At 42.4% G+C, this 288358-nt stretch overlaps 7 protein-coding genes across 10 annotated transcripts; 1 reads left to right on the top strand and 6 right to left on the bottom strand.

The window, feature by feature from the left end:
• Positions 1 to 72942: 72942 nt before the first annotated feature.
• Positions 72943 to 73470, bottom strand: phlda1 (pleckstrin homology-like domain, family A, member 1; the record flags this gene model as incomplete). The annotated part of the gene is made up of 1 exon (XM_079294905.1): positions 72943 to 73470. Exon 1 carries the CDS (start codon positions 73402 to 73404, stop codon positions 72943 to 72945), a length of 462 nt encoding a protein of 153 aa, XP_079151031.1. The 5' UTR covers positions 73405 to 73470.
• Positions 73471 to 74791: 1321 nt separating this feature from the next.
• Positions 74792 to 95934, bottom strand: nap1l1 (nucleosome assembly protein 1-like 1). 3 transcript variants are annotated; one of them, XM_079294128.1, is made up of 16 exons: positions 95832 to 95934; positions 93557 to 93595; positions 91189 to 91277; positions 89171 to 89273; positions 85788 to 85929; positions 84051 to 84143; positions 83503 to 83631; positions 82572 to 82643; positions 82343 to 82482; positions 81146 to 81291; positions 81011 to 81030; positions 80590 to 80712; positions 79903 to 79935; positions 79727 to 79777; positions 78411 to 78447; positions 74792 to 76617 (listed from the first exon to the last, which is right to left on the bottom strand). In XM_079294128.1, the coding sequence occupies exons 2-15, from the start codon at positions 93571 to 93573 to the stop codon at positions 78442 to 78444; spliced, it is 1164 nt and encodes a 387-aa protein (XP_079150254.1). In that variant the 5' UTR covers positions 93574 to 93595; positions 95832 to 95934; the 3' UTR covers positions 74792 to 76617; positions 78411 to 78441. The 3 variants fall into 3 exon arrangements, with proteins under 3 accessions (XP_079150254.1, XP_079150252.1, XP_079150253.1); XM_079294126.1 differs by lacking the exon at positions 78411 to 78447; XM_079294127.1 differs by lacking the exon at positions 78411 to 78447 and having other exon boundaries at positions 84063 to 84143.
• Positions 95935 to 119306: 23372 nt separating this feature from the next.
• On the bottom strand, positions 119307 to 202074 carry osbpl8 (oxysterol binding protein-like 8). Of its 2 annotated transcripts, none has more exons than XM_079294502.1 (24): positions 201765 to 202074; positions 178237 to 178334; positions 159723 to 159759; positions 158497 to 158667; positions 140998 to 141071; positions 140100 to 140180; positions 137651 to 137752; positions 137267 to 137470; positions 132959 to 133043; positions 131430 to 131595; positions 131072 to 131297; positions 130719 to 130903; positions 130547 to 130628; positions 129854 to 129952; positions 129517 to 129613; positions 129294 to 129392; positions 129015 to 129112; positions 127854 to 127943; positions 127512 to 127648; positions 127146 to 127331; positions 125987 to 126140; positions 123934 to 124036; positions 123000 to 123105; positions 119307 to 122909 (listed from the first exon to the last, which is right to left on the bottom strand). In XM_079294502.1, exons 2-24 carry the CDS (start codon positions 178279 to 178281, stop codon positions 122780 to 122782), a joined length of 2757 nt encoding a protein of 918 aa, XP_079150628.1. In that variant the 5' UTR covers positions 178282 to 178334; positions 201765 to 202074; the 3' UTR covers positions 119307 to 122779. The 2 variants fall into 2 exon arrangements, with proteins under 2 accessions (XP_079150628.1, XP_079150629.1); XM_079294503.1 differs by having other exon boundaries at positions 126053 to 126140.
• A 3368-nt stretch (positions 202075 to 205442) lies between these two features.
• zdhhc17 (zDHHC palmitoyltransferase 17) lies at positions 205443 to 235163 on the top strand. The gene is made up of 17 exons (XM_079294505.1): positions 205443 to 205511; positions 218885 to 218988; positions 219493 to 219615; positions 220783 to 220860; positions 222047 to 222191; positions 222461 to 222525; positions 223390 to 223552; positions 223668 to 223793; positions 225169 to 225311; positions 226683 to 226818; positions 230381 to 230488; positions 231358 to 231420; positions 231521 to 231614; positions 232820 to 232903; positions 232983 to 233140; positions 233251 to 233345; positions 233734 to 235163. The coding sequence occupies exons 1-17, from the start codon at positions 205449 to 205451 to the stop codon at positions 233870 to 233872; spliced, it is 1887 nt and encodes a 628-aa protein (XP_079150631.1). The 5' UTR covers positions 205443 to 205448; the 3' UTR covers positions 233873 to 235163.
• A 1377-nt stretch (positions 235164 to 236540) lies between these two features.
• Positions 236541 to 245550, bottom strand: csrp2 (cysteine and glycine-rich protein 2). Its single transcript, XM_079294504.1, has 6 exons — positions 245438 to 245550; positions 243419 to 243541; positions 241449 to 241617; positions 240141 to 240270; positions 239345 to 239438; positions 236541 to 236740 (listed from the first exon to the last, which is right to left on the bottom strand). The coding sequence occupies exons 2-6, from the start codon at positions 243528 to 243530 to the stop codon at positions 236667 to 236669; spliced, it is 579 nt and encodes a 192-aa protein (XP_079150630.1). The 5' UTR covers positions 243531 to 243541; positions 245438 to 245550; the 3' UTR covers positions 236541 to 236666.
• Positions 245551 to 249638: 4088 nt separating this feature from the next.
• Positions 249639 to 263214, bottom strand: e2f7 (E2F transcription factor 7). The gene is made up of 13 exons (XM_079294789.1): positions 263074 to 263214; positions 262402 to 262497; positions 261626 to 261934; positions 260900 to 261059; positions 260451 to 260690; positions 259688 to 259843; positions 259446 to 259589; positions 258850 to 259032; positions 258503 to 258587; positions 257217 to 257520; positions 256418 to 256586; positions 252033 to 252361; positions 249639 to 251249 (listed from the first exon to the last, which is right to left on the bottom strand). Exons 2-13 carry the CDS (start codon positions 262486 to 262488, stop codon positions 251082 to 251084), a joined length of 2334 nt encoding a protein of 777 aa, XP_079150915.1. The 5' UTR covers positions 262489 to 262497; positions 263074 to 263214; the 3' UTR covers positions 249639 to 251081.
• Positions 263215 to 272668: 9454 nt separating this feature from the next.
• LOC306796129 (alpha-2,8-sialyltransferase 8E-like) lies at positions 272669 to 275123 on the bottom strand (the record flags this gene model as incomplete). Its single annotated transcript, XM_079294904.1, has 5 exons — positions 272669 to 272698; positions 272863 to 273352; positions 273431 to 273523; positions 273615 to 273726; positions 274688 to 275123. The coding sequence occupies 5 exons, from the start codon at positions 275121 to 275123 to the stop codon at positions 272669 to 272671; spliced, it is 1161 nt and encodes a 386-aa protein (XP_079151030.1).
• Between the last annotated feature and the right edge of the window lie 13235 nt (positions 275124 to 288358).

The following is a 288358-nucleotide window of genomic DNA, read 5'->3' as shown; positions in this document are numbered from 1 at the left end:
GATGTCGGCAACCCACCCGACCCGTCTTGAAGCACGGACCAAGGAGTCAAACTCCACCTGGGCAGGGCAGAAACTCTGGAACTCAGTCAAAATTATATTCAATCCGAAAAAAAATGATATTCACTTATTTTTATTTTGAACACATTGCTGTATTTTTCAAAGTTCAAGACCACAACTTGAACTTTCAGGTTCAAATTTTTTTTTCAAATCATTTCAAAACTATTGGCCTGGATTTGGTTCCATATATTTGCACATATTTCTTGTAAAATATATTTCTCATTCCTTGTTTCTTGTTTTTGTTATTTGCATTCTCTGCATAAAGGGTGTCATTGTAGCATTCATATTTTAAATCGTCCTTTATTTACATTTTACATAGTCCTCCTTTATTTCTATTTTTATTAGATTTCTCTATGTTATATATATATCAACCCACCAGCATTTGTTTTGGCCCTGGTGTATTGGTGGTTGAACAGAAAGAGAAAATATCAGCAAACACAACTGAATGGATTTGAGTGATCCACTTGAGCTTATAAAAATGCTCCCAGTAAAAATACAGTAGAGGAGACAATCAGGAAATCAAACTGTGAGGTGGTTTACTGACGTCTCGTTGACATTTAGATCATCACATTGTAGAAACAGTATGACAGACTTGTAATAATATCTAACAGATGACAAAATAAGAAGAAAAACAACTTTTCAGATTACTAGTATATTTTTTAAGACATTTACGATTTAACGTTAAAGTCTGTGTTTCTGTAAATGGCACTTTTTTCTTCGTCAGTTCAACCAAGGTGCCTAACACTGGTCATGCTAACTACCTAAACTTTATCCCATTTACTATATTCAGCATGAAGTGGTGCTTTGTGATTATGTAACTGAGACATTTTGTACTGTGACACATTCAAGCGGTGTGGGACCCTCAAGTGTCATTCACTTTTTCATGACTAAAGCTACCAAGTTCACATTTTCCCTTTTAAATATTGTGTTCTCATGGGATTTTTTGACAGCGTATCAAAAATCTTGTAAATCCGATACTGAGTAGCAATGAAGTTCCAGTTGACCAGACCTTCGCACCAGCACTTAAATGCACCAGACGTACTTTCAGCCACACGCTTACAAACCATTGTGTGTTCTGTTTATTTTTCTTTGCTTCCGACAAGCTCTCATGATATTGCGGTGTGGTCACAGATAGCTCATGAGTGCGCCTATTAGTCAGTCATCAAAATGCTGATTGGCATTAATGAACTTCCAATTTAGTCAAACTGATATTACATTTCTATAACTGATACTTTTTGTGATAGTTCACAGAAAATAGCTACCAGAAACAAAGTCTAGAACTATACAGTTGTAAAGTGAGAGAGTATTTTTTTTTATTCTTTCTTTTAATGATAGTCTCGGTGTAAACATATGGGAGTCTCCTGGATAATGTAACCATCCCACAGGTTAATGTTATGGCCATCAGTTTTATTTATCTTAACTTAGTTTCTGAGAAGTTTAATCTGTTACTTTAGCATGTCGGACAACTCTAAACACTACAACCCCCAATGAGCCTTGGCCACTGTTGCTGTGGAGTAGAAGCCAGTCAGAGGTGCGAATCAGAGTGGTAGCAAATTCAGAACTTTGTGATGCAGTTGTGAACAAAACACGCTCGAAGCAAAGTGCAGATTGTGATTTCAGTTTTCTCAACAACCTAATATTTAGCTTCCTCAGCTGTTAGCGGTGCACGCGATATCATTTTAATCTCTGCAATTGGTTGTTGGCATGTGCTGCACATTAGCAGGGCAACATCCATCCGTGTCTACAAAGGATGTGTTCCGATGGTGTCATGGCTTGCTGATGATTCATTCCCGTTGGGGTAACGACCAATACATTTACTTGTGCCGTGACATGTAGGCCATTATACAAAATGAGGTATGCTTTCTCCATACTTTCTTCGTGTCCTTAAATCTCAAAAGGAGAGGCTTTCGTTCTGTTGTGGATGTGTGATTTCATGTAAATAAAGACCATTCATCCAAAACAGAGACTGAGCAAACCAAGACAAAGGCTCAGCGGTTCAATAGTCCAAGAGGCTGCTAATGTTCTCGTGCATCGCAGAATGGAAGTACAACGTTAATCCGCACAGCTTTTTTAACTGTACATCACAAAAAGCATTTCACACACACACACACATTCGAAGCCCTTGGGATACGGAAGTCAAGCAAGATGTAAATGCGATCCATCATTTATAATTCATCTGAGAGATGTGCCAGCAAAGGGAGGAAGAGCTATATTTTTAGGTCAGCATGTGGAATCCATTCTCACAATGTGGAATCACAAAAAACAGCACGATAGTTGCATCCCACTCCTCTCGAACCAGAAAAGGGACACTTGAATCCCATTTTTTAGGAGCGACAGTGTTCTGGCTTTACAAGTACCAGCCCAGTCCATTACTAGGTCTCTGAGTGTCTACGTTTATTGCGGAGAGTGAGACAGAAGGGAGCATCTTATTGGCATCATAAAACACCATCACTGTCACATTGATCCAGTTTTATCCACTGGCTGACTGGTCTGGGCACCAGCAGCCACCATCAATCAGAGAGGTTGTCACCCAACCCCGAGAAAAGACACATTCTACTGTTTTCATCTCCATATGCCAAGTTAACAGATTGGGGCTTTTGGCAGCAGATGTTCACAGAGAATTCGTTTTTCTAATATTTATATATCCACTGAAGGTTAGCCGATAACATGCGCTCTTTTTTTTGTCACACACACACACACTCCTATACAGATCCACTAGAGGAGTGTGTGTGAGCAGTTTGAGTTTAACCGTCTCGCTCCAGAGCTCTTCAACAGAGAGCATCTTCATTTTTTCACACGTACTGCAGGGATTCAACCCACTTTTCTAACCTGTGTGCCATTTACCGCTCACAATATTTATTTAAACAGTTGTTTCCTGTTTTGTTACAGTATTAACGTGTCTACCTATGAGCTTGATTCAAGACTCTGGGTAGTACGAAAAAAGAAAAATAAGTTCCACATGCTCAGAGCCAGAGCAAATTTTCGAACCAAGGTCCAGCATGATTTCTTTTATAGTTTCCTGCAATCCAGAGCGCAGTAGCTTCCATCTACTCTTCAATGCATAGCTAATCTGTTTGATTCTTCATACCATCATGCGCCGTCTCTGCATCTCATTTTCCTTCTCTCAGTCCAAGATTTCTCTGTGATTCTGAGGGTCTTTGCACAGAGTGGACAATTTTTATTTATCTACTTCCTTAGATGCTTCAGCAAATTAAAATATCACAGAACAACTTAAACGAGAAAATGCATTTCCTGCTGAAAATGCGTTGGAATGCTGAAATTTGAAATGAATTGCAAAAACATTGCTGAAAATAGATATCCAATTTTTAAAAAATTGGATATTGGAGACAGAATCATAATCATTCTCCATAGAGATCCCATTGAAAATAAAAAGCTTAATAATTCAAAAAGTTTAAAGGTTAGAAATAGAAAATGTCATAGCAGAGATGAGCTGAAGGAGCTGAACATTTTGATAGTTGAACGGTTTCTGTAGCTTAAAAAATGAAGAAGAAGAAGAGTTGCAACGAAAAATGGGGGGGACGGAATAAAGAAACAGGATAACAATAGTATAACAATAGTACAACAATAGTTGGAATGCTTAACAGCATTCCAACAATAAAGAAACAGGATAACAATAGATGGAATGCTTAACAGCATTCCAACAATTAACATGTATTAGAAAAGCCCTGTAACACATTCACACACTTGTTTACTATCTCTGCAGGGGTATGCCTTTGGGGAGATGATGCGTTCGGTCGTGTGCTTGCGTGTCTGCTTCTCTGTCTGTCTGTCCTTGGCTAATTTTGCATACTACTGAACCCATCAGCCTGATATTGTCTGTGCTCATTTTTGACTGTATATGCTCAAGTACCCCTTGTAGTTGATGACTTACAATTTTTGAGTAACCTATTTTTTGGACTGGTTTATACCGTTATTGACTGCTGATCCTCACCACTCTTAACCTACGAGTAGGGCCAGCAACAACTGCTTTTTTAACAAAAGGCATTTCTGGCAATAAGCCTGATCTTGCCTGTTGCGGGTAACAATTTCGCATTCATCATTATCCAAAAACGGACGTCCACAGCGAAGTTTGGCCTCATTCTGGAGTCATCTGCAGATTAATCTCCTACCCCACGATACCTGTTTTTGTTATCTTTGCCATCATGGGAGGGGTGAGGGAGACACCCCCTTGCAGAGATCCGTCTTAAAACTTGCATTCTCTCTACTGACCAGACTCCTCTGGTTGCAAAAACAAGTCTGATTATACAATCTATGTCAATCAGAAGTCTATGAGAAAATCACTGTACTTCTCACTTGATTTGTTACCTCAGTAAACATTGTAAACATGAGTTTATGGTCTCAATCACGAATTTCAAGTCTTCTTCAATACCGTATGATGTTCATTTCGTAAATTATGGTCCATTTAGAGTCAAATAGACTACTGCTAGGCTTACTGTGATTGACAGGTCGCTGCAGTTACCAGAGCCAAATACGTCTGTACGTCACTCCTCCGCATTACAAATATGGTCACTTCCGTTCATTGGTTGTGGAAAAAACAAGGAAACGTCAAAATCACCGAACTCGAGGCTTCAATACAGCAGTCCACAATTCAATTGGTGACATCACGATGGCTTCGTCCCCATCTTATATACGATTTAGGGTTACATCAACCAGCCAGAGCTAAAGGGGGCAAGAAGGTGGGAGAGACCATAGTGACGGAGCAACAGCTATGGTGACAAATCTTAACAAGCGTCCGGAAAAAGTCTTTGGTGTGGATGCTCCACACGGATCATTATTCCTTCTGTTTTTGCTCACTGGAGAGCACTGAAAGAAGTGCCAGGCCAGACATGGATGTTGCGCTACTTCTCTTGCACATGTTGGTATTGATAAAATACTTGCGCAAAACCTTATTTGCACAGGAAGGCACAGAGAAGGCTCTTGGGGGGCGGAGGAGGTGCTGCGGGCTCACCTGCAGGCACGCGTTGAATCATGTGTACTTACTCCCACACAAACGTTCCACATCTCTTCCCTCAGATTTCAGTGCATCAAGTGTGAGGAATTGTACAGAGGAAGAGATAAAGATTAGTTGAGAGACAAATGTTAATGTAATGTATATGGTATGTAAATGTATGAGGGTATGTGTTTTTGCATTCTGTTTTGCTTGCATACCTAAAGAAGCTAGACCAAGAGCTTGTGAATGTATTCAATGAGAGAAAATTGACGTCCATGTATGAATATGAATGAAGCTGAGATGCAGTTTAATATTTCCGAGCCAGCGTCTCTCTGGGAGAGGGTGGGTCGAGATTTTTAGCAGGGAGTGCTCCTTACGGGAGCTAAATGAGAAGACACACGGCAGGAATACAGACTTCGACTCCGTTCATTTATTCGTCCTTGTGCCAACAGGCAGCTTGACAAGGTGAGAGAAGCCAGAGATAATTTATTTAACTGGAGAAGATGAGCTTCCTTTGTAGATATCTGACACTTTTCTAATCAGAAACTTCTTTCTCTGATTTAATGATATTGTCCTCGATAGCATTCTCTGATTTACAAATACGGTATTTATAGTATATACTGTATATACAAATCGAATCTATAAATATGAATGTAAAAAATAAATGTATAAACTGGTAGGTAGAATGCTGGGCAGGCCCAGGATACGCTCGTGGGATTATATGTCCCATCTAGTCTGGGAACGACTCGGATGAAGTTGCTGGCGGTTGTAGCCGTGGAGAGTGGTGCGGCCACCACGACCCACACCCAAATAAGTGGAAAGTGGACCAGTGGATGGATGAAAGCTAGCTGCACCAGTTTGTGGAGCTCCTCAACTCGGAAAACGTTCCATCAATTTTTGTAAAAGTACAGCCAATATTCATAATCTACACAGTTGACTTCTCGTCTCACAAATTCTCAGAAGTGAATTTAGTGATGAAATGGCATACAAATATTGTAAAACAACAAGTAGTTTTTGGCCACTGTTGTGACCATAGAATGTGCCGTTCGAGCTTTGCATTGTGGGATACAGTAGACGAGTGGTCCACTGCATACTTGAGATTTTTTTCCAAATTAGTATGACATCCGGGTATTTTTTGGCATACTGTAGAATTAACTTTTTTCTAATATTTAGCCTGCTAAATATCTGCGATGCATCTGCAGAGGCCAACAGCTCACACTGATTTGCCTCCGATCAGGGGATTTTCTCGGGGAGCTCCAAAAATCAGGGACAAAGTTGTGCAGTGTGAACTAGAAATAATGCAAACTGTTGCTGCTAATTCACACTAAAAGCGTTCATGGCGAAACACGAGGTTGACCACTGTTAAGGCTGATAGCAATCAGTTATCATCGTGAAGCTGGAAGAAACATGTTCCAGTCTTTAGGGATGGAGTGAGAATGATTAAAGAAAGGGAAAAAATAAACACTCAATACAGATACTACACTGACATTAAACATGAATGAAATTAAATCCTTGAATATACTAGACAGTAAAACTAACTTGAAAAAATGGAACTGAAATAACTGCACTGTGACCTTTTACCATTTGGAGACAAACAACCCTGTGCAGTGCAGCTCATCTACATCTCTTCACAGATTACAATGCACCGTGGCATGAGACAAGCTCTGCTGTCTGTTAAAAGCGTGATTCTGCCACATGGTTGAAGTCTGCGGCACATCAGACGGATCAGCACTGGACAGCAGGGACTGTGTGGGGCTGGAAGGATCGAACCCAGATGGTCCATTTCTTTGTGAATTGGCACTGTGTATCCTAATTATTATTCGTGTGAGGAGAGGCTCCTCTTTGAGTCTGATAGCGTTGGCTGACATGGCCCGAGGCAAGGCCAAGACCGACCCCGAAAACACTGCAAAACAACAGAGCCATTCTCCATACTGGAGATACTCACACACGTTCTCTGGCCCGAAAAATCAAGATTCATTAAAACTGATTTAAAAAGCTGGAAAATCCATGGTGGTGACTTCACTCTAAACATACTCGTGTCGTCCTCAAACACCTGCTGGTTGAATCTACACACAGAAAGAGGTGAACACACCTAAATCCACAGAAGTACAGACACACACACACACACACTTTAACTCCTACAGATAAGTACACATAACGCACACACACAAACAGTCAAATGCCGGGACTGAAATAGCAGCTTTTTATCATGTCAGTGAATGAAACTTTTATAGTCCACTGTGATGTCTTTTTATGGTGTTGACTGCACTGCTCTTTAGTGTCTTTGTTCTCGTACACTACGCAAAACACAGTTTAGCCTACAATGAACACAGTGTGTGAGCTGCGAAGAGTGCACTGTACAGTGTCTGATTGTGTGCCGACGTCCACTCAGTTTCTACATGTCATTTGTCTTCTGGCTAGCTCAATTTTGGTGTCAATCGAATTGCAGAGCCGGACCGGCTGGATCCAGTATTCTTTCCACACGTTCCCATTTGGATTTTTTCTGTAATGATGTTCTCAATGTAGAAACACTCGCAGATAATGTAAAAATACAAGATGTTTACGTTACTATCAGTTTTTCCCGTCATTTTGGCTTGGCGGATGGTTCTAATCTAAATACGACTACCATGAGCTTCTACCACCGTTGCTCTGAAAAAGTAATCAGTCAGAAGCATGAATCAGGATTATAGCGAATTAAAAACACTTTTTCTTTGTACTTTCATACAAAATTGATGGAGCCAGGAGGCAATTAGCTTAGCTTAGCATAAAGACTGGAATCAGGGGGAAACATTCAGGCCTAGTCCACACTACTCCAGTTTTACTCCATCTTTGCTACGTTTACACTGAGCAGCCACACTACGCCGGAGTTTTGGAGCAGCCTAAACGGAGGAGCCTGAAAACTCCGCCGAGGTTGGAGGTATTTGAAAACTCCGGGGTTTTGGTTGAGTGTAGACAGTCGGATACGGATGTGCTTAGAAAAAAATTACGCCCACACCCGTGTTCGCTACTGGATTGGTTCTTGGCAACCATGACGTCTCCGTCCCTGATTCGTCACACTCACGTAACCCGTATCCGGAAGAAAACAAACAGCCGGGCGACCAGCGACAATTCCCAAGTCCAGAGACGCTATCAGCCGTACATGGAGCGCCGGTTTTGTGCATGCTGTATTACCTGTTGCGTACTAGCAGCTGTTGTGCAGTAAAAAGTCTGCATTTATGTGGAGGAAGCAGCTGTTATTCTAGCTGCGTGACCATCGGCGATCAGCCCCCACGGAGCGGCTGTCTGAAGCTACAGTTAGCAATAAATGCTATTCAGAGCTAAGACGAGTGATCGACGCTGATTCGTTTTACTTCTTCCATTTGGTAGCCTTGAGATACCTTGGTCTAAGTATTTCTTTATGGAGCATGAAAAGATCTACGAAGATATATTATATTCGCTAATGCTAATCGCGGTTAGCATTTCCCCATTGGCGGTAATGTTAAAATTAGCTTAGAAGCTAGCGAGTCGGACCTGTTGCATGATGCTGTGCCCTAAAAGATGGAGCAATTCCCCCATGCCCTAAAGAATTGATAGAGGACGAAGATGATGTCCCTGTTTTTCTGCTGGGTGACCCAGCTTATCCTCTGATGCCGTATCTCATGAAGGAATACCCCAATGGTGGAGCTAACGTTACATTCATCAGCCCCCACGACAACAACAGACAACAACACAGAGGAAGCGAGTGATCGACGTGTGTTGACCACATTTATGGACCATAATCTAGTAAACGTTTACGTGTAAGTGTTGATTTTAAAGTAAAGTTGATGTGTGAGAGAGAGAGAGAGACCCGCAGCGCTGTAACTACGTCTGAAAAATAAAACTTCTAAAACTTTCCACGAACTGTGTCTGTTTGAGTTTATGGAGGAAGATTTTAGAGGAAGATCTTAAGTATCAAATACAACCTTTCATTATTAAAGACTACTTTATTACTCTGTCGTATTGTTTTTAACAAAGCAAGCAATCCACTTCCTGTTTACACCGTCACGCGCATGCCCAGTGTAGTTAATGGTCACGTGCTGTCCGCCTTCGAAGGCTGCCGTGTGGATGCAGATCAACTTGAGAATAATGCTGAAACTCCCGTGTGGACGGAGATCGTTTCTATTTGACAACTCTGCATCCAACTAGACACGGAGTAGTGAGGACATGGCCTTAGCCCCAAAGATGACTTCTTCCTGATGCTGCCATCTTATACAAGTAATTGGGGTTAAGGGCCCAGATGAAAGCGCACCAATAAAACAATGGGAACCATAAATGATTGACTGAGTGGCCAATCAAGACCAGACACAAGATAGGTTGTCCCTGTTTGTTTTTCTATCAAAAATGGTCTTATTGCTGGAGAAGCAGAGACTTTAAGCAGAGACTTCAATCCATTCCACTCTTAAGAAACATAGTATTATGTTTGGTGTAATATTGTCTTCTTAATCATTTTTTCTTCCTGTTTACGTCCACAGTATCCTCTTGAAGTTAGGACAAACCTATCTGTTACAATGAGATTAGCTATTGCCAGCTCCACTGGTCCAGCAGATGGTGAAGAAAAAATTTGCTATCAATAGCATATGGCATAGCAGGCTAAACTGCATATTCTCATTGCTATAACCACCACAGAAGCAGTAGGCCTTTAAGCATTTAACAGAATGCCAACCAAGTCATGACAAAATGTTATTACGTTAAAAACAAGACTTGATGGCATTAATGTTGAATTTAAATGTTTTCATTTCAATAAACTTTCCAAGGTTTGCTTTGTTGTCTCAAGGAAACGTCTGCATTATGCGAAAAGAGATGTAAGAGAAGTAAGTAGCCACTGAGCTGTTGGATGTAGGATGTTTGTGTTTTTGATTCAGTTGTTGAGTAAAAAGTAACAGTTTGAGTCAAGTGCACCAAGCTGGACAAGCTTGTTAGTAGAAGCCCTCAATACCTGTAGCATCACCCAGCCACAGTTTCATATCCATAACTCTTGGCATGCTCCAACCTACCATAGTCCATGAGAAAATAAACATTTATTTTCCTTCCACAACCCGGGGCACCAGAAAAACCTCTATGAAGTCAACAAATAGGAGGACATTGTGTTAAAAACATTACCATATAAGTAGCATAAGCAGAGAGAGACAAATAGACAGAGAGACAGAGGGAAAGAAAAAGTCAAGGACATGGCAAAAGGTGGAATGAAAAAAAAGGTCACATTTATCCATCCAATTAAATTGATAACCTGCATTAAGCACATTTGGCAGTCTGGGTTGCAGAAATTGAAAAATGGGGGACGTGTGTCCTCAGGCATGCCCCTCCAACACACACACACGTACACTATACTCTTCAATCAAAGCACCGGCAGCTGTAAGCATCGTTTCAAAGGACGGCATTTTGCAAGGAAAATGTCATTAGCTATTTTACAATTTTACGCATCAGTGCCGCTAACATGTCTCTGGAAGATGGCAGGGCACGGGCAAAAGGTAAAGACTCTAAACTCTGAAAGCAAACCTGTGACTGAGATGGAGGGAAGTGAATTCTCTGCAGATTTATTTTCTCCAACTGGCAAAGGCAGGACCGGACACTGCCTGATATTACTTGTTGCCTTTGTTGGTTGGCATGTGGAGTTAGATTCATTTAGTTTAGGGTAAGAATATCAGGGCAAGACAACCAGAGGCACTAGAGTAGGGCGGGTCATGCCCTTGCCATCATTGGAAAAAAAATATGGGGACCAGAAAGGTCCGATGACGTCATTTAGCACAATTAGCCATGTGCTTTGTTCGTTGCACTGAGTTTTTCGGAGCAATGGGCCTTCGGAACAATGCCTTTTGTTTTTCGGGTTAATAGGCTGTCAAACAAATGGGTTTTCTGTGTAATGGGTCTATTTTTCGGACTATTAGGGTTTTGGAATAATGGGTGGTTGGAACAATGGCATGGCACCTGTAAACAAACCCCTAGGTTAGTGAAAGTTATTTGTAAGGGAAAATTAAGGTGTACAGTAAAATTACCGAAACTGCTCTGACTCCCAAGTAGAGGAAACCCTTTTTTTATTGATGATCTGGCTCAGTCAGATGGCTTGTTTACATTACAATCATTTAGCAGACGCTTTTATCCAAAGCGACTTACAATTCAGTCTATCACACCGTAGGCACAGCTACGGGAGCAATTTCAGGGTTAAGTGTCTTGTTCAAGGACACATCAACATGCAACTAGCAGAGCCGGGGATCAAACCGCCGATCCTCTGATTAAAGGCCAGCCCTGCTCTCCACTTAGCCACAGTTGCGACAGTCGTTTACAACCGGTCTAATTGTCTGACCACTCACTTTTCTTGCCCAGCTGGACCCTTTGGCAATGTTGTGTTCCCAGATCTCAGCAAATAGGATGAGAAGAATGTTATCATAATCAGTACAAAATATGTCCCAGCCCATAAAAATAAGAAAAGCAGAAGGGCACTCGAAGAACGTAGACTTCCACCAAGACTATATCCATAAGTCAATAATAATTTGTGGATCAGCCTTGTCATTCGGATCTGCACCAACATCTAATGGGTTCTTCCTTGGCCCACACGACACCCTTCCACCAAGTCTCATGAATTTGAGTACTTATTTCCGTTATCCTGCTGTCAAAAAAACAAACAAACAAGCAAACCGAACCAAAAACATGAACTCCTCAGTGGAGGTAAAAGGCTGTTCTCATTCCCAGTTCATACCTAGCCTGTGTAATGCACTATAGTTTGGATATAACCAATAAAGTCCCCATAGGGAAGAGGTTGGGTTTGGATGGATGAATCAAACACACAAGTCGCCCAGGAGACCGCTGTTCATGTCCCATGTGAAACCAGAAGGCAACGCTGAATAATGCCATGTAAATGAGTTATGTAACAAACTTACTTAACAAACCCAAAACCTAACCAAGTAGTGTTGTTGCCTGAACTGTTTCTTCACTGCAGGGGCTTGCACAGGTACACTCAACGCTCGCGTTGCAGTGGACAGCCATGGATAACCTTTTGTAAGATATCATACAAACCGTTGTATGAGGATACGTACTTGTCAGAGGCAATGATAAATTGAATCATCCTTTAAGTTAAATGTCCACAGACAAATGGGAAAGGACTGGGTCATATTGGGTTGTTGTCCAGCATTTGTCAGCCCCATATGTATGTTTATTTGATTATTCTCAACCTTTGTGTCTGTTGCATATTCAGGAATTGGCTGTTTTTTTTAGCTTCTCTGTAGTTCGTTCAGTTGTCTATGGATCTTTTGAAAACATATGTAAAAGCCCTATTTGCTTCCACAAATGATGCATGCCAGTGCTTGGTGTGCAACCAAGCACTGAAGGGCCTTGAAGGGCATTTTTATGCAGCAGAATTATTCCAGCATTGACGGCACTTGTTCAGCGGTGCAGGAAAAACACCGACCAGTGCGTTGTGAATCACATCACGTGATGCAGCTCAGCCAATCAAATATGAGTATTCTGACAAGTTTCCTGACTTGAGAGAGATGTACACATACCGTGACACACGGGGGAGAGACGAGGAAATAGACAGCAGAGCAGGACTATTGAGGTGTGAGTTGTGAAAGTCAAATCATAGGACGATTTCCAAAAGAGAAAAATGACCAGAGAGACTAGAGTCATTGGACTCTGACTGGACAGACTCAGAGGTGAATTCTTCCAACATTAATTTCTCTTTTTAGAAGATGAGAAAAAATACAATATTGTGGATTCATCACTTAACCCTGAATGAACTGAATTTAAAGCTGCAGGGCAATTCAGTGAAAATTATTTTTCTAAAATGAATTTCGTTACGAAATTAATTTTTTAATCCAGCCCTTATTGTACTTGAAATGAGAAGAACATTTATTTAGGTATTTCTATGTATTATTTATAATCCATCCAGTTAAATTTGAAAAGTGAGAATAATAATTGTTCAAATATAATTGATGGGTACTTTCATTATTTGATTTGGCAGTTGTTTAATACGCAGAGACGTTACTACTACTAGACTTCTTGAATATAGATATACCCAAATTATACATATATATACATATATAATTTGGGTCGTGGGTCACGGCTTGTCATTAAGGGGTGATGGTGGGTCCCGCAGCCAGACCAGTTGAGAACCACTGATTTAAGATACTACAAAAGTAGAAGAATAGAATTGCAAATGACTGTCTAACTGTGGGCAGAAGAGCTGGATGACTCTCCCTCCCCAGAGAGACAGACTTCGCCAGAGTTTGCGGATCAAAAGACGTTATAATTAAGCCACATCCTCAGAGACGTCTTGGAGGGATCAACCAACAAGCTGTTCGCGCTGTCAGTCTTTTGGAAGACAACACAGGAGCACAATTGAGCGGAGCTGAATGGGTACAGTCGGGACACTTTTTATAAGCCGCAACAAATTAAGTATAATGAACAAAGGCTTTGCAGGGAGGGAACTGACTACAATTTGCAGCCTCAGTTTTCATGGAGTTCCAGATAATATAAAGTGATCCATCTCTGTAATCTGCATAATCCAAGATGTATAAAAAAAATCTGTTAAGAGCCGACTGCTCATTTGCAAAGGTTAATTATAGTTTCAGTTATTTTTACAATCCACGCCTCTAGTTGTTTTAACTCAGGGATGTTCATACTGTATATACAGCATATCAACCTGCAGTTTTTGTTAGCCTTGATAGTTTGCCCACTTGTAGTGTAGAAAGGTAATCAATGAAGAAGATCATAACTGACAGGATCTCCATCGATAATTTTCCAGAACATTTTCAGTGATGATCTAGCTCAGAGGTCCACAACCTTTTTTGCACCACGGACCGGTTTCATGTAAGACAATATTTTCACGGACCGGCATTCAAGGTGTGGTGGAAAAACACGACGAAATAAAATGATACGATCGGCATGAAAACAAATATAAAATGCATAAATAAATACAACTCACAATAACGCTGAATCAGTGGGAGCCCTGAGCTTGTTTCTCTGCAACGAGACGGTCCCATCTGGGGATAATGGGAGACAATGACACCCGAAGTCTGTTCCTAATGTCCAGTCTACTCCGTCATTTTGTTTTGATTGTTGTCACTGCAGAACATCCCGCTTCACAAAGAGGATGTGTGAAATGGAAGCAGGGTTTTCAGTGCTTTAGTAGCGATCTCAGGATATTCAGCCTTGATTTTAATCCAAACACCAGCAGAGTTGTTGTCTCAAACATACTTTTAAGGCCACCGTCATTTACAATCTCCAGCAGCTGATCTTCCTGTCGCCACATACTGCAGAGCGGGTTTGGGTCAGAATTACTCCTGATATTGTCTGTTAAATGAAGCTTTCATTTTCTTGGAAGTTGTAGGCTCTTCTTCTGTCTCCTTAGTGGGCCTGTCTCCCTTTGCAAAGAAGCTCTCCAAAAGTTATTTACTCATTTTCGCTAGCTTGCGGGCTTAACTTTTGAGGTAACCTATCACGTGACCAAGACAAGCGTCTTGATATGTCAAGAGGCACAGGCGGATGAAATTGCGAGAGAATCCGGTCATTTTTCAAAATAAAACTTCTTTCAGACTCTGATAATCAATAAAACGGAAATAATATAATATTTATTCTCTCTGTGCGGCCCGGTACCAAATGATCCACGGCCCGGGACCGGTCCGCGGCCCGGTGGTTGGGGACCACTAGCTGATATGAGAGCCAGAGATAGCACCATACACTAATACGTTCCTCTCTGTTGAAGTTTAGTTCACAAGATGTGCAGTCTAGCTATAACTTCTCAATGAAATCATCTACATGCTTAGAAATTATGACAAAATCATTCAGATTTAGAGCAGTTTGCTAGGATTATTAACTGCCATTGATTCTCAGTGTATCACTCCATACTGTGGCGAGCTGCATGGAAGGATTCCCTCAGTTTCTAAGCCTTTTAATGGACACTGAACAGCCCAATATACACATACTGCCCACAGCCTATCAGTCTCCACACAGGTCACGGTCATGATCACCTTGTTACTACAAGGAACTTTCATTTTGTGTTTATTTTGGCGCTTCTTGTGGATGAAAGTGGTAACGTTTCAGAGCACCAGACCTTTTTGACCCCAGTTTATCATTCTTTATAATCCAACTCTCTCAACAAAGCCCAACACACATTTGAGTTGAATCACAAGCCTTAAACCTTTGCAAGCAAAAATAAGCTAGCTAGCACGTGAACGTTCACGTCACTGAACCAAATGCTAACCAGTTTAACCTTCCTCCGTTTAAAATAAGTTGGGAAGAAAGTAACAGTGCAATGTCATCCAACCTAAATGTGCAATATCCATGCAGAAACATTAAAATGTAAGAACAATGGTTATGAGAGAAACAAACTAAATACAAATTTGCAACAAGCCAACTTCACTTCAAAATGTGCCATGATAAAATGGCAAAACGAATGAAATGATTTGGATTCAGTGGCGGCTGGCCAATAGAGGGCCATGGGTCGTGGCCCCACCTTGAGCCACAAAAAAATAATAATCATAATTTGTGTTTTTGAAATATGGAATGTACCCAGTAATATTTGTAAAATATGATATCTGGGCAAAATATGTGCTTTTCCTGCACGTCCTCTCCACCTGTCTGCATGTCACAGCTGTGCTGGGGCCATGGAGAGATGGCCCACAGGAGGCGGGTCTATGAATCAGTTTAGCCAATTGCTGATTAAAGATATAAATGAGTGACATACAATTTAGCCAATCAGCTCCCCCAAATAGATTCAGTTTGCGCATCCTCGTCAGGAGAAGTCTCTACAGGCGAGCATCAGCGCGAGCACTACTCCTCCAAGACCCGTTTGAGAGGAGAACTTTGGCGGAGATTCTGCAGCCAAAGAGCTGATATCAGATCAGCCTGACCTCACAATCAGACAGCAGACTAGCGTGAAAGGGAAGCAGTACATGCAAAGCTTCTCTAGCAGCTGTACACCAGGTTTGGCTAGCTGGATGCAGTCATGCTAATAACTTATTTAGCTTTTTAAAACAACGGGGACGGATCCAGCACGGACAGTTACGGGAGTGAGGGATGAGGAGGTAAGGAAACATGAGAACACCAGGGTAGGGAGTGAGGGATGAGGAGGTAAGGAAACATGAGAACACCAGGGTAGGGAGTGAGGGATGAGGAGGTAAGGAAACATGAGAACACCAGGGTAGGGAGTGAGGGATGAGGAGGTAAGGAAACATGAGAACACCAGGGTAGGGAGTGAGGGATGAGGAGGTAAGGAAACATGAGAACACCAGAGTAGGGAGTGAGGGATGAGGAGGTAAGGAAACATAAGAACACCAGGACACACATGGAGAACTCTGTCAAGCTACATATTAGACAAAGTGAACATCTTTTCTTCTACATAGTTGTCCTCAATCTCGTCTGCTGAACTTGGTCATGGAGGCATCAACATGTAATAGAGATGTTAAATTAACAGTGAAAACTCATCATAGCTTAATTTAACATCAGTATTCATAATTACACTTCATGTTTACTTCTCCTGATCTTTACCTCCGATAACAAGGTCCATAGGGGCATCTCAATAAATGAACATGTTCTATTATATTATTATTATATTTTACAGATATACTGTATATATATATATATATATATATATATATATATATATATTATACAGAATTCCCTGTGAGGGTGACAGAAATATGATGTCCTGATGTGTTTATCAAAGTGTTATTTACTGCTTTTTTCGTGTTGGAATAAATGTTCAATATTTAACTGCAAAGTAATGCGTGTTTGATACCTCAATTCTTTTGCATTAAATCATACTGGGATGTTTGCTGAAATTGATTGGATGGCCCTACCTAGAACATTCCCCACTAGCCGCCACTGTTTGGATTCATCCTCATGGTTTTTATAGAAAAAGAGGCTATCAAATGGCCAAACACAGCCAACAAACTGCCCTTCTTTGGTACATTTTTATTAATATCAATTTTTAGCATTCCGTATCCACTCTTCTTTCCAAATGCCAAATCCTCATTGGTTGTTAAACTGTGTCAAGTCAGCGGGGGCAGAGCAATCGAATAAATAATCCATAATGTATCAAAGATAATTATGAGTACAAATCTAAAGAATAAAAACACACACACATCTTATTCTCAGCCTGGAATTTAGGCAGGAAAGACAAAGGCGATGAGCAAGCTGTTGGTTCTCAAGTCAGCATTTGATTGATGCTCATATTTCTTTAATGATATCAAATTTATTCTCATTTTGGCAGAATGCCATGTCGCAGCAGTGTTAACAGCTCTACTAGCTCTAAATCAAATTTGGACTTGAAAGCAGGCTTGTGTTTGTGCCATGGAGTGGAAAAAAGGGGCCTTGATAATGCTACTGTATCATGGCTACCTCCAGGCTATTCTACAACAAAAGCGCATTGAGGGAGAGTGTTTCCAAAAGCGTTCATCCCAGGGGTCGCACAATCAGTGTGACGGCAAAGCTCACAGCTAGGGTGCAGTAGAGGAGGTGTAGGCAGAAACAGTAATGGACATTGCGGAGTCGCTGGAACACCCCTCGTGACTGTGTGACCTCTGTATGCTGGAGGGGGGAGCTGATGTATAGCCCATGTGACCTGATGAAGTGCTTTCCAGGCAAATTTTATACGTCCCTTTATCCGCAGAGTGCAGAGTGTTTCTCTAAAGCACAGAGATAATCTTACCGCTGTTCTGCAGAGTGAATATCCGCTCATTTGAACTTGTACGACAAAGAAGGAACTCTTCTGTATATAGATTGTGTTTTATGGATGTATGTTTGACTCTTCTTTACCTGATGAGCTGTGATACCCTCACGTCAAGCTGCCTACACAGGATTCTGGTATGGGACATTAGTCAACCGGTGTATCACACAACCGACAGGCTTTGACACTTATATCAATCATTTTTCCTGGGAAACAAAACAAAACGTTTCAATTTTAATGTAACTGATGTCCCCTCTAGGCTACTAAAGAAACATGGCGGCCAGCTCCGTAAGGTAACTAAAACAATGATTCTTGAAAGCTGAAAGAAAGCTTTTTTGTTCCTATAAATATTCATTGTCAACCCAACGCTCAATGAACACAGCAGCTGTGTGCACGGCTCAGGATTGCCTGTTCTGTTTCCTTTGCTTGTCATGCACAGATCTCTCATCTCTGAAGAAGATTACTCCAATGTTTACATCTGTGACTTCAAAATTGCATGCGCATGTCAAATATATTTACTGACAACATCCGACATCCGCTGGTGAAAGAGTTAATACTGAGAATACGGAGACATACATTGTGTTTGATGAGCTTGTATGAGCTCAGATGCCGTACAGACACAGACGGCCTCGTATCTCCAATCATCCATTAGTACTTTGAGTTTGCTTAATGCTTATGCTCAGGAGAATGTAACTGGAATGAGCCCTTGTCTGAATGTCTGTCCTACAATTCTTTCGATAAGTAGTGCGTTCTCTACACACTGCAGGGTATTGATCATGGACCCCTATTAACTGTTACACCTGATACACGCTGGGTACAGCTTGCTCTCTGTCGCTCGCTACTGTACATTCAAGAACAGATAAAGAAGGCAGGACTGGAGAGCTACAGGACGTATTGATTTTAGTTATTTTCTCAATAACCGGTCATCCGATCGACTTCACACTTGGCAGGTGTATAGCTCAGGACCAAATGCAGCGCAGTGTTGAGTGTGAAGTTTGGATGAGCAGTTCTTGAACCTCTCTCTCTGCAAGCAGCAACACTAAGCCGAGCCAAGCAATCGGCCCGTTCCAGACAGGTACGTTTTGAACGGGCACTTAATAATTAATTACATGAACTATTAAGCACCAATTACTGTTTTTGGAGCTAATGATGAAATTGAGGGTTTCACTCAGTTTTTTACTGCTCCCAGCAATGATGTCCAACGGTTTGTTTTGTTGCATCTGTGCAGCAAACGAAGGAGAATAACTTTCTATCAAATTAATTGGCGGTAGTCACGAGACAGTACATATTGGGCTCGGGCTGCATTTTTATCATGCATTCTGTGATATAAATCCGTGTCCAAGTCTAATTTTTTTCGATGGATGGTCTTCAGAAATCCCTGGACATGGTAAAACTTTTTCACACTGTTAATTCCATGTCCAGAGCACGGTGTACAATGGAGACCAGCATGTGGAAGAAAATAGATAACTTTCTACCACTAGAGGTGCTATTAAGTGCTTCAGTATTGAGTCCTAAAACCCAGGAAATGAGTTGTGAAGCTTTTAACTGGACCTCAAACAAACACAATATGTGTTACGGTGAGACTGACTGTAAGACTTCACAGGGGACCTTTACACTTTTAAAATCAAACTGTATTTTTGAATATGTACACTTACTGTTAATGCAGGAAAAAATAAAGCATAATTAAAATGTTAGCAGAATGTTAGCAGAAGCTACAGTACAGAAGTTTTAACATTATTGTCCCAAAACCCAGTGCACAAAGAAACTGGAGGAGTAACCCAGAGCTGAAAAATGGCATATAGGACCCAAGGTGAAACAATTAACCTACTACTACGCGCTATTTGTAAAGTCTTTAAATTAAAATGAGTCTAATTCGTTATGTTTGCTGTTGAATGCATAGACTGTATATAAGAGGAGGAGGTAGTCGTGGTGACGTCCCCCATTGGTTTGTGGTCATTTTGAGGCCTTGAGTTCAGCGTTTTGGCAGTCACCATCTTAGCTTTTTACAACCAGTGAATGGAAGTGACCATATTTGGATGGTGGAGGAGTGAGGTAGAGACACCGTATATGGCTCTGGTAGAGACCTGTCAATCACAAGGGGGCCAACGCCTTAAAGCATACCCTGCTTTATGGTCTATTTAACCCTAAATAGTCTATAATTTACTAAATAACATCATGCTGTATTGAAGAAGACTTGGAACTAATGATTGACACTATAAACTCAATAAATCAAGTGAGATGTAGAGTCATTTTCTGATAGACTTCCATACAACCGGACTTCGTTTTGCACCCTGCTTTTAACTGGACATTAGAAAGAATGCAAGTCTAAGACAGTTCTGCATTAGCTTCACTCTTAAGAACCGGACGTTGTCGCCTGGTTGGATGCAGGTAAATAGTCCATGTGTAGATCAAAAGGCGCAGAGCATTGGCCAAAATGCAATCTGGAAACCCACCAGCTATACTCTGACGATGATTCAGCTTTTTATTGGTTTAGAATTAGCTTGGAAACTGGTTACTTGTGAAACAATCCAGTCGGTCTTGTGTCTCAAGTTGCTAATCGTACTGTAAAAAAGAAAAGAAAGTCTATCCGGAAAGATATCCGGATATCCACTGGCTACACCGGAAACCCAGAAATGTTGGCTGTTGCCCCTAAAGGCTAAATCATCGTCAGACCGACAGTTAATGGGTTCTGAGATTGGCATGAGTGCTATATGGTTCATAGCTTCCTTCTTAATGGCTCCAACCACTGAGATTTTACTAAACAGAGATTTCCTACCCGTCCAAAAATGATTTAGTCACAAAAACTCACCCTGCCAAGCATGATAAAAGCATTGTACCTAACAAAAGAGTAAATAAGAGCCACTTGCTGAGAGGTTGTCTCCAAGTTTACTGACATCAGAGACAAATGGGACACACACAACTGTGGGGAGCACTCTGCAGTGATCACCCTCGTCTTGCTCGACTTAAAAATAAATTTCACTCTTGGAGTCATTTGTAGAGAATGTAAAATAAGGCAGCTGAGGTGAATGCTGGGTCAGAACACATACACACACAAATATAAATTAGCAGAGGCGATTGGAGGTTAAAATAAACAAACTGATTGGTAAACAACCTCAATTATTTATCTGTACAATGCAGCAAAACTCAATCTCGTGAGGTGTCTGCACTGGCGAAACCCATGTGGCATACATTAAAATCTTTTCAGACCATGGACGGTAATTTGTTTGCCACGAACAGGCTAAGCTGACTAATTGGGGGCTCAACGCAAAATGGTTTTGTCATAAACAGCAGATTGGATTAGGCCCGGGTGTGGAGTAGAGAATTCGAAGATACTGTTCAGGGGATTACTCTTAGCAGATGTGAATACCACATCAGGAAGGGATTACAGGGTGTCAGCCGGTAGTGGATTTATGCGCTGTGGGAGTAGGGGGGGGGGGGAGGGGGGATCTGGATCTTTTTGTGTTTTGTAAGAAAAGGAGCAGTGGAGCTTTAACATCTGAGATCACAGTGTCACTGTGAAACATGAGCAAGAATGAAGAGAGGACTGTAATTGACTAAAACACAACACTCTTTAAAACATACATTTCAATAATGTAACTCTTGTTTATTTAGCTGTGGTGAAGATATAATCAATATCAAATTGGCATGGGGTACAATTAGCAGAGTTTTGCAGGCAGTCACACTTTGCAGTATTCAAGATAGCATGCTTTTCTAGCTATTCTAACCCACAATCCTTTGCTCGGCGGATATTCAGTATGAGCAAGAGGGTCAAAGTTCAAGGTGCAATGTTATGAGGAAGTAGTTAGTCCCAATTGAGTGCATACTGCATGCAACAGTATGTACTTTGTCACGGCATCTACAGTATGTACTAATAAGTAGGTACTACTAACTAAGTAAAAAGAAAAAGTATGCGATTTGGAACGCAGCCGTGATTTCTCCATCGCTTTAGAAGTGAAGCGCTTTTGCTGCCGCCATTGTTTGTGCTTCTGTTAAGTCACTTGGCTGAAGCAGCGGCAGACGACGCTCATAGCCGGGACAAAATGTGTTAACACACAACAGTATCCTGGTTTCTTTCGGAAATACAACGGCTAGCATATTCGTGTTCCTCATAAACGGGCTAAGGGCCTATCCAGGTTTCTGAAGTCTGGATGTGGTGTTAATACGCTGAAACACATAAACGGGATACTTCAAAAACACGATCATGAACGGGATACACTCACTGTGGCTCTTTTCTCTTTTGCTGCTCTGCAGGAGCTTTGACAAACTCTTCTGGTGTGATCAGACAGAATGCAAAATTGACTTCAGACTGAAAAAGAAGTGAGGGACAAATAGGCGTGAACTTCTGTAAGGTGAATGTGTGTCACAGCGGGCTGAAAATGGGAGATTGAGAAGAAAAAGATGAGAGTAATAAATAAATAATAAAGGGAGCTGAAATTCCTGGTCTATTCTAAGTTCACACACATAAATGTAGGATCTTATATTTGGGACCAAATGTTATGACGGGGTTTTTTTTTGTTCATCTATCATTTGTGAGTCTCCAAATGTCTGCAGTGCTGCCCCTTTAACTAACTTACTTTGCAATTTAAAAAAGTGACGTCCCAGTTCATCTTTTGAAATGGAAAGTATATGGTGGCATCAAGAGCAAGCTGATGCCCACCTTTCATTTATTTTCAACCATACTTCCGTCCTTAATTAGCCAGCCCCGAACATAATTAAAGACCTGCTTCCAAGTCTAATGAGTGAGTCAGAGGAATTAAATAAGAAGCTGTTGGCCACACACATTCCAACATCAATCCAATTATCCCAGTGCCCTTGTCAGTTTTGTCCCTGTGCGAATGGACAAAACAATTTGAGTCCACGTCCTGTGAAACACATCAAAGTGTGGAAACTGGTGCTTCCCAGGATTACCTGCCAAAGTCCGCCGGTCCCCTCGGATCAGGGCGGGCTTCGATCGCAGTGGGAGGGGGATCGTTCGATTTTATCGGTATGCCTGGCATGTCGGAGGGATTTTCCATCCTGAGCGCATAGCGTTGCAGAGAGACAAAACCTGAATCTTCAAGTTGCACAATGACCTGCATTTACATTCAGTGCTAACTCTCCTGTCAGTCCTCAGAGACACACACTCTTCAAACTCTCACACACACACACGGAATCCATATGAATAGATGTCACGGATATACACAGACCCTTAACATCTCCTTATGGCAAAACATATGCATGCATATGCATGCATACGCCAACACACATACACACGCAATGTAAAAACCTGCAGATATCACACGTGTGTGTAGATAATTCACTCAGGGAACAACCATAATAAGTGTGTAACCAATATTAATATTTAACCATTCAAATTACTGACATTGTCATATGGAACATAAGAATTGTATGGGGGAACTATCGTGGCAAAAATATATTTTCCCTTTTTACCAAATAAGCACACAAGTCAAAACAAACAATGCTATAAATACTAATTTCCTAGCAAAAAGTCATTTGATTTTAGTTGGGCTTCGAAAAATGATTCCAGTACTAATACCAGTATCCTAAATTTGATACCGATACCAACAGAGTCTTTCATTCGATACCATAATATGTATGAAAGCTGTGTGTCTCACTGGCTAGCTAATCACCGCCACACTGCACAGCGCTCATACATTGGCTACCACGGTGGCAGTCGCTGAAGCATAAGACCTACCCTCCTTTTTAAGTCAACATTTTATCATTTCTGAAAATCACGACAAGTTTTTATCGAACTAAATATTCTGCTTCAATTCATATTAGTTGCCATTTATTTTCACTGTGGTCAAAAAAGTCTTCACTCTCCCACTTGCTGCTCACAAAGAGAAACTCGCCACTGTATTAACAGACATTCAAAGTTTCATTCGAAAGGCTCAATCGAAGCTTTGAATAAAACAATGTATATATATTGTAAAAAAATTAAAAGTCATTCGTTATAGCCTTTTCCCATTTACAGAGCCATCGCTGACTTTTTCCAGCGCACACATGAGGATATATTTGCTGATTTTAACAAAAAGTGTTCATCCTCCAGGGTTAGCTTTGTCGGAACTGTTGTCGTTGTTTGCGCCGTTGGCAGCCTTAGCTGCTAGCCGCCGGCTCAGACATCTCCATGTTCAGAGCCGGATGTATTGCCTGCATTAACTACATGTAGTGCCCACTACATGTAAGAAGTGACTTTTTGTAAATTCATCTGGACGGACTGCCCTGTTCAGTAGGTGTTTTAGAAGATCACTATATTGAAAACAATGTACAAAAAAAGACCAAAAACTAATAAATAAAGTAACAAAGACAGGGACCTGTGGCTCTCTAAAGCGTGAGCCTGCTGCACACGTGTCCTCCACTGAGTGCAGTCCGAGACACACACAGTCACCATGAATGGTCACATTTCGAATACAAACTGTCATTTCAAAACGCACACACAAAGACGATTGGCAAAGATGATTGATCAGGATCAGTCTGGGGCCACTTAGTTCCTCTTGGTGTGTTCTTCTTTTGTTGATATTTCATAATCAAAAGAGTAATCTAAGAGTAATCTTAGGGTTAAGCAATCTAAAGTTCTTCTTTTGTGGTGTGCTACAGGTTGCATCAGGCACCTGAGGAACATTGTAACCTTTTAACCTATGAATTGTATGAACCATATGAACTATCATCGACCTCATATTTTTCGAATTGCTTGATAGGTCACTTATTGCTTGGGATAGGGCTCCTACCTCATAAATGTATCAGTCAAGGCAACCCTGCCTAAAGAGTACATCTATTTGGAAGTTTACTCTGTTATATATGCTTGGCAACAAAGCTCATAATCGGTTGTTACTGTGATATCATGTTTTCATTGTGTTGAAGCTAACCATGAGCAAGAGTGTCATAAGTCCAGAGTTAAATTAACCACTAAATTCAGTCTTAAAAGAGAAGGTCAACTAAAGGCCATAATCAGGCCACGTAGCCTGTCCGGGCTGGGTGTAGTGCTCCGAGCTGTCTCGCAAGATCGACACGTGAAGCCTACACTTCCTCCGGGGCATGGTCAGGCTGATATAAACTCAGAGGCGTGTGGGCCAGGATCTTTTTAATGTAACAAAATGTGCTGCGGCTCAGAAAAGGTTGAAAAACACTGGACTAGATCATTATTATTGGAACTTAATAAACTGTTGTATTTTAAAGAGCAGCTGTCTGTGATTACTTTGTGCATGTATTGTGATTATAGCTGGATATGTGGTCTGTTGCTCGAACTTAAACCTTCATTTTCACTCTGAATGTGTAATAGTACTTTGACTATTGACATTGTGAGTGAACACTAATTATGAGACTTAGCTTATCTTTTGGTTATTGGTCCCTGTTCGCAGGGTGGTGCACCGTTATTATTAATAATCGTTAATAATCTTACTGACATTAATAATTCTATTGATGTCAATAATTTAGTTTTCTTATATGCTGATAACTCAAACATCCTCCTTTCGTTCCCAACACCATACTACTTGGTACTGGATTATTTCTGTCAATACCCATCTTTTGGGCTCACACACATTTGGGCTCACACACAAACCATAGCTCAGTGTTCAGTGTCACTTATCCTGATGCAAGACTCTCTCTCAGCTCCTACTGAGGACTTGAAGTGCTATGTGTGTGTCTGTGTGTGTGTGCGTGTGTCTCTGAGGGATTGCACTGATCGTAAACAACAACAGCAATGACACAAATAGGTGCTCCCCCAACGGTGTCATCCCTGCGCCCAGTCGATGATGCACGATAACGCAGCAGCAAGGCCCCCGGAGGAGACGGATAGATTCTGGAGTCGCTGTCAAACACACCGCCACCAGAGCACCGTGCTGTTTTGCATCTCCAGATGAGGCGGTGTTGCAGTTAATTAAAAAGCCCAGTGTGTAGGCAGGGCAGGCTGTACGTTGGAGTGATTGAGTATGGTGGATATCCAGCTCACACAGGTTTTTGAGCGATTGTGAATTCTCAGCAATCATTTATATGTGCAACTTTGTTCGTTGTATTTCTTTTGTACTTTTACTGATGCACTCTGCTTTGAAGGATAAGGCAGCAGTGAACATGTTTTCCCAAAGGAAAGTTGAATTGCCCATCTGAGCCAGTAATAAATAACTCCCCTTGCTTTGTGCTTCTCCCTCAGACCAGTCGGTGCATGTTTGTGTGCTGGAATACAGCAGGTGTATGCAGAATCACAGTGTCCCCTGGATGCATCTTTCTGTTCAAATCTATTCTCGATTATATTTTATTATCCATTATAGATTCAGTTGCTGGTGTACTGTGTGACCTGATTAGTGTCATTTAGAAATGGGGCAAACACGGTGGTAAGATGCTAAAATTGCACTGGTACGATTTGATCACTCATCCTCAGATGGTGACTGCTTGGCAACCACCTGGGACCCTGCCTACTCTCGGGGGTCTCCATGCACCATGGGTATTTTTTTCCTCTGTTCCCTATTTTGTCGACTGCTTGGTTCACTGCATTCATGTGTGAGTGGGAGGGAGATGGTGGGTGGGTGGAAGTGTTGATTCAGATGTATCTTAATTCATTGTGGCCCCAAGACAATCAAACTGCACAATCAGAAATCACTGTTACTGCTTAATACAACAAATACTACACATTAGAAACAGAGACCATAAAATGACTGTATGATTCTGCAACATATCCTCATACAATGGTTTGTAGAATATCTTATGAACGGCTTTCTCTAATGTTTTTGCGACAAGCTACTTGGTTAAGATTAGGAAAAGATTGTGGTCTTGTCAGGATCCCTGTCTGACGCGTTGTGTGTTAACCTGTTTCCCCGATCTTCTCTCCTCATATGTTCTGTCATTCCCCTGTTGTTGTGTGCCATGTGCTCTGTGTTATTCCTCTGCTTCCAGACACCTCCCATGGCCACACCTCTGTTTGGTGCACAGCTGCGGACACTCCAGCTGAGTACCTCCTGCAGGCTGACACACCAGATCTTGATCCCACTAATCATCCCCCTGGTCCTGCAGTCCTGGGTTGTCAGTCCGTACCACCTTCTTCAACCCTGTGCCTACCTTCCGGTGTCGGTCCACGGGAAACCACACCGTCGATCCTGCCTTCTGTCCAGTGTAAATAAAGTCTGTTCTTTACCTGAATCCTGTATTGTGGTCTTGCTATTGGGTCCTGTCCTGAACTCCCTTGACAGGTTTGGGTTAAAATAACTATCGAAGTGGCATTATTTAAGGAACAAATAAGTCTGACAAAGTGGGTGAGAACATATTATTTGTACCCATATTAGCATTGGCTTTCTTTGTTACTTACAATACCCACCATGTGTTCCAGAGTCTAAAGGAGGCACGCAACCATTTCCTGTATTTATACACTGGATGACGTCAGCAGTGATGTCATGGGGTCAGACCAAGTATGGAGAGGGGAGTAGATTATGTATGTGGTTAGTTGTGATCTGTTATGCATTGTTGAGAGTGTATAGCAAATTGTGAACTATCGAAAAGTGTTTGCTACCTAAAGGTGTGCAGTAAACTATAGCGTGTGCTAACTATTTGAGGATGTAATTGGTGTCACCTGCACTCATATGAGCTAGATCCTGCTGATGGAAGGCTCTGCTCCATAGAAGCGGATTACTTTGACTGTTAGGAGGAAGGGATACCGGCATGTAGTTGTGCACGTGTTGCGTTAATCTCAGTTACTTAGTTGAATTTCATTCAGTTAACTGTTTTGTTTATACCTTTGGTTACATGTGTAGCAGGGCTACTTTTGTAAATCAAACACCTTTTGTTATCTGAACAAAGTATCTCGTGTCTGCCTCCTACCACTTTCCAAGCCACAAAGTCAACGTTCACTTTTGGTTTTTAAATAGAAGTCATGCGACACTAACGGCGGCCACTGCTCGGGCGCAGAACACTCACGAGATGTTGTAAATTGTTTGATTGCATGTGTACTTTTATTGTGACGAGCATGAAACAGGAAGTGCTTTTACTTTGAGCGAGAAGTAGCATGGTACGTGTCTTATTGATGTCAACAATGATGATAAGAAAAAACCTATGTCGGGTGCATATAGGTCTATATGTCGCTCTGTTTACTGTAACAGTTGTTATACTGCAGTTTCAGACAGTAAACGTGTTCCGTTCAAAACCAGACGTGTCTTGGTCGTCATTAGAAGCTCTACTTCACAACACCATACACAATGTTATAGTGGTTCGTTACAACTACAGAAGAAGTTTTGTCTCAAAATAACTATATACCATTGGCCAAGTGAGTTAGTGTCTGTTTACAGAGTCATAAGAAATCATGCATTACCTTTTAGAAGGAGTGGATGTTTACCGGTAAACTTGGCTCCGTTAACTTTAACAAAATGCTAACTGTTTTCCTGCGACAGTCGGAAACAGTTGAAGACTTTATATGCCTCGTCTGTCACAGCTCTGCCCCTTCTCTCCTGTCACTATTTAGACCGCAGTCAGACACACACACACTCTCTGCCAGATCACTGCCATGTCAACCCGCCCGTTTGGCTCATCCTGTTCCCGGTTTCCCAGTCTGCCTGCCCTACGTCGTCCTGCCGGATTTCCCCCTCGTCTCTAGTCTCATCCTTGGATTCCCTGCTGTGTTCCTGTAAGATTCCTGTCGTGTTCTTGACTCATTAAAGCCCGTTTTGCACTGCATCTGGTGATGTCTGCATTTGAGTCCTCCACCACACCCCGTCAGAATGTAAATTAACTTATCAAATAGACTTTGCACAATTCACTCAGTTCTTCTGTTAATTGTTTCCCAGCGCAGTGGACGTACAGACCCGGTGTTTCGGGATGACAGTAACATTACGCATCTTACTTTAGTTTATTGAACTTAGTTTTGCAGAGGAGCTATTTAAGTTAAACATCTTTAGGAGTCACATGATTGAGGAGAATCATCTGTGTAACCCAGATCGGTTAAATTGAGCAACATGTTAACAGAGTCTGGCAACAACTCCAGTGTGTCGTCTTGGAGCAACGGGCCTTCGGAACAATGGCCTTTTGTTTTAGCGATGACAGGCTGTTGGGCAAAGGACATTTTTTGTATTATTGGGGTTTTGGAATAAAGGGCTGTTGGACCAATGGGCAGATGTGATCTGTGCCTTTGATCATGGCTGCAGTCATCAATCACTGAGCAATGCAAACTGGCCCCATCAGTAAACAGACAACCCTGTTGCGCTTTATTTTGACATGAGTAAAAAAGCTGAGATTTCCCAATCAAACACCTTGAAATTTTCTTTCAACGGGAAAAATGTACAAAAGCTGCACTGGAAGAAAAAATTGCTAAATCTCTTTCGCTGCCAGGCTGGAGACTGAAAAACGATCCCCTCTGTTGACAGCGCTGACGAGGGCAGAAACTGAGGTGAGGTCACCTTCAGATAGACTAAGCCCCGCGGAATCATTCATCACAGAATATGGTGGATGGGAAAGTGAGACCTCACCATCAGGAATCATGGGACGCGAACGGGAAAATAGATGAGGGTCCTATAGCGCCACTGGAGCTATCGGTCAGAAACAAACAAACAGCTTCAGTCTGATATGTCAGATGAAACTGGGGTGAGAGGACTTGGACTTTCAATTTTTTCCCTGCAGCAATTATTTGTTGTTCAGTATTTATCAAACTAAAGGGACAATAAATAAGAGAAAGAAATTACAATAAGCTGATTCTGCTTGATACCCAGGCTGCAACGGAATAAAATGTGTATTTAAAAAACCTGGATTTCTGACAACAGGGAACATTTCCTTTGCATCCGTGGCGACCTCGCCCAAACACTCCCTCACTAACAAAGTGAGAGGGAACAAGATTGTCACAAGGTGTTATTTTGTTTGATTTGAAGGCACAGGGAGATATGGCTCCTTTGTTCCCCCACTTTCAGCACTCTGTACTTATATAAACTTTAATAAATGTCAAGTCATAATTTATTTCATTGATTTAGTTCAGAGGTTTTCAAACTGAGGGGCAGGAGAGTTGATGGGGAGGCGTGGAGTGAGAGACATGAGGCAATCAAGAAACTTTAGACCCCGACTGCTGCAATAAGCGTCCAGAATCACACTTTGAGTCATAATTCTCAATCTGAACACCCAACATGACAGATATTGTTTGATTTAGTGTGACTTCCTGTGGACATTATCTCTATTTTCCCAGGGTAACATTTCAGCAGGGAACCTTTCCGATGAGCTTTAAGCTAACACTGGATGATTTTCAGTCCAGTCGGTCCTCTAAGTTTCATCTGGTTCTTCTCTATTCTTTGTCAGTGAGGAAGTGTTTGGGCTTGGGCGAAGGTCTCAATGGATCATTTTTAGCCCTGAGCGCTAGCCGCTGATGCAAAGAAAATGTTAATTACCTTGCCAGCCACATTCAAAATGCAGGCACTCCTCTCTCTCACAGACTTGCAGGGCTGGTGCATCTGTGCTTCCTCCTTCAACTTTGGAGGGAATGGATATACCAGCCAGAGACATGGCTCATCGCACGGCACAAACTGTTCTAGAAACGTCTCGTCTCTCATGCCTTCTGAGGAACGTTCAATTGTAAAACAGAAGCTAGACAAATTGTATCATTTGTGGGTTTTTTGCCAATGATCTAAAAAGCTGCCAAATTGGAGTTAGAACAAAAACGGCCGTGGCAAATATTAGCATTAAGAGCGTATTAGCATTTTCTGGAAAAAAAGCAGACAGTTTTCAACAATGCTTCAATTTATGTGTAAGTGTAAGATTTTTCTTTGCTAGGCGCAATATATTTTGAAAATTTGTTCAGGCTTGAATCCTACAAATTATCATTTGGTCACATGACGTTGACATGGGTTACCCATCTCCAACTGGCAAGGAGGCTATCGGGAAATGATACCACGTAGTAATTGCAGTTCAGTCGGTTGAAAAGATACAGACTACTGTTCATTCACTCAAGTATTTTGAACTAAAGTACATATATTAGGTATGTAGTGAATAGTATGCTATTTCAGACGCAGTCCATGTTACTCATGAATCTGAAAGTGGCCCAACTCAAACCTGAGTCCTCATATTGTCACATGGGTGTGGTGGAGGACTCAAATGCAGGCCAGACAGAGTAGCATGAAGCAGGTATTTAATGAAATTAAATCAACACACGAAACTTACAGGACACAACGGGGGATCCACGGACAAGACAAGAGACGAGGGGGAAAGTCCAGCAGAATGAGGCAGGGCGGGCAGACAGGAAACCCGCAACAAGAGGAGCCAAACGGGCGGGTAGACATGAAAATGATCTGGCAGTGAGTGTGTGTGTGTGTGACTGGGGTTTAAATAGTGGCTGCAGTGGAGTGAGCAGGTGAGAGAAATTAACTGACGAGGTGGGAGTGACTGGCAGGTGCGCTGAATAAACTGATTAGGTGAGAGATGGAAAAAACAGGATAATGGTGGCAGAGCTGTGACACACCTAACTCTAAGCCTAGTGACCAGCCTGGGAAACTGGTCTTAAAGAAGAGACAGACTTTTAGAGTCAAAACAGAGAGCGATAGCTGTTGCACTGAACTCCTGCGTCTGTGGATCAAAGTCGTGCTGCACCGCGGATGATGATGGCTCTTGCCTCTCTTCTTCAAAATTGAAGGCTGGCAGAGATAGAGAGAGAACACATGGAGTAGATGGACTTTAAAGGCAGACGTTGATGGGATGCTAGTCAACCAAAAGTCCATTTAATTTCTATGACAACATCCATGATCTTCGATGTGTTTGACAAACTCTTCCTTTTCCTTTTATTTGCCTCGAGTACGTTGACTTTTTTGGGACAGATCGTATGCACTGTGAATTAATAACTGATTGATCAACGTATACAGCTCCATTTATACTGAAAGGTTTTACGGCATATTTAGCTAACATGCTAGCTAACTCTGTAACAGAGTGCATGCACAGTGGTTCATAGGTCTTTTAATAATTAACTTCTCTCTTTTTTCTTCTTTCTATCCATGCGTAAAGAGTTCCCTAGCGTTGGACACTAGGCGATGTATTCCACAAACTATATGGAATAACTGCCACAAAACAGAACTGTGTGGAAACGGGGCGTCACACGAGGACAGCGGACATGCTTCTATATACACACACACACTACAATCTCTCGACATATGCACACTTGCCAATAAGTTTGTGACTTCATGGCAACAAAAAAAAGCTCCTTTGTTTGTTGTATTTGGCTGAACCACAAGAATAAGTCACTTGAAAATGGTGTGTGACAGCTTTTACAAAAACAATGCAGAGGATGGAGAATACACTACATTGGTGCTAGAGATGAAAAGCATGTCATGAACTGATGTCTGCACCTCGCAAACCTTTGTGACCAGATGACAAGATTTACGTCCCTCGGCCATGGACCCTCGTGGCCATGCCGATGCGGCAAGACTAAACTTGGCTTGAGAGGACAAAGACAGCATGAGAGGCAGGTGGAGCAACAGGATCTCAGGTCTAATCTGAAGGTTATAGCAAAGAAATTACATTTTCCTGTATGAGAAATAATCGCCTTTCCCAGTGTTGGCACCACAGGAACAAAGCTTTAGTGTGTAAGTGCAGCTGGTGTGTGTTTTGGCCTGTGTGTCTATTCGGCACATCACATCGAATACAATGTGACCCTCCGTCCTCGTCACCTCCTCACTCTCTCAAGTTGCCCTTTTGACCCCGAGCAGGAAAATTGGCTTCCCCAGGTCCTCACTCTTCACTGAGGCCAAACTGTCCACTGCAGTCCATCAGAAAACCGTCTCTCACTTGGGTGGAAGTACGCCACATGAAGTACAGCAGTCACCACATCTTCGTAAGTCATCGCCTTCCTTGTAATTCTGTTGCGGGGACAAATGGCAGATTTATAGCTGTTGCGTGTCCGATAAGAAAATGAATGAGGGTGATAAAGTAACTGTAGGCCTCCATACTTCCTGAGTGATCAAACGAGCTTCGCATGACTGCTCGGGCGAGTCAGAGGGAACTTTCGTCCTCACCGTGCAGCACACTCAGCGTTTCCACGTATCTGTCAGCCGGTCGGTTCCATTTTGGGGAAAATTGTCTCATTAAAAAACAGTGATGTGGAGCACTAATAACAAAAGACTCACGCTCACATCCTCTTGAAATACCTACATTCTTCTAATTGATACTATTAAAACGTTCGGTCATGGTTGACCTTTTTAAGTGGTTCAGTTTACACTATACTTACATATTTGACACCGTATGAGCACTGATGAGGTTAAGCTCCACACTCACATACAGCATACACGTGTGGACAGTGTGGCACCCGAGTGACCTGTGATGTGTGGTGCAGTGTTGGCGGTGGGTGGGGCCGCCTGCCGTCCACATATTTTATGACAGTAACTGTGCATGCTACTGCTATTTTTATGGAGTCTGAGACAGCCGGAGAAGAAATGAGACCCACATTTTATTTCAATACATGGAGTTGTAGTGAGTATTTTGAGCAGCAGTACGGTAAGGAGTCTAAATAAAGTACAGTGTGTGTGTGTTCATGGTAATGAAGGAACATGTGACCGAGTGCAACACTGTGGCTCATTGGTGTGTTTTTACTCAGAGGAAGAAGATATATCAGGGTTTATTAACACATTCAGACAGAATCAGAATCAGCTTTATTGGCCATGTATGCGTACTCCGGTTTTCACATTGCTCTCAACGTACATACATAGAATATACAAATAAACAAGAAAAATATAAAAACAAGGACATTAAGTTAAAGACAACAATGTGAGGTACATTTTAGAAACAGTGCAATTTCATACAGATATTATAGAACACACATGAGTGGGTGCAAATCCACAAAATGTGCATTGATCCTGCTGCTTTATGAATCTGGTGTTACATTTTGAGAGACGAGAAGGAGTGAGACTAAAGGGAAAATGACTGGAAGACTGAGTTTGTCAAATCAGTCGGAGGCTGACGCACACTGATGCTAGCGTACACTTAACATCTGTTCGGTTGCTACATTGGCTGTTTACCGCAAATTCACGTGAGTAACACAAGGCAAAAGATTTCCTTCTATACACACCTTTAGAAAAAACAATGAATTGCTGGTTTGGGTCTTGTCATTGGAATGTAAGAAGAAAATGGAAAAATGAAGAAAACCAAATTTAAACGTTAAATTTATACTGGGTGGGTTTGACCTTTCAACTCTCAAGCTCGCTCTTCATATCATTTTCATTCATTATCATTCTGGGGGAAAAGAGCTCTGGCTTACGGTTTAAACCAATAACAACCGTAGGAGCGCAGGACAATGCTACTCGAGATACGCGGCGGCCAATGGCAGACTCAGTCTGCCATTCCACAAATATGCATGACGACAGGAAACAGGTAGGTCCCAAAAACTAGTCGTACCATCGGTACATGTGTCCGTGCCCAGCCTCCCATATCCAGCTCTTCAGCCCCTCAATGTGCACCGGTCTGATTATGATCGCAATCACGTTCGACAAAAGCGAAAGACGAAAGAGCGGCTTCTCCATTACAGCGGCCGGCTCGACTGCACTCTGTGGGGAGATATCGATCGGAGCGAGGCCTCTGCTGACAGCTGCACAGATAACAGGAACTAAATGATAGATCTTTCAATAGGATCCCTGAAGAGAGCCTTTAAAACAGATCTCCGTCGTCTTCCAGCCAGAACTAAGTGCAAGCAGCGACCCCTGGGATGTTCGCTCTTATCGGTGATGGATCAAGCTGTATACGTGACTGCTCGCAAAGTGCTTGTGTTCCAGCGCACCGGGGTTGTATTCTTGCTGACTGTTCAGGCTGCAGATGAGTTCCTCAGAGCTGCCTTTTCTCCCTCCCTCCCCGCTCCTCCCCCCTCTCTACCTGTCAAACACTGTGAGCTCCTGCGCCTCCAGGCCAACACAAACGCCTAGTTGGTATTGATGGACAGAGACAGCTGTAGTAGAAACACAAAGCATTTGAGCCTACACACACACACACACACACACACACACACACACACACGCCGGTTCTTCATAGAGGGTGCAACCAGAGCTGCGGAGCAGATTAATGACTTTAGTTCCCAATTAGCCCACTCAGCAGGAGAGGAAATGGCTCTAACTGGCCTTCTGCTTCCTTTCTTCTTTGAGCGTGTGTGTATCCCTACACAAGCGTGAGTGTGTGTCGGCTCTCTTTGATCTAATTGTAAAGTGTTCAGCTCTGCTCTGTGACAGCTGTACACTGACCAGTGGCTGTCACATGTCGCCTTCACTTCCTGTTCATGTGGCCTGACACAGGTCTAGAGGCTGAGGGGGGATGTCTATATCTCATGCCACACACACTATAACAGTTTAAGTAGCCTAGTAGCTGCAGTATGTCAGAGATGTAGCTTGTTTTCAGTAGTTTTAGTTTTTTATCTTATGACATTTTTGTCCCCAATTATCAGCCTGTCCCCCTTCAGCCAATCGCATGTCCCCAGCACCCAGCAGATACGAATCGGGGTCATCCCCATGTTCACACTTCCTGGATTTTCCCGCTGTGCTCTGGTTATTTCCCCCCCCTTGGTTTCCTGTCAGACCTTTCACCTATAATCCCTGGTCTGTGCCTGTGTTTGGGTCCACACTCACACCCAGTGACAAGCTCTCTATATGACACATAATGGGAACCTGAAAAAAAGATGTTACCCAGCTCTATTTTTCTTATTTTGAAATGAGCTATTGTGGGAACTCGTTTTCATCAAACCACAAATTAAACAAAAATTACATCAATCCTTCGCATTTGATTGGACTTCTAAAAAGTGTGCGGGTTTAAAATGCAGTGCAATATGGAGCTACAGAGGAATGTGGTTCCGCACACACACCTCCCTTGCTGCTAAAAGTTTCAAAGTGATGGATATCATGAGATTATTGGTTGAAATAATAACTTACGTAAGCACACATCTTATTCAGAAAATATGATTGGATTTTAATAGATAAATACGAAGAAATATTTTTTTGGATCTTTTTTACACATCAATAGTTGTACCCTTGTTACCTGATGGACTGTAGTTTTCAATTTATCTGCCTACCTTTGATATTTAGTCACATGAAAACAGAATGAACGCACCTGTATGACAAATACTCCCGGATTTTACACGCGGGCCTTTGTGGAGGTATTGTAGCCGCGTAATGTTGCTCGTTGCTCGGCCTGGATGAGCTTGTTTCTGCTGGAGACAGGCGGCGTGTTGTGGTAGTATTCTATACATTAATAGTGTAAAATGTCACACAGATGTTTCATACTGTATTCTCTACTGCATATAAACTGAAAAAGACATAACTATATTGCATCGTCTTGACAAAGTTACACAGCGCTAAGAGTAAGCCTAAGTCTTTGTTTCTGCTGAACTCCCCCGGTCTCACCTCACTCCCTGTTTCCTTGCTCTCTTCCCTGTGGGTATTCTCCTAGACTCATGAGGATCCCGGCCGCCCCTGTGCCGTCTGCCAGACAGCGCTCTGTCAAGCCCCAGCCTCGTCTTCCTCCCCTTTTGTTGCCATAGAAACCGTCTGCCATGGAAAAGTACAGGCGGGCAGATCATCTGGGAAGAGGGCTGTGAGGGGTAGCGGTAGTCGGCCACGGCAAGACAGCTGCCAAAACAACAGCAATGAAAAGAAATGGGTTTGAGGATGGTTTCTGTTTTCCCACAGACCACAGCAAACATTTTACGTTTCTGAGGTCAGGTTTATGGGATGGTGTCCGATCACAGTGTTTCTGGTGGTTTTAGCACTTTGATGTCCATTGCTCTCCCACAGGTTTCTTCCTCTTTCCTCCCCGTTAAAGGGTTTTTTTGGGGAGTTTTTCCTGTTCCGATGTGAGGGTCCTGGGACAAGAGGATGTCAAATGTGTACATATTGTAAAGCCCTCTGAGGCAAATTTGTGATTTTGGGCTATACAAAAATAAATTGAATTGAAGTAATAACAGAGAAAAGTAGACTGATTAGTCACGCTACTTCCAACATAAAAAAAACCAAAAACGCCCATGACTACAGGCCTCTCTGCCAGTAACAGATCCAGGAACTGAAGTGTCCACAAAGTGCAGAACCATGTTCATTTTAAAACTTTCAGGCACAATCATGCTTCACTGTGAAGAGGGGGCATATTAGGTGATGATGTCAGTATGTAACAACGTGGGTGTGAAAGATTTGCATGTCCAGTTTCACTTCATCTCAATAGTTTATGGTCCATCAAAAAGGAAGACGAGGAAGCTTTTTGGAGGAAAAAAAGAGAATTAAAGCTGCGAGCAGCGATGAATGGGCCCTCGCATCCTCCAGCACGTCGGGGGTGCCGGCGGGACTCCGGCCTGCGCGTCCGAGAACGTCCGCGACCGTCGGACAGCGTGTCTGCGACTGAGATGTTTTTGATCCCGCGTGGACTGCCTGATGCTGGAAATTATGCTTTGCAAATAGTCCAATGCTTCCTGTATCCGCTGCCTAGCGCTACAGAACACGTTTATTATGTAGCTCTATATCAATTGTAAACCACACTGTGTAAAAGTCACGTAAATCGGATGGTGTTTGTCAAAAAAAACGCAGATTTCCTTGCGCCAGCAGGTGGCGCTGTGAGTATTAGGGAAAATTAGCTTGTAGACATCCTCAGGCCATGAGTGTTATCAAGCATGGGAAGTTTGGGACCATTTGGAACAAGTCAGCTGAGTTACATCCAGTGGCGGCTGGTCAATAGAGGGCAATGGGGCATGGCCCCACCTTGAGCCACACAAAAAAAATATATATATTATAATAATAATAAATTGTACAAATTGTCAATATTTGTGTTTTTGAACTATGGAATGTATCCAGTAATGTGTGTAAAATGTGATATCTGCGCAAAATATATGCTTTTCCTGCTCGTCCTCTCCTGTGTGCTCGTCTGCTCTGCTCTCTGTCTGTGTGCACGACACGTCTGAGAACGCGCAGCTTGGGGGGCAAAATCGTTTTGGCCCAAAAGAGGCGGGTCTATGAAGCAGTTTAGCCAATTGCTGATTGAAGATATAAATGAGTGATGTTGGGGTCTGACCACATGGCTTCAACATGTGCTGTGAACAAAGAGAGTCAGGCCTTCCATTTTGCAAGCAAAGGTTTCATCCTGATTGTGGTTTGACTCACCAAACCTCCTCCGAAGGAATTTCACATTAGGGTGTTAATTTCCCCCCCCCCCCAAAAAAACTATGGTTCCTGAAGTCACCTGAATGCACCGCTGAAATCTCATTGGCCAAGGGCCAAGAGACCCCAGGACCCCTATAGTTCAGCAACTGTTCTACAAAACTGCCTGCAGCTCACACCTCAATGCTTTTTCCCTTCGACCTCCGTCGAGCTAGGGAGCACACAAATGCTTTTTCCAACAATCCCTCCGGGGTAGCAGGAGGCACATCAACGTTGTTCCTCCTTTTAACCACAGCCTGAGCCCACCGAAGCTCAGAAGAACTCCCCTCAATCGCCACGATTGCATCGTACCGTAAGGCAAAATAGTCTGGGCAGAGTTAGAGAGAGTTCATTTGTGTTTATTTGATCTTGTTTACGTGCTTAAAGTACTGTTCATTTTTATAACGTGGTGTATGCTTAATATTCGCCGACACTAACGATCGCTGAGATCGTAGGAGTAGCGTGTATTCCATGCTACTGTGATCTGTGTTGAAACAGTCTAGTGAGGTCGAAGCTGCTTCTCATCAGTTCAGGAGATCAGAACCGCCGGCTGAGACAAAGAGTCGCTGTTCCTGCTCCCCGGGCTGAGAGAGCAACCTTCAGTACTCCTGCGAGGCGCAGAGGATCGTAATCGCTTGTTTTATTTCATTTGTTTTGTTCCTTTCCCTTTTACTAACTCACACACACATATAGCTTTGAGCTAATGTAGCTCCGTGCTAAACAGCTACCGGCACATGTAGACACCGGGTCTCCCGTTGGCTATCCGCCATTTTGGGTCTCACGCATGAGAGACGTCACCACGTCCCAACTACGTCACACGTCACTGAGCTGTTCCCTCGCTCCCCCCCCCCTTTTGCTCACACACACACCCCCCCCTCTTTTCAATAGTCTGTTGATTTTAGATAGCGTGCTCATGAATGTATTGTTGTTAGTTTAGATATTAGTTGACGAGATCATCAGTATTAGAACGTAATAAACTCTGTTGTATTTTAAAGAGCAGCTGTCTGTGATTACTTTGTGCATGCGTATTGTGATAATAACTGTAGATGTGGTCTGTGCTCGAACTTCAACCTTCACTTTTGCTCTGAATGTGTAACAGTACTCAGACTATTGACATTGTGAGTGAACACTAATTATGAGACTTAGTTTTATCGTTTGGTTATTGGTCCCTGTTCGCAGGGTGGTGCCCCGTTATTATTAATAATCATTAATAATTGTTACTTACATCAATAATTCTATTGATGTCAAGAATTCAGTTTCTTAAATGCTGATAACCCAAACACGCTCCTTTACGTTCCCAACAGTGACATACAATTTAGCCAATCAGCGCCCTCAAATAGATTCAGCGTGGGGCCAGAATGATCAGGCTCGTCAGGAGAGAAGTCTCTACGCGCGAGCGCCAGCGCCAGCGCGAGCACTTCTCCTCCAAGACCCGTTTGAGAGGAGAACTTTGGCGGAGATTCTGCAGCCAAAGAGCTGATATCAGATCAGCCTGACCTCACAATCAGACAGCAGACTCGCGGGAAAGGGAAGCAGTACATGCGAAGCTTCTGTACTAGCTGTACACCAGACAGGTTTGGCTAGCTGGATGATGTCATGCTCATAATTTATTTAGCTTTTTAAAACAACGGGGACAGATCCAGCACGGACAGTTACGGGAGTGAGGGATGAGGAGGTAAGGAAACATGAGAACACCAGGGTAGGGAGTGAGGGATGAGGAGGTAAGGAAACATGAGAACACCAGGGTAGGGATTGAGGGATGAGGAGGTAAGGAAACATGAGAACACCAGGACACACATGGAGAACTCTGTCAAGCTACATATTAGACAAAGTGAACATCTTTTCTTCTACAGAGTTGTCCTCAGTCTCATCTGCTTAACTTGGTCATGGAGGCATCAACATGTAATAGAGATGTTAAATTAACAGTGAAAACTCATCATAGCTTAATTTAACATCAGTATTCATAATTACACTTCATGTTTACTTCTCCTGATCTTTACCTCCTATAACAAGGTCCATAGGGGCATCTCAACAAATGAACATGTTATATTATATTATATAAGTGTTATTTACTGATTGTTTTCGTGTTGGAATAAATGTTAAATATTTAAAACTGCCAATATAATAATATAATAATGCGTGTTTGATACTTTAATTTTTTTGCATTAAATCATACTGGGATGTTTGCTGAAATTGATAGGATGGCCCTACCTAGAACATTTTCCACCAGCTGCCACTGTCCATAATTTATTATATTAGCTGCAGCTGTGTTTTCATGCAGTGACATTGTTACTGCAATAGTAGTTAGTGTGGTTTATTCATTTATTAGTTTATGACTTTTTATACGACTCAACATAACTGGGTTTTCTACCTGGGGAAATGAGTAGTTGAAATGAGGGTATCATCCTGAACTGCTTTAGAATTGAGTCTCAGGTTAGTGATTTCCATAATTATTTGAACTGATAAATCTGGTAAATCCAGTGGTGCATTACTTTGAAATTTTGGGAAATAGAGCACTGCAGGGATCATGTATTTTTGGAGGCCAACCCTGGAAGCTAGCATAGCACTGGTTCCCACAAAAAACGAATGGATTTTGGCTTACTTCAGAAAATAAATTATGTGGAAAACACGTGTTTATGACACATGCATGTTTTATTCAGCAAGATAATCTTAACAAATTAACACAACTTTTATGATTTTTATAGGTTGAATGAAATCGACAATAAATGCTAACATTAGGCTCAGGGTTAGAGGCCTTAAATAAGATCTGTTGTCAACACAAGTTTAAGAGATTTTATCATTTTGTTCTACAATATAAAATATGTCAGTAAATACCCCTCTCGTGAATTTTGAGGCTTTATGTGTTTTTACGCGTTTGCAAACCTATGACTAAATAAGATTACGAAACGTCTTCACGTCGACTAGTCCGACCTTTACGGTCTCGTTGTGTCTAGTCGTACTCATGTGATCATGGTGGAGTTATTTTGTAGTTGTTTGTGTTAATCCACATACCTTATTTCAGGCATCTAACAAAACCCATACAAAAAAAAACATTGACTTCGAAATGGGGAAGACGGACGTGCAAAAATATTGACTGATTTTCAGGTTTCAGGACTCATTCCTGCTCATTCCTGCTTATCTGCTTTCTGTCTCAGGCGACAACCTCCAGTGCTGCCGAGTGAAGCCAAGTATCTTAAAACCTGCATTCTCTCTACTGACCAGCAGGGGGCGACTCCTCTGGTTGCAAAAAGATTGCATAGAAGTCTATGAGAAAATGACACTACTTCTCACATGATTTATTCCCTCAGTAAACATTGTAAACATGAGTTTATGGTCTCAATCTCTAGTTTCAAGTATTTTCCAACACAGCATGATCTTCATTTAGTAAATTATGGTCCATTTAGAGTCAAATAGACCATAAAGCAGAGTATGCTTTAGGGCGGGCGTACTGTGATTGACAGGTCGCTGCCGCAACCAGAGCCATATACGGCGTCGCACGTCACTCCTCCACATTTCAAATATGGTAACTTTTGTTCATTGGTTCCAAGATGGCCACTTCTTATACAGTCTATGATCTGTCTGTTGAATATGAAGCCACAGCCTGTTAGCTTAACTTAGCATAAAGAATGGAAACAGTTAGCCTGGCTCTGTCGGAAGGTAACAAAGCCTGCGTATAGCTCACCAATTATCTCTTTATATCTTGCCATGTTACTCCTGGTTATTTGCCAGACTATGTGTTGATTACTGAGCTTTAGAGGCACTAGTCGACAGACTTCATTACCTTCCGGCAGAGCCTGGCAAGCTGTTTCCTCGTAGTCTTTGTACTAAGCTTAGCAAAGGTAAGCCTTATAGTAAACGGACATATATGAATCCACTTCTCATCTAACGCTGGCAGAAAGCAAACAAGTGTATTTCCCAAACTGTCAAACTATTACTCTAACATGGGGAGCAATTTGATAAACCTGTTCTGTCAACTTTCACAGCATGTATAGAGATTTTAAGCTGAGCCATGAAAGCATCGGCCGTCACAGTCGTCCCACTTTCATGCGTTTATCCTTGCGCCGCAGCTGGTATTTTTTGGGAGGTATACAGTAAAATCCAGGCTTAAGTATGTATCAACCTGTCAGTGAATTCACTGAGTTTAGTTCTAGCTAGAAGGAAAGCAATGTTTTTTTTCAAATAAACATTTCTTCACATGAAGGGAAAGAAAATTTAGCATTGCTACACATTTGTTATGCAACCGCTCTATTTAGGGCATTCTTCAGAGGGATTTGATCATCAATAATGAATGGCTCACCCCTGTTTCACAGTGGCTGTTAATCTTGATCACACGTTTGCAGTAATGAGTGCCGGCAGTGGCCCGAGAGCTAATTTACCAAACACTAACTGTACCGTATATATACTGTAGCGGTGCCCAGAGCGTACACAAACCACTAGCCTCTGTGGAGCTGTATTAACCAATGTGTGAAGTTGTGATGTAACTGTCAGTCGTCCCATTATTTTTCTATTCATAAAATGAGTGTCTTCATTTTACACTGCTCTCCTACATGTCACATAAATAAACAGTTGAGGCAGTAATTGAAGCTGGCAGAAAACATGCCATGTAAAGAAACCTAACTTAGATCCAGCTTTGCCCATGAACTACAGGCCCATATCAAAACTGCCTTTCCTGTCCAAAATTTTAGAGAAAGTGGTGGCCAAACAACTTACTGCTGCACTGGAGAGGCACAATATGTATGACAAGTTCCAGTCTGGGTTTCGTAAGCAACACTCTACTGAAACCGCTCTCCTGAGGGTTTCAAATGACATGCTCATGTGTGCTGATGCAGGTGACTGCTCTGTGTTAGTTCTTCTGGATCTCAGTTCTGCATTTGACACTGTAGACCATGACATCCTGATTAAGAGGCTTCGTGATTGGGTGGGCATATCTGGCATGGCGTTAGACTGGTTTACATCTTACCTCAGCGACAGAAGTTTCAATGTCTCTGTGGGTGATTTTGTGTCTGTTACCTCTCCACTGTCTTGTGGTGTACCGCAGGGCTCGGTTCTGGGGCCTTTGTTATTTTCCCTTTATCTGTTACCTTTAGGACCGATCATAAAAAGCTATAATGTGTCCTATCACTTATATGCAGACGACATCCAACTTCATCTGTCATTTAAACCCAGCGAGGCATTCACATTAACTCTGCTCCTGGACTGTGTCAATGCCATCAGAGACTGGACGGCAGAAAACTGCTTGCAACTCAATGACTCTAAGACGGAGGTCCTAGTTATTGCTCCAGAGGAGTTTGTCCCCATGATCAGGCAGATTATTAGTCCTCTCTCCTCTGCTTCCCATTGCAACCTGCGCAATCTTGGGATTTTCTTTGATCGCTCCATGTCATTTGACCAACATGTTAAGCAGCTGTCCAGGTCATGTTTCTTCCATCTAAGAAATATCAGTAAACTGAGATCTGTATTATCAACACCTGAATTAGAAATGATCATACACACATTTATCTCTTCACGCATTGACTACTGCAACTCACTTTTCACATCACTCTACACTATCTGCTCTTAACCGTCTGCAGGTCATCCTAAATGCTGCCGCCAGATTACTCACCAGGACAAATCGACGGTCTCACATCACCCCCGTACTCCGATCTCTCCACTGGCTCCCTGTAGCATCTCGGATACACTTCAAAATTCTCACCATCACTTACAGAGCACTTCACGGTCAGGCTCCGGCTTATGTAGCTGATCTACTTCGCCCCTATTCACCCGCCCGCACTCTCAGGTCAAACGCTTTAGGTCTTCTGTCCCACGCACACGATGTAAGACCCGTGGTGACCGAGCCTTTGAGGCAGTGGCCCCGAGGCTCTGGAATGCTCTGCCTGCAACTCTGCGCCTCGCAGATACTGTGGATACTTTTAAAAGCCAGCTAAAAACCCACCTCTTTATGCTGGCGTTTGTGTAAAAGTAAACCCATGTCCTAGACCTGCTCTTAAAATATGTTTTACATTTTTATTTTATTTTTATTTTATTTTTATTTTATTCTTTAACATTTTTTATTCACTCTGTGTAGATAATTTATTGACCCTAGGGTCACATTGTGTTTTTTATGCTTTTAAATGTCTGCTCTGTTAAGCACTTTGTGATAGTACTGTCTGTGAAAAGCGCTATATAAATAAAATTCATTCATTCATTCATTCATTCATTCATTCATGTTGTACTAGTGCACCAATTAGAGAGTCATCATAGGTGAGGTTCATCTCTATATAATGTGAGAGGCCCCAGAGTCAAGTCTAGTTTATGGTAATTTGTTGATTTCAGTTAATTTCAAAAATGTATCTTTCTTCATCCCCAGCAGGGCAATTTAAAAAATACAGATGTGTTGGGTGATGCACACCACTGCAAATTTTTGAAGCCCTATCTTTAAAACCCTCATTATTTCAGTTGATGTTTTGCTTACATTGTGCGCATGCTCCTATATATATGTGTGTGTGTGTATGTGTGTGTGTGGGGTGTGTGTGTGTATTCCTAACTTAGGCTACCGTTGGGGACACATTTCAGACTAAAGACCAGCTAATTGGGGACAGCTTGTCCAATAGACTGCTGCAGAAATGAGTCCTAACACCAGGAAGTTAGTTTTTGCATTTCCAGTTGCCAAGTAAAACATGTTAGTAAATACCCATCTCAGGAATTCTGAAGCTTATATGCATCTTTAAAAAAGGCGTTTGCAAAAAAGGGACAAAGTTTATTAAAAGAGACTACAAAAACGTCATCATGCTCTTTGTGTATACTTGTGCAAATGCGACTGTGGTGTTGTTGTTTGTCATAAAAGTGGTGTTTATTTGTGAAGATTATCTTGCTGAACAAAGTGTATAAAGTATCAAAAACATTTGTTTGCCCCAGAGCTTCTTTACAGCAACAATCCAAAATGAAATAGAAAAACTCTTATTGGCTTTTGTCGAGGAAACAAGTGCCACGCTAACTTCTGGGTTTGGCCCACAAAAAATAAATCATCCTTGCAGCACTCAATGAGGGACAAAAGACGTGTCCTTGTTTGGGAAAAAGCAGATTTTGGAGTGATTGGTTGGGGTTAGGTTCAGGTTAAGGTAAGGCAAGTAGTGGTTAGGGTTAGGGCAGGGGTCGGCAACCTTTACTATCCAAAGAGCCATTTTGCCCTATTTTCCACCAAATAAAATTTGTCTGGAGCCGAAAAAGCTATTTGATATCACAGCTTATAAAGTTTTGTATATAGTTACATTATTTATACAAAAATTATAGGTTGTTGTAGTTATGAAATTATAGAACAAGAATACAGACAATTCTTGACATTTTATTGCCTATTTACCTGTTAAAACAATACCAAACTCTTATGAAGAGGAGAGTTTCCTGCAGCAGTTGAGAAATCGCTCTTGTTCACTCATCTCCAGTGTGACACTTTTCAGCACATGCTGTGTTTGTTCTGGAAGTGGCAGTCAACATTACATTGTTTGCACATATCAAGCATACAGGTAAGACAGCATCGTTGGCAGTGAAAGCAAATGTAGACGTCCTCGCAGAATTAAACTCTCTGTTTTCCTCCGTGACTTTTCTTTTTTTGGATTCATCCATTGATCGTTTACTGAGGGCGGGGGTCTGTAAATCATGAATAGCCACCTGCAGGGAAAGGTGCTTGACAGGCGTAATAGGATGTGACGCACATTTTAGTTGACACATTTTTATTTAAGGTCAGGTATTACTGACCTTGTTGTCTTTACTAGCAGCTGTTGTCCAGTTAAAGTCTGCATTATTTACGGAGGAAGCAGCTGTTATTGGAGCGATTAGCGAGCAGCGTGTCCAGCGGCGTTATCAGCCCTACGGAGCGGCCGTCTGAAGTCACGTTAGCGGCTTTGAGCAACCAATCTACCGGTACTTCCTGTTTACACCGGCACCCACCCACATGCCCAGTGTACGTGAAGAGTCACGTGATATTCAATTTCAGGCGTTTAAGTCAGGACGGAGATCATTTAGAAAACGATGCTGAAACGCCGTGTGAACGGAGATCGTTTAAAACGAAAACGTATTCGTGTGGATGTAGACTCAGGGAGCCGCAACAGAGGGGCTGAAGAGCCGCATGCGGCTTCGGAGCCGCAGGTTGCCGACCCCTGGGTTAGGGCACGTCTATAGGAAATGAATGTAAGTCAATGAAATGTCCTAAAAATGACCTAAGTACAGACAGCGTGACGATTTAATCAAAGTAAGACAAATAACTGTTGGACAACAAACATTGGGCCAAAACATCAGTGTTTCATATTAAGGATGAGATTAAAGACCGACCTCAGAGTGATCCGATGTTTTGCGTCGATCCATGCAGAGAAGACTTCAGAGGAGATGATAAATTATACATACAGTATGTGCGTGCTGACTGTGCTGCATACTACATCAGAGTCTGTCTCAGGTTCCCAAACATTTCATATTTTGGGAGAAAAATACCATTACCATTTAGAGTCCTTACTGTTTCAAAAGGTTACAGGATATGAAAAAAAATCAGCAAGAGGCAAGAGACTTTATTCAAGGAGTAAAATGTGAACCACAGTTCTGCTGTAGGCTATTTTGCATGTGTAGCAGCATGCACAGTGTTTTTGTTTATTCCTGCATGCATAGAAATATGTTTTTGATTGGGAAGGTTTCGCACAGTGTTGTCCCAAGCGTCAGCAGTGAGAAGTGATGTTTGAATCCACAAAATGCTTGGGAAAGGAGCGTCTTTTCTCCTTTATCCTTGATCCGTCAGCACAATCCATTATGAAAGATTATTAGGTACTGCAGTCCCACAGTTCATTATTCCTACAACATTCAAAAGGTGACGCAAAAAAAACAAATCTAGCATCTGTGATAGAGAATTTTCCCTGTGCTAGTACATTTCTAATGTGATTTAGTTGATGTGCCTTACTCACGAACAAAACTATATATGTGACATGTGATTGTGTACCTAGGAGAGTCGTAACAGGATCATATGGGTTATCTCGGCCTTTGCTTTGATAAGAGGGAGTAACTCAATGGGGGTGCAGTTTAAGCAGAGAATGTTTCGGTGTGAAGATTCCCAGGGGTAATCAAGGGTAATAAAGAGCGATCTCTTTGGGTGACATGGCTCAGAAGAGGAAGGGGATGACTGGAGGGGTCAATGGGGAGCTTGAAACTGCTTTGTATTGTTGTAATGTAAATACTTGATGTTCCCCCCCATCCTGTGTGCTGAGATGCTGATAACAAACTTCTTTCCTCAATGTTTCTTGTTTCATTATTCAGTATCATAGGACTCACTCTGTACTGTTGAATAGTTTTTTTCCTCCACACATCTGATACAACTAATGTTCTGTGTTGGCAAGTGCTTGGTAGGATTTATTTCCTACATTTTTCATTGATCTCAGGACCTTTTTTCATTAAAAGCCAAAGGAAAGGGCATACTTATTTAAAATATTCAGATTTTCAGCCAATGGATGATTGGTGACTCAAAACGGCAGCCTTTTTTCCCGTCTTTGATTCTGAGGACCTGACCTGTGTTTCCGTAGGCTATTTACCTCGGCTGAAACTATTTTCTGTCGTTAAATGCCACTGTAGCCCCACTTAAAAATCTAAATATCATGTCACTTGTCCACATAAGGCCAGTTATGAGTTGTTTTTTTGTGTCACCGTACTCTGTTAGCTTTACAGATTTTTATCTCGAACCGTATATCTCCTTCCAACCTCTCCGGGTTACGAGTATCACTATTACACGTTTAACCATGACGCGCTCCAAATCCACTAAGCCTGAAAATTAACAACATACTCATTCTCCTTTTATCTCTGCTTTGGTCTCCACCAACTCTTCAGGGAAATATATGGCTCTTTAGCTGCTAAATGCTCCACATGGTTTCCAGTCTGACAGTTCAGTCTGCTGTTTGCTGCTGAGCAGGTACTGTACGGTGGGTTTATCAGAGCTTACGAAAAATAGAAACATAAAACTAAAGCAATGAGCTGAAAGACATGCACTCAAAAGCTTCATAGAGCTGAGGTGAGATAAGAGTCTGGTGATAATTCACTTTTCACATAGTACATAGTCATATCACCCATTGTTGATATAGAAATAAAGATTAGTGCAGCTTTAAGTTAACCACCGTATTCAGCTGTTTTATAGGCACTGCCAGTCTGCACAGGTGGCGTTCATTTTAACTGTCATCCTGGACAGCTTAACTCACCATCCAACCATTCAGTGCAATTAAAGGCTTAATGACACACTCCAGTTCAGCCCGTCTCTGCCTACATCACAATGTATTGCTATAACTAACCGATTCGCTTCGTGGAGAGTTACGTGGACATAGGCTAAATCAAACTATGCAACTATAACTCAGTCTACGGTGGCAGCAGCCCTCACTGTCCCAATCACAACATTTAAATTCAGTCTCTTCCTCGCTCTCACGACCCGCTCTGCAGTCTCCTGAACATTCATAAATGTGACAGCATCGTTGCTGGGAGACAAATACATGTACCTGTCTGTGAGATGGAATATTAAGAGGCAGGGGTAAGAGAGCGAAAGGGAGAGGGAAGGGAGCGGAGGGGAGGAGGGACTGGCTGACAGAAAGAGGAAGTGATGAAGTGTGTTGGATTACAGGGTGACATTGAAAGAAGCCTCCCTGTCCCTTTTTACTCCATCCCTCTCTTCCACCATTCACTCACAGCGTGCTCTTCGCTTCCCACACATCATCCACCGACTCTCCCCCATCACCACCCCCGTCTGTTCGTCTGTGAGGGTCCACCGGCCGCCTGGTGGCACAGCACGAGTGCCCGTCGGCACTCCAGAGTGTCACAAACATTTTCCCAAGGCGGCCGTGAATGAGATCATTGTCCTTCGCCGCAACGCTGCACGCAAGGGGGGGAAGGGGAGTAAGGGAAGGAGGTGAAATGGAAATCAGAGGAGTGCTGACAGCAGACGATGAGAGGGGAGGAAAGGAAAAGACAGGAGAGGAAATGAAAGGAGAGAAGAGGAAATTAGAAAATAGGAGAGGAGAGAAAGAGGGTAAGGGGAGGGAAATGATTTGGTTGATGGAAGGGATAAGAGGGCCGGGAAGGAGATAAATAGAGGGATGAAGGGAGAAGTAGAGAGGGATGGAATGAAGAGGAAAATTAAAGGTGGGACGATAAGGTGGGGGAAATACATAAGGAGTGGTGTGGAGATGAAGGGAGAAAATAATTTGATGAAAAGGGGAAGTGAGAGATAAAAGAAAAGGAGGAAAGAGGTAAGAATAAGAAAAGAAAAAAGGAAAGTGTAAGGGGGAGAGTGTGAGGATTTATGTCTTTATGTAGTGTCCTCCACAGAGTCCCGCCCACTGCCTTGCCTCTCTCCGTAGGCACAGCTGTGCCTCATCTCCTGTGATCGCCTCCAGCTGACATCAATACTCCTGTCACTCTCATCCCAGTTGTCAGTCCGTCCGTTTACCGACCTGGTATTCCGACCCGTGAGTAGTCCGTTTGTTCACGCTCTGAAGATCCGCTACTAACGATGCATTTAGTTTTTTCAACTTGCCTGCCGTCCAGTGTCGAGCCTCGGGTTTTCACCTGTACGAGGAAGCCTTCCAGTTAGTTCCTCGGAGATCAACTGTGTAGTCTTGGCCTTCCTGTGTCGAGCCTCGGGTGTCACACAGACGATCCAGCCTGCCTGCCAGCCGTGGACGCGGACCGGCCACTTCCCGGCTAGGTTCCGAGCGGAGCGCGAGGACGCGCCTCCGTACTGAGGTTTGACAGTTTTCCTGTCTGCTTCGTCTGCCGCTCGGTAGGATTAGCCACTTTCCGGCTTGGAACCATGCGGAGGCGTGGAGACTCCTCCTATTGACTTTGTCCATTTCCTGTCTTTTACCTTGACTGAGAAAAATAAATTATCTTGGTTTTGAAATAGAACTCTGCTGTCTGAGTCTGCATTCGGGTCCATGAACACACCACATCATAACAGAGAGAAAAGGGGGAGTGAAAGAAAGGACAGGCTAAAGCAATGAAAGGAAAGTCAGGGAAAATTACAGATGTGACAAGAAAAGAGGATGCAAGTGTGAAAGAAGAGAAGAGGGCGATGAAAGGTAACGAGTGGATGGATGAAAAATGAGGGCTTATTATTTTGCGACGGGAAGAGAGTGAAGGCAGGTACAAGGTTAAAGGAAACAAGGGAAATGGGGGAAGGAAGTAAACGGGAGGGGAGATGTAAAGAGAGGATACAAATTTCTCATGATCATAGTTTAATATACAAACTAAAGGAACTTGAACATAATTCACATGCTCCAATCACATATTTCACAAATGTATTACTGTCATTTATTTTTGTAAATATATATAATTCAAACTGACGATTATGAAGGCCCATATTTGGTCACCATATTTAGGTTTATTACCTGGACATAATGTCTTAATTAGCTCATTACCATTTTTGAGTATGTTACTCTGAGCAAATATTCCTGCAACATGATTGAGTTTTATCATAAATTTGAGCACAAAGACAAAATTCAAATTTCCTTGAACATGACTCTAGAAATCAATTACTATCCAATCGGTGCACTCGGGTACCATTAAAAAAGGTACAATATGTAGGATCTGACCACCTGTGCCAAACCAATAAAAGTTTTTCATTGCTACCACTGGGTCCATCTGATCTAAAGTTACAGTCATCAGTAATGTGACTGGGAGATGAGCGTGCAGCAGCTCCGGGAGACGGACCTTTAGGGGAGCTGTAGCAGCTCGCAGACGGCCAGAGCCAGCGCCGGGGGTCTGATCCCGGGGGGGACCGCCCGACACCCCGCCGGATCAGTAAACTTTCTTTTGCTGCCGTTGCAGGTTAGACTCAGCGCTGGGGTTGGTGCTGGCTGAATGTGAAGTGCTACAGCTAACCTCTAACTGAAGGTCCATCTCCCGGAGCAGCCACCCGCCCTCCTCCTTCACAAAGTTGTTTCCTCATTTCTGCAACTTTGGATTTCATCCAAAGCCCCTGTACCTTCAACAAGTCCTCGGGGCAGCTCTACTTCTTGGTCCTCTCAGGTTGGACTGAGGACAGGCTGGACGCTGCAGTGACTCACTATCGCCTTATTTCAGTAAGGACACAATACATAGACGTCTTTCACATAACACAAACACTGTGACCTTTTCATATTGTGTTGATCATTTCAGCTCATTTTTGAATGTTTTATACTAAAATTCTGGCCAGTTCTGACACATTGCAACTTTAAGGACCTATTTGTGACTGTGGGGATCTTTGGGATGAATTCAGTTCATAGGGTCCTGAGATTGGACTTGGATTTATACCAGCTATGATAGCTCTGTACTCACCCCCCACAGTTTTCATTGCTTGTGTCGCCAGATTCCCAGATTAACTAGAGTTTCCCTTCAACAACAGCAACTTCATGATCAGAAAGGGAGCACTGACAGGTCAAACAGGCAATTATTTTGAGGCACAATACAAGCGCCAGCACACACGCACACACACACACACACACACACACAAACTGAAGCTATGACATATAATGCTTAAAGATGAACTGCTTTTGAATGTTAAAAACACTATCAAGCTGAAAAAACAAAAGCACCAACATTACATCCCAGATATCAAATGTAAGGGCAAACAATAAAGAGCTGAATCTATTTACCAAACCTTGTGTGTGTGTGTGTGTGTGTGTGTGTGTGTGTGTGTGTGTGTGTGTGTCTCTGCTAATGAAAGACTTTCATTGTTCCCAAATGATCACAAAGGAGGTGGTGCCACTGTTGAGTGTTACAACGAAGCTCCACCCTCCAAAATAAAGTTTTACACAAGAACCGCATGACTCTTAATCACATCTGTACTGTAATGAGATAGTACTGATCCCTTGGAAAAAAGACAAGTCAAAGCATTCTGGTGCTGAGTGGATAAACGGTCCTGTTCAAGGTTGACGTCTGTGGAACTAGGAGCCGTTTTGTACGTCATAGATTCTTTTAGTTCACCTGTCAATCACAATGTGGGTGTTCAGTGAAATCACATTACTACTCCTGCCAACAACACACTTTTTTCTCTGTAATAGGGACCAGTGGAGACAGATTATACTGTTTACAGTCAACACAAACTAATCTGTTTTCTTCTTGAGTTCAGCTGATAACTTTACCCAGTAGGCCTGCACTGTTGACAAGTTCTGGGTAATTTCTTGGGTAAAAGGATATTTTCCATACAGAGGTATACTGACTCATGAACATCTGGGAGGTTATGCCATCGTGTACTCGTAAAAAACTTTATTAGCTTGTATCTGGGAAGGCCTCCCAGACCGTTGAGAAAAGTAAAAGGCCAGTAAGTGGCACAGCAACATGTATCTGCAAGTTTGAGCGTTGGCGGTACTTGAGGCTCGGTGATGTAGGGGCTTTTCTGTAAAGCTTGTCGTAGCTAGAAAGCTAATGGCTAAATGCTAATGGCCTGACACAGTTTGAGCCTCACATGTATTGCCACTACATTTGAGTCACTGAGTTAGGCATCCATGTTTTTGTAAAATAAATAACTCTCACACTTCTAAAAGTGTGGTAAAAGGTTCTTGAACAACACTTCTCACTATTCTCAAGGTATTTCCAAAATCCTTAAAGATTATTCTAACAAACCGGGATGCAAAGTCCATGCGACCCTCTTCCACCCCATTCACCTCCACATCTCATCACATCCAGATCTTCTACTGCTACTCATGGCATCACTAGCCCCTAAAATAATGACATCTATCACTCTTCTCATTTATAAACTTTAACGTGCACCATGTCAACAAATGTATTTGTCTTGCATGGCAGCTTCATTCTCATGATCTAACGATATGCTAAACATAATGCGTTTTTTTGTACGAAACAGAGTCATTGGGATTAATCAGTGACCTGTTGGGAGCTACTGGCAGCTGCAGTCGTGATTTAGGTGTCGATGATGCTGCTCGACTGCTCGTTCAAAACAATGCCGGCTCCTGAAGCGTACTTGCCAACCTTCCCTTTTTTTCTGGGAGACTCACGTTTATATTTGCTCTCTCCTGGTTTGCTCCTGGGATCACAATTGTCCCGTATCTCCCAATTTGCAACGCGTGTATAAACCCGACTGTTTCCAACAACAATGCTACACCGGATCTCATATCCTGGCAGAAGAGAGCACGCGCTTTGCACGCCCATGAGCGCTGGATGTATGGCTGTTACAGCCGATAACGCCGGCCCTGACGTCATTGTCACAGAAACGTAGTACCCATCCTCCAGTTACCCCTCAGGTAAACACTGTTAGCTCTGTCAGCACTTTCTTGTAGTCTGCCCTTTTAGCTACTGGCCAGAGGTTTAGCAGTTGAGAGGCAACATAAATGCTCCCAATCTAGCACCTTTAAATGTTAGAATATCATATATCTATCACCTAGGGCTACTTACTATTCTGCTGTGTCAATCGATTTTCAATCATATGAAAATGTCAGTGATAATTGCTGTCATATTTCTTTCAAAAAGAACAAAGGTGGAGGTGGAGAACAAAAGGAAAATCTGTCCTGGGGCTGTTATTTTCTCTCCACATTGTTTAGCAGGCACACGGCAATATTAAAAGGAAGCGTCTCATTTTCGATACACACGCACAAAACCCCAAACACACCCATATCACAGGCCTACCTGTGCGCAGTTAAAAGCCGCAGCCCCTACTACTGTTACATCTGCCCGGGTGCTGACTCACCGTGTGCCGTGGCCCACTCACATTCCAGGAGACTGAACAATGTTTGTATCCATCCCCAGGATACGCAGCACGGAGGGGAGCCTCCTGTCGGGAAAAGGCGATAAAAGATTAACTGTAATCGGAGAGGATTGAGTGGAAAATGGCAGGTCTGTTGTTGCCTTTCAAGGACAAAAAGGTTGCGCATTCATACTGATTTGGCAAATGTCAGGTCAGCTACTCTTGTCACCGAGTCGGCACGGCCTAACCGGCACAGCGCCACATGCTCTCTCCATGTCTGACTCGCAGTAGTCACATCAATGACATCAGCGTTTCCTCAGAAGGAGAGGAATTATTGCAATTATTGCGACATGTTACTATTTTTCACACAAAAAACAAAAAAAAGAAATTTTATCAATCACCTCAGTTTTCTTCGTAAGGATTGACCAGTTCAGAACCGCGTTCATCCTTCAAGCTGCAATCTTCACACACAAACATTCTTTTAGTATAAAGAACTTTGCCTCCTGAGTGTACTCAGAGGAGACTTGCCCACAGGCTATGTATCGCTCCAGTCAGATTTATAGAGTTGTTGGTAGAGCTACACAGCATGGTAAGAAACACTGAGGTTAACATATTAGAGACTCAATTTAGGACACAACAAGTAGCAAAATATATGTACATGCAAGAGATAGGACTCCCAGAATCCTTTCTCATACATGTTATGATTGTATTATTTTCAAATTATAGATCTTGCACAATGCGTAAAATATCTACATTGTGAAAACTAGGTTATTACAATGTGCACAAATTGAGTAACGACTAGGTGATAGCTGTCTAATTAAGCTGTCTTAAAGTCATGACAGTCCCGTGAACTCAGTGGTGGGCCGTCAGGGCCTTCAAGGCCTTCTCTGCTGGCCAGAAACAGAATCACAAAGATATATCTATTTTATAATTTAATAATTTTTCTTCAATACACTACATGTATTATAATTTATAAAAATATTTTTCCCAGTCTTATTTTCTCCTTGCACAGCTACAGTCTTCCTCAGTTGCTCTGCTTCCAGTGCAGCTTGTTTTAAGTAGAGCTTTTATCCAATCAGATCTCACCTCTGTGTCTCTAGGTAAGAACAGAGGCCCGAGGCCTGCAGACTCACAAGTGCATCCATGTGCAGTTTAAGTGAATGGGGACGATATTGTTGATTGTCATAGTGTTCAACCAATCAGATCTTTAGTTTGAAATGTTGGGTATATTCTTTGACGTGCAGAGCCTGCTAGCTGGCCTATAGCTACGTCACCATTACGTGCGCCTCAGTTTCCATGTGCAGCTCTGCAGTTTGGTACAGCGTGTGCTGTGATTGGTCAGTGGGCGAGCACGTTACCATCGTGAAACAAAACTTAACAGCAGGGGCTTAGTCGGCGTTGTGAATCTTGTCACGTGATGCAGCTCAGCCAATCAAATATGGGCATTTTGACACGTTTCCTGACTCGAGTGAGATGTACCACACACCGTGACACAGGGGGCTGAGACGAGGAAAGACATTGCAGAGTAGTACTTTAATACTCGGGTTGTGAAAGTAAAATCATAAGACGATGTCTTTGAGCCGTGGCTTGTCATTAAGGAATGATGGAGGGTCCCACAGCCAGACCTGCTGAGAACCACTGTCCTACATGAGCACAGAAAACATTATATTTTCCTGAAGTTAAGCTTCTGCATTTTCCAAATGCTCCAAATTCAAACGTATTGTAAGCCTCGTACCGAACGGTTTAATACGAATACGTACATAGTTACAGCCTTAGAAACGGAAAATAACTGTGGCGCCATCATGTGGTTATAAGGTGGTAGTTCAGCTGCAGGACAGCAGTGAAGGCCTAGGTATAAAATGCACGGCCCACCACTGCGTGAACTGTGATGTGTATAGTTACACTATGTGCACACACACACGTGCGCGTGCACACGCACACACTGCAATGTGCAGGATTGTTGTGCCTAGCTGTGACTAGCTGGCTCTGGTTTGATTCACACGATCACGTGAGAATCGCAGGATCACGAAATATGTGTGTGGCTGGCGAGCCAGTGACCGGACCAATCAGCGTCCTGTGAGGAGCTCCGGGCGGTACACATAAAAATGGACGTCGCTCTGAACATCCTGCTACATTGATTTGAATGGGAATGTCCGTTCTACTCCTATTCTATTTCTATGATCCAGACACTGATCTGAGCTCTTGGATTGCGACGGGAGTCGACTGACCAGTGTGCAGATACTATGTTGCTATATGTGTCCCTGCCTGCCAGGTAGCTAACGGTCTGCTGTTGTCAGGCTGATGTCAAGAAACACGAACAGCAGGAGCAGAGGAATCTGCTGATCTGTGAACAGGCTGACAGTCCGTACTGAAGACACAACCTTTATTTCTTGATTGTTTGTAATGGCGACAAGCGGGGAACTTCTTATATCAGTGTTTCTCAACAGTCTTACACAGGAAGACAAAAAAAAATGAAATGTCAATTATCTTTTGGTCGTAACAAAAAAAAGATGAAAGTTGTGAATTGCTCCCCAGCTTGAAAACAAAATGAGATTTTATGTATGCAGTTTATCACCCATCCTTATTGTGATCATCAATAACTTACACTTAAACAATTTTGCACATAAAAGGTACACAAATTTTAGCTCAGTTTTTTTTTTTCGACAAACTTAATCATAGTAATTTGGGGCTGCTATCAAAGGAACACAGCGAGATCCTGGAGGGACTACTACAAATGAGGGATTCTCTCATATTCAGAACTTAATAAAATGGTGCTGATCATTGATGTAACACAGTTCCCATATAGAACGTAAAACATACGTAAACAGTAAAAAAGTAACACGAACCTAACTAACTGCCCTATTACAAACAGACATTGAGAGCGTAAACATGAACATTTTATTCACTGTCATGTTTTAATTGTCTTGGTATGCATTTTAAACATAACCATATACTCTACGCTAGACTGTCGTAATGGTATTCTGGAGTCCTTGCATCCAGCTGTGGCTAAACGATCACATCTCATGCACAGTTCCTGTCTCCAATTAGGGGAATTTCTCACACCGAAGTAAACACTGTCTCAGCCCTCGCTGGGTCCTCTCCTCAGACCCGACCATTACTCTCAGTCCATGTGGTGACAAATCCGAGAGTCATTTCAGGAAACTATGACAATGGCCTCGTGCTGGAATGAGATTCTTTCCGCCTACTGCGATTTGAGGGCATCTCGAGCACAGAGAGGGATTTTTACTAAGACGGGACCTCCTCAAGACCTGGTTTTATTATGTTTGTACGTGACACTAGGTTGAATCAGAAGTGTGTCCATTCACTCGGCTGGGATGTTGACTGACACAAGGGATTGAACCTGTGTCACCTGGCTGAAGGATGAGCTCAGGGATTTGCTGTTCAACCTCATTAAGAAATGAGGTCAGAGCAAATAATGGCATGTTAAAAATGACTTAATTTAGAGAAATCATGAAGCCCTCTTAACATGGACTTCGCTCTTTTTCAGCTGTCACTTTGCAGGGATAGAAAATCTACAGCTGTTGACAGGAGAAATGAACAAAAAAGCCATTGTTAGTTGCCAAACCGGTCTTGGCTAACTCTCCTAACTCCAGATGAATTTGCCTGCAAAGCGTTTCGACCGTCTCTATTTGCATTGTTTTTAACGACAGTTTGGCTGCCGGGAGAAGATAATCCCAGTGTAACAAAGGTGTTATCTCATGCAAAAGACCAACTGAACTTTTCAAACAAACAGAGGGAGGTCAGCAATTGGCTGAAAAACAGCTGTCCCTGCTGCCGTCGGCCTATCGGCGACCTTGAGGAAGCCAGGAGGAAGTTGTGTCCGCTCAGCTGCCCCGACTGCTGTTATCGCTGGCAGACACTATATCACCTGTGTGGGTCTACGTGACTGCTTGCGTTTGTACAGACTGAGTGCATCTGTCTGTGTGTATTTGAGTTCAGGAGTCTGCAGCTTACACCACCTGCATATTCAAACTGATAAGGGAGAGGATGTTTACTGTGTGTGCGTGTGTGTATGTTTGTGTGTGTCTTAAATACATATGTTCCCTGGTTTGCTGACATCATGTTTTCTGAACTGCTGACAAAGGCAAAGCAAAAACACAATGTCCAAGGTGTCTCTCATACTTGCTCTGCTTACTTAAGAGTCTCAAAAACAGCATGAGGAATGCATGCAAATCCAAACCCATTTCACAAGTTTAAAAAGGTGCAATGTGCAAGATCTGGCCAAACTTTTTGTTGAAAATTTTTAACATAATCAACAGCATATGAAGAGGTTAGAGTGTTGACGTCAAAGACGTCTATGTATTGTGTTGCAGGGATATCCACTGAAATGAGAGTGCTAACCAGCTAGCCGCGGCCCGTCCTGTCTTGTAATACCACTTGCACCTCGAGAGGCGATAGTGAGTGGCTGTAGCATTCAGTCTGTTCTGAGTCCAACATGAGAGGACCAGGATGTGGAGCTGTCTCGAGGGCCGTCATGTTGAGACAACTATGCTGGGAGAAGGGCGGGTTAGCGGTTAGCTGTAGCAAATCACATTCAGGCCATGCAAACCCCAGCACCGGGAGTCCAAGCAAGCTTTTACTTTTACTGGATCTCAGAGTTTTAGCAGTTTTTTGAATTTTGCTAACTTTTTCCCTATAACAATGGTAAATGTGCGGCCATTGTTACTAGGTGTGGCCCAATCCCAATGTCCACTCTAACAGACTCACAGACTTTGAGGTGCATAGGGAGGGCTTAGGCCTGTCGCACTGTTTATTTGCAAGTGTTTTAGGGCTCTTTTTTTAGACATTTGGAGTCATCTATGCACACTTGCTGGTAGTATGCAAAAGGAATAGCCAACAATTCCTTGCGCTCCAACGTTAAATATGGGGATAACAGAGGAAACGGTTAAAAAAAATAAAAAAAACGTAAACACACATGGGAGAAGTAGCCGCAACTACGTAATGATGCTTTTTGGACAAAAACATATTATTTGACAAATATCCCTTGTCATCTTTTTAAGGCATGAGAGATGGAGATGCTCAAATCTCTTAAAGGCGTCCGTCAAGAAAGTAAAAAAATGTAAAATAGAATGTCGTAAACCCACAATTGTACGTAACATCTGTTTTGCCATTGTCAAAGTAACACTCATTAATTTAACTCCCAAAGAGGGGATCGTAATAAACTCACACTGCACGGTTCTGTGTGTGTGGCAGCAGAGACCAAGGTGACACTTCTGCTCTTATCACCAACTTCCTGCTCTAATCGCTGAGAGAGGCTGAGCTGAGCCAGCTGACCAGCACCGCCTCTGCCGGCTGGTTTGGCAACAGGTGCTGCGGTGTGTTTGTGTGTGTGTGTGTGTGTGCGTGTGTGTGTGTGTGTGGAGAGAGAGGAAGGTGGTCTAGGACTAAAGCCAGCTAGCACAGAGACGGTCAAGGGGCAGGAAAATGTAGGAGAGACAAATCTACAGACTGTCCACAAACACTCCAGACTCTATAGCCACACGCACGCACACACACACAAAGAAAATTGTAGTTTGAGTTGTACGTACAAACACTGCCCAGGGCTGCTGTTGAGGCACACATATCACCTTGTTGTTTAATCCAAAGACTACGCTCTTTTGGAGGACGTGTTAACTAACTGCCAAGGTTGAATGGCTGAAAAGAACTTTTGGCAAATATGCAAACAATAAATGTCAAATTTATTTCTACTCACATGATGATGAATCATGTTACATTCTGGTTGTGGAAGGTCAACTGGCTTGCTAGCTAATCACAAAACTGAATACAAAACAAGTGAAGGCTATTGTGGTTATTTTCCCAGTGGAAATTCAGGGATGGATATGGTCGCGACAGCAACATTTTAAGGCTTCTATAAAGTCAAATACCTTTTTTTGTCACTTTCACTGTTATTAAAGCTGCATTAATTAATTTTTTGTGTGATCACATTGATCACTTTGTAACGATGTTTGCGTACAGTTGCTTACTGATATGTCCAGCAGACACGGCCCACGACTAGGATTCATTGGAGTGGCCGCCAGAAGAAAATCCAGTATTCACTCAAGTTTGAGCTCTGTTTTGGTCATTGCAACCTAATTCGCAATAGGCCGTATCTATAAATCGTAAGAAGAGCAAATTTTCTATTATTTTAATTTTCCTCTCATCGGTAAAACAAGCAGAATGTACTCCAGATTCAATGTTGTAAGTAGACTACAATTATCAGAACAACACCAACATTCAGGCTGCCTCATATGGCTCAAACCATTTGAGTCAAAAGTGTACTGCAGATGTATTTGCCGAATCTAATAAAATTCCCTGCGACCAGGTCTTTGGGAATGACTGCACTAAGAGCTGTTTGTGCGGCCAGCCCCTGAGCTGCAATGTGACTAGGGAGCATCAACCACCAAAAGCACCAGGTGTCATTAACATTAGCCGAACCTCCAACCTCTCCTCTTGTTCACAGCGATCGGCTCTCGACCAGAAAAACTGTGGCTCAACCAGCATGAGATTACATCGAATACACGTCCATTTGAATGTGAGCAAAATTGCCTCTGTCTCTATGAATCACAGAGATGGCAAATGATGCCCTTGTATGCCGGGGCAGTTGGGTCTTTTCCATAGAAAGTTTAAAACACAATTTATGTACAACTGAGCAGATGGCTAAGTATTCCAGGATTTTTATATCCCCATCCCACACTGCACAGCATGCTAATGGCTAATAACATAAAGTATAATGGTTTAATGATGCTGAATGGAGAATGAATGGAATGAAGATCTGAAGTGTAGGATTTCTCATTTTATGTTCGGCCATAATCCTCCAGTGCAGTATAATGAAGAACCCTCACAAGTATCCATACTTCAGATATCCACACAGAGGCACAAACAAGTTGGCTTTGATTCTGACACACAGCTTGAATGAAGCGCCGTAAAAGCAATCCGACACCTATCTATCTCCCGCCTACACAGTTGGGAGAAAACAAAACGGCGAGTGTGTGAACAATCTGCTCTCCGTTCTCTGTGCTGATGAGCTGCTTCTTCCTCTGACGGGGGCCCCGTGGAGTCTCGCTGACGCCAGATGTCCCAGAATAATGGGCCTTGCTTTTGTGGACCTGTTATCGTTCGTTGGAAATAACAAAGCCATCTGAGGGGCTGCCTCATCCGCATCTCTGAGTGATCGGTGAGCACAGATCTGACGGAGATGTGCAGCTCAATAAGAGTGACTGTAATCTGAGTAATGAACATCCTGAAGATGATTATGGCTTTTATACAGCCGTTAAAATAGCCTAAGTGCCATACGGAAAGTTTTCTAAAACAGATAAGAATAAAACCAGCACCAATCAGACCAATGACTGGAACTGGTTTCTGCAAAGGTTGGCATGGCATCATGACATGGCATGGTGACATCACATGGGCTTCATGCATCATTAAAATACAAATGTTTATGATTATTATGTCACGCAAAGTCCTTCAATCAAGATCACGTTCAGATTACCAAGCAGGCAAAGTGGGTCAAATTTCAGGGTCACTGTATGTCATGCACAAACACAGAACTTAGCAACTAGTTGGTGGGAACAGGTTTGACTCACCTGAAGCCGTAGGACTGGACACTGCATGACCCAGTGACATCTTCTTGCAAAGCTCGGTGGCTGTGTCCCTGGTATGCCTCTTCTAGCATCTTGTTCCTCTCTCGTTGCAGACAGTTCAGTGTTTCATTTTATGGGATAAAAACCAATAACAACCAATAACAACCACCACCGAGGCTGAAATCTTAGAAAAAACTTGATCGTGTCAAAAACTGTAGTTCCTCAAATGGCTACTTTAGGCTGACTTCAAAAGCGACTCAATCCACATAGACCCCCATGTGTGTTGCATCACCGACTTCCATCTGTTACATCTTTTCCATCAATTGCCATGTGGACGGTAACACACCAGAAATGCATTCAAACTGATAGATGGCTCAGCACCATCTTAATGTTAGACAATGGACAATTGCATACAACCATATATACTTCTAGACAGACAAAGGGAGTCACTGTTGCCCTTTATATCACAGTAATCCCAAACTAACGAGCCCGCTCACACCTTTTACTAATATTCAGTTTATGGATCAATAGCCCTCCGAGGCCCTCTTGTACCTCTTGAGAGTGCAATCTCCTTGCACACAAATGTCCAAACCAAGGTTGTGACAAAGCGTTACATCTCTGAAAACACCAGTGAACTATTTATTCAGAAGTTCTCCTCCACACCAGCCCTCTCTTGCCTCTCAGTCAATGAGCTTGTAGATGGCTTCAATTTTAAAGTTAAAAATATTATTGATGCCATTGCACCCACTAAAGTGAAGGTTGTCTCGGGTAAGCAAAGATCTCCTTGGAGAAATGCTACGCTGGTCAAAATAGAGAAACGAGAGTGTCGGAAAGCTGAGCGCAGGTGGCGAAAAACTAATCTCCAGGTTCACTGTGACATCTATAAAGAGAGACTTCGCAAATATAATTTGGAACTTAGAAATGCAAGGCAGTCATTCTTCTCTGACATCATAACCAAAAACAAGAACAACACACGCGCCTTATTTGCTACCGTCGACAGGCTAACAAACCCTCCAGTGTCGGTAGCTGCTGAGCTCCAATCCACCTGGGCATGCAATCAATTTGCCTCCTTTTTTACTGACAAAATTCAGAAAATTAGACAAGCAGTCAGTGCCTCCACATCAACCACAGGATATGTGTTGTCCCGATCTCTGAATAACATCCATTCAAATATCATGACACAATTTCATTCAATCGACCGTAGAAGCCTAGAAGACATCATACAACATCTGAAGTCATCCTCCTGCTGCTTGGATATTCTACCAACACACTTTTTCAAAAATATTTCAAACTGCATGACCACTGATCTTTTACAAATTGTAAACACATCCCTTCTCTCAGGTGTCTTCCCACAAGCCCTAAAAACTGCAGTTATTAAACCGCTCCTAAAGAAGGTTAGTTTAGACTCCGCAACGATGAAAAATTATAGGCCAATATCAAACCTCCCATTTTTGAGTAAAATAATTGAAAAAGCGGTTTTCCAACAGCTGACCGACTTCTTGACCGTAAATAACTGCTTTGATGTTTTCCAGTCAGGCTTTCGACAGCACCACAGCACTGAAACTGCTCTTGTTAAGGTTTTCAACGACATCCACTTAAACATAGACAATGGCAGAAGTTCAGTCTTAGTCTTACTAGATCTCAGTGCTGCATTCGACACGGTCGACCATGCCATCCTCCTAGAAAGACTAAAAATCTGGGTGGGACTCTCTGGCACAGCACTTAATTGGTTTGAATCCTACTTGAAGGGCCGAGAATACTTTGTGTCTGTGGCTCATTACACATCGGAGCTGACTAAAATGACATGTGGTGTTCCCCAAGGTTCAATACTGGGGCCTCTTCTGTTCAACATCTACATGCTTCCACTAGCTCAGATTATGAAAAACAACAAAGTGTGTTATCATAATTATGCAGACGATACACAAATCTACATAACTATGTCACCAGGGGACTATAATCCCATACAAGGGCTGGGTAACTGCATTGAACAAATCAACAACTGGATGTGCCAGAATTTTCTTCAATTAAACAAAGATAAAACAGAAGTAATTGTTTTCGGTACCAAGGACGAACAATTGAAAATCACCGCTCAGCTTCAGTCACTGATGTTAAAACCCACAAACCAAGCCAGAAATCTAGGTGTAGTTATGGATTCAGACCTCAACCTGAACAGCCATATCAAGACAATTACAAAATCAGCCTACTATCACCTGAAGAATATATCAAGGATTAGAGGACTTATGTCTCAACAGGATTTGGAAAAACTTGTCCACGCATTTATCTTCAGCAGACTGGACTACTGTAACGGTGTGTTTACAGGTCTCTGTAAAAAGTCCGTCAGAAAGCTGCAGCTGATTCAGAACGCTGCAGCTCGAGTCCTCACTAAGACCAGGAGGGTGGATCACATCACTCCAGTTCTGAGGTCTTTGCACTGGCTTCCTGTCCAACAAAGAATTGACTTTAAAATCCTGCTGTTGGTTTACAAAGCACTGAATGGTTTGGGACCAAAATACATCTCCGATCTGCTGCTACCTTATGAACCATCCCGACCCCTCAGGTCGTCTGGGACCGGTCTACTTTCTGTTCCCAGAGTCAGAACTAAACATGGAGAAGCAGCGTTCAGTTTTTCTGCTCCACATATCTGGAACAAAGTCCCAGAAAGCTGCAGGTCTGCTGAGACCCTCAGCTCATTTAAATCAAGATTGAAGACTTTTCTGTTTGCTGCTGCCTTTAATTGAACCACATTCAATTCATATATTAATCAATTTCCTGCATTTCTGCATTTTACTACTGCATTTTATTTCTTGTACTGTTTTTTAATGTTTTAATGAATGTTCTTAATTGTTTTTAAATCTCCTTTTCTTTTGCCTTATGTTTTGATGCTTTTAATGGTTTTATGTGAAGCACTTTGAATTACCTTGTTGTTGAAATGTGCTATACAAATAAACTTGCCTTGCCTTGCCTTGCCTTGCCTTGTACTGTAGTGCTCATACTGTTATTCAGCCCTAATCAGACACAATGGATTCCAGGAAGGTTATTGATTACTTAGAATATCCTGGAATTTATAAACACGTGAATGCAGCGCTGTAAAATCAACAAGGCATGACAAGTTTCCATGCCCCATCTGACAGGAAGCACTGTGGCATACATACAAATGGCCTGGACTCATCGCAGATTTGAGTCCAGTTCTGAGGGGAATGTTTGAAAAATTCATTTTTTAGGACAAAAGAAAATCAAAGACGTTGTGTGACAGAGGCCCGTCACTGACAAGACGCCATGAGGAAGGGACAAGTAGTCTTTATGCAACCCACTGTGTGTTTGTGTCCAGAGAAGAGAAGGACGCGCAGGCTTGGAGAGGCAGACATGTCAGTCAATGTGACTTCATCGTTATTGTATGCTGTTGACCACAATGGCCACAGTTACCAAAAGAGGTAAGCGGGCCAATGCCTGCCACGCATCCATAAAGGCTGCTATGAAGCCAGCTAGTATGGCTTGTTCTCCCATCGGTCCCAAAGATCATCTTGACCAGTGGCGGCTGGCCAATAGAGGGCCATGGGGCGTGGCCCCACCTTGAGCCACAAAACAAATACAAAAAATAATAATAAATTCACTAACAAGGACCACGCCAATAACAGTATGAGTTTTGAGAGGTTTATTGCATAGTGAAATGATTGTTAGATTCAAGAAGCGGAAGGGGTCGAGGGATGATGGAATGTGGGGGTAGGGATGAAGGGATGAAGGGATGTGGGGTAGGGGTCGAGGTAGAGGGATGTGGGGTAGAGGGATGAAGGGATGTAGGGTAGGGATGAGGGGTAGGGGTCGATGTAGAGGGATGTGGGGTAGAGGGATGAAGGGATGTAGGGTAGGGATGAGGGGTAGGGGTCGAGGTAGAGGGATGTAGGGTAGAGGGATGAAGGGATGTAGGGTAGGGATGAGGGGTAGGGGTCGAGGTAGAGGGATGTGGGGTAGAGGGATGAAGGGATATAGGGTAGGGATGAGGGGTAGGGGTCGATGTAGAGGGATGTGGGGTAGCGGGATGAAGGGATGTAGGGTAGGGATGAGGGGTAGGGGTCGATGTAGAGGGATGTGGGGTAGAGGGATGAAGGGATGTAGGGTAGGGATGCGGGGTAGGGGTCGAGGTAGAGGGATGTAGGGTAGGGGTAGACAGATGAAGGGATGTAGGCTAGAGGGATGAAGGGTAGAGGGATGAAGGGATGTCAGGAAGAAGAAACGAGGAGGGTTTGTAGAAAGGAGGTTAGGCGATCGACGGGGGACCGTTGATGTCCGGCGGCTGGTGGGAACCGGGGGACTAGAGACTGTAGGGTGGGGGCCGTCTCTTCGGAAGCTCTGGCGGAGCCCCTTGTAATCCTACAAGAGAGAGAGAGAGAGAAATAGGACGACAAAAACGGGGTTCGGGGGAGAGGGATGTGAAGACAAGAGTCGAAGAGGAGTGAACGAGAATACTCTGTGCAGAGGAAATGAGCGGTGTTCTGGGCGTGGCCCTGTTCCTGAACAAAGTTTATAAAACTACATTTATACAAATTGTCAATATTTGTGTTTTTGAAATAAGGAATGTACCCAGTAATATCTGCGCAAAATATATGCTTTTCCTGCATGTCCTCTCCGCCTGTCTGCACGTCCTCTTTGCCTGTCTGCATGGCCCAATCCCAATGTCCCCCCTAAACCCTCAAACCCTGAACCCTCAAGGACTTACTGACGTCACCTGGTATACGTGGGTGAGTGTGAGAGACTGTGAGGGCTTGAAATGGTGTAAATAGGAATGGGACAGCACTCTGCTGCAACATATCACGTTACCATGAAAATGACAAAAAATATGATGAATAATTGTGGCTATTTGTTTTATATTTTGTACTCCCTGATTTGAACGTCTTCCTGGCTCTTTCCTCACAAGATGAGAGGTAACTTCATATAATCTATTTACTCATTTTTGTCAAAACAGCTTCAATAACAAAATCAAATATTTGATGAATAAATAAATAAATATCTTCTGATTTCAACCCTTAATGTTTCTGAGTGAATTTATTATGACAGGCTGAACACACGTGAGCCGTCCTCTTTGTTTACCTTTTTTTTACGTCTCCATGCGTCCAATGATTTGTGGGTAATTCCCTTAGGCTAAGTCAGCATACCTACAGAAAGGGTTCATAAAGGGATCAAAATGTCTGCAAGAGAGCCCTCAAACACTTGACGTATGGAGACCTAAAAAAAAGGTAAACAAAGTGGACGGCTGTTTAGCCTGTCTCATTAAATCTACTCAGAAACATTAAGGGTTAAAGATGGAACCAAAAAATTAACTTGAAATCAGAGAATATTTATTCATCAAACATTTGATTTTGTCATTGAATCCGTTTTGACAAAAACGAGTAAATAAATTTTATGAAATCACCTCATCTTGTGAGGAAAGGGCATGGAAGACGTTCAAATCAGGGAGTACAAAGTATAAAATAAATACCCACAATTGTACATCGTATATATTTTCTCATTTTCATGGTAACGTGATATGTTGCAGCAAAGTGCTGTCCTGTTCATTTACACCATTCCAAGCCCTCACAGTCTCTCACACTCAACCACTTACCAGGTGACGTCAGTAAATCCTTGAGGGTTCATGGTTTGAGGGTTTCGGGGGGACATTAGGGGGCCGTGCATTTTATACCTGGGCCTTCACTGTCCTGCAGCTGAAACACAGCTACAGTTATTATTTGTTTCATGTAAAAATGAAGCAAGATATAATAAGATATATAAGATAGGGCAACAGGTCAAGCTGGGATCATCTATGGTGAAATAGGTGATGAGGATTCAGGACGAACCCCGCATATCTGGATTAAAAGCTCTTTGGAAGTCACTTAGAGTCACATGCATCTGCTGTCACAGGTTAATACCCCCGATCAAAGAGAGATGTGATGGTGAGGAAAAGTTGGCAGTCAACTTACATGCCAAGATTGAGCTACAGAGGCTTCTTATGTAAAGTACAGCTGCCGTTGGGCATTTCAAAGGGACACACCGCCGTGTTGGCGGGACGTCAACAAGACAAATTTATCATGTCCTTACTCAGCTTTTGTCCCCTTTTGTGGGTTAATTTGAGAACAGTACCGCCCCCACAGACAATATCTATTTTATTTATCATTCACTGTTCCATTATGTTTCCGTAAAGTCCTGATATTTGGTAGTAATTATTAGGAAACTAGAGACATTTATGTCAACGAGGAGCAGTTGTTTATGTCCACATGTATCTCCTGTAAAGAAGTGCACTATTCAAATACAAGAACAAAATGTATTCACCATGAATCTATGATTGGAAACTTTACTCTTCATATATGATAAATTGTGTGCAAGCCTGTAGAGAAATTGCACATTAAGCTTAATTTTAATTAATTCACTGAAAGTGTACTTCTGTAACTAAACATCTTTATTTTTCCTTTTCATTCTGCAAAGAATTACATGAAACTTGTTATAAAGCAGCCGGCCCAGACTTGATCTCCCCCTCCACCCTTAAGCATTGTGCTGACCAGCTGTCTCCGGTGTTTACAGACATTTTCAACACCTCCCTGGAGACATGCCACGTTCCAGCCTGCTTCAAGGCCTCCACCATCATCCCTGTCCCTAAAAAACAAGGATCACAGGACTTAATGACTACAGGCCCGTCGCCCTGACCTCTGTGGTCATGAAGTCTTTTGAGTGCCTTGTCCTGTCGCACCTTAAAACCCTCACCGACCCACTCCTGGACCCCCTGCAGTTCGCCTACAGAGCCAACAGATCTGTAGATGACGCCGTCAACTTGGCCCTTCACTTCATCCTCCAGCATCTGGACTCCCCAGGAACCTACGCCAGGATCCTGTTTGTGGACTTCAGCTCTGCTTTCAACACCATCATCCCGTCTCTGCTGCATGATAAGCTCTCCCAGCTGCAGGTCTCCGACTCCACCTGCAAGTGGATCACAGACTTCCTGTCCGACAGGAGGCAGCACGTGAAGCTGGGAAAGCACATCTCAGCCTCCAGGACCATCAGCACCGGTTCCCCCCAAGGCTGCGTTCTTTCCCCTCTTGTCTTCTCCCTGTAGACCAACAGCTGCACCTCCAGTCACCAGTCCGTCAAGCTCCTGAAGTTCGCGGATGACACCACCCTCATTGGACTCATCTCTGGTGGGGATGAGTCCGCCTACAGGTGGGTGACTGACCATCTGGTGACCTGGTGCGGTCTGAACAACCTAGAGCTCAATGCTCTGAAGACAGTGGAGATGGTTGTGGATTTCAGGAAGAACGTACCCCCAACAGCCCCTATCACCCTGTGTGACTCCCCCGTCGACGTGGTGGAGTCCTTCCGCTTCCTGGGCTCCATCATTTCCCAGGACCTCAAGTGGGAGCTGAACATCAGCTCCATCACCAAGAAGGCTCAGCAGAGGATGTACTTCCTGAGGCAGCTGAAGAAATTCAACCTGCCAAAGACAATGATGGTGCATTTCTACACAGCCATCATTGAGTCCATCCTCTGCTCCTCCATCACCGTCTGGTACGCTGCAGCCACGGCCAAGGACAAGGGCAGACTGCAGCGCATCATTCGCTCTGCCGAGAGGGTGATTGGCTGCAATCTGCCGTCCCTCCAGGACTTGTTCGCCTCAAGGACCCTGAAGCGAGCACGAAAGATTGTAGCTCACCCCTCTCACCCTGGACATGATCTGTTTGTGCCCCTCCCATCTGGCAGGAGGCTGCGGTCCATCAGAACCAAGACCTCACGCCACACAAACAGTTTCTTCCCGTCGGCAGTCGGGCTCATTAACAGAGCCCGTGTCCCCCACTGACTCTGTCACCCCCAGGACATTTCCTTCTGGTCTCTCCCCTGCACATCCCTGTCTCTCTACTTAAACACACTCGTCACTTTTAACATGTCATACACTTCACTTGGTTTACAGTCCTGTTATCTGTTTTTGTGTGCACTTTATTCCTTATCCTATATTCCATATCTTATTGTACATTTCAAATATCTTTCTATTTCCTGCACTGTGCTGACTGTTTTTGACAGTTAAATTTTATTCGACAGTTAAGTGTTATTTGATAGTTAAATGTTATTTTGATAGTTAAATGTTGTTTATTGTTGAATGTTATGCACCTTCCGCCACGACAAATTCCTTGCAGGTGAAAACTTGCTTGTAAGAGTTTGTCAATTATTCAGCGTTTATCGACCCATTAATAAGGGTTTATTGGGGCTTGAGGATATTGCTTTACAGTCTATTTACTCATGTAATTGCCACATCTGGTCTTAGCAGCAGCTCAACAAAAGTGACCTAATATTTCTGCTGTCAATCTACAATAGATTGACAGCAGAATGTAAAAAATATAAATGCATTTCCATCCTGGATCCTGATTGCACCAGTGTGACTATATTACATTTTTAAAGGCAGTGTTGAAAGACTGGGATTGCAGACTAGGGCCCAGACTTCAATATTTAGAGAGACATGCTGCTTCCTTACAGCGACGCTCCTCTCCGGCAGCAGCAAGCCCTCCATGTTTCAGACAGGATGCCATCCTGTGCACTGCGTTTAATTGAATTAGCTCAGCGTTAAGACAGGAGAGTAGCCGGGGCCACGTGTGCTTTTGACATTACGCGCTGGCAGTGCATCTGAGCGGCAACAACTGCCAGTGAAACCTAATTCTCTACATGGCTTCTACATTTAGACCAGGAAGCAGGGGGTGAGAGGTTCAGTGGCTGTAAAGCATGAAAGGCTGGAGACCGACAGGGCAGCAGCTACTTAAACGGGTCGCTTCAATGACCCCGCTGAACCGCAGGGCTGTGACACGCATATGCTGTTGTACAGGAGACAGAAAGAAACCACACGAGACAGTTTTTATTTTGTTTTCTTTTAATGGAATGTGTATTTTCGAGGTATGAAAATAGATCTCACGTTGAAATTGGACAGTGACTACAAAGGGCACAGCTATAACTGTGTGTGTAATGATGGCAACAGGAAGGCATGTCGGAGAAGCATCACACCAGTCACATTCGATAAAGGGCACAGCTATTACCCTGTGTGGGCGATGACAACAACACCAAGGCATGTGTTGGTTTGGCTGTGGTACACTGGCAAGAGTGGGGAAGCAGTGGGAAACACTTTCCAGCAAACAGGAAATGACATGAGCCATAGTGAGATAATAATGTTTCCTGACAGAACGACATCCCAGTCATTTAAAAAAACAGTGGAAGCCGTTGCCTGTCACGTTCCACTCAACGTTGCCCTGTATATCACCACCATCACTTTCACAACAGTCACATTAAGCTTGTTCATTTTCTCCTGAAAATAAAAAAAGCATTTCATAACTTCCAGTAGTAGATAGTAGATAGTTGCAGATTAGAGATATAGTTTGATGAACTGTCTGAGAGGCAGCGCTGCAAGAGACAGAAATATTCTGATTGGATGTTGGTGGGAGTTAGTTCGGCTAGTTAGTTCTGTTAACAGAAAGCAAGCTAGTTAGCGCCATACAGTCTATGGTTGGCACAGAAGCTAACTTCCAGTAAGCAAGCTTGTTTGAACCGTAGCTAACTCACAATAAGCAAGCCATTGACGCAGATTATTCACGAAACCTATTTGTGTCATTGACTCCTGTCTTTTAACTGTCTCTTTTGTGAAGCAGTTACACTCAGACTTCTCTTTCGATGGAGCAACACAGCTAACAAGCTACCTTAGCCTCTCCTGTTTTGACTAAAAAGTTTAAAAACGGAAGAAATATCTCTGAATTAAAATGCCATGGTGGTTTTCCTCTTTGTTGGTTATCAATCACAATTAGTAGGCTGGGCCGATTGGTTTCCAACCACAGTATGAAGCAAGAAAACCGCGGCTGTTGGTCCCCACCCACTAAGATTTAATGCAACCAATGAAATTAACTTTAGAGCAGTCAATACAACAAAAGCCCAACTGTGCATGTGACATACTCCCTATAAAAACTAAGCTCCTCTCTGTAACAACTGAAAACAAACGGAGGGTAATTATCTGATCGGCTCTCTTACTAAGATTTAAGACTCACAAGAAATCAAGATATAGCTTAGTTATCTCTGAATGCTGGAAAATGATGGATGTACACAATGAAAATACTAACACGTACTGTGGCTATTAATAAATCTAGCAATCATGCAGTTATCTCATCATATCTGTAGTATTTTGTATATTCTGAGCTGCACAAGAGCAAAAAACACAATGAAATGATTCTTTGGTTCAGTTGAAAAAAAAAAACATGATTCATGACACATTTTACCAGTAATAAGTTGATCCGACTAACCTACAGGAACTACCCTAAAATAACTATGTAAGCTTATTCCCAATGGACTGTGTGCGCGACATGTGGACTAGGAACCGCTGCGCGAGTAGTAGTTCCACTCTAGCAACAAACACACCGAACATTCATCAACAAACGTAACATTTTTTTAATAGAAAATATATATACACATCTAATAAATAAGGGATAAACCCATCGTGACGGTAGAGTACAGTTGTGTTCTCACATGCTTTCTGTCCAGTCTTTTGTGAAATAAGTCTCTGTATTGAAAAGGAGACGCTTGTATGTGGACACCACCGTGTGGAAGAGGGGTTCTCCTGGAGAGTGGAGGTGTGTGGTGAAGCGGCAGAGAGATAACCTTGTCAATATTCATCCTCCAGCCAAGTGTCCAATTAACCTGCGGATGCAATCAATTAGACAGACTGCAGACTGATGGGGCCCGCAGGAGGAAAGTCTAAAGTCACTGGAAACATGGACTCAATATAACAGGACCTCAAGCTGCTCATTTCATTGCAACGGTCCGCATCAAGCTCATACCAACAAAATGAAAAAAATTGTTTCCCCCCCCCCCCTTTCTTTGTGTGAAGGTTTTAGCTGAGGATACTTTTCTTTCTTACAAAAGATAAATACGCATGTGAAAGAACGTGGAGAACAGTAACTTTTGAACAAAGTAAAACTCAGTTACACTTACAGTGTCTCCCTTTAAATTAAAGCCTTGGCAGCACCAGTGTTTCCACCATTGCATCACAATGACAGAATAATAACACGTGACCACACTGAGTGTTCGGGCCATTAATGTTTTGCCGGAATGAAATCTCAGTGTGTCAAGAATTCCCCATGTGCCACAAGGAGCCACGTGCATGGGTACAAAGCAGCTTATGCGGTGTGTAGATAGACTCAGCTTCATACACATGTTTCTGGTGTGGCACATATTGATGACTGTTAGTGTAAATTTGGTAGTATATGTATGTGCTTAAGTTGAAAACGTCGGGGATTCACCTGACCGCTTTTGTTTGTGCCAAATGATGCGTACAGACGCGCAGATTTACGCATCATTTGGAGTTTTCAATTGCTCAACTTTAAAACCGCGGACTTCAACATGCTCAAACATTGATTCCTCGTGTAAATCTAATGTGAAATGCTTTGTATCAAGAAATATTCCTCTTTCCAGTGTTTGTGTCAACAGTTATGCAACGTGCGTACTTCAAATCGATTTATCTCCGCGCGTAAAGCCATATGTTATGGATAAGGGGACGACCTTGTTGCATTAAAGATCAAACCTGCCTGGGAATGGATATCCATCACATTTCACCTCCATGAGGGGGACATGGGGACAGGCCTACAGCAGAGGCACCCAAACTTTTCTTTACGCCAAAGTAAATCCACATTTTGTACGATTTCGTTCTCTGACAGCTTATTCGCTCAGGTGTGAGGAAAGACTGTAGCCTATGATGAAAACAGAAGTCCTCGTTCTCAGCACGTATATCCAGGGGGAACAACAACAAACACGGCTCCTTCATTTGTAAGGGGATCCCCAGGTGGTCTCCGGACCTGGGGAGCCCCCCCCCCCCCATCTCAATCCCGCTTTCTGTCTGCCAGGTTTTGGGCACCAATGTCCGCGGGATTCGCCGCAGGTCACGCCACGTTGGGCGAGCTGCGGACCGTTTTCTGACCGGGCATCTGCACGACGAGCAGCTGCTGCTTCTGCCGGGTGGATTTAACGGCGAGGATCGCCTGCCGGTTCTTGTACTGGACCATCTGCAAGGTGATCGCCGCGTTCCAGCCCTCGTCCTGCGGGCACCTGAAGTCGATCTCCTTGCCCTCCGCCATGACCACCGTGAAGTAGACGTACTTGCCCTTGCGCTCCACGCAGTCCACCGTCTTCATGTTACCGAAGTGCAGCTCCTTGACTTTGCCCACGTCCCCTCCGCCGTGGTGCGGATGGTGGTGCTGCGGCTGGTCGTGCTGCTTCGGCGGCAGCAGCAGCACACCGTCCTCGGTCAGGACGCAGTGCTTCTTCTTCCAGAGCTGCAGCAGCCCGTCGCTCCGCTTCTCCAGCAGACCCTCCTTGAACACCTTCCTCCCGTTTTCCAGCATCTTCGCCCGGACGCTTCAGGCTTCCACCTCCCCGGGTGCTGTGGCGGACGGACGGACAGAGACTATCCCGAAGCAAGCGGAGGCATGAGATGAGCAGCGTTCGGCTGTAGTGGGAGAGAGTCTGTCTGGCTGCTGGACAGTGTGTGAGGGGCGGGAGGGCTCTGCTGGAGAGGTGCACCGCCCCCCTCAGTGGCACCCAGCCTCCCGACTCTGAACAACAGCCCAATAACAGGGCTTGTAATTGAGATGGTATAGGGGGAATATCCTGCCCAATACACAAAGCAGCAGTCCAGATGCTAAATTAACCAGCAAGTAGTTAGTTTAGAAGGTTTATGTGGCGTTCACATTTACACGAGTACAATTGTTGAGGCACTACACGTGAGTTTCTTCCATTAGATACTACTTGATGTACATCCTAGTGGTTCCCAACATGATGATCGAGACCCCAGAGGAAGTTCTTAAAATAAATCTGAGGGGTCCCAAAATGACCAAAAGGCATGGGGGGGGGGGAACAATTCCTTGAGGTCACCTGCCAAAAACATAGGAAACTAATGTAGAAGAAATTGTGTACTTTATGCTGCACAGCTGTAGTTGCTACTTGGCAGGCAGGACACTATACATCGTTATAGCAGACAAATATACATAACGCAACATAGTAGCGGAAATGATCCCAACTAACCATCATATGCTACAATATGATGTTTATATGTTAATCTGTAGACTTGTCTTTACTTAAAACACTGGAAGGGACCAATCTAAACTTTGTTTACAATATATGTAAATATTTCTGTTCTTGTGATCAAGTCTTTTACATTGAAGAAAAATGACGAGTAAAGGATCTGAAAAATTCTACCACTGGTATCAGATTACACAATACAGTATCTAGTGTTCTACTTTGACCACATCCTGCATATACACAGCCTAGTTTGTACTGTCGTTAGTGAGAACTTTTCAGTCAAACCAGCTGATACTTTGGTGTGAATACCATCTGAAATGAAAGTGTTGAAGCCATTCAAATATAAATTTGTATCACAGTTCACAATAAAGTCCATCTAATGGCTCTCTTTATGTCAGCGGTGTGATCACTCTTTTATTTCATTACAAACTATATTCCCGATGGAGGTCAGCAAGCACCTTCCCAAAGCAATGGCGCCCTCTTCTGGCACAAGGTAGCGCGTACAATAGTTTGCTCAAATTACTGGGTCGAGGAGCAGCTGTAGTGGCTTTGTTAAATTTGTAGGAATATTTTGGAAGAACACATTTTTACAATTGTAGTACCACGAAAAACAACTCTTGGTGTCTGTATCAGTAGGTGTGATTGGCCTTTTTTCTTATTTCTATTCCAAAGACTACAAATAAACATAACAAAATGAGTCGACCACATTACTCATGTTTAACCAATTTATTCATGAACATACACGTACGGTTATTGAGTACATTAGTATTTTTGTAGCATAGCATTTTGCCTTGACAACAGCTGTTCAGAGGGACCCTACAGAAACCCTTCATGTCCCTCTTTCCAATGGACATGATCTGAATACTCCCTGCAGAATGAGGTACCCTGGCTCTCCAGTGGACACGATGCTGCCCAAAACCAGCGACGCTTGGCTGTTATCACAACTCAAATAAAAAGGCATCGAGAATGGAGTGGGGGGGGGGGGGGGGGGGGCGCGCTACGGTTTCTTCTCGATCCCCCTACCTGGCTATTAAGTATTGCTCTGACGTACTTCCCTGTGGTCTTCTGGGTAACAAAGCGAGGAGTTTAGGGTAGGGTGATGGGTCATTGGCCAAGAGGACGGCCATATCACACTCCCCCACCCCCCCTTCTTTCTTTCACAGTGATTAAAATGAACCAGGACCTCAGGGGCTGGGCTGAGGGAGTCACCTGACCGGTCACGAATTGGTGAGGTAAATGTGATAACCAGATGAGGAAAAAATGGGGTTTTGGTGAACCTGACATGTCTACAGACACTTGAAAAACCTGATTTGGACTTTCCTTTTTGCCGTTCGTGCTACATCTGCCTAACCCGGTTCCTACGGAGCCTCTCTAAACACGCCACGTGTGCCTGCCCCAGTAAGAAACGGCAAGCATATAAAAACCAGACGGCACGAGTTGAACTCTCCACAGAGCGGGCCGTTTAGGCAGGGGGCGGGTGTCAAACAAAGTGCTGCTTACAAGAAGTACTTAGACAGCTAACCAATGATGGGACGCCACCGGTACACCACACACGAGTACAAAGTGCTATAGAAAAGACAGCAACGCCACTGCGAGCCTATGGGGAGCCTGAAGCACTGGGTTATTGGGGCCGGGTCATCCCACCAAACCGTTTCAGCCTCTTCCTCATCTTAAGAATTCTCTGGAATGTTAAAAGAGGCTTGACCAGGTTGCACCATGCCCTGGGAGCGACCTACGATGGGACTAAGAGGTCAGAATGAACTCAATTTTTGGACTCCCCTTTGGAAAGAGGTTCACTGACTGCGCCGGCTAGTCTGCTTACTGGAATGTATGGAGAGTGGAAAGTAGTCGAGCACGAGTGGCACAGGAAGTGGCCAGAAATCAGGGACTCCGGATCCCATGCTCAGCGAGATTAGATAAACGGGAATAGACACCCACCTATCCTCCGTCACTAGAGATGGAAATGCTACAGTGCTTCGGCCCCGCTAAGAATGGGAAAAAAAACACAAAACAAAACATTCCCCTGGGACAACCGGAACAGAACAACCTGGAACTTTGGTAGGGGGAAGGGTGAGGGGGTGTTTGATAAATTGACATTGCCGCGATGCAGTCTAAACCACAGCTGTTGTCTAAGCGCAAATGCAACAAAAGACTTCACGAGAACCCAAACTAGTTTTAGCAGTGAAGAAACAAGTTCATGCTTTTTGAGGGAGATATTTTTTCCTGTATTCCATCTATTGTACAGAGGAAGAAGGGAAAAAAAACAAAACAGGTCTAGTAAAATACTATGTATATCGAGCTACGCTGAGCTCCCAGTATTATACCATGAGTTTTCGTAACAAAAATCTTGAAACTTTTTTCTTCTTCTTCAAATTCTCTACCAAGAAAAATACAAAACATTATAAGGCGGTAAGTAACTTTTTTTTTTTTTTTTTTTACTTTTAATTTGAGAAGCCGTTACAGTGCAGTTGTTCCTCAGAAGGCAGCCAGGCCAGGCTTCACTGCTGCTTGCACTCAGCTGGGGGAACTGCAGCTTTCTGTAAGCAATCACAGGGAAGGGGGGTGGGGGGGGATTGTTAGATTTAAAAAATAAAAAAAACCACACCACACTTCAGACACACACACACCATTTCAAGACTTAAAACAGTCAAGCATCTGGAAACATCTGAAAAGTTCCTCATCTCCTGACTACAGAGCCAATACCTCGGGGGGGCGCACCACATGACAAAGTCCTGGGCCAGATTTAGAACATCATATTGATCTAAACTCACTGGAGGGAAGTCTCAAATACGTCAATGTTCCGCAGTTTTCAAAATATCAAACGTGAGCCTTAGAATATACCAGGATTCATAATCTCCACTGGTTAATTATTAAACTGTTTTGGCATTTCTTTACATTTGTAAATAAGCCCTTTGTTTGGGAAGGAGATACTTTTACATTTCAGGAAGAGCTTTAAGAGCATCTTTCGGTGGCGTTACATGTAAACACCTCAAGAGCACCGTGGGCTCAAATCAATTAGCAGCCAAAACCAAAAAGGAAACACTTGAGATGATGGAGAGATATTTAATACTAGGAGCAGGCCGTCCTTACAGCAGACAGATCCTTCTGACGGTGATGGGCAGGCACACTGCATTTGCTCTCCATGGCCTGACGCCACGCCGGCTAAACGGTGGAAGGTCACTTCAGCTATTTAGTGCAATACATTTAGCCAAAAAATTGTGCTGAGGGAATTTTGGTGTAAAATCGTAGTTTGGCTCCTATCGTAGACTATGATGCAGTGCTGTTGAAAGGCTTCTCGTCTTGAGTTTTTGTGTCTCGTTTAAATCCGCTGCAAGTGGTTCCTAACGACCAACGACTCGCTCAAAGTAAATTACTGCGAAAAGACAAAATTTTATCAGTTAGGCTAAACATTGTCTGGACAATTTGAATATATTATAAGAGCAATTGGAAATGATATTCACATTTTTCAATAAACAAGTTGTACTCTAGTTGCCGCTGAAATCAAATCGGTGTCTGCGCCGGTCAGGAATGCGCCTCGTAATGTTTGATGAAACGCCAGCGGGGTCTGAGGTCTAACAGTCCTGCTTTGGCGTCGCTTATACCGTTGGTATGTTAGTGGGCAAGCGCGATTCTCCGTTTCAGAAAGAGGAGTTGGAGGGTCGGAAAAACGTGTTAACCGGCTAGCATATCTGGATCAGATTAGTGAGGGCGGCGCCGCTAAATCACACACATCCCTAGTATCAAGCAATCAAGTATCTTTGTTAAAAAGGCTGACAGTGAGGTCACCTTCAGAGAGATGAAACATTTTGTTTTACACAAACAGCCTTCTGTGGCCTTTATCCCATCATTAAAAAGCAGATCTATAGAGAAAAATAGACAGCTAAACTGATCTAATGTGAACAGGGAGGATAAAAACCATGGGACCAATGAGTGTTAAAAATAGACATCCATAAAACAAAGCACATCATTTAAGGCAGAAAAAAAATCCTCATCCTTACAAAAACTCAAAACTAGCCTGCGTTTGTGGATGGATGGAGTTCAACAAGGTGAAAAAGAAAAGGGGGGGGCTGGACTAGCTTCAACATACAGAAATACAGGCGCAAATGCAGAACTCACTCTGGGTTAAACTGCAAAAAAAAAAGCAACACAGGTAGGTTAGTGCAGCACGGCGGCAGGAAGAGGGGGGACTCATGTGTGGGGCAGGGGGGGTGCAGAGAGATGGATGGAGGATGGAAGAACAGCAGGAGAAGGAGAGCAAAAAGCCAAAACAGAGTGGGGGGGGGGGGGGGGGGTGATGGTAGTAAGCTGACAATTCACAAGCTGTACCTACCAGGATAGGGTTATTTTTCTACTGTCACCACTTAAACCTAGTGAGGAAAAATTTAAAGAGTAGCTGACAAAAGATGCCAAAGTGACTGGAGATGAAGCAACATTAATGAATAGGAAAAAAAACAAAAAAACAAAGCCGAACTAGCAGAATGTCAGAAGTTTTTAAGCAGAGGTCATGCTTGTTTACATTGTGTCAAACGTATGAGCTGCTTTAGTCTGGTTAAGATTCATTTTTAAAAAGGATCCTGAACTCAAACCAATAAAGTAACAAAAGTCCTAAACAAGTATGTGCACATCATGGCGTACTAGAACTAAACTCTTAACATATTATGTATCGAGAGATCATCATTTGTCTTCCTGCAATACTTTTGAGTTTGCACAGCTTCAGTTTTCGGCTACATTTCCTCCTTCAGGAAGGCAGTGAAGCAGAAAACATCAGTGAGTAAACAGTCTTCAGCAGAGAGACCATTATTTAGCAGTCCCAGTCAAATTACAGTAAACTTCTGCAGGACTGCACTTAATTCAAACAAACTTCTTTATTTTGTATTTATTGTGTTAATTTCCGACAAATAATGCATTTGACACAGCTGAAACATTCATATCTATAATTAAAATGAATATGGTCTGTGTGTAACATTTCACTGTTGTCATCCTTTTCTTTAAGGCAAAGTGGATCCGTGTGTTGCATACGGTTCAGGTTTTCGGAACATGCAGCAGTCAGACTTTAAAGAGGGACAGTCCACCCTCCAACACAAAAATACACATTTGTCCTCTTACTTATAGTGCCATTCATCACTCTCGATAGTTTTGGTATGAGTGGCTAAGTTTGGGAGGGCTTGTGGTGCTCAAAGTGTCAAACAAATACATTTGGAAAACTAAACAGCAATGTCTCTTTCCAGAAATCATGACCCGGTTACTCAAGATAATCCTTGTGGGCATGTAGGAACTGTCCAGAAACCAAATCATGATCACGACAACAAAATAAAAAAGCTGAAGCAAAACCAAAAGCTGGTGTAAAATGAGATGCATTTGACAGTATGTGTTCTGAATGTTGAAATCTGACACGGCAATTTAGGACAGCCGTTCTCTACCTGCAGCTCAGTGACACCCGTAGGACACTGGATGGTGGTAATGCTAAATGTGTCTCACTGGGACATTTAAAAAGGTTCTGAGAGATCACTGCAGCCGTCTACAGTAAGAGCTGCTTCACTTTTTTTGAAAAGAGCATCCTGAGCCAACAAAGTTGAGAACCGCTGAGTAAGGTCTTTGTCAGGACACCAGAGATCTTTAGAGAGGGAGGGGGAAGTGTGATCTCACCTTGGGATCGTAGTCTGGGTCGTTCTCTTCATCAGCCTCCTCCTCTCCCTCCTGAACACACAGCACAGAGCGACGTTAGGCTGCTGCGGTTCCTCAATTACTCAAGGCGACCATAATTAACACGCATCCATATCCAAGCATTTTCATACGAGAAGTGTGGCCCCAAAAGTTCTTACCTCATCGTCCGCCTCCTCTCCCTCTTCATCGTACTGTAAGACACAAATGTGAGGATTAGCTGAAACAGAAAGAAGTTGACGAAGAAACAAGCTAGCGCCATATTTTTCCTTGAAAATCTAATTGAAACGGACACATTTCAAGTAAAGAACACTCACCTGCCAATAAATCCTGTTTACAATTGATAATAAATAACTAAGGCTTCAACAGTTGATGTGTTCGAGCTGAACCATTAGGGTATGGCGGTCACAGATTGGTGTGCGCACAATACAGCGCATGTAGATTGATGCACAGATTGTGGAATAAAATTGAAACAAGCCCAGTCTGTCCGTGATCTTTTAGCTGTGCGCCGTTAGCAACATGTGCTGAGGTTAGCACAACAAGCCAATTGGCGTGCGAGTCGGCGCCACTGCGGCGAGTACAAATGAACTGCTGGAGTCAGAAGACCCGCAGCCGGTTCAACAGTCTGCTCCAACAGCGACGGAGTAGAGTATAAGATGAGGAAGATGTGTCAGTACTGCTCCACCGTTATGAATGGAAACACATTCCTTACAACTTGTGCCAGCAGCAAAGAGATCAGAGCTCGTTCCTCTGACAAAGCCATAATGTAGTCAAGCAGAGCATAATGAAACACCTATAATGGTGACATGTGTCCATTCCAATGTGCCCTAAAGCCGAAGAAGACTCACGTCGTCATCGTCGTCCTCGATGGCCTCTCCTGTGAAGTAGAGCACGGCCCGAGGTACGATGCGCTCTCGGATGAAGTGGCCGATTTCAAAGTCTGCAGCCAGGACCGCATCCGAGTCTTCGTCCTGAAGACAGACGGAACAGTTCATTCATGTTTACAACAGTAATGGTCAATGTTTCTATACGACGCATTCAGGGCTGGACCGGTTAGTCTGCTGGACTCTTTATTTGGAAAGGCAAAAACACGGTTAATAAGAGAACCCGTAAATATTTAAAATACCTGAGAAAACTAGATTAGAATGAAAGTTCTTTGCATATTATATTTAGCTTCTAATAAATAAGTAATTTGTTGCTTTAAGCTGTCGAACGCTAAACAAATAGATTCAATCAGGAATTTCAAAGCGTAGAAGAATTACAACTTACCAACTCTGCGTTTTCTGGAACTGAAAACAAAAGCAGATAGTTACAGTCAGCTATGCCGATAACCAACTGATGGTTTTAATAATGCTGAATCAACTGGCCATGTGTAAGCGAATATTTATGCCGCATCGCGCTTACCCTCTGGCGGGGTGAAGAAGTTGAAGAAGGAGTCGTTGGGGACCGTCTTGGTGACCGTCCTCACTGTGCCGCGGCCCTTGTGCTTCTGTTTCTTCTTGATCGTTTTCAACGTGACGTTCTTGCCCTTCGTCCACTCGATCGTACAACTGCAGTGAAACATGAGGAGGAGGAGGCAAGGTCAGTGTCAGATTTATAAATGTCAAACCACATACGATATCTGGGGTTTTATCTAGCTGGTGAGTTTGTAGATAGAAATTGTTGAGGGAAATGTTATAGCGGGTCAGGTCATGTTGACGGTTTTATTAAATAACGAGGCTGACCTTATAAACAGTGCTAGAAACCTTTGATAGTATGACATCATAATGCTCCTGAAAATCCTTGTCTTTTGATAGAAACCAAGAGCACACCAAAGCAAATTAGTATGAAAATGAGACAAATTGCATTACTGAATAACAATTTGAGCAAAAAGGAAACAGTCAGATTTTCTACCAGAAAAAGACCACACAATATCGCTGTACTATTAATACTTATTTCTGACTTGTAGAACTGAGTTTAACCATTGTGCATCCCTTTAAAAGAGTTGCTTTGATGTTTTTAGAGAAAGGTCTTCGCCCTAAAATTATAATTTTCCACTTTCACTGAATATCAACCAACATCAGTCCAGATAACTTCCAAATATTTAATTTGCAGATTTCTAACCGTTTAAATTATAGTTTATTTAAATAATGCAAATGTTTTTTGTAAAAAAAGAAAGAATTTGATGCATTTCATCAAACGCAGCAGTGCCCCTAGGACCACTAGACCCAGGAAAACAGCACGTTTACTTCATAGGGCAAATATGAGCACATGACTCAATCGGTTGAAAATAGTAAAAACTACAACTTTGAAGCCAGGGCTCTAGATTGAACGATATAACAGCATATATGATTTTTATAATTCAATTGCTGTGAGATCAAAAAGTTTGATGATATTAGATATTACATATTAGAAATGTTTGACCTTGAAGGTTTGAGTGTCTGTTTTGGCTACACAGTTTACAGACTTATAGGAGCTGAGATTGAACTTCCAAACTTTGAAAAAAATAAACACACTGCCAAACTGAAGGCAATTTAAATCATAGAAAAATGGTACGCCCCAAAAACGTTCCATGTGATTAAGTTAACCCAAAGACTAAACAGAATACGAGGCGCTGCTCACCCTGTGCAGCACATGATCTCTGGCCCGTCGAAGGAGAAGGGGTCGCTCTCGTCCGGCTCTGACCTCATCTTGTAGGTTTTCGTCAACACCGTGTTCGTGAAGAAGTCGTTTGCCTCGAATTGGAACTCTAACACGAAGCTCTGGGGAGGACCGAACCAGACAGCGATTACAGACGAGTCGGCGGTAACCGGCCGCCTCCAGACATTCAACACGAGTCACGATCACTCACCATGGGCTGCCCTGGAGCCGAGAACTTCACTTTAATGTCTTGTAAATGTTTTAGGATGGGTTCATCGTGTTCCTGAGGGGACAGAAGCACAGCAGCATTCAGAGCAAAGAGTCAATATTTGCAGTGTTGACGAGAAGTTGTTCTCGGAGGATGATTTGGTACCATTCTTTATTCGTGGCTGTGTTCTGAGGCAAAATTGTGAGTGACCCCACTCCGTTGGCTGACAAACAACCCCACACATGAATGGTCTCAGGATGCTTTACTGTTTTTTTTTTCCCGGATGCCCCAAACAACTGGAAATGGGATTCAGAGAAAATTACTTTCCCCCGGCCTCCGCAGTCAAATCCCTGTAACGTTTGCAGAATATCAGTCTGTCCCTGGTGTTTTTCCTGGAGAGAAGTGGCTTCTTTGCTGTCCTTGACACCAGGCCATCCTCCAAAAGTCTTCACCTCACTGTGCGTGCAGATACACTCACACCTGCCTGCTGCCATTCCCGAGAACGCTCTGCACTGGTGGTGCCCCGATCCCGCAGCGAAATCACCTTTAGGACATGGTCCTGGCGCTTGCTGGACTTGTTGGGCGCCCTGAAGCCTTCTTCACAACAATTGAAGCTCTCTCCTTGAGTTCTTGATGACTCGATAAATGGTTGATTTAGGTGCAATCTTACTAGCAATTCATCTGATGACTCTTCATAACATTCTGGAGTATAATGCAAAATGCCATCATAAAAACTGAAGCAGCAAACTTTGCAAAAATGAATATTTGTGTCATTCTCAAAACCTTTGGCCACGGCTGTACACCATGTGTCATGATCCACGCTGTTCTACACAACTTCGCCAGCAGGTGGAAGCAAACAGATTTTTCTCTCATCACAAGTGAAGCCTCTGACCCATTTCCCCTGCCACTCCAGCAGCTGTCTGGATTAACCTACTTGCAGCATGTCACTGAGCAGGTCCACATTTTTGAAGACAGTTAACCAGAACTCCGGGATGCCTTTGGGGTCCTCCTTCTCCTCGTCCTTCTTCTCCTCCTCCAACTTCGCCTTCTCCTTCATCTCGTCCTGGTTGAGGGAGACATTTTCTTTTCAAAATGACGCACACTCAACACTTTCTTTTTCAGGTGTCATGCAATAAGAAACTAGGCTTTTCACCACCTACACCCACAAAGACAGAACTCATCTGCATCTGGGATTAGATGCAGGGCAAAAGAACACCCCCCCCCCCCCCCCAAAAACAGTTAAAATAGATCACTATACTGATTTCATCAACTGTACGTCTGCCTTGCAATACAGACACCTGAAATCAGCAATAGCGATAGATTGAATCCCACGTTCTTACTCATTAGCTGCATGCCATTTTGGGAAGTGACGCATACTCTCCTCTGGATGAGACTGAGCTACGTGAATTAAACTAAAGAGAAAAGGAAAAGAAGGCCTACGTGATCAGACAGGGAGCATGCAGGTGTATACGTCACCTGTACCTGCTTACTTACTGTCAGCTCTTCCTCCTCATCCATCTTCCATTCACACTCTTCATCTGTGGGCTCATACGCTGCTTTCACAATGTCGCTTCGCTGCAAAGAGGAGAAAGCCATTTAAATCGGGGGTTCGTGCCTGTTGCACCCAAGTGATGTACATTTTTATACAAGTTCTACATCTTCGTCTTATGATAGAGAAAATCATAAAACAAGTACATGACAATGAAACCGAGTGCAAGCTGTTTCAGTGACCAGAGAACATAGGCTATTCTTGGGAATGAGGTCGCTTTAACCCTTGCTTTGTTTACATGAAAACAAAATGTCTTCCCGCTGCATTAGCCATGAGAAACATGAAGGTTACGTCTACAAATGGTCCACACAGGTAAGTCCACTCTTGTGCAGGGCCAACCTCACTTGATCAGGAAATACTGCTGAGTCACACGTTGAAAAGCAGAACGAGGCTGTACCGAATAGTTCAAAGCTTCCATTCATTGAATTCCAATAAAACTACAGACACAGGGTCTTATACATTTGAAGTCTCTAGCCATGCATTCTGGGGAAACATTGCTTAAACTTGTCCCAGGGTTGACACTTTAGATTTTACAAGGTTTGTTAACAAGAAAAAGTATTCCGTTGCCATTATTACAATTTGGTACAATGTATAAACTCTCATTGAAGCCATCACATCTGTTTTCATGTCATTTCACCAGAGGGGCTGACATTCATATGTAGAAGTGAAGTTTTAAAAAGGCCAAGGAAACCCTTGATTCAGTTCAGCAACGAACTGATGAAACACTTTAGAGTCTTGGCCTTATATTCAAGTCATCAATGGTAAACAACAATAAAATGCTATATCTCCTATAGTAGCATTTCTGTTTACATTCATAAGCCGTCTGCTTTACAGTGACGACCAAAGCGCTTCACATCAGGAGCTCTTAAATGGATCAGTCGGAAGGGGGCGTTTTTTTCTGGATATACAGCAGTACAGATCAGCATAAACATGGCAGCCCGCTCAAGGTAACAGATGCTGAGGGAGACCGTCACAACCATGTAGCACACTACTATGCATTTGGAACACTGCTTTTAAAAGATTCATGAACCTTTTAGGATTATGAGTAGGGTTGGGTATCGTTTGGGTTTTTTCCGATACCGGTGCCTAAACAGATACTTTTTTCTTCAAATTGAATATATTAACTGTTAAAGTATACTATAAATATAAATAAATACAAAACACTTGGCTTCAAACTACAGCTTCAAACTTGTTAACTTCAAACTATGAACAATATATTACCTGTTAAAGGTATACTTAAATAAATATAGATAAAATAAATACAAAACACTCTGTAGCTTCAAACTTCAGCTATTATTTTGCAGAAATGTGAGCATATTTGCCTTCTCTTGCAAAATAAGACTTCTCCTGACTTATTTTATTTTATCTAACCAGTTGGTGGCGCTAATGCGCCAATTCGTCGTTTGCCAACCGCCACTACTCCTCAAAGAAGAAGAAAGTTTTGCGTGCCTGTGTTGTTGTGCTCATGAGCGGCAGCGCTAAGTTTTCGGTACCCAACCCTAATTATGAGTGTATTAAACTGACTTGTGATGCTACTCTTTTAGTTTATGCTTTGAGGAAACAGTTTAACTGTCTAGAAACGCAGAACAGAAAATTACATCAGCCATTCAAAATACATACAGCCGCAGGAATACAACGCTGAAGGTGACAACAAGGTATAGAAGACGTACTTTGTCGAAGAGGGGCTGGTAGAGGGCCGCGTACTTTCTCTCCAGTTCATGGACTTCTTCGTAGAACTTTGCCTCAATGTGGGCACATTTGACCTGCAGGTTCTTGAGGGCGTTCACACGTCTCTTCACAACCTTTGGTAAGCTGTGGGAAGACAGATATGAGAGTACAAGAGATGAGAGCACAAACCTAGAAGAATCCTGGCAAAAAGACCAGTTAGTTATTTCATTCTGCGCTTTAATTGCAATTATTACAAAAAAAACTAATGGGACTAATCTATAAATTGTACCAGTTTAGGTTTCAGATTGCAGAAAGGGCTGCACAAACTCAACAAAACTGAAGATATTATTTTGTGATCATGCATTCCCTTTGCTTCTAAATGTATAAACACAGGACAAAATGTTAATGTGCAGCGAATGGTAGCAGAGAGGACGCTGCCTCAGAAGTTAATGAGATCTTTGGAGCAGAGCAGCACTCTCCCCAGAGCATCTCCAATAAGTGAGGGTGGCCTTCCACATACACAGTAAACAAACTGAAACTATGCACAGAACAGGTCGTATTGAGATTTGCTTCATTCATCAGCAGAGTGAAGGAGGGCTGTCTAACTCGTATACAGATTTATTAGTTTATGCTTTAGGTTCCTGGTGTGGATCATGAAGTGAGCTCCTCAAGAGTAAATATTGTCAGGGCACTTTCTGAAACTCTTTTTTCCAATTGTTCCCAATGGGGACAGAGCATATGCCGCCACATCAATTAAAAGAAAAGCACTGCACCAAACAAATATATAGTAGCCCAACACTTCAACTGAACCTTTATAGACAAGAGGAATTAGTACAACTGGTAAAGAATACGGTCCGCCCTGGTTCATATCTCAGCTCTGATTTGAATGTAGGTGGGCCTGCTCTCAGAAACATAATACCTGTACGCATCTTTACTGTACCTGGGGAAATTTGGGTATTTCCTTCTGCAGTTTAATTATTAATAATAACTATCCTTTAATCTCTTTTAGCTACCGTTTTAAATGTTGTCTTATGTTTCCTGTGCTTGAAATCGCAAATGTCTCTAGATCATCAATATTACACAGGGCACCCTTTCAAGTCTCATTTGAATCTCAATCTTGGTTTTCTTCTGAGACCTGGTTGGAGCGCTAAACATTGATCAACGCCAACCAGGCTTTGAAATGCCTGGACTATGCTGGCATGGGAATGCGTGTTTAGTCCAAAGTGCGGGGATGTTGTAAACTGGTGAATTTGTTAGTGACTGCCAAATACTTGACATGTTTATCAAGAGCTGCTCGCTGATGGTTTTGCTGAGAACAGGAGCAGTGGGTGGCACAGCCCCACGGCCAGAGACAAGCACACATTCACTGGAGCGTCTCAGATTTCTACCTCTGCACCAGCTCCGTGACTAGCAGGTAAGCAGTGTGCTGCTGTGGACAGGGACGCCAGAGAAATGTTTAGCCACCTTAAACGAAGGCAAAAATCTGTAACAGTTTGACCTGTACACTATATTTAGAATATTTACGCCCGTTTACTTTGCCGTGAGACAGCTATATAGTCCGTTTCCAACGGGCAAGTGAAGCAGTTGTCCATGCTCTCGTTAAAGCCAGAAGCCTCCATTACAAAAAAACTGTAATTTTACCTTGCAGAACAGGGGGGTTGCTGGTTTACTGCTGCCTCAATCAGTTTCTTTGTTTGCACTATGGTGTGACTTTGCTGAATCCGAACTAACAAACGTCACACAATAACACTTTGGCTAGTTCAGACTCAGTAAAGTCACAAACTAACGCAAATAAAGTAACTGATCTCTGCAGCCGTAGAGCGCACAGATGGATATAACAACTTCAGCTCCCCATCGGAAACGGCCATCTCATGACAAAGTAAACCAGCAAATATATTCTTAATCAAGCACACACTTAAACAGATATTGATTTTTTTTAAAGCCAGCCTTTGTTTTCGGTTTCCTTACTGCTATAAAGAGCATCTTCTCTGCTTTGACCTTAGTATAAGTGTGGAGAGCGGTGGCCCAACAAGTGGCCTGGCGCTTGATTGTGTACCTCTGAAATTTTTTAACTTGGTGAGCGCGATCATGTGACTGCCACAAACAGTTCACTGATAAAAGCACTATTAACACGTCTAGCGATTATACAAATAAGTTAGGGCTGGGCGGTATACCGGGTCAACCGGTATTAATTTCCCGTACGATCTGAATTTTTCATATACCGTCACTCCACAGCCGAAACAACTTCTGTTGCTCTTCAACAGGCAGCAAAATATATTGTTTGCCGCTAGGAATGCTACAGTCGGAGCTAGTTGTCTTAGCTGTATTGAGAGGGAACCCTAGTCATGGTCATAACAACAATGAACAACCCACAACCAACGCTCTTTAACAGGGCAAAACACCACGACAACAGTTTGTGACAGATAAACAATTTGTGGCGCTAATAAGTGTACATTTATAAAATTTCTCCACCGAACTGCATGCTGGGTAAAGCTTGCTAACAACAGTCTGCTAACAGCTTGGAGAGGCTCTGTTGCTCCAGTAACGTTACATGAAAGAGCAGAACAGAGCGATGCAGGATGAACACAGACTGAACAAAAGGTATATAGGTGATTACCGTAATATGTGTGGTATTTGTTATAAATGTACGTTGCTACATAGACGGTGATAAGAAGCTGTAGGAGCGGCTTCTTCTTTAAATTCCACTGGCGGATCGCTACCAACTGTACTGGTGTGCGCATTTTCAGGGAAACCTTTTCTTCACTGTTCTGATAATTAAATGACAAATATAAATAACTAAAGAACTAAACAACACCTACTAACAACTAAATCCTACGGTCTAATCCCATTTCTTTCCATGGAGGGGCTTAGGGCCCAGGGGAATGTAGGTGAAGGAAACAGTAAGTGGACACGCCACACAAACAAGCTGTTCACCGCTCGCTGGCCTGCAGTTTCTTTTCAGCATTAATTAATTAATGCTTTAACGCGTAAAAAAAATACCGTAATATACCGTGAAACCGCCAGACTCTAACAATATATCGTGATATGCATTTTTGGTCATACCGCCCAGCCCTAAAAGAAGTCAGCCTTAGTTTCTTTAAAATGCATGTAATACTTTACTTGTACAAAAGCAATAAAGTAGTTCATAATATGAGATTTGAGTTTACAGACAATCACAATGCCTCCTCGTCATTGTGGAGGTTTATGGCCTTTTGGTGGTTACACCTACAGTCCATCTCTGAGTTACACTCGCTGTCTACTTGATTCTTCACATTACACTGTTTGTACCCTTTAGTGTCCTTACAGACACTGACCTATGCTGCATATTCTACATAAACATGTTCTAAGATGAAGTCATCACCCGAAAAAAAAGATGAAGTCTCACCTCTCCATGTAGCCTGACGGCGAGCCGTTCAGACCGTCCAGCCTCTCCTGCAGCGCAGCCAGGATCTGTGGGTTCTGCATCATCTGAACAGTCAGCTGACGAGCTAAGTAATAAAAACGCAGACATGGTCAAATATATGAATGCCGTTACACCGACTCAGGAGCAGGACAGGGTTCTCTTGCTCAGGTTTTGGTGAGAGCTGAACTGGAGCGGCGGTTTGATTACATATGCTCAAATAAGCACATTCATGTTCGAGGTGGTATAATAACGTGACCCTTCCTGAGCCACCCTGATGTATATGATGTGCATACCGCCAGTGTTGCGCAGCCACACGAGGAGGCAGTCAGCAATAAAAAGTGCTCTTCCTTTGTACAAGTGGACAGGTGACAGATGGTACAATCCGAGTGTCCGACACATTGCTTGCACCCATCAGAGCTCAGCCACGTCGCTGCTGGCAGGCGAGAAGATTAAAGAGATTGGAAGTCACTTTTCTCTGTTGGCACATCCTGAGTGTGTTGTCTGGAACGCGTTACCAGCAAGCACCGATCAGCTGTCCAAGACTGCCAATAAATACACCTATGCTCGTCTGAATTCACACCACACAAGCTGTTGCTTTTTTGTTGGTGGATACATTTATGGGGGTGGGGATGAAATGATAATGAGTAGGGTTGGGTACCAAACTCTACTTTTGAAAGTGGGCCCCTAAAAAGGACACTGGGCTCATAGTCTGTCTCGACACATATTTGTTACATGGCTTTGCGTCTTAACAAAAAGGATGTCAACTGTACACCCATCAATCTTCTCTGTTAGAATGAATTGTAATGTCTACATATTTAATAATCAGTGAGGGGAAATAATGAATAAAACAAATATCACAAAATCTATAGCAACTTCTCAAACTACTCCAGTAACATGTAGTCACATCTGAATGTCTCTGCCTCACGTCCATTTCCTTTTAACAACTCCTGAAGATGAACAACGTTGCTCTATAAAAAGGTCATGGATTTTTTTGGGGGTCATATAACCAGATGCCCAGCGAAAAAAAAAAAAAAAAGCTAAAGGTGTCTTAGTGTCTCCACTGTTTAACATGTCTAATGTCGTGAAATTTGAGTCTAAAAGTCACTGCAGTTAATCCCTTATTTGATGTTAGTGGTGTGTTTCAGGTGTAGTTTGCATGGTACATACACTTTGTAGGTGACTGGTTTGACAGCAGTGACCCTGACCCTTTAACATTTACAGCTGGAGCATTAATGTGTCCCTATTGAGAAAAAAATAGGAGCGACACCATTTGCAACGCTAAATAAACTTGAGGATGGGGTTGTGTGCTGCTGAATAATTCACACTAATGGCAGCAAGCGTAGTTTCACCCTGTTTCTAAACAATGCACTTACACGTATCTTATGAGCGGAGCTGTGATTTGCAGTGTGCTGCTTTGATGTGTAAGCTTTGGGTTATTAACGGGGGTTTGCTCTGCATGTCATCGTTGGCACGCTGCAACTGTATTACTCATGCGTTTATAATCTCCCACCTTGTGAAAAGCTTTTCTGAGAGCGTGCTCGCTATGACCGATCAGTCGCAGGCAGCCAGAATGAGCCTCCTTTAAAAGTGTGGTCTTTAAAAGACTATTCAAACTTGTTATAAATAGACTAGGCCAAATGTCCGTCTATATCCATCCACAATGAGCCGGGAGTAGGCCGATATGAGGAACCGTCTGAATAATTTATTGGGCATCAAAAGGATGCGTAAACCGCAGCGAAATCCCAAAATAAAACTGATTAGTGCCTCCCAGCTCTGAACCACAATTCAAAATCATGTCATTACAATTCTCCTCAGTTTAAGTACCAGAAGGAGACGCAAAGTTCAAATTGGTTCCACTAATAACAATTAGAATGATGTTTTCGAACATCTCTTCATCTAAACTATGCCTTTACCTCTGCAGTTTCATTTTACAAACAGACCATCTGTAACTATTACACCATCATAAACCTGTGCTGGAGCATTTTTTCAGAGAATCCTACCTTTGCTGTTTTCATCTTCTCCCGTCTCCTCCTCTTCCACTTCCTCCACGTCTTCCATATCTGCCGGGTCCATCTCAGCCTGGTCTTTGCTGCTCGGGGGTGGGGGGGGGCAGAGGGGAAGGTCAACTAAACACGGACACATCATACTGTCTGAGTCTGCAGAATCAACATCTGCCATCAAATTTGTTGGCCCTAGCACAGTTCATGTTCCTCTTTTTTTTTTTACAAGAAAAGATGGTTGGATTTTGATGTAGAAATAAAATTATTTTGTTTTTTATGTTTATGTTGGGGATGTAATCTCAGAGTTACGGCATTTTTCATTTTCTCTCTACTTTAAAAGGTGAGGTTGCCAGCCACTGCTGCTGCTTTAACCGACCAAATATTGAGCTCCTCCCAATTCTGAAAATATAATCGCTTGGTGAAAACTTAAAGCTGTGCAGCCCTACTTGCATGCCCAGCTCAAAGGCAGATTGGTTTGTAATTAAGAGGAATAGTTCAGTCTAATGCTGCGTTCACACCGGTCGCATTGATTTTTTTGTCGCGCGTCGCGATTACATACAAAGTCTATGCACAGACGCGATGAGACTGGCGCGCCGCGATTTTGCGATGGCGCGTTGGACGCGTTATTGCAGTGCGGTGGACGCGGTGGAGGCGTTGGACGCCGCAAAATCGCCAACGCGCGAGTTGAAATTTTTCAACTTCAGCGACATAATCACGTGACGCTGTGGCGCGATAGCCTATCAGCGTTGAGTTGCTCCCCCTGTCATCACTGACTTCCTGCCGTTGTTGAATCAGGAAATAAATCCTGTAGCCGTCTGTGTTCACCCAGAGCTCTACGATACCTCATATCAACAGAGACCGGACCAAACTATGTGTATACATGTGTGTGTGTAAACCATACGGTACAAACAATGAATAGACGCTGCCGTATTTACGTCTACGTGACGTTATTGAGTGCTGGTGGAGCTGCTACGATGTTAGCATAGCCTAGCACCGATCCATCAGAGCTCCATTGAGAAGACCAGTAACCTACTAATCGGCATCATTACGTAGTTATTTAGGAGTCCCTTTTTGTCGGTTTATTGCCGTTGAATCACAGCCAAATCAGTTTATTTTGTGTTCCTACAGCTGTAGTAAACAGCGACCGGTGGCTTGCTAGACAGTGAATACAGCTCGATACAATCCACGGAGCTCCTCTGAACAATATTATGAACCAGACATGACGGCGTTTGGCATTCCGACGTTTGAGGGACTTCCACAACACGTACAAAGCAGCAATTGTCCTTATTCCTTTCATGGTTGACAGCGGAAAGAAATGGTGGCCAGGTGAACGGCTTCCAGGGCGATAAACCACGCCCCCTCTCCGGCGCTGCGAGATTTTGTGGCGTTTGGTGTGAACACGACCGGCGGCGCGTTGGACGCGATTGTGCAGTGCGGCAAAAAATCAACGCGACCGGTGTGAACGCAGCATTAGGGTTGGGTATCATTTAAAATAACACCAGCACCAAAACCCTTAAAATGAAGCGACACTGATACTAACAGTGCTTCATTCTTTACCCATCATGTGAATGGAAGCTATGAGTGTGCGTTACACAAGCTCGCCAAAAGCTGCCCCTCTGCACAGCCCTCATCAACCCCTCGGAGGAACAGCGATGTCGCCCACCCTCCGGTTCCTGCCCAGGGTAAAACGGTTCGCTCTGCTGGCACTGTCAGCAACCAACGGTTGATGTTGAGAGCCGTGTGCAGGCAATCTCGACCGTATGGGTTGTAGCTGCTGCAGTAATGGTTCAATCACAAGTCGCATTAAATTACAGAACACTTGCCGCTAGTCATTTTTGTCTGCACCTCGGCACAAGAAGGATCGATTGCAGTTTGACTGTAGAAGTTTTGATACTACTTTCGACCTTACAAAAAAGGTATCGGTACCCAGTCCTACCAGACTAGATACACAATTCAAACCAGCAGTAATCAAAACCGAGTTGTGTGTACATGAGAAGGAGATGGTATCCATCCCTGCTTTGTTACCATTGGGTCCGACCCACTGGAGCATCAGACCCAATGGTAGGATGTTAGGGTCATTCACTCTAATGTTGTGAGGTGTCTCTTATATACACACACACACACGTGTGTTTAGTGTGTCAGGAAGCAATCTGGCCCCAGTGTGGCATCCCAAACAGCCCTGGTCTTAGTAAACGAGGGATTTATTGGTTTGATCATGTTATACATCTGACCTCACCCAAATCTGTGATATCACAGCAGGAGGAGCTCTCCCCTCAAACTGTCATGGACCCCTGTGGCTAACTTCAGGCCCCACAGGCCTCAGACCAGCAGGGGAGACTAGCAGAGCACTGGTAGACGATGCACTTACTTGTCGATGTCTGCCATCTTAGCTGAGTCTTCAATGATGCTAGAGTGATAGAAAGAAGAGAAGGTAATTAGTTTAAAAATACTGGACACAAACTCATCTTGACATGACAGTCTCGAGATTTGGGTCAAACAGTATTTGCAAATAAGTCCTGATGTGAATACTAAGATGGTACAGGGGAGATGTTAAAGTTCGCAACACTTGATGAATGACAGTTTAAAAGACAGCCACACACGTTTTTCCTGATTCTTGATACTGTGTTTGACACCTGTTTAAAACACTGAACCTGAAGGCAGTTATTGTGGCAGGCATACATTTGATTTGCAAAGAGACCTCAGTGTGTCACACTTTACATTTAGATACATGGTGATCCAGTCCCTTTCTGCACCAGCCTTACTGTAACAGTTCAAATAGAAATAAAAGGAAAAAGAGCATTGCAAGTCATCCTAATTTGTTATTTAAAATCTGTTGCTAGAAAGAGTTTAAGTTTCTCTAGGCCGACTCAGTTTACATGAGTGAAAATTAATGATTGGCTCCCATATAAAAAATATGAACCTCAGTTGCAATTATTGGATCCAATTCACAGTTTATCAATTCATGTCAGGCCTACACAATTTGTGGCTTTAATCATGTCCCCCCCATTCCTCCACAGAAAGCTACATTGTTATTTACCTAATATGGAAATACACTTTAAAGCACTCACTGTTTAGTCAACAATAGTGCAAATAATCAAAGTCACATGTGCCCCATATCACACTAATATCTAAAATAAGACTACACCTACCACCACCACCATCTTGTATTCCCCATTAAGCCAAATTATTGAAGGGAAGGTACTGTAGAAAGCTTATATACAGTTGCATAAAATGTGGCATTAGCGTGTCTCAAATTGTGGTCAATACTTTGCTCTTTCATGGTCAAACATAGTTGCAGGTAAACAAGATAATCCACTGGGAGACCAGGCCCCGCATTTTCGATTCATGTAAATCATATATTAAAGTAGAACACCTGTGCACGGTTAAGTAGCTCCATGCACCATTATGTCATCTAATGTGAACAAAGATCATCAGTGGATAATATTCACATCTGGCCAGTCAAAGTGATGACTCATGAATGACAGAAGATATATTTATTACTGCTTTAACAAGTCCTATTTAGTTTGGAATGCAACTGCCAAGCATGTACAAATAGACCTTGTAATCATCTCATCCCTGTCAAAAAAGTCACAATTCATGTCGTTTTCTCACATCTGTGTATGGACAACTTTAACCACACGTATAACAGCGGTCCTGCAGACAGAGCAGACACAGTCCTTTTAGTTTCTGGGACTAGTCCTCGTCTCCTAATCCTGCCCCAGCGACCACGTGTTGCATGCTCAAGTCTAGCGAACCATCAATGACTGACACAAAAAAGCCCTGGGTGAGTGTCCGGCTGCTCACTTAGACGCCTGCATTTTAAAACTTCCATTTGATCTGAGCGAGCCAGCCGAAACTGTAGAGACGTTTCCCGTCCAACGTCAAACCATGAACAAACCAAGGGTAACCCCAACTAGCAAGCAGACCCCTAGGCTAGTAACCCGGCTAACTTTAGCCGGCCTGCCCAGTCTTGTCACTGCGCTGCCTCGATGGGTTCCGGCTACTTAAGCTAGCGTATGTGCTACTAGCTTGATGCGCACTACTCTGGCTGAGCAAGTAGGAGGACCTGCTTCGACAGACACTGTGCCGTAGCTAGAAAATATGGGCCAGTATGGAGGAAGCGGTGACAACGCTCCGGTACCATGTTGTAACCAGCTTTCTTTGGGTAACGTTACCAGTTGTCCATTTTAACCAGCGCTCTAACCGTTACCCCTTAAGTCCAAACTCCCATCCACTGCTCCCCGACCGGAGTATCATTCTCCAACAAATAAGGTCAAGCCCGAAAAATACAAGATACAAGACACGTGTCAACAAATTCCGAAAAATGTTGACAATTAAGGCATTTGCACGACGTCGTGTCCTTTATAGCAATGCAATGATTGTCATGCCAATCCAGGGGACACGGACACGCACGATAATAGTTGTTTAATTATTTTCTTAATCGCGTGCAGCGTTAACACACATCATGGTGGAGCCATTCTCAATGGCTGCTGCCGCTGTCTACCTCGACTAGCTTTAGTTTAGCAAAGCGGTCTTCTCTCTGCCGCCGTTAATTTAAGCAGCATAATTTAAATTCAACTTCCGAAACGAAGCGCAAGCTCGGGGCGTAGGCGACGAAGCCATTTCCGAGTCCTGTCCCTTACCTTCGCGTTATGACCGGAGGACTGGACTGATGAAGCGGCGCTGCGCAGTGAAGAGGTCCCGGGGAAGAAAGACTCCGCTCCGATGGCGGTAAAAGAGAGAGAGATCCCGCCGCCTGCGCTCATATACATCCGACGTCATCACGTAAACCGGCAGTCGCCGAGGCAACGCTGCTCGTGGGAGGGGCGGCGGGGAGGGTGCCCCTATTGGGGGGAGCAGGGGTTGGTGGATCATCATCAGCACCACCATGATCCTCTTCCTCTCATCGCTGAACACTCCTCTTCCTCACCTCATTCATTTTTATCATTACATCATATTTGTACCATCATCGCAACATTCATCAACACATCACAGTGTCTACTCATTACAGTGCTTCACTGGATGTTACAATTATTGACCTTGGCAGCAATTTGATTAAAAAAACAATTTCCTCTGCTTTCAGTCAAATCTCATGGATTCCATGGGCAGATTATACAAAGTTATATCAAATGAAATATTCAAATCCAAGATCCATTTTCACAGCTGCACAATTGCATCACATTGAACATTCTAGATGCCATTATGGTGCATCATGTAATTATTTGATTTCATTCATTCAGCCTATGATGAGGAACAGTATGGACCTGCCAAAGAGTAGAGGAAAAATGTACGAAGTCATCCAAGTTGTTTTTGTGCATTCTGTGTCATTGAAGTGTTGTCCAGGAGAAGACTTTGTCCTGCCAGTATGAGGGAAGCTGCTACACCTCTCATGCTGATGACAGATATGCTATTATTGAATTGGCACCTGCCTTAATGCTGTGCCACCTGTTGGCTTCCCCGGGGATTAACTTGGGTGTAGATACACTTACAGCACGCTCTCATCTTTAATTATTTTTGCTTTATTTTGCTCGTCAGCCAAATGACATCAGAACTATGAATATTATTTCTTTTTTAATTACCAGGATCACAAGCAGCCTAATTATTGGCTAATTAAAGGCGGGGGATGGGGGGGGGGGTTCTATAATTATATCAGAGCATGCTAGACACATTAATGTGTTAATTCCTGTTGAGAAACACAAAAACTGTTAAATAAGAGCATCAATCCGGACTGACCTTATTTTGTTTCCCAGCATGCATGCACCCATAAACCTCTCCATTTCAGAGCGATTTCTTGTAATTGTTGAAGATTATCTTTTCTGTGAAAAATGGCTCATGTGTTCAGGTGTGTCACAGGTGTGATTTGCTACCACCTGACTTCAAATTGCACTTCTCTCACCCGTCAAAACGATCAAAATTGAAGAACAGAATGTTGAACAAACTGCTCTAAACGTATTACCAGGGGACCTGCTTATTAGGAACAGTTCTTTGTGTTTACTAGACGAGAGACAATTCAATCGATTTCTAGGAGAATTTGGGTATAATAAATGTAGAAAACTTTCTATTCTCAGTGACGAGGCACCTCAAAACACAGACGGACTCATACAACATCTCTCGACCCTGAGCCAAGCCAGCCAGAGATTGTGGGGATTGGAGTGTGATTCATCCGTCAGGCGTCACCAGCCTGAGTGTTACTAACACCAGACCAACCCTCCCCCGGCGATATCTGGCACGAGCCCAAAGGTCAGTTCTGTCATCCGACGCTTTCCCACAAGAGGAAACCTTCCCACGTGTGCCTTCCATGTCAGAAACTCACAAGTGAATATTTCCCTTAGTCATGGCAGGCCAATGGAACAGGAATAGACGGTTTTCGAAGCCCTGCAAATCTTTCGCATTACAGTATTTAGCGTGATACTGGTGTTAAGTGAGCAGCCCTACTGGGCCGGCTAGGAGGCGAAGTGGCTGAAGGAGGTACAAAGAAATCCATCTTTTAAGTTTGCATCTCAATTCATTTTCTGTCCTTTTCTTTTGAAAAGACCACCTACACGAGCCCTAATTAAAACAAGTAAAATCTCAGTTTTCTATCAATTAGTGTTCACATGACCCTACGAATCAAACTGTATATTTGGGGATCTGCAAGACATAATCTAATTAAAAGAATATTCTCTGGCATACAAATGAGAACTCAGCTTGGTACTGAAAAACATTGTTTTCTTTGTGTTCTTCCCAGTACCTCTTAAAAACGTCCTGTTTCTTTTTCTAATTTCCCAATACCCCCGTAGCCCTTGTTGATGGCAGGAAAATCTCAGTTCATTCAGGTTCCCAGTAGGATATTCCAGAGTGGACAACACTTTCCTTGCTCCGAGTATGGGTCAGCCGTGCTGTCGACTCTTGCTGTATAGTCTTGCATCTATGAGTTCTTTCGGGGGTATTCGTTGAAACACTTTGGGCTGTGCTGATGTACAACAGCCAAAGGAAACAATGCATGCAAACCGTGTCAACAGAAAACACAGAAGTGACCACAGTGAAGAAAGACATGGCTTTTTTCGTTTTTATTTCACAAACAGCCCTTGAGCAGCAATTAACACAGAATCCACCGATGTGACCAGAAAACAAACTGGCAATTAAAAAAGGTCATCTCACAATAGCAAGTGTTACTTTTTCTTGCTTTCTGACTGTGAGTGTGTAGTAGTCATGCACCTGGCACCAAGCCCATATCCACAATGCATTAATACTTTGGATTCATAATTATTCACATCTCTACCTCCTAAAAAGAAAAGTCATCCTCCTGGACCTGACTGCTGCATTTGACACAGTGGATCACACTATCCTCCTACAGCGCCTCCATACCACCATTGGACTATCAGACTCTGCACTCAAGTGGTTTCAGACATACCTTTCAGGCAGAACTGAATGTCTCACTGGGAAGATACAAGTCCAGACTGCTCCCCGTCTCCTGTGGTGTTCCGCAAGGGTCGGTCCTCGGCCCCATCCTCTTCATTATTTACATGCTCCCCCTCGGTCGTGTCATCAGCAGACATAGGATGTCTTTCCACTGTTATATCCTCAAGACTGGACTACTGCAACTCACTATTCACTGGGATCACTGCCAAGAACATCCAGAAGCTGCAATACATCCAAAACAGCGCTGCCAGGATCCTGATGAGAGTCCGGAAGTATGAGCACATAACACCCATTCTGCACTCCCTACACTGGCTCCCTGTCTCATTCCGGATTGACTACAAAGTCCTACTACTCACACATGAATGCATAAATGGACATGCACCTCCCACCTACAAGACCTCATCACTCCCCAAATCTCCACCCGCACCCTCAGATCATCAAACAGCTCGCTCCTCCGGGTCCCCAGCACCAAGCTCCGCACCATGGGCGACCGGGCCTTTGGCTCGGCAGCTCCACGCCTATGGAACAGTCTCCCTGACCACCTAAGGGCAACACAGACACTGGTCTCTTTTAAGACTGGCCTAAAAACCTTTTTATTCAGGAAAGCCTTTCTGACCTAAGTCACTGTCAGTTATTTCTTTTGTGTTTCCGTTCATTCACTGGTTTTTATTTTATTATAGTTTATTTTTTTAAACTATGTTTTAACTATGTTTTAACTATGTTTTAACTATGTTTTTTACTATGTTTTTACTATGTACTGGCTCTGTGGCACTCTGAGATTTTTTTTAAATGAAAAGTGCGTTACAAATAAAATGCATTATTATTATTATTATAAAAGCTTTGTTTTTCTTCACATTTCAGGAATCCAGTAATTTCCTTTTAACTTATTGCCACTGACATCAAGTTGTAACTAAAACATGACCTGACACTTCATCAAATCCAGCATCATTTACTGTCATTAATGAGTCTCATATATGCCATATATGTCAACACACTACATATCAATTGTGGAAAATTACCACATAAAAATAGAAGAAAAGGTTAAAAAAGGATATTTTGTAAGCAAATTAGTAACTTTATGCAGCACCCCTCTGTTCACTTTGTCACAACAGCACTCATTTTATAAAAGCAGATGTCAGTTAATTTTTCAGGGAGTGGACGTCACATTTTGGACTTAAACGTTTCAAATAACATGGGAAGCTCCTTCTCTGAACAAAGTCCTCACCGCTGAGTGTGCAGTTCTGGAGGCAGCCTGGGCTGTCAGCAGGATATCTGATGAGCTCTAGACCGGACTGTATCCTGCGAGGAACAGTGTTTAAATTACACTTAAGTGCAGCAAACAGAAGACAGGGCAGTTTTAGAAAATAGAGAAGCAGCCTCAGTGCTCGGAGCCCTGCTGCAACCAGGTGCACGCTTCAACTCAGGACACAGCAGCCTCAAAATGTCACCGTAGGTTTGTGTCTGGAGCCATAACGCTGCCACCAACTTCTCCACTGCTGCTGTAGAGAACGATTCCTCTGTTTGATTCCACCCAGATGGGAACAAGTGAATGAGAAACCTGCTCCTCAGGCTGAAAAGATACTGTCAGCGAGCAGGGTAGTTAACCCAGACTGGTGCAGGTGTTAATGGATAACAGGAGAGGACTTGGGTGCACTGGGAATGCTCATTTGGACAGATATTGATTATTCCTTGCTGTCTGACCACAGTGATGGAGAATTACTCTGGAAAACCTGCAGCAATACTATTATATTTTTACTTACAGAGATCGTATTTCAGCAAGGACAGGATGTTGTAAAACCCTACAATTGGATGAGATCTTTCAGAGAAACGGGCATTAAACCAAAGTATAACTGCATAACAACGGACAGATATCAAAAGGATTCCAAATTGTGATTTATTCATTTAAAGTGTCTTATACTACGCAACATATAACATTGGGCATGGGATGTGAAATAAAAATTTAACTCGCTTAAAAAAACAACATATTATGCATCCTAAGAAAGAATAGGAATATCAGCAAGTCAAAGCAGAGTCATGAAGCCCAACGACCAAAAAAAGAAGGGGAGACAAAAAGAAATGTAGCTAACTACTTGCAAAAACCCAAACAAAATTGGAAAAAAACAAGACCAAAAAATATTAATGGATAAATAAGAATTAAAAAAGCAGACAAAAAAAACTAAGGCCAAAATAAAATCTATTGTCTTGTGGACAGTGACACATGGGGGAAACAGTGGCAGTTCTGAGCTACACGCTAACGAGCTAACAGGCTCACACTGACGATGCTAACATGCTGATATTCAGTTCAGCGCCTTAGCAATTAACATGTTTGCATGCTAACACGCTAAACACAAAGAAGAGAGAGTATTTTGTTTAAAAGTATTGGACATATTGAAATTCTAACCTGTGGCGGTACTAGATGATCCCTAAAGTCCCGTGGTAGGGAAACCATGAATGTCTGAACCATGTTTTCATGGGAATCCATCGAACATTTCTTTGAGATATTTCAAGTTGTGGATCAACCAACCAGCCAAAAGTCTCTCAAGTCAAGCTCCTAGCATAACAAGACAGACAACAAATATACAATATGTTGCTGTACAATGCAATAAATGTCATGAGCAAACTATTCAGTGCAATGCTAGCAGATGGATCCACAGACTGATGTATCAACCCAGAGTCTAGTAACCAAGCAGCATTTTAGCTTTAAAGCGACCTGTATGTGTGCTAGCAGCCATGATGGGTAGTGAGTAGTGAGTTAGCAGACAAGTCAGGCTTATTAAGAGAGCAGTTGTTTTGAAGTAATTGGGAAAATAAATTTGAATCTGCAAAGTGGACCGGGTTTGTAAACACACGCCTGCTCATATTAATTGGGCTGGCCTCTAAATGTTATTTTCACACCCCTCCCTGAGCATATTGTCTCATTCGGGGCGTCTCATTCTGGGATCCAATCATCACATTGTTCACAAGAGCGATCAAGTTTGAAGTTTATAAATAGTTTGCTTTGTTTGCACGCGGGGACAGTGACCTGACAGTGAGGAAGGAAAATGCACACCAGATCTGCAAATGCATTCAAGTTGAAAATTAAAGTTTCACCACACCTCTGCATTATTAACAGGACGCCTGAACGGCTGAGGGGAGACGCGCCCGCGAGCCTCGCCAGACAATCAAGCAACACATATAGATGAACGTGTTGACAGCGTGCAAGAGATTGTGACGTGAGCAGGGTATAATTACTTACAGCAGAAACAAACATTTTGAATGTTTTTTGTTCATTTAATGCTGACAGAAAGAGAGTATATGGTTTTGGAAAAAAAAGTGTGTTGCTGTGCACTTTGCCTCCTCTGTGAACTTTGCCCCTGTGGGTGAATCAGCAGCTCCTGAATCCAGTGGAGAGCGGCGACCCAGAGGAACGAGGTGACATTTTTGTTATCGGATGAGATCTCCTCACTGAATAGAGGGCATCTGATTGCACAATAAAATGCAAAGCTCCCGGTATCTTCTCCTCTTCTCTGTGGAACTCTATAGAGTGGTCTCGTGTGACGTCACAGTTTAGCTGTCGGCCATGTTGGCGTACACACAAAGCCACTGGCATGCACGGCTGAGTCGCATAACCTATCGGTGGTGAACTTTTGTGCTGTCTTTGGTTGTGGCAGCAGAGCTGATAGAGACAAGAAATCATTCTTTCGTTTGCCAGCGGTCATTACACATCAAGGAAATGACACGAAGGAGCTGTCCAAGCAACGTCGCGAGAAATGGCTGTCACGCATCTCTCGAGATATAAAGGAATGGAATTTGGCGTACACTAGAGTATGTGCGGATCACTTTATGAGTGGTCAGTGATTTTATTTACTAATTCGTTTGTGAACAGTATTTAATAAAGGAAATATAAATTAAACGTGGACATGAGAAGGTTACCGAAGCTTCATCGGCCCGTGACAGCAGTCTGTGCCAGAGACGTGTCGAGCGCGTACAACAGGCGAAACACAGAGATGCAGCCTCAGCATTGCTTGATATGAGTTTAACGTCGGATCATATATATATATATGTGTGTGTGTGTGTGTGGGGGGGGGGGGGATGAAGTTAGGGGTTAGTTGAAAGTGAATTCCTACACACACGCACACAATGACATGCACGTACAATGTAAACAAACACACGTGTCTGTTTGCGCTGAGTAAACATTGAATATTGCTAAATATCTGACCAGATCTGTATATATTTACTCTCCCAATGACGAGATGAGAATTCTCGACGACCATTGCTTTGACGTCTCGGACCCATCCACTGACAAACTGATTATAAGCATCGAGCCCTTTGTAGCACTCCAGCTCGTCTTTTGTGTGAGGACTGGGGGTGTTCACGAGATACGTGTAGATGTTGGCGTAGTTTACCGATGGAAGATAAGTAGGATCGGCACTGAAACCATCTGCACTCATCGTATAGGGATCCAAGTTACCAATAACCTTCAATTTGGCCAGGTAGCGAACCTTTGATGCACTATCCAGTGATTCAAAGTATGGTATTTTCGCCGCACTTCCTTGTTTACTCGCCGCCATGTAGGATCTGTATGTACTCCAACATGGCGGACAGACCTCGTAACTAAGGAGATCGTGACGTCGGTGAGACCACTCTATTGAAAGGTAGAACAGCACTCAGCCTCTGATTTCTCTGCAACCGTCAGAATTGTATGACAATAATAATCCAGAGCCAGGAAGAAGTCAATAGGAATTGCTGTAGAAACAACCATGTAGATCACACAGAAGTACAGAAAACTCAAATATTTATGTATACAAGTTGGATGGCATCATTATCAGAGCCTGCCATTGTGTCAAAACTGCAGCCCAATAATAGCACCTCAGACTAAACAATGTTCCCAAAAAACTAACTGCCGAGTCTCCATTAGGAGGAGAAATGCCACGTACCACTCAAGGGCACCTGGCAGAACGGTGCAGGAACGTATCCTGTGGCCATCAAACTGCAAATGGCCACGCAGAGCCTCCTGTCCGCACAGCGAGGCTCCCTAATGGGCCATTTAATGAGACCATCAAATGCAAATGGGGACCTTGGTTGCGACTCTCGAGTGGCCAGGCAGGGCATTCGGCTCCAGGGCGTGTGGGGGCGAATATTCCGTCTCGGCAATTTTCCGTTGAAGAGTAGACACAACACTTGTCTCCGGAGCGATCACTGTGGGAGGCACAGACTCATGTTATTGCTCAGTTGATAAGCACTGTGTCACACTCAGCATAATTGATGAGTCACAGTCCAGCTGATCAATAGCTGTGTTCCAAGTACTTTATAAAGGTTATTTGTGTGTGTGTGTTGTTTCTCATTTGTAATATTTAGCAGTGCCGATTCTTGTCACAGTAATCTACCATCTGCTCACAATGTGTTCACACATTCAGCCTTCTGATTCCTCTTCATCCTCTCTGTGAAGCACACTTCACAGTGAGCCCATGAAATCTGGTTTTCAAATGTAGTGTAAAGCACTATGAGCGTTCAGAACACTACAAAGGCGCTCTGTAAATGCAAGTCCTTTCACCATTGACCAATCAAACCAAAGCTTTCCTCACTGGCATCATACATTAACCAGATGGTCACTCGAAGGGCGCAGACTTCCGCCGAGGAGTTTCACGAAGTGAAAGAATAATGCGAGTATGCGCCCTGTGCTTCGGATCCAGTCCAAAACGTAGTGGGTTCATCCTTGGCCCCTGCAACACCCTTCCACGAAGTTTCATGAAAATCCGGCCAGCAGTTTTTCAGTAATCCTACTGACAAACAGACCGAAAATATTACCTGCTTGGCGAAGGTAATAACTAAATGGATAAAAATCTAGGTTAAAATGTATTTATTTTGAGTTTAAAACCTAACAAGACCAAGCGGGGATTCAGACCAAAAATAGCTCTGCATTAAGGAGTCTACAGCTATGCTAGCAGCTCTGAGAGGCTTTTCTTGGGTGCAGCAGCACGCTAACTTCAACATGCTTACAAACTCACAATTACAATGCTAACATCTTGATATTTAGGTGGTATAATGTTTATCATGTTCATCAACCCTTATTTAGCATGTTAGCATCATTTGCTAACACTAAACACAAAGTTCAGATCAGCGTCATGTAATTGGTCATAAACCAAAAGTTCTGATTTATTCTAATTGGTGCACAGAAGTTCATGGCATCATGATCTAGTCGAACCCCGCCCATTTAAAGACCTGTGGGGAAAAAAATACAAGGACAATACCAGTGGCGGGCCGTGCATTTCATACCTGGGCCTTCACTGCTGTCCTGCAGCTGAAACACAGCTACGGTTATTATTTGTTTCGTGTAAAAATGAAGCAAACACCTGTAGATACACTAGCTGCAGAGAATACATCGAGAGTGCGTCTCCTCTCTTCTCTGACTGCAGCGCGAGGCTTCTGTGGTACCCGCCAGTGCATAATAATAATAATAATATATAAACAAGCATATTAAAGCTACTGCAGATGTAAAAACAAACGCATTTAACTTACCAGAGCTGTTGTTCACCAGTTAAAGACAAAGTCCATCCTCCTTTCTTTGATTACAAAGAGTTTAATCTCACGGTTGTTCAGTACATCCGTGCATTTTAGTTCCAGTAAGAAGTCCTTCTAGATTCATAGACGCCAGTGAAGACAGTCAAGCCTCCCCAGTTGTATTTCTTGAATGCGTTTTAATGCGTTTGAGGGCTGAAAATGTCCGCTCTACAGAGGCAGCAGATATTGGGATTGTCACCACCCAACATGTCAGGCTAGCCCACTGACCAATCCCGTATGGCTAGGCCAGCTAGAAGGCTCTGACACGTCAAAGAATACGCCCAACATTTCAAACTAAAGATCTGATTGGTTGAACACTATGACAATCAACAATATCGTCCCCATTCACTTAAACTGCAAAGGGATTCACTTGTGAGTCTGCAGACCTCTGCCTCTCTTCTTACCTAGAGACACAGGAGTGAAATCTGATTGGATAAAAGCTCTACTTAAAACAAGCTGCACTGGAAGCAGAGCAACTGAGGAAGGCAGCAGCTGTGCAATGAGAAAATAAGACAATGGAAAAATATTTTGATAAATTACAATACATGTAGTGTATTTAAGAAAAGTTATAAAATAGCTATAACATTGTGATTCTGTTTAGGCCAGCAGAGAAGGCCTTGCAGACCCTGACGGCCCACCACTGCTGTAATGTAATGGAGATATAACAGAACTGTTAAGTTAAATATTTAGAGATGAAAAAATTGGAGGGTCAGCTGCCAGACGACTGTCACTCCCTGAAGCCCTCAGTGTAAATAAAGAATGGATGCACGAGAAAACAAAGCCAAGAATAATGCTGGGAGGCATGTTGCAGAAATTGCTTTCAAGAGAGAAGTGTTTTGAAGAACGGGACGAGCTGTTTTAGCTCTGGATCCCCCCCAGACTTTCTCCAAAAGCAGAGTTTCAGTTCAGCCGTTAGTCTTCTTTTTGGGGGAATTTACCATCATGCATTATTCATGACCTGGCTGCTGCCGTTGGCCTGCTCCTGTGCCATGGCCTATTTACGGAGCCACTCGTGCAACCATTAGCCGTGAACGGTGCAGTTCCAAGGCTCATCTACGAGCAGCTCCACAGGCACATGAATCCATTCATAACCTGTTGCACAATAACGACAGCACCTGGGCTGTTTTAACCTGGCTGTGGCAAATTCATAGATCATGTAATCGTCCCATCTGTAAAAAATAAACAACATAAAAGTGAATCAAACAGCAATCTACAGACTACATTGTAGTGACTTTTTAGCAATGCTGATGACATGTTGGTCTGTCGGTTCAGATACATTTATTGTCCCCAGACGAGGAGTCCGAAAGTTTTTGGCAATCCCCTGACTTTTGCGCCACCATATCAAATCCAGATTTCACGTCGTTGAATTCTTTAGTTTTTGACTAAATATATGTTAAACTACTGACATTTCATCAGCCTCAGTTGTATTTTGTGTTGAGTGCTGGTTAGCTAAATGTTAGCATGCGAACACGCTAAACTAAAATGGTGAACAGGGTAAACATTGCACCTGCATAACAGCATCACTGTCTGCTAAACATCAGCGCATTACAATTTATCTAAAAGCACGGAAATCATGCTGTCAGGAATGTAAAGAACTGAAAAACCTTTTGTTAATCTTGTTTTGGAGTGTTTAATCATTACAGCAAGATATTAGCCCCACTGCTAGCCTTGTAGTCAAATCATATTATTAGCCTGAATTACCGGTAGCTACTTTTGTTGCATAGCTCTTTTTAAATTAACCAAATTGATTCTATTTGTTACTTCTTCTTTTTTTTAGATGTAACTGTCATAGATGGAGGCTTTGTAGCCATTCTGCTCGCAGTTTGTTGACACTTGTTCTTTTACCCAAGTGGGAAGTATTATCCTGTTTGCAATTACTTGCAAACTGACATTAATGATAATAACGGTTTGAATGATATCACATGAACGCGACAACAGCCTCACTGAGCCGCTAGCATAGCCGTGGACTCATAGTCGTGTTACAACTGTATATCAAGCTTTTGACCGTTTCACAGGACGAGTGCTTTGAAGTGAATTGAACTGCAACACTGCAACATTGAATGTCAGTGTGTGTGTGAGCAGTTGTCCACAGGGGGAGCGGGCTGGGCCTCTGAGGAGACGAGGCACAACTGGCTCCTAATCCTCAGGTTCAATGAAAAGCGCCTCATCGGCTGGTTTTGGGTAGAGCGAGGTCATTGTCCGCGGCAACGTGCCTTCAGAGCGCTCTCACGCTACATCCAGAGTCTGAACACTGCAAACGCTGCAGGATGGTTTATCAGTAAAACTGAATGAAGTACACTCAAACAATGACGTGACATAACACAGGCAGCTAGCAGCATGTGCGGTGACTGCACTCCGAAAAAAGTGCACCAGTCAGACAAACCAACTGGTGGCCAAATGGTGAGACTGATAAAAGGTGAGGACCAAAGTTTGCTTTTGATCCTGAGCAAGTGTGATGGAGTAAATGAAAATAATGTAAATTGTTGCATGCTAACATGTTGGCAACGACAATGTTACCATGTGTAGCGTGTAATTACCATGTTCACTATCTTAGTTTATGTTAAAATTACAAACTGTGCATACACAGCAGTGGTGGGCCGTGCATTTTATGCCTGGGCCTTCACTGCTGTCCTGCAGCTGAAACACCTCATTATGACGGCACAGCTACGGTTATTATTTGTTTTGCGTAAAAATGAAGCTCAACACCTATAAATGCACTAACTGCAGAGTGCAGATACATGAATACGCCGAGAGTGTGTCTCCTCTCGTCTCTGACTGCAGCTGGGACTGCTGCGCGAAGCTGCTGTGAGAGTAACCGCCTGTGAGTGCTTTGGGGCGGCTCACGGCAGCACCCGCTGCTCGTTCACGACAGTCACTGCAGAGCGGTACGTGCTTTCGTGTCAGAGTCAAAACACCAGAAAAGTCTCCAACAACACCAGAACAAGTGGCTCGATTTGTCGCTAGTAGCTTTTGACAAAAAAAGTCGTCAAGAGGGTTCGGAAAGTCGCCAGATTTAGCGAGAAAGTCGCCATGTTGGCAACACTGGCACCGACTAAATGTGTCCCCAGAGCAACATTGGACGTAACAATGGTTCCTATCACATATAAACATCGAACAAAAAGTTTGGAAATTAGTGTTTGGTAGATTATTTCTCTGTTGTAACAATGCTTCTTGGCAATGAATTTTATACCATTGGAAAGCCTGTTCAGTTACCTTTCAAACGGTGCCCCATTTGTAAGGATCATGCATTTCTGGGATGAGCAGCACAGCTGAGTATGTGGGTTGCACCCATGAAATATTTGCCAAATCTTCTCTGCCAATGCCAAACTGATTATTCTGCTGTTGCTATTGACCAGGGATCTCAAACTCCCGACCCGCCACGTCATTTCATGTGGCCCGCGACTCCTCCAGCAAAAAGAAAAAAACTACTTAAAACAAGCTGCACTGGAAGCAGAGCAACTGAGGAAGACAGTAGCTGTGCAATGACAAAATAAGATAATGGTAAATTGTTGTGTATTTATGAAAGATTATTAAATTATAAAATGGCTATAACTTTGTGATTCTGTCTAGGCCAGCATAGAAGGCCTTGCTGACCCTGACGGCCCACCACTGGTATATAGTACAACTGATATTTTAGCAACAAGACGTCGTCATCGGTACTTTGAATATAGTCCATGCCATTCCAAAACAATGCTATTTTTTATCTCTTCCTCGTGGAGGTTCGGGTACTTTTTCCCCAGCTTTCAAGCCAGCATCCAGTGGGGACACATGGATGGAGTTGGTGTCTATCTACGCATATTTCCTGACCGTCTCCACCATCTGCTGTCTAATAAAAGCAATCAAAACAATCTTCTGTTTTTATTCTGACAGTGTTACTGCAGTTTCTAGCCACTATGCTCCACAGCACCACAGGAGCATGTGTAGGTTTGGTCATGAAAAACTTCCCCAGTCTAAAAGCTCTCAGCAGCGCTGTCTCTTAAACTTCCTCCACCCTCACTGAGTCATCCTGCCATTGATTGTTAGCTTACAGTGTTCCCCCAACAATGACAGAGGTTTCTTCATCTTACATCACATCTGTTAACCTGTTGGTAACACAAAACACATTTCAGTCCTCAGATAATTCCTTTCTCTGCCATTCTTTTTCACGGCTGCATTTGTTGTTGATCATTTTCCGTGGCGTAAAATGGGGAGGAATGACATTTATCAGATTGGCCACCTCTGGTGCCCCCCTACCACAGTCAGGAGATGAAACACAGTTGGCTTGTTAGTATCATAGATTGATTCATGAAGGGGCCTGCTGGTTACAGGCTAAGGGGGCCTGGACTGTTTGAAGTGACTGTTGACATTTCTTATTTGAAAATCAATCAAACGACTAATAAGAAAAACAAACAACCACAAGAGATGCAAAAAGCAATCCAAAAGAGGCACAAAATGACCACAAAGAGATGCAAAACAATCCAAAAGAGGCACAAAATGATGAGGCACCAAATGATCACAAATAGGTGCAAAATGACCACAAAGAGATGCAAAAAACGATCTTAAAGAGATGCAAAAAATGTCAAACAGAGGTATAGATGACCAGAAAGAGGCATGAAAACCATCAAAAAGAGGTTCAAAATAAACACAAAACGATCCCAAAGAGGCACAAGACTACCACATAGAGGCACAAAACAATCACATAGAGCAGGGGTGGGCAAACTTTTTGGCTCGGGGGCCACATTGAGTTTTAAAATTTGACAGATGGGCCGGGCCAGTAGCAGATGAATGGAGTGTTTGTGTGAACTAATATAAATTACAAGTAAAAGCCATGACCTAAAAAGTAACTTGCATTTAATTTCAGTGGGAACGTTGTTGGTCACCCTTTTTAGCCAGTGCGTCAACGTTTGGTGTCAGTTTGGTTGTGGCAATTCTCAGAACAGATCTGAGGTGTTCATCAGTTAACTGGGATCTTACACGGTATTCTTTTATTGCATAAATGCATATTTTATCATGCACTTACTTAATAAGCAGTCATTTTTGACAGAGTTTTTTGTGTAAAGGTTAATGACTGGTCTTTTTAGCAGTTTGATTCTTTGAAGGGATCATACAAATATTTGAGTGTCACATCTAACATTGACAGAGCTCTGCTCTGTAAAGTCTTTCCTTGTCTCTCCTCCCTGTGTCACGGTGTGGGTGCATCTCACTGGCATCAGGGAACGTATCAGAATACCCTTATTTTATTGGTTAAACTGCATCACGTGACGTGATTTACAACGCATTGGTCTGTGTTTTTCCTGCACAGCTGAACAAGTGCCGTAAATGCTGGAAAGGAGCGTGAATAACTCCGCTGCATAAAGCAAAGTCCCGCGACCCACTGAAAATGGGTCCGCGACGAACCACCAGTTGAGAATCACTGGTCTGCAGGATCCAACCCTGTATCCTAAAAATTACGTTCTCCCGAAACTAAAATGCATTCTCAATTACGTTTGACCATAAATGTATTTTCTATGACTTCTGCATTTGACCCATCCCTGTATATAGGGAGCAGTGGGCTGCCAATGACAGGCCCCCGGGGAGCCGGGGGTTCAGTGTATTGCTCAGGGACACTTCGACACGTGACACGTCCCAGTCGAGGATTGAACTGTTGACCCTGCGGTTAACAGACAACCCTCTTAACCCAGTGAGCCACGGTCACCCCCAAAGTCTTAAGGCAATAGTGTTTTCCTTTTTGAACAAGGGAAAGATGAACATGTTGAAACTGGGAATCAACCACTTCTAGAAAGACTGGTGCTTCTGAAACTTCTAATATCTGTAGAGGGGGCACCCAGAGTTGAACTGGGGACCTCTTGATCTGCAGTCAAATGCTCTACCACTGAGCCATACCCCCAATTATGGGTACACTTTAAACACAACACACTGTGACAAACAGGAATTACTATTCATACGAGCTCCATGAGTTTTAGAATGAACCTAAAAAGTGCTCCAAAACACACTGACCGCTTTTGGGGATGGCAACGTTGGGCTGGCTGTCAACACGACTTTGGTACAGACTGAATTATCTGAACAACTGTATGAATGAATCTGAAACATATTTTGTACTGGCATTCATGGTTTTCAGAGGATGAATCCTAATGACTTTGATCATTCTCTAGCACCACCATGACGGTTTGAGCGACAACTATTGGATGCAAAAATTCACAACAATCCCCATGAGCCTCAGCTGCACTTTGTGTTTCATGCTAAACTGAGATGGTGAACGTAACAAACAGTATACCTGCTAATCATCGGCACCGTAGCATGCTGATGGAAGCTAGTCCACTCTAAAGTCCAGTTCATAAAAAGCCAGTTTGAGAACATTTTTTTGTGCCTTTCCATTGAAATGCTTTGTTTCCGAATGGTGCAATGGTGATAGATTTAAGGTCCTGGACTGGCAAGTTGCTGGAGCCTCTCTCACAGAACATACATGACGCCCGCACGCAACATCTGTCACCTGTTGGTGTTAATTAGCTCAAGGAAACAAGGAGACGACAGGTGGGAGAGACGGATCAGGCCAATGTCACAGAAGAGAATGATGCAGTTTGAGCCATTGGAGTTTTTTTCACTCACCTGTACACAACTAAGATGGAAAGTTGCAGCTCTCCTAACAGAATCTTAATGTCTCTTTGCATCTCCAACATCCCTCAGAGGTCAAAGGTCATCAAAGCAGACACAAACAGTGTTCCGGCTGTGGATGTGCAGACACGGAGAGGCCTTTGTTGATAAAAACGCTGCAGCGGTGAAACTGTATCTGAGCAAACCGTGCTGTGTTGATGATCTTGCCCATTACGCCACCATTGGATCGGCTTTTTGTCTTTATGACGATGCAAGGCTAAATGGGGGGAACTTGAGACAGGGTTCGGGAGTCTGTTAATGAAACAGAGCGGGGCAATCAATGCAAAGAATTTGTCTTTGGTAATGTTTCTGGATCAGGAGGAGGAGGATGACAGAAGGAGTTCACCTGGGTCACGCAGTACAAACCGATGACTATAGAGATTATAGCCCTGTCAGTAAACTATATATTTAATAGTTTACGTAATTATGCATTGCCGGATGTTATTGACATGAGTCTACTGTCGCTTTAAGCACTTAAATGCCTTTCCTCAGCACTCAGAGAGTTCCAACAGCTCTCATCATGGCTAATACTTCCAGATCATTTCCCTCAGTTAGGAACCTCCTAAAACAAAAACAAAAGTCTATTCGACCCCAGTGTTAGTCTTGTTTAGCCGTGAGGCATTATGGTGGATTAGTTGGTTGATTGAGATGCATGTTAAATATTAAATAAAGCATAAAAAACAACAACTAAAAGAAGCATCCATTTTTCGTGAGTCCACATAGTAAATATCATTTGAATATTGTCTTTATTCGTCAGTTAGTGGTGAGAAAACAGCCACAATCACATACATACATTTGCCCAAACTGGATGAAACAGCAAAATCCATCATCATCCCTTTGTCAAACTCTTCATCTGTGTTTGATTTCCCAACAAACTAGCACGTGAATGAAACACTGGTGCATTTACATGATATTTTCCCATCACAGGCTATTTTGCACGATGCTATTCGACTATTATGAATGTCAGCGCACAGCCACGTGCCAAGCACACTTCCGTCAGCTTCCTCAGCTCATAATGTCACATCTGAATGATAAACATCATCTGCGCTTGCGACCAGCCGCTCCTTAGCGCCGATGCATATGTTTATCCTGACGGACATGCCTGCTTGTACCAGCCATGCCATCTGTCCGCTGTCTGTCAGCACTCTCAGGCTGTTCCAGAGAAAATATGAACCGTTTCACAGGACTCTGGCTGCATACTGCAAGTTAAAGGGGATCAATCCTGGGCGGCTGCACACCTGTATTTAAGGTGTGCACGAAAGCAGGGTGTGGTGTTCGGAGAGAGGCAGGCAGCTACTTATCGGGGTTCCGCAAAGCATGCCCCTTTCCAAAAATAGCCGCAGCTCGGGCGACCTGGACGCGAGGATGAAAAACATCCCCATCCAAGGCGTGAATTCAAATGAAGAGCGAGGGAGGGAGGGGGAGTGGCAAACACCTATTGAATTGCCAGTTATCAGATCTTACTGTTGTGCTGTGAATACAACTAAAGCTCACACCGTGTCTGATGGTCATGTAACATCCAAGGAGGAGAAAACACCACCTGTGAAATTGTCCAGACCGAAGGAAGTCTCCTCAGAAAGTGATGATTGTGTTGCCTAAATTTCACGTCACACTTTCCTTATCTCTGACCCAGATGTTAGGAAGGAGGAGAGGAGGGGAGGAGGCAGGGGGCGAGCCGGTTATATGGACAGCACTGCCCCGGGAGACGGATAGAGTGTGTTTACGTCTGTGTTGTCGAGGCACAGCCAAATAAAAAGAGAAGAAAATCACAATAAAAAGACGACTAAATGCTCCACTAATCCGGCTGTGAATGAGAGCGGCTCGCTGCAGCACTTCTTTTATGCTATGTGTGTGTGTGTGTGTGTGTGTGTGTGTGTGTGTGTGTGTGTTTAACACAGTGCTGAGCCAGCAGCCAGCGCAACCCCGCCGCACCACAAGCACTGCAGATTACCTCACTCCATGTCTGTTTAACCCATTTAAGCCTACCGGCAACAACCGGCTGCCAAATTCGGCAGATGGCTTTTCAGGTGATGCAACGCACCCTCTGTCGGCCATTACGGAGCTCCTCCGCTCTTCTTTTAAAAAGCATCTGTCGTTATGCCTTTGGCTGGGAACTAGATGGTGGCTGTTGTTAGCTGTTATGGTGACAGCACACGTCAGTGGGGCTGTAAAACGTGTTGCACCGCCGCTAAGAGGAGTCGTCACAGAGGTGAATAGACTTCAGCTTGTACTTTCTTTCTTCATCACTTATAAAAGTGACCACTAGCATGGCGGTGCTACAGCGCACACACACTACATGGCAACGAGATGGACAGAAATGGCCACCGCTCTGACCATCATGCTACAAGTGAGTGAGTGTGCGGCTCTGTGTCTGTCTGCAAATAATTTAGCATTCTGCTGAAGCAAACTGCAAAAATATTTTGAGTGCCCAGTTATGGCTGCATGCACAACGACCTCTGGTAGTTGCAGCGACTCAAACCTCCTCCAAACACCTTTTATTACTCGTACTGCTACTGACTGCCTGCTAGATGCAGGCACTAGATGGCACTCGACCTTTGGTGCTCAAAAGTGCAAAAAAAAAAAAAACATTTAAAAAAACAGCAATGTCTCTTTTCCAGAAATCATGATCCGATTACTCAAGATAATCCACAGAAGTTGTTGAGAGCAGTTTCATAACTAACTCCACCTGAAGGAAGCGTGCATCATGGACGAGAGGCTCGTGCTTTGTGACAGCTGGATTTAAATGTGAATTTTAAAGACGCTGTACTTGGCTGAGCTGTATCGTTAGCTAGCTCAGTGGTGCTAGGTGAGCTAGCAGTATCGAGTACAGATGCGCGCAACAGTCAGGTGCCATGAAAATATTTCAGAGGGAGAACGTGCAACGAGATGTCATGAAAAGAGCGGCAGTCAAATCTCAAAGGGGACAAAATTGATGTGGAAAATGTGAATATACCTTGAATAAAGCTTGAGTGACAAATTAGTGGCATGCTTCATGCGCGTCACGATTTATCGTCCAAGTCTGTTTCCATTGGACTTCGTCACATTTTGCTTCTATTGATTTATTTTTTTATATCCAACATTTCCACTCAGGACATTTCTCATGCAGCAAAGTATTCTTATTGATACATAAACTAAACACGGAAAAACAGAAGCTCTGTAGAACCACCCACACAAAAACACATTTTATGCCAGGTCTATTATAAGTGACTGGCCTACTCCATCATTGAGTAACCTTGTACTCTTTCACACAATGACAGAGGCTCTGAGTGTAAAATATCATTGAAAGCAAATTGTTTAGACCGATTAGTTCTATTAGGTTTTCACTGTTGGGTTATTCAGCTCGAACAACGAATGCACTTCTAGCAAGCTGCTGTAAATATTAATAAGCCTTCTCCAATAAATTAATAAAAACTGGGTGGAGAAATGCACGGCTTCCTCACATGACACAAAAGTGTCTGAATATGTACACTGATCAAAGGCGGTGTGTGCTTATGCAAATGTGCATGCAATCATTTTGAACTGACCCCTTTTTCTACGAAACGGTGCTCAACGTCTACCGACGTAAAGCATTACTGTGGAGTCACGCCCGGCAACATCAGTCTGACGGCCCGTTGCCAGGGCGATGCCAAGGGGGGCGGGGTCTGAGGGAAAAGGACGATGACAACACAGAGAGCAAAGCAGCTTACATAATGAAAAAGAAAACATGTGGTGCTTCCCTTATCCTCCACTAACACTGTGTCCTACTTTCTCTTCTTTCCATCTCAATGTCCTTTCTCTCTTGTATTCCTCCTTTTCCTCATCTGTCACTCACATCATTTCTTCTTTTTACCTTTTCCTTACACTCAATTACTTCCTTTCCTTCTTCTCTCCTAAACTACTTTACGCCTTCTTTCCTTCCTCCCGCTTTCCTTCTCTCCTTCTCACCTCCTTTCCCCCTCCCTCTCCCATCTCTTCCTCCTTTCTGTTTCCTCCCTTCCCTTTCGGGTCCCCTCTATTTTTCCTCCTCAACATCTTCTTCTCTTCCTCTCTTTTTCTACCTTGCCGCCCCTCCATCTCCTTTACCTCCTTCCACATTACCCTCCGTGCTATATATCCTTCCTCCACCGCTCCCTGTGTCCTTCCCCATTCCCTCATTCCTCTCTGGCCTTGAAGGAAAGCCAGCCAGCCAGCCATCAGGATGATGTATCCTAGCAACAGTGACCCTCCCGCCCATTCAGTATCAGGATGAACAAATTTTTACTTTTGGATGAAGAGGAGAGATTGGAGGAAGTGGAAGGGGGAGGAGGGGTGAGGAAGGGTAATAACCATCATCTGATACCAGACTTATTTAATAAGTATCGACCGATTCATTATTCCAAAACAAATACATGTACTACCATGTACATGTTCGTAAAGACAAACTGCAACCGGGAGAAGCATTACTGCCGACATTTTACCACGATCGCCTGCCAACATATCGGTTGGCTTGTTTGCTCACTTGACAAATGTATCAGAACTGAACAGAAATCAATGTGATTTTACTTTTACTTGCTCGTGCATGCCCCCTTCTTCACACAAGGTTCAAAACACGGCCTCTCCTTCAACTACGTAGCCAAGATGGCGACCATCGAGGGTGAGAAGTGTCAAGCATTCTCGATCAGCTGTTCGACCGTTAGGAGTACTCATAGTGCACTGCATTTTGCCATACTTATCGGTGTGCAATTTAACACACCAGCAACATATCCTTAGCAAATATGGCATCCTTAATTGAAAACCTGATGAAATATGTTGATGCCTGCCTTCTGTTCAGGATGTTAAATGGCACAGCAACCACCACCTAGCCGTTTTACATTTTCGTATTGTTTATCTGTGTTCTGTTGCTTTGCATGTCTGCATCGACTGAATAGTGGATGTGGTTGTTGTATTGCTACTTCCTGTTGCTCTGCATTGTCTTGCGTCATGCTGATTTGTTGCTCTTTTTGTCATTTTGGTATGTTATCGTCTTCCGTTTGGATTTGTGAATCTGCAACTTCATTAGGGTTTCAGTACATATTGCTGGGATGTTGTTGGGTCAAACTGAGCTCTATATTGTGTGAAAGTGCGAAATGTTGACTCGGAAAGTACCTACATCACAACATTGATCTCAAAACTTGTGGGAGACCACAAAGCATTGTAAGCGGTGAGGTAGTACAGGAAGGAGAGGCGGGATTTCATTTATTTGCTCAAGAGAAATTGAAAGTCATTGAGAGCGAACACAGTGCAGCGGTCATGAAGTCTCTTTCTGTTCCTTTAGAAAACTAAACTTTCATCTTTCTAAACAATAGTCTGCTGACGTACAGCTATATCTTTCTCTGTTTATTTTACAAGCATTACCAGGAAACTGAGCTGTGTCTAAAAAGTTTTTTCAATGTTTTTCACACTTTGACTCTTGTTCTCAGTGTGTAGGCATGGCAACTGCAAGCAGTTTCCTCTCTGATGTTCAGTTTTACTGCTGCATCTGTCTGGATGTGCGAACACATCCAGACAGATGCAGCAAACCACGTGGACACAACTTCTGCAAGACCTGCGTCACAGAACACTGGGATAGCAACGGCCAATGTGCAATAAACATTTTGACAGAAGGCCAGAGCTGCATGTCAACACGTTCATATCTGAGACGGCTGCTTGGTCGGGTGTAAAGGAAAGTACCAAGAAAAGTTCTCTGTGACGTCTGCACTGAAACCGGAGCCAAGGCCCTTAAGTCCTGCCTGGTGTCTCTGGTCCCCTACTGTGAGACTCACCTGGAGCCTCATCAGAGAATTGCAGGCCTTAAAAGACGTATGCTGATTGATCCTGTGGAGAACCTGGAAGGCAGGATGTGTAAGAAGCATGAGAGCATGGAGATGTTCTATAAGACTGACCAGATGTGCATGTCGGTTCCGCCGAGTCCTGGGAAGACAGAGGCTAAAATTGAGCAGATGATCCGGGAGAGACGGAGCTCAGCCAGGAAGAGGCAAACAGAGAGACAGAAGCCAGTGTGCAGGTATTTACCAATACGATACAATATGACAAGGACAGCCTAATTATGAGGGTCTGTAGATGCCGAAGGGCTTACCTCCACCTTTACTGACTGTAAGTTCACAGAGACTCTATCCGTACTTCAGTCCACGTCTCAATGACGGCGGTAGAAAATCTGCCCCTCTGATTGTCTCTCCGGTCAAAAACAGATCTGACAAATGAGTAGATTCTCTGAAGAAAGTACTTATTTGAATGCTGATAACATACATTCAGCTCCTTTTGTGGAAAGGCCACACAACAAATTGAACAGTAATTCAAATACAGCTTGGATGAAAGTAGACCCAAGCAAATCTGGAACTATATCCGCATATAAAGCTGCATTCTGCGTCTCAGAACACATGGAAAATGGCAGCTGTGCTGCTTTCATCCTTCTATTCAAGGTTGTGCTCCGGTCCTTCCCTTCCCACCTTGCTTGATTCCTTCCTTGCCGATCATTTTCTTTCCCTCCTGCCGATCCTTCATCCTCTCTCTACTTTCTCTCCCTTCTTCCCTCCATGGCAGCACATTTGTTGATGAAAAGCAAGGGAGCAAAGTAGGGAAGGGACACGGTGGGGGTTGATATCAAATGTGTTGTTATCTGAGATGGACAGGAAGGACTGTTCTGCTCTATGCACCTTCAGCGACGTCCTTGGCTGAGGAAATGACACTGGGGACGCCCTGCCAGTGGATCAAACAGAAAAAAAAGCAGAATCCTCTGAGTTATAAAGTAGAATCCTTTATAGAGGATTCAGAGAGGATTCTATTTGTCACAGCTGATAAAATACAGAATTTAAATGAAAGCTAAAAATAAATTCAGTTCCTTTTTAACTGGAAAAATATTGAATTGTTTATACAATGATAAGATGGCAACCAAGTAAGTAATTCCAAACATATTTAAATAAATCTGATTTAAATCTATAAAATCCCAAACTAATTTAGTTTGAACAATTTCTCTCTCTCTCACACACACACACACACACACACACACACACACACACACACACACACACACACACACACACACACACACACACACACACACACACACACACACACACACACACACACACACACACACACACACACACACACACACACACACACACACACACACACACACACGGTCTAAACAGATATGGTCCTCACAAAGATAGATGTACAAGAACACACGCAATGATTTTGTTCCATGAACCAGGGCAGTTTCAATCTGTCTTATTTCTATTCATTTATTTTCCACCTTTTGTTTTTTCTGTAATTTAAATGGTATTCTCATGCCTGAATTACAGTGACATATTTCCATATGAACATTTGTCTTAACCTCATCGACATGTTTTTAGTAATTTGCATAATGATACCGTGTTCATGTTTAGGTCTAGATGTAGCAACGCTTGTGGACAGATAACCTAAACAGCAATGACCGTCGTCATCACCCCCTAATACAATATCAATAAATACAGAATAAATAATTAATGCAAAAATACAGTTGCTACAGACAGTGGTGTGTTTTTACACCGAACAGACAGACGACCCCAGGATGTCATTTGTTTTTATTCTGTGTTATGTTACATGTGACCATAAACTTACAGGAAGTTATATAGTTGCCATGGAGATACAGTGACTATATTCACATACTCAGATCGGAAAAAGTGTGTGTGTGGGGTGGGGGTATTGAGGGGGAGGGGGGCAGTTGAAATTGACAGTGTGCACAAGTTTAGGACAGTCGCTTGTGTGTGATGTCAAGTAACGAGTTGTGGGATAACACCAACTGCGTATCATTTTAAAATCAGCATTGACCTAATGCTACAAGCAGAAAAAAATGCACATATACCCACATACTAAAGAGGAATAAATAAAATGTATTATGTCATAGAGACAGCAACAAGCAGAGATGTTTATTTCCCCTCTGAATTTTGGTATGTGAGAGAGCGAGAGAGGGCAACATCGAGGAGTGGCCTCTCTCCCTCTCTCTCCTGTGGCAGGAATCAGCATCCGGAAAACCTACGGGTGATTTACGATGGCGGTGCTTCGTTTGGGGGGGGGGGGGGGGGCGGGTCAGGAGCTGGGTGGTGAGCCGGAGTCAGACTCGTTTCTAAGGCTTCGTATGGCACGTCTGCTCGAAAACACTACATTGACTACATCCGCCGCCATGGTCCTAATCCAAGTCAGAGTCCAACATACGCAGTTATTCCAGATTATTGCCATCATCATTAGTTCACCTTGAGACTTGGACACTTTGTATGCTCCACACCACACACCCCCACCTCCAATAAACCCCCTATCTACCCCCTCCCCAGTTAGACTCTAGAAGGCACTGGTATATACTTATTTCTCCACATTCTAATATCTGGATTCTCCATTTAAAATAAGCAATCGAGGCAATGAGGATACACAAAAATACACGTACAGATACACACGGGCCAGCCGGGTAACTTACGGGGGTACGGTTGGCTCCCAACGTTGCTCCCAGTCTTTCTTTATACCTGTGTTAGCGTTACAAAGTTTCCATCGCTCAACAGTCTGCTGACGGCGGAGGCAATCGGTTATGTAAACGACGACAAGGCTAACATCATGACAGGCGAAGAGATATACAAAATCAATGTTCACATACGGTCCCCAAGTGTTTTGGATATTTTTTGAATTGCCTCAATTAGCAGTCCTTTACTTTCATCTTTGGTGGAAAATCCTGACAAACCATGTGGTAAAAAGATCAGGTGTGGCTCCTAATTTGGTGCCTTCATCCTCGGTTGGTATTGAAGAATAATTGTTAAAACCAATGTTGGACAGTGCTAAACACAGCCATGACTTGTTTAGTCCTCATAAGTCATCGTCCCCGTAAGCCTGTCCATTTTCAGGGTTTTATGTCCGCAATTTTTTCCTGAGTCTTTAAAATGGCAAGATCTTGTTTCTAAAGAGGAAGGCAACAGATTAGAACCACAGCGTACACTCACACAATTTCCCAAAAAAAACCTTATATTTTGCGACTACGTGACGAATAACAGCGACGTCTTGAGGCCCTTTGAATAAATTTGCGATTGGAATCAAATTGTGTACCCCACTAATCAGTTTTCTTTTTTGCCAATGTCCATGTGTATCTACAGAGCCGTGGACAGAAAGACACACAAGGTTGAAAGACTGGCTTGTGCACAGAGCGCGGGAGTTACTGTGTTGTGAACCGTGGTGTTGGAACGAGTCATCCCGTTGGGTATTTACACAGTGAACGGGGTCGAATCCTATTCTACACAGAGTTTGGCTGGTACTTGCGTACATTTGGAATGGTTTACTGTGGTGATAGTAGTAGTTAAAAAAGTCTATCTCCTCCTCCACCAGCAGCTTACTAAAGTGTCTATACTAGTTATCCTGGTTAACATCTGAGGCGCAAAAGCACTGAAAGCGATGATCGATGCTCTGAATACGACTTTGCCATGAAAGGCGCTGCAGTCGGGGAACGTTTAGAGTTTTCGAATCTATGGCTTGGTCTGGAGTCTGTTTTTAACATTGAGAGACCAATCTTTAGATCAGCTGGTCATATTTTAGGTTTTGTCTATGTGCTAGCACAACGTAACCCTGAAATTTAAACTCATTTTGAAGGAATAGCTAAGACTTTATTTTGGGAAATACAAATACTCACTTTCTCGCCATAAGTTAGATGAAGCTGAAGAGAACAGCTGCTTAGCTTACCATAAAGGCTCTAAACGGAGCCTGGCTCTGTCTATATGTAACATCAGCCCACCAGCACTTCCTCAAGCTCTCTTATTAATATGTTGTATCTTATTTATTTAATTTGTACAAAATCCAAAGTGCAAAAACGACAGGTTTTTGTTAAATTGCTTTTTTTCTGTTTCCAGTCTTTATGCTAAGCTAAGTTAACCAGCTACTGTAACATACACACATGAGATGTATCAATCTTCTCATCTAACTCCAAGCAAGAAAGCGAACAAGTGCATTACTTACTATATTCCTTTAACCTGTCACACGGTGAAAGAAGGCAGATTTCAGACTACCTTAATGAGCCTTGCTGACTGGGGCAGTAGTCACTGTAGCTCATGCAAAATCACAAAAAACATATTTTTGACCCTCCTTTGATGCTCCAGACCTCCTCAGAGCAAAGATGTAAAAGTATTTTGATGTACATTTTTCACAAAGGTTTAACTGATTAAAAACTATATTAATAACACAAATGTGACATTTCCAGTGCATTTGTGCCTTAAGACAAAATACTGTACATAGGGCTAACGTCCTAACCACGCTCCGCGGTCTGTACATGCTACCCTACAGCCTACAATGACGCTGACTTCATTCTTTCAACATTGATTTAGTATGCAAAAGGTGAAGATTTAATATACAGCAGAAAGTATAGCTTCTGTACCTTTTGACAATGTCACTTGTGTCATTTGTCTTCCCAGTCCATTTCCACACTCCTATCAAACTATCGAATAATAAAAAAATAAAAGTCACACAGATTGGACCACTTTGTTTTTCTCTCCCTTATCACCGCTTTTTGTTACGAGCAGACCCCTTTTCACAAAGGACACACCAAACAAAACGATAACAAAAACATTCAAATTAAAAGGTATACTTTTCTTTAATCTGCGTCACCATATGAGCCGTGGTGCTCGTCTCCATGTTGAAAGGTTCCCTGTTGTTTGAGGTGAAATGTGAATCACGAAGTAGTTTCACTCCATCGGAAAAACGAAAACAAACAGCTAAAAAAAATAAACAAAATCTCACCTCCAACTACTTATCGCCGCTCCTCTTCACTTATGAAATCTGTGGATCTCACCAGAGTTTCGGAATGGACTGGTTAAAAATCAACACGTTTTATTAAAAAGTCTCTTTTTGTGTGGGAGTCTCCACTTTTCTGGACGTGTGTAGTTGAATTGAATAAAGACAGCGAAGGAGAGGTCAAAGTTCACGTCTCAAAGTCGTGACTCTTAATGTTCATTGTGTGTGTGTGTGTGTGTGTGTGTGAGGGCATCACTCGCTCTCTCTCCTTGGGGTATGGCTGCTACTTGAAGACATAGTTGATCAGGACCTGAAGGGAGATGAGGAAAACGATGACGATGTAGTCGCGCTGATGGAGGAAAGAACTGCCCTCCGCCCGGCTGGCCGCACGACTCCGCAGCACGCTGATGTTCCTGCAAACAAACAGGGGTTATGGGTAAGATGCTCAAAGGGCAGGCGTCATATCACGCTCAACGGGACGGTGTGACTGATGCCCTTCTCACCTGTTAATGTCCTCCTGCGTCTGCTTTATGGATTCAATGGCACTTTGAAGTTCACTGAGATCTGCTCCTTTTTTTCTCAGCCGACTGTTATGCTTGCTTTTGTGTCCTGTCACAAAGTGTATTCATCACGGCTTCTATATTTCATCCGTTCACCAAATACAATTGAAAGACCTTTTTGATAACACATACAATGCAATTTAATACATTTTTTTAGGGTCATCCGGGTTAAAATAATTGTAGGGAAAATAAGGCCCACAAGTAATAATTAAGTACATGAATTAATTGACATTTATATCACATTTTTGTCTTTCCCAACTGTATATTATCATCAATCAATATTTCCTGGACCCATATAAGCAGCAGAACATTGATGGATGGACGGATTCACAGTTTTTTTTGTTGATTCTAATGTTGGGTATTTACACTTGGACTAAATGAAATATAAGCAAGTTCTACACCGTCACCTCCACAAGAAACAACTAACACCACCAGAATGTGCTGTTTACTTACTTAGTCTCAGCCTACTACTAGCAGTCATATGGCCTTCTGCAGATTGGTTAGAAAGTGAAAGCTTTATCGCTGTTTAGATGACATATGACTAGTATTTCAAAAGCAATACCGATCCAAAAAACGTGAAAATTTAGCTCAGTTTTGACCTTGACATTTTTTACCTGCCTCTATGGCCGTTGTTTCTGCAATAATGATATTGTACATTGTACAGTATCTGTGATGTTTAGACCATATGCTGTAGATCAGTATGACCAAATGTTTATTTTTAACATTAAAAAGTATGGTAAAGTTAGATTCACATTAGCTTTTGTCTGTGTGTGTGTGTGTGTGTGTGTGTGTGTGTGTGTGTGTGTGTGTGTGTGTGTGTGTGTGTGTGTGTGAGAGAGAGAGAGAGAGAGAGAGACTGTAAATGAGCGTGACTCACGTTCGCTGCCGGATGAGTCTTGGCGGTCGGGTTCGGGTGAAGAGCAGCCACTCTCTGTGCTCTTGGGCTTATCGCTCTTGTGTTTCCTCTTTGGCACCGTTACCTACACACACACACAAACACACACGCAGACATACATGCGGAAACACACACACAAAGAGAAACAGGTCAAACAAACAGGCCACACAGATAACCGCTCCAACCAAATGAGAGCACATGCAAACACATCTTAGCATCTGCACAAAGACTCAAGAATACGATATAAACAGATTTGTTTAGCTATCAATAAACCACCCACACACATTCATTAACATGCTAGTCGGTGTTGACGTGTCAAAGGCATGCAGACATCAGTCAGTCACATCCATATCAAACACTCAACAGTGACACAATGAACCAGACCTGCCAAGACCTGGCTCATTAAAATAATTCAGTTTAACGGGATTAAGCTCTGGTTTATTGAATGTGATGACGTTTCTGGAGTCTTTATCAAGCAAAACAGGTTTTAAAGTTGAGTGAAAGTTGGCAACACAAAAACATTTCAGATTTAGCCTGACAATAACTAGAAGGTCAAAAGTGTGGAAAGAATATATTAAAAAAAAAAGGAGCTTGGAATACATTTTTATTCTTTTTTAAATTTGTAATTTATAGCTAGAAACATTTTCCCATCATTCCAGTGGTAGTTACGGAAGCTCTATTTGGCAAGTGAGAAGAAAAAAATTCTGGTGATCCGTTTTCTAAGTCTGATCTAAATTGTTGTTTGTCTTCTGCGTTTATGATTTAAGAGCAGTTTTAAAAAAAAGAAAAAGGTTTTGGCTGGAGAAAAATAATCTTGCGAGGATAAAAGTTGTTGTTGTAAAACACGTTTCGGCCACAAGAGGATAAAGTCCACCCCCATTTCATGTTCTAAATTGGACTAAAAGCTTTTTTTCTCGGTTAGTTTTAATTTCTCCATGCACTCTTAACACAAGGTACATAACTTGTGTGTTATAATGTAATAATATAAATTTCAATCTTATTTAGAACATGGGGTAGTGGTGCACTTTCAAAATGGATCACCTGAACTTTTTTGTCTCACTTGCCTCTTATGGCTTCCGTAGTAGAACTTCAAAAGCTAAACCAAAGTGCACAAGCGCCTAAAGCTTGTGCTCTTGGCAGGCGGTTACAGTGAACAAACTGTTTCACAAACTCCAAACACACAGGCAGCAGTTGCACAGACTGCACTGCAGCAGCCTTTTCGGCTTCTCAACACGACAGCAACAGCTCAGTAGAAGTTGACACTCGGTGAGCGAACACAGACAAAATGAAGACGAGGACAGGTGAAGGATGGGGAGCGCATGGCGAATGCCCTGAAGTGACCAGGCGTTGATGGCGGTAGCTGGTCTGTCGATGTGATGGATATTCTCTCTTTTAGACTTTGTATGGGAGAAAAACATACTCGCTACATACGGTTTATCTTATGGTGTCACGGTCTTTAAAACATACTTGAAGAATAACATTTAAAACCCTCACGTTGGTTAATTATCATTGCAAATTTGATTTGGAGCTATAAATGCTGACTCCACTCATTGTAAGAGTATAAGACATTTTATTGACTGAAATGAAATCAATAAAGATGGTTTCAATGTATATTTTACAAGGTGTGGGAAATGACATTGAACTGAGCATCCTTACAAACACAGTGCTTTAAAATTGTGGAGGTTATTATACTCACTGCAGCTTTAATTTCTCAGAAACTTGACTAATCTTTTACCTCTCGACAAGGCGGGAAAAGGAGGGAGAACACCTGCTCATCCACTTACTTCAGCATGCACTTTGACATAACCTTCCCTTCCATACAGAGAGAACAGCAGGTGCCGGGTGGTTGGAAAAGAACAGACAGGGACAAAGAAAAAGAAGCAACAACGACAACGGCGATGACGGCACAGCGATGACGGCACAAAGAGAAGAAGCGACAATGAAGACGGTGCACCGGGTGCTGCGTGGGGGGTGGCTGAGGCGGCGAGCTGCTTTTTATTTTTATAAATGGCGGTTTTCGATCGGGACGACCTACCTGGCACTTGCAATTGTCCCTCCGCGGCCCCTGGTTACTCAGACTAATAAGACTGCCAGAACGTACCATAGGGGTGCGGTGCCGGACCTTGGTCTGGATACAGCCGTCTTTCTCGAACTGGATCAAGTCGTTGAGCGGGTCCCATGGCCTCGTGCTGGGGAGGGGGCCGAGAGACACAGGGGGGCCAGATGAGGAGACACAGGGGAAGAGAAAACAGTGAGACAGACGTGGGTGAGCCATGGGAAAAAAAGATGACAGACGAGGAATTACAATAATCATCAAGGGCAGTCTGACAGATCACCTCTGCAGTTATATGGAATCAACACTAGATGGCACCCTGTCCTATTGGTTAACATGGAAGATGGAGGAGCAAATGGGGGAAAAGTAAACAGCCTTGTTACAGCACTGATTGTGAGATGAGAGTACAGTACGTCCTAAGACTATCGAAAAGAAAGACTTGGTTTTCAGGTCCTCAAGTGTATTTCTGTAATTCTAATCATCTAATCAAGCTAAATGCACTACATGCCTTTCATCAATATCCCCACTGTCTAAATGTAACATCAGCAATAAGCTGTTGTCATTTTGTTGAATGTTTATTTGTTTAACACTTGTAAGCGAAGCCTGACCAATGACTGGGTAGACTGATAATGCTGTCTGATATTACCCTCGACACACAAATTACATCCAATTGGATGAAATAATAATTGCAGTCCATTCATGCCAAATATATGTTTGTGGTAAAAACATTGTCTCCATTACATAGTTTGTCCACTAGAGCGCTCTCACAAGTTTATTTTCATACCAGAAAATGACCCACTCTATCACTATTTAGTCATTCAATTCAAATGATTTTGATTGTTTATGTTAAAAAACAAAAATAGGCCAATATATCACTGGCAGAATTTTTCAAAACCTGCCTTTTTTAAATCATATTTATCGGTATCAGTATTAAAAATGTAGTGTTGTACTTGTTAGTACTGTAGGCATTCTCCTTTGTTGCTGACAGTTTTAAGCTCCTCCAAATGCATTTATATACAGTTGCTGTAGTACTGAGGTACAGGCAGTAGATATGAAGGAGCCACTTTGTTATTTCCTGTCACTATACTCAAACCTGATTTCAACCCACATGGGCCCACAGGCAGTAGAGGGAGCCACTCACTCTGCATATCTGTAATGCCACTCTCCGGTGACGGGGTCCTGCTCGAACAGGGCGGGGAACCACTCCTCGCACTTGGCCTTCCGTTCTCGTGCGGACTTCCGCTGAACCTCCTCCAGGATGAACTTCTCATTGGTGGCCTCGGTCTGGTCCTTGTTGTTGATGGCCCGCGTCACGTGCTGCCACAGTCTGGGGTGTAATAAAAAGGGGAGTAGTAAAAAAACTGCACAAGACAACCCTACAAATATATCAAGATGCTAAAAGGGTGAGAGGTGAATTTGGGCACGTAAACTAAACTGAAAGCCAATGACACAACTGTCATGTTTAAGGTTCTGCTGATACTTTGATAATAACTCAGTCAAAGTCCACCTTTCTGATTCAGAGTCTCCCTGCTCCTCCGGTGGGACGGTGCAACGCGTCAGTCGACTCTGCCTCAGCTCTGTCGTCGGGTTCCAGAAGGTGTCCACCGTCCCCGTCTTCTTGTCGTTGATGAAGATCTCACTGTCCTGTTGAGGGAACGTCAAAAAAGCTCCCTTTACTTGCTTAAAGAGATCACAAGATGCAGACTGCAGATCACAAAATGGGCCAGCATGTACCGTAACTCAGGTCCTAGGCATGCTTGAGCCCTGCAAGTTGCATATTGTATGTACATCAGGGTTTATTATATAACAAGAAGTCGTCCCAAACGTATGTGTGGAAAATGTGTCTCACCCAGTGTCCTTCTAGCGTAGCTAACACCTCCTTCCCCAGCTTGATCTTTCCAGAGACCTGATTGACGCAGTCACTGCTGCCCAGGAATGGCTGGAGGAAAGAGAGGAGAGAAAGGAGCAGCAAGGAGGGGAGGGCAAGACGGGTGAGGCAAGAATAGGGAAAGCAAATAAAGAGGAGGAAAGGACAGGTCGGACAAATAGACAGTAAAGTAAGGAGCAGGAGAAGGAGGGAGACAGGACAGCAAGAGAAAAAACAAAACAAAGGTGTAGGAGGTGAGGGATGGGAGAGGAAAGTTAAAGTCATGGAGAACATGCTTTAACTGGAGCTTTAAAAAATAAAAATAAAATACGTTTTAACACTACATTTTAAAATGTACGCCCAATTTAACAAAAAAAGAAATGAGGTTAACTAACTAATGAAACACTAATTTACTTACTAATGAAAGTAGATCAATTGAATGGTTCCAAACGGTGCACTGCATTTAATCATACTAATCTACGTGAACTCAAGTTTAAACTGTAACAACGAGAGACACCTATCATTATCTGTATGTGAAAAGGAAATGTATTGATTCCCTGTTAGTTTTCTCTGACATGTACCTGTCGCTAGTGATCGCATAATGCAGTTGTTGGTGTGAATGGCGATACGGAGGAGGGGGCGTTTTTCAGGGGGTGGAGAAGGAGTGGCATGGCGGAGTTGGCGATGGTGTGGTGGGGTAAGATATTCAGAAAAGTAACATGAGAAACTGATTTTATTTTTTTTAAACACTCTTGTATCTAGAAAGGCTTTGAGGAGTTCCCTCTCAAAGGGACAGTTTGGTAGTTTTGAAGTGTGGTTGTATGAGGTTCTTCTCCATAGTCAGTGCATTAGAAAAAGTTATTTTTAGTTTTCATTAAAAAAGTACACTTAAACTGATATTGATTATTTTAGGTGTCTAAAATATGTCCACAGCATTACCCATGCTGGTATTCCAAACTCCATCTACTGTAGATAATACACTGACGATGGAGAAGTACCTCATACAACCCCACTAAACATCCAAACTATCCCTTTAAAAGGTTTATTAGCTCCCAACAGCTGAAAATGTCCTACTCTATTCACAAAGGACTAAAATGATCTGCTACTCTTAAATAAGGATCTTTCTTTTAAAAACAGCCATACCTTTAGTTTGAACTCAAGCGCAGCACTGTAGCCCGTTTTCTCACACGCGATGGTAATCTGACCGCCCAGCTCCAGGGTCATGGTGCCATACAGGATGCCTGCCAGATGAAAAAGCACCAACAGGAATTTGAGTCAGCACTGAGGAGCTCAAAGTGGAGCCAAACAACTTGTTCAAGGTAGATCTACAGCTTTCCAAATGAGCAAAGCCAAATTAAAGTAACATGAAAAAAGCCCGACTGAAGTGAGATTGTCTTGTGAGAAATGTCAGGTTGCACTGACCTTTACAGTGAGCATAAGGCATGTTCATCACGTAGTCCTCTCCTCTGTTGAGAAAAGTCAGCCGAGCCTCCCCGTCCAATATGGCCGACAGGGAGTTTCCTGCAATGTAAAGCACAGCAGTTAGTTGACAGATGTGCGGACACAACGAAGACAAAGTAAAGCAGTGGAATAAATATTGTTATTATTTAAGGTGCCTTTAGTTGTTTTAGTAGTGTGAGTGTACCATAGAATTTGGACTTGGCGAGGATGCTGCCACTGAGGCAGAATCCGTCCTTCCTGTTGCTGACATAGAAAGCTGACACAGGAGGATGATGAGATACCTGAGCAAAAACACACTGATGTTGTGGGACTGAATGCTAATAATATAAACATAGAAGATAACTTATTTGATTTCAAATCAGCCAAAACAATAACCATCGGCCATAGATTTATCTCATCACAGATAGTCAATGTAGTCCAATCGCCTTGTACTATGTGAGTTATCTGATAAAGTTGGAATGAGCTTGAGACCAATCAGATTGCTAGTAGTTAGTACTCTACGGTAGTTGGGCAGTTGTTACCTGTTCTGCTATGTAGAAGGTCTTGCTGTTGGTCTTGTGGTGGAGCCACATGCAGCGGTACTTCTCTCCAATAATGGGGTTATAAGGCTTCTTCAACCCCTGTGGATCAAAAACCAACATGACATCCAACTTTAGTACAATAGATTCTATATACAGTAGAAAGCATGTAAACTCTATGGAAGCCCTTTTCCACCAATGAGATGAGGAAAAAAAAGATTCACTAAATCATTATGAGGTTCTTTCTCAAAAATGACGTCTTCATCTTTCAAAATACAGATCATCTTTCTTATTATCATGACCTACTAATTATTATTTTGAGATACTAAGCCATTATTTTGACATAGTCCTTGTTTTGAAGTCATTATTTTGAGATACAAAGTCAATATTTTGAGATACGTACCGGTAGTCACTATTTTGAGATATGTAGTCATTATTATGAGATACTAAGTGGTGATTTGAAAAAAGTACCGGTAAAAGTAATTATTTTGTGAAAGTTTCTCATTATTGTGCGATACTAAGCCTACTAAGTCTTTTTGATATCAACTTATGATAATGACTTACAGGATCATTTTTGTTTCATAACAAGGCTAGGTTTTGATCTTATTTTTTTCTTTGACAAGTGGAAATGGGCTTATGTAATACTCTATGAAGCTCATTGACATGAAGTGGGTTGTGCGTGTTCATTCTCCTGACCTTTGGCTTTTTATAAAATCCAGAGATGTACCACTTCACCACCTTCTTCATCCGGTTGTAAGCGTTCTCTTCGATTGCAGCCCTGAGAATGAAACCTCATTTGTAAAATGATAAGAGCTTCACTTCTATTCCTTTGATACGACTTTAGAAGGAGAAAGTGTGACGGTCTTACTCTGACAGGAAGTCTGCGTGGTAGTAGTAGTCAGACAGTTTGTCCAGAAAGGACCGTGGCTCCAGGATGAAGGTGGGCAGCACCACTTTGGACAGATCCATGCCGGGTCGCACCTGTTTCAGCAGAGTCCAGATCAGAGATTTATTCTCCTCTGAGACCGTCTCTGTCTGGGCAGCCTCGCCAGCCTGGAGAAGGAGACACAAACAAGGGTAACGAGGTTTTTCTACTGCACACATCTTAAACTGCTCGCCTGGGTCTCCACGAGCTTAATGCTGAAACCTGAGAAATCCTGTGAGAATGTGGTGCAATGCAGCAATCTCATGATCTACGCGTCTTATCAAAAGCTCCCCGACCTCTCCAAGTTCCTCATGGGACTGTTCCAGGTATGGGGTTTCCCGGAGATGCTCGTTAGGGTCCAGGTCGATGTAGGAGTCGTCCTGCCGCTCTGACGTGTCGCTGTCACTCTCCTCACTCTTTTCCAGGCCTTCTGGGTCGGACTCCTCGTGGTCCTGTTCACCCTCCCTGTCGGACTTGTCCGAGTACAGGTCAGGGTCTTTCAAATGGTCACTGTCGTTGAACCTGGAGGAAGGGGCGGATTGGGTGGCAGGATGTTTACAAAAAATAATAATACATTTGAAAACGAGCTGGCAAAAGTATAAAGTATAAAAGTCGAAGGGGAATAGTGTAGCTTCGGTTTTATTTCCTACTTACTGAAAACCGTGGATGTTGTGGGCTCTGAGGAGGCTGTAGAAATTGATGGAGTGTTCTCCGCCTGTGGCTACCGTGCTCATGTCCTCTTTCCCCTCACGGATCATGGTCCTCTTCAGCAGGCCGGAGCACTTCAGGGCCAGTTCTAAGGCGTCCATCCAGCATCGACCTGGGAAAGAGATTCAGAGACATCCGCATATATTTTCAGACTTTAATGTTAGTTCATCACCATCCTTTTAATATGGAGCAAAAAGAATTGGGTCAAAAGTTTTTTTTAAATGATTTTGTCTCTTCTACCCGAAGTCACCCCCAATCCCATTTTAGGTTTGGTTCAAGAGAAGCAACATTTTAAATTCCTTGTCATTTTAATATTTACATAGTTACAGAAGGCAAACTATATTGTCACTGCGATAAAAAACAGAAAGGGCTGACTTTTATTCAGAAATAGAAGCATTCTTGTTGGATGAAAACTTGCTTGGATAAGTTATTGGTGGTATTTTTTTTTTTATATATCATGCATAAAACCTATACTATTATGAATATTGTGCATTAGGGTAGAAAACGGCAAGTGTTTTTGGAAACCGTAGGACTATTCCAGCAGCACGGACGGAGACCCAGACAGGGAGAGACGCGATTGGATGTTTCAGCACCATGGACAGAGGCACAGAGCACAATGGGCCACTAGTTCCCCATTCACCCACTGTGTAGTGAATTCTGTGTCATGAATTGTACCAGTGGTTCTCAAACTATTCTGTGTTGCCCCCTTTAGTAGACCTGTCGAATGTAAAAAAAGAAAAAATAGTTTTCCTCCATATCATTCAAGTATTGTTAATTACCATTGCCAGTATTGGGGAAAGTTAAGTCCAAGTTGAAATAACAATGATGAAAAAAAGATCGTTTAGCAAGATAGTATGAGAGCACTCTGCTGATTTTACCCACATAAATCGTAGCCATTGTAATTTAGCACCACTCTACATCCCCCCCACCCCGCATTCATTGATTCCCCAAATGCAGTGGTGTTGATCTTTATCCCTAACTATCTGCGAAAAAAGCCAATAACGTATTTCACAAAATGGCAAATTATTCATTTGAGATTTAAAACGAAATGAGAAGAAATTACCTTCGACTTTACACTGCAGAGTAAAGTCAGCACCGTTTAAAGAGTGACTGAAAAGTCACAGGTTTGTTTTTAGGCTATCCAAATGATCTAGAAATCCCCTAATCACTCAGTACAGTATTCGTATGGTTTTCTGATGCCCATGTGAATACCTGATATTTTCCCACAAATATCACAGGTGTGAAAGAAATGATTATATTAAGATAATGAATTGGGTTCAAAATAACAAGGATTAGGGTTTCTTTCATTTCCACACAGCCAAATACTGCACGTAAAAGTAGTTTTGAACCAAAACTAATATTGATTTTACGTAGCTGATATAAAAAGTCAATGGATTTATATTTCTTTCAATGTAAATTGCTGCTGACACGACTCAGACAAATGGCTGCATTGTGATTGGCAGCCTGTCTCTTACCATCAGACTCAGAGGTAGCTCGGAAGATGAGGTGGCTGCTGGGTAATGGCTGAGTGATGGAGCCGACTGCTTCTCCTTTAGGACCCTGGCAGCAAGAAAGAAAGGGAGAGAATACATCAACTTTCGTGTTTAAGTTTCAGGTAGGTGTTGCGTTTGATCTCGGTCTCTTCTCATTTGAGGTGGTTTGAGTTGTGGTTTCCTCGTTTCGCCTGCAGAGTTTGTGTATCATTTCTTTCAGGTCCTCATTGTTCGTGTGTGCAAACAGAAAATGTCGACTCCCCGGTGTGTCGTTATAATGAGTTATGAGCGGGGGGACAGGAGCTGAATGAATGAAGTGTTTATCTCTAAAGTGAAGGGGTGGGCGACGCGGAGAGCAGGACCGCTGTAATCTAAAAACACAGATTGCCAATTGTGATTCAAGCCTTGTCACTGCACAGACACAAGGGAAAAGACTGGCAGGGCGAGGTCAGCGATGAATACCAAATCACAATTGGAGTGCTGACTGAGCGGAGAACTGAGGAACAAATGGAAAATGTGCGCCGCCAAATATGAAAATTGCTGGCAGTATGTATAATTTTCTGTGTCTGTCCTGAAATTAAAGCAAAGATGAGCTCTTAATTATACAGCTAACATCCACGCCTGTTTAACTATCTATTGTTTTTAACTGCAGCCGAGGATTTTGTTTCCCCTGATCTGTTTCAGTTCATTTTGTTTTTTTATCGCTGGAGAGCAAAGCAGGCTGCATTCAGATCCATCCTGCATAATAAAACCTGTTCAGTATTCTGCTCCTCTCGCTTTCCCCTGATCAATCTATTATTAATTATATTAAACTCAGCAATTATTTCCCAAAATGTCAACTATTCCTTTAAATGCCAACCTCACACCTTGATTTCTGACATTGTAAAGTGAAGAGTACACGGGTATGAATGACACAAAAATCCTCCTTAATGTTAGCATTGATACTCGGGCAGTATTTTTAACCGCACCGGCAAAGATAGTTTGTTACACTGAACCATCTGATAAAACTTCATTGGAAATCAAAAAATACGTTGCAGGTGATTGGTTGAACCATCTGTCAATCATTACAGAAGCCAATCGAGAGTGAAGAGATATTTTCCATGGAGAAAAGCCTTCAGTGCTGTTGTTTGCTCTTTTTTTTTTCAATGAAGAAATACTCTCCAGTTTTGATAGAACTCATGCTGTTGCAGCATCTACGCTAACCTTTTCCAGAGCCGCCATGGTTGTTCAGAATGAACAATGGCCTCTCCATGTTGTCATATACACCTAAACCTAGGGCTGGGCGATAAATCGATTTAATCGATTAATTCGAATGTGTGCTTTAAGGCGATGTGTTTTATTGAAAATCGAGAAAATCGCCCCCACTCCTCCCCCCCGTTGGGTTCCCGTAGTTGAGTGCGCGCGCATTGTTTACAAACGAAAACAATGGCGGCCAGCAGTGAAGCTCTCGTTCTTAAGAGAGGGAAGAATGTGTCTTCGGTGGTCTGGAAATGGTTCGGGTTCATGTCATCTGACACCGAACAAACAGCACCACGATGTAAGGTCTGTCTAAAAGCTATTGCTACAAAATCAAGCAGCACAACAAATTTAATGCAGCACCTCAAACAGAGGCATGCCGCCGAGTGGGAGAAGCGTTGCGCCCTGAGCAGGGAGCAGGACCGCGGGAGCACAAGCGATGCCGTCTTCCTGGCAAAAAATATTTAGAAAAAACATGCACTACTGTTTAATACTGTTGGTTATGTTGTGAATGCACTTGATTTTGTTTACATGCACTTATTTACTGTGCAAAATATGTTATGTTGATGTTAGATCAGATGTTGCACTTTTGAAAATGTGAATGTTAAAGGGTCACATACATTTTATTTCATGCTGTGTTTGTATCAGTGTATTCAGTTAGAAAAGCTTAGTGTAAAAAGTTACATTTGCACAGTTGTTTACAATGGAAGGCTACTATTTAATGCCATTTAATGTTATGTTTAATTTAATTTTATATTTAAATGATTCAGGGAAACAAAAGAGTGACCAAATACTTTTTGTATACTACAGGCACCTTTCTACAATGTTCAGGTTTTGTTTGCACTTTATTTTTATCAACCTACGAGGGAAAATCATCACAAAATAAAATAAAAAAATGTTTTCAACAGCTTCTGTCATCTGCAAAAATTTGTGGGGGAAAAAATCGATTTAAATCGTGAATCGGATTTTTTGTAAAAAAATCGGAGATTTTTTTTTTAGGCCATATCGCCCAGCCCTACCTAAACCCCTTCCATTTCTGCCAGTAGCTCCTTACAGGACCCTGATTGGTCTTGTCACTGGCTTACCGAAACACAAACATATTACTTATTTTTAGTTTCCTTTATTTATTTTGCACAATTCAAATAATAAAATTAAAAATAAACAAACATAACAGAGATAAATGAATATCACAGTGCAGGAAGAGGCAAAAAGCCAACTGGGCTTATTTGAAACCTCCACCTATATAATATTAAAATTTTACAAAATTACAAACAACATAAAATGAAATATGCATAGGATATTACATTACACACAACAAAATTTAACTTAAAGCCTGACACAGTGGCGGCTGGCCAATAGAGGGCAATGGGGCATGGCCCCACCTTGAGTAACACAAAAAAACAAAAACAAAACAATTATAATAATCATAAATTATACAAATTGTCAATATTTGTGTTTTTGAACTATGGAATGTACCCAGTAATGTGTGTAAAATATGATATCTGCGCAAAATATATGCTTTTCCTGCTCGTGCTCTCTGCCTGTGTGCTCTCTGTCTGTGTGCACGACACTCTGAGAACGCGCAGCTTGGGGGGCCTAATCGTTTTGGCCCAAAAGAGGCGGGTCTATGAAGCAGTTTAGCCAATTGCTGATTCAAGATATGAATGAGTGACATACAATTGAGCCAATCAGCGCCCTCAAATAGATTCAGTGTGGGGCCAAAAAGATTTTGCCCCCCTAGCGGCGCGTTCTCGTCAGGAGAAGTCTCTACAGGCCAGCATCAGCGCGAGCACTCCTCCTCCAAGACCCGTTTGAGAGGAGAACTTTGGCGGAGATTCTGCAGCCAAAGAGCTGATCTCAGATCAGCCTGACCTCACAATCAGACAGCAGACTCGCGGGAAAGGGAAGCAGTACATGTACTAGCTGAACACCAGACAGGTTTGGCTAGCTGGATGATGTCATGCTAATAATTTATTTAGCTTTTTAAAACAACGGGGACGGATCCAGCACGGACAGTTACGGGAGTGAGGGATGAGGAGGTAAGGAAACATGAGAACACCAGGGTAGGGAGTGAGGGATGAGGAGGTAAGGAAACATGAGAACACCAGGGTAGGGAGTGAGGGATGAGGAGGTAAGGAAACATGAGAACACCAGGACACACATGGAGAACTCTGTCAAGCTACATATTAGACAAAGTGAACATCTTTTCTTCTACATAGTTGTCCTCAGTCTCATCTGCTTAACTTGGTCATGGAGGCATCAACATGTAATAGAGATGTTAAATTAACAGTGAAAACTCATCATAGCTTAATTTAACATCAGTATTCATAATTACACTTCATGTTTACTTCTCCTGATCTTTACCTCCGATAACAAGGTCCATAGGGGCATCTCAACAAATAAACATGTTATATTATATTATATTATATAAGTGTTATTTACTGATTGTTTTTGTGTTGGAATACATGTTAAATATTTAACTGAAAAGTAATAATGCGTGTTTGATACTGAATTTGTTTTTCATTAAATCATACTGGGATGTTTGCTGAAATTTATAGGATGGCCCTACCTAGAACATGTTCCACCAGCCGCCACTGGCCTGACAAGATGGATTTCCGTGTTTGTGATCTCGAGAATCCAGCTGCCATGCAAGGTAAGGGTATTTTATCAGGGAGCCAAATTTCACTCACCACTTGCTTCCTTTTTGCATTTACTATTCTATTTGACCCTTCACAAGCCTTTCATTTATTCACAAGTACTGTTGACTCTGTTCAATGGCTTGACTAGTAGGCTTGTCTAGTCTTTGCTTCACTGACTACCTTTTTAAACTTCTTATGGTAGTTTCAGAGCACTTATTCAATAAAAAACAAGTTGTGACATTTTTTGGGGGAGATGTTCTTGGGATATTTGCTGTTTGTAAAAATCCCCAATACATCCCAAAATTCCCAGAGAATTTCTGCTCTCCTAATTTCCCCAGCCTGGAATGTGCTCCTTATGTTCCAGAGAGTCACTCCTGGCTGAGAATCCTGTACCTTAAGGTAGTTAAATACTTACCTTGACGGCCCAGATGGACTGCTCCAGCGGGTGGAAGAGCTTGAAGCAGAAGCCGTCCTTCTTGGAGGGCCTCTCGATCAGCTCGCAGGCATTGAGCAGCACCGTTCCCACCCACTGGCCATTTTTGTGGGTTTTATAGATGAGCAGGACGCCCGGTTTCAGCACGCACCACAGCTTGGTCCAGCTCTTCAGAGTGCCACGGATCTGGATCAAACACCGATAAGTCAGAAGTGTTATCCTATATCAGGAGCTTGAGGATTCAAATTAACAAATAAAGAAATGCCTTTAATCGTATAATTATATTATAACCATAGTCTATTGGACAATCAACAAATAGGCATCGGCAGCAGGAAAGATTGACGGTGGGGCGGAGGGGGTTCCCACCTTTAGCCAGTCGGCCATGACGATGACAGAGGGGTCAGTGATGGTGCTGAGCAGCTCCTTGGTCGCCCTCTTCTTTTCTTCCCTGTAGTTTTTCTTCTGCACCTACAGGGAGCACAGACAGGAGGACAATGCTGACAACATCAATTCCACACTGGCATTAATATTCCACACTGGCATTCTCACTGAATCACATTTGGCAGCAAATAACAGGACTGGGATGACACTCCTCTGCATTCTTGTTAAATAACAGCTGGTGCATTTTATACCCCCTTTGGCTGTAATAATTCCAGCCTATCCTGTATTGTGGTGACGTTGGTGCATAATATGAAAATGACACCTATCTAAATGAAGTATTTTATGCATATCGACTCTTATAGGGGTATTTTGAGACTCATCATGCCTGCCTTCGTGCTGTTGGGCTCTGGCCATATGGCTTAAACATGTGCTGTGGACAAAGAGAATCAGGCCTTCACTTTGTCGAGCACAGGTCTCATCCTGACCTGTAGTTTCAAAGAGAACAAGCCTCCTCTGGGTGGAATTTCACACTCGGGTGTGAACTCCCCCTCCCCCCAAAACTATGGGTCCTGAAGTCATCTCATTGGCCGAAGGCCAAGGGGCTCCGGGACCCCCGGTGGTTCAACCCCTGTTCTACAAAACTGTCTGCAGGTTCACACTTCTCCGCTTTTCCAATCGACCTCGGTTGAGTTAGGGAGCACGCAACCGCTCTTCACCCGGACCTTCGTCCTGGACGCATGAAGATACATCGGCCTCTCCTCCCCCCTCCAGCACGACGGAGGCCACGAGGACGCAACGGCCCTTCTCCCCTACTCAAACCCTGTCAGGTCACGAGCCGTTTTGCTGGACGAAACGACAGTGTTCCACTTTGAGTACGGCTCCACTCAGCCCGCGAGACGAATCTGCTTCAGCGATCCGTTCACTGCTTTTTGCTCCTTTTTCTTTCCGTGCACAAACCGGCACAGAGGAGCCCGACGAAGCCTCGCTCCTCTCCTGACCGATGATTACCGGTAAGACGCACAGACCACGTCGTCTCAACCGAAGTTAAACTGTCCTCCCTGCAGCGAGGATCGTCTGCGTTTCGCTCCAGAGCGAGCTCACGCCACGACGGCACAGCGCCCGCTGCAAAGCCGCGCTGCAAGCAGCCTACCCCCCCCCCTTTCTGCCGAAGAAAAAGGACAAATTTGCCACGAACACTTCCACGTTGCAACGAAGCATCGACAAGTAAGATTCTTGGCATTTGGGCATAGCTTAACTTAAATTAACGTAAGTTTAATTCAGGCCATTCATTTATATGTTGATATTCCCGTGTTTTTGTGTGTTTAAGTTACTGTCGCGTGATATTGAGGTATTACGCAATCATTACGGCGCAGAGAAGCGCCGCTGTATTCGTGTATTATCAACTATGACTGTTTGCTTGGGATTTATTTGATTTCTTTTCATTTGTTTTACTATACTTCGTGTAGTATTCTCTCCTCATTAAATCAGCTCTGTGAGTGAAGTGTGGAATCTCGGCTATCGTACATAACTGCTGGCAGTTCTACCGACAACGGCACGTTGTGTACGATACGGCGACCCCCATTATCACTACAACGCGGACCGCACGCAGAAGCTTGATTCAGGACCCCCACCTTTGCTCTCTCTTTCTTATCTCTGCCCCTGGGGAAACCCCGTTCAAACGAGCGCCTCACATCACGTGCTGCCCAGGCACACGTGATTACGTACAGCAGTCCCATTCTGCCATTTTGGTCCTAGTCACTCGACTCCGCCATCTTTGTAGTTTCTAGCTGTAGTTCTTAAGGCCCATCCCCTTTTGGCCCGCGTCACTCGACGCCGCCATCTTTGTAGTTTTTAGCGGTAGCTGTAAGACTCTCCTTCCTGTTCACCCACAGACCCACACACACACATACACCTACACACACACACACACACACACACACACACACACACACACACACACACAGGCATACACCCTCATCCATTTTATTCATTCTTTAGTTTAGGCATATAAAATTGTATGATAACGTTTGTTGGTTGCAATAGTAATTGATCTGATCATTTATTATTTTGATTTAATAAACTCTGTTATACTTTAAGGAGCAGTCGTCTGTGATTACTTGTGCATATGTATTTGATAAGACTGTATGTAGTAGCCTGTGCTCGAACTTAAAACCTTCACTGTCACTGAATGTATAGTCATACGCAGACTATTGACATTATGAGTGACTACTAATTATGAGACTTAGTTTTATCGTTTGGTTATTGGTCCCTGTTCGCAGGGTGGTGCCCCGTTTTATTAATAATCATTAATAATTGTTACATACATCAATAATTCTATTGATGTCAAGAATTCAGTTTCTTAAATGCTGATAACCCAAACACGCTCCTTTAGTTCCCAACAGTGCCTTACTCTAAGCTGATTTAGCTCACTCACCTTGAGGGACTCCTTCTTGGTGAGCTTTCCTCCGGATGCAGACACATCTTTGTCTGAGCCATTGTACAGCTTCGTTTCAGACTGAACACAGGGGGGGGGGGGGGGGGGGGGAGAGAAGGATTTATTAGCAGGAAATGATACCTTATTAATCAAGACACCTCTATTATATCTCAACTTAATTATCTTGAAATATTAAATAAACCTAACCCTAAACCTAACTTAAGCGGCCACAGGCATGGCTGGACAAAGATTGAAGGTGCATCATAACAAGCACCAAACCTAAAATCTTCTCTTTCAAATCCTTCTTCGACTGAGAAACCCACAGTGAGGTTTCTAATTGGCTGAGACTGCATTTATTGCTGTGAAGATTGATGGATACATGGCCAAGACTCAATTCTGCTTCTCCATAGCTTTGCTATGATCATGGATGTTATTGATAGCAGAATCTAAGGATTAATTGGAGTGAAGAAAAAAAAAAACCTGTCTTGGTTTTGGGAAGCCTTGCTCTATCATACTTATCATACAAAATCAGAGCACATTTTTGAAAGGACTCCCGTCTCTACTGTGACTCAGACGAAGACTCAAACTTCCACGTTTCTAACTGACAAACATATTTGATGTGGGCCTTGACAGATAAACGAGACGGGCCTCCTCCACACTGAGCTCACTTGAAAGGAGGGCTGAGTTTGAATTCTAGTTGATAAATGTTTGATGTGTAACAGTGTACATGGTGCGTGAGTCACCGGAACGTGGGCTATCTCACGCCTGAGGCGAGACAGGTAGAGGAGACGTGCAGTAATTCCCATACTCTCTGGTCTCGTTACAACAAACCCAAACACACAGTCGCTCCCACCCACTAGTCATGGAACTTCATCTCAGTGGGGTGATTTGTCCTTACCTTGCTCTTAGATATGGAATGTGAGTCCTCTTTCAAGGGCAGAGGCAAGACATCCTCCTTCCCTCTTTCGAAACCTGGAACAAAACAAAAAAATCACAACAGCATAAAGACTCAGTCCATCATCATTCTCCAGGTAACCTACAGTATCCCATTCCAGGAGACGACTAATGGCTGTGAAAAAAGATTCAGTGTACCCATTTTGATTTAAAAAAAAAAAAGATAGTTATGGACGGGCCCCAGGGGGCCATGGCCGCCTGTCTGGTGGTTAGGTATCGATACTGATTTTGTCTCAGGGACCTTAATGAAATGGCGGTTTATGTCTTATTTGGGTCCTCCAGCGCAGTGGGTAGGCAGAGGCTGCTGGAAGATTCATCATGTCAATTTATTGTGTTTTTAAATGACGTTTTATGACGTTACAAAAATCTGCGATATTTATATTAACTAGGTTACATGTTAATTTTAACTATCTTTTTTTTTTTAAATCAAAATGGGCTGAACTCCCAATGTTGGCTATTTAGCGGGAAAGATCTCTGGTGCAACTAATGACAACACAAACCGTACCGAATGGATTAATAAACAGTTTTGATGTGGCTGTTTTTATATTTAAACTGAGCTAAACAAGCTCATGTAAACTACAGGCCAATTGGTGAGATTATCTGCCCATTGGATATCTAATGTCTTTGAAAGCGGGGCTTATCGATTCCAAATGTCTGTGCAGACAAATGCAATCTCTTTACATAATGTCAGCCGCGGTCACGAGAGCAAGCTGTGCTTCAAAGCAACTCGTCACAAGCCACAGAATGTGGATGACAACGAGCTGCTGCAAGTCCTTAATCTGAACTGAGCTAAAGTTAGACAACTTGACTGGTGAAAGGAGATTCCCTGTTTTAATCCATAGTTTGGCTGGGACAATGTGGGGGTGGAGAGCGAAGGAGACTTCATTTGGACACTCAATTACCGACTGCTCCAGTGACGTTGCTGAAGGGAATGTGTGCTGTATTTCTCTACAAACACCAAGTTGGGTGATAATGAATGTGTACGTCTGTAGTTCAATCAGAATCAGAATCGTTTATTGCCAAGCAAGTTTTCACCTGCAAGGAATTTGTCGTGGTGGAACAATTCAGACAATTTGATGCAGATATAGTGAGTCGCAACAAGCTCCACCCTTGAGCTCCACCTTGTTCCGACCTTTATTAATGAGCCCGTTTCTAACCAATTAGTCGACCCTCAGCAACAGACTCCCCACTGAGATCCCGCAGCGGGTGACGCTGGTGGTCTCAAGGTGACAGAGAGCCTTTAAATATTTGATAGCTTCCGTCTCCTATTCACAGGCCGTGGGCCAGTATTCAGCCATGAGAATGAAGGAAGCGCTGCAGAGCTGTATTACCAAATGAGGTATTCTTTTGGAAAACAGTCACAACTTATTTGACAAGCAATTTGATTGAATAAAACATCTTTGTGTCTGTAGTTATATAACTAGGCATCCTCTTTATGTAGTCTTACTGCATACTTTAATGTTGTCCCGCAGGAAATTGGATCGTGAATATTTAATTGACTCAGTTTGGATGCTTTTAATAAAAACAATGTGCTGTTCAGTGCATTATGGTTTTTTGCAGAGCTGTTTTTGTCAAATTCACTTTTTCATGAACCTGCTTCTTCGAGCAAATAACCCCCTACAAAGAATTAGGCTTTTTGTTTTAGGTAGGAGTCTTTTAATATAGCTGGTTTCATCCGAGCTCCACAGTACATACATTAGATGTCCTACCAGACCATCTGTGACCACTTGAGAGGAGCATCTCCATGCCAACTTCAGCTGGAAACCAACTCAAGGGCATGTCATCCACTATAGCAAGACCCGAGCGGATACATCGTCTCCACCGCTCTCCAACGATGTAGTTGTTTTATATATATTATATATAGACACAATATAATGTGACGAGATGTCCCATTTCAATTTGAGACACTTTAGACACTCGAGGTTAGGGTTGGGTATCGTTTGGGTTTTTTCCGATACCGGTGCTAAAACGATACTTTTAAAACGATACCGGTGTCTAAATGGTGTCTGAACCGATACTTTTTTCTTCAAATTGAACAATATATTAACTGTTTAAAGTATACTATAAATATGAATAAATACAAAACACTTGGCTTCAAACTACAGCTTCAAACTTTTTAACTATGAACAATATGTTAACTGTTAACAGTTTACAGTATACTTAAATAAATATAAATAAATACAAAACACACACACACTCTGTACACACACTACAGCTTCAAACTTCAGCAATTATTTTTGCAGAAATATGAGCATATTTTCCTCCTCTGGCAAAATACGACACGTCTCATTTTATTTTACCAGTTGGTGGCGGTAATGCGCCAATTCGTCGTTTGCCAACCGCCAGTTGGTCTCAAAGGAGGAGAAGAAGAAGCTTTCACGTGCCTGTGTTGTTGTGCTTATGAGCGGCAGTGCTAAGTACCCCGTCGTAATAATACTATGAGTGTGGAGCGGAGGACCGAGTCCTGCTGCCAGGACGGAGTCATCAGAGTCGTGTAAAAAAAGTATTTCAATCGGCTCAGGCACCGAAAGGAAGCACCGAAATCTGCGTTGCGTTTCGGTCCGATAGATACCGGACGTATAGGAACCGGTGCCATATTTGGCATTTGGGTACCCAACCCTACTCGAGGTAGCTTGCTGAACTAGTATGGCTAGGTGACGTAATGAAGAATGAAATAATAAAGCAGAAAGTGACGCTTCCAAAGCATTTCCATTTTGGGTGAAAACTCCCCCACAAATTCATCTGTCAGTACGTCTAAAATAATAAAGGAAATGTGGATACAATTCTGGCCATTGCTCTCAAACACGTCTTAGACAGTCATTTGTTGAAATGTGCAACTAGTCTTTTTAGGCACCTCTTTTTGGAAGGACACTCTCCAACTAAACCTTTATATCAATACTAGAAAACATTAGCTTCCAAAATGATACACGGGTATGAGGCATCTTTCATGTGTAATCTTAATCCTAATAAACCTTTTTGTTATTTTTTTGGGATTATGCTAAATGTGAAGGATAATGGTCAGGCTTAGAAAAGGGCTTTGTCCCGAGGGCTTCTGCTAAATATTGCAAAAGCTTTTCTTCCTGTAGGACAATGGCAAAGCAGGGAAGAAATCTATGTGTAAAAACCAGCAGGAGATTTAAGCTGGAGCAGGTTTTACTGGTGTGAATTTCACAAAGTGCTTGAGCATGCTATGATTCTTCAGTGCAGTTTGTTTGCCAACTGCTTGTCATTTAAGTAACTTGGGCATTCAAGACTGACCTTTGATGTGACATTTAACCTTTTTTAGCATTAACCTGCCACTCCTATCCACAATTAACACTCTTAGTGAGCAGTATCATTTATGGAGACGGTCAGAGCTCTGCCACAGAACTGTTGTTTGGTTAAGAACTGCAAATACAGCCACTGTGTGTGGCAGAAGAATAAGACCGTTTCCAGTAATTGTCCAGTCTATTCTAACCCGCTCATAACAAAATACTCGGAAAAGCCAGATGTAAAGTGAAGAATGCAACATTTGGATAACTAAAGAGCAAAGGAGTAAGCAAGTCTATGCATGTTTACTCAGTGAACATTATTTCAGTGGATCAAAGTAAAATAAGTTTTAACTGTTTAAATAAAGTCTTCGGCGTCCCCATGTTTCTAGTCTTATTTCAGTACATTCAGTGTGTAGATCAGCTAAATCGGAACCCTTTCCTCATGTGAACCAATGTCAGGGAGTGTGTGTGTAGCTAAAAGCTCACGTCCCACTGCAGAGAAAGATCATAGACAGGAGAGATAAGGGGAAATAGAGAGAGAGAGAGCGAGAGAAGAGAGCTGCGTGCTGCAACAATGACTCGAGCTCTACTTCAATGCTGTGCCTCACAAAAAGAATACAGTCGCCCGAAGCATTAATATGCCTTGGACTAGAGACACAAAAACAGAGGTGATCACGCAAGTCTTTCCTCGATAAAGCTTTTCTAAATAGGTTTCTTGTATTTTCATTACAGGACATCAACGTTCCTATCGAGGCTCAAAAATGGCAATACGTTTTTATTTGATTCTTAATCATATGAAGATGAAATATGTTGCTCAGACTTGAGCTGCAAGTAGCAATAAGAATGCACGTGGAGGTATCTGTTTGTACCTCCGCTAAGATAAACAAGGCGACACTGAGATAATCACGACTCAATGTCACTTCCACCTGAAAACACCCCTTTTGGAACCCGCCATCTGCAGTTGTGACATTTTAGACATTCAGCACCGACGCAACACAACACCGACGCTGCAAAACCAGCACATTATCTCCTTTGGAGAGCTCAAACCGGCATCTTAGATTCTACCACATCACAGATTCAACCACGTTAACTGAAGGCAAAAACTAGACTGATTCAAAGACAGAAGTAATGCAGCTGTGTAGAACACGATGCTTACATCTTCCTTTAATAAACCATGGTTCAAAAGCAATGCGGAACTCTCAATGATGCTGCTGTATTTTCTGGGACATGTGAAGGCTACCATAGCAACAGGTCACCCGAGAACATAAAATGAAGGGAGAATCTGTCAGTCCAGTTACTCTTCTGAATACATCAATTTCAGAGGGTTGTTTTTACTGAGGAGGACTTGCCATGGTAACGGTGGCTACACTTCTTTGGCTCAGAAACCATGAGAACTGAAAGATGGCTGGTCCATCAGAAAGAAAGAGAGATACCATCTGGAATGTTTCAGCAATAAAGATTTTCCCATTTTACGTGAGTATCCAATTAGTAGCATAAATCAAACTGTGAATCCCTTTATGTAATGTAATATAGTAGAAGTACAAACCTGTCTAGTATAATCAAAGTACAGTTAACAACTCAAAGCGGGATTCCTTTATTCTTGTGTGGAATGACCTGCTTGGCTGACACAATTCAATGATTTTGCTGCTCAGACTGAATGTAGGATGAGGCACCAAAAAAGCAAGTTTAAAGCTAAATGGTTCCCCCAGACAATTTTGAATGGACCCAGAATGAAAGAAATCTGTTTCAAATATCAAACCTCTGCAGTGCGGCTCGGCATCAATGATACAGTCACTTTCTACAGCAGGGGTAGAGGGAATGGGGACTCTAGCGCTCAGCATGGCACTTCCATTAGGTTGAGGGTCTTGCTAGAAACCGATTGTAAAAAGAGTGGTCAGTGTCAAAGTGGAAGAGGCCGAGATATCCTGAAATAAAAGTCTCTAGTTCCAAAAATGCTGAGTCCTACACTTCCCATGATGCAACTCAGAGTCACTTTTCATTGACCCTATCATATTAAACATATGTGTCTTTCAAACTCCACACCCATTGATTCTAACACAGGCTTCCTGTTATAAATGTGCACTCTCCAACCCTGGTGACATCAACAGGGTCAAAAAGCTCCTCCAGAGCCACAGAGACATTTTTGAAATTGGGGGAACTTTAATATCCTTAATGTATAAACCTCTTATTGGACCTAAAGCACATTTCTGTTCTTTGCTACTGTAGTGCACCACTTCCTGCTGGTAATCAAAAACGGTATCTCACTAATCTTATCTCACATTATCGTCATGGTCAGAGACTCCACTGAATGTTCCAACTTGCAGTTTGCCAAGTCATGCTGACCTCAAGATGAGCCACGATTGCATCTAATTATCGACCACAAGGGTACAGCTTTTTCTCCACTCTCTTATTAGCTTCATAAAAGGGCCCGTTTTCAACCTCCAAATCAATTTCCCTCCTCGTTAGTCCCAGGCTACCAAGGAAGCAACAGTAAACAACACGTCAGAGAGTGCTCGTTCTACATGACAGGGTGCGCCCACAATATGAGAGAGTAATTGCACAAGTGAGCGCCAAAGTTACTTTGGGATTAAGTGTACTTGTGGGTTATCACGGTAGTTTGTGGGGGAATCTAAATTTCACAGCTGAACCCAAGCACTTTAATCTCCAGGCCGTGTTCCTGTGCCCCAACCCTGTTTCTTATGCAGCCTGTCAGAGTATTGCACAAATAAACATTACACCACCAGAGATGAAGCGGCCCAATCCACATTAACAGGGCTGTACTTGTATCCTGTCTGCACACGGGAGGCTTGAGGAAATGAAAGCACATTATCTCTTGGTTTGGAGGGGGTGACATTTCAAACAGGATGTGTCTGGATGAGAGTGGGGGCATTAGGCAGGTTGCATTACCAAGGCTGCTGTTTTGTGTTGGTGTTCTAAATATAGTCCACCGCGGTTGACTTTGTGTGCACTGCCAGATGCCTGGCCTGTTCCTTGGCCTTGGTAAAGACTGTAGGCCACGACCCATCTTTTGATCTTTAAAAGAAGGGTTGGGAGAGTCAAACTGATATGTTTTGCTAAGAAAAAGATACCAGGAAAAGAGCAAGAACTGTCAAATGTATCAAACCCATGTGGCAACCTCTGGTTCTAAAAAGCGAAGCCAATCCATAAGAAACTTAAACTTGCATTCTCTCTAATGTCCATCAGGGGGCGACTCCTCTGGCTGCTAAAAGAAGTCGGATCGTATAGAAGTCTAGCAGTGAACTTTGATACTCTTATAATTGCCAAAAGAGAGTCAGAGTGTTGGTTTCCATCAAATGCACTCGACAGAAACTGAAATCTATCATAACTATCAGCCAGACGGCAGATGGTTTGAAGGCATTGTATCTTCCCTAGTTATGAAAAATGGAAAAGACACCCAGTAAAATCACAATTGGAAGTTAAATGACTCGAGCCGATTAGTTGACAGGCAAGCATAACCACAAAGAAGAGCTTTTGATGCCACACACATTGCCAGCATACAACCAAAAAGGCATCAACTGCTCAACCATCCACACGAGGCAGTTTTCTATGAGACACAACCACGAGTATAGATACTGAATGTGTAAAAGCAACACAAGAGTAGGCAGACTCCACTGCGGAACTGATGGGAGAAAGACGTAAAAATGAGGTGCAGAAAAAACACAACAAACACATTTACTCATTCAAAAAAAAAGAGTAAAGGCAACCCGCATGCACCAGCTCTCTCCTGCAGTCTCTCTGAAAGCCGGCGCCTGTTAGCAGAACGTCCAAAAGGCCGGGAGCTGACTGTGAGGAAAACATCATGACTCAGACAATGTCTCGCGGCTCATGTTATTTGTATTGCTGAGCCGTGGTGCTAGTTTAGAGGAGAGAGAGAAGCGGGCTTGTGGCCAAAAGGTCACAAGCTTGAATCCCCGGACGCGGAAAGGTCGGAGGAGAGAAAGACGGTGACGAACAAACTCCGCTCCCTCGACAACTGCTGTTCAGACGCCCTTAGGCAAGGCACTTATCTGACTGAGGTTGTACTAGGTCGCGCGAATCTGAATTACTGCACCAAAGTGTGGCGGTGTTTGTGCACAGTCAGCCTTTCCTGGACTGATGAAAGGTTAAAAAACAGTCGGTGGACCAGAACATCCACCCTCTCAACGCTCCGGGGGCTGCCAGCTGTCTGACTCCAGGACAAACGGTGGGAAGATCACAAGAGGAGGCGATAAAATAGCTTTTAAATGAAATTAAAAAGTACAGCACACAAATATATTTGTCAACAATAACTCATATGGGACAAAGCACAGAATATATATACATAACAGATTGAAAAATGAATGGGCCAAAAAAAGGCGAGTGAATAAAAACGTGTCTTTAGTCTTGCAAACTATACCAGCCCTGCTTTACTGCTGTTATTAACGAGCTAACGCTAACTTGTCAAGCTGGATAACGAGTAAACAGCAGCACCAGAAGAGCTACTGGAGGGCCGTTACGTTCCTCACTTCAAAACGGAATCGGCATCATTACGTAGTGAATACACTTTGATAAAATCCACGGAGCTCCTCTGGACAATGTTATGAACCAGACATGACGGCGATTCGTTTCCCGGGATATCTGTGACTTCCACAACACGTACTAAGCAGGAATAAAGGTTATTTTTTCCATCGTTTGCGGACAGTTGAACGGTTTTCAGGGCGATAAGACACGCCCCCTCTCCGGCGCGTCCAGCGTGAATGAACACAAATAGTCCCCGCGAGACCGGCGTTTGGTGTGAACACGGCATTAGGTCATACTGATTTCTCTGCCTCCGCCATGTGTTTCAGAACAACGTTACGGGTCTCTCCGATCTCAAACATCTCCGCGACTTGAGTGGCGTCATAATCGTGCGACACAACGAATCGATTATGAAATTCGATAATCGATAATGAAAACTATTTTAATAATCGATTATTATCGATTTAAACGATTCGTTGTTGCAGCCCTACTTCCATTTGTGTTTAGCAGTAAGAAATGGTTGCAATGTATCTGTAAAAACAGAACACGTACAGTCGGAGAAAGTTGCCCCTTGACTGTGTTCATGGAAGTAATGCATTTAACTGTACACTTTTCTAGGTTCCTTTCTCTCTGCTGACATGCACAATGTGCTTTTTGTTGCAGAAACTTGAGCACAACCTCAAGTCTGCATCCATTCTCTGAAACCAAAGGATGAGCCGACACAAATCGGTCAAAACCAGCTTGCAGTATATTGATCAGAATAGCAATAGATACTCTTTCAAGTGTCTAATACAATCTTCTGACAGTCAACACTACACCTGAAGAGCACACGCAGTGGAGAACTATTTGACACACCTTCGTTACAGCCCGTCAGTCCAAGCAAGTACATCTACATCCACTACAGAGGGACTAGTCAATAACGAGGTGAAACTACAGGGTCTACTAATGGACCTTTTCCGGCAAAAAAACACAGTCTCCACGCCATCATACACCCACCTGGCAGCGGGATGGGCGACAGCTCGTTATAGCCCCCGAAGGAGGCATTGCGGATGAGTTTGCGTCCGTCCGGGTGCGGGGGTCGGAGCGACGCTGTACCGCCACACGTGGAGAAACGGCGGTGACTCAGCAGGCCCTCCTTCATCATCATCATGGGGCCGGTGGGAGCTCCCTCTCCCTCGGCGTGTGCGAGGAAAGGAGGGCGGGACGGGGAACCCCGAGGAAACCCGGGGGTGGAAGGTCGAGGGGGATCAGGGAAACAGTCCGATCTGTCCCACGCAGCGAGTGAACAAAGCGGATAAACCAACCAAAACACACACACAGACACAGAGTAGCTCAGACACAAAACAAGTGCAGTATGCTGCTTTCCTCTTGCTTCCTTCAGCAGACTGCTCCCTTTCTCCCTCGCACACTCACTCTCTCTGCTCTGTGAGCGTCTCTGAAAGCAGCAGCCTGTAAGTACTTAATAACAAATAAGCTGAGCCCCTCCTACTCCCTCTCTTCTGGATGGGTAGGAGAGCTGCATCTTGAAAAAAGCCCCCTATGCTCCACATCTCATCATTTTTTGAATGGGCTAAACATCATCATGCCGCTTGTCGGGAGTCTTAACAGATTTGTTTGGTGAGGAGTCGATACAAGAAGAAGATGCATGAGCTCAAGCTGCTACCGGCGCTGCTGCCTTCCAGCTGGTGGCTGACGTAGAAAGGTAGCAGCTCGTGTGGCTGACGGACAGACTGGCCCAAACAGCAGCATCAGTGCTGTCAGCTAAGGGAGGTGACAGCAGATCCACTGGGAGTAGAAAAGCAGAGCTGCAAAAAACAATATTTGGATCCAGTTGCCCGCCAAATCCAGTCATTCACATGGAGAGAGTTTCACCATTGAAGGTTTGTTTTTGCTACCAGTTCAGAAGAGGTGCTGGTTTGCGTGACAACGGAGGGGCCACTGACGAATAGCTGGAACTATGCTTACCAAATCAGAATCCTTTATATTGTTTACTCAAACATAGCTTTCAACCACTTATAGCAAAAGAAAGTCACACTCTTCATTCATTTGAATCCACAGGTTTTTTACATCATATAATTGCCTTTTTAATTTACTTATTGTTTGTAACTTCATCACGCTTGTAGACTGTAAATGGACCAAGCTTAAAGTCTGGCAAACACAGGCTGGTTTCCCACTGTGAAATACATACTGGTACATGAAGGCACTGTGGTTTAAGGCTCCGTCTGTACAGAGGGGCGCTGATTTCTCCATCAATATGAAAGGCGCTAAAGGGGTTGTTGTGTTAACGGCCTTACAAATCACAAGGTGCTAATGAACAGCCACGTTAATAGCCGTGAAATGTTCCTTTAGGACACTGACCCTCCTCCTAATCACACGATTCTCTTCATCGCTCAGGTTATGCAGCTTGTGAACTGTGACTGCTATGCATCAGACTGCACACACACACACACCATATTGAATCACAAAACATTGGCTCTATTGAGGACAGAAGATCACACCAGTGCTCTGTTGACCCCACTATATCCCGCAGACATTAACCAATCAATCATCCAGCTGCATTTTTGCAGAAACAATGTGGCTCAGACCAGAGGAAAAGCTTTATACTTGGAGCTCTTTTTCATATGTCGATGAGAAATTGAGCTCTTTTGCATGCTATAAGTAGCTATGTTGTGCTGTTTTAGATCTCAAACCGGGAAAAGCCGTCTGGTTGCTGTGATGAAGGCTGTGAAAGATAATTCTTTCTGCAAGAAAGCAGCGGTTACTGTATCTCTGCAGAAATTAATTGCCTTGGCTGGAACTGGGCCTTATCTTTAAGAACCCAATCTGCTGTTGATCCTTCCTCATATTACCAACATCTTAATCTTCCTTTCAGCAGACTTGGACTGTTTTACGTTTTCATTTCAGCATGTTGAAAGACGCACGACAACGAACCATGCTACCAACTGTTCGTGGGGACGTTCCATCCAAGACAGCTTGGAGAAGTAAACAGTGTGATCCTCTCCGGAGCCAACTGTCCCAGAGCCAACTGATGAATCTTAAAACTGATGAATGTGCGGCTCCGCCTGCATGACTCCAATGTGCTTTAATTAACACAGGTAATTATGATGTTCAGTATGTATAATTCAGAAGCCAGACCTCATTAACCTGCTTGCAGAGGAAAAGATCATTTTTGCTGCTCCAAATAGACCTAATCCACAGTCAAGCATGGCTTTATCCTAGTGTAAACAAACGTTTTGTCCACTTGTGCCGTCCTACGGATACAGATCTTCTGAACTCCTGGCACCAATAAACCATTTCATGCACTCTTACAACTAATTTTCAAATTCCATCCACCTTTGTCTTAAAAGCATTCCCGTCACAGGGACGTGCAAAACCACTAAGCGTCCAAATGTGAGCGTTGTTTTTTAGCTCTTTAGCGTGACTGGCCTGATGAAGTTACTGGTGCGATCCGTCAACGCAAAAAAACTTTTCATTCACTTTTTGAATACATTGCTGTATTTTTCAAAGTTCAAGACTTGAACTTTCAGGTTCAATTTTTTTCTTCAAATGATCAAAACTATTGGCCTGGATTTGGCTCCATAATTCTTATCAGCCTCAGCTGTCCTATTTGTTTAGTGCCAACTAGCAAATCTTACCACGCTACCAAGCTAAACTAAGATGGCAAACATGGAAAACCTTCTAGACATCAGTATGTTAGCATAATCCTTGAATGTATGCTAGCATGCTGATGTAGCTTCAAAGCACTGCTGTGCCTATTGCTGCGTTCCAGACAATTCGGAGGTCGCAATTTTCACAGGTGAAATTTCCAACTACCAACCTACTATTTACAGTGTGCACTTCCATTGCTGAAATCAGCATAGTTAGCATATGAATTGTTGAGTTATGGACACAGGTGACCGTTGGCCAACAAATTCTATCAAATTAGTTCACCCACGAGTCCAAGTAGATGCACAAATCACGAGACATTTATTAAAGGAGTTCATGAGAAACCATGACAAACCGTGACTGCAATGCAGACAAACTATGACACAGTAACTCAAGAGCTGCAATCCATTCGATACCATACAGCCATACAGTAATACACACACTGCAGTCACATGCAAACAAACATATCTCGTCTTACATAAATGCGACAAGGGGACCCTGTAAGCCTGGGATTAGCTTCTCAACAAAGAGGCTTTTTGAACACTAGCCTACAGGTATCTCCTGCTGTAGTCCTCTCCTCCTAATCTCACTGTAAGAAACAGCCAGACACTTTGAATACAACGATCAAGGGTCTAGTTTCTCTCCACATTTTGTCAGTAAAAGTCATTTCACCTTGGTGTGATCTTTGTTCTATCCTCACGAGAGCCACCTCACAGACATTTCATACCGAAATCATCGCAGGGAGGGGGATTCCACATGAGCAGGTAGAACTGGGACAACACAGACGTCAAGCGCTAACAAGGACTCCCTTGTCAATTGGCACTACTGCACACTGTACCTTAGTTTCCTTCAGGCTCAAACGTAGAAAAAAGTTTGCAAAGGTCAAGTGTTGACAGGGCCCAAATCGTCCAAATCATGCTAGGATCCCCTCCCGCTTTAGATCCAGGTCGTGTCAGTGCAGGCAAGCCTTCTTCGGCTGTCCTGGCAGAGCTCAGGCCCCGAGGCCGGGATATTTTCCATCGCTTTGTCCTGTCCTCCTGTACTTCCACGGACTCTTCCTTATTCACAGAACACGTCTTGGCTGTCAAGCCTTGTGCCTCTTAGCGCTCAGGCCTCGCAGGGCTCAGCCGCTCATTGGATGAGTGTGAGCGTGAGAAGGAACGGATTGGCAGTGGCTGAGAGTGTGGATAAGACCAGCCCCCTCGGCTGTGGTCAACCCCGTCTGACAGGGCATAATCCCTGAGGCTGAGCCTAAATCCATGCTGACCCCACCTGCTCTCTCGCTCCCACCTCACGTTTCCGATCAACTAACTTCCATTCAAATAGATTCTTAATTTCTTCGTTTTTAAATCTCTTTCTCGGTTCTCTCACTATCTTATTATCTTTACTACATGGTGCTCCCCCCCCAGCCACCGCGGCCTCGCTCTGCAGCACAGGTAGACTCTCCCGTTTACCGGGGAAGACGACGGCCAGTCAGCGAGACGCGGTCAAATCGAGAGCAGCTCCAAAGCGGATTGAGGGAGCCTTGTCAAACAACCTCCTGGGTCTATTTTTGGTTCACAGTGAGTCATAATGGAAAAGAATGGCTCACTTGGCAGCCAAACTACGGACACCAGAGTAAGTCTGTGCGTACGTGAGGATGCGACAAACACTCGCCACTCCAGCTCCATTATGAAAGTAGTCTGAATGATAAACAGATATCAACATCTTACATAACTTTCTATTAGAGTGTGACCAATAGACAGACAAAATATTTTTAGGTCAATGATATTTGATTGGGGGAAAAAATAATAATTAAAGAGTTGTGACAAATATACGTATGTACTGAGCGAGACATTTGAAGGGTTGAAAAAACATACCTTGCTCGCTTGTTTCACGTGTTTTGTCGCACATTTTCTTTTTTCAATTGGATTTTAATAGTGCTCCGAGACACTTAGGTACTCACTCTGACTTCTGAAGGTAATTGTAGCACTGGATGTTTTTTAGGGGCTTCATAGCAAAGTGGTTAAATCCATGATCACAAAATGGAAAGAATGAGGCACCACAACAAACCTGCCAAGGCAGGACCAATACTCACGGACCAGGCAATGAGGGCGGTAATCAGAGAGGCAACGAAGAGAGCAAAGATGACCCTGAAGGAGCAGAAGTGACCACAGCCAAAGACTCAAGACTGTTGACTATGTGTCTAGGCCTCTAGTCCTTCAGGTTATTTACCCCCATCTAGTGCATTAACACACACCTAGATATTAATCTGATTGTTCCCCAACCTTTGCCAGTAGTTTGATTTAAAAAAATGTGAAACCAGGTTGTATTTGGTTACGAAACCAAAATGAGTAGAACGTTGTGATTCACCATGATAACGTCAGCTCCTTCTTTGGAGAGGGTAGAGGGAGAATTTGATTACCGGCCAAACCTCATGTAAAGTAAACAAGAGGGTTTTAGAGAGCGATGTACTTGAGTATAAATATAGCACACTGGCCAGTCAGAGGAGGCTCTTCATTTCCTCTGGTACAATCAAATGTGATTATGTTCCAACAGAACGTATGACAATCATCCTCCAGACATCATGCATGTTGTTTCCTGAGCAGCATCAAGTTAATAAAAGGAGCTGTAAAAAAAGGAATAACTATCGTCATAATCCATCTTCCCACGTTACTCATACGACCTACTTCTCAAATCAGAAATAACAGTGATCACCCTGTGACTCTTGAGTAAAGATGAAAAGTTAAACATCAGTCAGTCAGGAAAAAAAAGACTGAAACATTGGTCCAGAAAAACTAATTAAGGCATACACTGTCATCACTTTGACGCAGGACCTACGGCTAGCAGAAGGGAAATCCGTTGCCATGGATACACATTTTGTGCTGCAGGGAGATGAGGATGAAAAAAAAAGAAGAAGCTTCCATGCTGTTTTGCCGACTCGTGCTTCACGGATGCAGTACTGCTTAGAAGGTGATGTTGCTGGACAGACAAAGGTCCGCTTTGTAGATCTGCTGAATAAGATTTGTGGCCAAAGAGGTTTTTTTCTTTCATTGTACCAATATGAGTCAACTGGACAAAACTGTGTGCAGAACAGATGCAGGACACCTGCACAAAGGGGGACTTCAACTAATATGTTTGTTGTGAAGTGCATGAAGTCTTCCATTTGATAAATATACAAACAACAATGACAGAAGCTGGGCATCCGTTAAAAAGCTTCAATAGAAGCTATCGCAAATGACTGACATTGTTGTGTGCACATATATCTAACATCCCTACATGTGATGGATATAATGTGTGTTGTGTGGAGGTCAAGAAAGAGGGATGTGTATTTATTCCCTCAGGTTGTGGCATGCACTGGGCAGCAAGGTATGCCCTATCTCCTTCTCCTAGGATGGTTTTTAATTTTGAGATATTACTAGATTTTTTTAAATCTGAAATCACAGATTTATGTTCCGTTATGTTTATTTTATTAGGACATCACAGTAGCATTAGAATTGTAACATACATTTATGCACAAAGCCCAGATGCACTGTGTTAAGTGTTTGTAGCGAAATGCTAATTTACAACACCTGTCCACAGGAGAAGAAGTTAAAATAGAAAATAAAGAAGTTAAAATAGAAAATAAAATAAAAAATATATCCACAAATACATACACAGATACATACATAAAGTGCAAGTGTGTTTACAGGAGTGTTAGGTGTGAGAACAATGTTTCTCTTTTAGCCATGATTTAATACCTCCATTAAAAACATTAAAGTTTTGTTGCATTTTCAACTCAGTTGGTAGACAGTTCCATAGTTTTGCTCCTTTAACAGAGAAGACTGATTGTCCAAATGTGGTTTTGCGCAATGCAATGAGACAGTTCCCGTTTGCTGAGGCCCGTGTGTTCACTCTGCTGGTGAGCTGCTGTCGTGTAACAAATTCATTAAGCAGGGAAGGAGCATGACCATGTAGGCATTTAAAAATAAGCTTTAGGTTGGAATCGTTTATAAAGCTTTCAAAGCTGAACATATTGTGTTTCTCTAAGATCTGACAATGGTGCCACCTCATTGGTTTTTTGTCCATCATTTTGAATGTCTGGTTATACAGTGATATGATGGGTTGTATGGTTGATTGTGAGGCTTGTGACCAGGGAGTGATGCAGTATGATAGGTGTGAGCTGAGCTGAGCTGTACTGAATGTCAAAGTTGTTTGGGTAGATGTTCCTAATTTTATGGAATGTTTCACATTTTAGGAGGAAGTGCATCTCCGTCTCAACCTCACCGGTCCCACATGTTCTGTTCTCTCTTGGTTGCCATGACTTTTTGTGTCTTCCTATTTCAATCTCCAGTTTGTGGTCACTGAGCCTGTACTTGGTGAGGTTCTGTCTCTGTTTTATATCTCTGCCAATTCATAGTCTCTTTCTAGGGCCAGATAACATTCTAGTCTGCTTTGGCTTTTAGTTTCTTCTCTCCAGTGCTCCAGATTTCTTTACATCTCATTATGATGTAACAATTCTATTATTAGTCTCTTTCAAAAGCAAGAAGAGGAGGAATTAGAAGAGTCCTAATGCTTGCTTGCTTGCTTGCAAATCTAGCAGTGAAGACAAGCCCACACAGCTTTCACATGTGATCTGTGATGCTAGCAGAATACAGAACTGGTGAGATGCCCTCTTATCTGGCTCAAAACTACCAGACAACAACAAGCCAAACACTGTTATTCAAATCTACTCTGTTGAGAAAAAAAAGCTGTTTAGTCTTGAGGATCTCGCCCTGCCCATCACTGGAGTATATATATATTTTAACTTCCCATTTTTGCAGTGCTGTCAAAACAGAAAAAATTACCTGACTAAATGAACCTTTGAACAAAACAGACACAAAGAAAATGTCCATCAAAATCTTGCAGTTCACTAACTACAGCAGAGAATCCACAAGAGGGCGCCGTGACACAAGAACAAAGTCCAAGCAGTGAGACGAGGGGTGATGTAAGACCCTGGCCGGATCTACCTGTGAGCTTATTTTTAGACGGTTATGCACCCTCCATTTTATCTGTTCCTCATCGGAGGCCCTGTAGTGTGACTCTCATCAGACCGCAGTGAGCCGTCAATAGAAATCAGTAGACTGTTTACAGCCATGCAGCCAGGATCTGATGGCGGCTTCCAACGGCTCTATAGTGCAATGACAAGAGTCCGATGATGAGGGGTCTGACTTGGTGAAGTGCCTAAAATCTTCAGCGAGGAGCTCATCAGGTTTGTGGCAGTGCATCAGTAGACAGACTCATCAAGAGAGCCTGAGTCATAGTTTCTGGGAAAGGTACAGCTTAAACATAACACTGACCGTTGTCCCGGGGGCTGCAAATGTCCAATGTCAAGTGCAAGTCACATTCATGTGTTTTATCAGGACATTTGCTACAGAGGAACTGGACTTCGGCCTTCAGGCTCATCACGCAGAACTAGCAACACCAGAAAATGTGAATGTTGGAGATCCCATGCAAATCTGGCACGTGAGGAAGACATCACAAGTAAGGGAGGGATTACTCTCCTTTAAAGCAACAAAACCGCTGAATGACCTGCATTGAGGAAGTGTACATGTTATAACTTATGAGCTGAGGACAAAAGTTATTATTTCAATGGCTTCACTTCACTGTGAAACCTATGCAGGAAGCGCTGGATTTATTCAACGGAGTAAGAAAGGCAAAGTAGAGACCATAGATATTATTTTGTGGGTTAGAAAAGTATTTCTGTTACAAAGCAAAACTAAGAGCGTCAGAGTGTTGAGTACGGTACAACTAAGTTATTGTAGTAATGTAAAACATTGCTGTAGAAATGAATATTGTGCTCAATTTACCACAATGACAGGTAAACATGGAAGAAGTACTGAGTTTGCACAGTGAACGACAGCAAATTTATTAAAGAGTTGAAGAGGTCATTTATGTATTATATGACGTCATGAAAAGGTGTTAAGCTGTGAGTATATTTTCATCCAAAAATAATCCATGGAGCTCAGTGTAACACTGCACAAACCAAAGCTGACCTATAAGACAAGTTTAAGCCGGGAAATTGCCTGCTTGCGGTGAATGGCGCATCTTACCGTGGCTGTAACTGATCCCCGGGCTGAGGCTGGAGGGGCTGGCAACGAGCTCCCTGTTGGGCGTTTGGAGGCCCGCCTCCTTCTCCCTCTCCTTGTCCCGGTCCTTACCCTGGCGCTGGCTCATCCTGCCTGGTGTCAGAAGGACGGTGTCATCACCGCACACTACGGCAGCTGCAGACGAGGCGGCCGGGGGATGGGGGGGGGACGGAAAGGATGGGAGGCGAGAGATGAAAAGGGAGGGACATGAAAGGAGAGATCAGACATGTTGTCTTCTTACTTCACATCAGAGAACATCCACAGACAGCCCTCCTGTGAAGCATCTGCTTCATAACACATTTTTAATATCGTGTGGAGCTTTCGATTTCATGAGCGCTGATCGGCTCGATATCTGTGCTTGTGCCTTATCCCTCCACCTTGTTTACCTGGTGCTAATGAAGCGAGCTGTTCCTCTGGAGCTCATTGTGTTTGGCAGAAGACAAAAATAAATGTATAAATTAAAACACGAGATTCATCCCTGCTTAACGAGAGATGCTGCATGATTTTAATATACGGTAGTTTCTAACAGCACTCCATACAAAGCTCAAGACAGCGCGAGTATGAGAATGAACAGATATGGGAATGTTTTTGACATGGAACGTCTTGGCTTTCCCATAACTGTCTATTGGAATGACAGAAACTGTGGATATAATTAAATCATGAAATAATTTATACATATGTGTTCAAATTAGCTGAGTTACTCCACAGTCTTCCCACAAGACATGGTTGGTTAAAGGTTTTGAACCTCCACAACAGCAGTGAGAAACCAAGTGGTAAGATTGTGGAATAAAAGGAAATACGTGGTTTACACAACTTGAAAAATCTGCATGTGCAAAGAAAGCCCAGAGCTAAATTAATGTCAAAGAGACTGCATGCAAATGCTGCTACATCACAATCTGCAGTTCATGGTTTATTAATGAGGTTGGATAAACTTAAGCACTAGCAGAGCAATCAAGAAAACTGTTAGGAGCCTGAGCCCAGTTTAAGTACACAAAAACCAGGGGAAAATAAACATTTAAAAGAGCATTTGTCAGAGGAGATTGTGTCAAATGGGTGCGTTTATATTGGCTCTTTGCCTTCATTAAAAAACGCACACACTCCTTTCATGTTTTATCTAAATACCCGCGCTGACCCTTCCCCTGACTGTGTGCCCTGCCCTTAGCCCTTCCTCTGAAAGGTCACTGGCTTACCGGAGGTTGCATGGTGCTCTCTCAACTCTGCATGGTGCTAGGAGGGGAAAGAGTGGAGAACAAAAAAGAAAAGCACAAGAGGGATGGAAAAAAAAAATAGGTGATGACCAGGGAACACAGAGAGAGAGCGCAAGGAACAGAGAGAGAAAGGGATTGAAAAAGTGTGTCGGAGATTTTGGATAAAGATTAAAGAATGAGAAGGGAAGAATGGGGGGGGGCATCCATCATGTTGACCAGATGTTGGCAGTGGCAGGATTGCATGCGGCAGGATGGACGGTTGTGGGTGGCATCAGCAACGGGATGCCGCAGCCACACAGGACGGGAAAAAAAGGAGACAAGAGACAAAAACAAAAGAAAAAACAGACATTAGTTCAACCAAAAATGTTAACCGAGGACACAACTTGACACAAAACAGGCAACAGATCCGGCCAATGGCGGAGATAATGGCAATACAAGCAGATTGGCACATATACACACTTATACTAGCTCACAAGAGCAAATGCTTTTATTTCATCTGACCTGATAATTACTGTTGCATTCACCAACAATAACCATAAAACAACACTGAAATATCAACTGGCATACACTTTGAGGAGTTAACGTTGAGCCCTGGACTATAGTAGTAATAGTGTTTACAGTAGCAGCGATAATGTTTACTGTGTTTAACTTGTTAGCATGCTAACATTTGCTAATTCAAATAATTGCTAACTTAACACAGTGCAGGTGAGGCTGATGGAAATGTCATTAGTTATGCAGGTATTGGGTCATAAACCAAATAATTTGACAGTTTTACAATTCGACCCCATGACAGCACTTCCTGAAAAGCGTCTGAATTTGTGTACAACACTTCGTTACAATCCATTGAATAGTTGTTGAGATGTTTAACTTAAACCCACAAATATCAAAAAAAAATTTATGGGTTTTAGGTTCGATGCCGGAAATAATGTCTTTGGATGACACAAGCTGAAGAGATTTAAACTTTTTGTTCTACCACATAAAATACTTGTGAATTTTGAAGCTTTTACATGTCTTAAAAAAGGCAGACGTTAGCAAGTGGCTGAATGAGACTACAAAACCTCATCATGCCGACTAGTTTGCCTTCAGCTTCGTGGTGATGTGAAGTCATGTGACCATAGTGTAGTTTGTTTATAGTATTGTTAATAGTTCATTTGTGAAGATTATCTTGCCGAACAAAATGTGTAAGTACCATAAACCTTTGTTTGCCACAGAGCTTGTTTTCTGCGCTGTTAGCCGTCGCCATGTTGAGATCCACGTGGAGGTGGTAGAAGTATCCTGAATTTTGAGTTTCCCACTTTTAATCAGGAGGAGACCTGGGAGACTAATTCATCAATAAATAAATGTATTATTACTTTATTTTCTGGAATTGTATGGTGAACATGCAATAAAAAATACATTTTTACTACATTCACTTTAAAAGGCTCTTCCAAAAGTGTCTGACTGCTAAAAAAGCACACTCACACCGAAGGTCGGATTACAGACACTGGGAAAGATGACAGCTGACAATTATAATGTACGTTTTAACAGAATCCAGATGACTTTCCAGAAACAGTCCCATACGTCTACCCCAGGGGTGTCAAACTCATTTTCACTCTGGGGCCACATCAGCATCACGGTCGCCCTCAAAGGGCCGGTTGTAAATGTAAGACGGTGTAAATGTAACTACGGTACTCCTAACATAGTTAGTTTAGTTGCCCGGGATATCTGTGACTTCCACAACACGTACTTCCAGTTGTGTGATTTCTCCACCGCCATTGTTTCCTGTTGCTGGTGCAAAATGCATTCTGGGATATTTGGCTGTCCCAAGTACAGACAAGTCACCTCCGATGCATCCCGGGTAAAATGGGCAGAGCGAGCCACATCCGGGCATTAGGGCCGTGCTTGGCTCGATGTGAACTTTGAATTGGAACAGTACTTTCGCTGAGACTGATGACGTTTCAGTACAGAGAAGTACGCATGTTGAGAAACTTGTTGGAAATCCTCTTTATGGGCTGTTGCATCTCCTGTCCACCTGTTGTGATAGTTTTAATGTCGGCACACAGACAACATGCCATCTCATCACTTCGACTTTCTATCTCATAATTTCGACCATGGGGATATTTTTATTTTCACATCTAACTTTAAATTTTTGTAAAAAAAAAAAAAAAAAAAATTTTTTTTTTTTTTTTTTGCTGGCGGATTCGCGGGCCACATAAAATGACGTGGCGGGCCGAGTCCGGCCCGCGGGCCGTATGTTTGACACCCCTGGTCTACCCTGTCTTTGTGTGAGACATCAGATGGACTTTAATGACCCAGTTTTTCATTTAAGCTTAAACCAAACATCAGGTCTTAGACAAACCGGAGGAGTAAAGCAATCCATGGCACCAGGATGTCAGCGAATATGGTACATTGTGAGACTGAAAATACAGAAAACAAGGCTGGACGCGGCAGTTACTGCTGCACTACTGGACGGTGAGCAGCCTGCTGTGTTAGATAAAGGCAAAGTCAGATGATATTACTCAAAGCAAATAGACGTCACGGCGACGACTCGCACATTTAGATACCAAAGTAGTCTGCCGGTCTGCTGTGAAGGACAAAACATAATAGACGTGTAATATTTGGCCCATAATTCGACCTTGGGTGCAGGTGTATTCACATGTGAGTTGTGCAATCATTGCATCGCCTCTCTACCACAGAACAGGCAAGTTTCACACTATTTATATTCAGATTTTGTTTAAGCAAATGTTTTGTCGAATGTTTTAAGTGTGTATCGCTGCATGCATGTCAGACAACCTCACCTGCATTAACAAGAGGTCAAATAAAAACAGAACAATGACATCATCACCTAAAGGTGGTTTGGCTGTCGAGGGGGAAAACAGAAAAAGCTGTATTTTAAGACAAGGTGACATTTCGCTGTCTGAGTAGGGGGAATTTTGTCTGCCTTTTATCTGGCTTTCAGACCAAAGCCGACAGCCTGCTGTGTCAGTGGCACGACATACAAAGACAGCAGAGGAGATGCTCTGAACTAACACTGAAATATCTCGAGTCATGTCTGAGGCAGGGAGCAGGGAGTAATGGTGCGAAACATTTATTTTTTCTTCTCATTTTGAGAAAAGCTGATTTTATGGACTCGAGAGGTATTCCTTTTTTTATTATTAATATTATTTTACCAGTACAAATGCTTCCAATAGCTTTTCTCAGCATATTTTATAGCCATTTTGTTACCGCTTTTCTTCTGTTTGGCACCTTGCGAAGCATTGGTGACAAAGCGAATGCTCACAAGGCTAGTTAGCCAGCCGGGGTCATGCTGGTGCTGGTCAGTCACAATAGTTCTGTGAGCTTCTCCAGGGTTCCTACTCTTTTCTACAAATCCTTTTTCAGGACATTTTCAGAGATGATCTCGCTGGTATGACGGGGATGGCGCCATTCGCTAATATGTTCCTTTCTGTAGAAGTCTGATTTCCAAGTTTGCTGGGATTGTTAACTCCCGGTGACTCTTCAGGTTATCACACCATACTTTAGCACCTTTACGAGTAATGTGAAGTGGAGACTTTAAGGAGGCTAATCACCCACTGTGAGCTGCCAATAGCCGCTATTTATCCGGTGTTTTGACCCCTGGCTCACCCAACTCTCTCAACAAAGCCCGACACTAGGGCTGGGCGGTATACCGCTTCAACCGGTATACCGGTTTCAATTTCCCGTACGATATGAATTTTTCATATACCGTCATACAGCCGAAACAACTTCTGTTGCTCTTCAACAGGCAACAAAATATATTGTTTGCCGCTGGGAGCTAGTTCTCTTAGCTGTATTGAGAGGGAACCCTTGTCATGGTTCTAACTTTATAACAACAATTAACAACCCACAATTAATGCTCTTTAACAGGGCAAAACACCACGACACAACAGTTTGTGACAGATAAACAATTTGTCGCACTAATAATTGTACATTTGTAAAATTTCTCCGCCGAACTGCATGCTGGGTAAAGCTCGCTAACAGTCTGCTAACCGCTGGGAGCTAACAGCTCTGTTGCGCCAGTAACATTACATTAAAGAACCAGTTGGATCTACCAATATACCATGAAACCGCCAGTCTTACAAAATACCGTGATATGCATTTTTGGTCATACCGCCCAGCCCTACCCGACACATTTGAAACCATTGCTCCTGGCCAGAGTTGAATCACAAACCTTAAACCTTTGCGGGCAAAACAAGCTAGCAAACACGTCAACTTTAGCATCAAGAGCAGACATGCTAATCAACCAGTTTCTAGGACTTAAATACCGGTAACCAAGAGCAGCTTGTTAAATATACCCTTGTCCATAAACTACCCTTTGAACGTTAAAATTGATATATTTCCTTATCCATTCCCACACTTGCACATAAGTTCTCTACATTGCTTCTCACCAACACAAGTTCAGCAGAGTAATTCAAAATTCATCACAGAGTTTATCAACCCACAGCTAAACTACATACAGTAATTAGCACAAAAATGACCCTATATATTGTATGTACTGTAACAGAAAATACCCTCATCTCCTCCAAACACTGCCTTTAACTCAGCACGCTCTCTCTGCCCCTGGAAGGATGAAGAGTGCTTACGCGGGATAAAATGCCATGACATATTACATAATGTTTAAACATCACTCGCAGCAGATTTATGACCCAGTTTCTAGTAGCAGGGAAAACAGAGATAACAGTTTTTTTTCCTTTTTTTTTTCGATATCTGATGGGCACCTTTTGCCGTTTATTCAGCTTTGAATCAAAACATGTTGATATAAAGGCAAAACATGAATGGACTGTCTTTTGTATTTAAGGCAATAAAGATTACAAACTTTTTTTTAAAAGACGCTCAAAGAGAAAGAGAGCAACGTCTTTCTACGGTAGGAGCAGCTGAGTCATTTGTGTCGCTAACACTTAGCATTCTGATGGTTCCGAATGTTTTTATTCCATTAGTTTGGTTACTCTGCTGTATACTCGTCATACTGAATGGTCGCTGCAAATAAAGATGAGTTTTTGGTGATGGTGGTAGGGAGAGCTGTCTGACAAGACGCCCTTTAGATGTGGTGACTGTGAAGGCCATAGTCTATATGATTCACATAATTTCCATGCACAGAACATTGAGTTAGCCCTGGTTCCCTGTATGGAAGCGTCTTCCACATGGCTGTATCCTCAACAGCCACAAAGGGCAGAACTTGGCACACTGTCAGCAAGAAGTGAGGATTTAACACAAAACGCTGAGTTATAATAAATATAACTTTCAAGCAGTATTTATTTATTTATTTATTTTTTTGACATACAATTGTTGGTTTGTGCAGCTTTAACTTAAAGCTGCATTAACTGCAAGCAAAAATACAACAAACATAGTTTGGCTCCCTATTATCTCCAGACCCCTTAAGTGTTAGCAAAAAGTTAGCAACACGGAGAAACGGAGCAACATTAGCATTCTTCTGAAATCGTTTCAGGGCACGTCGCAAATGTTCGTCTGATATTCCCTCTGCTATGAAAGACAATAAAATTGAGTTGATGAAGTCACATGTTAACGTTAAATGGTGAGTTGCTGTTGTGTAGCTACTGGGGTTGCGGCCTGGGAGTGAATGAAAGTAAGCCTCAGCACATGATGGTATCTGCTATCTTGTTTCATTCTGTTTCCGCCCTAATTAAGCAACCTGATACAAGCTGTCCTCGACTGATGTCCTAATAGACTTTTATTCTAAGTGGCAATCACTGAAACATTTTTTTAAAGGGTGTACTTGCATTACTATGCCATTAAGTCAGTGGCATAAAATGGTCGTAAAATTGACTTGAAAGCCAAAGTCACATTTCTGTGGAAAAAGCAATGATCCTGATTAGTGACAAATCGTTCAAGTTCTTCTGACCACAGCAATGACACATGATTGTTCTTAGAGCTGAAATTAAATTGAGTGACGACAAACACACACTGTACTTACAATCTTGCTCTGTAATTTGCAACAAATAGCTTCTGGGTTGTCACAGATCAGCGAAAGTCACAGAATGCATAAAAAAAAATGTATCCATTAGGAAAAAAGAAGCAACATAACAAAATGCCATCTCATCTGTGCAAAGCAAAACTTTGTGTCATTTGTGCCTTGCCAAACTGCCATGACAGTGCATTCCACCAATTCCCAAACACGACCTCCTCTGCAGCACTAGCTGAGTGTGGGCCAGCATGCGGTAGTGTGAGAGAGGCTTTATCAATCAAAGAACAATGACACATCTGTCGGCACTGGGTGGGTCCATGGCCAAGGCGGGGGGGATGGGGGACGCGACTGTATAGAGGTACGGAGCTTGGGAGACGCCCATATGTGGGCTGATTTACAGCGGGACTGGAACTGCAACTCACACCAGCGATAAAATAACTAATCACGTGGTACCAGAGAGTGTGGCCAAGATACTGTCCACAGTAAGGCCTGAGCCAAGGTTGTAAAACACTATCCATTCAATTGACCAGAAGGCTGAAAGGTAGGACTTACAATCTATCAGATTGAGCAGCCTTCAGTGCCGCATGTATTAAAATGTCTGTGTCGACTGCATGGACAGAGAATAAGCAAAGATAGGGAGCAGATAAGGACTTAGCAAGCTCAAATTGCATGCAAGAAAAAACACTTTCATAAACCGGCTAGAACGGCGTTCATTGTCAGTCGTCTGCATTAAGATGCTTTGCATCTCAGTGCTCTGGGGACCTCACTGCAGTGCAAAGATAAATGACAATGGATACACACTCGCGCAAACACACGCACCCCTTCATCTGTATATGTATACACGCATCATACAAGCACATGTATCACACAACACCTCAGTAAGTCTGAGACAATCAAGAAAATACTTGCTGAGCCTTATTTATATCAAGGAAATATTGATAATGCAACATGAAAAAGAGAACATTTAATGTCAAACCTATTGTTATTCTTTTTCTTACTTTGGGTTGGGGAATAATCACGCTTACAGATGTAAACAGGAAGTATAATAACACCATGGAGATAGAGTTAGCTACGGGCGACAATTTGAGCCCAGATTGTTATCTATTAGCAGCTCCAGTTTGCAGTGTACCCACTGATGTACGGACAACTGTCGCAGGAATACTTGATACTGGAGAAAACGCTCAAAACGTGATGCTTCTCAGGACAGTTCTGCAGATATCATGAGTTTCTTTGTTCTATGACGGCAGATGTATGGACGTTTTTTTCATGATAGACATGAGAGATGTAGACATCCTCAGGAGGTCACCATCTAAAAATAAGTGTATCGCGTCTGTGTGTTAAGATGTGACTGCGTTTTTGACTCAAATTGCAGCAATTCACCTCAGGCAATTATCTTTGCCTCACTCCCTCCTCTTCCCCCGCGCCTCCCTCCATCTATCCCACGCTTCCTTGGGATGGTGTGTCTCACAGTTGGTAATCCTCTGGTCTAGAATGATATAATTCAAATATGGGCCAGTCTAAAATGTAGTACGAGTAGGATTTGTCAGTTGCGGTTCGTAAATACAACATTCAAAGTTGGCCCCTCCTCCCTGACTTACCGACCCCAGATTCAGTGCCGTTTTGGAATTGACTTTGTCCACTTGATGTTTCGTAATGCCATATTTAAGTTTTTTCTGCTCTTGTGGCATCTGGTAAGTAAGTTTTTATAGAGGTTGACGTCCAGAAATGTCCCGAACACAGCTATGTGTGGAACGTGTGCAACGCGTCCTCCAAATGGACAGTATCAATGAACAACTAACTGGTACTGGTGTGGACTGCAACCAAGAGTTAAGGTGCCTCCACACTGCTTTTCTTTCTTTTTGGCATTCTTTCAATACTTACTTTTCACTACATCTCATCATTTGCTTACTTGGCTTCATGAATGGTCACATATTTTAAGTATCCTTTTGTTATTAGCATTGAAGAATAACTTCACCCTTTTTCAAATTTAAATAAGTTACAGCTAATGGCTCTAAAAGTGGTTTTTAACATAAAATGTATTGGGAGGTGACAGGGTAAATGTTCTCAAGAGGAAGGGTGGCAGCAATATAGAAGATCTACAATGGTTGTGATGGCGAAATCAGGTTAGGTACTATGACACTTTAAAAATTGGGGCTGGACAATCAGCACTTAAAAGATCTTATGATCAAAGTGTTTACAATACAGAATGTATGATTCATTTAGGCTACGAATCAATGCCAATATATCTATAATGTGTCAATAATATATTAGCTGTTGTCTTCGCTGAAGGCTGTTTGGTTGGTGGAATAAAACAAGCCAATCGGAGCTTTGCACGCAGGATGAAGGTTGAAGACGTCATCTTCCTGTGTCAAAGACATAAACATGGCAACAGGCATGGCTTCGTCTCAACCAGTTGCAGCAACACATGCAGCATATTATTAATATTGCTTCACAACTAAAAATCCAATATCATACCACCTTTACTGCCTATACTTAAGTACTTAACTTGAGTAAGATTTTGAATGCAGGACATTTACTGTTATTATTACTATTTATTCGTATTTTAAATCCTTTAGCTACTTTTACTTAAGTAAAGGATTTCAATACTTGTTCCACCAGCATGAATCTAAAATTTGACTCAATAACGACAACAAGCAAAATGGCATTTCAATCTGATTACTACAATTAATGTATACGATTACATTAAAGTGTTTTGGTGGTCCGAATTGAAAACGGCCACTTAAGCTCACTGTGTAATATCTTTGGATTGCTTGTTTCTAAATTGATTCCCTGTCCTGGAAGTCACATCGAGTTAAAACTCCGGACTCCGGCAGCTGTTGAGAGTAAATAAACGCAGGCCTCGGCCGGTACCATCAATCTGATTACACTCCGGCCCAGCTGCCTGCACTCCTGTGCTGCAGCCAAGATTCACGCAGAGCCTCTTTTGTGGGCAGAAAAAAAATAAAATAACCATTCCTGGAAATCTGTTGTTACGTAACTGCATCCCAGCAATAGATAATTGGTTAATTTGCCCTCATTCCAACGAGCCACACACATGGTGACACATTTAGGTAGCAATTAAGAATCCTGGTTGGCATTTCTTTTGCTGTTAATTCATACCAGATGGAAAATCAAAACACTGTACTTGAAAGCCTCACTGGGTTCTTAATGGGACTTCTAGAGAGCGTTGCCTTAAGTAGCTATCGTGTTTCTATAATGCACTGGATTTTCCTCCATCCTCTGTTGCAAGCAACCAGATACCGACCTCCCCTCTCGGTCATTAGCCTTGATTAGAGCCCTGGTTTGGCTATCAGCCTACATCAGGCCTCCCAGTACAAAACACAGGCAAGGATTCATCAGAAAGACAGGACTCTTCAGCGGCAAATATTGTGCCGAGCGACTCTCTCTGCCACACTAATGGGAGCAGCATGATCTGTGTTAGCTGTCCACGAAGCCCTTGAGCACAGTGTGGCATGGCTTTGCTCGGTGACAATATACCGAGCAAACGGCAGCAGACGCAGTGTCAAAGAGGAGAGGGACAGAGAGAGAGAGAGAGGAATCGGAGGCGAGGGGAACGGAGAGGTGCAGCACAGACAAATTGGGAGCACATCGGCCCATCGCGGAGTCAAGGTGAAAAAAGAGGAAACGAGAGTGAGCATCAGACTGGGAAAAAAAGAGGAAATATGATGAAAAGTATGTGTGTCTGGGCTTCACTTGGATTGGCAACGCAGATTCCCCAAAGCCACAGTGCGTGGTGTGCAGTGAGGTTTTGGCTAACAGTCTGAAACCTTCTTATTTACGTTGCTACCTGAACACCAAGCATGCCAGTGCAAGTCAAAAGCCCCTTACATTGTTTATATCGAAATTGGAGGAGTTACAAAACAGCCAAAACAACTGGAGTCTCATTCATGTGTTGGTCTATAAATGACGCACTACGGGCTTCATATCTGGTCACAGAATAGCGAGAAAGGGGCTACCGCACACAATCGCCGAAGACGTGAGCTTGCCAGCTGCCAGAGAGATGGTGGAATGTATGATTGGGGAGAAAGAAGCAAACAAGTTGTGCATGATCCCGGTGTCCAACAACACTGTGTCGCCGCATCGATGCTTTGTCCGAAGACATCCTGGCTACATTAGTCGGTCATGAATTGTAAATTAAATGTGATAATCTGCCTCTGAGCCTGTGCGTCCTCGCCATCCGTATTGCTCTTTAAAAGTGACGCCTTGTGTAACTGAGTTACACCTTCAGTTTGTTTGCTTTGTTCCGATTCAGGGATTAATATGACACAATGTTGCAGTTGCTCCTTTGTTCGGTTTGTGTTCACACTGCAACATTTAACAGCGGACTAAATCTTGTAAACAAATGCCGCGCACGAGCAAACTGTTCTCTCATTGGTCCGATTCTTATGCTGCTATAAAGGCTTAAAAGGCTGTTGCTTTTTTTCTTTTCTTTTTTTAAGGGGGGGGGGGGGGGGGGGGGTGCGCGAACCCGGTCGGGATGTAGAAGGGGGTGCGCGGCCTAAAAAGTTTGGGAACCGCTGCTCTATCAGATAGATAGATAGATATGAAATTTATTCATCTTCAGGAGGAAATTAGTTTGTAGCAGCAGCAATTCACAGAGTAAAATATAATGGATGGAATGCACAATATATACAGTACAATAAAATAACAGAGCAGATATTGAATTTGAAGGAATAGATTTATAAAAAATAAGATAAAATAGAATAAAAAATAGAAATGCACAGTATATACCATGAATAGAGTGGTATTAATTCAATGAACAACTAGTAAAACTAAACTAAGATCAAACTATTAAAGAAAATAACAAAGACAAATATCAAACACAAGTTATGACATTAACTTTGTTCAAAGCTGTTTGTGTCACCTCTCTGCATCACTAATGTTCCTCCCTGTCGTCGTCCTGTGCATGCAGCTACATCCAAGAGCTGCTCACTGAGAGTCGGGTCTGATGAACAAGGATAGATGATGTATCCGTGTTGTCTGTGCTTTCATCAACAGTTAATTAGAAACACAAGTACCTGCTCGTCTCTTAGCTAGCTGTGTTGTTAGATTGCTGCTAGTTCATGAACTCGGTCTGCGATGGTGTTTCTTCACAAACTGACATTTGTAAAAGTCTGTATCTGGTCGGAGCTCTGCTCACATACCTTTAGCATGCACTGGGCTGTAGCTGTGTAACTATATTCTGCTGTGATTGCAGTCTGCCTTTTAATTCTTGGACAATTTGATGTTTTTCTTGGAGGCTAAATTTAGCTCCGTGTTTGGTGTCAAAATGCCGACGTGAATTGTATTCCTTCATCACCGACACGCCTCATAACACAGAAGACAGACCCGTTTTTCTCCTTGAAGCACAAACATGTATTTTGCTTTCCACCCTGGTTCCAAATATGGAGTCTTTGTGTCGACTGTTTGGATGTGAGTGAAACAAGCTTCATGAGTGTGGGGCTGAAAATGAACACCTACATTTAGTCAATATTGGAAGAATCTGTTTTATTTTGAAGATGCAGTAGCTGCTGTTTCAAGTACTGAAAAGCTTATTTCACATAGTGGAAACTGGCAATTAGTTTCTTATCAGGCCTACAAAGCAACAGTTGTAACGGAGTAATCTACATCAAGTCTGCTGAGAGGTATGAAGATGATTCACATCATGGGGTTAGATGAAATCTATCATTTGCATCTTGACAAAAAAGGACTGTTCCTTGAAGTGCTCCGCGGTGGCAAAGCAAGTCACCAAAACTTCCTTCAAGACGACTAAAAACAGTAAAAGTCAAATACACAAACTGCATCACATTCAGAAATGTAAAGCTCATTTGCAATTTAACACTGGCCTTTTTAATTAGACAAAAGAGCTCAGCTGCTGCCAGGAAACTCCTGCTGAGTGCGATTCAGTCTGACTTTGACAACTTTTTTTCAAAGAGGAAGAAATAACAAAGCACCCATTTATGGTAGTGAGTGGGGCAGGAGGAAAAGAAAATATCAGTAATTTGGTGCAGCATTATTCATTTTCTTGAGAATAGCTGCAATTCAGTTATAAATATACAATAAACGGGTTGTTTGATTTTATACAATTTATTTATCTATTATTCTAATTTATTTTTGCAGCTCAAACAATTCAGAAATTGACTTTACTTCTTGGGAATTTAAGCTTTCACATTTCAATATACATCAACATTAACCGGTAGGAAACTTTGTTTATGTTTTGCCATATCGCAAAGACGCATTCAGAATACATTTCATGTCTGGCATATTCCACGCTACAATATCTCATTCATGCTCAGAGAAATGCAATGCTGCATTTTCCCTCCATCCTTGGGAGGAAAACATAACAGAAAAAAGTACATCATCCTCCTATGGTATATGACGTTCTGTACACAGTAGGTACTACCCTATATCGGACTATAAAGTACCTACCTACATATAATAGCTACAGGATAGACTTGTAAAAGAGGACACATATAATACACCATGTCAGACATGATTGCCTCTTCTCAGCATTGAAGCCAGCAGAAGACATACTTCATCATAATTGTAGCCAGTCAGCTGACACAATATATTACCCTCCTCGAGCCAAACTCCAAGAGACATGTGTGTATTCATGTGTGCACTGATCAAGTCACACCAGAGGAAAAACAGAGCTTAGTATGATTTAAACAATTCCTAAAGGATCCTACGTTAAAAAGCAATACTTTAAGGGAACACACACAGAGCGTTTCTTCCAATAATAAGATCTATGTGATGATACATGCCCCCTGCCTTTTTCATTCTCTGTGCTAATAAATCGATACTGCCTTGATGGCTGCCTTCAAATCAATAGCCGCCAACAAGCTTAAGCCGTGGAGAATACGCTTGCTCTTCCTGTTTACTTTAGCAGTGAGAATGTGTCTCATCAGCCCGTGCTGTCAGCTCGGTTCTGTCAACAGCACCCCGGGTCCCACTACTGATGTTCAGAAGCTGATGCAGCCTCGGCTTCTCACTCCTTAATAGCAGCCTGAAGCCAATTTTCACCTCTGGCTTCTTTCAGCCCCCCCCCCCAGCTTATTGCTGTCACAGGCTGTGGCTCTGTGTGTCTAAGAACCAAGACCCCGTCTCTGCCAGTTTAGACGCTTTTTAACAGCAAAATCCAGCTTAATCAACACAGTGGTATCAAAATGTGCACTATTGGCATTGGGTCTTGCATTTCTGTGACATTGCTGTTTAAATAAAGATTTGTATTTTGTTGGTACCGGGGCAAAAGCTTCAAAATCAAATCAATGGTAGCAGAGGAACAGCTATCAGCTTATCTCAATGCAATGCAGCCACGAGGCAGTTTCTACAGGCATTCAGTCCATGTCTGTTCTCTTGATCTTGTCAAATTCTAGGAAATGTCGGTCAGCACTAATTGAAGCAGCGGTATCTGACTAAAAGTATTTCTTCTGGGTGGGACTCTCTGGCACAGCACTTAACTGGTTTGAATCCTACTTGAAGGGCCGAGAATACTTTGTGTCTGTAGCTGATTACACATCAGAGCTGACTAAAATGACATGTGGTGTTCCCCAAGGTTCAATACTGGGGCCTCTTCTGTTCAACATCTACATGCTTCCACTAGCTCAGATTATGGAAAACAACAAAGTATGTTATCATAATTATGCAGACGACACACAAATCTACATAACTATGTCACCAGGGGACTATAATCCCACACAAGGGCTGGGTAACTGCATTGAACAAATCAACAACTGGATGTGCCAGAATTTTCATCAATTAAACAAAGATAAAACAGAAGTAATTGTTTTTGGTACCAAGAACGAACAATTGAAAATCACCGCTCAGCTTCAGTCACTGATGTTAAAACCCACAAACCAAGCCTGAAATCTAGGTGTAGTTATGGATTCAGACCTCAACCTGAACAGCCATATCGAGACAATTACAAAATCAGCCTATTATCACCTGAAGAATATATCAAGGATTAGAGGACTTATGTCTCAACAGGATTTGGAAACACTTGTCCACGCATTTATCTTCAGCAGACTGGACTACTGTAACGGTGTGTTTACAGGTCTCTGTAAAAAGTCCGTCAGAAAGCTGCAGCTGATTCAGAACGCTGCAGCTCGAGTCCTCACTAAGACCAGGAGGGTGGACCACATCACTCCAGTTCTGAGGTCTTTCCACTGGCTTCCTGTCCAACAAAGAATTGACTTTAAAATCCTGCTGTTGGTTTACAAAGCACTGAATGGTTTAGGGACAAAATACATCTCTGATCTGCTGCTACCTTATGAACCATTCCAACCCCTCAGGTCGTGTGGGACCGGTCTACTTTCTGTTGCCAGAGTCAGAACTAAACATGGAGAAGCAGCGTTCAGTTTTTCTGCTCCAAATATCTGGAACAAAGTCCCAGAAAGCTGCAGGTCTGCTGAGACCCTCAGCTCATTTAAATCAAGATTGAAGACCTTTCTGTTTGCTACTGCCTTTAATTGAACCACATTCAATTAATATATTAATCAATTTCCTGCATTTCTGCATTTTACTACTGAATTTTATTTCTTACACTGTTTCTTTAATTGTTTTTAAATCTCCTTTTCTTTTGCCTTATGTTTTGATGCTTTTAATGGTTTCATGTGAAGCACTTTGAATTACTTTGTTGTTGAAATGTGCTATACAAATAAACTTGCCTTGCCTGTTGCTCGGTGAAAAAAAGACATTAAACCTACTTTGCGTCACTGTGTGAAAAAACTAAACATGAACACTTCCAAGGGGGTGATAACTTTTATTAGGTGCTCTAAATACGGCAAGTTGAACAAAAGTGGATGCAACTGCAAATTCAGTTACAACTATCCATCCAATAGTAGACAGTTAACTCCTCACCACAAGTGTCAACCTCAGGGTGGCGCAAGAGGTCAAAAGTCAAAAGTCATTGGAAGGCATTCAGGGGAACCACGCATTTCTTTACCAAATTTTGTGCCACCTGTTTACGCAAATGTTGAGATGTTTTACTGTGAAGCTTTTGACCTGCTGGAGGAACTTGATAAAAAGTAATTGGATCACCAAACTCATGAGCATAAATTGTCTGTGCCCTATGAATATCTGTCCAGAATTTCATGGTAATCCATCCAGTAGCTGTTGAGAGCTTTCCGTCCGGACCAAAGGTTTAGATCTGACTTTTGACGACATTAAACTTTGTCTGTAGGCTAGAGAACAAAGCAGGAAACAACATCAACACGATTAAAACAGACCAAAAAAAAGAAACTACTCAGCCTACTACTTACGGTAGATGCACAAACATCAAGGAAAAAGGACCACATCAAGTCAACACAATCGGGCAGGCGAAACGCTGTGCTTCTTAAACATGGAACAAAAGTTGCAGTTGGAACGTGGTGCCAGGTGGAAACCAGAGGTTAGCCTCAGTAATCATTCATATCTGTTTAGATTTTCATGCTGATGATTTATTGAGATGTGGAGGGCTTCCTGACAGGCATGTAAGGAGTCTATTTAGGGGACACACCATTTGTCGTTTTTTATTACGAAAGTAATCTTAGCCTCCAGACTGTCGATAAATAGGCCTTTATGTGGCATAAGTCTGCTTCCGCCAGGCAGGAAATGACAGAAGAAGACCTGGAGGACTGGCTGGACAGCATGATCTCCTGACCACCAAGCAAAGGACTTGATTAAGATGTATATAATGAAACTTGGGCAATTCTTTACGTTTTTATTCATAAAGAACTCAAACTCTGACATACAAACGCTCAATCAGGAACCTTCTGGACGTATTATGAGTATTATTATTTTTGATGCCAACTAGTTTGTGGCGTGTTGCGTCAGATGGGAATGGTACCCATGTTGCTTTCTGATAGATTGCAATGACTACATTTTAAAAAACATTTATGAGAGAGACTTGAGCTTATCTCAGAGCTTCTAGTCTTGTACTGTTTGCAACTGTAAAGCACCTCTGGAACAAATGGGGGGGGGGGGGGGGCGTGAGCCTGGCTAAAGGGGCAATTCAACAGCCACCGAGGACGAACGTTTTTTTTTTCTCATTCAGCCGCTCAAAACCTCTCAGTCACAGATCCTGTGTCCTTACCTCTAAGCTACCCCAAACCCATTGTTGGAGTGCATAATGTCTGTCTATGTGCCTTTTCACTGCAGTCTATTCGGAACAGCAGGTCACCAGCTCTTTCATTACAGTATGTACAATGCAAATGACAGCAGACTCAATGCTGGCTGCCATAAACCTTTCCTGAAGTGTCTCCCGACTGTGAGGATGTCAGAGCACCAGACACCTGGCGTGCTTCCCAGAGCCTTTCATCCCGCGTTGGGAGCAATCATCTCTACCGACGGGCCCTTTTTTAGCAAATAGCAGGACCGGACAACCACACATTACGTCCCATAGCCCGAGTCTCACACCATAACGCAATGGCCCGGAGAGAGGTACACATTTGTCCAATTCAATTCAATCAAAAAGAAAGCACTCAAAAGACACTGTAGATACACGGACGTGGCTTTCAAATCAATTCATGCATCGGCAGTTTGATTATGCGGCCACTGAAATAGGCTCTGGAGGAGGCGGGGGGAGGAATTAGCTCACACTACCAGCAGACATTGAGTGTTATTAAAACTCACTCCCACTCTCAGCAAAGACTCAAAGAAGTAGGAAAGGGCTTTTAGCTCGGCTCCCATTCGATCCCATTGTGTGTCACTGTCTGCGGAGGCCCGTGGGAGAGATGGCCGGAACCGTTATCACCCTCGTTATCTGCAATTATAATTGACCTCCGGCTCGCTGCAAAAATGGCTACTGGGGATTTTTGATGAAGGTGAAATGAAAGGGCAGAATCACACTCCTGAGAGCTGAGAGAAGTGGAGTGGTATTCTATGTGTGGGTGAGTGAATGGGTGCATGCTGTCTGAAGGTTAATTTAGAACAGGGGACCCCAACCTTTTATGAGACCGAGAACTACCTGGGTAAAGAGTAATATGGAGGACTAATTGTAATATAATCTATAATATACACTTTCTTGGTTTACTTTTAAATAAAATAATCCATTTAGTGGGCTACCAGTATTAAGAGACTGTAGAAGTTCACTGATTATGGTTAATGATTCCTCACAATCATTAATAATGGTTTACCAAGTTATCATAGGAAAACACAGAAGCTATACATATATTTAAACATGCAAAAAAATATCCCATTTGTCATATTTATTGTACAAAAATGTGTCCACCAAAGCAGTTCTTCCCAGCTGAAAATGCCAGACGCTTCTGAAAACACTAGCTGGGAGCGCTTTGGATGCACAGCATTTCTTTCAGCTGTCAGCTTTGGTTGCATCTGGTTGCTATGATATGGAATATCCGCGGAAGTAAAAAAATGTCGGCCCAGGGTTAAGTATTTGCTCTGGGTGAAGGGGAGGCTGACACATGTTGGGAGAGTGGAAGGACCTATGTGGTATTGGTCCTGCCCCTCCCAGCGTAACCCTAACCCTGAGTGACTTAGTTTATAGTTTGGTTATTGGTCCCTGTTCGCAGGGTGGTGGCCAGTTATTATTAATCATCGTTAATAATTGTATTGACATTAATAATTCTATTGATGTCAATAATTTAGTTTTTATATATGCTGATAACTCAAACATGCTCCTTTTCGTTCCCAACAGTGCGTTTCCTCTCTTTTAAGGTCAATGAGATGAATCTAGCCGAAGACAAGTGTTTCCTAGCTTTGTTTGTTTCTATTTTTGTAAAATCCTAAAAACAAACCATCTACAAAAATATAAAAAAATAAACTTCAAATAACGAAACTCCACTTTATGAAGTCAAAATTGTGACGTTGCAGATCTTTTTAATTTTAAAGCTGCGGTTTCCTCGAGTATGGCGCTATCAACCTAGCAGCAGCAGAAGTAGCAGCAACTTAACATTGTTGTGCATAACAAAGAACATGTGGATGACTGTGCCCTTTTGATTTTCAGTGCTCTTTCATCATCATTTACGTCACTATGAAGTAGGGCTGCACAATATGAGGAAAATATGCGATAACATAACGATGTAACTTTCCATTAACAACTGATATTCAAGTGGACTCAGTTCTGTCTTTCTGCTGCTTTCAGTATTCTGCTAAAATACAAATTATTGCTTGTTGAATTAAACCTTGAAAATAAATAACATTCAACATTCTTGTGTTGGACAAACATTGGACTGAACGCAAAAGGCACCAATAAAAAGGACAACAGTTACATTTTAAAGACATATTGTGCAGTCGGACTGTGAAACAGGGTGTGAGTTTGCAGCTAAAGTGAGTGTAGCTGTCTCGTCTATCTATTGACACACATACACATATACGCACAGCCTCAGACAAGTTTAATTACTGGCAGAAAAGTGGAGTGTCTGCCACAGCGAGCCGGACAAGCCCATGGCAAGCTAGCACCTTACGTTAATCAAGGTTCAAAAAGTGTAGCAGTTACAAGGACCTATTACCATTTCAAAGCACCATAATAGTTTTTTTTATGTATTCCCGATTGTTTGATAATTCCTGTTTTTGGATTAGCAGGTTGTTGGCGATCTTCTTGTGGGACTAGCTGCATATGTGAGTGTGTTGACTCACCAAGGTTTTCTCAGGCTCCTGCTGGGACTCTGAGGAGGACTCCATGGTTGTGTTGAACCAGAGTCGGGCCTGTCAGCGCTGCTCTGACGACTGCATATCTGTTAGGAGGGAGAAGCAGAGTGTTACCACAGCAGGACAACAGTGCAACATAGGTTTCATTTCTTCCACTTCAATATGTTCATCATTTGGTCCTCTGTTTATTTTCTGCCTTGGAATAGCACTAGGTTTTTTAAGATACCCGTTGACCTCACGTGGGACGGCTAGCTCGCCATCATGCCTACTTATCTATCCCATTTGAGAACAGACAGCACTGGCTATTTTCCAACACAAGCACGACGAAAGATTTCCCTCATTTCTGTTATATAAAAATGCAGCAGAAACCTGCTCACAATTCCCCGCTGCCTTTTGTCTCCACCCGAACAAAGGTGGTGTAGCTCCAGGCCTTTAATAAACAGCCTGTTTCTAGTGCGAGCAGGAGAGGGTGGAGAATCCGCCAGCGATGTCTGCTCCTTTTCCTGAAAAATCCATTCTTTCAGTCTATATTTTTCTGTCTGGCATCAGCTTGTTTTCCCTCTAGAAGTCTTGGAGCGTGACACGGTTTCTAACCTTCATCTATCCAAGGAAGGTTTCTGCTGGCTGCTCCACTGACCTGCTGGGAAGTTACTCGAGGCTACATCAGTAAGGGTACAAGATGTAGGTTACTTAGGGTATATTTAGGGTGGCATGTTACAGGAAAAGTCTTGCTGTTGGCAAACTCTGATGTAATTTAAAAAAAACAAAAAAACTTGACTGTGCAAAATAAAGTTGCTTTACTAATAAACCAGTATGACAAACCAAACTAGAAAAAGCATTTCCTGCAGAAAATGCGTTGGAATGCTGAAAACTGAAATTAATCGCAAAAACATTGCTGAAAATAGATATCCAATTCAAAAACAAATTGCAAAAAGCTTAATAATTCAAAAAGTTTAAAGATTACAAATATGAAAAGTCATATCACACCTCTCCTGAAAGAGCTGAACATTTTGATATTTGAACAGTTTCTGTGGCTTAAAAAAATTCATCAGTGGTGATATTTGTAGTAGTATAAGTTGTAGTAGAAGTATTATTAGTAGAAGTATTAGTAGCATTAGAATAACTACCAGTAGTAGTAGTAGTGATATTTGTAGTAGTAGTAGAAGTATTATTAGTAGTAGAAGTATTCGTAATTAGAAGAAGTAGTAGAAGACGTAGTATCAGTAGTCATAGTAATAGCTGTAGTATTGGTTACTACTTTTAGTAGCATGAATAGCAGTAGTAGTAGTAGCAGTTGTAGTATAAGTAATTGTAGTAGTGGTAGTAATAGCAGTAGTGGTAGTAATAATATTGATGGTAGCAGTAATAGCACTAGTAATAGTAGCAACAGCAAAAGTTGTAGTAGAAGTCGTAGCAGCAGCAGTAGTAGTAGTAATACTAGAAATATTAGCAGCAGTAGTAGTTGTCGCAGTATTTGTAAGAGCATTCATTATTTCAACAAAAAAGCCTAATTTTGAGCTTAATGTTTACATACAGTTAATCCATGGGGCTTTTATTTTGAAAGGGTGGGGGAGAAGGGGAGAGGAGACATAATCATAATGTTTGACACATAAACAGAGGTTATTAAATGACAGGCTTCATCACAAGCAGTTCAGTTAGGATTCATTCTGTGGGGCTTTTATTTTAAAATGGCGTGTGTGTGGGGGGTGGAGGAGGAGGGGGGATCTAAAGATCCCCAAGACCTGAATGACTGTATGAGAGACACAGAGAGAGAGAGAGGGAGAGGAGTGTATGTGCGCGTGTGTCTGTGAGTCTGTGTGTTTATCAACCTCACTAATTGGCTCAATCGCGAACACCTATGTGCCTGAAGCCATTTCATGGAGATAAAACAGGGAAACACCTCTCAAACAAATCATCAAAACTCCCATAACCGTACCTCCTATTGCAAAAAGCTGAATTATGTGGCAATAGTTAAGGGTTTCCCCAACATTGTAAAGTTGAAATGGTTTCTGTAGCTGAAAGTATGAGGAAGTTGAAGGATTTGAAAGTTGAAAAAGTTTAAGAGGATTTGAAAATATTCTCCAGAGATCCCATTGAAAATAAAAAGCTTAATAATTCAAAAGGTTTAAAGGTTAGAAATATGAAAAGTCATAGCACCCCTCTGGTGAAAGAGCTGAACATTTTAATAGTTGAACGGTTTCTGTAGCTTAAAATATGAAGGAGAAGAAGAGGTGGGACGGAAGAAATAGAAGTTGAATAAAGATTCAAAGAACAATTGTTGGAATGCTGTTAAGCAACAATAAGCGTTGAGGCATGTGTATGAGACACAAGGGAATATACGGAAATATTTAGACTATCATACCACTACTAAGAACCATTTCAAAAGTTTTTACAGACAAACAAACTAAAGGTGTGTTCACACCAAACGCGGCGCAAATTATTCGCGCAAGTAGATTACATACAAAGTCTATGCACAGACGCGATGAGACGCAAATTTGCTATGGCGCGGCGCGATTGACGCAAATTTCACGTGAGTTGAAATTTTACAGCTCGGGCGTGACGCTGCGGCACGATAGCCTATCAGCGTTGAGATGCTCCTCCTGTCATCACTGACGTCCTGCCGTTGTTGAATCAGGAAACAAATACTGTAGGTGTTCACCCAGAGCTCTACGATACCTCATGTTAGTAGAGACTGGACGAAACTGTGTATAAATGTATTGTGTGTAAACCATATGGTACAAACAAGGAAAAAGACGCCGCAGTATTTACGTGTAGGTGACTTTATTTTGTGTGTTGATGGAGCTGCTACATTGTTAGCATAGAATAGCACCGATCGATCCGAGCTTCATTGATAAAACAAGTATTTTTGAAGTTATTTGCTTGTCGTCTTGCGAGAGAACAAACAAAATGAATGAATTCCAACTTTTTACAAATCGGCATCATTACGTAGTTATTTCAGCATCCCTTTTTGTCCGTTTATTGCAGTTAAATCAGTTAATTTTGTGGTTATACAGCTGTACGTGTGGCTTGCTACCGCCACCAACTGGTAAAATAAAATAAGTCATGAGACGTGTCGTATTTTGCCAGAGAAGGAAAATATGCTCATATTTCTGCAAAATAATTGCTGAAGTTTGAAGCTACAGAGTGTGTGTGTGTTTTGTATTTATTTATATTTATTTAAGTATACTGTAAACTGTTAACAGTTAACATATTGTTCATAGTTAAAAAGTTTGAAGCTGTAGTTTGAAGCCAAGTGTTTTGTATTTATTTATAGTATACTTTAAACAGTTAATATATTGTTCAATTTGAAGAAAAAAGTATCGGTTCAGGCACCGGTATCGTTTTAAAAGTATCGTTTTAGCACCGGTATCTGAAAAAACCCAAACGATACCCAACCCTACGAATGACGCGATTACACCAAATGCGCGCGAATTTAACTGTAACTGAAACTGTAATTAGAGTATATTGTTAGTTGTAGCTAGGGCTGCACAAGTAACTGATTTTGGCTTGACACAATTAAATGTTCGACTGCGTCATTTACGTTTAACATGCGTGCTCCTCTCAGAAAATGATGCTGCATATGAAATCAAACGCTTCCTAAATGAACAGCCAGCCACCAGGTGGCGATCCAGATGTTGTGGCTTCACTTTTGTGGAAGTATTGTGCCACCGTGCATTCACCAGACAGTGGAAGCCTGATTGCTGTGGCTACAGTCCAGAGGAGCAGAGTAACACACTGTAGGGCAGATGGCCAAAACAAAAACACACTGAATAAAGGTGAAGAAGAATCTTATTTTAATGTAAAGGTTTGTTAATTAGCCCTTGAATGGTCAAAATAGTTTTGCTCTCCATGCAGTCGCTGCACAAGCACATAATAAAACACAGGCCTGACCCAACTGTCCGCCATTGTAACGCCACTAATGCCAACACGACACCAAATCCTCAACATCAGTTCATGAACAAGTGGGGCCATCTGTTAATTACACTCTATGCTTCCGGGGAGATTATTCTGGGTGGAGCAGCTGCCTGACAACACGTGGTCCTTCTGAAAATGCTTTTAAGATTATGGGAGGCAGCCACTTGTGCCGATTGCTGTTTTGTGTGGATACATTTATGGTATGAACTCTGTGGACCCAACTGAGATGACACCTTGTCGGACTACGTGGCCACGAGAGGCCCCCTGAGAAAGATGGACTACTGTGAGTTGAGGGTTGACACTGCAGATGCCTGTGGAGAATTTCAGTATTAAACACATTAGTAGGATTAAATAACACCCCTAGTGGTGAGTAGAAGTGTCACAATAATATATGTTAGTCACAATATGTTTACAATATTCTTACCAATAGACGATATTATATGTTACAGTATATTAACTCATTGAATGTATTAAAATCACAGAAGTACGGTATAGTCACTGTAGGTATTAAAACACTAACAATAGTTTTGAGGGTCAGACAGGGACGGACAACTGACCAGAGGTGGAGCCAAGAAAGATGTTTTGCAAGGAGCCAAGATGTTTCGCTAAAGGATCGATCCAGGGAGGGGACAGAATTCAAATGGAGCCAATCACTAATCGCCACGGAGGGTCTTTCAGATGTTTTATGACTGTTTCGGACATTTCCAACTGTCAGGGCATATAAAGGACTGTTCTAGAGAGCATTCCTCAGACCACTTCCGCTCTCGTTTTTCAGTACCTGAATTCAGACCTGTGAGTGAGATGCGTGCGTGTGGTCTCTGCTCTCGAGAACATTACTATTGATAGTTAATTCAGCTTGTAAGTGAACTTTGTGTAGTACATTAAATATTGTTATTAATTGTGAACCGGATCCAGTCCATTTTTCTGATGCGCGTGCTCGCTAAGAAGCTCGCAGAAGAAAAGTCCCTGCGGCCTGCAGTCTCTCATCCTTTTGGTTTTTAAACCCCAACATGCCCTCTCTTTGTAATATGTTTTCGACAGCATCAAACAGTATTAAATTGGCTCAATTAGGAATTGAGAACTCAACCAGTGCAAATGTATGCTTTAATAAGGCACACATGCCCCTCCCGCCTCCCGAAGTGATCAGATTAAGAAGCAAACCAAGGAGAATTTGGTTGTACAAGAGCATATCGACCGACCAATAGACCAACTCACCCCAATTGTCAGCCCGAGCAGCAGCTTTTCCAGAGTTTCCTTTGAAAGGTGGCAAGAAGGTAGTAGAAGGAAGCACGTGGCTCTAGGAGAATCTAGAGACACAAACGGTGCCTAATATCAGACGAGGACACAAGGAGAAGGTCACCAACCCCCCCGCCAGTCATTCTACCAATGTAACGCTCCGGAACTCCAACAGCCTCTTGGCTCCGGCCGGCACACACACTTCATCTGGCCTTGAGTCTCAAGGACCCCGTCACGCTGAGGCAGATGCTTTCCACTCTCTCGAAACAAGCTTTACCAATCAGTCCAAGACGCGGCGTGGAGCAGGGGCCGCACAGCTGAGGCGGGGAAACAACACAGAAATCGAGGCCCGCGACAAGCGCTGTAAGAGAGGTAGACTATTTATTTTGTTTTGTTCCTTGTCATCTTTTGCTGCTATTATACAGTCTCTGAAATCACCGGGTCTAGAGTTAGCTCTAGGCATCTGACTTACTTTTTCGTATTTAGTTGACACTATGTGCAACATATGCTTCCCCCTCTGCCCCAGTTTATTTTTAGGATGACTAGTAAATACACATTAGCTCTGAAGTTGCCCTAAATAAGCAGCTTCCCTCATGGGGGCATGAGACGTCTCGACAGCTTTTGGGTGGATTGCCATTACATTTTAGTACAGATGTTCGTGCTTGATTTTTTTTTTTAAAGAAAAGAAAAATGCGTCCAATATTTTCTGTTTAAGATCAAATAAAATGCACAACTAATGGTATTCCCCATGAGCCTTGGCTGCACTTTGTGTTTGGTGCTAATTATCAAATGTTTGCATGGTAACAATCCTAAACAAAGAGTTTAATGGTAAACATTATACATGCATAACATCTGTATGGTAGCATGTTAGCGTGCTGATGTTAGCATTTAGCTAAGCGCTGTGCCTAAGTATACAGCGACTCTTCATCTTACTCTTTTATAGTCAAATTATTTGGGCTTATTTAAGCTTTTTTGTTCATTTTCATAGCAATGTTGGAGACTCCACTTCATTAAACAATGGACTATCCAGTGACAGACATCCACTCTGCTACGGCTCTGTTGTTCTATCGTTCTCCCACACTTTAGTGACACTCGGCCCCCTTTGCACAAGCTGGCCCATACCAATCTGTTTCAGCCGTACCACAGCGGTCTGTCAGCTAAGAGCTATGAATCATTGCCAAAAATAGAGGGCAAACGCACAGGGAATCCTAAACTTCTGGTTTGGCAGTGGCTCTGACAACAAAGCCGGAAACACTGGCTGAGGGGTTCCTCCACAGAGCCAAAAGATGGCAGGGAACCTTTTGGGATAACGTACGTTTGCAGTGCGAGAGCATATATGCAAAGGTGTGTGAATACGCATCACTGGCAACAAAAAAAGGCCAACGCATCTTTTCAGTCTTGATAAAAGAAACCATTCTTTGTGCTGCATATTTTGAGAGAGGAATGGGATGATGGCCGAGTGGTGGATTTATGAGACAATACCACAACAACTCATCCAAAAAGTTCAGGACGCCGACACAGCATCTCTGGCAGTAAGTACAACTGAAAGTACAACACTCCCTCAAAGTGTATCTGTGTCATGTCCCTCTGGATGTTGATGATGGCTTAGTATATATAATATAAACCTTGTATTTTTTGTATTTCCGCAGTTTTGAATAGGAGTTCAATAAGAGCCTTGCAGAGCATTATTTGCTTTCAATATGGGCTGCACATTACAAACTGTAGTATGCCAAATATCGCAAAATATGATGCATACAAGTTTGTTTCAACTACAACATGCATTACGATAACTACATAATGCTCGGTTTGAAAATAATGAGAACCAGGAAAGATTTGTTTGGACTGCTATTGTTTTGAATGTGCCGCAGTTTTTACTTTGATTGTTTTTCCGGTAGATTAGGGCTCAGCTCAAGGGCAAGAGAGGACAGCAATCATTTCAGGGCCCTAAGCTGATTGTGGTGATGATGCAGTCCGCTCTTGAGAGGCAGATCTGTGGAGGCTGAGGAATGATTACCCAGTGGTTAAGTGAGGCTGACGGGGCGCCACCATGCTTGATGATAAAAAGCAAAGCATGACTTTGTGACGATGTCCCATGTTGGTCCTTGATATTTTTTTCTCCCACTTCGGTAATAGAAATGTAAACACCAAAGCACAGTGTGTTTCTGTCTGAGGATTCAATCTCTCCTTCAACTAGGGGAGGGCGACATGACCAGAAATCTATGCCACGGTATTTTTTCGTGGGGGGGTTTGCATTGCTGGAATTATAAGACAGTATTAAAAAAAAGAAAATAAACATGATTCTACCAGTTTTCACTGTTGCCAATGTCAATGCCATTCCAATATCTTAAGAAAGAAAAGACAACGGATGTTTATTGGCTGCAAATAAGAATGAAAACTAAATATAGACCTACATGTGTTTTGGGAGCAGTAGCCTGCCCCATAATGTTGATGTAATGTGATTCATTCAGAGTTAGCAGTAACAGCCATGCTTGATCTCAGCAATTAAGAATAGTTGGGGAAAAAAAAATGTTGCGTATTTTCTTTTGTTATCATTTCAAAGTTTTTCACCTCTTTTCTCCAAAATGAAAATTACCTTACACTTGAAAGAATTTACATCTCGAAAGATACTAGGGCTGCAACCAACGATTATTTTAATAATCGATTAATCGGGTGATTCTTTTTTCGATTAATCGATTAATCGGATAAAAAACAAAAAAGCATTAATTTCCAACCCTTTATTCAAAAACAGAACTGATCTTCAGAAAGTGCACAAACAGGTTGCTCCTTGAACATCCCTGAGCTGTTAAAATAATAATAATAAAAAATGGACTAACACAAAAAACATACACGTGCACAAAAATATGTATATTTTTGTTTAAAGGGACCTGAGCTGTCAGAACAATAAATAATTTATAAAAAACAAAGAAAAATACAAATCAGAAAACTTAACAGGATTTGTTTGAACGTCAGAACTCGTTCTCTACACTACTCAGACGCACACACTCAAACTCTGACACCCACACAAGTTCACTTGAAGCTTATTCATTCAATCATTACCATCATTGTAGTAAGTGCAAGTTAAGTTAATTTATACACCACATTTAAACACAGCTTAATGACCAAGCGCTATAAAATAGCTTTTAAATGAAATTAAAAAGTACAGCACACAAATATATTTGTCAACAATAACTCATATGGGACAAAGCACAGAATATATATACATGACAACAGATTGAAAAATGAATTGGCCAAAAAAGGCGAGTGAATAAAAACGTGTCTTTAGTCTTGCAAACTATACCAGCCCTGCTTTACTGCTGTTATTAACGAGCTAACGCTAACTTGTCATGCTTGTCAAGCTGGATAACGAGTAAACAGCAGCACCAGAAGAGCTACTGGAGGGACGTAACGTTCCTCACTTCAAAACGGAACTAAAGTAGGATTCTGCAGTGATTTACCCTGCTGTTGAACATCCTTCCTCCTCATCAAGGACTCCAACATGTTTACGTTGTTGAATCAGGAAATAAATACTGTAGCCGTCTGTGTTCACCCAGAGCTCTACGATACCTCATATCACTAGAGACCGGACCAAACTATGTGTATAAATGTGTGTGTGTAAACCATATGGTACAAACAATGAATAGCCGCTGCCGTATGTGGAGCTTAGGGTTGGGTATCGTTTGGGTTTTTTCCAATACCGGTGCTAAAACGATACTTTTAAAACGATACCGGTGTCTAAATGGTGTCTGAACCGATACTTTTTTCTTCAAATTGAACAATATATTAACTGTTTAAAGTATACTATAAATAAATACAAAACACTTGGCTTCAAACTACAGCTTGAAACTTTTTAACTATGAACAATATGTTAACTGTTAACAGTTTACAGTATACTTAAATAAATATAAATAAATACAAAACACACACACTCTGTACACACACTACAGCTTCAAACTTCAGCAATTATTTTGCAGAAATATGAGCATATTTTCCTCTGGCAAAATACGAGACGTCTCATGACTTATTTTATTTTACCAGTTGGTGGCGGTAATGCGCCAATTCGTCGTTTGCCAACCGCCAGTTGGTCTCAAAGGAGAAGAAGAAGAAGAAGAAGCTTTCACGTGCCTGTGTTGTTGTTTTTATGAGCGACAGTGCTAAGTACCCCGTTGTAATAATACTATGAGTGAGGAGCGGAGGACCGAGTCCTGGCAGGCTAACAATGTTAGCATAGACTAGCACCGACCCATCCGAGCTCCATTGAGAAGACAAGTCGGCATCATTACGTAGTGAATACACTTTGATAAAATCCACAGAGCTCCTCTGGACAATGTTATGAACCAGACATGACGGTGTTTAGTTTCCCGGGATATCTGTAACTAAGTACTAAGCAGAAATAGAGGTTATTTTTTTTGCTCTGCTCTTTTTTATTTTTATACTCAAACATCTCCGCGACTTATTGAGTGGCGTAATAATCACGCGACACAACGAATCGAATATGAAATTCGATAATCGATAATGAAAACTATTTTAATTATCGATTATTAACGATTTAATCGATTCGTTGTTGCAGCCCTAAAAGATACAAAATGCAATCATTTCCATAAATAACAAATATCACACATCATATATCATGAGTATGCAAACCCGTGTACAACAAACTGCCATTAAGCATCACTATTGTTTATTAAGAAATTGCTTCTTTGACACCTGTGCTGGCTCCAAAGACGCCAGATACTTTAGCCGCAGGCAAAGTTTAATGAAGTCTTATGAAGATGACTGAACAGAGCTGGAGCGTGACTATGGGGATGAAGGGCAGGACTAAGCACACAGACATGAATGAATGGCTGAATACAAGAGTCTGCAGTCGTGCTAGCGGCTCTGTGAGGCTATCGTTATGCACAGCTTTGCTTTGACCTTAATGTCAGCATGCTGACACATTCGCAGTGACGATGCTAGCGTGCCGATGTTCAACAGGTATAATGCGCAACATGTTCTCACTAACACAGGTGAATGCTCTGAACGCTCAATGTGAATCGCTCTGCAAATGAAGACTGAGCTAATTATTACATGGAAAACAGGCAAACATACTATTAGGACCACTGACTCACAAAATACAGACAGCTCAGAAATCTACTGAGCATCTATTTTTCAAAGATAAAATAGCCCAAGCAGGCTAGATGTCATTTCCTGTGCAGAGGCATATCAAACATGAGGCGATACTAGAAATGCCAGCTTGTCAGAAATGAGGGGCTGATGGACCAACTGTGCTCTGTATGGAAATGAGAACAACAGGGCATGGGGAGGGAAGGAGGGAGGACATTCAAGTCTCTGGGTCCAACGTAATCTTCTGCCTGTCCCAGTTAGGTGCCGTTCTCAGGGGGAGACATATTTTAACAGAATTAAGCCATGTTGGTCAGGGAGCGAGGACTATTAATCAACCATGTAAGTAGGGGCCGGTTCACCGGTTCACCAGAATAACAATCACTTTCCATCCCCACCCTGGCAAGGAAATCTACAGAAATCTGATACTGTACAGAGACTCAAACACAGAGTAGGATTACTTTCAATGTAAAGAGTAGAGTCAGGACACTTACAGATGATTCATTCATGAGACGTACAGCACTGCACAATTAAAAAATTATCTGGCAGCCATTCCTGTAGCACAGATTAAATCTCATCCTTGAACAGATCCGGTTTTCATAAATACAAGGTAACTTTACATAATTTCTGTCCTCTCCCCCATTAGAGCATCTGGGAGCGTCCTGAAGATTTGGCAGGAGAGAGTGCACACGGTGTACCGATCTAATAAAGCAGAAATTCTATTAAAACTGTGTTGAATAAAGCAGGCTGAATCACTCAGACGCTTTGCATTGGCTGGTCTTTGGGTAACTTCCCTACTATCTAGGCTAGGCTAATATAGGCCGATATATCGGTCGAGCTGCGGGGAAAAGTACTGCCTTCACCGACAGTTGCAACTTTCCAAAGGCCAAACTAAATGACAGCTGCAAACATTTAAACAGGCAGCAGTTAAAGGATACGGCTACTGTTATTCTGTAGTTTACTTATTGTCACAAAAGAACCAAACGTTAGTCCGTCTCTCAACTTCCTCCACGTTTTCCTGTCAGACCCAATCCTATAGGTTCTTCCTGAAGAAAAAAGTTCACAAATATATACTTTAATAAAAAATAAAAAATAAATACTCACTAATTTTATGCAACAGCTGAATTTTAAAGTGTATTTCTTGGTGACGATCATTCAGCCCCCCTAATACACATTCTGGTGAGTATTTCCAGCAGTAGGACGGTGTGCTCGTGATTGAGTCTAAATAAACTACAGTGATAAAGGAACATGTGAGTGGCTCATTGACGTGCTTTTAATATTTAATGGGCAACAGTAGAGCTCTATATGGCACCGAGAAATAAGATCTGTCAGGCTCCGGGTGCACAAACAATGCTTGTTAGAAGTATCCATTCGTTGATTCAGTCTTTTCATGGCATTTGTTGACAGTAGGAGACATTTAGAATACCATGTGCCACATGCAGCTCATCAAAGCTGGTTTCCACGTCCTTGCCACTGTATGACATGTGGCACAACCAGCATAGCCAAATGGAGCCCTGCTCAACTGGAGACTGATACTATGTAAATAAACCTAATTTCGGAGTTATATAATAAGTGTTATTATGAAAACAGTGCTCCCGTGGTGCCTCAATATCATATCTGACAGCAAAACCTCCCACAGATAGAGCATCTCTTTTCCTTCTTTTATACCCCCTCTATATTATGCTGTAATGTGGGAGCACCAGCATCAAGTGTGTCACCTTGCAAAATGAAAAGGCTTTTGGAATGCAACAAGGTGACTCAGCGCTCACAAACACACATTTGTCTGATCCATCAGAACGGCGTGTGGATGGGAATGCTGATGAGCGCCGGGAAAAGGTGTGAACCTCTGCGAAGTCAAGGAGACAGCGGTGACCTCGGAGCGCTGCGACCCCCTTATGGGAGAAACGCTGCGGCTGCTCGGCTCTTTGACTCACTATTGGCTCATAACGAAACAATCCCTGCCACGGAGACGGAGAGGAAAAAATCGTGAGAGAACGGAGCTAGAGAGCTGCACGGGGAGAGATGGGTGTGACGCACACAGCCCGAGTGGAATTATACATGTGTGTGTGTGCGCGTGATGTCTCTTGCATAACAGAAAAAGAGAGCAGATACGAGGCTGAGAAGTCAGCACATTCAGGACACACCATCGGGCTGTGGTGCGATGTGACCTCAATGTATTAGCATTTGTTGCCCCAACGCAGCCTTCCAACACACAGACACACAGCATGAAAACAGCCAGAAGGAGCCTCCAGAGTGAAACTATTTCCACACACGGGAACATAAGCAGACTTCGTTCATCCAGATCAGGTGCAGGTAAATTCTAGCACACAAACACGGGAGCGTGGCGGCAACCGGACCGACGCGGCATGCACATGTGCAAGAGAGCGCACGGGAGGTGAATAAAAGGACCTACCTCATGCAGCTCGGGGAGCAGAAAGCACCATTACATTCACAACACAGCCTCTGAGAGAGGACGAGCGAGAGAGGACGAGAGAGAGAGGACGCGAGAGAGAGAGACATAGAGGTGACATCACCATATTTTTTCTTCCTCCTCTGAAATGTAGGCAACCGCTGCAGGGCTACCGGTGTCGGCAGCAGTCAGAGCTCCCTCTGTGTGTGTGTGTATGCAATGACAGCATTTCATATAGGCATTCCCAACTGGATGTGACCTCAATCTATTGTAGTCGTGCAACCCCAACAGAGTCCTCAAACACACACACACACACACACACCTGAATAAGTGACATATTGATATCATTCCTCTGAAGAAAAAATATGTGTTAAATCCTCCATGGGGACTAGCTTAAATGTGACCTGTATATCACCTGTTACAGTTGTTTGTGTGGCACAATACATCAGTTTGTAGGGCTTTTCTGACTCCATATGTGAAATGAAATGAACTGAATGACTGCTCTGCTAACCAAGTTCCTGAAGGAAACCCAGAAGACCTGACACAGGGAGGCAAGCCTGTGACCTGCCACCAAGCAACAACTATGATACAACCTAGAGCAGCGGCACTCGCGTTCCAAAATGCCTATTTCTCAGGACACGACGGCTGTGCAGCAACACACGTGTCATGTGACCAGTGACTCTTCTGTAAATATCAGTCTATAGTCAATATGAAGGAGAAGTTGATTGTTTTATTGCAGGGCTACACAGCGTTTCATGATCTGTCGCTTGGACAATTAAAATGAAATATATATATATATATATATATATATAAAATAGTATTATATTTGCTAGCCACGACGCTGGTATTGTTTTCAGTGTGTGTGTGTCATCATGGCAAAATGTGCCATAAAGGCACAAGTTTGCCAAGTGTTTCTATTTCTGTACGTCTTTGCACAGATTTGGTCACATCTGTCAAACTTTACAGATGTGTAGGTTGAGTTCAAAATGAAGGTTGAGTACGAAGTTGGGTATGGGGATGATTTATGTGGAACAGGGCTACACCCATCAATTATTCATTTCACGGTTTTCTTTCAATCAGTCTGGAGCATTTGTACAATAATGATACATGTCGAACATATGGACGTCATAACGTCATCAGAGCCCACTGTGATGTCTTCAAACGTTTTGGTCATCAGACTCTGATCCGGCACAATTCTGCGGAACAATTGAGGAACATGAAGAAGCACAGCTGCGCATTTCTGTCATATTTTAAGATCAAGACCATGAGCAGTCTTTTCCTCAAGCATCCTGTCCACTTGTCTGTGTGATTGGAGATTTGTGTGTTCCTGTGTTATTACATGTGTGGTGTGTGTTTCGGTCCAGCTGCAGGGGAAACATGCTGCAGACAAAAGCACCCAGCTGTGAGCGTGCTCCTGAGGAGAGAAGAGGCTGAGCTGAGGTTGGTGCGCTAGTAATCCTGGGAAAAGACTAACTTGCACAAAATAAGCAACCACAATAATAACTAGAAAATTCCTAAAGAAATTTTGACAGTGTGGCTTCTACTGCCCGAAGATATCGCAATATGTTACCGGTAGTGTCATTCAGGTTCAATTGAGATAGCGCTACTCTCTTTTCTGCTTTTTAGATTCATACTCGGATTGAATCTTGTATTTGTGGGGCGTTTATTTTGAAAGGGTGGGACTGGGTGGGTGAGAGAGGGGGAGAGGAGACAGAATCATAATGTTTGACACTAAAATGAGAGGCTTCATCACAAGCATTCCAGTTAGAATTCATTCTGTGGGGCTTTAATTTGAAATGGGGTGGAGGGGAGGGAGGGGGGGGGGGGGGTCAATAAAGAGCACTTTGGGCTCAATAAAGTCCAGCATTTTGTCTACGTTTTAAACTTTGAATCATGTTTCTACGTAAATGTACGGCTAGTCAAAATGGGCCCAAAGTTAAGTGTTTTTTTAGCTCTCTTCATGCCGAAACCCCATTCAAGTGAATGGAGAAATGTTGCTCAGTTTTTGGGGATTTTCGGGAATTTTTGGGAAAACCGCTTGGTAAATCTCCCCGAAAAATAGATAGCACACTATTCCCCCATCAGGCCGCACGTTTTGATGTATTTTTCACGCCGCTGTTGGCAACGCTGTGTGAGGAGAAGCACGGCAATCTTTTTGGATAATAATCATTCTGATTAAGCCCGATGGATAATATACAGTGTGCTTTGGCACAGGCAGTTTTACTGTGCTACAAAGCCACACTGAATAATAATAATAATAGTAATATCTTGGCACTGCATAGCTGAGGGTGTTTGGATGAAGACAAATTAGTCAGTGAGCTCACCAGGTGGGCTGATCAAACAACAAATCAGAACAAAAATCTGATTTGATGATTTCATCTGAATAACCTCACAGCATGTTTTTAGTTTTGTTTAGCAAATGCAGCCCTTCACCCTTCATAATTAAGTCAGAGCACCTCCATGGCCTAAAAACCTTTATTGCTTTGTGTGTTGTTCCTGTGAAGGAGTCTGGTTTCCATTTATTCAAAAATACAATCTACTATATTTCTGTGCACGGTAAACATGACAGTAAACATCTCGTCGGGGAAGTCTGTCAAATGTACAGAGAGACATTTCCTAAATATAATCTCAATAGAGAAAAAAACATCATTCTATCTCACCCTCTCACATTATCGCTCAGGAGAGAGATGCATCGTATTAAAGTGAATTACACAGTGGTGTGGAGCTTGAAGCACAACGAAGCTAATCTAGTATCCTAATATAAATGTAGACTGCTAACATCGTATTTTCACAGAAACTTTTTTTAATATGACAACTAGGGGTTACCCCTATTCGTCAACTGCCAATCTCACAGTCGCAGTGACGGGAATATGTGGGAATGAAACAAACAATCATTCATCAGTCATAAATAACAACATGGCTTTTTTAAAATATATTTTGAATTTATAAACGATTCTCTTAAATCAGCTGGGGGAGGCATGTAAAAACAGCTGTTTGCGGAGCATATAACAGCTACTGTGTCTCTCTCTTCTATCTGTGGATTGCTACAATGTTCTGCAGTGAGTGTGACACACACTAAGTCCTGCTGGATTTATAAGTGAGATGAATGACGGGGGACAGCCAATGGCTCAATTCTCCAACAATACCTCAAAGTGAAAAAATCCCTTTGAATTTTTCCCCAAGAAAAAGCGCAATTATCAGTCAAATTCCTGCCCAGAGACTCAGTAGAGTCTACGCAACCTGAATACAAGGAGGAGAGATGGGCCGACAAAGATACTTTATCTAGTTGTGATAAGAGTGATACAGGCGACGCTAAAAGGAATGTTCAGACAATGCTTAAATGTTGATAAGAACACAACAATTAGATAAGAGTCAAACTTTTTTATGAAAACACCTCTGCCTCTAAGGTCTCTTGGATTTTCTATCCCAGCACTTCAGGCGAAGCAGTAATATTATCACACTGACCCTTGCATTATGACTGCTTATGTTAACTCTGGGAATATATAGGAGAGACATTTACTTTAAAAGAGCTACATGCCATCCAGTCACTCTATCCTGCCTCCTCTCTGGTCTAGCATGATCAGCCCAAATCATCTGGGCCCAAAGACGTTACGTGAGAGATGCGACACCCACTAAGTGCTGATTCTGTGTGAATAATACAACTGGAGTACGTGTGAGTTTGTGTCACCGCCGCTGTCCCTTTCCTCTCTGACTGCGGCTTAGGCCGAGGGGATTAATACAGCCGGACCATTGGGGATTTTTGGAGAAGTGTGGCTGGAATACGTCGCCGTCGAAAGCTGAAAAGCTGGTGAGGTTTTGTTGACCATAAGTCGGCGTGGGCACTTACACTCTCTCTGAGCATGAGCTCGGCAAAACAAAAACATCTCCATCATTGAAAAGCAATGCACTTTGCATCCCTCAGAGAGCTGCAGGTCTCTGGAGTCTGAGTGAGTGAATTAGGACACAAGGAAGCAGAGCATGTACAACACTCGGAACTCCTTCAGCTCAACAGCAAAGCCTGAGCCGAGGAGAGGCTGTAACTGTATCAGTGACCAGATACGATCATGATGAAAAGTCGTACTGCAAACGAGGGTTGTGGATGTGACGGCGTACACCATGCGGCTGTGGAAATGTGTCCACCGGTAGAGCTACGGCAATATAGTTCACACTACGGTGGCTATTCTCACATTATTTTGCGAGATATTGAGTGATCTTGTGATGTCCCGCTGCCTGGCAGGGTAACCAGATTTGGGCAGACGAGGAGGAGGAGAGAGAAGTTGTAAATACAGAACAGATCATCAACCCAAGATGAGGACGAACTCTAGTTACATGACCTGACAGTTAACTTTTGACAGGGTTTAGTCTGCTTTTTGAATTAAAAGATGAGCAAATCCTGCAGGAAAGTTCTATTTTTGTTGTTGTTGTGTACAAGTTCCAAATAAAGGAAATTAATCAAATGTATTGAAGTAGGGTAAAATTATTTTTAAAACAATTTCTTCACTGAAATTTACAAAACAATTACTGTGTGATACATACCAGCTATTATTTTACTCTTGATAAACTACCTTAGCCAGAGTAGATGATGCATGTGATACATACCATCACCGTGATATGAAATGGCATTTACCGTGATAGTAGATTTACGGCATATTGCCCACCCTATTCAGTCATTTATAGACTAATTACATACAACTTTATAAGATCTTGGAGTGAATGATTAAACATTAAATAGTATTCATGACTATTAGTGTCAATATCAAAGTTACGATGATTGACATATTTCACATTCACTTTATCATAAAGACATCACTCTGCTACAACAAAAGTGTCCAATTCTTTTAGGATCAGTGGCTACTGAGCTGGACAAAAATGCCTGATGCGCAATTTGACACCCTTAAAAAAGAGCCACGGCTCTGGGCTTCGACACTGTGGATTTTTAGACGTGCGAGCGTTTGTCTCCGTATTTGAAAAGATCATGAATTTGCTTTTACATGGGGATAGAAAATGCAGCTAGAAGAGCAGCCTCCGCCACCTTCTTCCTTAGATTCCTCCCAGAGTTAAAAGAAAGTAAGCTGACAACAAAGTAGTTGAGGAAAAAGGCTTAATGATCATAACTTTTGCTGTTGCCAATCGTTAACCTGTGAAAAACATAAAACATGCTGGGCTCTCAGGCTTGTCTAGCAGGCATAATTGCTGCACCCTGTTTTAAAATAGAGAGACAAAGGAAACACACTGGGAACAGTGGGAGTGGAACTAAAACATTACAGCACTGGGAAGCAGCAACTGTTCAGTCACTGAAATACCTTCTGATCAAACATCCCTCAGAGACATCTTTCCTTAGTACACGTATTGCCTTTGTTTCTGCAGGAAAATATTTAAGCCACTACAACTAAAAAAATTTTTTAAAAACCTTCAAAAGGCATTTCCCGAAGCACACGAGTAGAGTAATACAGCAAAAGTAAAGGCATACTGTCGGGCCTTTGTTTCCATTGTGTTCAAGGAAGACATATATATTGTCGCTGGAAGAGTGGGTTTAATTCATTCAACATCAGGCAAATATTTTACCCAGGGAGTTAGTTTTTTTTTTTTACTGTCTCCACTTGAAGATATTCCGTGGTGCAGCCCTCAGTACAAAGCTAGGTGTGGTCAGAGGCAACACCTACGGTCCAAGCCAAGATTTCATGAGTCAACTCGTGAGCTCAGACACAATGGGGTTTTTTGGGGTAGACTGTGAAAGTGGCTTTAATGACAGTTATGCAGTAAAGCAAGATTCCTCAGTGACTGATTCATAATACCATTTGTGGGAAACAAAGAAGACTCATAATGATTATACCAAAGAGCAAAGGAACACATTGTTCGGGAGGGATGCTTTATTTAACTTGTCAAGATCTTACACACCTAAAGGGTGACTTTGGGCTCTTTCAACATGTATTTTTAAATGTTTTGTGTCCAAGGGACTGATGGGGACAACAATTGTTATTAGTGTGTGTGTGTGTGACAACATTACAGAAAGAACCCTACAGAGAAACAAAAGCTTTTTCTTTTTCTTATATATACGATAGGAGATTGGCATTAATGCTTTATAGACGCCAACCCTGATAAAAAAAGTTCCCCACATCCTGTGAGCGAAAGATGAGTAAGGCCATTTTAAGGAAGTTATGTTCATGGTTTCAGGGAACCGCTAATCTGGATGGTCACACACGTTGACATGAAAACTGATCCACGATCACAAGTCAGCTTTGGAGGAAATGGCTTAAGTAGATCAAAGGTTTTGTCCTTAAATATCTGGACAGAAATTTGACATGTCATTCTCAGTTTGTTAAGGGTTTGAGTCAGCAAGACATACACAGACTTTAAATCTGTAGCACAGGCCAACACTGCATCTAAAGCTGCTTCTGCTTGAGTTTCACACATTAGGTGTACAGCCTTGAAACCAGCAGATCTCTCTGTGATACAGAAGGAAGCTGTAGTTCAGGTGGGCAGTAATAAGGTTCCTCTCCTTCCGAAGCTATGCTCTGGGGGACGACACTGAAGTTAATGGAGTTTGACACGAAAAAAAAAGGGCTCGACGCTCCATCAAATAACAAACTCTGCTCAGCAGTGGATCTGGTGCGAGGCAGACACTGGAAACCTTTCATCACCGGAGACAGGTGCATATTAAAGCCATGTTTGTTCAGTTTTGTTTGATGTACGGGAGCCGAGGGTAGTTGAGCTTCTCAGAATAATTAAAATGGAGACAATGAACTGGTTCCATTGGAACAAAATCAGCTGTTCTAGATGGTAATAAAATCTGTTTAACCACACACTTAAGTAAAGCAGGCCGAGGCCTAACCTGACTCGCTTGCCGCTTGTTGGGCAAATGCCCACCGACGGGAAGTGCAAGGCATCTTATCTCACTTCGAGCCCATCTGGCGTTTGTCAGAGCAAATACATCCAATCAACCAAACCACAGCCAGTGGCCCGAGTGTCCCAGCTGGGCAGATTACACCACGCTGATGCACTGGCCTTGGCATTTCAATAACTTCAAGAGCGACGTGGCATTTGTTATGGCTCCTAATAGTGCGACTGTCCGGAGGCAGGAAGGGACGAGGCTGTCGCTGTGCCTTGCTGACAGGTGAATATTCGCTCAGTAAGGAACTGAAATTAAGGGGGTCGTTTTATTGTTTCGTAACACGGTTGCTGTGAAGCCATTTGAGGACTGATACTGTGATTAAGGACAATAAACACAGTCTCCACGACACTTATAGATTATTATACCCTACACTGGTATCAGCTGACATTAGCACTCACCACATTTTGTCCAACTGATATTACCCACATTACATACCTGCAAACTCATAAGAGGTGAAAAAGGTGACAAGCACCCGAACCCGAAACCCTGTCGGGGGTGCGGTGGCATGCTCCCCGGGAGAATTTTATTTTAAATATGAGCTTTAAAATAGAGCATTCTGGTGTACTCCGAGAAGAAAATTAAGTGATCAGACATTTACTTTAAGCAAAAAACGAATGTAGTATTCAGTGATGAATCAGTATTTCAGCTCTAGTTGAACAGCTGGCTAGTTAGCTTTTTTATTTTTTTCAATCATTAACCTTTATTTAGACAAAATCCATTGAGACCGAGGTCTCATTTTCAAAGGTTTTAGTCATAAAAAAACACAGATAGCAAGAGTAGCGAGAACCATTGCCTGTACAAAAAAAAGTGATTCGTTTTCATTGAACCCTGTTACTGTACGGCTTCATATTAACTTCCACTGTTGCTCTAAAGCTGTTAGAATTGTGGCCTATCTTCTATTTGCAATTATATGCATTCAATCCAGTTCAATTATTTAAATTTAAATGATCATCTACTCTGGCTAAGGTAGTTTATCAAGAGTAAAATAATAGCTGTGAACTATACACACCTCTGCATTAGCAACCCGCTGAAATGATGGTACAGGCACCTTACCCCTCATTACTTCAGGGTTCTTGAGAGCAACGTGGGACTGTTGGGACTGTTAGTACACTGGCTGTGGTCATCACAGTGAACAGTGTGATGAGAGTGCACGTGAGCCCTTGTTGCTGTACTTTATCTCCTTGGAGCAGAGGCTGCATTTAGCATACCCTGCCTTATCAATGTATTTAAAATACTGTGACAGCAGGAAGCTGTGCTGATCTCCCTTCACTTCTGAAATAAGTTTCCAAGACAACCTCAAAATGCATGGGGTGCATGTTTCATCACGTTATGTTTTTTCCTCCTAAATCGCGATGATTTTAACAGTCCACAAAGTTCCACATGGAGTGGACGTTAACCTTAACCCAGCAACTGTAACTGAACATAACGTAACTTAAACTTGAACGGAGGGAAATGAAGATGCTGTAGACATCTCAACGCTGATTGGCCGAGACTCGACACATCAAAGATGTTCTATTGCGAAGATCACAACATCACATTTTCTCCTCGTCTCACTCCAATCTGAGAAAAGCTGGCTGGCCAGTTGACCCCCCCCCCCCCGAAAAAAAAAAATCTACGGATCTACACGATTCACGTGGATGATGTATTTTGATTCAAAACGGCGAATTTCGCCGAAAAGCGACAAGTTCGCAAGTATGACATTATCAGATTTCTCATGTGCAAACACGTAAAACAATAAAACGCAAATGAAAGCTACTGTGGACACAAGGCTGCTCCGCCTTTCAGTTCAGGGAAAACAGCTGTAGAGGTACATGTGGATGTACAGTATAATGTCCCACAACTAACCACTGATGTGTCTAATTGTATGCATGCACCTAATTTACCTAACGTGTCATAGGAAAGAATCATTTATGTAAAGCAGAAATATACCAGGCCTTGTTAAATGGCTGGTATCCAAAGAAACAGCACCTCTCCTTGCGACAAGTTAGTCCTCTGGCCCAGCACTTGGCATAATTATTCAGCATCATTATCATAACTGTGCATCTCACAGTAAATGTCTCACTGAAGCCCTATTTTCATTGGCCATAGTTCTCCAAAAAGGCTTCATAATAGGTAACAATAAATAGAAATTGCAAACAATTGCCACTGCTACATTATAATCTGGTCTTGAGTCCAGAATAACATATTTGCTGTAGCATACCGTTTGCTTTTCCAGTTCGGTGTTTTCCCATGAGCAAACAATCCAAACAAAAAAATGATCTATTTCTGTTTTCCTTTGCATGCGAGTATTTATACTTGTTCTCCCAAAATTTGATTCTGCATTCAAATGTGGATCTGCGTGTGTCTGCCAGAGCAGTGAGCAGGCAAAAGGCTGAGGTTGGAGAAGGGCAGAAAGGAAAACTCCATTTGGATGGCAAATGAGCCGGTCGCTGTTGTGACCACAATCCTCCCCTCAGCAAAAGTTTGGCATGGAAAGTCTGGGATGACCCTTCATTGACATGCAAATAAGCAGCGGATGGAAAACATGGAAATACAGTATGTGAGTGGCAGAACCTAAGTTGGCACAGGTTCACAGAAACAACTGACTGGTGCTTTCCTCATTGACTCAAATTGCCTGACGTCAATTACAAGTCAATCAATTCCTATGATCAGGACTATTATATGCAAACACATAAAAACTGATATGTGAGGCCTTCAAATTAAAAATTAGCTGCTAACTATAAAACCTAATTTAGGATCCACATAAATGGTTGCCATCAGTGGCAACCACTTTTTAACATGTAGAAAAACTGGGAAGGCAAACATGGACCCCAGTCTCTTTAACTGTATATATGAGAGGGGATTCAGCAAAGAGAACCAAGATACACTGGAGGTCATCTCTTGAGGGACCCACAATTCAACACTTCATTGCTGATGGGCCAAAGGATCTGTGGCGGGAATCAGAGCAATTGACTCAAATTGCCTGACGTCAATTACAAGTCAATCAATTCCTATGATCAGGACTATTATATGCAAACACATAAAAACTGATATGTGAGGCCTTCAAATTAAAAATGAGCTGCTAACTATAAAACCTAATTTAGGATCCACATAAATGGTTACGACCAGAAATTTGAAAAGGGAGAGAATGGATGCTGGCAACCACTTTTAAAGGTTTGTGTTGAGCCCTTTATAAAAAATAAATACAAGCAGGAGTGGATAACTAACATAACATGTTATCTGATATCAGATATCTGAAAACAGACCAGGATCTGCCGGATGCATCCGTTGTCTGACACAATTAGGAACAGGCCAGTCTCCTGTTTCTGCTGCTGGCTTCTGTCAGGGGAAAGTGGTAACAGAGCACCGGGGCTGAGGAGGCTGCAGACATGCAACACTGCAGTAGGATCATATGTTTGAGAGTGGGGGGGTGGGGGTAATATGGAGACAGCAGGGGAGGTCAGGTAGGACAAGCAGCCAGCAACATCTTCAGCACCGCAGGCTGTTCTAGAAACACACCACAGCCAACAAGATCGCTCAGTCACTGCATTTCGCCATGAATCTCCCAGATACAGTGTGGCTGCAGGAAAATCGAATCAAGCATCCATAGCCATTCACCACTTTGCTGCATACAGTAGCACATCACGTACTAACTGCACAGCTGCAAACAATCTAACGTTACACACCTGTAACTAGATGAAGATTAGTCCCAAAAAATGTTCCCGCCGAGTTATGCAAAAGAGTACGGGAAGCGTACGGAGATAGAGAAGCTGCTCGACTTCCTAATTATCTGTCGCTAGCCCGGTTTATTACATAACAGTACGCACTGCTCGACTGCAGAGTCACGTCTGTGAACTCGCAACAGACTCTCAGAGCGAATTGGAAATTGAGCTAACGTTAGCTACGTTTAGCCAGCATTAGCAGGCGGTTGAAGGCAGCATTTGATATATCTTGTTGTCATCGGGTTTGCGTGGCACTTAACGTTACCTTTGCTTCGCTGGGGGTCTTCCGGTAGGTTGTCCGACTGGCTCACGGAAGAAAAACGCTGGCTGTAAATGTGAAGGCACTCCTCCGGGACGTAACGTTATGTCTGACTGCTAACTGTTAGCTAACGACGTGTTAATGTTTATTACCAGGTGTTCACTGCCTCTGCTTGTGATGGGCCGCGTCCTCCTCTGCCCAGCGGCGTCACGTGGGTCCAATATTAAAGTTTGAACAGTTCAAATCTATCTTCGTTGTTATTGGTATGCTTTCTACTGTCTATCGCTTCGTAATACTCAGCCAACTTGACAACCACTAGCCCGCGCACACGACTCTGTCGTGGTTCGACTGGTTACCGGTCAAGGCAAGCGGAATGCACAATATTTCCGGTTACAAATGTCAAACTAAAAGCCGCGCACAAAGAGACACTAAATTTGCACAACACAAACAAAACAAATCATAAGAATCTTACAGGAAATAGGGCATGACATTCCATTTTTGTGGGCTTCTTCTTCGTTATTTTATTGTACAGTTTCTGTGAACACAATTTTCATATTTTTGATTTGTTTCAACATGTTTTTTTATTATGTATTATTTCATTATTAGTGATTTCTCTTTACTTTACATAGTTATTTCATCTGCTTGTATTGACTTCACTGTGGTTACGTGTAACACATATTATTAAATTGTTATTATTCTTCCTGTAAAGCACATTCTGATTTATTTCTGTGCTATATACATGTACTGTATGTATAAAATCACTGATGGTAGAATTAAGTGGTAGTCCTGCTTTTATTTTGAAGGCTGAACATTCAATATCCTGTCTCAAATCTATAACGAGGTAACTTGATGCAACAACTGCAGACTTCCTCCCTTGTTTCTGCTCGGTGATCATCTGATTTGCCTGGCTGGACAGGGCATCTCAAACATGTGATCAGTCCAGTCCACTTTCGCTTGTAGATTCTTGATAGTCACCATTTAGTTATGTGTTCGATGATGCCATTATAGCCCTCTTTATTGTTGGAATGCTGTTAAGCATTCCAACTATTGTTATCCTGTTTCTTTATTGTTGGAATGCTTAACAGCATTCCAACTATTGTCATCCTGTTTCTTTATTCAACTTATATTTCTTCCATCGGACCTCTTCTTCTCCTTCATTTTTTAAGCTACAGAAACCGTTCAACTATTAAAATGTTCAGCTCTTTCACCAGAGGGGTGCTATGACTTTTCATATTTCTAACCTTTAAACTTTTTGAATTATTAAGCTTATTATTTTCAATGGGATCTCTATGGAGAATATTTTCAAATGGCTTCAGGCACACAGGTGTTCGCGATTGAGCCAATTTGTGATGTTGATAAACACACAGACTCACAGACACACACGCACATACACTCCTCTCTCTCCCTCTCTCTCTCTCTCTCTCACACAGTCATTCAGGCCTTAGAGACTTTTCGAGGAGTATGATTATGTCGCCTCTCCCCCTCTCCCCCCACCCAGCCCCACCCTTTCAAAATAAAAGCCCCATGGATTGACTGTATTTAAACAAGCTCAAAATTAGGTTTTTTTGTTAAAAAAATGAATGCTCTTACGAATACTGCGACAACTACTACTGCTGCTGCTAATATAGTATTACTACTACTGCTACTACTACTTCTACTACAACTTTTGCTGTTGCTACTATTACTACTACTGCTACTGCTATTACTACCACTACTACTATTACTTATACGACAACTGCTACTACTACTACTGCTATTCATGCTGCTAAAAGTAGTAATACTACTACAGCTATTAGTACGACTGCTACTAGTACTACTACTACTACTGCTACATCTTCTACTGCCATTACTATTACTACTACTACTACTACTGTGATATTAAATACTACGACCAACACTACAGCTATTACTATGACTACTGATACTCCGTCTTCCACTACTTCTTATAATTACTAATACTTCTACTACTAATAATACTTCTACTACAACTACAACTTCTACTACTACTACAAATATTACTACTACTACTACTAGTACTTATTCTAATGCTACTAATACTTCTACTAATAATACTTCGACTACAACTTATACTACTACAAATATCACCACTGATGAATTTTTTTAAGCCACAGAAACTGTTCAAATATCAAAATGTTCACCTCTTTCAGGAGAGGTGTGATATGACTTTTCATATTTGTAATCTTTAAACTTTTTGAATTATTAAGCTTTTTGCAATTTGTTTTTGAATTGGATATCTATTTTCAGCAATGTTTTTGCGATTAATTTCAGTTTTCAGCATTCCAACGCATTTTCAGCAGGAAATGCTTTTTCTAGTTCATGTATGCAATTCATAAATTAAATGCAGCAATTTAGGAATTAAGTTTAATGAAATATATTTTGACTGAAATTATATTTGTGTATGTGGGGTTATATAACATCATATAAATAATGTCTATACATATATAACATCATACTTCTGGGATTCATTGTGGTGAACTTGCTATAACGGGTATCCTATCACAGACGTATTTGACATATTTTAAAGTTCCTATGGTAATATTATGTTAAGCACTTTGTGATGTTATATCTGTGAAAAGCGCTCTGTAAATAAATTTCATTCATTCATTCATAAATTTCATTCATTCAATATTGAAATGAAACAATTAAAAGAACCTGTTGGTTTATAAACTGTACACAGGATTACTACTGTGTTTTCATTCAAGGAGCCGCATGCTTGGATAACTAGTGACCTCCAGTGGCTGATGGAAGTATAGATTTAGTAGAGTGTGATGGGTCATGAAGAATATCTAGATTCAGCACAAATCACTAACTGCAATGTGGTCCATTGGCTGCTTCTGGCCTTCTAATGAAATGTCAGATGTCACCCATGACTGCCATTACGGAGGTTCTCTCGTGACCATAAACACTGGAGAACCATTTTTATTTTATTTATTCTATTCTGTATTCTTATCAGACAATGAGAAAAACACTTCTATATATTTACTGGTCATTACATTCTTTTTTATTTGTAGTTAAAATAAAAATAATACAAATATATACTATTTGGGCTTGTGATTTCTGCTCACGAATAACATCAGCATGGGCATGCAATGATCATAAGGCAAAATTTAATTAAGATTGATGATATATCATACACACAATACATCTTAATCACACTTTCACTGTTTTCTGTAGAGCCGGTCTGGTGGACTCTGCTTTCTGCAGATTAACCAACTAATTTAGGGGGGAAACTGCACCATGGGTCCCTTTCGACCACTCGTCTTGCCTTCTTTAAACACATCCACATACCCAGTGTTCATCATGTACCCAGAGTATATCTTTTTCACATTATCTTGCCTGTCCACCATGAGCTTACACTGTAAGCCTTACAGTGACAAGCGACATAGGCTACAGCAGACCATTCTTACATAAACCCTTCGAGGTAGTATGCAACAACAATGCATGTAACTGAATTTAAAAGCACGAATATAAATCAATGCTTGATATGCGTAGCCCTGGGTCACTGGCTATGCTATGATTATGTGACCTTCTGTGTGGTATGGCCTGTCCTTCATCTGTGTGTTTTTGACTGCTCCCCTCTCCGCATCCTCTCTGCTCCTCCTCTGTTTGTTTCCCCCCCTACACACAGCCTCTTGTTTCCCACAATGCTCTGCGAACATCACCACCAAGATGGCGGACGCTATGGAGGAATATGAGAAAGAAGCTGGCTGCGTCCCTATTCTCCATCCCGAGGTAAAGTATATGGACTTCACTCCTTCGCACGGACACATAAACATACACAAAACGCATTACGCCGGTCGGTGTATGGGTGGCTGTGGGTTTTTGTCGTGCTTTTTTCAGAAACGCCGATGCCCCCTGCAGGACCAACGGTGGGGGGTGGCAGGAAGCTAACGATGCTAACGGTGCTAACGCTAGCCCTCCTCCTCCCACTGCATTGCAAGGAAATGCTCGGCAGATGTTCCTGTTAATTTCAACGTTATGCTAGGTGGTGCTTTATGTGGCAGCGACGCCGTGCAGTCAGTAAACGAGTTTGTAAACTGTGTGCTTAAGTCTGTAATGGAAAAAAGTAACGTTAATGCTTACTCCTTGCAGTCGTACGACGTTAGCTTGTACCTGTTACGTTAGGTTAGCGGAGCTGGTAGTGGTAGCTCTGGTAGAGCTGCGGTGAGGTAAATTGGGGTAAAGTGTACATGGAAACATCAACCTGTGGTGTCCAGACGGCAATCATAATAACTTTACATATACAGCCACGATTGAAAAATAAAATCACACGTTTTCTTGTTGACGATAATCGTGTCTTAGTATGGGATATTGTTGTCACTGCCAGCTAGCTAACCCAACGTTACAGGTTCCTCTCGGAAGGGATTTACAGTAACCTAACAACATCTGCCAAGTTGTCATTTAACGTTAGCTAGCATTCGTCGTTTCTATCATAATACTGTTGCGCATCGTTGTGCTAGGAATACGGTTCATGATAAACAAATTAGTTTCAAGGAACAATAAAGGATAATGTCGAAGTCATTTTCTTTCTAACAATGACTCAAGAAAGAAATCACATTGCAGCTGAAAACTATTCATTTCAACATTGTTAGCTCATGACACCTAGCTAACAGGAAGTTGTAAACCTAATTGAGCCTAAGTTACCTATCTTTATTAGTTTTTACTACACGTAATTTAAGTTCCATGTGACTTAAATGATGATAGAGCCACATAGTTTCCAGAATGTCACCATTCTGTTCATCGCGATCCAATGGCGTCACCTCTTATTTATTATAAATCATGTAGTGCTGTACTTTGCTACAGAGCAGCAGCAGGGCCGAGATCCTTCTTGTGGCACGCGTCAGTCTGTGGCACGCAGCGTCACACAGCGTCCCTCTCTGTCACTCAGCGTCCCTCTCTGTCAGTTCAGCGGAAAGATTCAGCTGTGGCACGCGAGCATAGTTCGGCAATTGTCAAGAAGCTGCGGAGCTGAGGGGGCGGAGCCACATTTCCTGAGACATTTCCTGAGAACACCCGTTGTTGTTACAACAGATCAACTTCCATAAATCAGTTTTATGATTTTAGTTGAGTCACAGGAGCCCCCTGTTCTCTGTATGCATCCTTAGAGTAAGTACGTTGTACTTTTTTGTTTCTCATTCATTTTATTTCAGTATGATTTTGCTGCTTATGCAACAAAATGGAACATAATACACTTTCCAAATTATTACTTTTATAGTCACTTACAACAATCGGCTAAAATAATGAAAATAAATCATCCGTTTTAGAATCATTTAAAAGTATATATTAAAATTAAGACATAAAATGTCCAATCCAAAAATACATGTTTGAAAATATCTTCACTCTTCCTCTGCTTATATGTATATGTATGTCAGTAGGACATATGTTAACTGTTAACAGTTTACAGCATACTTAAATAAATATAAATAAATACAAAACACACGCACACTTTGTACACACACTGCAGCAATTCTTTTGCAGGAATATGAGCATATTTTCCCCCTCTGGCAAAATACAACACGTCTCATGCCTTATTTTATTTTACCAGTTGGTGGCGGTAATGCGCCAATTCGTTTGCCAACCGCCAGTACACCAAAAGGGAGGAGAAGAAGAAGCTTTCCCGTGCCTGTGTTGTTGTGCTCATGAGCGACAGCGCTACGTACCCCGTTGTAATAATACTATGAGTGAGGAGCGGAGGACCCAGTCCTGCTGCCAGGACGGAGTCATCAGAGTAGTGTAAAAAAAGTATTTCAATCGGCGCAGGGGGACAGAGGGTTACGCAGAGTGACAGAGCGTGAAGCAGTGTGACGGAGCGTGAAGCAGTGTGACGGAGCGTGAAGCAAGGTGACGGAGCGGGACGCAGGGTGACCGAGCGTGACTGAGCGTGACGGAGCGTGACGGAGCGTGACTGAGCGTGCCGCAGAGTGACAGAGCGTGACCCAGTGTGCCAGATATTTGATGTTGATGGTTAATTTGCAACCAAGTTGTATACATCATGTATTTACTTGTTATTTGTATGTAATAGAAAAGTGAGCATGTGTAGTTCATGAAGCAATAAATAATGACAATTGAAAAATATAGAGAGATGTTTGGTTCATTCTTTTCAAACACTAAGCCTAATTTACCTGAGTCATTGATTTAATTGTCACACTTACATCCTGAATTGACTGGTGAAACAGAAGAAGTTAAAGGCCAAGATGAGAAGATATAATGTTGGTCAAATACTGTGGTCCAAATTCAATTTATTCAGTTTCATTGGCATTGAGATATAGAAAGTTTGACTCTAGAATATTCAAACAATTCCGAATCTCACAAGACAAGAGCAAAAACAAGATGAATGTGTTCTCCTTTCTTCGTTGCTGTCATGTTAACTGTCTTGTGACCGCTAAGATTGATCTCTGGAGCTGTAGGTGGATGCAGACTGTCAGAAGTGTTACTATTTTGAAAATGTATCACTGATTGTGTTACTATGGTAACTGAAGCAAGGTCCACTGGAGGCTGTTTAATAATAGAGTGCAGTGATGAGATTAACGTGTTATACATTCATAATATCAGCAATTTCCTGCCACGTTTTTAATATTTTGTGATCCTATATTGAACGTAATTTTCTTTTCTTTCTCGGAACTGAATCACGCCGCTCGTAGATGAAAAGCAATACGTGTTTGGGATCGTGTTATAAAACGTGTTAAAGGGAACGATCTACGTGGATAACCTGTGGATACGTATAGTAGGTCGAAGTAATCAGCATACTTTTAGGAGAAAGGAAGTTGATTGACTGACTTGTACGAAGGAAATGGATCAATAAAACACGTATTGCTTTTCATCTACGAGCGGTTATTAAACAGCCTCCAGTGGACCTTGCTTCAGTTACCATAGTAACACAATCAGTGATACATTTTCAAAATAGTAACACTTCTGACAGTCTGCATCCACCTACAGCTCCAGAGATCAATCTTAGCGGTCACAAGACAGTTAACATGACAGCAACGAAGAAAGGAGAACACATTCATCTTGTTTTTGCTCTTGTCTTGTGAGATTCGGAATTGTTTGAATATTCTAGAGTCAAACTTTCTATATCTCAATGCCAATGAAACTGAATAAATTGAATTTGGACCACAGTATTTGACCAACATTATATCTTCTCATCTTGGCCTTTAACTTCTTCTGTTTCACCAGTCAATTCAGGATTTAAGTGTGACAATTAAATCAATGACTCAGGTAAATTAGGCTTAGTGTTTGAAAAGAATGAACCAAACATCTCTCTATATTTTTCAATTGTCATTATTTATTGCTTCATGAACTACACATGCTCACTTTTCTATTACATACAAATAACAAGTAAATACATGATGTATACAACTTGGTTGCAAATTAACCATCAACATCAAATATCTGGCACCCTGGGTCACGCTCTGTCACTCTGCGTCACGCTCAGTCACGCTCCGTCACGCTCAGTCACGCTCAGTCACGCTCAGTCACGCTCCGTCACCGTCACGCTCCGTCACGCTCGGTCACCCTGCGTCCCGCTCCGTCACCTTGCTTCACGCTCCGTCACACTGCTTCACGCTCCGTCACACTGCTTCACGCTCTGTCACTCTGCGTAACCCTCTGTCCCCCTGCGCCGATTGAAATACTTTTTTTACACTACTCTGATGACTCCGTCCTGGCAGCAGGACTGGGTCCTCCGCTCCTCACTCATAGTATTATTACAACGGGGTACGTAGCGCTGTCGCTCATGAGCACAACAACACAGGCACGGGAAAGCTTCTTCTTCTCCTCCCTTTTGGTGTACTGGCGGTTGGCAAACGAATTGGCGCATTACCGCCACCAACTGGTAAAATAAAATAAGGCATGAGACGTGTTGTATTTTGCCAGAGGGGGGAAATATGCTCATATTCCTGCAAAAGAATTGCTGCAGTGTGTGTACAAAGTGTGCGTGTGTTTTGTATTTATTTATATTTATTTAAGTATGCTGTAAACTGTTAACAGTTAACATATGTCCTACTGACATACATATACATATAAGCAGAGGAAGAGTGAAGATATTTTCAAACATGTATTTTTGGATTGGACATTTTATGTCTTAATTTTAATATATACTTTTAAATGATTCTAAAACGGATGATTTATTTTCTTTATTTTAGCCGATTGTTGTAAGTGACTATAAAAGTAATAATTTGGAAAGTGTATTATGTTCCATTTTGTTGCATAAGCAGCAAAATCATACTGAAATAAAATGAATGAGAAACAAAAAAGTACAACGTACTTACTCTAAGGATGCATACAGAGAACAGGGGGCTCCTGTGACTCAACTAAAATCATAAAACTGATTTATGGAAGTTGATCTGTCGTAACAACAACGGGTGTTCTCAGGAAATGTCTCAGGAAATGTGGCTCCGCCCCCTCAGCTCCGCAGCTTCTTGACAATTGCCGAACTATGCTCGCGTGCCACAGCTGAATCTTTCCGCTGAACTGACAGAGAGGGACGCTGAGTGACAGAGAGGGACGCTGAGTGACAGAGAGGGACGCTGTGTGACGCTGCGTGCCACAGACTGACGCTGAGTGACGCAGAGGTGCCAGTGCCACAAGAAGGATCTCGCTGTCTCTCCAGAGCAGTATGCATCAATACATGGTTCTGGATAGAGCTAGGTTTAGCTAGGTTTTGCATATGGAACGCAGACTGATTATCATTTGTTATTATCTGCGCTTTGCAGGTGAACTAAAAACCAGTAAGAGCTCATATTGCATACATCAGTATGCCTCAATGATAGTTGGCGTAATGTTCTCTCAGCGGTCCGGTTTTGCTTGTTGGTTTGCAGCCAGTAGGTTAAGTGGGTTACTTTACCTTGAGGCCTGGTCAGTATCTCTTAATCCTGGCAGTGCACAGTTCAAATGATTCATATATTTAATGTCCAGTGTGTCCTGAAAGTGCTGACGGATAAGTTCATATCGCTATTTTGGCTGGTAGTCCAAACGGTTTAATCAAATAACTGAATGTAAAAGTCCCGCTCACACATTATGTAATTATGTATGAACCGGTAATGTGGAGTGGTAATGATGCTACATCTTAAGCAGTCAAATTGCCACGAATAGATTTGCCTCCAATGCGGTACTGGCTCTCAGTTCATACGTGACCCCACAATGGGGAAAATGTGGTCCATGAGGGCTGCTTTTGTGAAGGCCCATACTGTATGTTAATTTGGTGTTTATGTCAAGTTTGGTTTGCACAAAGGAAGGAGAATCAGACTGTGGAAGACAGTAGTTTGTAAGGTTATTCTACATTTCTTTATCTTACTAAACTAAAACTAAATACATATACAAGACCATAACTGTGCCTTGTCTAACACATCAGCGTGGAAAGTGTTGGTGCAGAGGGTGCTGCAACACCCCTTTTTTCTTTCTGTAGGCCTTTTGTTTAACTGCAATTGAAAATATAAATGTATGTATTATTTGAACAATATCCTCGCTGGTCTCCTGTATGATATGGTTGCATCTTCACTGTCCTGCGTTATTATAAACTATAGTAACATAGTTATGGGTCATCCATACTCTGCCTCACTCCTCCTTCCTCTCCTCGCAGTTGTCATGCATCAGCTCCGCGTTGTGTATATGTTGGTGTTCAATTTAGCTTTTCTAAAATCAGGGGCTTCAAATTTTCATGGGGGAGGGTCCCCAAAAACCCCCTCTCCCCATACCCCAATGGCTGCATGGCACCGAAGCCCTCTAAAAACCCGGCTGGCTGTTCAAATTAAAGCAATAAACATGAATGTCACGCAGCATGTAGTATTTAGACTGATTTCATCTCAGCACAGACTTCCAGTGTCCCTGACCCAAAGTTGCCGCAACCTCCAGTGTCTTTAAAATCTTGTGGCTGCACATACACCTGTCGTATTGAAAGAACACGTCTGACGGTGGTAGCTTCGTCATAGATTGAGGTTTTTTTGCCTATGCATGCTCGGCTTAAAGTTGCTCCTTTTTTCAGCAGGGTGCTGCTGGAAATCTGGGTCATCGGGTAGATTGTAGTGAGAGCAGAGTTAGGCTGAATGCATGAGGCACCTGAATTTAGAGCATCAGAAGTTTTTTGTTTTTTTCTTTGAACGAGTACAGCATTCCAACGCATTTTCAGCAGGAAATGCTTTTTCTAGTTACACTATTTCTTCCGTCCCCCCCATTACAAATTTACATATTTTTTTGGGGGCAATTTTTGCCCCCACTGATTGAAATCCAGGGCATTTTCAAAAAATTGGGGGAACTTTTTGAAACTTGTGAAGTAACATTTAACCTTTGTTCAAAATAATAAATATACTTATTTAGGCTGACAGTATATGAGCAATTGTCATCAAATGGCATTAAGACTATTAGGCAGTAGTCTACAGATTCAAAGTGTTTTCTTTAACAAAAAACAAACATAAATCAGACAATCATATTCAATTTTATTCTTATTTCTTTGTGGTTATTTATCGTTACATTTTTTAAACAACTATTAACAATTGTTAAGTCAACGATGCCTTGATTACATATAAATCAGTCATTGTATGGAATTATTGAGGAAGATATTTTTGTAGCACCTCAAATATTGTGATATTACCCATTTTTGTCCTGAACTTATGCATTAGTCATTGTGTGGAATTTTTGAGAATTTTTTTTATAGCACCTTAAAAATCAAAAAAATGTGCCATTTGAAGGTACAAATTCAGTTCAGAGTTTTTACTTAGTAAAATATCTTAATTGACTGTCAGTCAGGTATTATTCATTTCCAGCAACCCTCAAATCAAAGAATAAAGACACTTGATGTGTATTTTCCCGTTAACTCACGAGATGCAGGTAGCGTGTGTTATACTTAGGGGTGTAACGGATCACAAACCTCACGGTTCAGGAGTCACGGTTCGGATTATTTTTCGGATCAACAAAGAAAAGGGGAGGAGACAAATATTACTTTGCTCTCCATTTATTAATTAAAGAACTTTGGGCTATAGTCTTACATGAAAACAAAAATATTGAAGATGTCCAATTTGAAACAAAACAAAATAAATAAATAAAAATAATACATTCAAGAATTCTGTTAAGTTGAAGTGCAACATGAGGTATATTGATATCCTCATCCTTTCATCAATATTGAAAGAAAGAAACAGCCAGTGAGCTAGCTTCCACTGTTTACACTGAACTGAACTGCTCAGCAACAACTTGGGTCTATGTTTACTTCCTGTCAGGTTATGCCATTCAAATACACAATGTTTACCATTACTGTGACATTATTTTCAAAAAGATGAGAATATCTCCATTGTCTGGGGAGAGGGTAGACCTTTCTGTGGTGACTGGAATATTATTGGGCCTGTCTAGCTTCCACTCTGATACTTCTGTCAGCACCTGCCCCAGGTGTGTGTGTGTGTGTGTGTGTGTGTGTGACTCTCACAGAGGGGGCGTGTCTACAGCACCGGACTAAGAATCACTCCGCCGTGGTGAAAGCAGTCTCCACAGTCTTGTCCTTCTCATAGAGGCCTGGAACAGCTTCACACTGAAGTGGCTGCGTGAGTGGATTTCGTAGCGTGGCTCAAGCATTTTAACCAGATTTAGAAATCCTTTGTTTTCTACACCGGAGTGTCCCCCGTCGCTGACAGACGGGATGGTGTCTCTTCATATGTGTGGACATGCCGATGTTTTGCCGTTGTCGCATGTCTTTCTCTTTAAATAACGCCTACATACCGTAACGGTTTCGTCCACCACCCTCATCCGTCATTATACAGGGAAGACAAAATGTTCCCAAACTTGCGACTTAAATGACGCCGCGGCTTCTGACGTTCCTCCGCTCGCCATGACTTCACCGTTAAATGCTTCTGACCTGCTCGGTACACGTGAATACACTACTGCTTCATATCTGTTCACTGACACTCTGCAGTCTGCATTGATATTCGGGGACTTGTTACTTGAAAAGGAACAGCAGCAGTAGAACTGTATTACACACTGATGATTACACTGTAAAAAAGAAAAGAATAAAGATACTCTATTGATCCGCGGTTCACGAGTGATCCGAACCGTGAGGGGTGATCCGAACGGATCACGGATCGATCCGTGATCCGTGACACCACTAGTTATACTTAATGCGAATATAATTAATTTAATCTAATTTCCGTTATGCAATATTTATACTTTGTTGGCATCTTATTCTGAAAACCGGATGTTTGTCTGAAAAACCGGATGTTGTCTCACGTTAATCTTTCCGTTAACTTTCAAAGTCCTTCGCTCGCTCCCGATCTGCGCCGTTTGAATGCGTTTACCGTGAATTTCAGCATATAGGTCCACTAACATGTAAGTGTCTGCTGAGTTGACCGCAGTCAGTAGGTCTGATTAAGAAGCGCTCCGTTTTTTAAATTTGTTTAGAAAGTTCGGGGGCATTGTTTGCCCCTCCTAGTGATATCGGGCAAAATGATATTTCGTAGGGGCATTTTTGCCCTTTGCTCTCGTGTATTTCTGACGCTGCTTGAGGTATTGAATTAGTCCCTCGTAATGGCTCTCATTTCAGATCAAATCTGATGTTGAGCTACGGCCACAGCCAGCAAGAACACAATAACAGGGCGCAGAACACAATAACAATCTCGGCAAAGTAGTCATTACAGATGCAGTGATAAACTATTATAATTATTTTGTATCTTTGTGTATGTGTTCCTGATTTTAAAGTAGATTCCAAACTGTGAATTGGTCACCCGTATTTGACTGATGATCCTACTGTAAACCAATGAAGATAGATGGATAGATGGATAGGTACTTTATTCATTAAACATGCATTTTGGCGAAATGGTGCTGTGCAACATTTTTGGCTCGAGACACGTGATAGGGTGCCATATGTCCCACTGACCAGCTCCATTGACGAGAGCCAAGCCTGCTGCCTCACCGGACAGATGAGGCTCCAACCTAAAATCAATGGTTGGTGTGAAATGGAACATATTTTGAGGATGTCATTGCTGCTGTTGTCTTTGTTTTTTTGCATCACCGGGAGGCAGGTGTATAATCCAGAGGCGAAAACCGCTCATTGCCACTGTATTATTCTGACGCCATTTATAATAATCAGTATTTTTAACAGTTCAAATATGAGGAAATTGTGAATGTTGTCACATAATTCTAGCTAACATTCCCTTTCATTTTCTCAGAAACTTGACAGTAAAATGCTTTGTGTTTGCCCCTCACAGTTTAAATATCCTGGAGCTCGTTAAGCGCCTCAATATTTTAGCAGAGAACACAGTGTCGTCTGCAGATTTGATTTTGTTACACTCTTTGTGTATAGAGTTTTGTTGTGTGATCTTACTGTGGACATACTGACATTGCTGCATCAGGGCGACCATCTGAGCTTTGATGTCATAATATTTGTTGAACCAAGGTTTCACATTTTCGTATTCTTTCAAATCTTGGCTTCTGCATTGGTGGTTGTAATTGTGGTCCATCTTGGCTGATTCTTCGGCTTTGAATGTTACATATTTGTCCCTCGTCCTTTTTTCCTCTCTGAGATTGTCCGTCAGCTCCTGAACACAACCTTCCAGAGAGAGGTTATGTCAAGGCATTGTTCTCCTCCAGCCTTTTTCCACGCTTCTCTTCCAGGTGGTGTTGCCTCGTGATATACTGCAGGAGGTCCTGAGCCTTCTGCTCCAGCACATTATTTGTTTGTTGTTGTTCTTGTACAGACCTACATTTTTCCTCGAAGGCTATTTGTTTTTAGAGTTTAATTGCGGAGGCCATTTGATGGGATTTGTTTAGATCACTAGCTGCTCTCGTATGTGTGTGTGAGTGGCACGTCGCTTCAACAGCCTACATGTAGCGATGAACAACATCTCCAGGCTGCTAAGAAGCTCCTGTTTCCTGCTGTGTGCTCCAGATCACGTGCTGGATTAGCCAGTTCCTGATAACTGATGACCACACTGATATTGGATTGCTACCCGGTATCAGCTGATACCCAAAGCCCAGGTATCGCTAATGGTATCAGGACTAAAAAAAGACAGATTGGTGCATCCTGTGGTGGAAAATATTCCTATACCCGCTTTGCGTGAGTCTTTTACTGCTGAAATAAATAATACCGAATACCAGGTTGTCTTTTAAGTATTTATTCTCTACACAGAGAAAGTTCAATCATCACAACATAATGCGTACAGTCTCAGGGAGGAAGAACCAAGAAAAAAGTGAATGTACTTTCTTTATACAGAATGAGCAAAGACGGGGGCCGATGGCCAATGTTAGACATTTTGGTCTCAGACTTTTGGTTTCAGACCAGCCACCGGCCACGGCCAGCAACCAAAAGAAGCGGTCCAAAGGCCTTGGTGGTGGATCATTCTCATACAACACAGTTAGTTATCTTTGTGAACAGGCAAGGGAGACTTCTTCTCTTTCAAGAGACACGGTGAAGTTCAACAAAGTTCAGAGCAAAATTACCTATGCATGAATACAATATACTGAGTACAAATATATACTATGTAAAAAAGTACCATTACAATCCCTAGTCTGGAGAAATACACATCAATAGTGTTACAAATGCCATCAGCTTTTTAGATTGTCGTAAGGAAATGAACAGAGAGCGTTGGGCTGCTGTAACTGAAGTCAAAGGTTATCTCCATGGAAGGTTGAGATGGAGAAAGTGGTTGAACAGCTGTTGTCTGAGGGTTTAGAGCCAGGACGTCTGTCCTGTCCCTGGAAATATATGGGAAACCGTTTCCTCTCAATTGAATATCCAGATGAAGAACACATTTTTCCTGTTTGTCAATCTGCCGAAGGAAAAAGGCTCGGCACAGTCCCGATCATACTGGAGGTACTCTCACTTTTCTCTGGCAGCCAATCTAGTCTGAATAGCACATGGGGTAGTTGAAACAGATCGCATGGATTTGCAAATGACCAAAACTTGGCTCTGAGAAGTAGGAACGCTTGCTGGCAGCTTTGACGACTTAAAAAAAACAGGAATTAAAAATATGCGGTGGTCACCTTCATATCCCCGCCTATACACCCTCCTCCTCGGTCTTATTTACTCTCCGAAATAAAATCCCTCGTCTTAGCCTCTGTTGCTCTCCCCTGTAGTAGCACAGCAACATTGATGCTTTTCTCCTCCTTACAACTGATGATTTGTAATGCTTTGGATCTCGGAATTAAAACTCATTTTGCTGTTCATGTAAATGCAACGTTGGTTAACTGCACCAGAGAATGTGAAGAGGATGGAGAAATATGACCGGTTCTATTTATTTGACTTGTTGGGGCAAATGTAGAGTTATCATTTGGCGGTGGTTTTGAGGTCTGACATTATCACATCACTTCACTGTGTGTATATCCAGAGATGACATAAAATGTTGGTTAGGTGGTTTATTTAAAGCCACGAGGAAACTGTATTTCTGGTGTGTGTTGCTTCTGTAATTTCACATAATTTCTTGCAAAAACAGGGTATTGAGACAGAGACTCCAAATACCTTCTGTGAATGTATTTTTAGTTCATGTTAATATACAACTAGCACCAAGTAAAAACCAAAATCACTGTTATTCCAGAAAGTCAGAATGGCAAAGGGCCGTGTGGGAGCTCTGTTTACCTCACGCAGCCCTTGTTTCCGGATGTTGGAGGCTAATTACGGTTGTCCGTGATGTTGCTATGGAGGCTAATTGAATGCGAGTTGCACAGTCGCCACATCTGTGTGACAGATTAGATCTTCAACAGGACCCGACAAGCCCGTCTTTGTTTTTGTCCCGCAGCCTTTATTTCCCTCTCTTAATACAGCAGTCATTTATTGGAATGAATGCGGAAGTGTCATCTTTGAGCGGGGCCATCACCAGGGGCTCAATCTAGTAGTTCAGTCAAGCATCTTGCACAACAATGTTATTTTGCTCTCTGAATAATTCTTACTGACTAAAATTTTGATGGCCCTGAGCGCATCGGAGCACTCTTGTTTCTTTATTGTTTCCAGTTGAATCCCATTCATAGATGTTTTTCACAGACATTTTGACTTGTCATAGCAGAAGAATCACAGGTGGAACTAATAACATTAACGATGGCTCAATTGAAGCAATCACTGCTGTGCAATTCTGCAATTAATAATGGAATTATACCTGTGACGACAAGTCACCACGGACGTGTGCACCAAGCGGCTATCTCTGGTGCTGAAAACTCACAGTTGATCAAATATCCACTTGAGGCTGGTCAGCCAGGAGGCTGTTAAAACAGCCTGGTACAAAAACAGTTTGGGTCTCTACAGCTAATATTCCCGTTCGTGACAACTGAACGGGTAGTGAAGCTGTGAAAGTCCAGTCAATACAGCCGTCATTGTTTGAAGTTCAAAGTCTTTGGTGGTATCTTGTAACTCACCGTAGCTCCACCCAGCTGGTCATGTGTAGACTCTGCTGCTGTGGGCACAGCCACTGATTGTATCTTATTTGGTGGACAAGGCCAAGAAAATATAGGCTCAAAAGATGCAGTGTCTGAAGAATTAAAGCACCTACAGAGGTTTTCCAATTTAGCAACCCAGTGTTGACATTTTTAGCATTTAATGTTTTTAGGATTGAAGGGATTGCATTGAACTTCATATCCTATCAAACCCTTGTCACAATTGAACAGTGTTAGGGCTGTCACAATAACAGCAATGTTGAAAAAACCTGCGCAATTGAAGCGCCAACCACATGGGATGGCAAGCAACCGCTACATTCACTTAGTTTATTTCTTTATTTCTATGCAATGGGAGCGAGACGCTGTGCATCTGTTCGGCGCTGAGCGCTGCATCTTAGGTGTTTGTTTTTTTCTGATTGCAGAGAGTTGAAAAATGTTCAAGTTTGGGGAAAACGCTGCACTCGTCACTGTCACTTTTCTCTCAGCTGTACAATCACGATGTAGGCTACAAATGCTGAACAACATGACATTCCCAAAACATCCATTTAAAATGCTTAAAATTCAGCCGAAATATATTTTCTGTTCTCAAATAACACATAGGGTTCAAACAAGAACCAACACAAAAAGTATATAACACACACCTGCAACCACATCCCACATGCCAGAGCATTCTTGTGTATTCCAACATCACGCTCATGATCTAATAAAGCAGCACAACCTTAACAACTTGTCTTTATCTCTGTGTTTCTATCTCTTGTCCTCCTTTTCAGGAAATCAAACCCCAGAGTAATTTCAACCACGGCTACAGTGAGAATGTCAGCCGTAAAAACCATGTGGACGACTACAGCACCTGGGACATTGTCAAAGCCACACAGTGAGTGGAGCTTATGGATATGTATAATATAAGCGCTGTTGTCTCACGACGACATCAAGATAAGTTTTGCGCTCTTTCGGTCATGTGGTCAGACTTTGATGCAACCTCAGAAAATGATGAATGAATTTGTTTGGTTTCGTCATAACTTTTGAGTATGACCAATATTTGATTAAAAAAATGTGGGTCCACATGCTATACATGCTGAACTATTTACAATTTTACAACATCCACTTTCTGTCTCATGTCCTCTCCTCTCTGCTTTATGTAAAAAGCCTGCAGTTCAGTCCGAAGATTTTATCACGTGACTTGGTCTCAGCCAAGTTGATCATGGCTTTCCAGTTGCGCTGAGAATCGCAGAATTGAATGTTTTTTACAGGATCTGTCTAGTTCAAACGGTTTATTGTGAGGCATGTAGAATAAAGTGATTTCGATATTTTTAGGTTTTCTGTGTTTCACCCTCTGTTCGTCTGGAGACTTTAATCCCTCTGCGCTCCTCTTCCTCAGGTACGGCATCTTCGAGCGCTGCAGGGAGCTGGTGGAGGCGGGCTTCGATGTTCGGCAGCCAGACAAAGAAAACGTAACACTCCTTCACTGGGCCGCCATCAACAACAGGATCGATTTGGTCAAGTGAGTCAAGTCACGTTTTGCACGGAGTTGGTGGTGGCACAGTACCAGAGAGGTTAGAGACTTGGATGGTTGTTGAGTCCAAATCCCAAGCTGGCTGGAGATATGCGGTTGTCAGTTCACAAGTGTGAGTTGAAATATGAAGCAAAAAATGACAGGTAAAAGAAGTGTGCTCAGCCAGCATACCCTAAATATAAGTTACATGTGGGAGCTGCTTTTCTCCTACTTTTCTCTTTTTTTTGGACACAATTTTCTCTGCTTGGGCAGCTTTTCCTGTGTACTTTGTTGTTGTTTAACAACCCGTTTCCACTGAGCCCTTTACCCCCATCAGAGGAAAATTGAGGCTCTATTTCTAAACACACTAACATTTGAACTAGCTTGATTCAGGTCGCTCAGTGAAGACAAGGTTAGCGCACATTTAGCAATGAACTGGCTGTAGTTGCAAATGTATTAAGGTGTGGAAGACAGCATAAATGTTCCCCTCTGTAAATACTAATTACTTCTTAAAATAGGTGATGTTACAGGAATTCAAGGGTCATAATTAGTATCGAGCTCAGTCAATGCAGTCCTGCCTTTCATCAAGACAACAGGATAGTGTGGAACTCCCAACATGTATTCTAATTTCAAATTGAGTAATAAAAGTTCAGTAGGCAACTTCACTTTTTGTCACATTTGCTCTGTCACAATATCCTGACAGTAGTACCGTACATGAGACAGATCATTTGTGAAGAAATCTGCCTCCATTTAGTGCTGCTAACAGCATTATCAAGACTCCACAGAGGAAAAACAACCAATCAGAGCCGTACTGTCATTATTTTCTCAACTAATCAGCAAATTGTCTACAAAATTGTAAAAATGGAAGAAAAAAGCCTAGAAATACTCATTAGTATCAGATTAGTTTCAGCGCCACTCGTGTTCCCCACTTTTCATGACAGCTGCAGTGCAACTTTGTACTTGTTTTGCAGAAACCAGTTTTGGCTTGGTGTTGCCTACTGTGTATAGTTTGTATGGGCTCCAGGTCCTAGTATTTTGTCAGAAGATAAGCAAACAATCTTATCCGTTGTGGTTTTTAAACCAGTTATGCAGCCCACACCTATATTAGATTACCTAAATGAGATTCTCGGGAGAATTAATGCGGTATGAAGTTCCACCTGACATTTGTGTTTGCAGGTACTACATATCAAAGGGAGGCATAGTGGACCAGCTGGGAGGAGACCTCAACTCCACACCTCTGCACTGGGCCACCAGGTGACACACACTCACTGTAGATAACACATCTGCCATTTGGTGGACATGTGGAATCCACGGAGCCCTTATTTATTATTATTTCAAATGTAATTCATGCCTTCATACAATGTTTCCTTTCATTCCTTCAAATTGATGTCACTAATCGTTCTAACGGAAAGCAACTGAATCTAAGAAACACCTTTGTTAGCTTCCCGATTGTGGTCGGCAGAACATTTTAAAGTTATTATTTATTTTACTTTGCAGAGAAGACAGTTTCGCCAACTTCCTGTGTCTCATTCTAAATCCCTCCTACAAGCACACATTTATGACTCAGCTTCACTGAGGGTCTTATTCCTTTTTGTAATGCTCACTCAGTCATAATGTAACGGCTGAGAAGGGACAGGGCTCGCCAACATCTCTCCCAAGCAGACAGTGGGGGGCATGAAGCACTCCTCGTCTTGAATTATTGATAGATTTGACACACGGGGATCCACAGCATCGACGCCACACACACTCAGGAGCCGTGTATCTCCCTCCACCACCTGGTCTCCACCCGGCGGTGACCTTTAAAAGCCCCCAGCCTCCTCTCGTCTGTGTGACCACAGCTGTTTAGACACATGTTGGAAGCACCGGGTGTTTTGTCTGCTCACATTTACACGCAGCAAATAAGTGAAAATCCTAGAACACAGTTCTCACTTGAAATAAATCTGACTTTGCATTTTTTTACCAGTCATTATTGTCCTGCAGGGAGAGGTTTACCTTGCAGACAAGGTTTGTAATAAAAATACATTTTGAAAACTCAATATGCTATATGCGATAAAAGTATCTTAACAAATCACCCGCTACACCACAGAGACAAACATCAAGCGATAAGAGCAGGGAGTCAGTCTCTCGATGTCGCGGCAGCATATGAGGCTCCATCATTTCACGTGCAAATAAGGCAGTTTAACAGCAGCAGTAAATGAGACCCTGATATTTTGACTGTTGAGTTTAAGCCTGGCCACTCACTCAGCATCTTAATGTGTAATCACGTGGAAATTGCTTTGGCCTTCTTCACCCCAAACCCCAGGAGAAAGACGGGAGTTATTTGTTCCTGTGTGTCACTGGCTATTTGCACGCTCCTGTTCATTTTAAAATATGTTATTCTTAGAGTAGCGAGTTGTCGGAATAAGAAGTGTCCTTTTGTTTTGCACTCATCTCCTCCCAGACAAGGCCATCTATCCATGGTGGTGCAGCTCATGAAGTACGGCGCCGACCCGTCTTTGATCGACGGTGAGGGCTGCAGCTGCGGGCACCTGGCCGCGCAGTTCGGCCACACCTCCATCGTGGCCTACCTCATCGCCAAAGGACAGGTAGGAAACGTTAACACTGCGGCTCATTCGTCATGCACAGAATGGTGCTTTTCACAGCAGCAAAGGTGCTTGTGTGACGGGGGATCTTTAGGAGGTTTACTGCAGTCCACCAGGTTGTTCTTAAAGACAGAGATAGATGTTGCTGTGATAGCAAAGGTCTGTTTTGAAATAAATTGGCACCAGTCCTCTCCAGTAGGGGGAGCCCTATTGCTTCTCTTTTCCACCTCTCACTGCTTCAGTTTTTTGATTGCATCTTTCCTCTGTATCAGGATGTGGACATGATGGATCAGAACGGCATGACTCCTCTGATGTGGGCAGCTTACAGGACACACAGGTTCGTACGTGTGTAATTTGTGCGTGTTGGTGCTACAGCTCGGTGATTCATTTCAAGCTCAAACCTCTTAACACACCAACAGTTACCACCATACCACCCGAAAGCTCGAGCATGTTTCTGCTGACTGCAGCCACATGCACAACTTGCTCATGCATAAATTTCCAAACACAGAAACAAAGTCAGCTTCATCTGAATATTCCCTGATCAGCCTTTTTTGTCTGGCCTTCATTTAAAAATGTACTTCTTGACCCATTAGCTGCAAAAATAATTCGTATGAAAACGAATGAGGTAATGATTAAGAGCTTCTGTAAATGATGATGTAATAAATTAAATCCGATGCAAGCTAATTTCAATGGATCCTTTTCGAATGACATTGAAGGCTTTCTAGTAGTTGAATTGTGCTGCTGTTTCAAGCTAAATGGCAACAAAAATAATCTGGTTCCAGCTTCTTAAATGTGCTTAAATGTGATGCTTTTTTGTCATACTTGATAGTAAACTGAATATCTTTGGGTTCAAAGGCCACCGTAATTCTCTGACACGCTTGTGAAACAGCGGCAGTAGTAGTAGTAGTAGTACCGGTAGTGTTATTGGTGTCATTATGGTTAGGATAAAAAAGGAGGCTGAGCAGAGGGGTGCTCAGTTGTTTGCAATCTGCAACCACGCAACTACATGGCACCAAATTCTACACACTGTCCCTTAAAACCGATGGAGTTTGGTTCTAAAGTGTTGGATATGAGCCAGATTCAAATCCTTAACTTTTCCAGCTGTCCTATTTTTTGTGATCACCTTCCCGTTATCTTTGTCCATCTTAGTCCTTGTGACGAGCCGGCTTGTTTGACTGGATTTTCCCCCCTTGTGTAACAGCGTGGATCCCACCCGGCTGCTACTGACCTTCAACGTCTCTGTCAACCTGGGCGACAAATATCACAAGAACACGGCGCTGCATTGGGCCGTGCTGGCCGGCAACACCACCGTCATCAGCCTGCTGCTGGACGCCAACGCTAACGTCGACGCACAGAACATCAAGGTACCGCCTTCATCCCACTGTCTGCGTGTGCCTGTACTGCCGTATTATTTGGATTTATCCAGAGGTTTTTGGAATGGTGGATTTGTATAGACCTTTCTTGTGTGTTTGTTTTTAGGGCGAAACGCCGCTAGATCTCGCCAAGCAAAGGAAGAACGTTTGGATGATCAATCACTTACAGGAAGCGCGACAAGCCAAAGGCTACGACAGCCCATCCTACCTGAAAAGACTGAAGATGGACAAGGTACACATTCAGACACACAAACACACATGCCCAAATACGTTACAGTATATGTCAAAAGAGACGGGACCGGCAGGCATAGTAGAAGAAACATCAAGCAATTTGAACCACAGACAGAATCCTTTTCAGTCGGGTCACATGAACCATCTGATCTCTGCTGTAAAGACACGCACACCTTTGTGTCCCGGTCTCCGTTCAGACGGACATGCTCAGACCAGCCTGTCCACACTGAAGTGTTGCACTGCAGCAGCAGCACAGCATGTCTGGGGTTGTGATTAGCTTTTAGTCGAAAGCTGGCCTCCGATCAGACAGTCTGACAGGGAGGAGATGACTCTTAAATGACGGGTTATGTCTGATATTACAACTACCGGAAAATACAGCGACAACTTTTATAGCGTCCAGTCACCACAGTGGGTGACTTGACATGCATCCTGATAAATAACCTCTTCTACTCAAGCTTTGAACTTTGAACACTCAGAATATTTCTATGTTAATTTAGTTTTCAGAAATATTAAAGATCGTGGATGCATAAACTTGTTGCTAATTAAAACAGTTTTTAACTCTTGTTGTCTTTCCACTTGTCTGCTGGGATGTTATCAGTTAATGAAGGTAACTTTTAGAATGAGACTGTAAGTTAGCATGTAGAAACATGACTAGCATTGCTGCCCATCTGAGGTTTGCCTCACCTTTAGTCCAGATCCCTCGTGTCAGGCCCAGTGCTGTAGTGAGTACAGCTTTACAGGCCGTGTCTAGATTTGTAGAATACATCTAACTTGTTTGGTTTGCTGTTTACCTTTCTTTATATCGCCACAGCTGAGAGACAAATGTGATTCAATACAAATGGCTATAAAAAGATGTAATACTTGATTTGTATAAACACTTAATTTGCTTGCTATTTAACTATGAAATTTTGAATAATTACTATTTCGCTGTAATTTCTCCGATGACTCTTCTAATATTCAAAGCAAACTGCGGTTTGCACTCTCGCCTCGAAATTAAACTATTGTAAATGTGTACAATGTTTCTGATCAGCCAGTAGAGAGATGTGTATGGTCATGATTCATTACCCTGGCTGATGTGAATTACAGGAAATATTTGTACTTTTACGAAGCTCAATGGGACTCCTTCCTGCTTGTAAAAATCTCATCTGTTTTTTCCATTTTTTGTCTTGTCTCATCTCTTGCCCAACTTCCCTGTTTCTTATCGATCTTCATTTTCTCTGTCTCCCCCAAATGCTTTGTCTTTCACCTTGTTTTTCCACCATTCCACCTTCTCTCTATGCCTTCGTTTTCACCACCTCTACTACATCTCTCCTCTCCCATACCTCCTACCCGCCTGTTTGTTCTTCTATCGTCTCCTTCCTCTCCTCCTCCTGCAGGAGTTCAGGCAGAAGGTGATGCTGGCGACACCCTTCCTGGTCATCTGGCTGGTTGGTTTCATTGCTGACCTGGACATCGACTCCTGGCTGATCAAGGGCCTCATGTACGCCGGCGTCTGGGTCACCGTGCAGTGCCTCTCCAAGTACGTCTCAATTACATGAAAGACCCAGATAACACACCCATACACTAGCTAGCACACAGGACTAGTATTACCTGGGGATTTCATGTCATTTTTCAAATCACCCCCTAATGTCTGTTTTCGCCAAGTCTGTATTTAACTCGAATTTGCTGAAACTATCTCAGTATTTTATTTTAAAGATGGATGTAATCATTTCCAAAGTGCACAAAATGTTCTGCTTCAAACTGTTGGCGTTTAGCCTTTCAAAAATATTTTCACTGCGGTCAAAAGACAGATCCGGCACGCACCTGTGTTAACAATCTTACTGTACCATATTACATTGATATAGCAACAATAACACAATCATATTGTTCCCATTTTAAGGGGGATAAAATCATAAAATATGAGAACAGATGTTCCAAGGTTCATTCTAAAACCTCAATCAAAGCATCTAGCGAGATGAAGGTCCTGAATTTGCACCCAGAATGCTGTCAAAACCTTTGATATTAATAATTACCTACGCAGCCTCAATAATTCAGGGAAAGAGGCAGAAAAAAACAACCCCAAATCACACCGCACTGGACTGATATTATCACATGAGCTCTGTGTTAGGTTATTTGCGGTGGAAATTCTTTTGTCGAATTGCAGTCATGGCCTGATTCTCACAGGATTAAGATCAGTTATTACAAACGGGTGATACTTGTCCCAATTTAGATCCAAATGTCGTGACACCATACACACGTTATACTACAATAGATTTACTTGGCACACATTCTTTATTGCACCAGCACATAAACTGCACACACACATATTCTTGCGTGCAAACAAACATGTCATTTCCGACATTCCACACCATCCCTTAACAAATACTCCCTTAAGCACACACACATACACACATTGTTCCCCCTACTTAAGCCCCATTACCTCCTGGTCCTGCTGCTATAGTTTGTTGTGCCCCTCAATACTGTTTGCTCTGTGACTAAAATAACAAACATTACGCAGTGTGTTAGCGTCTTTTTACTGACATTCTTGGAATACTTACTTGGTGAAAAAACAATGGTGACTGAGTCCAACTGCAGGTTCTGGTTTGGTTTATTTTTGCTGCCGTCTGTAGGATTCAGATCTAACACCCAGGTTTGCATTTGACCACATGTGCTACAGTGAGCAGCTTCACACCTGCAGAAAGAGGGCCTTGATATATTGAACACATACGTTATGAGCAGTGCCTGCAGTGGGAATGATGCCCATTAAAGGACAATTCTGGCTTCTTATGATTTTACTTTTTATATACAGAAATAAGTTCTAACGAGACAAAAATTCAGAACTGAACAGATGACCATTTTAAGAAATACACTGCTGATCACGATGACCCTCTTCTGTCTCCTCTCCTTGCAGGGCTTTCTTCGACCACTCCATGCACAGCGCTCTCCCTCTGGGAATCTATCTGGCCACCAAGTTCTGGATGTACGCCACCTGGTTCTACTGGTTCTGGAACGATATCCTTTTCCTTCTTAAGATGGCATCAGTCTTTGTTTTTCTCAGAGCGACAGTTTGACATTTTGGGGAAATTCATTTATCTTGCTGTGAGGTAGATGAGAAGAATGATCTGTACAGGACACATGAAAAAACGCTACAGTCAGCAGCCGATTAGCTTAAACAAAATTGGGATGACTTCCCATGGAGCTTTGTTCTGTGCAATATGAGACTGAATGTTTTTATTGTCATACAGAATGTAGTAGTTGCTCAGTCAGATTAGTCCCATGCCAACGCGTCCAGACGGCGCACACCATCTGGAAAACAGACGTCAATTGAAAGCCTTGCACTTGTGTCACATGCTGGTTAAAATGGGCTGTTTATCTTTGGCTTATTAGCAATTGCACAAAGCCAAGCGCTTTTGCTGAATCTGTTAGGGCAGTTTGTAAAATTGGCAAACATGTGATCTCCAAGCAGGGAGGATCTCAATAACATATAGACTTGTAAAATTGATTTTCTTTTTCTGCTGCCTGTGATGCATTTTGGTTGCAGAGGAGAAAAGTGCTTGTGTTGGCCTGATGGAAGATCAGTGAGATTAAGTTACAGGCCCGTGGACTACTGCAGAAAGAGTTGTAAGAGTGGAAACTCTGTGACGCAACTGCTCGAACGGCCTCATTGTGATGGAGCTAACAAATGTGCCTGTTGCTGTGTTAGAGTTGTGAACAAGGAGTTCAGTGTGTTGCAGCTGCTGGGCGCAACCCAACGAAGCGACTCCATTCACCTATAGTTTCTCCCCTTAACTAGAAGTCAATGATACATTCAAAGCTCATATATGATCGCGACCGTTGCCATAATGGCACACACTTTTGGACACTCTTTCCTGGAAGGCATTCAATGTGTTGCACTTGTTTGTGCACATGAAAAGTGACAGATAGTAGTTGTGTTGAAAATGAATAAAGACGGCTCGAGAGAGTTCAGATCTGACTTTCTCACCTCAACACAGCTGCTCAATCTCTGCGTGAAGTTGGTATGAATTAGTGGAAACGCAGGAAATTACAAAGTATATCGCAATACAAAAAGAAATCCCCTTGGCTGAGGTGGAAAGGTTTTGTGCATTGATTAATAACAAATTGCAACAAAAGTGCAATGAAAACGGATGTAGCAAATGAATCTCAACGTGCAGCAGACGAAAACATCTGATCTGTGTGGAGAGGTGAGGAGACTAACTCCTCTTAAATAATGCACCATCATGTTTTCTGCATTGTTGGAGGTTTGACTGAAGCTCTTTTAATTCCGCTATTTCCAATGGTTTTTATGGTACCTGACCACCAGCTGTTAATCTCGATGCACCCGCCTTCTCATATTAAACAAAGCATAAGTAGCGGATGGAAACGCATGTTAATTTGCATTTTCTGGAAATTCACTTTCACTTAAATTCTGAGGTGTGGAAGCAGTGAGGGAAGTGGTTTTCCGAAGCCGTTCCAACGAGCTCTTGGTTTATTGATCTTGGATTTAAGGATGAGAATATAAACCTTGTATTTGAGCTGTGGGCTGAAGGACTTCAACATTCTGGCCTGACCAGATCTGATCTGGTTGGATGTGAGTGGAGACGTTTCACTTTTTACTGTTTTAGGTGACCGTTTCTCCCGATGAGCAAAATGCGGTGTTTTTCCTAACTCAATAGGCTCTTGAATGCATTTCCAGCAAGTGACCCTGGAGTTTTGTACTGGACTGATGTAGCATTAATGTCACGATAGTATGTCTGCACGTCATTGTAAGTCTTCAGCAGCAAACTGATGGGTCTGTCTGTGACCCTCTTGCTGTTGGGTAGGGAGACCTTGTCAAAACCACCTCACCACTCGGCTTTTCAAAAGATAACTGGGTGCTAACGGGAGGTCACCACAGTCTCTCACTGAGGAAGCTTCAAAGCCATTTGCCTGAGGAGTTGCATTGATCGCTCTGCATCTCCACCGGTGTCTGAGTGAGCAGACCAGTGGCAAGCTCTGAGGGTTTGACTCATTAAGTCAACACCCAGTTCTTTGTGGAGGTACTTCTGAAGATCAACGGCTTCATGTGATCTTTAGGGACTTGTAGAGGCCTCTGACTCTGTCAGTGCTGAGTAAGTGCTCGTCAGTGAGGTTGGTGTTCGCATCCAGTTTGCTTTGACAGTCCAGATCCAAGCGTTCAGTTTGGTTTGAGCTCATATAACTCATTATGCCCCTACAATTCAGTAGAAGAAGAGAAACTTCAACTTACAGCCAAACCCCAATGTATGATTTAAAGCAGGGGTCTTCAACGTTTTTTAAGGCCAAGGACCCCCAAACTGATAGAGAGATGGAGCAGGAACCCCCGACTATATATATTGTATAAAATTGTGTTTTATATTAAATGGGCCTAGTGCCGTCTATACCTCTTTATTGTGCATTCAATACTAAGCTATTCAAATGATACACAGGTTCATATATTCATGTTTTTACTTTAAACATGTGCAAGGTACAGTGAGTAGGGAGGCCGTGCCACTGACATTTATAAACACACCTTGTCAACTGATACCAATGCCAATATCAACATTGTCTGTTAATTGCATGATAATCATCATACAAGCTATTCAAACTGATGTTTTCATTTTAAACATAAATGTAGAAATGAAAAATGAGTGATGACCTATTAGTGCCACTGCCATGCATAAAGATAGCTGTTATCTTGCACACAATACTGAACTATTAAAATAAAGGACAGATTCATGTTTGGGGAAAACAAATGTGTCTAATCAACCAAACATTTCGCGGACCCCTGTTGCAGACCTCTGATTTAAAGGATGATGAGTTTGGCTGTGGATAATAATGGAAGTAGTATTTGATGGACTAGAAAAAGTGGCAGTTATTTAGGTTTAGATGTCCAGCAAACAGCTGACACGGGCCTACTTTTTAGCAAGGCTAGGGCGTGGCAAAGCAAACCTTACATGGTGGCCAAACGGTGGAATTACAATTCCCTGGTCTGTTATGTGATGGTTTTGGGTCCAAGAAGACTTTTTATCATTGTCTTGCATTGGGAACGATTCTATTCTATTCTAAAATGGGAAAGTGGAAAAAAATTAATAAATAAAAAAAAATATATATATATATATATATATATATATATATATATATATATATATATTTTTTTTTTTTTCCACTTTCCCATTTTCAGCCACACATTAGCAAATCTGGGCCTCTCTGTGTCACTTGGCTGGTTTTCCTGTGGGATTTTAGCTGAGTCATGCCCACCTGCATGAGTGACTCTGCTCGTAATTAGTTACAGGCTTCACTTGTTTACACAGAGGACCGTAGCACCTGCACACCAGTGCTCTATGGGAACAGGTATCGGCACATGTATACATTCACTGTATAACAGCGTCACTTAAACAGTCTGCTAGTGCTGGTAGTTTCCTCTGAGAGAGCAGGAATGGTTCATGGTTGCAACAGAATACAGGACGCAGTTTTGTTGACATATTGGTTTAAAAACAGGAGGATTCTCAGGCAAGAATAAATAACAATGACAAAACAGTTGTTAAAACTGGTGCAGAAGAAGCTGTTTGTTCGTCTTCCTTAACCTTCGCTGCACATCTCCCCTTTGCCACCGTCCACTTGCCCTTCCTGTTAAACACCATCGCTCTGTTCTACAACTTTGGCAAGTCCTGGAAGTCCGACCCGGGAATCATCAAAGCGTCCGAGGAGCAGAAGAAAAAGGTAAAGACACCAGCAGCAGGAACACCGTTTGAGAACAATGTTTGAAACCCTACTTAGTGATGATGCTTTCTTGTGTTTCAGCCATTTGTTTCTCCTTTGAATGTTTTTGATTTTGTTATTTTTGTCGTATCTTACTACACAAAGTGTTAAAGAGCCAGTGTGTAGCACTTCGTGGGGATCTGTTAGCACTGGGTGGCTAATGTTACAGCAGTCTTGGAAAGGGGGGAGTGAGCAGAGGGCTGATCCTACACACTGTCCCTTTAACGTATGCAGTGAATTCAGGCGTCCGATCATTTGTTTTAACGCGAACACGACGTTATCGCGGTTGATTCCTCTGGCCTCTTGGTGTCTCCGTCCCTCATTATCGCACTCTAATGGGGGACAACAGAGGCCTCTTCTTCCCACCGGGCCCCTGTGATTGATGAAGGGCTATATTTACCCTGCATTGTTCAGCACAGCGCAGGACTCTCCTCTGCATCAAAGGCTTCAAAGCTTTCCATTCACTGCAGAGGAGCCCTTCCACCTCTTGTTTGCCGCTGATTTCTGCAGCTTTAGTTTATTTGCACAGTGACGTCAGGTCTGAAAACAATCATATTTTTGCAGATTAAATCCAAACCCTGTATGTTCAGTATTTTTTCCTTCAAAACAGAAACCAAACTAATGACTGTGAAACTGTAAATCCCATTGTAGCTTTAGTTTAGTGGGATCGCTCAGCTAGAAGTTTCAGCTTGTCGGCTGTCAGTAGATCTTCTGTTGCGGTGCGGATTAGAACTCTCCAAGATTCATTTTTTGTTAGTAGTTAATTTTTCTGCCACGCCTTTGTCTGCTTTAAAAAAATCCTGCTTTTGTTTCTCTTTTCCTTCCTCCAGACAATTGTGGAGCTGGCAGAGACGGGCAGCCTGGATCTGAGCATATTCTGCAGCACCTGCTTGGTAAAAATCGGACTCCTCTCTTTTACAAGACGATACATGCAGAGCAAAACCGAAATAACAATACAACCTTTTTTGCTCCTTTACGTCTGCGTCCTTGCAGATACGGAAGCCCATCAGGTCCAAACACTGCGCCGTGTGCAACCGCTGCATCGCCAAGTTCGACCACCACTGTCCCTGGGTGGGGAACTGTGTCGGTACGTCAACGCCGCCACAGATTCACGACGATGTCACGCTCGAGCTGTGGCTTTTTATTGTGGTGTTTTATCAGCTCCATGTTACACTCTAACAAGCAGCATTTTGTTATTGCTTTTCAATTCCTTTTACAGAGTACATCATGAAGTGTAGACTTGTTCAGTTACTTGTTCGTCAGTCTACACAACACAGTGGAGAAGGCTATAATGATGAGATGCAGGAAATGAAGTTGAAAAGGGAAGCCAGAGTGTGTGTCCAGGATTGTGTGAGGTGGCGTCTCACCGGAGACAGTTGGGGAAGGAAGGAGTGCATGCTGGGAACAATAAGAGCCGCTGAATGACTACTGGGATCAGGGGCCTGGGAGAAAGATTGCAAAAGCTCCTGCAGTTATGGTTTCCTTTTGTATCGTCTGTCATCTTTTAGAGCAGGGGCGGCAACCTCGTTGATATCTGCCACAACAACATCGAGGTTCTGTTATCTTATACCATCTACATAGCAACATTATAAAAAAAATACATGTTTTCTCTCGCAATTATGTATTGGAGTCCTTTAAAATAAGGCTGCCATTCTTATGAAAACATTCACTTGAGTTAAAGTGATTAACCCTGCCAGCCTTCCATCAATCTGCTTTGTCATCGGTAAACTTGACAAATCCATCAAAGTAGGCACCGAGTAGCCAATCAAAGGCAGAGTAGGGCGGGTCTTCACAGAATGCGGGTGGGGGGGGGGGGGGGGTAATTACTGTTAATAATTACATTTTTGTCATATTATTTTGTATTCATTATTATCATAATAGAATTCCAACACTTACACATTCCCTAAAGACTCTGCACATACGCGTGCCATAGCACGTGGTGCAGAGGATCATGTTCCCTTTTAATTTAAGTTTCCATTTCTCAAATATAATACATGCAAAACTAACGACATTGCCAAACTGAGATGGGTGAAAACGTTAGCATTTAGCTCAAAGCACCACTGTCTGTCAGTGCAGCCTTACTGCACATTTAATATGAATTCTAATAAATATATTCCCCTCACAGCGGCCCGTAGCTTCCACAGTCTCTGTGGAGGGTGCATGTGTGTGTAAACTTGTGGCACTTCTGGACTTTCCTTTCACTTGACCTCCATTCAGTCGGCAGAGAAATGACCAAAGCAACGAGCTACGGTGATGAGAATGGGACGTGACATGTTTGTTTCTCCTCAACAGGAAGTGGCAATCACCGCTACTTCATGGGTTACCTGTTCTTCCTGCTCTGCATGATCTGCTGGATGATATATGGCTGCATTTGCTGTGAGTAGGAAGCTCCCTTTTCCCTCGTTTTCGCTATGTTTCTCTGCTGACTCCCTCCCTTCGGTCTCTCCTCCCTCAGACTGGAGGATCCACTGTGCCACCAGCTACGCCAAGGATGGTTTCTGGCTCTACCTGACCCAGATCGCCTCCTGCTCTCCCTGGATGTTCTGGATGTTCCTCAACAGCGTCTTCCACTTAATGTGGGTGGCGGTGCTCATCATGTGTCAGCTCTACCAGGTCTGGGACAACTAGGATTTACAATTGAGCCTGTAATATGCATGCTTAAATAGTTGAGTCTGTTACTCTGTGGAATGTTGGCTGACCTCTTTGCCTTCTACCTCTCTTAGATCGCAGCTCTGGGAATCACCACCAACGAGAGGATGAACGCTCGGAGATACAAGCACTTTAAAGTCACAGCCACATCCATCGAAAGCCCCTTCAAGTGAGTGATCTTCTCTTATTGGTTTACTACAGAGAGCTGAATCCCATCCTTTCAGCCAGTTTCAGTAAAAAGCATTGATGTTAGCCAAAATCAGGGGAAAAAAGACATGTTCTCGCTAGAGGAAGCTGTGTGAGGACGGATTAATATCCTCAAGTGATGTCACTTGAGTCAGAGGAACCTACGACTGAACTGTCGGCCGTCCGGTTGCACTGTGGGTAATGTAGGCACCCGATTTTGACAAGTGTAATGCTAAACTGGAGGAGTAGTCTTTAAATGCCGCCACCAGCAGTTCTTAGAAATGATGTGATAGTACTGGATTTATGTGACAGTACATAGTTATTACCATGGTAAATGATAATAACATGATTCTCTCTCTCTCTCGCTGCAGCCACGGCTGCATCAGAAACCTCATCGATTTCTTCGAGATCCGCTGCTGCGGTCTGATCCGGCCCGTAGCGGTGGACTGGACCACGCAGTACACAATAGAGTACGACCAGACGTCAGGCTCGGGCTACCAGCTGGTGTAGAGGAGGAAAAGGGGAAGGTGGGGGGGGGGGGGGGGAGGGGAGTGTCCAGTGTCGCTTAGAAGGATTACCCTCCCCCCCACCACACACACGCACGCCGGCATTCATATCGAAGCGACGCTGTGCTCAAGAGCGCTTGCTTTTTTTGGACCATCTCTCCCACACCGATCAAAAGACTTGGAAAAAAATAATCAGACAGGACTAGCATGCTGTTACAGGGCAACACCACCACCACCACCACCACCCTCCGCCCTCACCACTACCTTTACTACTATTACTACTATTCTACAGCATCAGCCGTCCCACCCCTCCACCTAGTCTCCTCTCCTCAGCCCTTTTGGACGGTGCGTTGCTGCCAGGCACCAACGGAGAGGAGAGAGGCCGACAGACCGACAGACCAGAGGAGTTACAAAATAAAAGCATTTCTGTTTGTACCGGAGACAGCGTCTCTATTTGCCCCTCCCACTTTACATCCCTATTTATGGTGTCCCTGTTGATGTGCCCTGTAGTGTTTTGATTGGTTCAGGAAGTCTGTCGGTCCTGTGAAGGTGAACTGTGCTGGCCAGGGAGGCTGAAGGAAAACATGTTTTGTTTTTTAAATAATGAATTTGTTTCTAAGTATGATAGAGATAAGGGAATATCTTTTTTCTTTTATGGTCTTGATTTTGCACCGTGATGAGTCGAGCTGATGAGGATTTGCCAACACAGTTGAACTCATCAGAGTTGGGTAAGAGGTGGAGCCGCTGCAGGAGTCCAACTTCTCACCTGTTCGAGACAAAAGCTGTTAGACGGAATTTTAGGAGATATCCGAGCAGTTTCTATTTTTTGCACCGTCCAGCAGTCATCGTGCGGCGTTCACACAGGACGAAGTGCGTGACTCCTCCAGCAGCGACCACCGTCGAGGCGACAGAAAATATCCTACAGACAATGTGATCCAGGTATATTTATTTTAAAACTATTTATAGATAGTCATTATGGGCTAGCGCCACCATTTTTACATCATTTTAGCTGAAGTCGGTTTTTACGAGAAGAAATGGGTAAACAGGTACCTATAGCGGTTCGACATGGAACGTCACAGTAAACCTCTATAAAGCGAGTGTATTTATTAGCAGCAGAGGAAGGGGAACGCGGCGGAAGGACGGACGAGTTTACAAGGAAGGTTCGTTCCATGTGTTTCTCTCAAAAAAGCTGTAAAGTCTTATTTGTTTTGTTTGTCTTTTGTCTGCCTACGACATTGCACTGATCATTTAGTTGTCGTTTTTTTAGCTGTCACGGAACACATGGACCCATCAGTGACGCTTCCATTGTTTACAGAGAGGAAGAGGAGGGGCCCATCAGACATGGCTAATTCCCATCACTTCCTGTCTGCCCCCCACACACCCCCGCAGTCAGCAGCAGGATGGACTAAAGTATAAAGAATGTGCACCTGTACATAAACAATATCTTTTTTCTGTAACTATTTTCTTTTTGTCGGTGTTTGTTGAAGGTGCTCCTGGATTTCTATTTTTTGTTTTGTTCTGAGTTTGGGGGGGATTTCTTCCAACCAAATGGAAAGAGGAAGATCGGGTGACTATACTCCAAGTGTATGACCATAGCTTCTAGTGATGTCAGACACTGCTGTCTATAGACATTTTAACCCCTAAATACCCGACCTTACCCTGCCGAGGACTATCCACTGCATGTATGCTTGGGACAGCTGGGCTCTCATGCCCCCACGTCGATCCGACCCCGTAGTCATCACCATGCTGACAGCCCGGCAAGCCACGTGTCTGTATATAGTGAATGTTAAGTATTTGCAAGTACTTTTCTGCATTTCATTTGTCTGTACTTGTTTTGTTTTTTTATTAGTTTTATTTCTCTCAAATCCAGTGTGTTTAGTGGCAGTTTCCTTTCAGGTTGCCAGATTTGCAGTCGGGCCCTCCTGTGCAAGTGTGTAATATATTTGAATGTTCCATGCTTGTGGACTCTGTTGTCATCCTAAAGGTTTATTTTTTAATGGTTTTGTTTTATCATTTCTATGTCATATATCGCTGGGTTTGTTATACCACTGGATGTACAAATTGTAAAGCAAAGACACTAGTGAACGAAGGCAGATGCCAACTTTTTTTTTTGTTTTCTAAAAGCTGAAATGTGATCATGCAATAGTTTAAAGGGTAGAGGGGAGGTTCTATTACATTAAGGCCTCGGGAACTTTTGGGCCTCGTGTTTGCATCTTCATCATCAGAAGGGGACGGTTATGTCATCGGCCCATGTTTCGCGCCCCTCATCTTGCTAACCAAGCACTGATGTCATTTCTGCCCTGCAAAGACAACACACAGCCGCTAGTGTTTGCGTGCTTTAAAAGGTCAAAGGTGGTGACTTGATATCATATCAGCAACCAGTAACTAACCACTCGTGTTCGAATATTGCCTTTTAAGTGACAGGAGGTAAAGAAGGTGGGCTTGTGGTTTTTTCTGTTTTTCTAGGGCAGAGCTCATCCAGGATGTGAATTCAAAGCCGTATCAGTCCTCACTAGTTCTTCCAGCAGCCTGAAAGTCTGTTCTGTCTCCCCTCGCCATGTGGGATAATAAAATAAATACAAAAAAACAAAAAAAGTGAAAGCACATAATCATCTCCAGTGCCTCTCTGCCCACCTTAAAACATCACTGTAACTCCGCTTCAGATGTAAACATGGGCATGGTTCAATTTTAATGGCTTTAATAATAAAATACAGTCAAATGTTGACAAGTGGGTTTCAGTTTGTTAATATTTCTTTATTTGTATCGAGTGAGGAAACAACGGGGAGGGGGGTGGACGTTCATGCGTGAACCAGAGCGCCGGCTCCTTGGCCGTAACCGAAGCCTTTGGGCCCGAAGTTCTTGGCGTAACACGCTGTGGAGGGAGAGAGGAAATAAACGTTAACGAGCTGCAGGTGACTGCATCCTCACATGACTGACAAAGCAGGCATTTAAAAACTCTGTCGGTGATTTCATGTTGCTCAGTCAAGCTTTCACAAAGGTGAGAATTATGGAGTTACTTTTCATTTCCATGTCATACCAAACCTGTGGCCCGTCCCTCATGGGGTTAAAAAAAGAAAGCTATCTATACAGTAGATATCAAAAATCCCAAATATGACAAAACATATTCTGGCCTTAAGTTAAAGGGAAAATGCACCACTTTTTTATGTAGACGTCCAATCAGAGTTGATGGTAAACAGAGATGATCGAAGCAATAAATTCCCCAGTGCTGAACAGGGTGATCGAAGAGAAGCCATTTGGACACGACCTTCAGAGCTCCGAGGAGCTGTCCACTCACCTCTCCTCGCTCTTCACTGAGGACTAAATCTACTGTATAGATCACTATCTGGGTAAGGAAATGGTGCAGAACCTCATGGTGCACAGGTGAGACAAGCATCGTCCGATAAGAACGCTTCATAGCGTGCATTTCCTTACTGAATGGGATATTGTGAACGTGTAGAGGAAGAAAATCGCAACCCGGTGCAGATTGTTTATGCATGTTGTCACAAACTGCAGTCTTTCCCCAAACATGGGTAAAGGTGGCGTTGATCTTATTTATATTTACTCATAGTGATAATAGTAGTACTTCCCTGTGTTACTTTTAGCCCACAGTATTATAATATATTATAGGATACCTACAGTACGAGATATTGAGTTTTGGGGTCCACTCAAGTGAATTTGTAGGCTTTTGACAAAAAACGACTGTTCGTATATCGTTAAACCCTAAAAGCGTAACGAGAAAATTAACATCCTTCATCTAAACATTTTATTATTCTGATGAAGTTTGTACCATAATTGTTTAATTTAAAAGATTCAGAAAATGAAATAAGATAATGTTGAGGTTCACAATGAAACACTGTTGCTGCAACGTCTGATCTTGAATCACCCAGAGAACCTGATATGTAGAGGGGGGAAAGGAGCAGCGACACCTAATGACAAGTGTCGGTGCTCAAGTAAAAAGTCACTTTACGCCAAAGAGTAAAATGTACAAGTGGTACTGTGTTCTGGAAGGTACTGGCCCACTTCAAGCTATATCAGTGATTCACATTTAGAAAGAAAAGATGTTAAAGTAGTTTACAACTGTCTGTTTATTATTAAATGAAAGCTAAATAATTACCAGTGAAAAATGTTTACTATTAAAAATATTCATACGCCTGTTAGGGATGATTGTCACCTGTTTGTCATGATTGTTTATTCGCCCATCGGCACCTTATTAACCAGCACCTAAAATACAATTTTTAACATATTTGGAACTTTGTTTGCTTTATTGATCAGCTTCAGTGTTTAAATCACAATTTAAAAAGATACCAGCACTTCTACTTTATATTTACCAAAACACCAAACATATGTATTTATTTGATTCCAAAAAAATTGAAGGCAAATCACTGTCAAAATCTTCATCTTGCTGATGATAACATACTGGACTAAGGTTTTGAATGCAGGACTTTTACTGGTCGTGGATTGTTTCATCAGTATGGTATTAGTACTTTTACTGCAGTGAAGGATCTGAATTCTTGCTCATACTATGAGCAAGAATTTGGACCCAGTCAAGGATCTATCTGGAGCCAGGGTTAGGAACCACTGTTTGTATAGTAACTGTTTGCCAAGTGAGTCCTGTCCAAACTTAAATCACTGACAAGTAATTCACTGCAGTAAAAGTACTAATAACATACTGATGAAACAATCCACGAAGAGTAAAAGTCGTGCATTCAAAACCTTAGTCAATTATGTTATCAGCAAGATGTAAAAGATTTTGACAGGGAGGAGCAACTGTACAACACTCTCCTCCAGGTTTCTTTCTCTGGCTCTCTTGTTGCAGCGCAACCAGCTCCAACAACCCGTTTTGTTGCTGTTCTCCTGCTTTTTCTTAGTTAAAAACGAGAAGCCCCAACTTTTGTTTTTGGTTTGAGGACCTTTGAGGTCCTCCAGGTTGTTAATTCCCTCACATTGAAACTCCGGTTCGACGGTCGGAGCAGGGAGCGAATTGGCTCTGTTCTCGACGGTCGGCAGAGCGGGTCTCGGCCAGTTTCTCGGGTCGACGCTCGGCGTGGGCAGCAGAGCGGGTCTCGGCCAGTATCTCGGGTTGGTTGTTCTAGCCATGGTCTCTGTAGCAGACTGTAGATGTGCGGAGAAGGCTGTTGTCTGTTGCAGACTTGAGCTGTGTCGAAGACTTTGCTAGTCTGTAGATGACTGTGGTTGGTTGTAGAGTTGTATTTCTCTGTAGAAGGTTATTCAGAAGACTGTCTGTAGGGGATTGACTCTCTCGTTGACCGGACTTGTGTGATATGAGAAACTAAGTTAACCTCGGAAAACTCCTGCTCTGCCAAAACGTGTTGGGGAGCACAAATGTTATTTCACCTTGTGTTATTCCTGGCTCTCTGTGAGAGCTTCGTGGTGACAGTAATCCATCAGAAACAATCTGTTGTAATGCTGTGAGTGAAACGTCGCACATACTTCACCCCAGATGTTTTTGTCTCACCTTTGCAGTAGATCTCTCCGTCTTTCTCGGTCTGAGTGGTCGACTCCAGGCTCTTGCCACATTTTGCGCAGCGGAAGCAGTTCTTGTGCCACGGCTATGAGGAGAAAGGGACACGTTTAGTTGTACGGACAATTGTATTGCTGTTCAAGTCTGTCTTCATGCTAAATCTATATTTAAATGGTCAGATGAAATAAGTTATTTAAGAGCTGATAAAAGCAGATGTTTCTCGCGACATAAGTCATCGGTTCCTTCATTAAGTCCCATCAGAGCAGCGAACACAGAAAATTACAGGTGGTGCTGTGAGCCAATGAGTGGAGCCTCGTAGATTTCCTCCCATTAGGAAACACATGAACCCGATGACATCATCTGCCATGAAACAGCTCGTGTGAATCCACATGCGATCAGCGACAGGAAACACTCTGCTCCCATTTTTGGAGGGGAAAGCAGAACACAAATCTTTGTTCTTCTGTGGACAACGAGTCCGAGACTCATTGATTTTTCTTCCTCAGAACCAAAACATCCTGTCGAAACATCATCTGCTGCAACTGTGCAAGAGCCCCGCTGTCCAGACAGCCCGCGCTCAATTAACGAGGTCGAACCTTAACCAAAGCACTGGACAAAGATTTTGACCTGCTGGTGGCTCTAGATGAAAAGTCAGAGGATCATCAAAGTGATTACAATTCATCTTGAGGGGCGCATGAATAGATGTGCCAACTAACATGGCAATCCATTCGACAGATGTTGAGATATTTCACTCAAAACGACTTATGTCAACCTCAGAGGACAAAGACCTCACCTTGCCTGCCCCCATGATCTTCTCCGCTGCATAGACCGAGTCTCCACAACGGGCACATTTGTCCGAACCGCTAAACTTCTGGGCATATTTGGACGGGTTGGGGTTGGTGGTCGGTCTGTGAGTCTGTGTCCTGAGAGAAGGGGGGGGGGGCATATGAAGAACATGACAAATTGTTTTCCAAAAAGTCATGAATCTAAAAACCATCATCATCCAAAATCTCAATAATCTAGTCTCTAAAAATATATTTGTCAACTACAAGCTGAAGTTGATCCTTTAAAAAGTAATTTGTCGTAAAAAATATTTTTCTTAAGTGGTGGATATCAGATTTTTCTGTACCAGAACCTCTTTTCTTGAGAAAACATTTACTCATTTACCAATAGTGAACCAAGTATGACCCAAAACATTGACATATGCAAAGACACCATGAATAAACCTGGCAGACCCTACTCCTCTACGGTCTCTCTGTCCTCAGCCAGTGGTGGGAAAGTGAGCAGGGCCCACTGGGCCCCCAGAGCGCTGCTTATGGAAGGGTGACTGCCAGCCCCAGCGGCCCCTGAATGAAGCCCTTTGTGGCGGAGAACAGAGAGGAGGGAAAGCGGGATCCTGCTGGTTACATCATCAAACTCTTTCACAACGGTCGTCACCTGACGCCTGAGGCAGGCGTAAACATTCAGGGTGGAAGGTGTTTGTTTGTGGTGCCGTCGCATCGTGTGTATAATGAGGAGACGCAGTCGAACACTCACTTTGTCAGAATGCGGCACGAGCTCCTAGAAAGTGGAGCCGTTTGGAAAGCAATGAACTTGACCGATGAGACGATGTATTAAACTCTTAGATGATATCTCTTCTTGGATCTACAGCAAAATCCCTCAAATAAATACATTCAGTTCAGGTTCAGGTGGTGAGAAACAGAAAAGGATGCAGGGAAGAGCAGAGGGGTTTCTGCTGCTATACTAGTGTCTGTATTTGACATCAGCTTACATGAATTCTATGTGAAGTATGTATTTAAGAACCATAACAAGTTCAGCACAATCAATGCATGCTGTTTGGGGACAATAACACGGTCACAGAGTCGGCTGCCACGACTGGTAAACATCATTACTGACCATGTCAACCGCACAGCAACCACTTGTGCAGTCGAGTGTGATAAATGAGCCTCTATGCAGACATTTCAAGATACAAAACAACAACACAGCTCTGACGAAGTATAGCAAGAAACAAACAGGAACACAGCACACTAGAGCAGATCACTTTGGTTCCGTGTTGGCTGAAATAATCATCTCGACCATCCCAATCGACAGCCCAGCTCACTCTTCGTGTTTGATTCCCAGCCGCTCCCCCCGGTCCATGTTGAGCGTCCCCGCCCCCTGACCGTAGCCGTAGCCTTTGGGGCCGTACTTCTTCCCGTAGCACGACTTGCAGTAGATCTCCTGGTCATGAATAGCCAGCGTGGTGCTGTCCAAGCCCTTCCTGCAGACCACTGAGGACACACAGAGAGGAGGAGTTATGCAAGTGGAACACAGCATCTTCCTGTGATCAGGATGTCACAGAAACGACTGTAAAGATACAGTGGAGTCATGTCTACCTGAGCAGAGAATGAAGTCACCCTCTCTCTGTGTGTGTGTTGTTATCTGAGCTCTGCCTTGTTTTGATGACATAGCCGGGCCGGCCGCATGCCTTGTTAGTGCATTCCCCCATTAGCTAAATGCCCGTCGCTCTGCACTGCTTCACCCACCCTCCGTTTCTCCCCCAGGTTAACACCGTTAGCTTTGTCAGCACTGCTGCCGTTGTTTGCGCTGTTAGCACCGGAAGCAGCAAGGCGCTGGCTCGGCTGTCTCCATGTTGAGAGCCGCGCGGAGGCAATAGATTGAATACCGTATTGTACACATTTAAGCACGTTAAGTTAGCACAACCAGAAAAGCACACAAACTCAACCAACAAAGTAAAAGTCTTCATATACAAAGCAGGAAGAGGCATTCAGTAGTGAGGCTACATTTCTTATGTATGCCCCTTTTGATCTAGATTTTCATCAGAACTAGTTTTTCTGATGTCGGTGCAGGATTCATTCGATCTGAACGGTAGCAGTTGGAGTGATTTGTTTATTTAGCAGGTTTGTGCAAAGTAAAGAATGCATTGTTTGGAAAAACAAAAGCATTACAGAGGCTGAAGACTGCACGCTGGCTGCTGCTGGGATTAGAGGAATTCTTCACACACTGGCCTGCACTGTGTGACCGCCTGATACCGGTTTGATATTTCACACAACTGGCTGGGAAAAAATGTCTCCACTCGCGTCTCTCTGATCTCGAATCACTTTCACAATGAAAGCTTGTTTGAAGATTTCTGTTCAGCCAATCTAATCGCTCCTAAATCTTCATATACTGTGAGGGTTTCTCTGAGTATTTCAAGTTTCCCTCCACTACAGTCAGATCATCCATCTTCACGTGTAACCGCTGGCAGAGAGTAAGCAAATACCAATGAAGACAAAGTTTCAGTACGTGCACAAAGGGTCGCATGAGGCTCTGTTTGACACGTGTGTCAGTATATAGATGCCTTTCACACAGAAATGAAAAGTGGTGAATGTCACAGAATGTCAAAACTGAGAAACTGGAGAAAAGGGGCAAAGGACACCAAGTCCCTTTGTCCGTAATCTCCTCAGTAGGAATGTCAGACAAAGCTGCCGTTGTATGGAAGAAAATAAACTTGTCTTTTTGTGGCTCATATTGCTTTGGTCTTCTCTTGATGGCAGCTGAATGAAAGAGTTTGTATCATTCTGGTGTCTATCTTCTTGGACAAGAGGCCCACCCGTCCAACAAATTGATAAGAATACAGCGTGAAATCAACAAACAGTGAGACAAATGTCAGCATGAGCTCCCATGATCCTTTTCACAACGCTTTTCTTTTTTTTGGGGGGGGGGGGGGGGGGGTTGAGATGCTTTACAGTCATTACAAAATAGTCTTTCACTCATGCTTTACTACGTGGCAAGAACACATTATTAAAAGGGGAACTATATTAAGTCGTGGGACTCACAAGAGACAACAAAAAAAGAATATTCTAAATCAAAGCAGCAGCGGAGGCTCAGGTGTCTTGACGTTTAGTCTGTAGCATGGAGCAAGCGCACTATCCTACACTTCCCATGATGCCCCTCCATAGCCTCTTTTGGACCACCCATCCCTGGTAAATGCCCATGACTTCAAACTCTACTTAAAAACATGCACAAACACTGCTATGCTCTTTAAATGTGATCCTAGTCCACGCGTTGAGATGTTCCAGCCGTACTTACTGCAGAGAAAACAGCATTTGTGGAAACTCTTCCCGTCACACTGCACCTCCTCGGCGTGGTAAACCGTCCCGCGGCACGCCGCGCACTTGTTGCCTCCTCCCCAGTTCGGCATTGTCAGCGTTTCTGAGAAGGGAGAGGTGGAGATGATGTGAGAGGCTGACGCGTCTGGGGCACGGTTACTTTGACCGTCTCACCAATAAGCTCTATTGGGGGGGATTTATCATGTTGCACATGGTTGAACTGAATCCGCTGTTCCAGGCCACCGCTGCCATCCTGAAAAAAAATGAATATTAACAAAGCAAAAAGAGGTCGGCCTGAACAACAGGGCAGACTAATACCCAAAGGAATGTTTCAGGGCGCCATGCCTTCAGGCTTTTGTTGTGTGCCGTGACTGCAGGATACAAACACAAACAGCAGCGTAAAGTAGCCACTGTTACCTCAAACAGCCTCGGCGACATGACGGGCACATTCACTCCTTGACTCACAAGCACATCTGTCTGGAATTACAGACTCACTCCCCTTTAAAAATGGTGTCAAAAGGGGGCGAGACAGATTTAACATTTCATCAGCGCAAAAGCAAGCCTGCTGCGATATCATATTCGGGAAGACTGAAATTAAAAAGCGCCGTTATCTTTGATTAATGTGAAGAGAAAGCATAAAGCCGCAGAAACCATTAATGTGGTCGGCCCTCCTCCTCGCTGGATTAGAGAGTGTAGAACAGGCCCGAGCGTGACCGGGGGGCTCAAAAGAACACTGACATTACCCTCAGGGGGTTGGGTGTGATGAGAAGGCACACACACCAACAAGTCAGCTGATGTGTACCATCAAAGAAACCGCAGTCAATTGAAAGCCTCACAGGGTTCAGTGGTAATATCTACCAGTAGTCTACAATTAAGGATTCACGGATGTGCCTTTGATTCATTAATGCTATTTTTAGACTTAAGTGGCCAAAGACCAACATCTGTGCTGATATCCAGTGATTTTAAACACGGCACATTTCATTCAGTATTCAGTGTTTGTTCCCAGAAAAGAATCCTAAACAGCTCTGAGATCATTGCTGCTCACTTAAATGTTCCACTCAACCAAGACTAATTCAATTGTATTATTGTTGAACTCTTTACAAAAGGGTGATTCACCGAACCCTTTGGAAACCCTGGGAGACATTACTGCCATCAGCCTCCATGAAATTGCATCAGATTTTTAATTGAACTCTATTTTTTGTTTTCTGCTGGCACTATTCAGAATACTATAGTCAATATACGGTGTGACCTCTGACCCTTGAAAACATACTGAACCAATAGCAGCAGCTGGACCAAGTGTCTCTGTGGAATTTTAACATGTTTTAATGGTTTAGGAATCGGACTTTATGAGACAATCCTGCTCGCTGTACAACATTCCGGTGGGTACAGTGATTCTGATTCTGATGTTCTCATAAAAGTGTATTAGGTGACGTTATTTGCTCAAGTAAATTACTTTTTATTCGACATAATATATATAAAATGAAGAAAAAAAAAACTCAGCAGCGTTAGCATGTTATTACAGTTATAGCACGTTATACAGTATTTTAAACACTACATATTAATTTAGGCTAGCATGTTTTTGTGCTAATGTCACCCAAATAGTTCCGCAGGTATTGTTTGGCTTGTTAGCCTGATAATTTGTCTTTCTGTGTTTGTATTGTATTGCTAGCTAACTTCTGCCCCTTTCACCTTAATTTGTGTCGGCTTTAAATGGCAAAAGCAACAATGTATCCAAAGTATTGACGTTACAATTGGGCAATGCAAGTTAAAGAGATTCACTTGGAACTTTCGGCCATAGTAATTGCGCAAAAGTTGTCCGAACGTTTGTTATACAATATAACAAGTACCCTAACTTTATTTGGTCTTCAACCAACACAATATATTCAGTAACATTCAATAAAAGCACAAGTTCGTCGCACAAGTTCGTCGGAAATCCACACCATTGAGTTTCAGAAAAAAACATTTTAATTACACAAACACAAAACAAAATCAAAGTTACCTTTTAAACTTTTAAAAAGAAGGTATGGTGTAGGTAGGTAGGTGTGAAGGTTCCAGCTGGACGTGCTCCGTGTGTCTCGAGACGACCCTCCGGATCCTCCGGCTGCAGCAGACTCCACCACACTGACGCTGCGATGCCACATCCTCCACATATTGAGTGTTTCAGCGCAAGGAGGGGCTTCAAGGGGCGTGAACTCAACACTGCTGCCTTCAGGTGCCGTCAGGAATTCTGGCCCATGGTAAACGGAGGACCAAATAATGACGCGTATGTAATAGGCCCATGGACGGCTTACATGGAAGCATTTTTCTGTATCGCGAGACTCTCAAATCAGAGAAAAAGATTCACTAAGTACCATTTAAATATGCCCCGCCAAAACTTAATTTTTTACAATGGCAGCCATAAAGGGGTTATAACAACAATTATATTTGACAGACCAATAACACACAGACAAGCCACATTTTATATGATCCCCCCCCCCCCCCCCCCAAGGATCCATATGGGCAGAACATGTGAGGAGTGTAGAACTATTCTCCCATCTACACTGTGTGGGGCATTGAAGAAGTATAAGGGAACTGTGATGAAGATAAGGTGTGTTACTCTTGGCCTACTGTAAAGAGGACATGTCCTTAAAACCCAAAAGCTCCAAAAATAACTTGTCAGGATTACAGGAAGTGAGGTGGACAGTAGACGGTGTCTACACTTTTCTGTTCTTCGGCTGCATTGTGTATAGGAAATACTGTAAATGCTTAAAAACTGCATAAGCTGCATAAGTCTGTCCAAGCTTTGCCGTTATCCTGCTCCCTGCTGGACACACAGTGTAAATGATGGAGTGTTGATGTGTTTCCCTGGCAAGCAGAGGAAATGCTTGCAGCACAAAGAAAAGCCAAAAACGTTGGTTGGGTTTGACATTGTAACCATATCAAACAGACTACACTGTTGCATTGATACAACTCTGACCAATGCAGCACTGCTGCTCGTAATAACTATTCTCTCTCTGCAATTCTCAAATATGTAAATGCATTTTGGGCTTTTTCAATTCTCTCCTGCTTTTTATGCTAAATTGGACCCAGATGACTGAGTACAATTAGAGATTACAAAACACTTTGACAGTTAAAAACCAGAAAGTAAATGTTCACTACAGGTGAAAGAAAGAAGCCATGTTTTACTTTTGAAAGCTTTAAGTCGACGCTGGTACGGTGCCATGCAATGTGGGAGAAAGCATCAACTCTCCTGGTTATGACCTTTAGCCTCATGACCTTTGTCATGGCATCACTAAGTCCCATCACAGTGGAGCTACATGGGAGCAGATTCACTTGAATTAAAATGTTCAATCATAAAATGAACTCCTTTTAAGGAGGGCTGGGCTATGGGTTGTGCTTAATAAAAGACTTTAATGTAAACAGAGACGCAGTGAATCTGATCCTCAGTTAAACCAGCATGTGCAGCTGATCCAAGTCTCCTGCTGTTAGAATATCATCTGCAGTGAGTGGTTTGCAGAGGCAGAACAGACAGCACCCTGCGCTGTCGCCCAACAAACCTCAGCTTCATCTTTCTGCCATGATGCTGTGAGTTTGGAAATGACCAGAACAATAGCGCGCTTGATGGAGGAATACTCAATCAGCTCCGTGTTTATCCGCAGACTGACGACTGTTCATTTCAGCATTATTCTATGTAAAATGGATGATGACGAGGACAGTTGTGACTATAGACAATAGCTGTAAAATACATATGAGATGGTGATTGTCGGCCATTAAATGAAACCATATGTGCAGCTACTAGACACCGCAGACACCGCAGGGCTGTGAAAAGCATTTTCACAATGAATAGAATTGGATATATTGACAATGGGAATTTTTCTATCTCATTTATTTAAGCAATAAAGTTATGCGAGACCCACATCACTCACGTGAAAACGTTTTTCTCGGTCGGCACATTAGCCTAATGTGATTGTTAATTACATGCAGCAGATTGAGCAGCCAGCACTGCTGAATGTGAACGTCGCTAGTGTTGAACCATTACCCCACAGTGAAGCAGTCACCACACATCCCTTACAGTCAAAGTATGCCCCTAACCAAAGGAGTTTGCAATGAAAAAAAGAGTATGTTGTATCTTGGTTTAGAAAGTGTTACAAAGCCGGAGACCGCACAGAATCACTGGGAGAGAAGTTCTGAGCAAAAGGAGAACTCTCTGAACAGTAAGAAATCTACCCAGGAGTTCTCCAAGGATATGCAGGGGAACTGGAGGAAGTCTCAGCAGAGCCATGCATATACTTTAAAGAGAACAGGCCTCTCAAGCTGCAGCTAGGGTCAGTGTTCATGACTCCACAATAAAGATAGAGACTGGGCAAAAATGGGATTTAGGACCAGAAAGTTCCCGTAGGATTTTAAGAATGTGGTCAATGGACCAACTGCACAAACATTTTACAATAACAGGATCCAGGTATGACCTGGGAACATATTTAACAAATTGCTAAAAGTAAAGTTTTGACTCAAGTGCATGATAAAAGTACAAATATTTCACTTTTACTGCGATCTGTAAACCTAAGAATAAAAGCTATTTATCAATTTTCTTATGATTTAAAAATAAATGATTCTAATAAATATGTTCTCTGAATAATTAAGAATAAGATAGTGTCAGGCTTTATATTTGATGACATGTTTTCATTTCATTTTAGCCAATTCTCAATGATATAATCCCTTATAATATGTAGGTTGTCGTTCATTTGACATGTTGTTTGTTGTCACCAATAACATATATTTATTTACAAAAGTCAATTGACTAAAACAACAGTGGTAGTTGTTTCAATGGTAACCGCAGTGGTAGTAGAACTAGTAATGGTGTAGAAGTAACCGTAGAATAACTAGCAACACTTAATGGCGTATTCGTAGAAGTTGAACTAGCAATAATTGGCTTAGTGGTGGTAATTGTAGATCAAGCAACAGTTAGTGGTTTACTATATTCCTAGAACTAGCAGTAATTAGTAGCGTATTGGTAGAACTAGCAATATAGTGGTGAACTATCGTAGTTGAACTAGCAATAGTTAGTGGCTTAGTAGTAGAACTAGCAGTAGTTAGTGGTCTATAGTAGTAGTCAAACTTGCAGTAGTTCATGGTGTAGTAGTGGTAATAGTAGAACTAGCAGTAGTTGCTGGTGTAGTAGTAGTAGAACTAGCTGCAGTTAGTGGTGTACTAGCAGTCATGTTGAACTAGCATTCGTTTGTGGTAGTTGGAGCACTAGTAGAACAGGCAGCAGGAGTGAAAGGTTGTAAGTTAGCATTATGCAGTAGTAACAGTAAATATTGTAGTAGTATGAATCATAGTTTAACTTGTTACAGTAGTAGAAACAATAGTATCATGGTGGTAAGAATACTACTAGCTACTCGTGTATATTTGAAAGTGTAGTGTGTCTTCATTGTAGTGTTTCTGGCCACAGCAGATACTTGGCTAAAGCATCCGTCTATATGAAGTTAATTGTCCCATCTGCTGAGGTTTGGTGTCATAAATGCCTGGCAGGCGCCAAACACATCTATTGGCAGCTCCCTCGGCTCACTTTAAGTGCTGATATAAAAGCTTAGATTAGATGTTTATGTCCTCGCACAGATGGCGTGTGTGTTTCTAACTTTGACTCAATCAGCCCGATCTGACCCACAGATCACAATTGATGTGTTGAATGTGTTTCTCCCCAACGGAATATGTATTTATTATAAACAACTTAACCTAAGCGAACCGACGTGGTTTTACTGCATGGTAAATTTGAAATTGAACCACCTTTCTGCTTTTTCGCACTGACATTTGAGGAGTGAATCATTTCTTGTAATAATGCAGATTATAACAGTGGCTTCACACAGACCATCAGCTCCACTTGAACACCACAGTTTGCAGCGACAGGAATTGTGTTACAGATGAAGTGTCATCTGACCGCTTTAGCATGGCTAGCCCTCATCTCCCGGGCCATTATAACTTGGACCCTGAGTTATTGGGGGCATCTGTAAATCTGTCACCATGGCTTGCCATTCAGGGGATTTCTTTTCTCCCATTGTAGAATAAAACAGAGTACGATAATTGCTGAAAAAAAATTCTGAAAATACAGTCACAAACTCGCACACATGACAAAGCTGGTCGGAGTCATACTTTTTTAATGAAAGTTTGTGGAAGTCATACAGAGCCAGTTTAGCTCATGAGAGCAGAGCTACAGTGAAGGAACAGCTCCAGGTGTTGTAACAAGTTGGATCAGCAGACACTACCAACACTAGCAGTGCAAAAATCATTATTTTCAAACACAGGAAAGCAGCATATAACATTCTGCATAAATGACAATGTGAATAGAATATACAGAAATACACACAAGATTGTACATTAATGAATACACGTCGGCAGGTCAGAGTGGATTATCTGCGCACCCTTTGGTGTGACAGCGCTACGCTCTCCTCAATCTGATTCCCGTACAAAGCACCGATATTTTGGCTGGGTCGTCTGGAGGCAAGTTAGAGGGCTGTTGATACGAATCCCCTGCACAACTTCAGAATCTGTAATCAGGCAACAACTCTCTTATCTCAGCCAAGGTGCCTTTAAGTAAAGCACTTAACCCCCCCGACATCAGCAGCCAACAGCAGGTTGTGGTCATACTGGAAGGTCTCCCTAATGTGTCGGGACTGTACGAACGACACTAAACTCAGCCTGCTTTCCCTGGATAAATTAAGGATTAAAAAAAAGATCTTTACAGTACTCTGATAAAGTCCCAAGTATTCAAGTCCCTGAGAGCATCGTCACATTGTCCCTCAGTCGTCAGTAAAGGGTTTGGTGTTTAACATCTAAGTACTCGGTTGCAGACACTCGGTGAAAACATACACAGCACCAGTAAAATGTGTCTTCCTGATGGGCAGATGAATGCACCCGCTAGGCCAAGAACTGTTCCTGGAGATTATTGTCTGACTGTAAACATTTAAGGCTTTAGTGATTTCTCCCCTCACAGTAATGTCTGAAATGAGCCAAGAGGGGATTGTCTGCTGCTGTCCATGTAAAAACAAAAAAAAACAGGTGATCTGCAGCGAATAGAAGTTCTATTGTACCGTGATAATGAAACAAAAACTGAAGGGGCCGACTTAAGAACAATCACTTCAAAATTAGACAGACATTCTGTCAGATGCTTAGTGCTAAAAACACAGTTCATGTTCCATTACAGTCCCTGTAATCAACATATATTAGCTAAAATATAAAAGCAATTGGCCTATGATACACAAGGTATGGGGGAATTAGGTAGCGTGATCACGTCTGGGAGGGGGAATTAAGGCTGAAATATTAAATACAGCAGTGGCCGACTCCCACCACAGGAGGGCACTGTGACACTGGCAATACTGCTTCACTTGTGAAATCTTGTGTGATGAGGCACATTCGGACTGTTGACATGAGGACCAATAATGGAAGAGTTTGGTTAAAAACTGACAGTCATGAGCAAAATGTCAGATATCGGATTGTTTTGTATCTTAGGAAAGACTCCATTTGAGTTGTCCGCTGACAGTGTTTTGCTTCAGTTTATATTCATGCAGTTTATAACAAAGCACCAGTGGGTTTAAAACCATTTTTTTTCACTTTCAGGACAAACACCTGAGTGTTAAAACAGCATGTTAGCCAAGCCCTCCAGCTCCTCACATGTCCAACTGGTTGGTTGGCGGGTGGCCGACGTCCAGTCTCCTCTGTGCCGAGCCTCTTTTTCGGGCAGCCGGCGCAGCGCTGACTACACTTCCCAGTGTACCCGGGGTCTGGAAGAAAGCCCTAGAGGCAGACGGAGCGGTTTCCTTCGGAGTGTGTGGAGTCTGTGAAGGTAGAGAGGCGATGTGAGACCGGAGAACATTTAGACGGAGTCCTGCATTATTTCCATGCACTCCTTTCTATGGAGGTGCCTCTCAGATAACAATAAACTGCCACTAGTGTGTAAAAGGCACTCGTAACTTGCAAAGGGTCTTCATTTTTTCATGTTAAATGTGTTTACTCATGAGCAAGTATTACAAAGGTAATTATTGATTTAATAGTCAAATCCAAAGCCCGAGTCAGCATATTCAAACTGCTTGTTTCTGGTGGACCAACAAAGAGCTATTGAATTTACTATCACAGAGTACAATAAAAAGCAGCAAATATTAACCAATGGTTCCAGTGATTTTGTTTTCTGTAGTCAAACTGGCCATATTAAAAATGAAAGGGGGGGGGGGGGAGTACTCCCCTGATTTATGCCTCATGACTACATGGCCATCGACTCCTCGCGTAGTTTCTAACGTTGCACTAATGAGCCATCCAGCGGCAGGTCGTCTTAAACCCGCTGTTTGAGAAGAGCGGTGCCGACAGACTATGTTGGGCTTCGGACAAGAACATTGAACAACTTGGAGATTAATCCACTTGAAAGCGCTAAATGAGAGCGTCTGAATGAGTAAATGAGGGGAGGCCCTCCACAAAACAAGCTGCCGCACTTGCTCTGGTGTCAAGCTGTGTTGTGGTATTTTGCAAGCGCCCGGTACCAGAAAGGTCATGTATCATGGAGGTAATTGATGTTGGAGTTAAAGTGTTTTTTAGAGCAGATATCTGTGTGTGTGTGTGTGTCTTACCAGTGGTTCTGGTGTGTGGATGCTGACAGTCTGATGCAGTCCCGAGGGGGAATGTGGAGCTCCGGCTGCTGAGCCGTACAGACCGCTCTGTTCCGGAGTGGACGGCGATGGAGCCGGCGACCCACCGATCTCCGCCGCCAGGCCATACGGCGTCGCCCCCACCATAAAGTGGGCGGGCGACATGCCGCTGGCCACCAGGGGGTAGTGGGAGAGGGCGGCAGAGGGCACGAGGACGTAGGGCAGCGCCAGGGTGGGTACGCCGCCGCGGGGAAGTGCTAGACCGGCTGGTGTTTGGCCAGCAGAGAGGAGGAAGTTGAGGCCGTTCAGACCTGGAAAAGACGGATCAGGAGAAGAGAATTTTAAACTTCATGGACTACGCTGTTGGTGATTTAAAAACGTGTTAGGAAGTAGTCTCCTAACCTGTACAGAGACATGGAGACAGATATCAAGCCAACCGTCTGTCAGAACTACACAACTGTCTTAATAAACTGTCTCGTCATTCTTTGACTCCTATATGGTGATTACTTTGTTTTCATCGACATGCGTTTAAGTGACTCTTTACTTGAAGATGTATTTTATCTTTACCTCTGTAATAAACCATCTCTTTGTTGACAAATTACTTCACAATTTTAACGTAATCATTGATTCGTTTTATGTCTTTTGTAGCCAAACAACTGAGAACAAATCCCAGTCTTGAGTCATTTTTATTTCATTTGTGCAGACAGGATTCGTACATGTACTGTCAGTGTATGTGTGAGCTCTGTGGAGTCATACATTTCATAACATGGAAGCTGCATCTGTTCCCAAAGACGTGCTTCTAAAGCGCTCTCTACATAGCGTGTGTCATGTTTACTTCCCGTCAGCTGATGTCATTCACATACACATTCTACATAGAGTATGGTTTAGTAGTATAGTGTACTTCTATATGAGGTAGTAGTATAGTGTACTTCTATATGAGGTAGTAGTATAGTGTACTTCTATATGAGGTAGTAGTATAGTGTACTTCTATATGAGGTAGTAGTATAGTGTACTTCTATATGAGGTAGTAGTATAGTGTACTTCTATATGAGGTAGTAGTATAGTGTACTTCTATATGAGGTAGTAGTATAGTGTACTTCTATATGAGGTAGTAGTATAGTGTACTTCTATATGAGGTAGTAGTATAGTGTACTTCTATGAGGTAGTAGTATAGTGTACTTCTATATGAGGTAGTAGTATAGTGTACTTCTATATGAGGTAGTAGTATAGTGTACTTCTATATGAGGTAGTAGTATAGTGTACTTCTATATGAGGTAGTAGTATAGTGTACTTCTATATGAGGTAGTAGTATAGTGTACTTCTATATGAGGTAGTAGTATAGTGTACTTCTATATGAGGTAGTAGTATAGTGTACTTCTATATGAGGTAGTAGTATAGTGTACTTCTATGAGGTAGTAGTATAGTGTACTTCTATATGAGGTAGTAGTATAGTGTACTTCTATATGAGGTAGTAGTATAGTGTACTTCTATATGAGGTAGTAGTATAGTGTACTTCTATATGAGGTAGTAGTATAGTGTACTTCTATATGAGGTAGTAGTATAGTGTACTTCTATATGAGGTAGTAGTATAGTGTACTTCTATATGAGGTAGTAGTATAGTGTACTTCTACATGAGGTAGTAGTATAGTGTACTTCTATATGAGGTAGTAGTATAGTGTACTTCTATATGAGGTAGTAGTATAGTGTACTTCTATATGAGGTAGTAGTATAGTGTACTTCTATATGAGGTAGTAGTATAGTGTACTTCTATGAGGTAGTAGTATAGTGTACTTCTATATGAGGTAGTAGTATAGTGTACTTCTATATGAGGTAGTAGTATAGTGTACTTCTATATGAGGTAGTAGTATAGTGTACTTCTATGAGGTAGTAGTATAGTGTACTTCTATATGAGGTAGTAGTATAGTGTACTTCTATGAGGTAGTAGTATAGTGTACTTCTATATGAGGTAGTAGTATAGTGTACTTCTATATGAGGTAGTAGTATAGTGTACTTCTATATGAGGTAGTAGTATAGTGTACTTCTATATGAGGTAGTAGTATAGTGTACTTCTATATGAGGTAGTAGTATAGTGTACTTCTATGAGGTAGTAGTATAGTGTACTTCTATATGAGGTAGTAGTATAGTGTACTTCTATATGAGGTAGTAGTATAGTGTACTTCTATATGAGGTAGTAGTATAGTGTACTTCTATATGAGGTAGTAGTATAGTGTACTTCTATGAGGTAGTAGTATAGTGTACTTCTATATGAGGTAGTAGTATAGTGTACTTCTATGAGGTAGTAGTATAGTGTACTTCTATATGAGGTAGTAGTATAGTGTACTTCTATATGAGGTAGTAGTATAGTGTACTTCTATATGAGGTAGTAGTATAGTGTACTTCTATATGAGGTAGTAGTATAGTGTACTTCTATATGAGGTAGTAGTATAGTGTACTTCTATATGAGGTAGTAGTATAGTGTACTTCTATATGAGGTAGTAGTATAGTGTACTTCTATATGAGGTAGTAGTATAGTGTACTTCTATATGAGGTAGTAGTATAGTGTACTTCTATGAGGTAGTAGTATAGTGTACTTCTATATGAGGTAGTAGTATAGTGTACTTCTATATGAGGTAGTAGTAGTGTACTTCTATATGAGGTAGTAGTATAGTGTACTTCTATATGAGGTAGTAGTATAGTGTACTTCTATATGAGGTAGTAGTATAGTGTACTTCTATATGAGGTAGTAGTATAGTGTACTTCTATATGAGGTAGTAGTATAGTGTACTTCTACATGAGGTAGTAGTATAGTGTACTTCTATATGAGGTAGTAGTATAGTGTACTTCTATATGAGGTAGTAGTATAGTGTACTTCTATGAGGTAGTAGTATAGTGTACTTCTATATGAGGTAGTAGTATAGTGTACTTCTATATGAGGTAGTAGTATAGTGTACTTCTATATGAGGTAGTAGTATAGTGTACTTCTATGAGGTAGTAGTATAGTGTACTTCTATATGAGGTAGTAGTATAGTGTACTTCTATGAGGTAGTAGTATAGTGTACTTCTATATGAGGTAGTAGTATAGTGTACTTCTATATGAGGTAGTAGTATAGTGTACTTCTATATGAGGTAGTAGTATAGTGTACTTCTATATGAGGTAGTAGTATAGTGTACTTCTATATGAGGTAGTAGTATAGTGTACTTCTATATGAGGTAGTAGTATAGTGTACTTCTATATGAGGTAGTAGTATAGTGTACTTCTATGAGGTAGTAGTATAGTGTACTTCTATATGAGGTAGTAGTATAGTGTACTTCTATATGAGGTAGTAGTATAGTGTACTTCTATATGAGGTAGTAGTATAGTGTACTTCTATGAGGTAGTAGTATAGTGTACTTCTATATGAGGTAGTAGTATAGTGTACTTCTATGAGGTAGTAGTATAGTGTACTTCTATATGAGGTAGTAGTATAGTGTACTTCTATATGAGGTAGTAGTATAGTGTACTTCTATATGAGGTAGTAGTATAGTGTACTTCTATGAGGTAGTAGTATAGTGTACTTCTATATGAGGTAGTAGTAGTGTACTTCTATATGAGGTAGTAGTATAGTGTACTTCTATGAGGTAGTAGTATAGTGTACTTCTATGAGGTAGTAGTATAGTGTACTTCTATATGAGGTAGTAGTATAGTGTACTTCTATGAGGTAGTAGTATAGTGTACTTCTATATGAGGTAGTAGTATAGTGTACTTCTATATGAGGTAGTAGTATTGTGTACTTCTATATGAGGTAGTAGTATAGTGTACTTCTGCATGAGGTAGTAGTATAGTGTACTTCTATATGAGGTAGTAGTATAGTGTACTTCTATATGAGGTAGTAGTATAGTGTACTTCTATATGAGGTAGTAGTATAGTGTACTTCTATATGAGGTAGTAGTATAGTGTACTTCTATATGAGGTAGTAGTATTGTGTACTTCTATATGAGGTAGTAGTATAGTGTACTTCTGCATGAGGTAGTAGTATAGTGTACTTCTATATGAGGTAGTAGTATAGTGTACTTCTATATGAGGTAGTAGTATAGTGTACTTCTATATGAGGTAGTAGTATAGTGTACTTCTATATGAGGTAGTAGTATAGTGTACTTCTATATGAGGTAGTAGTATAGTGTACTTCTATATGAGGTAGTAGTATAGTGTACTTCTGCATGAGGTAGTAGTATAGTGTACTTCTATATGAGGTAGTAGTATAGTGTACTTCTATATGAGGTAGTAGTATAGTGTACTTCTATATGAGGTAGTAGTATAGTGTACTTCTATAGGAGGTAGTAGTATAGTGTACTTCTCTGCGTGACCTGGGTTTTGTCGTGTGAATTACCTGCATTGTTGGGTACATAGAGGTAGTGCGATGGTTGGGCGGGCTCACTGCTGCCTGGACTCTCATCGAGCCTATGCTCTCTGACGAGGCCTGCTGGGCGACTGGGGGAAGTCCTGGGGTGACCCGTGGGCGAGCCCGCTGCTGCTTCCCTGCTAGGGTCATCTCTCACCTGGAAGGAGAACAAACAGTGTGGATAAATCAACCTGGATCAGCTGATTTAAAATCCTGGGACCATCCATCTAGAGCTGTATCCATGTGGCCGAGACGCATGGCACTATTCCTCAAGCTAGATGAAGTCTACAATCCATCTTAAAGGAATATTTTATGTGATAAAGTGTAACAATTTATGACCCGGCAAATATAAACCACTGCCGTGATTAACACTCTCCTCTTCCAACATTAGAATTACCTTCTGCCAAGTCATTGCAAAAGTGCAGTGCTTTTAGTCCACTCTCGTAACCTTTTCTGGGACTTTTCCCAATTACTAAGATTGTGTAACCTGATTAATGACGAGGGTTTTCCAATCATAATATCCTATACATTACTAATATAAGTATTAAATTACACCAGGAATGACTTATCCCCATCAGCGAGCGTGTAGTATTTCATATTTTCAATTTAACGGTCTGCGATCCAGAATTACTAGCTGCAAAACTGCACAGAAATAAAGAAACATCATAGTACTGCACTGAACCAAAAGTAATTATGCTGTTCCCAGTCAAGCTCAACCGAGACGAGAACAGCCGTGACGGATATGAAACACAGATCACTTTTCATTTTCAGGCCCAAAGCGCCTCACCTCATCGCATCCGTCTGACCCGGACGTCCCTTTCTTTTTCGCCACCGTCCCGTCCTCTTCCCTCCTCCTCTTCCTCCCTTCCACAGACTCCGCCCCGGGCGACCTCGGACCGTCGGGTGCCCAGTCAGGCTTGTCCGGCGCCCGGTACAGCATGACCACCGAGGGCTGGGACAGGCTGGGCAGGTAGGCCAAGCAGTGGGGGGAGGAGGAAGTGGCGAAGATGTGCTCCGGGTGGACGGGTGGTGCGCGCGGGGCGGGACGGGTGGAGGACGCAGCCAGCGGGCTGCTGCTGGCAGGACGGTTACTGCAGAGAAAAACAAAGACAGAAGCAAGAAATGATTAGAATTCAAGCTTGAGTCGGCTCCTCGGGCTTTGAGCCAGTAATGGCTCTCGCTTTTACGCCACGAATATTCCTTTTTTTCAACACACACACTTCTATGTCCTACTATTTCTCTCCCTCCAAAAAACACTTAGCAGCCACAGTGTTGAGGCAGCTGTGGTTGGGCCACGAGCAGGCCAACCATAGAAACAACATGAAGTACTGTGGACTCTATCTACGCAGCCAAAGCACACATTCACAGGAGATGAAAACTATCCACAGTGGCATGTTACATGTAGCCCGGAGCTACAAATGCATCAGCCAATGCAAATGCTGGCAGTGAGTATGAAATATCCTGGAGTCTCCTTCAGTGAGTGGGGACTTCATTTTGAGATGAGCCGTTTATAATATTGCCTTTACCTTCCAACATTTGTCCTTGTTGTCCTTGTATAAAACGCAGATCGGCAGAGATCTTTTCCAGACGTGGTTTGTGTGCGAGTAATTGCAGAATTGCGGCAGTGTATGGTTGATTGCGTGCAGCGTAATGTCTCAGGGAGACATCAATTATTGTTTCAATGTATGTTTTAAATCTCCTTTACTTTTTACGACTGAATTTTATTTCTTACACTGTTTCTTTAATTGTTTTTAAATCTCCTTTTCTTTTGCCTTATGTTTTGATGCTTTTAATGGTTTTATGTGAAGCACTTTGAATTACCTTGTTGTTGAAATGTGCTATACAAATAAACTTGCCTTGCCTTGCCTTGCCTTGTTCCAGGCAGCTGATGTGGATTCTCTACAGTAAATCTGATACAGACTGTCCCGGCAAAGGCTAGCAAAGAGTGACTGTGCGCAGTAAACTGTTTGGCAGTAAATCTGTGTTGGTAGACTGCAGATAAATCTAAACCGAGAGCATGCAAGGGAGTTCACAGAGCGGGTTGGGTATCTGCGTGTGCTGGCATTAACTCACTCAGGGCCGTTTCCGAACTGCAGTCGACACACCGCGCTGTTGCTTATTGTCTTTCTGGAATAATCCACAGGCTGAGTTGGCAGACCTGCGGTGCGAGGGAAGAAAACAATTCATCAGATGAGAATATAAAACTTTCTACTGTAGTAAATAGAATAGAATGTATACTATCTTTATCCCTTTAAGGGGGAAATTTTTCTCTGCATTTGACCCACCCCTGTATATAGGGAGCAGTGGGCTGCCAATGACAGGCGCCCGGGGGTTCAGTGTGTTGCTCGGGTACACTTCGACTAACCATTGACTTAAAATAAATAAAATTAAAATAAGGCATACAAATGAGTGTCTCTTACCCATATGGTCTCGCCGTGGACTGCTGGGTGCAGAGTTGACCAGCCGCTGTACGGCCACGGAAGTGGGTGTGATGTTGAAGGAGGCGTGGCGCGCCATCTTGGCTCTTCTGAGGTCCAGGCCCGACATCGGCTGCGTGGCCTCAGGCAGAGTGATGGCTGCCACGTTCACAGTATTTCCTACAGCTGATGATGGGGAGAGGGATAGAGATTGAGTTAGAACAGCACGTGACGTTGATTTTGATATGCTGATGCTGAGCCGGTAGCGGAAGTGACATGGCAACAGTAAAGCTATTTTTTTTACATCCAGGGGCAATAACAACAGTGACCACCCTTTTTCCCCCTCTGTGCTGTGGTTCTTAAGTCTCCATCCCTCACCGTCTCTACTTTCTATAGCTGTTGAACTCAACAGCTCCATCAACCGACCTCGTTACATAACAGATTAGAATACTGCAACATGGCGGCGCTCTTGCCACGGAAGATATAACGGATCCTCTTTCTTCTTTGAAACGCTTACGTTCATGTTTGTTATAGAATTGTTACAGTGGAGAGCCAGTTAGTAAAGGTTTCATCTTAACTTGGGAGACTTTTATTCTTACCAGCACTTCCAGAGCTTTTGAAGTCAACGGGGCCGAGCCACTTGAAGGCCGGCTTCCTGCCTCTCTCCTCACGGACATGGACTTTCTTTATGAGGCCCAGGCTGGTCAGCACATTTGCGATGTCGTACAGCCGCCGCACCTTAGCTGAACACACAGGGATGATGGTTAGTTTTGATTTATTTATTTTTAAACAGAAGAGACGTGATTTGTATTCCAAGACATATGTTTTTGTACTCTCTTACTTTTGTACTTGCTGTGACTGGACGAGTCCTGACTCTCCTCGATGAGGATCTTTGCTGCTGCGTCCAGAGTAACCGTCTGAGTCTTGGACACCAGGAAGAGCATGACGAACTTCTGGCTCATGATGCGCAGAGATTTGTCTTTCCTGTTGCCACCAGCTACAAATAACAAGGAAACAGGCAAGTGTGTGAGACCACTGCAGTCACAGGTCTCTACTTTATATCAGATGACTTTTAGTAATCATCTGTGAAAATGTTGTCACTGTCGCAGCAAGGACTAACGATTATGACACCATGTACCCTTTGTTAACTCACTATTTGTAAGTGCTATTATTATCTAGCCACCCTGCCAAGTCCACACACACACACACACACACACACACACACACACACACACACACACACACACACACACACACACACACACACACACACACACACACACAGCCTCAATGAGAGGCTGGTGTGCGTGTATTGTGTGAGGGATCGCTATGGAAACCAGGTTTGTATTCGTTCCCGTGGGGTTGAAGAAAATGATCTGTAGTGTTAATTCGGAGGAAGCTGCACCTAAAATGAAATCGACACCTAAAATTGTAAATGTGCTGCATTCAACTGATGGTCTATTCCTGTGAGTAGAACTTCAACAGCCATCAGAGCAGCCAATGGTAAGGTGCTAGTTGAAGAAAATGAGGGAATTAGCTGGTGGAAAAGGTAGGAAATGTTTTTTTGCAGAATCCCATGACTGTTAAAAGTCTCGGTTCATTACCGTTACCGGTGTCTCCGTCCGCCCCGTCGTCCTCGCGCCCCGGTCCGGCCCCCCTGCTCTCGGTGGCCAGGTCCATCTGGAGGTGGTAGCCCTGCTGCCGACCCCTCCGCTGCAGCTCCTCCAGCGTGGCCTCCAGCCGCAGGCGACCGTACCAGGTGTAGCTGTTCTTGGCGATCCGACCCACGATCATGAGGGACTCCAGCACGTTGACGATGTCGTAGATACGCCGCCGCTCCACTCCTGATTATTTAATGGCGAGAGAAGAGAAATGGCCCACTTGTTCTTGGAAACAATAATTGCGTTTGAATAAAAACTCACAGAATGTTGAGGGTTTATATGAAATGAACGCATTGCACGGTTCCAAATGCAGCCGTTTGTATGAAAAAGAAGTCCCTAAATCTCATAACACAATGGCTGGGACACGTCCAAACTCTGCCCCCATTACTTACCGAGACTGGTCGCCACCTCATCCAGAGAGATCCAGATGGGGCTGTGCGGCGGTGGGTAGTCGGGGTAGAGGGCCAGGAACTTCTGGCACAGCAGACCCAGACTCTTCTGCTTCCTGCTCGGCTTTTTGTCGGTGTCATCTTCTTGATCCACAGCTTCAAACTGGACAGACGGATAAACGCATAAAGAGATGAATGACAAACATTTTTCATTCGGGCACTCATTTTACACCGGCTAAGGGGACTGCCGTCCTCCAGGGTTAGAGTGTGACATATCGCAATCCAGAGCTTTTTTGTAACATGTCTTCAGCGGAACATATTTTAGAGAAGAATTAAATCCTGAGAAGGCTGGAAAAACCTCCGCACATTCGATTTAAAGAAATAATCGCAACACAAAAGCTCAGCGATTTAGGCTGCAGCTGCCACTTTACATACAATATGACTTTATCTGTTCGGCATAACTGAGTAAATGTATTTGAGCTTTCAGCTGCTAGTGTAAGTAAAGTGAAGGGGGTAAGTGTTTACTCCCTGGACTTCTAAGACAGTGGAAGTTATGGCTGGCAATCTAACAGATCTCTCCTCAGTGGGAGAAAAGAATAAGACTTTTTCAGACTTCAAGAACTAAACAGAATGTATTAAATGCTGTATTGACGAATTTAGAAATCGTTTGAAACCACATGATGTTCAATAACATGGTTTGGCTCTTAGCCTCTTTAGCAGGTCAAATACCTGACAAGAGTCTTCCACCTCCATATCCTCCGCCACAGTATCCGGACTTGCCGGCTTGTCCTGCTCGTTCTCGATGGGTCGAAACAGCACCTTTTTCATCTCTCTGTCCCGGATGTCTGGGCTCGCCGCACTGATCAGCATCTTGAGATTGGCCGTGGGCGTCCAGGGCTCGGCCAGGGCTGTGTGTTTGATGGGGGTGATGTGGGCCAGGTCGGGGGTGGCCCCCTTTCTGCCCATCAGCAAGACAGGGATGGGAGGCTCTGCTGATTTCAGTGGCGTGGACCACCTTCTCTCCGAGCAGATGTTTTCCTGTGGCGGAGACAATGGTGCGTTGTTGTTACAAATGTTTGGTTACGGGTTCCAACATTTGCTTATACTTTCACCTGCTGCTGTCAACATAAATCTCCATCCAGGGGTTTTATCAGACGTTGACATTAAGACAGAGAGACCTGCTGATGAATTTGGGTGCCTTATTAAAATAAGAAATGATGTACTTTCAAGAAAATCCACTGACTTCTTTGGCGTTTTTGTCCCCCCTCTAATCTACAAACTACTTCACCACTTTCTCTCACAGAAACCTATCTGCTTAAATCCAAAAGCCACCCAAGCCCAGCCCATTTTTTTTTCAACCTCATCTCACTGATCCAGATGCCACCACATTACTCTAAACATGGGTCTCTGATTAGCCTTATTTCGCGGTCCTCCCTAAGTTGCATCTCATCAAACCCGTTTCCTTGCTCAGACCACACCTAAGACCAAGCAGTAGGCCACCTTACCTTTTGTTCACCGTGGCCCCCATCGTCATCCGTGAAACCTTTCCTGGGACTTGTGAGGTCTTTCAGTGCGAGACATTCAACTTCCATCTGGGAAAACTGCAGTCCAAATAAAAGTGAAGATGGATGTAAGAAATCAGATATAGATTACCCGACTAGTGTATCAGCGGGGTGAACAGTGAAGCTAGGTGAAGTTCAGGTAGTAACGTTAACTTACTAAAAACTCAGACGAGTGGTCAGCTGAATTTGGCGCAAAGGACATCAGCTAATTAGCCCGCAAGCTAGCGGCTGTAAGTTAACTCTCAAGTTCCTTCCTTAACAGTGGCGTATTGCTAACGTCACGTACACCTACTGCATTGCCGCATATGTATCAACTTGAGAGCTGTATGTGTTTTTACATGACATTCATAAATTACGTTACTTCGAAGTTGTAACGTAAGATAGCCCCAACATTCTCAACTTGGTAGAAGGCCAATTCACTCGTGTTAGTCCATACATTTAGGTGTGGCAGAGCCTGTCAAAGGGGATGCTTACTGTTACATTACTGTGACATATTTATAACGTTGGTCATAAATGTTAATTCAGCTTTAATGAGCTACTTGGCTAGCGTTCCTAGTTCAGCTGACCAGTATACCATAACGCAATGTTACAGGAAGAAGGAAATTCATTTCTCACCTTTCTCTGCTGCTGAATGAATGAAATGTTCCAATGGAGGTCTGTGTCCAGTTTTATCGACTTGTCACTGCGTACTTTCTTCAGACTAACATAGCAGCTAATTTCCCTCTTTAAAATAAGCGGGCTGTCCTCTGACTGTACCTCCAGTCCTCTATTCCTGTCCGATTCGCGGAAAGTCAGCACTGTCCCGTGGAGACTCCAGCATCCCCCGCTCAAGCTTGTTTTCTGGCGCTCTCCGACATCTGGCACACTTCAGCCAATCAGCGCCCAGATGAATGGACGCGTCATTCATCTCCAGCCAGTCAGCGTTATTGTGCTCGGTACGCGCCGCAACTTGGAGCAAGGGGCGTGGACAACGGCCACGCCTCCAGAGTTGTGTTGGCGGGGCAACCGGCGCGCTCTGTCCAAGCCTGAGGGGACTTTAAAAAAAGGAGAGGTCTCACTCTGTAACTTTTTACAGTGCACCACCGTTTTTATTTTTTAACCTAGCACCTTTCCAGTGCAAAATGAATGGGCGTAAAAATGATTTCCAGTGTTATTTGTTTCAGCAAGGATTAGCAAGCAAGGGAGACACAGGGAGGCGCCAAAGAAAATTAAATAATATTTAACAGGTAGCATTTGAACATAACTTCAGTCATTTCAGTAACAACCTTCTTTTGGACGAATGAAAACAAATGTATTCTAAAGAACGTGAAAAACAAAGGGTACAATTATTTGTTGACACAATATGACATATATATGATGATATACCGCTGATGACGACCGAGATTGTTTCTTTTAAGACCGATTTATCTTCTGAAACAAGTGACCCGTCTCCTTCATTTACGGTCTTTGACTTTCAGGTGGGAGTTTTTGCATCTCCCCTGCTTCCTGTCCCACAGGGACACCAGCGCCAACAAGGCTTGTTAAACCCCGCACCTAGAAACCGACTTTTAGTACCTTTTAACTTAATCCCTCAGGCTTTTGTTTGGCTGTAATTAGCTCTGCGGTTGAAACGGACAGATGGGAGGCCGGGGAGGGAGGCGGGGGACGACAGACACGACTGGCGCTAATATCACCTGGACCACAGCGCGAAAAGTTGTGGAGGGGGAGTGCTCACTTTTTTTTTTTTCAACGGACAGGGTCCCGCCCTGCATGCAAAGAGGCTGTCTGAGGAACAGCCCCAAAGTGCTTACATAATAGCCCACAATACACACAATCTGCCGCCAAATGCTATTCAAATCTGAGCCAGTGGAGGAGGGAAACAACACAAGTACAATAAATCTGTGATACAATTTAGAGGGCTAGATAACTGTTCCAAACTATGACTACACCTATTGATCTACAATAATGTTAAAGTGGATTCCTTCTCACTGCAAGTTAAGTTGTTGTAAAAAATATGCATGTTACTTTATGACGCCCATCGAGGGTTTCCCAATTCTACACATCATCAGCACCCGTAAGAATTCTCTGTTCACAATTCATCAAAGTTGTCAACCTATGAAGGAGGTCACTAGATTTAAGTTTATTTCAAGCCCAATCTCTTACAGCATGTGGTCTGAAAGGAGCTATGTTGATTTTTGTGAAGGACTCTTCCATTTTGTACACAAGTCATTGTTTAGAATATGCTTTACAGTCAGCAATGCAAAAACATAACAATATTTATTTTGCATATATTTGATAGAGAATACTTTCTGACAGTATATTCCCGACGTATGAATGCTCGGTATTAAATCCAAAGTGCTGCACAAACGTGATGGTTCCAGAGGTTGACATTGACAGCATTCAATGTTGCTATCCATTGTGAAATAAACAAGAGCAAACATTTTCAATTGAGCACAAACTGTAGGGTTTGATGGAAATGTTAGGTTTAGACTTGAGAAATAACGGATAAAAAGCATGATGGTTTCATCAAGGTATTGAGTGATGTATTTTGTAATGAGCTGATTTTGGAGGCAAGATCTAGATTTCTACCTGATAATATAAGTTGTCCCTTCTTTACTTGTTTCTGTGCTAATTGGCATATTCTCTGGGGTTTGTCTAGGCAAGGCATTCTGGGAAATGTTAAATCACCAAGGCTCTTGCTGCCTTATACCCTCTCCACTTGTCTCTCTTTGCCTGCCCTTTTCACTCTCCTCTGAACTTGTATGACTCCAACACAGTTGCTGTAGCCTTTTCTTGCCTGTTTCTCTGCTCTGTATTGCACACTGACCTTTTCCCAAACTGCTCCCCTGAAAAATTGTTCGTATTCACACTGAGCTCAGTTCTGTCATTTTACAACATCTGAAATGTCTTACACCTGACATTAGCATTTAGTAAAGGCTTCAGACACAATCTGAAGTTGGCTTCCCAGGTGCGGACTGCCCTCTATCACAGTTGCACTTTCCTGTCACACATTCTTGTTGAAATGACTCATTTCCCAAATTTTGTATGCATTAAATATCTTTTTAAAGTCCCATAAATATACGTTGCCAGATTAGGTTGATGCTTGGTCGACTTTTACACTGTGTGCAACAAATGGTAAATGCTGCTATGAGACCTTTTTTTATTTCCCTGCTCAACTCCATCACACATTGATGCGTCTCACCAAATATTGTCGTAGAAATGGACATAGTGACTTTGAGGTGTTCCCTCACTTGTCTTACTGGTGTCCCTGGGAGCTACAGCAGGTTGGAGTCCCCTCCATCATCATCAACTCTCCCACAACTTATGGTGCCCTTCTGCGTGCCACAACTTCAACGAGGGTCTTTGTAGAAATAGAACAAGTGTCTGCTGAGCAGTAGGCGATTTGGCCAATGGGCTCCACCTCTTTTGCTCTCCGCATGGACTGTTTGTCGACATTTTATTGACGCCTTGTCATATGTGATTGGTCGATATACTCAAACTACAAACGAAAAAATAATGCTTCCGATCGCAAAAGTGCGTCCTGTTGCCTTTTGTCTAGAGATTGTAAGCGGGATGGATGAGTAGAACTTAAGCGGGGGTATAACAGTTTTTAAAACAATGGAAAACATTTGACCACCAACTCTTTAAAACATACATTTATGTGAATATTTCATACATTTACATTCTATTCAGAAAAACATATTTTAAATCGTTGTTTTGTACAGTGTTAATCTGAAATCAAACATATATGAGAGTAACATAGCAGAGGACTGTTCTGTCTGGTGATTAACAAAGCAGAATGTTTCATTGAATGTGATTAATGTCGGCCTTATCTGCTAAAAATCCAGCAGCCTTTCAAAGAAATAAATCAATTGTAATTGAAAGGGAAGATGCATTGGTGCAACGCTAAATGTCCTATTCATCACATTTAGTAAACGTAAAATACATTTCCAAGAGACAAGTGACAGGAAAATGAGGAAATAAAAACTTTGTTTTTGGTCTAATGAAATCACATATCCTATTTTTTTTTCACTTTAATGTGTTAGCTTTCTATAGAAGTCCTGCTAGCATGGCTAAAACTGTGTATTTGTTCACACATATGAAAGCAGCATATGGTGGATCAGTACGGTCGGGAACATAAAGTGAGAACACAGAACAGTTTCATTAAATCTTGGCAGTGACTTCTTCAACCTCCTTTGCATCTTTATCAAGAGATCAATGATCATTTATTGAAATAAAACACCTACATCACAGAGACACATGCAGAAACTCATCAGCACTTCATTCTCACTTCTTTCATTTGATCAGTAGGCTGTGTTGAGTATGATCTATAAATACACCTGTATCAGTCAGTTATATTTCAGTCAGTTATATTTCAGCTCTCAGCTGTCAGCCGGGCAGGTCGTGACTTGTCCTTTTTCAAGTTGCCAGGGAGTCAGCTGAAGCTGTTTGGGCCCCAACAGCCAGCAGCGTCTCTAACAGGTCTCTACCGTTTAAATAATGTCACAACACAACACTCGAATCTGATTGGGCCGTTGAAGGCATTGTGCGTCCTAAGATACCAATCTGTCAAGGGGTTTGACAGATTGGCATCAACACGCAACCTAAACAAGAACAGAAATGAAAACCGCTAAATCATATCAGCGATGCTATTTCTTAAGGCACAAACACGGGTTTTAGTGTTGTTTGAACCAAACAACCAACTTGATGACATCAACTCTGTTGGGCCTTTTTTATCCGACCTTTTTATAACAAGCAATTCATCAAGACAATAATCTACAATGTTATCCATGAGGACATTGTTAGTTTAAGCAACAGTAATTCACATCACAAAAACTTAGACTGCAGTTTTGAGGATGAACAGCATCACATTAGGTGTTATGCTCACAGCTCAGCTCAGCTACAGCGTAACCATGGATGCTCAACACATTTTGGGCAAGAGTTTGTGAATTCGTCTTGAAAAAAGCATTTTTCAGAGAAGTAATCCCAGTTATCTACTTTTAATAATATTTTTCCAGTGCGGTATTGATATTAAATTATTAGAGCACATTTTCCTCCCAGTAAAATGCTGCTTGTATATTCATCCCTTACTTACATTGGCTTTAAGTGCATTCATCCATAGCAGCTTACTTTAAATGTGCAACATGAAGCTTCATTTCTTCAATAATAGTTGTTTAGGTAACGAGGCATAGAAGTTACAATGCAACAAAACACCGCGCCACAAAGGTGAACAGCTGTAACTGCATTTGGGTTTTTTAAAGGTCAAAGGTCATTACAATGTACCTTTCTGAAAGTAGCTGAAGAACCTACTGTAAATCGGTAAGAAGTGAAAGCTAATTGGTCGTATTTTTGCAACATCAGTGCGCAGCAGCAGAGCTTTGCTTCCGCCATTTTGGATTGAGGAGACTACCATATGATCAGTCAGTAAAACGCAGTGGCGGCCGTGCATTTTATACCTGGGCCTTCACTGCTGTCCTGCAGCTGAATACACGTATTCGTATTCAACCGTTCGGTACGAGGCTTACGAACCGAAAAATACGTTTGAATAATACTGGTGCATTTGGAAAATGCAGAAGCTTAAATTGTGGGAAACATAATGCATATAAATTTCGTTTCACGATAGTCACGTGCTCGCCCACTGACCAATCACAGCGCACGCTGCACCTCACTGCAGCGCTGCTCCTTAAAACTGAGCTGCCCGTTAATGCTGACGTACTTGTAGGCCAGCTAGCAGGCTCTGGCACGTCAAAGAATACACCCAACATGTCAAACTAAAGATCTGATTGGTTGAAGACTATGACAATCAACAATATCGTCCCCATTTACTTAAACTGGTGAAATCTGCTTGGATAAAAGCTCTACTTAAAACATGCTGCACAGGAAGCAGCGCAACTGAGGAAGACAGTAGCTGTGTAATGAGAAAATAAGATAGTGGGAAAAATATTTTTATAAATTATAATACATGTGGTGTGTTTAATAAAAATATTAAATTATAAAATAGATAACTTTGTGATTCTGTTTAGGCCAGCAGAGAAGGCCTTGCTGGCCCTGACGGCCCACCACTGGTAAAACGGAACACTCACTACAACCATAAGAGACTTGAGACTTGACTTGGACTTGTGATCAAAGACTTTAGACTTGACTTGGACTTGTCCCTCAAATACTTGAGACTTGACTTGTCCCTTAAGACTTTATACTTGACTTGAACTTGTCCCTCAAAGACTTCAGACTTGACTTGTCCCTTAAAGATGTTATACTTGAACTTGGCCCCCAACGACTTTAGACTTGACTTGTCCCTTAACGACGTTAGACTTGAACGTGACCCTCAAAGACTTGAGACTTGAACTTGTCCCTCAAAGACTTGAGACTTGAACTTGTCCCTCAAATTACTTCAAATGACCTCAAATGGCCCCCAAAAACTTTTATCTACCTAAAAAGAAAAATTATCCGTTGATTTACAGACGTCTCTTTCCACATCCATGGCCACATCCATCACCTTGAAATGTTTTTCTGTTGTGATAATTTGCATGAAACGGTGAGTAGGCCTCGTCCTGCTCCCTTCTCGTCTTCCTCCTTCCCTCCATCCGTCTCGGTGTAACTCATTCAGTCATCAGGTCTCTGACGTATGAATCAATTGGACATTCATCCGTATCCTTTTTACAGAAGCTTTGATGGAAGATAAAGTAGGTCGTCAACATTAGCAGTGACAGATGCAATGAATGCACAGCGGGCATCTGCAGAATATTATCCACAGAAAATTGTGATGTCTGGTCATCAGAAAGTTAACATGAGCGAGTGGGAACATATTAGCCGATACGCCACTGGCAGACTACTTTGCCGGGAGGAGAGCAGACGGGAGCTCCGGAGAGGACGGCTGGCTTGTTGGTTAGCTAGCTTGTCCATCTCCACAGCTGGCTAGTTAGCTACCTAGTCTCGGAGCTCCTGCCTGCTCTCCCAGCAGACCAAAGACAGAAAAGTGATGAGCCAGAAGCCATTGTAGTCCACCTCTAAATTAATTGTGGAGGAGAATCTCATATTTTTTTGAAAAAATAGCAAGGCCCTTAATGTTATTCAGCTCTTTTGACCCGAAAAGATACAGCAATATACTCCCTGCCAATGTTCCCTCTAAGCTGCGCGCTTGAGCAATCGCGCACTGCTCGCACATTCTCAGCGCACAAGAAAATCTATGCAGCGCATAAAATAAAATTCAACATAAACGTATTAATTAATATCTAATATTAGTCCTAATCTTATCTAATCAATTAAACCAATAATAATAATAATAATAATAATAATAATAATTTTGTTTTCTGTACTATTTTGCAACGTAACTCAGTGAGTGACAGGTGTCCAGCCAATGATACGATTCGGTTCACTTACGCTACGCAGCCAATCATAGCATTGACACTATTGCCCTGCCCATTCGCGCCGTGCAGGTTAGCTAGCTAACAACAGTGCGGCGGAGTTACGAGACGCAAATGCTAACCCCTTATCATGGCGAAACGAACGGGCAGCGACACATCCACTCACCAAGCCATTGGAAAAAAGAAATGTGGTTCTTTTAAGCTTCCAGTGCAGATTGTGAAAGAGGATTCAGTTTAATGAATCGTATCAAAACAGCATCCAGAAATCGTCTTGAAGTGGCACATTTGGACCAGCTGATGCACATAAAGTCAAAGCAAGAAGCAGACGAAGCCATCAACCTGGACAAAGTGTACAACCATTGGAGAAGTGAGAAGGACAGACGTGAAAAATAAGGTAAAATTTAAGTCAGATTTGTGCATATTCTAGTGACATTTATTAAGATTTTTTACTTATGGATATTAATCATTAAATTATGTTACTACTAGATAATTTATGGGTAGTAGAAATGATAATAAAAAACTGAGTAATTACATATTTTACAGACAGAGTTACAGGAATTTACACTGTAACACAAGCTACAGCACACGTCATTGTGCAAAATGTGAATGTTTTAATGTGAACAAAATGTTATGTCTGAAAGGTGTATATGTATCATTTCTTCCAGAACAGGACCCTCACACAGGCCACAACAGGACCTCACACAGGCCAAAGCAAGACTCTTCCCATGGCCAAGCAGGACTGTCACATAAAACATACTACACATCTCATGAACAACAAGATTTTTGTCTTTTTCCTTTAAAGTTTGTCAAATCACTTATATTAAAAGTAAACTAGTGAAAATTGCTGCTGTAATTTGATTCTTTTAATAAGCCATGTAACTTGCTATGATCCAAGGTTTTGAACAGGTGTGATACTGGTGTGTGGCCACAGCGTGCACATCTGATGTTGCTCACAGTGGTCCTCAGTGTGCTCAGGGAGCTTGTGTGTATGCCCAGACACATGAAAAATTAGAGGGAACATTGCTCCCTGCAATATCTCACTCTAATAAAATGTCAATAATAACTAATAAGCATAAAGATTATAATGTCTGTTGTGTTCTACAATAGCATATGAATCCTAGTACCTTCTAGCTAATTTTGAAAAGGAAAACCCTTCTACAATGGAGCGACTGTTCAAACACGTGAAAGGCAAATAGTGTCAATGAATGCCATATTCTTTTGAATCTATTTGATCATATTTACTTTTTTACACACAAAGGTAGAATGTAATACACGTCTGGAAAGAAAAACAGTTCAAACACTCTAATCTGCCTTACCCCAAATTTTAGACTACCCTCCCTTCAGCACACCCATTAAATCAAAACAACAGAAAAACAATATAACCCTCACCTATTTCCGGCCATCCCAGTAATTTACATATGTTCCCTTACATCACCTGCAAAACCCCCTAACGACAATTGAACTATTGGAAACTGAATGGAAATTGACAACTTGACCCCAAATGTAAATCTATGGATTAGTCCTGTTGATGGGATTGGTAAACAAACAACCTTTATCCAAACATGGAGATTAATATTGATTCAAGGGGGGTGAAACGATGAGCCGTGCAGAGTCGGTACTCTGCAGAATGAAATGGAAAATGATGTAGCCGACGTGGAGAGATGGATTAAAGGAAAACAGCCACCAGCTCTGTCCTGCGTGATGCTCAAACAGGGATGTCATTTTCAGAGTCCAACCAGGGTCATTTCATCTGTTTACAGTCAATATTGTGTTATTTCAACCATGAACAAGGAGCCTCTACACAATTTCACCAATGGATCATTTCAGCAGATCAACATCGGGACTTTGCTCTACTGCTGATGCGTTGGGTGTACCCAGGAAACAGGTACCCAAGTCAATAATTGACGAACTGTGGAATAGATAATAACTGTGAATGAATAAAAAAAGGATTGAGATGATTTGTCTGCCATAAAAATTGCTCTCTGTGTTGAATTATAAATTCCATAACGCCATGACTGTACTTCCATCCCGCTGTGACTGTAATAAAGTTTATATTTACCTAATACCTTCACAACTGTTGTTATTGTTTTTAGAGATGTATGGTACTGATTTTGCCAGAGTCCTAATCCATAGCCTTTAGATGCAGAGCAATCTTATTAGCATTCATTTTCAGGGGTGTTGCATCCCAAAAGCTCGGACATTCACATAAACAAACACGCGGTACAAAACAGTAGAGGGCAAAAATGTTAGGGTTATTACCAGCTTGGCGCTAGATGCATTTTCAAATCCATTTTCTTTCCGTAAAAGGTGACTCATAATACAAAATGAATCATCGCAGACTTCGATTTGAGCGGGAATGATACCGCTTCATATTCTCATCCGCAGTTTGATGTTATTCTATTTCACCTGGCAAGCAGCACAATATCAAAGAATATCAGAGGAAAACAATTTGGTGGGAATCGCCGTGGAGCCGGCCAGCCGGCTGCTCGTTAGGGTTCACGCCTGTGATGTATGGGTAATGGAGAGAGTTGGGAGCCTGCAGGAGTCAAGTCACATTTACTCAACTGAGCCTCCACACTGAATCTCAAATACCAGCAGCTGCTGCTGTGTGGTCTGGTTTCGCTTTGTTTTCTGTTCATTTGTATTGCAGACGTGTCTTGTCGAGATTAAACTCAATTTAGGTTAAAAATGTCTCACAAAGGATTCCCATTAAAATCAAAAGAACCCCCTCCAGACAGTTTTAGAATTACTGCAAGACTAAAATGTTTACAGTCTTATGATTGTTGCATTTTGGTTTTAGTGCCAATGCCTTGGCTGCTGATGGGCCAACTCAACATTCACTGTAAATCCATCTTGCTTGGACACACTTAATCCATGTCATCAAACAGTGGTGGACTCTGAAAAAGGGCACCAGCTGCAAAAGAGTGTGGAGAAAGATTTCAAGCATGTAGAAATTTACAACATTTTCTTGTTTTAGCCAAAACAGATCTGGCAATTCATTCAAAAGTATATGAAAGACTGGGATACAAACAAGGCACTTTGCTCCTGTCCTGTCAGCTACTCCAGGGTCTGGGAAATATTTTTCACCTGGTCGAAAATCTTCCAGGTGAAGCCTGAGCACCCCCTGACTGTGCAGCCGCAACAAGATGTCAAACTCAACCGGCATGGTGTGAAATGACGAAGGTTTCACGTCATCGTAGTAGTGGTGAGACAAGGCATAGAGTCCATGTGGGTGATTACTGAAGGGCCAGAACCCATACAGATGTATATTGGCACAGTGTTCCAGCGCCAGGCTTACCATGAATAGGCCGGTGCTGGGCCTTGGTGCTCGTAGGCCTTGAGAGCGCCAGAAGAGGGTCAGATTTTGGAGGTACTCAGGGTTGCAGAAGACGGGCAGGATGGGGCTTTCTAAGTCCTCAATACTGTAGGCGGCCCGCATGCACAAGGGAGTGCTGAAGCCAAAGGAGAAGGGGTGAAGGAGCAGCATGGAGTTGCCATAGCTATGCAGCCTCTCCACAAACGGACGGCGACGCGCCATCAGAGATCCATACCTGGAAATAATCACCAGATGTCAAGCAACATGACAAAAGGGAACATTTAAAGGGGCAGTGATTAATCCTTTCGCTTACTTATGTATTAGGATGGTAGGATTTTCTGTCACAAGGTCAGTCTTGATGCCCACATTCTTCCCATAGCCTTCGTCCAAGGGAGGTAGGTTGCACCTGAACGAGCAACAAAGAAGATGTCGGGATTGTTATGTAGAATTTCCACAGAGATGAGTTTAATTCTGTTGATTAAGACTGTCCACTACACTGGACACCTTTCTCGCCTGATAATAAAGCTGAATTAATCATCTTTCCACAGTTGCTGTTGGTCAAGATCCCACTATTCCCAACAACAGCACATGTGTCCCATTTGGATGCTCCTGGAATCAGCACCAACGGGAAATGTATTACAAAAAACAACAACTGAGCTGATTGTTGATTTTAGAAAAAAGGACTCAAAGACACATACCCCTGTCTAGATCAATGGATCTGAAGTGGAGCAAGCTCCTCAGAATCAGTATCACCAACACCTGACACAGTCAGCTAATAAATGGCTGTATTTCTTCCTCATCAACGAAACTTAAGAAGTAAAAATTCCTGTGCCAAGTTCTCGCTAACATTTACAGAGGAGGTATAGAAACAGAACAGAACATCATTGGTTCCAATCTACCGAGCATCAGTGATATTGGTGACAAGAGGGACCTGCAAAAAGCCTAATGGATATTAAATACCCGCCTCAGCCACAGCCTGTTTACTCTACTGATAGAGATACAGAGGTATCAACTGCCATACCATCAGACTTCAGGGCAGCTTCTTTCCTCAGGCTGTGAGACTCCTAAATTCATCCTCCACCATATCACATATACATTTGTTGTGTCTTTTTCTTATGTAGCAAAATGTGACTGAAAACTACATTTTGTTGCGCAACCCTGTTGTACAATGACAATAAATGAACCTTGTAACCTTGTGGTAAAATGTTTGAAGAGCAATCAAGTCACCAAACAAGCAGCAGATATTGTGGTACATATTCATGAATGACAAACAACATACCTTTGGAAAGGTGCTAAAAAGCTCCGGAGTCACCTGGAGGATGAGGGCTATCACCGTGGTGCAGTGTATTAGTAAAGTGACAGCTGAGGGGATGAAGCTGTTCGTGAGCCTGCTGGTCCTGGAACGGAGACTCCTATAGCGCCTCCCAGAGGGGAGGAAGTCAAACAGTCTATGGGCGGGGTGTGAGGTGTCCCTGACGATGCTGCGCAACCTCCGCAGGCAGCGCTTGAGGTGGACGGTCTCGATGGCAGGGAGTGGAGTAGCGGTGATGCATTGAGCAGTTTTTATCACCCTCTGCAGTGCTTTTCGGTCCGAGACCGATACCGTACCAAACTGTGATGCAGCTTGTAAGGATGCTCTCGATGGTGCAGCGGTAGAAGTTCTCCAGGATCAGAGGAGACATGTGGATTTTCTTCAGTCTCCTCAGGAAGAAGAGACGCTGGTGTGCCTTCTTGACCAGGGTTGAGGTGTTGAGGATCCAAGAGAGGTCCTCTGAGATGTGGACACCCAGAAACCTAAAGCTGGTGACACGCTCAACCTCCGTTCCATTGATATGGATGGGAGTGTGTGTGCAGCCTTTGGTCTTTCTGAAGTCCACAATAAGCTCCTTGGTCTTTTTGGTGTTGAGGGCCAGGTTGTTGTTGGCGCACCACACCGTCAGGTGCCGCACCTCCTCCCTGTAGGCCGACTCATCGTTGTTGTTGCACTTGCCAGCGATATCATTCATACCATCTCTTCCCACTGAACTAAAAATCCACTAAGACCCGCTAACATCCGGCTTTTGTCTTCAGTGGGAAAGGTCAATTGGCATTCATTTAGCGCACCGTTAGCTGCGAGCCACTGGCTCAGTCGTCACCACGTTGAGAGCCATGTGGAGGCAATATACAGTATATGCTCTGAATTTCAACTTCAGCACCTTTAAGTCGTACTTGAGTTAATGTACATTAAAAACATATAGCATGAGGAGTGCGTGTTAGCCTGGAGAGAATTTATATTCTGATCATGTGGACATGGACGCTGGCAGTGTTTGAAGTAGTCTTTGGGGATATCTCCAGTGTAGTTATGGTGTGAGGGGATTTCATAAACAACCTCCAAAGCCCAACGTGTCCTTCCTTCCTCTTTACATTTGGTTTGCTCATTGTGATCAATGTGGAATCAGTCACTTGAGCATTTGTCAGGCTACAATGACCTTTGACCTGCTTCAAACTGTTAATGCAACTGCTATATTAAATGTTTGAGTATGTCTTCATGTTTTAAAAAATGGCACATGCTAAATGCCTGGAGTGTAAATTACAATTGCTTCTGTTAAAGGCTGATTCGGTACGACTCGGTGATATTGTCTGTGCACCGCAAAGCAGAAATATTCATTCGGAATTCTTCACCTCTGGAAAAATTTGAATGGTTTCATCTAATGTTGGTGCTACAGTAGAAGTACATGTATGCACATGGTAGGGATGTGCACACAGCTATTTGGCAGCAAAATGATTTGTTATTGCATCTGTTTTCAAACCACATCCAAAAGAATTCCATTTTGGTGTCCCGACTTTCTAAAATCAATCTGGATACAATTTGGATATGCCACAAGAACGGATTTGAGTTGGCAGTCTGATCAAGGCCTACAAACTCGTTGGACCAGGGAAGGATGCTTGAACTGCAAGTGATTGTGCATTCCAGATGGTGACAGACAGCACTTGTGCTTGAAATCGTGCTGTCTGCAAAAAGGAGAGTAGCTCAACATGACTATGAAAGCCCTGACCAAAATAGTCATACATTCTATGGTAAAAATGATTGTGAAAATAAATGATTCCCCTTTTTATCGAGGACCCCCCTGTCCTTCCTGAACACGTACTTTTAAAATATTTGTATGAAATAAGTATTCGTTGAAATGCATATATATATAAAACCATATTAGAATTCAGCTCTACCCCTAGTACATGGGCACTGCAGCTAATATGACAGATATTCCTCTGGAGATAAATGAGACATGCTGTCCTGACTTCTGATGCTGGGAATAGAAAATAGGCGTTGATAACTGGTTCAGTGAGTGGCTCCCTCTTTCATGTTGGCACGGCTCTATGACAGAGAGGCAGCCTGTTCTGTGCTCACACATGAGATCTGAGGCAGATTTCAATAAACACGGCGGAACTTTAATCCTATAGCTCCAGTGTCATATTGATGCAAATTGAATTAAATGAAGTGAATTTTTGATATTTAGTGGAGGTCTTGTCACATGCAATACTTAGTAGCAGAGACATGCAGCAACATCAGCAGTTTGTGATTTGGTAAAGGTGATTCCTTTTATATAAGCTCTGTTCAGAGGGAGGGTTTGAGACTTGCACTTAAAGGTTTAATACACAGTTCAAATCTGTGACACAGGTAAAGCTCCTCTGCTGCCTCACCCGAGTCGCCTCAGCTCCACCAATGATCCATCTCTTTGCCCATTTTTACATCAGCCAGGAGTTTGTCACTGCCAAGATGGCCAGGGCCGGAGCCACCCACATTGAGCTCCTCGGAAATGTGTCACTTTCCCAGTGGGAACAGACTACATAGTTCAAGTAAGTTGGAATTTTCTTTTTACTGATGTGTAGTTCACAAATTGCAAGCTGTAATTTCTTTCCGAACGTGCTATAGCTTCACTTCCAGTTTGTCATGTACGTGCAGTGGTAGTGCACTAAAGATGACATTTGGAAACAACCATTGGACCAACGCAATGTCAACATTGTATTCTGGTTGTTGATTAAGCGAGGGTGCCTTCCCTTGCAGTGTGTTTTGGCCAATCACAGATTAGCATGGAAAAAATGGTTCACATGAATCAGACACAAGAGGTCCAGTCCTCCTCTGCCTCCCACTGACACTTTATTGTCCTGCAGGTGTTCCAGGATTTCAATCAGAATTTCAATTATGGATTTTTTTTTTCCAAAGAAGAGAGGAAAATATTTTTGCTCTAATATTTTGAACTTATTCTTGCCTCAGAGGAGGAACAACCTCAATTATCTTCAGTAACCTGGATGTTCGGGTTTAAATTTTTTCACCTTCAATTTTAAAGTCTGAATGTAATCAATTTCTTAACCTGACTTGAATCAGAATTTGAACCTTTTAAAAATATTACTTAAAATCAAGTTTTTGAAATTGCTCAACGTGTTAGTACCTCATGGGGAATTTAAAACAGTGGCGGCTAAATTTCAACATTCAGTTGCTTTTGAAAATTTCAATTATGTAATTTCTTTGCTTCAATAGGTTTTCAGCAAAGGACTGCTCAGTGTAATACAGTCATTGAGTGTAATGTAATCAAAGTGTGAAGTTTGATAAATACAGGCCCAGAAAAAGAGAAACACTTTGTCTTTTACTCTCTTGTCGTCTCGGCAGACTTCGCTGTCTTAATTTAAAAGTGTCCCCGTCCTCTTTGCTTTGTTTCCACAGTGAAGGTAGGCTGACAGGCCTGTTCAGTTGACTGCTGGTATCTGTAAGATATAACACATAGCCAATGAAAAGAAAAGCTTTAAGCTGCTGCTTCAATCAGAGGTCTTTAAGATTAGTGCTGATATAAAACACTAGATGGTGTTTTGAGCCATTTTCAACCATGAAATGCAGATTTTTTAAAAAGTAAGAAGAAATAAGAACATTATTTCGTAATGTTCTCATAACTTGAAAAAAAGAGCAAGTTTAAATGTCCCGTTAAACCCTGTTCATCACTGGCTTGACATTACTACACTGCTGCATATGACCTCACATTTATAGGACTGTGTGTTTCTAGGTTTCCAGACCTGTTTGTATTCCACAAGTGCTCCAAAGCAGAACTCTGGGATTTATCTCAGTGACAGAGTAGATAAGTTAAAGGCTTAAAGAAGCAGTTTGGGAACAGTCTATTACTGTAACTGATAATAGGTTCTGTCAGGGGAAGTAGATGTGGGAGCCTAACAGGGATTATTCCAAATTGTCTCCTGCATTTAAATGTTCAGAGGAAATGTCAAGTTCCTCTGTACATTTAAATGCAGAAGGCAGATGTGATCTGTGCTGCTCAGAACAGATAAATGGCTGGAGGCTGTGGTGAGGGTCTTATGAATATATATATATATATATATATATATATATATATATATATATATATATATATATATATATATAGGCAATAGGCTGTCATGTACCCTCTCTCCATTCAAGCAAAAGACAGCTGGGAGGAAACAACAGAAAAGAGTTCCACAGGAAATATAAACGATGTTCTATGATATGTTATCTATTTTCTATTCATGTTCTATGTTCTATGTTTTGATCTTTAATTGCATTATGGCCTAAACTGCATGTAAATGTGTTCCTGAGTTTCAACATTGACGCCCATTTTTCCTGTTAATTATGTGAGAGATTTCCCCACACTTGCATATTTTCTGACTCACTGTAGGGGACTGGGAGAGAGCCAGCCACGGTGTGTGCATCCACTGTTCCCTCTGCTGAATATGTCATTTATCTGTACACTACTTACTGTGTACTTCTATCTCAGAGGAATTAACATTTACCTGACAGAGAAAAGTTACTGAATATGTTGCAGATTCAGATTTAACTCACCAAATACATAACATTTAAAATGTAATAGCATATTACTAATTAAACTATCCAACATCAAATTAGAATTGAAAGTTAGGTAAGTTAAGTAAATTGTTTTGATAATGCCTCTTTGACTCAATTGAAGTATTAATGTAATTAATTAATGAATAGTTACTATTAACGTGTAATAGTTTTACTTTAGAAAACAAACTTTTGAAAGAGGCCTACTTCTTCTACCACTGCCTGTACCAACATTCTCAATTACAGTTCTGGTTTGGTCTCCACGCTCTACAACCGACCCCTTCCATGTTGTGCGTAGTGATGTGATTGATTGTCGACGTAATAATATTGATTAGTGCAGCTTCAAAGTCTGTCTGTGTGTGTATATGGCAAGTTAAAGAGGTGGCAAGTCGATAAAGGAAGCCGTAGCATTGAGGACCACACAGTAGTGTATCAAATGATAGTTTGACTTCTGCTTCTGTGATGGATGGCCTCGCACATCAGATGGCGGGTGCAGTCACCGGTCTCACGGCTCAAGGATGAAGAGATTCTCGTGCGTATACATATATATGCTGGTACCAAAGGCTCTGGGAAGCCACGTGGGCTCCTCCATCAGCTTCCGTCCCCCTGGACTGTGGCATCCTGTGGGGCTTGTCGGTGCCGGAGGTGCCTGCGACCTTCGACCTTCGACCATCAGTCTTACTCTGAGCTGTCAAAGAGGTAGGATTTAACTCCTAGCTTTGTGGAGAGAAGAGGAAACAGGCTCAGCATACAGGGATGTTTTGGAAACTCATACTTCTGCACTGAAACTCCACACAGTACACTTTCTAGTAACTTATGATCTTATTCAAATGCAGGCAACATCTGAGAGGATTTATGAGTTTACACCTGATGCCTCACCTGCTCAGCAGTCTGTAAAAAGGGAGGCTGTTTGCCAATAAACAGAATTTTGTGCTGCTTCTTGCTACTCAGGGTCATCGTAAAGAGATGGGAGGAAAACACAGCGCTCAGTTATAGGAACAGGGAGTCGGGAGAGTGGATGGGGAATAAATCAGTCAGTGACACAATATACTTTTAACCAACGTAAACACAAGGGACCCCTTACGTCTTGTGAACCCTTGAACTGAAGCTATGGCTTCTTGTCACAGGCTACACGTGTCCATGGGTTTGTGGGTTCAAACATAAACAACATAAATAAAAAATGTTCTGTCAGTCGCTATGTGAGTGTGTCCATCGCATATATCAAGAACCGTTAATTCAATCTACACACTTGGCGAATGTATTGTTGGGAACTCAAGGGAGAGCAGTGTCGAGTCAGAATCCGAACAGTTTAATGCCAAGTACGTTACACATACAAGGAATTTGACCAGGTGAACGGTGCATAACAATAAACACAGTGCAATAGTATGAGACATCATTTAAAAATTGATATTGCAATATTATTAAAGTGGCAAGTTGACACTTTAATAATATACTTGTTTTTGGTGCAATTCGGACACGTTGAATATTAATGGACTTTGAATAAACAAGCAAAAACAGCGCTCTGTTCAGCAACTTGTATTCACTGCACTTCTTTGCTGCTGGATGCTGGACAAAGCCTGCTCATGTGTCATGGATGGATCAAAACGTTACAACCAGAGTCTTCCTCACTTCTCAGGAGTCAACAGGAGCAGAGTTCATTTCACCGATGTTTCGTTACTTGAGTGTGTTTTTCCCCCGTGAGTAAGATTGTATTTCCTCATTGTTGTATTTTGTGAGTCACATCTGAATTTGCAACGTAGCCAGTGACATTTATCTGTCGGGTAAATGGCTACTGCAATGTTTTCTTCTGAAATAGACGTACAAAGTAAGAAGTATGCAGTTGATATTTTTCAAGTGCTTTGGGGCATTTGTAAGTTATTTCGGGGTAAAATTATTAAGGATAGTAACATAAGTATTTTTTTAATATCTAAAGAGCCCAATAAATAAATAGAACCTGAAACCTACGACGAGTACTAGGCGTCGTACCAGGACCACAAGGGTATTATGTCTGTATGTGAGTGCAAGTGCACCCTGCAGGATTTTATTTTTGAAGTTTAAATTAAATACACCTCATCTACAAGCATTGACAACCCTGGTTAAAAGTAGCTGTTGATGAAATGTATTCTCCTTTTTAAAATAGGAATCCATATGTTGCATCTTTTTAGCTGTAAATGGCTGTAGCCTACTAAAAAATGAATATTCAACACAGATGACAGCTTTTGTTCTATTCTGAGCACCTATCATTGGGTAGTTGGAAATGGCATGCATTTCATTTTATTTTCCTCTTGTTTCCTTGTTGCTTGTGTATTGTGATAAATGTGTTCTGAAAAGTGATAACATAAAACAAATTCCTCATGAATATTACATAATAATAGTTTTGCGCTGTTAGCAACACAATACAGATTGAGCCACAACTCAATTCACTATTTAACATCTAAATGTCGTAAACGTAATTCCCTCTTCTCCACTGGCAGTGTTTCAAATGATGGTGACACCCAAACAGTGCGAGTGCTTCGCGCCTGGTTTTTGTCCTGTTGGGTTTTAGTTATTCATTTTATGTGTCGTGGATTTGATTCAGTCCATTAGCCTGACCTTCAGTACCTTTCTGTGATGCTTTTATGGTTTGCAGATGGTGTAACGGCTCAGCTATGACGGATACGGTCGTCATTTATATTGTTGTTATTAACATGTTAAATGTATAAATATGGCCCCTGTCAGCCTGATGGCAGTTCTGCCCATTTGTGCTTTGCTTTGTTGGGAAGATGGATTTTTATATTCCAAAGAGAGCATTGGAAAAAATAAAAAAAGATTTATGGACACCATTGTTTCAGGGTCTATAACGTGCACTTTTGGAAGAATAACTGGTAGCAGTGGCAAATGTTTCTTTTACAACACCTTGTTGGTCTTTTCCAAATATTGCACTTTTAAAAGCTCATAACTACATCCTCCTGTTTACATCACTGTGATGGCATCTTAACACCTCATGTCTGAATAAGTCATTTTTACGCAAAAGTCTCAACTGCAGTCTTTGGCTGGTTCTAGTGACATTTCCCTTAAAACCCCTCCAACACGACTCAAGTCTGCATTGAATGCCAGGCGGCGGCGGCGGCAGCGGCAGCAGCAGCAGCAGCAGCAGCGGCGGCGGCAGCAGCGGCAGCAGCGGCGGCGGCGGCAGCAGCGGCGGCGGCGGCAGCAGCTGTGGTGGCGGCAGCGGCGGCGGCGGCGGCGGCGGCAGCAGCGGCGGCGGCAGCGGCAGCAGCAGCAGCAGCAGCACAAATACGATTAAATGCGCCCCTTGCTCTGGCTCACTGTGATAAATGTATCACCTAATTATCATCTTTTACGGGCAAAGAAAAACACAGTCATACTTCATAAACCATGAAACGCTGTGATGTGGATCATTTAAATTTGTTGTAGATTCCTCTCATGTCACCTTAAGGTGTGGTTAAGGGGCAACAGCATCAGACCAGTACTCCATCTTTATATTTTCAATCATGCCAGCTGGTTCAGAATTTGCCATCTAATAACGTTAAATGATAAAGTGATGGAGAAAAATGTGTGGTTTCAGGGAAAGCAGTTCCTGCGCTATAGGGCTGGGTGATATGGCCGAACAAGGACATTCAGATTTGTTTTACACCACATTTGAGTTAAGATGTTAATCTTGGTTTTTTTTCCTTAAAAACAATAGACATACAAAATACAAAGTATTATTCAAATAGTTCATTATTATTCAAAGTATTATTCAAATTCAAAATTGTTTTTATTTTAACAATGAAAATGATTAAATAAAGCAGACAAAGATTATTTCCCTGATGGGGCACTTGCAATAGAGAGGTGTTTCTTGGCTAAAATACAGCAAATGTGCATTAGCCTGTTGGATTGTCTCAGCCGACACACCATCCTGGTTTCATACACAACTCTCTCGGTTGCTGTTGTAGCTGACGTGGAACCATGAGTCTTCCAGCTCCGGCGATTCATTTGCACTCGGATTCTGCTCATAATGGATACTATGAGGAAAATGATTCTGCCAACGTTGCCTGCTTTTTAGCAAGTGTTTTGGGGCTGCCGCTGCAGCTGTCTTGTGTAACGTGCAGCACCACACACTTCTCCCGCTTTGCTGCGTGCCTCTGTTTGTGATGATGGAATAAACTGGAAGCAGTGGCCGTTCCACATCATTATTGCAGAGGTTAAAGTGAAAATATATATTTATTTTTAAACATCGTCCTAAACCCGTATTATGAATTAATTGATCAAATTGATTAATCGCCCATCTCTACCTTTCGCTCATGATGGTTATTAATTAAGGGTCCATTAAGGGTTAATTAAGATATGTTTTTAAATCCTTCACTGATGCAACCTGTGAACAAAGAAACCTTTACTGTTATTTGACTAGAGGACTAGAGGACACTAGAGGACAACATGCGAGATCATACCTCTGCCTACCTCTGCCAAAGACGTGTCTTTAGATACGGTAGTAGTAACAAACTAAGTTAGCTTAGCGTTAGTTAAAATGTTAGGGAGTTCAGGACTAAGTTTGCAGCTTCACCGACTTCACCGAGCTTCACCAACAATCAAGCTAATCCAAATTTGGGGCTTATATTAACCGAAAAAGGAAAAGCTATGGTTTAAATTGAATCGCCAACCAAAAAGAGACCAATGCAAGGTTGATCAGGTTATCCTGTTTATCATTTGACAGCTTGGGTTCCCACATCATTTTTTCCCCAAAGACTCCACGTTGAGAAAATATACCTGTTCCACACTGCTAACTCTTACAGATGCTGTATATCATTTTGGAAAAACCCACAACTAATCAGCACCCACTGAAAAAGGCCCCATAGTGAACTGGCCTTAAGAAAACCAATGACATGATCTTTCCAATTTAGTATGTGTAAGAGAGGGAAGTGCCACCACCACCACTACTACTACTAATAATACAAATAATAAGCATAATATAGTGACAATCATTTCATAACTAATCAGGATTTTTGTCTTTAGAATGAGTGGACATCACAGATCAGAACGGATGGTTGAGATCAAGCTTAACGAGCTTAACAATTAGCACTGTGGGTTTAATTGGAGTCAATGGTGGGACTAGAAACAGAGACATATAGGAAGTCAACCTGTGCCCTCTGAATTGGACGGGTGTCTATTCAGTGTGGCAGTCATTCAGATTGGTGTACGGGTTAGCTGATGCAGATGACGGTAAAAGCCTTGGAGATAGATGTCTGGCTGGGAGCAGGCTGGCCAGTAGTTAGCAATTTTAATGATGTATTATAGGCTGCTTAGAGCTAGTGTTAAGAAGTTAAACAGGTCATAATTCCCTCTCTAATATCTTTTTATGTTGCTCCTTCAAACAACAATATTTATTCAAGTTTCTCACCAAAACAGATTTGAGAAGAATGCATTTAAATACATCACGAGAACTATAACTGACTTTCATCCAATACTAACTTTTACTAAATGGATATTGAACACACCATAATGGCAGTAAATGGATTCTCTGTACCAGAGCTGTATGGTTGCTCCGTACGTTCTAACAGCTGTTTCTATCAACGGTACTCGCTCTCCTCCTGATGATTTCAGACAGCACTAGACTACCAACTACCTAAGATTTCCCCGCGCGCACAGACAACGTGTTTCACAAGAGTCCTTTTCACAGGGCAACAAGGCAGGAATCAGGACAGCATAGATGTCGTAGCTTCTTCAATTCTTACGGTTATGAAGCCGTTACTTATATAAACACGGTTATGGAAAAAAAAGGTTCATCCTGTCATCCCAACTGGCTGTGGTACCATCCAGATGCTCATCTTTTTAACACGCTTTACTTAATAAAAGTCCCTTATTTAATTTCAGGAAAAAGTTAGTTGCGAGCTAAACGCCTTCACTGCATGCCGATAGACGTCAAAGCACCGGCCCCAGCTTCACCATGATGCAGATTTCATTTATACCAGCATCAATTGTGGCTTGATTACAGTTTTTTATCAAAGAAGTGAGGCTGTTTGAAACTTAGCCAAAGAGGCTTTTACCCTCCAACAGGCTACATCACTGCTGTGATATGTAAGATGGGTTTTTTAATGTCTGCATCCCTTGATCGTGACATAAACTGTATTTTAACTGCAGTAGGCACTACTACTCCTGGACTTACACTAAGCACCGCCATCTTCATCTCACTCTGCTCCTTTTGTAATCTCCAACTTATTTTTCTTTTTTTTAATCTTCTTGATCTTGAGGTTTTACTGGTAATGTTAAAACATTACCTTGGGTAAAACACTGTCTGAGGTGTGTGTTTATGAGGCTCACTGTAATGTGTTCGGTCTCCCTCACAGCCTGCTCTCATAAATGTCCTAAACACTTTTAATAGTAGATGGCTGGAAGGAGTACTGCAGCATTGATTTATTAGGGCATGTTTTATCTCACCAAAGAATCCATAGTAATTATATGTTATATTGTAGAGACACAATGCATATACATGCTATAACTGTAAGGCTCTATAGGAATACAGGGACGTGAAACGTCAGTTGGAACAGATTATATCTTAATTGTGAAACATCCGTTCCATAAAGTTGAATTTACACGTCTCTACAACTGCAAGTTTTTTTCAGTTTTAAGTACATTTTTTCAAACATTCATGCGTCACTTTTTTATTTTTGTCATGAAATATCGTGCCTCACTCCCTTTTCAAATTCAGATTTCCATTCACAACCAACATAGATTCTTAACTTTACAACTACGGTGAACGTTTGATAGCATTTGATCAAATCTGTCTCCCAGTACCGAATTAGTTCATCAAATCCAAGTCCCGATGTAGAACTGTTGAGAGACTGTGTGAGACGGTACAGTAAAGGTGTAGTAGAGGGGATTAGCCTAATTTAGCAAAAAGAAACTGCTAGGAAGAAGCTGCTACATGTATCTTGGCTTAAAATATGCCTTGTAGGTTTCACAGATGTCAAGACATTGTATTTGTCAACATCCTACCTCTGATTTGTCTCTCATGGCAATGAGCAATGGCATTTACCTACTGAGAGAGGGCGCCCTTGAGCCACTAATACTGTAAGGAACTGTGACATGTGGATTCGGACAGTATACAAACTTTTCCAGAATACAAATCCGTTAAGGCCCCTGTTGTTGCAGTTCTTACCACCTCGGCATTTTGAAATCCATTTTTCTTTGTGAAATGAAAATGAGGCCAGATGCATGACTGTAAGATGATACATTCCACAATATGAATCATTACAGATGAATTTATATCTGTTTATATCTGAGAGTCGTTCTCTATCAAATGCCCCCCTCAGTTTGAGTAGGAATGATGACGCCTAATATTCTCATCCGCAGCGCGATGTGATTTGATTCCATCAACAGTACAAGAGGAAAACAATTTGGTGCAAATTGGCGTGGAGCCGGCCAGCCAGCTGCTTGTTAGGGTTCACATGTGTGATGTATGGGTAATAAAGAGAGAGAGAGAGAGAGCGAGAGAGAGAGAGAGAGAGAGAGCGAGAGAGAGAGACGCCTGCAGGAGGCTGAGCTCAGTGAATTACGCCTCACAGTGTAGGGATGTCGATCATCAATTCGGGGTCCCTTTCCTCAACACATTTACTCAACATGGGTCTCCATGCTGAATCCCAAATACCAGCAGCTGCTGTGGTCTGGTTTTGCTCGAGTACTTTTATGTTATATATGTTTCTTATTCATTTGTATTAATTTCAGCATTCCTTTGTGTGAATTCTGTTTTGCATGTTTAGGAGCGGATGTACAGAGAGAGAGTGAGACTAGGAAGCAACTAATGTGTGTTATGTTGTCTTCTGCAGCGAATACATGCTGGAAAACTATCCTCTGAGTCAACTCCTTCAATGCCCTTTCCAAGTCTGTTCCATAGACGTATACGGCTCTGGTAGCTGGAGCGACCTGTCAGTCACAGTAGCCTTGCTCTAAAACATACTCTGCTTTAAAGTCTATCTGACTCTAAATGGAGCATAATGTACTAAATGAACATCATGCTGTATTGAAGAAGACTTGAAACTGGAGATTGAGACCATAAACTCATGTTTACAATGTTTACTGAGGGAATAAATCAAGAGAGAAGTAGAGCCATTTTCTCATAGACTTCTATACAATCTGACTTCTTTTTACAATTGGAGCCCCCTGCTGGTCAGTAGAGAGAATACAAGTTTTAAGACACTTCCGCATTGGCTTCACTCAGCAGAATCGGGGGTTACTCACTGATATTATATCACTGATATTTTCTGTGCACCACACAGCAGAAATACTCATCCAGAATCCTTCACCTCTGGCAAAAAGAATAATGCTTTCATCTCATATTGTTGCTAAATATAATTATCATTATTCAATTTCATACTCCAAAAAAATGTCTTTACATTTACATGCATGCGCACTAATATGATGTTAAAATGATTGTGGTGTAATTGCTGTATGTAAGTTTGACATTTTGATAAGGCGTGATTGTAAAAGTATGGCTTCTAATTACAGCACTTAGTCAGTGTTTATTTATGAGTATAGACACGAAATCTGAGCCAAAAGTGAATTGCCATATGTGTCTGCTGATGGAAACGAAATGAAGATTTTTATTTTTTTTTCTCAACAGAGCTGGCATTTCCAGTCGTTACCCATATGGCAGATCCTGGGTCACCATCCCAGTGTGCCTGCGAATGCGCCACGTGAGCTACGACCTAGGCAAACTGTGGGTTGTTAGCCGGTCTGGTTTTGTCATGCAATGCACACACTAATGCTACGTGTAACGCAGACTCCCCGTGTGCACCAATCTCCAATCTAGGGACAGGAATCTCCTGAAATTGAATTCCATCCCTCTAACGTTCTCTCCTTTCTTCAGATTACTCAGTACAGTACACACAAATGACTGCTCATTCATTTGTGAATTTTGTATTCATTCATTTCATTTTTTTCTCAAGGCATCTCCGTGTTATTAGGCTGCTACTTATTTTGGCAACAATTAAAATGAAGGCGTCAAAAAATTATTGATTCTTTGAAGCAATGTGAGCCTTTCTTACATGATTCAGTATTAATGCACAAAACTCATTCATCAGACTGTAAAATTGTGTTTTATGAAAAGAATAAAGATACCATTAATTACATTAGGGAAAATTCATTATTTTGATTCAAACTCATTGGAATGTGAAATATAAATAGCAAATGAGAATAACAAATGAACAGTGTAAGAGTAACCTAATGCACCTTTTAAGAATGTCAGGCATGTATAACCTCCACCTGTAAGTTGTCATATTTTTGACTGTTTTCTTTTTAATAAATGATAAGTGAAGCAATTTCATCTGACTTTTTTCATTCTGCATACAAAATGTTGATGCTGGTGTGAATGTGTGGTCAAACGACAAAGTAAAGTGATCCTGAACATGCAACTGTAAAGATATG

Source organism: Melanostigma gelatinosum (assembly GCF_949748355.1).
Source record: "Melanostigma gelatinosum genome assembly, chromosome: 22".
NCBI lineage: Eukaryota > Metazoa > Chordata > Actinopteri > Perciformes > Zoarcidae > Melanostigma > Melanostigma gelatinosum.
Note: the sequence above shows the minus strand (reverse complement) of the source record. Positions and strands in the feature narration are given on the sequence as shown.

Bases quoted from the DNA above. Each gene is read 5' to 3' on its own strand.
- nap1l1 (XM_079294126.1), bottom strand. The intron at 85,930-89,170 runs GTGAGACTTCAT...GTCTTCCCACAG, and splicing joins CCGTCAGGCTACATGGAGAG to CTTACCAAAGGTTGTGAAGA. The intron at 81,031-81,145 runs GTAAGCGCGATG...TTTTGTTTTCAG, and splicing joins CTTCTTCACCCCGCCAGAGG to TTCCAGAAAACGCAGAGTTG.
- osbpl8 (XM_079294502.1), bottom strand. From the start codon at position 178,281: ATGGAGTCCTCCTCAGAGTCCCAGCAGGAGCCTGAGAAAACCTTG. The intron at 127,944-129,014 runs GTATGGCTGTTT...TCTTTCCTCCAG, and splicing joins CGCTTGAGTTCAAACTAAAG to CCATTCCTGGGCAGCAGTGA. The intron at 122,910-122,999 runs GTGAGAAGGGCA...GTTTGTTTGCAG, and splicing joins ACGCAGGAGGACATTAACAG to GAACATCAGCGTGCTGCGGA.
- zdhhc17 (XM_079294505.1), top strand. From the start codon at position 205,449: ATGGCGGACGCTATGGAGGAATATGAGAAAGAAGCTGGCTGCGTCCCT. The intron at 225,312-226,682 runs GTACGTCTCAAT...CTCTCCTTGCAG, and splicing joins ACCGTGCAGTGCCTCTCCAA to GGCTTTCTTCGACCACTCCA. The intron at 230,489-231,357 runs GTAAAGACACCA...TCCTTCCTCCAG, and splicing joins CCGAGGAGCAGAAGAAAAAG to ACAATTGTGGAGCTGGCAGA.
- csrp2 (XM_079294504.1), bottom strand. From the start codon at position 243,530: ATGCCGAACTGGGGAGGAGGCAACAAGTGCGCGGCGTGCCGCGGGACG. The intron at 241,618-243,418 runs GTAAGTACGGCT...GTGTGTCCTCAG, and splicing joins CAAATGCTGTTTTCTCTGCA to TGGTCTGCAGGAAGGGCTTG. The intron at 240,271-241,448 runs GTGAGCTGGGCT...CCCTTCTCTCAG, and splicing joins CTGGGAATCAAACACGAAGA to GACACAGACTCACAGACCGA.
- e2f7 (XM_079294789.1), bottom strand. From the start codon at position 262,488: ATGGAAGTTGAATGTCTCGCACTGAAAGACCTCACAAGTCCCAGGAAA. The intron at 259,844-260,450 runs GTAATGAACCGA...TGTTATTTGTAG, and splicing joins GGACGGAGACACCGGTAACG to CTGGTGGCAACAGGAAAGAC. The intron at 256,587-257,216 runs GTGAGGCGCTTT...TTCTCCTTCCAG, and splicing joins GGTCAGACGGATGCGATGAG to GTGAGAGATGACCCTAGCAG.